Raw genomic sequence first — 288358 nt, 5'->3', positions numbered from 1 at the left:
ACAGCAGGTCATAGCACGAGCCCTACGTGGGCCACAAAGTCTGATCTCAAGATTATGGCAACGATTCCAGTAGCCAGGAAACGTGTCTAGGCGCTACAGTGCGGGACATGCACAGTGTACAACACTACAAAAAGACCGATATCTCACCATCAATGCCCGCAGACGGCCACGGAGTACTGCAGCTGGCCTTGCTCGGAACCTTACCGCAGCCACTGGAGCAGTTGTCTCCCGATACACAGTCTACATACGACAGAACAGACATGGTTTATTCGCCCGGAGACCTGCAAGGTGCATTCGACTGACCCCTGGTCACAGGAGAGCCCCTAAAGCCTGGTGTCAAGAACACAGTACATGGTCACTGGCACAGGTTATGTTCACAGACGAGTCCAGGTATAGTCTGAACAGTGATTCTCGCCGGGTTTTCATCTGACGTGAATCTGGAAGCAGATACCAACCCCTAAATGTCCTTGAAAGGGACCTGTACGGAGGTAGTGGTTTGATGGTGTAGGGTGACATTGTGATTGATGCACGCACACCCCTGCATGTCTTTGACAGGGGAACTGTAACAGGTCAAGTGTATCGGGACGTCATTTTGCACCAGTATGTCCAACTTTTCAGGGGTGCAGTGGGTCCCACCTTCCTCCTGATGGATGATAACGCACGGCCCCACCGAGTCGCCATCGTGGAGGAGTACCTTGAAACAGTAGATATCAGGCGAATGGAGTGGCCTTCCTGTTCTCCAGACCTAAACCCCATCGAGCACGTCTGGGATGCTCTCGGTCGACGTATCGCTGCACGTCGTCAAACACCTACGACACTTCAGGAGCGCCGACAGGCATTGATGCAAGAATGGGAGGCTGTACCCCAGCAGCTGCTCGACCATCCGCTGTGCGGCCTGTGTACGTGTGCATGGTGATCATATCCCATATTGATGTCGGGGTACACGCGCAGGAAACAGTGGCGAGTTGTAGCACATGTGTTTCGGGACTGTTTTCTTAACTTATTACTGATACCGCGGATTACAGACCTGTGTGGTGTGTGTTCCCTATGTGCCTATGCTATTAGCACCAATTCTGTGTAGTGCCACGTTGTGTGGGAGCTCATTCTGCAATTGACCTTAATTTATGAGCATGAGTGTACTTTTGTTTACGTGGAAATACCTTTATAACAGTAAAAAAAGCCTGTAAACTGCACTCCCTAAAATGCATAAAATAAAATGAGAGTAACGCAACAAACTTTATATACTTCCAAAAGTGGTGTAATGTGGCTGCCGTCGCTGACGGAACATCACAGCATTGCGTACTTGTGCCGCTCTTCCTTTGCATTTGAAGCAGTTGACGATGTGCGTATCGGCCAGTTCTTCAACAGGAGGCCTATCGACAGTATTGTGTATCACTGTAAATGAAGAACTAACACTGCCGGAAAAACAAACCCGAGACAAAGCCGACAACAACTGAATGCAGCCTTGAGAGCACAGAGCAGGCATTACTACTGACGTCAACAGCAAGTACCCTGAGGATAGTCTGTTAGAACAACTGGAGATATACGTCCACAAAATCAAAAAACCATAATCTATGTTAAATGAACAAACAGAGTTCTCAAGCCACAGTTATTTCAGTTATTTTAGAGACCTATTCTAAAGTTATTTCTTGCATATCTCAATTGTTTAATAGTTATATCTGTAGCACTACGAATAAATTCATCTTTGACAACACCATATACAAGAACATCTGCGCGGTCTTTATAAACATGTGTGTGCAATGTACATTTGAATGAAGTGGCATGTGCCGGAGAAACGAATATTTGCCGGTACTTTTTTTTTTTTTTTTTTTTTTTTTGGTCATCAGTCTACTGACTGGTTTGATGCGGTCCGCCACGAATTCCTTTCCTTGCCGGTACTAAAACGTTCAAAATGCTTTCTTGGATTATGTGGTAAGTTTACACTGTTCATTTGCCACTATTTTGCACGTATTTTCCGCGTTCGACTTGCGAAATTCATAACCTAACATTTAACCTTTTCGTGACAGGAATGTGCATTTCACCTCATTCAGGCGAAGGAATAAAACATGTATTAAGACAAATTACACCTGACGATGGACCCACAGGGTCTGAAATGCATCGTGTAGTTAATAAAACACGAAAAATTTGTGACTGAAGGCGTCGCTTAATTCATACCTCCAATGTTTTGAATACAGTCACGTTTTAAGCTGCAAAATATGGATAAAATTAATGGAACAATTTTGTTTCCACAAAAGACACACGATATCGTCGAAATTCGCACTTTTGTACAGATATAAGCAGTTTAATACAGACACACAACTTGAACAAAATTATCCGGACACCGATTAGTGGATATTAATATTGAGTGTGTCCACCCCTCACCTCCATGGTGCGTTGAAATCTGCTGTGGACAGTTTGAATGAAGTGTCAATGCCTGTGGAGGAATGGCAGCTCACTCTTCGTCAAGGGCCGAAATCACAGAAGGTAGTTACGTTGGGTACTGGTGTGTGGCACGAAATCGACGTTTTAACTCATCCCATAGGTGTCCCGCTGATTCATTTCGGGATTCTGGACCGGCCAGTCCATTTCAGGAATGTTACTGTACGCTAACCATTGCCTCACAAACGCTGCTTTATAGCTGGAGGCATTGTCATGCTGACATAAATAACCATTGGCTCCGAGTTGTTTCTCTACACGGTACACAATGCTGCAAAATGCATTTATATCCTTCCGCATTTAGCGTTTCGTTTGGGGCGAAAGAGCGGCAAACCCGAACTACGAAAAACACCCCCATTCAGTAACGCCACCTCCTACGTACCACTGTTGGCACTACACAAGAGAGTAGCTAACGTTCTCCAGGCATTCGCCAAACCCAAACATTTCCTCGTGGATTGCCATAAAAGTACAGTGTGATTTATCATTTCACATCGCTTCTTTCCAAGCATCCACTGTCCGCCGGCGTCGCTCTTCACGCCGCCTCATGTGTCACTTGGCACTGACTATAGAAATGAGTGACTTACGAGGAGCTGCTCAACTTTCCTAAAGAAACAAGTCTTTATTAGTTGCAACCATTTCATAACATAGTCACATTTGGTTTCTGCACAAATAATTCCTTTGCAAATGACATCTATGTATAATAATCCAACCTCTTGTTATCATCTTAGAAATAGCTATAACTATTCTTTCTGCAGAAATGTAAAATATTCGTGTTAACTCAATCTTTCGTCGGTTCTTCGTAGAACAACTTCATAATAAATGAAAAACGCTAGTTTTCTTTTGTTCTACATTAATAATTTAATGTGGTAACCGGTGTTCGGCTTACAAGGCCATCTTCAGACATTTACTGACTACTGTCGCCAACGAAGTTACAATGTTTATAATCAATGTTGGAAAAGCAGTTACACATCTAGATTGAAGCACAAACGAATAGTAAACGGCATCCATGACATTGTAGTGGTAATGCAATGTAAAAAGTAAAAAGTTGAACAATAAATAAATATAAAGAGAGTAAACAGGAAAAAAACTTTAACGGAAAACTAGATAAGCATGCCTCAAAAATTTGTATTAATAAACAAAACCAACAAATTAATTTCATTTTATTATAAAAAATGACAGACTGATCAAGCACCTGAAGATGAAGTCCCGGAGTTCGAAATCAGTCGTGTATTGAAATGAACATGATTTTTTTGACTGAATGCGGTTTGCTTTCTTTTTCACGAACTAACTGTTTCCAGAACAAACATTTCACTCTGCAGCGGAGTGTGCGCTGTTTCGAAAGCTCCGGACGATTTAAACTGTGTGCCGGAACGCGACTCGAACCGGGGACCTTCGCCTTTCGCTGTCTTTGCATTATCGACTGAACTATCCAAGCATGACTCACGACCCGCCCTCGCAGAAGACAGGAAGGTTGGAGAGAGGCGCTGGTGGAAGTAAAGCTGCGAATTTAGCTTTTTAAATAGAACTATGATTTATTTCCAGAGCTGTCGAAAAAGGAGCGTAATAATATACAAACTTGTTAGTATTGTGTCACTTTTTTTTTCAAAATAACACACATAAGAACATTCACCCGCTTCCATCGTATATCTCGCTTCCGGATTGTGACATTAAGGTGAGAGTGAGGCGGAGGGAGGGAGGGAGGGAGAGAGAGAGAGAGAGAGAGAGAGAGAGAGAGAGACAGAGAATATGGAGCATACCGCTACACATAGAACAGAAAATTGCCGATATTAACCCTCTATAAACAGCGCGGCGGCAGATAGTCCCCTCATTTTCTTGTTAAACATTCCCAGGTTCGCCCTTCCCCCGAGTATTGCATGTATCTGTCTCCTGTTTCCTTGTATATTCAGTCGATGTTTGATTTGTTGGGCGCTCAACTTCACGGTCATCAACGCTCGTACGAAGTCCCAATTTTACACAGTCCATTTTTGTACACAGTCCATTCTAGCGACTGTTACGAATGATGATGATGATGACAACACAAACACCCAGTTCCCGTGCAGAGGAAATCCCCAACCCGGCCGGGAATCGAACCCGGGACCACGTGATCTAGAAGCAGCAGCCGGCCGAAGTGGCCGAGCGGTTCTGGGCGCTACAGTCTGGAACCGCGCGACCGCTTCGGCCGCAGATTCGAATCCTGCCTCGGACATGGGTGTGTGTTATGTCCTTAGGTTAGTTAGGTTTAAGTAGTTCTAGGTTCTAGGGGACTGATGACCTCAGAAGTTAAGTCCCGTAGTGTTCGAAGCCATTCGAACCAGAAGTAGCAAGGCTAGCCACTAGACTGTATAGTCAGTGAGAAACTATCCGTTGAGCTGAAAGATTTCAGAAGACTTTCCTCTGTAGCAGATCAAGTTTCCTTCTATTCTTTTCTGTGTGGAGAACAGTTACTCTGTTGTGGAGGCCCTTTAGAGTGTGTCTATTCTGGAACAAATGGTCAGTTACTCAGAATTTATCACAGTGAGCTCTTCTCCCTATTTTCTTATATAGAACGCATGACAATCATTACTTCGTAATCTGTATTTTCTACTATGTTCTTTTTTTTTTTGGAGTGTTTATGTTTCCTGTGTGAGGCAATGGTGTCCAAGTTTGATATTTGATGAAAAAGGCGGCTGGGGTGGCCGAGCGGTTCTAGGCGCTACAGTCTGGAACGGCGCGACCGCTTCGGCCGCAGATTCGAATCCTGCCTCGGACATGGGTGTGTGTTACGTCCTTAGGTTAGTTAGGTTTAAGTAGTTCTAAGTTCTAGGGGACTGATGACCTCAGAAGTTAAGTCCCATAGTGCTCAGAGCCATTTGAACAATTTTTTTGAGGAAAAAGATATTTACACTGGCATTTCTAAATAAGTTAGCATTTTTTGTGATGTTAACCCTAAACAGGGAACGCTTGTGAAGGTTAGTGTTGTATCAGCTGTATTTACTGAAGTACTCGTATTGCAGATGTTGGCCTGTATTTTGTTGGGCAGTTCATCAATTGATTTTATCGAGGACGCATTATTTATTGTATGGGGTCCTGCCCCTGCCCACTCGTCGCTTATAGGGAGCCTAAAGGATGCTGCGTTCTTTGAATGCTATACAACAATTCAAGCAAATTACATTAATAGTTTTTATTACAGATAAGAAGATTGACAGTACTTAACTTTGAATTTACAATGGTGTCGCAAGCGATGGGCGACATGAAAACAATCAAAGTCCTTTGCTGTAACAAGGTCCACGTAAGCAACTGGAACGGATCACACGTCGCTGCTATCATAGTGCTCTCCTGGTACTGCAATAATACTGTGCTGGTCTGCGAGTCCGGATCTGGTACTGTCTGGTACTGTGCTGGTCTGTGAGTGCTGGTCTGCGGATTCCGGTCTGTTACTTTGCTAATACTGTGCTGGTCTGCGAGTCCAGATCTGGTACTGTCTGGTACTGTGCTGGTCTGCGAGTGCTGGTCTGCAAATCCCGGACTGGTACTTTGCTAACACTGTGCTGGTCTTTGAGTCCCGGTCTGGTACTGTGCTAATACTCTGCTGGTCTGCGAGTCCAGGTCTGGTACTGTCTGGTACTGTGCTGGTCTGCGAGCCCCAGTCTAGTACTGTGCTAATACTGTGCTAGTCTGTGAGTCCCAATCTGGTACTGTGTTTATACTGAGCTGGTCTGCGAGTTCTGATCTGGCACTGTGCTAATACTTTGCTGGTCTGCAGATCCTGGTCTGGTACTGTGCTGGTCTGCGAGTGCTGGTCTGCGGATCACGGACTGGTACTTTTCTAATACTGTGCTGGTCTGCGAGTTCCGGTCTGGTACTGTGCTAATACTGTGCTGGTCTGCGAGTCCCGGTCTGGTACTGTGCTAATACTGCGCTGGTCTGCGAGTCCTGGTCTGGTACTGTGCTAATACTCTGCTGGTCTGCGAGTCCAGGTCTGGTACTGTCTGGTACTGTGCTGGTCTGCGAGTCCCAGTTTGGTACTGTGCTAATACTGTGCTGGTCTGCGAGTCTGGATATTGTACTGTCTGGTACTATGCTGGTCTGCGAGTGGTGGTCTGCAGATCCCGGTCTGGTACTTTGCTAATACTGTGCTGGTCTGCGAGTCCCGGTGTGCTCCTTTGCCAATACTGTGCTGGTCTGCAAGTCCCGGTCTGGTACTGTGCTAATACTGTGCTGGTCTGCGAGTCCCAGTCTGGTACTGTGCTAATACTATGCTGGTCTGCGAGTCCGGATCTGGTACTCTCTGTTACTGTGCTGGTCTGCGAGAGCTGGTCTGCAGATCCCGGACTGGTACTTTGCTAATACTGTGCTGGTCTGCAAGTCCCGGTCTGGTACTGTGCTAATGCTGTGTGGGTCTGCGAGTCCCGGTCTGGTACTATGCTAATACTGTGCTGGTCTGCGGGTCCGGATCTGGTACTTTCTGGTACTGTGCTGGTCTGCGAGTGCTGGTCTGCGGATCCCGGACTGGTACTTTGGTAATACTGTGCTGGTCTGCGAGTCCTGATCTGGTACTGTGCTGGTCTGTGAGTCCCGGTCCGGTACAGTGTAGCACTGTGCTCGAGGCTGGCAGGGACGACGCTTATATTCATTCGTCTAGAAGCCGCTCCTATCGTGGTGACGTCCTAGTCAGCGTGCTTTTGGCTGACGTCGTCTCACCGCCTTCTCTTCTCTTGCGTTCATCATCTTCGTTACAGCGCTTGTTGTTACGCCAGAACACATTGCAAATGCTTTGTTACTACCTATTCTTTGTACCTGCTTTGGTGAGCGCTTATGGACCTAAAAAAATACATGTAGAAATATCAAGCACGTGAAGTTGAGCAGCGATCGGGGCTGGAAATGCATCGTGCCTTGAAATGAAAATCGAGAATTGTCAAAGGAGATTGTTTGTCTTCTTCTTTTGCAAAAGTAAGACAAAATTATTGCTGTTAGTGAGGCTGACTGGTGGAGCTGCGCGGAGCCAAGGCACGTACAGTAGATAGAGCGCGGTGCGCTACGAGCACACGGAGCAGCAGCAGCAGTGGAATGAACCCGCCGGCAGGCAGGCGGCGCCGCGGACATTCAGTATGTCCTTATAAGGCGGCTGGGGTAGGGGCCGGCAGATAGAGTCGTCGCGGCGCGACGCTGGGCTGCGTTTTTGCAGCGCCGCGCCGGCTGGAGGGCATCCGGTCGCGGGCCGCGCGGCGGCGGGCCAGCACACGCACCTGTTGCCGGAGGCGGCTCGGGGCAGGCGGTGACCTCCCACTCTCTGAGTCACGCGGCGCCTTGCGCACAACTCCAGCTACAAAGTCACACTCAAAATAAACACTTCCGCGTCCGTGTACAAATGTCTGCTATCCAAGATTTATAAACTGTCTATACTGCCTTGGCAGCACGAGTTTTCGCACATTATAATCTCGTAATTACGGATGGTAATGATTGTGGACTCCGCGTTATATATTGAGGTAACAAAAGCCACCATCATCATCATCATGATTTAAGACTGATTATGCCTTTCAACGTTCAGTCTGGAGCATAGCCCCCTTATAAAATTCCTCCAAGATCCCCTATTCAGTGCTAACATTGGTGCCTCTTCTGATGTTAAACCTATTACTTCAAAATCATTCTTAACCGAATCCAGGTACCTTCTCCTTGGTCTGCCTCGACTCCTCCTACCCTCTACTGCTGAACCCATGAGTCTCTTGGGTAACCTTGCTTCTCCCATGCGTGTAACATGACCTCACCATCTAAGCCTGTTCGCCCTGACTGCTACATCTATAGAGTTCATTCCCAGTTTTTCTTTGATTTCCTCATTGTGGGCACCCTCCTGCCATTGTTCCCATCTACTAGTACCTGCAATCATCCTAGCTACTTTCATATCCGTAACATCAACCTTGTTGATAAGGTAACGTGAATCCACCCAGCTTTCGCTCCCATACAACAAAGTAGCTCGAAAGATTGAACGGTGCACAGATAACTTAGTCGTGGTACTGACTTCCTTCTTGCAGAAGAGAGTAGATCGTAGCTGAGCGCTCACTACATTAGCTTTGCTACACGTCGCTTTCAGTTCTTTCAGTATGTTGCCATCCTGTGAGAATATGCATCCTAAGTACTTGAAACCGTTCACCTGTTCTAACTTTGTTTCTCCTGTTTGGCACTCAATCCGTTTATATTTCTTTCCCACTGACATTACTTTCGTTTTGGAGATGCTAATCTTCATACCATAGTCCTTACATTTCTGAGCTAGCTCTGAAATATCACTTTGCAAACTTTCAATCGAATCTGCCGCCACAACTAAGTCATTCGCATATGCAAGACTGCTTATTTTGTGTTCACATATCTTAACCTCACCCAGCCAGTCTATTGTTTTCAACATATGATCCATAAATAATATGAACAACACTGGAGACAGGTTGCAGCCTTGTCTTACTCCTGAAACTACTCTGAACCATGAACTCAATTTACCGTCAACTCTAACTGCTGCCTGACTATCCATGTAAAGAACTTTAATTGCTTCCAAAAGTTTGCCTCCTATTCCATAATCTAGTAGAACAGACAATAACTTCCTCCTAGGAACCCGGTCGTATGCCTTTTCTGGATCTATAAAGCATATATACAATTCCCTGCTCCATTCATAACACTTCTCCATTATTTGTCGTAAGCTAAAGATCTGGTCCTGACAACCTCTAAGAGGCCTAAACACACACTGATTTTCATCCAATTGCTCCTCAACTAATACTCGCACTTTCCTTTCAACAATACCTGAGAAGATTTTACCCACAACGCTGATTAAAGAGATACCTCTGTAGTTGTTACAATCTTTTCTGTTTCCATGTTTAAAGATTGGTGTGATTACTGCTTTTGTACAGTCTGATGGAACCTGTCCCGACTCCCAGGCCATTTCAATTATCCTGTGTAGCCATTTAAGACCTGACATTCCACTGTATTTGATGAGTTCCGACTTAATTTCATCCACCCCAGCTGCTTTATTGCACTGCAATCTATTGACCATTTTCTCCACTTCCTGAAATGTGATCCTACTTCCATCACCATTCCTATCCCATTCTACCTCGAAATCTGAAACATTACTGATCGTATTTTCACCTACATTGAGCAACTCTTCAAAATATTCCCTCCATCTGCCCAAGGCATCCACAGGATTCACCAGCAGTTTTCCTGACCTGTCCAAAATACTTGTCATTTCCTTCTTACCTCCCTTTCGAAGACTGCTTATTACACTCCAGAATGGTTTTCCAACAGCTTGACCCAAAGTCTCCAACCTGTTTCCAAAGTCTTCCCAAGATTTCTTCTTGGATGCTGCAATTATCTGTTTGGCTTTGTTTTTTTCTTCAACATAACTTTCTCTGTCTACCTGAGTTCTAGTATGTAGCCATTTTTGATATGCCTTCTTTTTCCTTTTACAGGCTGCCTTGACTGTGTCATTCCACCAAGCTGTTTGCTTCATCCTACTTTTACACACTACTGTTCCAAGACATTCTTTAACCACTTCTAGTACTGTGTCCCTGTACCTTGTCCATTCCTTTTCCAATGACTGTAATTGACTACATTCAACTAACTGGTACCTTTCTGAGATCGCTGTTATGTACTTGTGCCTGATTTCCTTATCCTGAAGTTTTTCCACTCTTATCCTCCTACATATGGACCTGACCTCCTGCACTTTCGGCCTCACAATCCCAATTTCACTGCAAATTAAATAATGATCAGTGTCATCAAAGAATCCCCTGAATACACGTGTGTCCCTCACAGCCTTCCTGAATTCCTGATCTGTTATTATATAGTCAACGACAGATCTGGTTCCCCTGTCTTCCCAAGTATACCGGTGAATGTTCTTATGTTTAAAAAAGGAGTTTGTGATTACTAAGCCCATACTGGCACAGAAATCCAAGAGTTGTTTCCCGTTCCTGTTGGCCTCCATATCCTCTCCAAATTTACCCATAACCTTTTCATACCCTTCTGTTCGATTTCCAATCCTGGCATTAAAATCAACCATGAGCAGAACACTGTCCTTGTCCTTTACTCTAACAACTACATCACTGAGTGCCTCATAAAAACTATCCATCTTATCTTGATATGTCCCTTGACAATGCGAATATACTGACACAATCCTAATTTTCTTGCTAGACACTGTCAAATCTATCCACATCAGTCATTCGTTTACATACCTTATTGCAACTACGCTGGGTTCCATTTCTTTCCTGATGTAAAGCCCTACACCCCATTGTGCTATTCCTGCTTTGACTCCTGACAGGTAGACCTTGTATTCTCCCACTTCCTCTTTTTTCTCACCCCTTACCCGAATGTCACTAACAGCTAAAACGTCCAGCCCCATCTTACTTGCAGCCTCTGCCAGCTCTACCTTCTTCCCAGAGTAGCCCCCATTGATGTCATGGGACAGCGATATGCAGTTATAAATATGGCGGTGGTATCTTGTACAGAAGGTATAAAATGGCGATGCATTGGTGGAAGTGTCATTATTACTCAGGAAACACATGTGAAAAAGTTTGGAACGTCATTATGGCCGCACGACGTGAATTAAGTCTTTGAACGTGGAATAGTAGTTGGAGCTAGGCGCGAGGATAATTCTGTTTTGGAAATCGTTAGCGAATTCAATATCCACAGTATCAACAATGTGCCGAGATCACCAAATTTCAGCCGTTAAACCGAGCGATGTGTCGTAGTGGTTAGCGCACTGAACTCGCATTCGGGAGGACAACAGTTCAATCCCGCGTCCGGCCATCCTGATTTAGGTTTTCCGTGATTTCCGTAAATTGCTCCAGGCAAATGCCAGGATGATTCCTTTGAATGGTTTCTTTGACAGGGCACGGCCGACTTCCTCCCCCGTCCTTCCCTAATCCGATGAGACCGATGATCTCGCTTTTTGGTCTCTTCCCCCAAACAATCCAACCCTCAGCCGTTAATTCTCACCACGGACAGTCCGCAGCTCGGCTGGCTTTATTGTCTCTGGAACACGGGGTTCCGGGTTCGATTACCCGGTCGGGTTGAGGACTTTCTCTGCCCGGGGACTGGTTGTTTCTGTTGTCCTCATCATTTCATCGTCATTCGTGACAGTGGCAAGATTGGACTGTGTAAAGATTGGGACTTTGTACGGGCGCTGATAACTGCGCAGTTGGGCGCCGCACAAACCAATCATCACTATCATCATCTCTACGGACAACGAAGTGGCCGACGACAGAGAGCAGCGGCGTTTGTGCAGAGTTGTCGGTGCTAACAGACAAGCAAAACTGCGTGAAATAACCGCAGAAATCAATGTGAGACGTGCGTCGAAGGTATTCGTAAGGACAGTGCGGCGAAATTTGGCATTAATGGCCTATATGGCAGCAGACGACCGACGCGAGTGCCTTTGCTAAAGAATGACGTCGTCTGTAGCGCCTTCTCGTGGGTTCATGGCCATGTCAGTTGGGCCCTAGAACGACTGGAGAACCGTCGCCTGGTGTGAAGAGTGCCGATTATAGTTGGTGATAGCTGATGGTAGAGTTCGAGTGTGGTGCAGACCCCACGAAGCCATGGACCCAAGTTGTCAACAAGGCACTCTGCAGGCTGGTGGTGTCTCCATAATGGTGTGGGCTGTGTTTACATAGAATCGACTGGGTCTTCGGCTATGTTCAGCTACTTGAAGGCGATTTGCAGCCATTCATGGTTTTCATATTCCCAGACAATAACGGAATTTTTATAGAAGACAATGCGCCACATCACCAGGCCACAACTGTTCGCGACCGCTTTCAATGCACTGTGGACTATTTTAGCCAATGATCTGGCCACACATAGCCCGATATGAAACCCACTGAACATTCATGGGACATAACTGAGAGGTCAGCTCGCGCATAAAATTCTACATCTGCAACACTTTCACAATGTCGGACTACTGTAGAGTCAGCATGGCTCAATATTTTTGCAGGGGCTTCCGACGACTTGTCGAGTCTATGCCACATCGAGTTGCTGCACTACGCCGGGCAAAAGGAGGTCCGACACGATATTAAGAGGTATTTGTTGGTTGGTTGGATGGTTAAAGGTCCCAAACTATTAGGTCATCAGTCCCTTTTTCCTCGGACAGAGAGGTGACTATAGACCAGAGATAGACTGCTGCGCAAAACTGAAGGGAAGAAAACCCTAAGGTCACCAAAGATCGGCAAAGCTGAGATAAGGGACGAAAAGAAGAAAGGGAGACAAAGGAAGAAAAGCCTGTAAGGTGGCCTATCTAGAGAACAGCCGGAAGCCCCTGAAAACAGAATGTAATTGAGGAGACATATATCTCTCCCAGCCCACGGCACTTAACAGAGCTACTCTACTCAGAGATTACCTTGGAAAGACTGGCAACACGGACAGGGAAAGATAAGCACAGAGACACAAAAAGAGAACAAGTCTAACAGACCACATGAGAGGGGGGAAAAGAGTAAAAGAGCGAGTAGGGTGTGGATCAGAGTGGACCATCAAGCCCACACAGCTGCAGCCCAGTCTGGCCAGAGAAGGCAACAGAGCATTCTGCCAACCCCTCAGTGGGACAATAAGTTTAAGCGCCCCTCCCTTAACGAAGGTGGTAAAACGCAGAACTAAGTCAGCCACTGAGGCAACGTCTCCTAACACCAGGAGTAGCGAGTTGGGACAATCTAGGGAAATTGTGACTACCATCAAACGGGAGCCACAACGACAGTAGGGTGGATCCTCGATATGGAGGAGATGACTATTAGTCAGCCAGGTATGACTGATGTAGAGCTGGCAATCACGGTACAGTCCTTGCAGGAGGCCTGCATGGAGGACCTCCACAGATTCCTTGTCTCCTTTATCACCCACAATTTGTTTAGTGACGTCAGAGTGAGCCACTCTGTACTCTAGGCACCTAATAATTTTTGGTGTATTACCAATCAGAGGGCTGTTTCCAGAATACCGATCTCAAGAGTCAGTTTACTGGTAGCCCATATGGCCCTAGGATCCCAACATAGCCTGCAGTCCAGACAAAGATAACTGATCAAGGGCACACAGAGAATCCTGGATTGTAATGACCACAAGATGGCGAGGGTAGCACTGGTCGAGACCTTCAAAACTGCTAAAGTAGTCGCTGCAGTGAGAAAGGACCCTACCAGTGCAGGAACAGATACGCTCAGTAGCAGAAGAGTTGGCTACCAACTCCACAGTGAAAACACCACAGTCATCTGGCAACGAACGCAGTTCATTATGTTCCATGTGAGTATAAGCAAAGCCTACATAACCAGCAACCATTAAGCCATCAGTACAGACTACTACTGAACCCCAGAATGCGCCAAGGATGGTGGAGAGCCTTGGGATAAACCAAATCATTTGGACCTTGGGATATGACAAGACAAGGCTCTGGCCTAGGGATGCAACGCGGAGGTGCACTCGAGTGGGTCCAGAGGAGAGGTGGAAGAGCAAAGACCTGAAGTTCAGAGTGGATAGACTGGATGTGGATTGCAACTGTAATCCCTGATCTGGGCTGCTGTTGTTGGAGATGAGTTGTCATGTTTGTGGGAGATGGATTATCATGTTTGGAAAGAGAAGACAGTAGTATGGATGATTAGAGGAGGCGCGAACGTGGAAAGCATAAATGACAAGCTGCTGTTGGCACCTCATCCGCAATGGTGAGATCCCAGACTCAACGAGTAATCTGTTCACAGGGCTGGTTCGAAAAACTCCTGTCGCAAGTCAAGCCCCACAGTGGTGTATCAGATCCAGTATCCGCAACACTGGGGGCAATGCTGAACCGTATGCCAGGCTTCCATAATAAAGGTGAGATTGTATCAGCGTAGAATGACCTGCACCCCAGCTGCTGTTACTCAGGCAGTGAAGTGTATTAAGGTGTAGCCAGCAATTCCGCTTAAGCTGGCAAAGATGGGGAACCCATGTCAACTACTGAAGACCTATCCTAAGATGCGATAAGTCTCCACCATACTAAGTAGTTCGACCTCGACAGAAGTGCACGACACACGTCTTGGAGGCTGAAAATCGAAAGCCATGGGTGAAAACCAATGCCGGCGCCTTTCGTATGGTGCCTTGCAGTCGACGTTCAGCGACACCCACATTAGACCAATAGTAGAGGCAAAAGTAGTCAGTAAACAAGTAGAGCGATACTGTGGACCCCACAGCTGCTGCTAGATCACTGATGGCTACTAGAAAGAGAGGGACACTCAGTACAGAGCCCTGTGTGACCCCATTCTCTTGGATATTGGATATTGCGGGGGGGGGGGGGGGGTGTACTGTGGGAAGAACAAACTCGAACCTGGAACATACAGTGCAACAGGATGTTCAGGATGAAAATGGGGAGTGGACCCCAGAGGCCACACTCGTTTAAGGGAGCAAAAATGTGGTGTCACCATGTGGTCTCTTAAGCCTTTTGCAGGTTAAAGAAGATAGCTATAAGGCGTCGACTTCAGGAAAAAACGTGCTCGGATGGCAGACTCCAGGCAAACCAGATTGGCTTGGCGAAAACCACCCTGCAACGGAGCCAGAAGACACCGAGACTCAAGGAGCCAACACAGCGACCAGCTCACCATGCGTTCACACGACTTACAGAAAACATTGGTGAGACTTACTGAGCGATAACTGTCCATCTCTAAAGGGTGCTTGCCCGATTTCAGTACTGGGACAATGATGCTTTCTCGCCATTCCGATAGGAACTCGATCTCGCTCCAGATGCAGTTCAGATGGCAACGATATGACAATGACAATCCATCGGTAGGTGTTTGATCGTTTGGTTGTAGATGTGGTACAGAGTTGAGGCTATATCAAGGCAGTGGGTTAGGACACTGACGAATTCGTGGTTACTGAATAGAGCATTATATGGCTACAGGTGGGGTGCAGTAAAAGATAATTGCTTCTGCCCAACCAATGTTTTAGAACACAAAAGGCAGGTTGATAATTTTCAGACGCCGAGGTTAGAGCGTAATGGAGAACAAAATGTAGCGTTGGCGTCTGTGACAGTGCAGACAGAACAATTCAAGGTAATACCAGGTACACCTTCCAGTGTCTGTAGACACGTTTGATCTTAGCCCAAACTTGCGAAGCAGAGATATGTGGTCCGATGGTTGAAACGTACCGTTCCCAGCATTCTCGTTTCTGTCTTTTTATTCTGTGGTGGATCTGGGCAGGCACAGAGCCGCTTAAAAGCATGGATGGGTGCCGCTTATGGCGTTGAAGAGTCCACTTACAATCTCTAATGGTCCCTGGGATATCCGATGACCACCAAGGTAGTGTCTTCCGTTGGGGCAAGCCCGAGGAACAGGTGATCGTTAAATTAGCTCCTGAAAGAATGGCTGTAGTTGTTTTCTGAATTGCTTCGCCGATCTCTCCATGCAGCAGGAAGCCAAAGTCAACAGCAGAGAGCCCATCTGGGCAGGCATCCAGGTTAATGACGCTGAGGGAGAGTCAGGAAGTGTTCACAACCACACAGGTCATCGTGGACCCTCCAGTGCACGGATGGGAGAAGACAAGGGCTGCAAATGGAAAGGTCAACCGTAATCGTAAACGATCTACATGTAAACACTAGTCTGCTAACGTTTTGGCGCATGTAATATGGCGGCTCTGGCTTGAAAAAAAAGTATAGCCTAAGTCTGTGGCGCCGTCTCTCCTTATTTTTACTCCAATGCTACTGTATACGTATTAAAATATGTGGAAAAAATCGTAAGTCCGAGGGTAAATTGGAATCAAGGCTTGCAGATTTTAAAATTTTGGAAGAAAATTATTCTTCTTGTTCTTCAAATTCATCAATAATATTGAACCAGAGAATAACTAACTCCATACCCGTACGCGTCCATCCGCTCGATACAATTTGAAACGAGACTCGTCCGACCAGGCAATATGTTTCCAGTCATCAACTGTCGGATGTCTTGTTGACGGGCGCAGGGGAGGCGTCAAGCATTGTGTGGTGCAGTGATCAAGGGTACAAGTGTGGGCCTTCAGCTCCGAAAGCCCATATCGATGATGTTTCGTTGAATGGTTCGCACGCTTGTTGATGGCCCAGCTTTGAAATCTGCAGCAATTTGCGGAAGGGCTGCAGTTCTGTCACGTTGAACGATTCTCTTCAGTCGTCGTTGGTCCCGTTGTTGCAGGATCTTTTGCTGGCCACAGCAATGTCGGAGATTTGATGTTTTATCGGATTCCTGATATTCACGGTAAACTAGTGAAATGGTCGTACGGGAAAATCTCCACTTCATCGTTATCTCGGAGATGCTGTGTCCCACCGCTCCTGCGCCGACTATAATACCACGTTGAAATTCACTTAAATCTTGATAACCTGCCATTGTAGCAGCAGTAACCGATCTAATAACGGCACCAAACACTTGTCTTACATAGGCGTTGCCGAATGGAGCGCCGTATTCTGCCTCTTTACATCTCTCTATTTGAATACGCAAGCCTATACCAGTTTTATCGCCGCTTCAGCGTATAAAACCATGTAGTCTGTTGGCGGTATCTATACAGTGTGTCCCAACAGTAAATTGAGCACTTCCAGACAAGAAATTAATTTTTCGTTTGGGCATGCTAGCTCTACGGTTTGGTTAAATGATGATGGCGGTTTCTTCGGTAAATTATTCTGGAGTTAAAATAGTTCACCATTCGGATCTCTCGGCGGTAACTTCTTAGGAAGATGTCATTAAAAGGAAAAGTAAAACCAACATTCAACGTGTGGGCGCGTGGAATGTTAGAGCTCTTAATCGAGCAGATAGGTTATAAAATTTAGGAAGGGAAATAGAGAGGTTGAAGTTAGATACAGTGGAAATTAGTGAAGATCGGTGGCTGGAGGAACAGGACTTCTAGTCATGTGAGTACAGCTTAATAAAAGTAAAATCTAACAAAGGTAACGCAGGAGAATAAGGAAATAAGAATTCGGGTAAGTCATTAAATACTGAAGACACTATCGTGGCCACGATAGGCACGAAGTCAACATCCAACAAAGTAGCACAAGTCTATATGCCAAGTATCTCTGCAGATGATGAAGAGATTGAAAGAATGTATTATGTGATAAAAGAAACTACTGAGATAAGTAAGGCAGACGAAAATTTAGTTGTGCTGGATGACTAAAATTATAAGCAGGGAAAGGAAAAGGAGGAAAAATAGTGTGAAAGTATGGATTGAGCGTAAATGAATGTAAGGGGAACCTGCTTGGTATAATTTTGTCCGCACCGTTTGTTAACCGTCAGTAATATTTGGTTCCAGAATCATGAAAGAAGTTTGTATACGCGGAAGAGAGCTGGATACACTGAAGGTTTCAGACGCATTATATAATGGCAAGACAGATAATTCGCCACCAGAGTTTAAACTTCAGGACATTGAAGGGACAGATGAGGACTCTGACCATAATTAATTAGCTATGAACTTAGATTACTGAAGAAATTGCAAAAACTTTGGAAATTAAGGAGATAGGACCTGTATAAGTCGAAGGAACCAGACGTTGCCGACAGTTTCAAAGGCAGCATTAGACAACAACTGACTGCAACATGGAAAAGGAATACATGAGACGGTGAATGGGTAGCTTTGAGTGAAGGCAGCAGAGGGTTAAACAAGTAAAAAGACAAGGTCTAGTAGAAATCCTTGGATATCACAGAAGATATTGAATTTAATTTATGAAAGGAGGAAATATAAAAATGCAGCAAATGAAGCAGGCTTAATGGGAACACAGACATCTAGAAAATGAGACTGACACAAAGAGCAAAATTACTAAGCTGGTACGGCTAGAGGGCAAATGCAAGGCTTCAGAACCACATAGAACTACGGTGAAGATAGGTATCATGTATAGGAAAATTAAAGAAACATTTCGAGAAAGGAGAAGCAGCTGTATGAATATTAAGAGTTGAGATAGAAAAGCAGTGTTAAGCAAAGAGCTGAAAGTGTGAACATGGAAACAATACATAGAAGAAATGAACATGTAAGCAATAATGTAGAACTGTAGAAGGAAGCAGATGAAAATGAGAAGGGAGACACGATATTGCGAAAAACATTTGACTGAGCATTGAACGACCTAAGTCGAAGCAAGGCCCCTGGAATAGACGACATTCCCTCAGAAGTACTGATCCCCTGGAAGAGCCAGCCACGACAACACTTTTCCATCTGGTTTGGAATATATATGAGACAGGAGAAATTCCAATTCCAAAGAAAGAAGGTGTTCACAATTATGAATATTACCGAATTACCAGTAATAAGGTGATGTAAGACGAAAATGAACAGAAGGAAAATAAGTATAATGGAATGTAGTCTAATTAAATCAGGCGATGCATAGGCAATTAGATTAAAGAATGAGGCACTGTACGTAGTATATTAGTTTTGTCTTCTGGCCAGCAAAACAACTAATGACGGTCGAGGTAGAGAGGATACAAAATGCAGACTGGCTACAGCAAAGAAAGCGTAACTGAAAACGACAAGTTAGTAGAACTCTAACATAAATTTAAGTATTAGAAAGTCTTTTCTGTAGGTATTTACGTGGGGTGTAGCTTTGTACAGAAGTGAAACACGAAAGATAAGCAATTCAGACAAGAACAGTGGTGAAGATTAGATGGGTAGATCGCGTGACTAATGAGGAGGTAATGAATAGAACTGGGGAGAAAAGAAATTTGTGGCAAGAACTAACAGCCGTTTATATGACGGTACGTGCAAAAAATTGTTTACCAAGAATGCGATAGAGCTTCCCTAATCTCCGCGAAAACAGGGAAGCAATAGATTGCCTGTCAACCGTTGCCGACAGATTTACAAATTTATTTCACACCTCAGATATTTCTGCTCACATTCTCGCTAGGATTTATGTAAATTTTCAAAAGAATTATGGGATGCATTTCTCAATTTAATTTCTAATATCTTCCTTTCTCATATCGCTAATCTTAATTTTATTCTGTGTAATTCGAAGTCAGTATGGATCAGTTTGAACGCAAACTTTGATGCTTAACTTTTGCTTCTGTGAAGCATTAAAGCACAGAACTTCCATGGAAACAGTTCGAAAATTTGTTAGGTGTCCATTCTCGAAATACTGGTTTAACTTGACTCTACGCAAGGCGACATGCAACAACCGTACTTAATTCCCAAAACACACAAACAAGCTGGCACTTCGCGGAAGCAGGGGACACAAAAGCTCTGTGTCGGTATCATGGTGTGCGCAATTACATCATGGTCACTTTCAGGGCTGAAGCACTAGAAGTGACAATTAATTTGAGTACACTAACAGTAGTTTGCTTGTGTGTTCGTTATGTTGCTCTTTTTTCCTCGTACGAAACAGACTACCCGCCACTTTCCAGTCGTCTCTTTGTTTTGTTCCACAGCTTGTCCCAAACCTTTAGGATCAAAGTTATACAGACGGCAGACAATCCTAAAACGACCACTTTGAAACTGGGAACTAATGATCGGAAATTCACACGTAGTCTTTTATGCGCATTAACGAATTACACCTTACAACAACTTAAGCCCGGAGCAACTATTCAAAATGTGATCGCAGTTATGAACAGCGTATTTACAACATAATCCATTGACCAAACTGAACTCTGTGTTGAAAATCAATTGGGCGCAGTGACCATTATGGTGGAGATGTAATAACTGCACTACTGCATTCTCCATACTGGATTCTTCGAAGCGTGTATTTTAAAGGTATGTTGTCAGGTGTATGGTGATGATTCAGCTCTCATATGATCCACACGAAATTTCTCTGTGCGAAGAATTCTTTCTCGAAATTCTCGTCCGGGTCTACGTGAATTTAGCTTCCCAGTTGCTGGTACTGAACCGCTTTTTCCCCGCCTTCTCTCGCATCACCACGTGAACCGCTTGGCGTCGTGTCATCTTGTCTTCCGGCTTGCCCGTCTCAGGGAAGGAGCGAGGGAGAACGGCACGTAGAGTATCGGTAAGCGTGACTGTTCAGTGATGTGGATTTGTATTTTTAATTCATTTTTTTTAAATGAAAGTCTGGTCACCCTCACCAAAATTCCGACAGGTATGTAGTGTACTGGCATTCAAAGTTCAAAAGATTGGTTTTACGTTAAGAAAATCGAACAACATTGAATATGTCGAACTGCGGTTTATTGATCCTTCTGAAATAAAACTGCAGTCACTCTGCATCCACTCATCTTAAGTAGTGTGATTTCGTGTACAACTGTAATTATGCTGAATGATTCATGCAACCTAGCAACGGAATCAATAAGCTACTCCGTATTGCCGGTATTTCAAAGTTCAATATTTTAATACTTAGCACGGGTGAGTCTTTAAGCTCCGCTAATTATTTACGCACCACACTACTGTCTATCGCGCGGCTATTCAAATCTGCGTGTTTTCAATTAATTCGACAAAGTCAATCACACACAATGTGTCTGAGCGCGTTACTGAGCGTGTTATTTGCGCTCTCTCTGTGACTTTAAACTACTCTCGTCGACGTTATCACGCGACAGAAGTGGATTAATGTACCAGTTACACAATGTAGCACTTTTCCATAGAAATAATACGGACAAATCACCAAGACGAATTACTGATTCACGCACACGTCTTCTTCCAACCAAACAGAATAAAGCAAAAGCGCTCTCTCCTCTGTCCATGGAATAAACGCGGCACTTACATCTCACCTTCCTCTGACGTGAAAATCCAAATCACTTCAATAAAGGTATCTACGCAATTCAAAGCCAGACAAATGTCAAAACAAATATTCTACTGTAAATAGAATTATATCCCGTAATTAAATCACCACGTTGCAAAAATTTAATTCCGAGATCGCCCACTTTGCAAGCAAAAGCCAATTTGTTGTTTTGGTACTTATCTCGAGTGCAATTAAACTCTTTCTCGAAATTCATGTTAAATGGAAAAACTCAAACTTTTATTGAATAGGGGACGGCACACTCAGACACGTTACAGTATGTTTCTATTTATGGCGATAGAGTTCACCAATTAGGTCATTATTTGTCGCGAAACGTTACTCTGTATATTCGCTCGCCTTTTTGCACACTACATTGTGCTGCAGCACAAATTAAATACATGTTTAGAAGTCCTTGTAGTGTGTAAAATTTTCTATTTAAACTACCAATAGTAAATTTCTAACAGTCTTGTTGTTGTCGTTATTTTCGCCGATTTAGATCAAGGGCTGAACGTCGAGTTTATCAGTAGCTGTATGTTTGGTCAAGTTGCGTATACTGTTGCAAGAAAATTTTAATGAAAAGCAGGAAGATCTGCAGAGGATCGTCTATTACGGCAGAGATTGGTAGTTGACAATCAACATATAAAAATGTAATCTAGTGTGCACAAATAGGTGGAAAGACACTTATTTTGTATGATTAAACTATTGGAGTGAGATCTGTGGAAGAAGTCACAACCATTAAGAATGAAATGGGTAGACCCGTCGGGTAGACCGTTCGCCTGGTGCAAGTCTTTCGAGTTGTCGCCACTTCGGCGACTTGCGTGTCGATGGGGATGAAATGATAAGGACAACACAACACCCACTCCTTGAGCGGAGAAAATCTCCGACCCAGCCGGGAATCGAACCCGGGCCGTTAGGTATGACATTCCGTCGCGCTGATCACTCAGCTACCAGGGGCGGACACCACTAAGAATGAGATATGAGTATTGATCGACTTGAAGTGGAAGCATTACATAAAACTTGTGGTATCGTCCAGAGATCGCGGTGCCGCACCAAAGTCGGCAACGCATATCGCTACCACAGTCGTTACCGACAATCCGCAGTGACATGTGGGAGGCACTCTTGAAGACCGCTACTGCTCTCTCAACGCAGCAGCACCCTCACACCGGGGGTCAATATAGAGCAGGGCCAGCCAGAAATTCTGCACGCGTGCGGTGCTCTTGCACATGTGCAACTTCCCGGTCACAGCGTGCACGCCGCAGCCGTCAGCGTTCATGTAGTGCATGTTTACGCACAGATGTCGCTCCTCTGTGCGTATCGACACCTCGTATGTATATCACAACCTGGGCTGTATCTGTAAGATCTGTTGCTTCATCGAGCGCAACAGAGAAAGCAACAAAGTCTTTAGCCTTATTTATTAGCTGCCTGTGCAGATCGCCGGCCATAACACTGATACGTCTTGTCGCTGTTTGTTTGGATAGATCGATTTCTTGAAACCTGCTAACGTTCGTGGGAGACACAAGTTCTGCAGCATCAATCAGACACCCTTTCACAAACTCCCCTTCGGAAAATGGTTTCCCAGATTGTGCAATTCTTAATGCGATTTTAAAACTTGCTCGCAGTGAAGATTTAGTGTGGTTGTCATTCTGGAAAATTGAAAACAGTACATTGTACAGCTTACAGTAAAACAGACATAAATGTAACACAAGAAACTAAGAGTTCAAGAAGTATCAGTTACTTTGACGTACAGTAAAATCGAGTTGATGTGTCTCATCCATTTTCTTAAGGACATTTAATTTTGCTTGCCGTTCTTCACTGTTGAGTACACTATACTCGTCTTTGTGATATGTATTGTAATGTCTTTCAATTGAAAACTTACGCTGGACGCCTATTATTCAGCGGCACAGCAAACAATTATCACCAACGGCTACAAAAAAGAATTGCAGTTCCCAGTCATTTTTAAACGACTGAGAACATAGAGCTCTCGTCCTTTGCTTTTTCACAGTACTTGCCACTTCTCAGTACTTCTCTGTTAAGGTTACGGTCACCAGGGGTAAACGAGACTGGATATGTTGCGCTCTTGCTTGTACGACAGGGAAGTGGAGCCGCCGCCGTTCATTTAGGACACATGTCTAATAACAGATGTCGCTGTCGCACACGTGCGCACATGTGCAGCACTTCCGCACTTCTGCACACTGTGCAGAGAGTGGCCGGCCCTGATATAGAGCACAGAAGCAATCTGCACCAGTTCGTTACCTCATATTGTGTAAGACCAACGAGTTGTTAAAGTTTCTGACAATATGTACTGTCGTAAATGTTACTTTTTGTAGTGCAAGAATACGTTTGTTAATAAGTGCATCAAGAGATGCTTTGCTAGTCAATGACAACTGTAAATTGTACAGCAATCTTGTGGCAAAGACGTTTGTCAAAAACTAAGAAAATCTTTTATTCGTTTAAGTAATGAAGTGAACTAATATGTTTTCTAATCCAACGAGTCTTCTCCCAGAGCAATCCATAAAAGCGACAGTTGCGAATGGACGGAAGTAGATTCGCGTGGTCACCACAAAACTAATCGTAGGAAAGGCAGATGGCAGACAGAGATCTTTGGAAGAATCTTCGAGACATGTAGTCCACCCACGATGCAGCTTGTAATATATCATTTGCTGGCCGCGTGTTAATCGCGTTGCCTATCGTGACGTCTGGGACAGGTTCCGTTGCAAGGGGAAAGGGGTTTCAGTTCGTCTTGCTGATAATGGACGGGTATTTCCCGGATCCTCTTACTAAGGACAGTCGTAGGAGCCGACTAGAATTATTTAAAGAGCGAATTTAAAGAGCATCTTGTTTGGCAACACCCGTTGCAATGAAACTTATGAAACTCATGGCAATAAGCAGCACACTGCAGAAGCGCTATAAATGGAAACAAGGAAAGGCCAATGGAAATGTCGGTGTTCTGCCCTTGCTCTGATTGGCTCGAAGGAATAAACGTTAAATATTTTCGTGGAGCATTTTGAGAGATCGCGAAACAGAGGAGGCGATCAGCAGCCCTCGAGTGGGGTGTCGGGGGAAGGTGATGAATTCGCAGTGTATTTCACGAGTCAGGCTGTAATTTCTCGCAGCACATAAAACTGAGAGAATCCGAAAGTGAGTTCACATCACGAGCATTCACAGAAATTTATCCAAGAGGAGGCAAGATTCCAAAATTGTCATATTTGATATAAATGATTCAGTGAGTTTGAGAACGTACTGTGCTCAGAACTAAATTTCGCAGATTTTCACGAACCTAGCGTATCTCAATGTTGTATTATTTTGATATGTATGTAGCATACATAGGTGATTAGTACGTATTGAAATTAATGATCTGAAGTTAGATCCTCCTGATGATTAAACAAAGGGTATCTAACCAGTTACCCACAACATTTATATATATATGCCAACATTGCTAGTTCACACTGAAAATTAAAATTCCAAAATAGAAAAAAACTACGTTGACTGAGTAAGAACTATCGGATACCACCAAAAGTAGCCTGCAAAAATTGCACCACTAAATCTTTTAAAAGTAGAAAAACAGAAAATGAATTTTAAAGAGCCCGTATTCAGCTGTAATGCCATCTACAATATTTAATTTCCTTAAAAAAATAATCAGTTCTGACCATTTAAAGGGGTTTACTGCATCAGTTTCATGCTTTCTATTATTTAAGGTTGGGTATTGTGACAAAAAGATTATGTGAAATGTAGGGTCTACAAGATATTTTGTGGCTGCTACTACATTGGCCAAACAGTACGCTTTCTGGAACAACGTCAGACAGAACCAAGAAGTGCTTACTCCCATGCTGCCTTGAGAAATCAGCCATAGCAAAACACAGTTTAAAAAATCGACACCGAATTCTAGTCGACAAAAAATCTGTCATTATGACGAGATTGTGGAATAGAATTATAAAAAAAAGCTATACAAAAAAAATCTGAAAACACCACCAATAAGGACGGCGGTTTGCAGCTCAGTACAACTCGGTACCAGGCCATCTCGAGGTTGAAGAGTGGGCGATGGACATGGGACGAAAACATTATCACAGTTGGCGAGGAAGAGAGAACAAGTGACGTCACAGCCTGCAGTGTGGCTGTGTACTGGCGAGGCCACGGCGTTTCGGTGGTCATTTATCACTTGATAATGGCCGAGGAGAGCTCGGTCAAAAGCTCGTAGGATTTTAACCACCTGAAGTGGCTGGAAACCCGAGAAGATTTTATCAGCCCTCTGCCCACAAGGTGGGGTGAAAACCACACACACACACACACACACACACACACACACACACCTTGTTTGCCATAGGTGCATGTGCGGTGCATCTCAGATCTTATCTTCTGCTAGTGTATCCTTCTAGTCCATCATGCTCACAATATTGGAGGGGTCGCCTTCTCCATGGTATGTACAACCTGCTCTACGGCTGAGGTGGAATTCCGCCCATCCTTGTTATGCACATGACAGTAGCTTGGGTAGTTTCCACCCAACCTCATTAATATGTTAATTTTATGTTCTATTTTAAAGTATACCACAATGGCCCACGAAACCGTGTTAACCACTCAAGAAGAGGTTTTAGAGGAGCTACAAAGGAAAACAGCGGTGGATTCTGATGATGAGCATGAAGACAATTTTGATGAATATTGCTCAGAGGCATCGGATGATGTATTAGTTAATGAAGAAGCTATCGGCGATGAATTCATACCTGAGAAGGGATTCCTCCAAGGAGAGGGATAGCTACTGTAAGGCAACGAAGAAGATGGTTCAAATGGCTCTAAGCACTGCGGGACTTAACATCTTAGGTCATCAGTCCCCTACAACTTAGAACTACTTAAACCTAACTAACCTAAGGACATCACACACATCCATGCCCGAGGCAGGATTCGAACCTGCGACCGTAGCAGTCCCGCGTTTCCGGACTGCAGCGCCTAGAACCGCACGGCCACCGCGGCAACGAAGAAGAAGCTAGACATTTTACGCTAGGGAAATATTTAGAAACAATATTGACCTATACACCTCTAAAGTCTAAATATGCCAAAACGCCTACAAAAAATATAGTATTACACCCTTCCCTCATCTCATGTTATCGCTAAAGGCACAACGGGTGAGAAGAACTATTTTCGTTCATTGTATATGAAGAAATGTTCGTGAAATACAGGAAATCGAATTAATTCAGTTCTTTCCAGTGGTGTACCACAACCTGCGGTAAACGTGAGATCAAAGCGCTTTGTGGGTTACTGTACAGACGCGGATGCATGAAGAATTCCCGTTTGGACACCGAGGAAATATTTCAAAAATTGACGGACCTCCGATTTTTCTATTTACAATGTCTAAAAGCCGATTTGAATTTCTTATCCGTGCCCTTAGATACGATGACAAGAACACACGAAATCAAAGGAAACACAATGAGAAATCTGAGGCCCTTCGAGAGTTCTAGGCTCTTTTTACCACTCAGTGTAGAGGCCTTATACGCCATCTAAATACTTGACTGTAGCTGAGACTTTACTTAGCTTCAGAGGACGATGTACTTGCAAAATGTTAATGCAAAAACTGGTAAATATGGCTTGAAATAATCAGCTTATGTGACGCCCAATTATTTTATTTTTTGGAAGCAATTCCTTATGTTGGGAAGGAACGAAAGAAAAAGAGCTAGTAAACCGTTCCAAGCCAACGAGGTATGCCATGCGGCTTTGTGGATCTGTAAAAACCACAAACAGAAATACCGCGACAGACAGTAGGTTCATATCGTGTGAATTGGACGACAAGTTGCCTAAAATGAAACTCACATGAGTTGGCACGTTACGTAAAAATAAACCGCAAATACCGCGGGAATGATCAACGCACCTCCTCTCCTACGTCATCTCGTCTTCTCTACGATCTTGATAAAATGCTCGTTTCTTTTACACGAAGGAAATACAAAAATGTTGTTATTTTATCATTCGTGTGCGATTCACCTGGAAGAGATGCGCACTGGCAACAACCTGAATAAATTGAATTTTATAATATGACGAAATGCGAAATTGACGTTTTCAACCAATTATGTCACGATAAAAGCACCGAAGGTAAAATTAGGACTTGGCCACTCCGGTTTTTATGGAGTTATGGATGTTGTTGATGTGAATGCATCTGTACTTTTGAGACTGAATCAACCCCATACACGTGGTTTCTCTGGTAGGGAGCGTGGCCCATTCCTGAGAAGACTTCCCCTTTATTTGACGGAACCATTTGTGGAGAAGAGAGAGTGTAATTCTCTTCTACCAAGAAAACTTCAACTTTCTAAAAAAGGAGTTATCTTGGAGAAGAAAAAGGTGGGCCACAACATGGGAAACTACTAACAACATCTCGTCGATGTGTTGTTTGTATTGAAAATAAGTGTAATAATGATCACAAAGGATATTTCTTCTGTACAAAATGCCACAGATATTTGTTTGGTGAATACAGAATGTGGCTTGTTCCACCTGTCTTGACATCTCTCAAAGTAATAATAATGCTTAGTTTATTTTTATTGTATGTGAATTATTTTATAATAAATTGTCTACCTTTCTGGACTGTAGTTGTCAAGTCAAGTGATGTGATGAACGTACCTACCTGTCTGTGATATGACATACGTAAAATTAAACACATACGACTGACGATTTTTGGGCATTTCAATAAAATGTTGTTTTTTTAATATTTCTTTTGGATTTATTACTATCAATTATGATATATAGAATTACGCTTAAAAATACGTACGCGTTTCATTGGGTGCTATTCCACCCAACCTTCCAGTACACCTTGTGGGCAGGGGGTTAATTCATATCGCTGCGAGACCAAGCATTCATACCTTATTTAGATTGATTTTACATGTGTAGCAGTGCAGAGAATTGATTGGGTCCACCAACAAATGTTTTCTATTAAATCTGTGGAGCAGTATGTCGCGTAGTTTGTTTCGCATGTCGCACATTGCCAAGAGTGCGTGGATCCTGGTTGCAGGCTGCGAGTGTGATCTCGTGCTACCCCACGTACGCTCTGAAGGAATGGAACATTTCATCCAAGAAGGAGTTAGCTCAGAAAACCCTCGTTTGACCGATACTGAGTATTTATCTTCAGTGTGGAACCGTTACCAGATAGGATAAATAGAGGAATTAGAGACGAACCAAAGAAGACCAGCACGCTTCATCAGATTCGTTCAACAAACGCATCAAGCAGCTGCCCATACAACTCCAGCGGCAGATGATACAGGAGAGGCGTCCTGCATAGTGGAGTGGTTTCCTGTTAAAACTTTTAGCAGTCAACCAACACAGCGTGATTCAGCTGCTCCTACCGATAGGTTTTATGCACCCCGCAATGCCTTCAAATACCAAAATGTGGAAATTTTTCATATTCGCTCACTCACTAAATGGGCAACCTACGACTTCTACAGAAAAAATATTTGCAGGATTTTTAGGAAATTTAATGAAGTTAAATTTTTTGCTGTGCTATGTCTTCGCTAGGGGCCGAAGTTTTCGAACTATTCAAGAAAATTGTACAAGAAAGAACTTTAAACGCGTTTTTCTTGAATAACTCGAAGACCGTGACCGCAAGCGAAAACATATCCCAGTAAAAAACTTAACTGTATTAAATTTCCTAAATAGATCCTGATCATTTTTTTTTTTTCGTATGACTAACGGGCTGCATATATCGAGGCACTGTGGGTTGCATAAAGTCTATCGGTAGAGGCAGGGCCATCGGCAACCCATTCACTCTATATATGGCTCCCTCCTATGTTATGTTGCGGAAGTACCATGCAGGCGAAATTACAGAGATTCGAGCTCCCACAGCTTACCAATAACTGTCCTTCCATGCACCATTCGTGACTGGAACGGCAAAAATAGGAAGTGACAGTAGTACACAAAGTAGCCGCCATCACACTACGCAACGTGCCTTGCGGAATGCAGATGTAGCTATAGTAGATGTACAAAGTCAGCAAAATGTTTGGCTTTCAGTATCTCGTCACGACAGTAACAGCCCCGAAAAAATACTTCCAGTTTCTATCCAATAAAGTAGACAATGGAGTCTCAATAATGTGAGGCAAACGGGGCCGGAACTACCACGAACTATCGAAAGCTCTAACTAACGAAATTTAAGTGCGAAAAACAAATAAAACAATGCTGAAAAGAATAAACCACATGCAAGACGCCTCACTGTTTTTTTTAGCTCCACCTTCTTTACAGTTTTTCGGTTAAGGGATTCTTCGTACTATTTCTTTCAAGAAAACTGTTCCAAATTCAGTCAGTTTGTTCGCCATTCACCGAAAGTAACGTTCGTATTTGAGAGCAAATTTTTTTTATTGTTTCTCCTTTCTCAAGTTGTTTCAGTGCTTCTAACTTGACATCCAGAAACACAAATTTTGTTTCTTTTGTCACAGCACTCATTTTTAGGCGTATAAATAGTGCAGTCAAGAAAGGAAACGAAACACAGCACTGTATTGCACAGATAATAACAAACCAAAACCACCACTTTCACCAAAAGGTTTGTTTGTGTAAACAACTGAAAACCAGGATAAGCATATGCGCAGGGCCATTGAGACCGACGCAACTATGAGGAGTGAGCTGTCTGACAGGCGTTGTGCTCTCAGAGGGTGGCAGAAAAGAATGGAGGCGGCTCTGATTTATGGGACGTTCTTGATTTAGAGAATCGAAATATCGAGACTCTACTGTATATCACTGAAACGCTATCCAGGAACATGGCACCTTGTACCAGCAGCTGGTTTGCCTTTAACAAGCGTTATGCATAATTTCAGACATTCTTAAACTTTTTCTCGCTTACTTGCTTAAATATTTAACATATTAATTCTTCTCAAAAGTAATCAGACAACTGAAGCTACGAAGTCTTTCGCGACGTATTTCTTGAGTAAAAATTTCTCGGTGTACATGCCGGTGTACATTTATCCTGATTTGACGCGGCATGTACACCGAGAAATTTTTACTCAAGACAACTGAAGCTGTTTTATACATGGGAATAAGAGTCTTTAAAGAACAGGGGGTTTACTGGTCCAACTTTGTTTTTCAGGGACGTATACAGGGTGGTCCATTGATCGTGACCGTGCCAAATAAGCGTCAAACGAAAAAACTACAAAGAACTTGTCTAGCTTGAAGGGGGAAATCAGATGGCGCTGTGGTTGGCCCGCTAGATGGCGCTGCCTTAGGTGAAACGGATATCAACTGCGTTTTTTTAAATAGGAACCCCCTTTTTTATTACATATTCGTGTAGTAGGTAATATGAATGTTTTAGTTGGACCACTTTTTTCCGCTTTCTGATATACGGCGCTGTAATAGCCACAAACGTATGGCTCACAATTTTAGACGAACAGTTGGTAACAGGTAAGTTTTTTAAATTAAAATACAGAACGTAGGTACGTTTGAACATTTTATTTCGTTTGTTCCAATTGATACATGTACCTTTGTGAACTTATCATTTCTGAGAACGCATCCTATTACAGCGTGATTACCTGTAAATACCACATTAATGCAATAAATGCTCACAATGATGTCCGTCAACCTCAATGCATTTGGCAATACATGTAACGACATTCCTCGCACGCGAAGTACGTGCCGGACATCCATTATGTTGGAAGTACATCGCCATTCTCTCATGCGGTGAAACATCTTGTAGTAACATCGGTAGAACATTACGTGCGTAATCAGCATACATTGCACCATTTAGAGTGCTATCGATAAAATGGGCGCCAATTATCCTTCCTCCCATAATGCCGTACCATACATTAACCCGCCAAGGTCGTCCCGTAATTTCTCTTGTGCCCAGTGGCAGAACTGTACCCGATGTTCAAAGTCGTCGCCATGCAATTCCTGGTGCATAGAAATATGATACGGGTGCAATCGATGTTGATGTAACATTCTCAACACCGACGCTTCTGAGATTCCAGATTCTCGCGCAGTTTGTCTGTTACTGATGTGCGGATCAACCGCGACAGCAACTGCAACACCTACTTGGGCATCATCATTTGTTGCAGGTCGTGGTTGACGTTTCACATGTGGCTGAACACTTCCTGTTTCCTTAAATAACGTAACTAGCCGGCCGGAATGGCCGAGCGGTTCTAGGCGCTACAGTCTGGAACCGCGCTACTGCTACGGTCGCGGGTTCGAATCCTGCCTCGGGCATGGATATGTGTGATGTCCTTAGGTTAGTTAGGTTTAAGTAGTTCTAAGTTCTAGGGGACTGAGGACCTCAAAAGTTAAGTCCCATAGTGCTCAGAGCCATTTGAACCATTTTTAACGTAACTATCTGGCGAACGGTCCGGACACTTGGATGATGTCGCCCAGGATACCGATCAGCATACATAGCACACGCCCGTTGGGCATTTTGATCACAATAGCCATGAATCAACACGGTATCGACCTTTTCCGCAATTAGTAAACGGTCCATTTTAACATGAGTAATGTATCACGAAGCAAATACCGTCCGCACTTGCGGAATGTTACGTGATACCACGTACTTATACGTTTGTAACTATTACAGTGCCATCCATCACAAAGCGAAAACAGTGGTCCAACTTAAACATTCATATTTCTTTACGTACTACACGAGTAAGTAACAAAAAATGGGGGTTCCTATTTAGAAAAACGCAGTTGATATCTGTTTGACCTATGGAAGTGCCATCTAGCGGGCTGACCATAGCGCCATATGGCTTCCCCCTTCAAGCTAGACGAGTTTCGTTCTTTGTAGTTTTTTCGTTTGATGCTTATTTCGTGAAGTATTTGGCCCAGTCACTATCAATGGACCACCCTGTATACACTGCTACAGGCCTAAAATAATAACTGGCCAATCTTTGTAAAATATTCTGTGTACAATGTGGGGCGTTTTAAAGAGAATGATATTGAGCGCCGGTGTGCTACAGCTCAGCGGATCAGTCGTTGTTGCATCATTCCTGGTTGGAAGTGAAGTCGATATCTTCTGCCAGAGAGGTGAGGGTGTCTATTTGGAATGCATAAGAGATACTTCTTAGTAACTACTTTACAATGGGTAAAATTACTATCAAACAGCACCCGAGGTTTCACGAACACTGGAGGAAAAATATGTGAGAAGTGGTGGGGATTTCAAAAGACATATAATAAATTTAATTAAGATAATTCAATTAACCACAATGGTACTTCAGAAATGAGATAAAATCTAGGAACGTGATTTAAAATTGTTAGAACATCCATGTTGTGTAACATCTACCGAGTTTTACTTATTACACTATATGTGTAACGGGTATAAGGGCAGATATTTTTACACCTGACCTTCTGCCCAAGGGAAAATACACATTATTGGCTTGCACTTGTCGTGTGTGCTACCCAACATAAAAACATACAAATTCTAATGGTATAATTATTAGGCTGCAAGTGACATAAGTACTGATGTAATGTTATTCAGTGCATCGTCCTCAGTCACCAATAGGAACATCTGCACTTTCCCATTACACCCCCTGTAAAGATATCCAGCGTTGGGAAACATTTTCGGCCCAATGAAGAGGCTGTATCATCTACGAAAGTTTTACTTCGCTCTTTGCAAATGGTATCTACTCACGGGGGATAACGAAGGTCAAAGTGCATTGCCGTGAAAGAGTATTACATCGAAGAGTATGTTTGACCTCAGGGGCAAAGCCTGCTAGTCTCCTGCCAAGAGCATTTCTCCTTGTAGTCGTAGAGGGCACGCAGTTCCGCTAGGCTGGCACCGATGGCAGTTCTCGGAAAGGCTTTCTTCTGGTAACCCGTCCCAGTCCCCGGCCAGACGGCTGAGAAGCCGACGACTTGGCGGGCGGAGGGCCTCTTTATATGCTAATGCACAACATTCACGTGACAGACACCTGCTGACAGCATTTGAAGTCAGAACGGGCTCGTTCCACGAGACTGCCTAAGGTTAACGTCGTCGCTACATCAGAGCCCTAACAAAGAGGCGACCCGCCTCTCTGGTAAGTGGAACATACGAACGAGGTAATTTTCCCTCTTACGGTGTACTGCTGATTCATTTAACTATTCCGGATCACCGTTTACACCAGGAATGCCGTTCTGCATTTTCTACAACAAGTGAACCTCTTGTGTATAGAAGTGGTTGACGTGGATGCGAAGCAGAAGTTCCATAAGAAAGAGCAGGATATAAAAACTTCGCTTCGCTTGAACGTGAGTATTTTTTCTGATAGTTGCGGGTTTTTTTTGCAGAGTTTATCGGGAGTTTTGGCGAAACATTTCAGCCTGAAACTCTTGTGCAAACAGTTACGTACACGTTTTCTACGAATTCTGCTTTGCGTAAAACTCGATAATGAACATACGCTGTTTTATCGTTAGTACCACTTTCCGTTGCAGTCAACTGTTCGCTAAACGCATCTGCTGCTCTCACTTACTCAAACGCAATGACACTGAGCACACGAGAATCCGGGAACGCGCATGCGCTGACATTTGACAGCAAACGATTGGCGCATCGAAATTGCGGTTTTTAGCATTTGCTGTGATGGGTGGCTCTCCTGTTCACTAATAAGGGCCGATCCGCGTCTGTGGGCCACTTTTACTTTGCCCATCCGTAGTTGTCCAACCCTGCAAGTACGATCGAACTGACGCCCTGTCATCCAGAGCATTTCCGTTCTGATTAATGGGCACGATTTCTCTTTCGGAGTACTCGCAGACTACCATTAATCTTGCGACCTATTTCACTCAATTATTTCAGGCAGCCGTACAGGCGCAGTCGGTGCCGTGAGTTATTAAACAATCAAAAATGGCTCTAAGCACTATGGCACTTAACATCTGAGGTCATCAGTCCCTTAGAACTTAGAACTACTTCAACCTAACTAACCTAAGGACACATCCTTGCCCGAGGCAGGATTCGAACCTGCGACCGTAGCAGCAGCGCGGTTCCAGACTGAAGCGCCTAGAGCCGCTCGGTCACAGCGGCCGGCTATTAAACAATCCCAAGCGGACTTCGGCAGGGGATACTACCACAAGGCACAAAGTTTTCTCGGTATTCAAGCCACACCATGAGTCACCTTGTCGACTTCAAAAACGCGAAAGTTTCACTGATGGATCCCCCGCGAAAACCTCCGAGGCTATTAGAGTGCGTAAGTGATTGGACAGTGATCAAAACAAAAAGAAAGCCATGAAGCCATTTTCTTAATCTGTGTCACGCCGTGGCATGCAGAAATAAGTATGGTGGCTCTCCCTCATTCAACACCACATAATGGCGGAAACAAATTAGTATACGTTCAGTCTTGATCGGATGACGGCGTATGCCACCTGTGGGATAGTAAAAAGCACTCCGTCTTCAGGCCACGAGTGGCCCATGGGGACCATCCGACCGCCGTGTTATCCTCAGTGGAGGATGCGGATAGGAGGGGTGTGGGGTCAGCACACCGCTCTCCCGTTCGTTATGATGGTATTCTTGACCGAAGCCGCTACTATTCGGTCGAGTAGCTCCTCAACTGGCATCACGAGGCTGAGTGCACCCCGAAAAATGGTCACCCATCCAAGTGCCGACTACGCCCGACAGCGCTTAACTTCGGTGATCTCACAGGAAACGGTGTATCCACTGCGGCAAGGCCCTTGCCTGTGGGATAGTAGATGTGCTGATAATAGTTTCAACGTCGTCCGCCAACAGATAGCGCAGTGCATAGCTAACGGGGCGCCATTCGTTTCTGCCCTTCAATAGGGAATGCTAACAGCCAGTAGGCTCAATGTGGTGCAAACGTGTGAAGCAAGCAGGCAACCATCCCACGGAGACATACTCGTGCTTCCTGCAATGAACTGAACGTGACTGAAAGGGGTCAAACTGTGGTCCTCCGAGTGGCGGGATGATCCTTTCGGAAAAGCGGGATGATCCTTTCGGAAAATTGCCACACAATTGAACGTGCTGCGTCACTGGTGTAACGATGCTGGTATCAGCATTCACATGAAGTTCTCGTACCCGTAGACGATGTACTGAACGTCCACGCAGCACAGACGCCTGCCAGGTTCGTGATATTGTAAGGGCAGCAGTGGCAGATCCTACATCTGTTGTGAACCGGTTGTTAGCAGTGGGTCTAAGGCCACGACTACCCGCTCGGTTAGCCGTGCGGTTTAACGCACGGCTTTCCGGCTTGGGAAGAAGCGCCTGGTCCCCAGCACGAATTCGCCCGACGGACTTGTGTCGAGGGCCGGTGAGCCGGCCAGTCTGTGGATGGGTTTTAGGCGGTTTTCCATCTGCCTCGGCGAATGCGGCTGGTTCCCCCTCAGCTACACTATGTCGGCGATTGCTGCACAAACAACTTCTCCACGTATGAGTACAGCACCATTACTCTACGACGCAAACATAGGGGTTACATTCGTCTGGTGTGAGACGTTCCCTGGAAGGGGGGGAAGGGGGGGTGTCCACCGGGGGCCGAACCGCACAATAACCCTGAAAGAGTGGTTCGGTGTGGGGTGACGGAGGGGTGAAGTGGACTGCGGTAGTCGTCGTGGGGTTGTAGACTACTGCGGCTGCGGCGGGGACGGAGCCTCTGCGTCGTTTCTAGGCCTCCGGGTAACATACAATACGATACGTACATCTAGCCCATCTTCCACTCATTGCACAGCGTCGACGTGCACAGCAGCCGTCAGAGGATCACTTCCATCTTCCGGTGGAATGGCGCGCCGTTGTCTTCAGCGATGGAAGCAGATTCTGCCTGTACGCAAGTGGTGGCCGTCTCCGCGTCCGGTATTGACCTCCTGAGCTCTATCTCGTAGACTACATTCGTCCAAGACACATTGGCTGCACCGCAAGCCTTATGGTCTGGGGTGCAATGAGCTACAAGTCTCGTTCACCACTGATGTTTTGGGAGGGGGCGCTAACCAGCTCTCGGGACTTGCAGAATGTTACTAGTTCCGTTCTTCCACCGTTCTTGCAACAGGAACTTGATGTCTTGTTTCGACAGGCTAATGCTCGCCCACACACCGCGCTTAAAACTCAACGTGCTCTGCAAGGCGTGCAGCAACTTCCCTTGCCAGACTTGTCTCCAATGGAGCAAATGTGGAATACGCCGGGAAGAGAAGTGACTCGTACGACTCGTCAGCCAACAACTCTTAGAGAACTACGTGAGCACGTCGACCAGGCGTAGCATAACGTATCCCAAGACAGTATTCTCCGTCTGTACGATCGGCTGAATACCACAGTCAGCGCCTGCATTGCTGCCTGTGAGGGCTACACCTGTTACTAATACGGGCGTTTCAGCATGGTTTGATACCTAGTACCTCCGAACCGCTTGTGCTTGATCTGTAAATGTAATCATTTCATGTAGTCTATATGCACTGTTGCAACAATAAATCTTGAGTCAATAGGAAACCTATAAAACAGTGTACTACCTTGAAACTTCCTGGCAGATTAAAACTGTGTGCCGGACCGAGACTCGAACTCGGGACCTTTGCCTTTCGCGGGCAAGTGCTCTACCAACTGAGCTACCCAAGCACGACTCACGCCCCGTCCTCACAGCTTTACTTCTGCCAGAACCTCGTCTCCTACCTTCCAGACTTAAGCTCTCCTGCGAACCCTGTAGTACTAGCACTCCTGAAAGAAAGGATATTGCGGAGACATGGCTTAGCCACAGCCTGGGGGATGTTTCCAGAATGAGACTTTCACTCTGCAGCGGAGTGAGCGCTGATATGAAACTTCCTGGCAGATTAAAATTGTGTGCCGGACCGAGACTCGAACTCGGGACCTTTGCCTTTCGCGGGCAAGTGCTCTACCAACTGAGCTGCCCAAGCACGACTCACGCCCCGTCCTCACAGCTTTACTTCTGCCAGTACCTCGTCTCCTACCTTCCAAACTTTACAGAAGCTCTCCTGCGAACCTTGCAGAACTAGCACTCCTGAAAGAAAGGATATTGCGGAGACATGGCTTAGCCATAGCCTGGGTGATGTGTCCAGAATGAGATTTTCACTCTGCAGCGGAGTGTGCGCTGATATGAAATTAGCTGGCAGATTAAAACTGTGTGCCGGACCAAGACTCGAACTCGGGACCTTTGCCTTTCAGGAGTGCTAGTTCTGCATGGTTCGCTGGAGAGCTTCTGTAAAGTTTGGAAGGTAGGAGACGAGGTACTGGCAGAAGTAAAGGTGTGAGGACGGGGCGTGAGTCGTGCTCGGGTAGCTCAGTTGGTAGAGCACTTGCCCGCGGAAGGCAAAGGTCCCGAGTTCGAGTCTCGGTCGGGCACACAGTTTTAATCTGCCAGGAAGTTTCATATCAGCGCACACTCCGCTGCAGAGTGAAAGTCTCATTCAGTGTACTGCCTTTTCCGGCAGCCACCTCAGAGTATTTCGACACGACTGTATTACAACAGAGTAAAAAGAAGTGAGACAACAGTTGCATTCTGCCTCGCGTACGAGCCACGGAGCTGAATGCACAGCGCCGCCTTTGAGGCGTTGTGCGCGCGCTTACAGCGGAATGTGGCTAGCGCCGCGCCACCTAATATAGCAGACGGCACTGGCCGCTGCCCTTAGCTGCACGGCGATTGTTGGCCGCGGCGAGTGTTTTGCGCCGCCTGCAGCCGGAGGGCGCGGCGTCGTGCGTCCCGCGTCGCAGGCCGCCAGGTCAGTGGCACGGCTCCATCAGCATGCAGCCGCGTTCCCGCTTTGTGTCTGGCACACGCTGCGCAGTTTCCAGGAAGTGGCGCCAGTTCTCGGCGCACTCGCGTACCTCAGAAGTCACAGGTCGGCACGCAAGTGCATATCTGTCCGCCTCCGTGTCCTCGGGCCAGCGTAGCTGACCCGTCAAGCGCAAGTTGCGGCACGGGTAACACGAATGAATGAATGACTTTCTGAAGACTTTGAAAGGGATCTAACATCAACGAGGACGTCAGCCCCTTTCTTTCTTTAATAATTGACGCGTAAAGGTATTTGCGGGAAGAAAGTGACGGACTACCAAGTTCATTTTTGCAGTATCCAGAGGAAAGAAGTGACATTAGTAAAATTATACATATAAGATTGACGATTTTTGAGCCTTTCAATAAAATATTGTTTTTTTTTATTATTTCTTTTCGATTTGCTACTATAAGTTATGATATATAGAATTACGCATAAAAATACATATGTATTTCATTGGGTGCTATTCCACCCAACCTTTTTGTTAACGTCCTTCCAGTACACCTTGTGGGCGGCAGGGGGTTAATTCATATCGCTCCGTGATCAAGCATTCATACCTTATTTAGAATGGTTCAAATGGCTCTGAGCACTATGGGACTCAACTGCTGAGGTCATTAATCCCCTAGAACTTAGAACTAGTTAAACCTAACTAACCTAAGGACATCACAAACAACCATGCCCGAGGCACGATTCGAACCTGCGACTGTAGCGGTCTTGCGGTTCCAGACTGCAGCGCCTTTAACCGCACGGCCACTTCGGCCGGCCCTTATTTAGATTGATTTTACATGTGTAGCAGTGCAGAGAATTAATTGGGTCCACCAACAAATGTTTCCTATTAAATCTGTGGAGCAGTATGTCGCGTAGTTTGTTTCGCATGTCGCACATTGCCAAGAGTGCGTGGATCATGGTTGCAGGCTGCGAGTGTGATCTCGTGCTACCCCACGTATGCTCTGAAGGAATGGATCATTTCAGCCAAGAAGGAGTTAGCTCAGAAAACCCTCGTTCGACCGATATTGAGTATTTATCGTCAGTGTCGAATCCTTACCAGATAGGATGAATAGAGGAAATAGAGACGAACCAAAGAAGACCAGCACATGTTAAAATTTTTAGAGTGTACGTTTCCAGAAGTCAACCAATACCGCGTGATTCAACTGCCCCTACCGATTGGTTTTATGCAATCCGCAATGCCTTCAAATAACAAGATGTGCAAGTTTTTCATATTCTCTCACTCGCTATGAGCAACCTACGACTTCTACAAAAAATGTACAGGATTTCTTTTTAGAAAATGTAATGCAGTTAAATTTTTTGCTGTGATATGTCTTCGCTAGAGGCCGAAGTTTTCGAATTATTCAAGAAAAACGTACAAGAGAGAACTTTAAACGCGTTTTTCTTGAATAACTCGAAAACCGTGACCGCCAGCGAAAGCGTATCCCAGTAAAAAACTTAACTATATCAAATTTCTTAAAAAGATCCTGTTCAGTTGTTTTGCATGACTAACGGGCTGCATATAGCAAGTGAGACTACAAATATTTCCCGTGTGATTTTCGAAGGCACTGTGGGTTGCATAAAGTCTATTGGTTAGGGGCAGGGCCAGTGGCCTTTTTGAACACTTTGAAAGGGATTAAACATCAACGACGACGTCAGCCCCTTTCTTTCTTTAATAATTGACGCGTAAAGGTATCTGGGAGAAGAAAGTGACGGACTAACAATTTCATTTTTGCTGTATCCAGGGGGAAGGAAGTGACGCACTCCCAATCTGATTTTTACAGTAAAAAATGAGATGATTGTGTGGCATTGCCGGTAGGGGGGGTCCATACCGGGGAAGTTCGGCCGTCGAGTGCGAGTCTTATTTCAGTCGGCGGCACATTGGGCGACTTTCGTGCCGGTGATGAGAATGAAATGATGATGAGGACAACACAAAACCCAGTTCACGAGCGGAGAAAATCTCCAACCCTGCCGGTAATCGATTCCCGGGCCCGCTTCATGGGAGGCAAGCACGTAACCACTCTGCTAAGCAGGCGGATATTTTTGCGGTATCATGTAAAGCAGAGAACTAAAGAGGGCCGAGCGGTGACACCTCTACATGAAGTCGGCATAGCTATTGAGAATCTGTTAAGAAAAAATGGCTCCTAGCACTATGGGACTTAACATCTGAGGTCATCAGTCCCCTAGAACTTAGAACTACTTACACTTAACCAACCTAAGGACATCACACACATCCATGCCCGAGGCAGGATTGGAACCTGTGACCGTAGCAGTCGCGCGGTTCCAAACTGAAGCGCCTAGAACCGCGCGGCCACCATGCCCGGCAGAATCTGGTAAGAGTCAACGACGCTATTGAAACATTATTAGACTTCAATCATTTATTCTCAACGTTCACAAGTCGACGCTCGTCCGCACCAGCCTCGGATGTTGCTCCTTCAGCTGCATATTGAACTCTACCTCACGTCCGTCGAGTCAGCTCAGCGTTTGCGCGCCCAGGAGGTGTCAGCGACCCTAGAGCGGCGGCGGACTGCCAGCAAGCAGGCGCGGCTGTTTCGGGCTGGCTGCTGGAGTGTACTCGGTCCTACCCCGAATGACAACCCGTGATGACCCATCCGCAATGTACCTGGTGTCGGTAGTCGTGTGGTTGGTCGATCTCATGTCTACTCCTGGTAGGTATCAGCACCCAGCGGCGCCTGGGTATTGAACAGGGACGTGGACCCCAAGACGACCTGTTGTTGGCTGCAGCATTGAAGTCCGGTACTGGTAGCACTCTGTGATGTGGTGCTGTCAGAAGACAAATAGTTTCTCCGTCAGTAGACGGTACGAATCGAGCGGCATGAAGTTCATCAGGTGACGACCGTCGTCTGGAGTACATCTACGGCTAATTCGTAGACTGTGCTGAAACATCTAGGACACATCCACTACAGTATCGTGATCATGGAATCGAGTGCTATTATTGTGAATGCCATTGATCCCAATGATGACAGCTGGAGTATTTAAAGGGAGCTAGCGAGAGGCTACGACGCAAACCAGTCAGCAGCTCGCGTTCTAGTGGCTAGCGTTGCTGCCTCTGGATCACGGGGTTCAGGGTTCAATTCCCGGCCAGTTGGGGATTTTCTCTGCCCCGGGACTGGGTGTTTGTGTTTTCCTCATCACCTCATCATATCATCATCATCGTCATCATCATTCGTGATAGTGGCTAGATTGGTCTGACTGAAACATTGGAGCGTGAAAAGATTGGGACATTGTACGGGCACTGAAGACCACGTAGTTGAGCGCCCCACAAACCAAACATCATCATCACCATGACGCAAAGCTCGGTTTATAATGACCGCACATGCCCTCCTTACTCTGGTATATTCACTTAACAGGTTGTTAGCTGCTGTGTCCGTCCCCCGCTACGTTAGGTTATGAAATAGACACAGTCTCTTGTAACATGTCTTACGAACTAACAAATATCCTTGTCGCGCTTCCTTTGATTTTATGTCACAGTTTTCTTTCTGCTGAACGCATGGCTTTCTAAAGTATCATCGCTCATGCGAAACTCAGCTTGCTACTTTCTCACATGATATGCTGCGAACAATGGACAAAGGGCAAGAGGCAGATTCCATACTTCTGTGCCGGCCGGGGTGGCCGAGCGGTTTTAGACGCTACAGTCTGGAACCGCGCGACCGCTACGGTCGCAGGTTCGAATCCTGCCTCGGGCATGGTTGTGAGTGATGTCCTTAGGTTAGTTAGGTTTAAGTAGTTCTCAGTTCTAGGGGACTGATCACCTCAGAAGTTAAGTCCCATAGTACTCGGAGCCATTTGAACCATATTTCTGTATTTCCGGAAAGCGTTTGACACGGTGCCCCACTGCAGGCTTTTAACGAAGGTACGAGCGTGTGGGATGAGTCACAGATATGTGAGTGGCTAGTCCACCTGCTTAGCTGAGTGCTAACATGCTTGCCTCCCATGCAGCGGGGCCGGGTTCGATTCCCGGCCGGGTTGGGAGATTTTCCCCGCTCGTGGACTGGGTGTTGTGTTGTCCTCATCATCATTTCAACCTCATCACCGGCAAGCAAGTCGCCCAATGTGGCGTCGACTGAAACAAAACTCGGTGGCCGAACTTCCCCGGATGGGGCCTCCTGGCCAGCAGTTCCATACGATCATCTTATTTCATGTGAGTGGCTCGAAGACTTCTTAAGAATCACGACCCTGTATGTTGTCCTCGATGGTGGTGGTTTATCAGAGACTGGAGTGCCCCAGGGAAATCTGAGAAGACCTCTGTTATTCTCTATGTACGAGGGTTGGAACTTTAATAGTGGCAACTATTTATTTATAGCTCGTACAAAATAGATACGTGTTTCAAAGTTTTACTGATCTTCAAAGTAGTTACCAGCATTGTCTATAGCCCGTTGCCAGCAATGTGGAAGTTGTAGGATACTCTTAGCAGTGCCAGTTGTGTTGACAGTTCTAGCGGCGCGGTCTATTGCCCGACGAATCTGTAGCAGTTCTGAAGCGAATGCCGTGAAGTGTTTCCTTCAGTTTAGAAATCGAGTTAAACTCACGAGGGCTTAAGAGAGTGCAGTAGGTGGTACAGCACTTAGCAGCACCATCAGTCAAACGAATCAGTAACAGCTTGCATTGTATGTGCTTGAGCATTGTCCTGCAAAATGATGGTCAGGTTGTGCAGAAAGTGTCATCGCTTCTGTCTCTGTGCTGTTCATTTTTTGAACACAACCTACGACCAGCTTAGAGACAGAAGTGATGACACTTTCTGCAGGACCTGACCATCATTTTGCAGGACAATGCTCAAGCACATACAGTGCAAGCTGTTACTGATTTGTTTGACTGATGGGGCTGCTAAGTGCTATACCACCTACTGCACTCCCCTGACTTAAGCCTTCGTAAGTTCAACTCGATTTCTAAACTGAAGGAAACACTTCACGGCATTCGCTTCAGAACTGCTACAAATTCGTCGGGCAATAGACAGCACCGCTTGAAATGTCAACAAAACTGGCACTGCTAAGAGTATCCTACAACTTCCACATCGCTGGCAACGGGTTATACACAATGCTCCTGACTACTTTGAAGGTCAGTAAGACTTTGAAATACGTATCTATTTTGTACGAGCCGTAAATAAATAGTTGCCACTATTAAAGTTTCAACCTTCGTACATACATGATTTGGCGGACAGAGTGGGCAGTAATCTGCGGTTGTTCGCAGATAATGCTGTGATGTACGGTAAGGTGTTGAAGTTGAACGACTAAGAAGATACAAGACAGACAAAATTTCCAGTTGGTACGATGAATGGTAGTTAGTCCTAAATGTGTAAAAGCGTAAGTTCATACGGATGAGTAGGAAGAACAAACCTGTAACGTTCGGATACAGTGTTACTAGTGTTCTGCTTGACACAGTCAAGTAGTTTAAATATCTGGCAAACGTTGCAAAGTGATATGAAATGGAACGAGCGTGTGAGAACTGCGGTAGGGAAGGCGAATGGTCGACTTCGGTTTATTGGGAGAATTTTAGGAAAGAGTGGTTCACCCGTAAAGGAGACCGCATACACGACGCTGGTGCGACCAGCGAGGACTGAAGGCAGATATTGAAGCAATACAGAGGCGGGCATCTAGAATTGTTCCGATAGGTTGGAACAACACGTAAGTGCTTCGGGAACTCAATGGGAATACCTCGAAGGAAGGCGACGTTCTATCCGAGAAACACTATTGAGAAAATTTAGAGAACCAGCACCTGAAGCTGACTGTCGAACAACTCTACTTTCGGCAACATACATTGCGCGTAAGGACCACAACGATAAGAAACGAGAAATTAGTGCTCATACGGAAGCATACACACAGTCGTTTTTCCCACTGTCTTTTTGTGAGTGGTACAGCAAAGGAAATGAATATTAGTCCGCCAAGCACCATACGGTGCCTTGCGGAGTATATACGTAGATGCAGATCTAGATGGAATGACTGTGTACAAACAACTCTCTCAGATAGGAGGTAAAACCAGATCAGCCGCTTGCACGTTGTTGACTAAAAGTAGAAACAATGAGTTGTGAAGCTTCAGTATTTGCCGCAAAGCAGCGAAGTTCGCACACACTGAAAGGACCCCGTAGTCCCCTTTCATTATCATTTGATTTGCTTTCCAGTGATACAGAACTCTCTGGCATGCGTGAGTGAATGAATGTGGGTGTGTTTCATTTTGCTATACGGTGGATTAGTCTGCTGCAGTGAATCAGCGGTAGTCATACAGAATGGTCGACCCTTGTAGTTTTCAGGTAGGCAAAGAGGTTGGCTCCCCTTGTGTGAAAGTTATCTGTGTTAGGTTGGTGGTGGAAGCCTCATCTCTGGGTTTTCCTGGCCAGGGGTCGCTTGGGAGACGTTGGAGTGTGTGGGACGGTCAGCCTGGTTCCAGCTCGCCGAGGGTCTGCAGCCGAGGTCTCTTCGAAGAAGGGTGGGTTGATACAACCGCGTGGCGCGTTGTCTCTTAGCGAGAGGGGAGCTTTTAGCTTTTGGTCTCGCGTTTCAACTTATGAAGACTGATCTGCTAAGTCACAGCTAGGAATGCAAGGCTTTTGCAGACTTTCAGTTTGATTCCCAATGCAGACTCGACTTTGATCCGTAAGAAGCACGTAGCACAAAGGTGTTGCATATGTTGAAGTGCCCTCGGTTCGGTGAGAATGTTTGTGTGCCTGAAACTGCGTGTGTATGCATTCTAATCTTTTCCGAATCTTGGTAATTTTTGCTTCTTTGTGAATTTTCTTTGTCTCATTACTTTATTTCCGGTGGAAACCACCCACATGGGTTAATATTAGAGTTAGTTGGCCCTCTGCCGTTATCATTTGTCTATTCAAATGTGACCTCTGTAAAACTTTAATTGTTCGCGACTGCGTGGTTCGATGTTACTAAAATTTGGCCATGGTACGTAGACATTGAGTCTCCGCGAACCACGTGGGCACAAGAGTCTGTTGTGAAACGTATAGCGTTTCACAAGCAATTATACTTAGTTACCAGGCAACAGCAGTTATAAAGATGCATTAAATCAATGTTTTCAGGAACATTTTGCCACCAATCTTGTCCAGTGTACCGATGTTACGTCTCCGTTACCTACGCCATTTACCTTCCAGTTTTCTTTGTTAGCCCATCCATACTGTTTCCATGCACACAGGTCCAATAATTAGTGTCCCTTTTTTATTTAAAATAAATGCTTTGGAATAGTTCTTGTTTTCAGGAATGTTGCTGCAAGCTGCACTTATGCACATTGTTCACACACTCTTTACTTAATTAAGTATTTGATTCAAATGAACAATGCCTGGATCATATTAATAATTACATCCCATTCTTTATCAGTGACTTTACAGCGAATGTTCTTTTGTGAGTTTTTCTTGTTGTTGTTGTGGTCTTCAGTCCCGAGACTGGTTTGATGCAGCTCTCCATGCATACAGTAAAGCTGCATGCCCTCGGGAAAAATTACGGCCGTAGTTTCCCCTTGCTTTCAGCCGTTCGCAGTACCAGAACAGCAAGGCCGATTTGGTTATTGTTACAAGGCCATATCAGTCAATCATCCAGACTGTTGCCCTTGCAACTACTGAAAAGGCTGCTGCCCCTCTTCAGGAACAAGTTTGTCTGGCCTCTCAACAGATACCCGTCCGTTTTGGTTGTACCGACGGTACGGCTATCTGTATCGCTGAGGCACGCAAGCCTCCCCACCAACGGCAAGGTCCATGGTTCATGGGGGGGGGGGAGTTTTTCTTATGAATAAATTAAATAGTTTTCCGACTCAGCGCAACCTCTTATTTGTCGTGTGGCTACAGTTGGTGGCGACCCAATCTTTTATGTTGATTTCAGTGTCAGACAGCATTTTCTTATTCAAAGTGCGCGTGGCTCTTTTAGCCATCAGGATACATTCAAAGTCCGCTTCACGCTTCTTACACATAGCGACCTTTTATTCACGCTACTTACAACACTAACAGGATATGGACCACCGGCAGAGGGACGTCACAATGACAATGAGGGTAGACCCTCTCGTCTGAGGATGTGATAAACAGTCGAGCAGGTATTGCCGATACCCAGTCGGCAAAGAACGGTATATTTCTCTCGAGAAGAGCGAAGCGAAGATCCCTTCTTTGTAGTGGCTATAGTGAGCAGTTTCTTGTTTCAAGCTCCAAAATCAAATCGGATCTTGGCATTCTCATCTCAAGCGTCCCATTTCGATAGCTTCCTTTGCTAATCGGTCTGTAAGATCATTTCTTGGAGTCCCTAGGTTGTCTATGGTCGAAATCAACGAATTCCGAGGTCAGCATTTCCCTCCGAGTCACTACAGATTACGCAATTTTCGCGAGTGCGACTGCAAGTGTAACGGCCAATAACTCTGGGGTAGGAAACACTGCATCCGGACGGTATTGAGCGGCATTCATGTCCGGAATGTTTGCGTCCGCCTTTGATCCATCAGTAGAGGTGGCTGGTGAGCCAGGAAATTCGATCAGAACTGAAAGAAAAACTGAATGCACGCGGGTTGCACTACCACCTCTCACAGCAGTAATGGCTCGAACTGAGTTTTGATGACAGATGCAGGAACGTCACTCCAGGCCACTTCAGCTTTATTCTAGAGTGCCATCAATCACAGTGGCTGGTGAGTGGAAACAATACCTCGGCAACCCATGACCAGATGTACTCAATGGGTGAGATATCCGGAGGACGCGCTGGCCAGCACTACAAACGACCCCCTATATCGAGGTAGGTCAGGGCAGCACGGGCCACATGCTGAATTGGTTCACCAGAAGTCATTGCGTATGTACCAGGTAGCAGACCAGCAGATGGGACCAGATGACGATGACAGTCGCAGTCTCGCAACATCTATCCTTTTCAGAGGTTACGTCCATCGTGGTGCTATAAGCAGAGCCGCGAGTCGGCCGAAAAGACGATGTGGTGCCACTCCAGTGTCCACTATTTTCATTGGGATTACCCTTTCTGATGCCATGACTAATAACGAGATATATTTTATCCTTTCTTTTACTGCCTTGTACTTCATAGATATATTTCTGATAACAATATTTTTCCATTTGGTTGTGTAGTGTAGAACATGAAGTGTGACAATGTTTATTTTGCTGTTTTCTATACGAGTTCCTTGTGTAAAGACTTAGATGTTTTTCTGATGATCTTTCAAATAGTTTTGTGAAATATATTGTGTGAGACGGAATGCAATAGGAAGAAGTGTTGGAAGACCTGTGGAACGGGAGGAGTATCGATAGTTGTTGGGTCGAACAGTGTGCCAAACAGTCGCGGGTGGCGCTTGAGCGTGGCTGTACGAAAGCAAGTATTGCGTGTAGTAATGGCGTGCATTTAACGCAATATTAATACCGGACATTCGTGTGTTAGACATGGTTTGAAATTTGACTCCATAATGGACATTCTAAATGGACGTTGTGGTACGCGAACACTGTTGCTTTTTGCAGAACGATGCTTTTGGCAGTGACAATGCACTTGTGAACAGACAGCATTGTCGTCGGTTTAGAATTGAGCTGCATTACATAAACTGTGAATTTAATGTTGCTCACTTTCTTGACTACGATATAAGACGTATGCTAAAACACTAACCGCCAATGTGGAAACTGTGAACTTTGTTGCTAGGTAAGTGACTGTTTTCGCGGGAACATTGGTATGGTGAACCATGAATATTAACAGCAGACGGACTGTCTAACTTCGGAATTGGCAAATTATAACAAATGGAATGTTAATTTAAACACGACGTGTGGGCTGTGCCAAACTATCGTTTGTGAAAGTTGCAGTTGAACTAATACGACCTTAAAGTGCTGCATAAACAGCTACTTTGTTCCGGCCTAAGACAAATGGATGCTACGGAACTTTATACTACCGCCAGCCGAAACAGGATGTAAGGAAAGGAGATAAATTAAAGTCATGGACACGACTGGAGGAACTTATAGGGCTCATATCTGCAACTTCAAACTGCTTCTACCGCCGTCGCCACATCACGTCGACACAGAAAAAAAATAATAATAATAAAAATTTAAAAAATGGCTCTGAGTACTATGGGACTTAACATATGAGGTCTTCAGTCCCTTAGACTTAGAATTGCTTAAACCTAACTAACCTAAGGACATCACACACATCCATGCCCGAGGCAGGATTCGAACCTGCGACCGTAGCGGTCGCGCGGTTCCAGACTGAAGCGCCTAGAACCGCTCGACCACCGCGGCCGGCCAACCCAGAACACATGGGATTCAAAACAACTCTTCCAGAAACTCACACTTCTAAACAATTTAATTTATTTTTGCTTCGTAATAGATTATCTCTTAATGTTTCTCTCTGCAAATAAAAGTAGTGTATTGTAAAGACTGTTCACCTTCAGTGATTGTTGACCCCACCTCTAACAGTAGTTACTGCCATCATTTATTTCAGTATATTTGTACCAGTTGCAAGCGTTGAATGTATCTTTTGGAGGGGTGTGCTTCAATGTGTATATACAGTAGTTTAGGCAGGAGAATTTATGTGTTGTACTGTCAAACGTGGCCAGACGCATAAGTTCAGGCATCCGCCATTGAAGTTAATTACACCGACCAATTACAGAGAAGTAGCTTATTCACGATTGGTTCAAGTGAACGTATTAGATGGAACTTTGAATCTAACAGCTGCCAAAGTACGCGATCTTTGTTTACATGCCACTTAACGTCATATCGTCAAATCGTTGGAAAGAGCACTTCAGCTCACTGTTAAACAGCCCTTCTACTGCCGCTGGAGATTTTCTCAAAAAATGTCCCACAGCACCCTCCAAAACCCTGGCTGGCTGATCCTCCAACTTTTCAAGAATTTTGCAAGGCACTCAAGAGTGTGAAACCTGGGAAGGCTCCTGGACCTGACAGCATCCCGATGGAGCTTATTGAGGGTGGCGGCTTGCCTCTAAAAACTAGACTCTTCTCACTTATTATATTAATGTGGGAAACCCGCAAGGTACCAGCTGACTTGAAGAACTCCACAATTGTCACCATCTTCAAAAAGGGCGATAGAAGCGTCTGTGGCAACTACCGGGGAATATCTCTACTCTCTGTCACTGGAAAAATTTTTGCAAGAATCCTTTTAAATCGCCTCCAGACACTTTCAGAGACTATACTACCTGAGTCTCAATACGGGTTTCGACCTTCAAGAGGGACAATTGACATGATCTTCTGTGCACGACAACTACAGGACAAGTGCAGAGAACAGCAAAAGTCTTTACTACTTGTTTTCTACGATCTAGAAAAGGCCTTTGATACAGTTCCCAGAGAAGCCATGTGGATGGTCTTAAAACGCTTCGGCTGTCCTGAACATTTTGTTGACCTGATTGAAGCTCTCCACGTTGATATGACTGGACAGGTCCTCTGCCAGAATGAAATGACTGGTGAATTCCCAATAACAAGTGGGCTTAAACAAGGATGCGTTCTTGCACCAACATTATTTGCATTGTATCTGGCAGCTATGCTTTACGAGACAACCGTAAACAATGCAGGAATAGAACTAAAGTACAGGTTTGATGGAGGATTACTCAACCAGTACAGACTCCATTCAAAAAGGTTCACCAGTACCACTCGTGTGACAGAGCTGCAGTATGCTGATGACAATGCCTCTCCAGCTCATTCACCTGCAGAGTTGCAGCTGTCAGTTGATTCCTTCAGCAGGGCGTACGAACGATTTGGTCTCTCCATCAATATTCCAAAGACAAAGGTGATGGCGCAGCCAACTCCTGGCTCCTCCATTCCTGACTTCAGCATATCCATCTATGATACACCCTTGGAACAAGTGGACCATTTCCTCTACCTGGGAAGCATACTGTCATCCAACTGCTCATCTGGAAAAGATGTGGAGAATAGATTACGTGCTGCACATGTAGCATTTGGTCGTCTTACAAAGCGTGTCTTCCTGAATAAAGACCTAACACTGTACACCAAACTGATGGTGTACAAAGCTGTAGTCATTTCCACCCTGCTATATGGTTGCGAAACCTGGACGTTATATCGCTGCGATCTGAAGAAACTAGAACGCTTCAACCAACAGAAGCTAAGATATATCATGAACCTGAAATGGGATGACTTCACATCCAACACGGCTGTTCTAGAGAAAGCAAAAATGCATAGCATGGAAGCTCTTATCATTGGGCATCAACTCAGCTGGCGCTCAGTTACCACAAATGCTCTTCAAAACTTTGAGCTGGAACGTCGAAGAATGGAGAATGACAAGCGCCAGAGACGTAAACTCCTCCAGGCTCAACCACGTCCTCCACCTTCCATCAGCTGTAATGTCTGTGGCCGCCTGTTCCGCGCTAGGATTGGATTGCTAAGCCATCAACGACACTTCCACGCCTGAACCGTGACAAAGGAAATCTCAGGAGAGAAATGAAAACTCGGATACGAGTATCAGCCGACGACGGCGAACGTCATATTTCCATTCGTTCATGTTGAAATGCAAATTTATCTGGGTTCAACTGTTACTGGTAAGCAAAATTACAGTAGACTGTGTCCTTATTTATCAAATTATCTTCCGAGTGTTTTACTGTTTTCCACTATCAAAGGATTTCATTATCAGAATTTTAACAGGATTGGAAAACTTCTCATATACAGGTTTGCTTTTGAAATTTCCGGAAGTAAGACAGGTTCTTGGGGTTCATGCAACATTAATTTACTTCATGCAGTTTTTCTTTAAGCATTTTCTAATTACAAATTCACGGCCAGAGTAAATCTCCAGGAACCCTGTCGGAGCGCCTCTCCCTACTGCCACGTCAAAGGAAATCGCACCAACAGCCGCCGCGCTGACAGCCGTGGGTGGAGCTTCCACGCATCGTTGCACAGTCCTTGTGGACATTCATGTTGCTACAAACAAGGCTATTTCCTGACTCAAGGTACGTGACGAAATGGACAACGGTCAAGCTACAAATTACTCCAGGAACGCCTTCCACAATAATCAGTCTTGTCGCCGACAATCTTTACGGCACATGCGAACGATTTATCAGTGCTGCCTCCAAGTCGTCCGCGTCCAATTTGCGAACGAGACCGCCCTACTGACGAGCAGCAGGCGAATTATCTTTGCCATAGGACGGTTACAGGGTCAACTTACTTTGACGGAAGAATGGGCAGCAACGAACCAATTTAGACTCAACGCTGAAAAAAGCCAGAGCGATCATGTTCACATGAAGTCGTTTCTACCTGCGTGATGGACTTATTCTCCGCAACAACGAAATCGCCTGGACTAATCAAGTTAAATATCTGGGGGAACATTAGGGCAGAAAATTACTTTTCATACTTCATGTCCAGTCTAAGAGGGTGCAGTTATTACATCTCTTGCACCAATTGTACTCCTTACTGGCCAGTGTTCAGATGAAGGTAAATACAAAGCTTAGACTATACAACGCAACAGTCCTACCCGCATTGCTCTATGGCCATTCAACGCAGGAGGTCACTAGCACCACGAATCTCAAGCCACTACAGGTGATCCAGAACAAGTGTATAAGGCTCGTACCTGCTGCCCCGAGATGAGCCCGAATCAAAGACTTACAGTAAGAACTCCACTTACCAACGATATGCAAACAAATTAGAACCCAAAGTCTACGGGACAGAGTCGACGCGCTACGGCCAAACACCAGACACCTGGAGTACACAGTCTCAGTCGTCCCAGAACAATGGAGTAAGACGTGTATATTTCTATTGTCTATTGTCAAACCACAATTTATGAAAGATGTTTATATTTTATTAATAGGATTAAGTAGGAATAATTAATATTTGTCATGTTGGAAATAATTGTGGTAGCTGGGAATGTCTGCACCAAAGTATTGCAGGCAATAGAGACCGCACATTGATATAATTTTGAAAAGGGCGGGAGAGACAGCGTATGGATACATTTTAAGAAAAGAGCGGGAAAGACAGCGCATTGATACATTTTGTATTGGTAGCAGGGATTGTCTGCACCAGAAAGCATTGTTGGCAGCAGAGACAGCACTTTAGCGTTCGTAGGAAGTCAGTAGTAAGCGAGTCGGTAGCAGGTCTGAAGCGAGAGGTTGAGAGGAGCGGTGTGCCTGCCAGCCACTAGCTATGATTTACAAGAGATTATAAACGGATGTACAGAGACATCAAATAACTATTATCATAAGAGGAACTAATATTAATGAATTAATTTTTTGAGAAACTCAAGACTACTGAAGGTATGTTTGCGCATTGCTAGTTGTAAGATTATTGTAAAAAGTAAGTCCAATTTGAACGTTTGTAAAATCATTTCATTTAGAATATAATTAATGTTTGCCAGCAATATTGCATTACTGATTATAATCCATCTCAAAAACCATCAACGTAAAACTACGCAAAATTTTATTGTTGTCACGAAAAAGTTTAACTATGAATTATGTAACTTCAGTCAAATTAATTAAAGAATAACGTCAGCTTTGCTATTAAAGAATAACGTCAGCTTTGGTAATAAATACAGCCACCTATTATGACAGCCCACCAGCAGCTAATAGAGTATAGTAAAACAGAGTAAGTACATTCATGTCGCAGTTCGATGTAGCAGTCAGATGGCGATTCAGTAACAGTAAAAAAGGTAAGGAACAGTTTTGGGTTATTGCAGGAAACGACTGAGGGCCACCACGACGACACATTCTATGTTTCGTCGAAATAATCAGAAAATAAATTTTAATAAGCAGCATTTAAATTTGTATGCGAAGATTGAGAAAGAGAATTAATTTCAAATGGAAGATTTCATTTGTTGTTATTAAGCAAGGGATAGAAATCCAAAGTGAAGGTTTCATAGGTCATTGTAGAAGGGAAGGTTGAGTAACAAAAAGAGATATAGAGGAAAAGGGAAGGTTTCAATGACACCGGGCAACAGTGCCTCGCGCCACTGTGGAGGCACCCCCAATGAAACTACGTACTAACTGCAGAAACGCCACTATAGTAGGGCTTGTGGACCACGAGCCCAACTCCCTGGTCATGCCTAAATAAAGACAAAATTGAATCATAAAATTCCCTTTCTGCCAGAAGTCCAGCATCAGTGGAAGGTAGCACTTTGGATCCATTACACACTTCAAAAAAGAAAAAAAATATGCAATGTGCTCTACGATCCTGCAGGGTCGAGCGAACAATACGGCTCTCCTCTCGGGCAGTAGCGGCGCGGGGCCGTTGGTATTCTGAATGTCGTTTATTATTTCCCTCCTCAGGCCACTGCTCCGCATTCGCATGACAGCCACGGGACGCCAGCCAGCGCGAGCAGTAGTTTCACGGTACGATAAATCGCAGTCCCGGTAGTCCACAATCATGCCACTGTAACACAATCTTTTCACAAACAAACAACATTCTGATTCGATTTCTGAATGACAGACCTGCTGCGTAATCTTTCTTTATACAGGGTTCTCTCGTAAGAACTGTTATGCGCATTTTCTCTGGCGTTTCGGCAGAGATGTGCAATTTTGTTTTTGCACTGTGTAGTTGCAATTATCCTAAACAATTACTGTTTGTCAACGTCTTTCAGGCGACCCCCATTTTCAACAGAAAGCGTCGGTTTGTTCCCCAATACAACGAAAGTTATTTTTAAATCGGAATTTTACGTGCTCATGTGACTGAAGGCTTCCACACTAGTCTAGTGCGTTAGTCGTTTTACCGCTATGTGTTATCAGGGTGAGTAAACACGGAGAATAACCCAGTACTCCAACAGCGACTGAACAGCGCTACTGCACGGCGCTAGCTGTCAGCGCGGGCATAGGCGATGCTACAGCTGCTCAAGTACTCGATATTCTTCGAGTTTTACTGTCCCTGTTAATACATATCGATAAAACGGATATCGGGCTAGACTAATTTGGGGCCGTTCAACTGAATGGACAAGTACAATTCCGCTTTAAAAATCATTTTTCTCGTAACGGGAAACAATCAACGCTTTCCGTCGACAATGGGCGTCGCATGAGTTCCGTTTGCTCGGTTTGACTCCAGCTACACACTGAAAATACTAAATTGCAAATATCTGCCGAAGCACCATACAAAATTCTTCTGAAGACGCACAGCGGAGAAACCCCATACATAGAATGTTGGTACCTATTTTGTGCGCTTCCGCTGAAATGCTAATCATCTGCGCTTCCAAGCATGTACTACACCTATAACCTTGATGTTCGTTGTATTTTGTTTTCAAGGTGTAGCAATTTGAAATGTAAGTAGTGCAGGTACTAATACAAATGCGGTCAAATGGAAGGTATAATTTATGATGCTAAAGCAAGTCCATGCGGAAGGGGAAAAGAAAGAGCGAGAGGCAGGTGGAGAGAGGGGGGAGACAAAATCAGGCGGTGGGGGGGGAGGGGGTGGGTGAGAGAGAGAGAGAGAGAGAGAGAGAGAGAGAGAGAGAGAGAGAGCGAATACCTTCATCGTATTGTCTTCTTTTGTTTCTTTGCCGGCCGCTGTGACCGAGCGGTTCTAGGTGCTATGGTCGCAGGTTCGAATCCTGCATGGATGTGTGTGATGTCCTTAGGTTAGTTAGGTTTAAGTAGTTGTAAGTCTAGGGGACTGATGACCTCAGATGTTGAGTCCCATAGTGCTTAGAGCCATTTGAACCATTTGTTTCTTTCATATCTCTCCACCCTTCCATTCCTGTTCAGCGTATATATAAGAGTATTTTAAATGTAAGCGACCACGTAACAGAAGCATGGATATTTATTGCTACGTACTGCAGAGCAAACAGAGGTCTAGAGTGGGCTTTATCCAGCAGTAACCATCTAATGACTGCTGCTTCAGCCACATACGATGATGGGAAACTAGAAACAGATACTAGTTAGTTTACCCAAAATATTCTGAATATACCGTATTATAAATTACGTTAACAACGAACTGATAGACTCTACAATGAAAACTGATGCAGTACACCTAGCGATCTAGTGCTCTTCTCTTGTTACAGAGCTCACGATAAATACTGCTCTACTTAAAAGATGTACAGGCTACAAAAGCGTTCATGGCCACTTGCGCTGTGGACGCTATCATTCTACTGGAGTGGCCGCACGCATCCCTTTGTGTCGGAACATGGCATAAAGCCAGACCTTTTGGCTCGACGCTCGCACAAGTAAACAGGACGATAGATAACGTTCCTAAACATGTATCAGGAGGACACCGTGGGAACACACACACACAGGAAGAGGGGGATGGGGGAGTGCAGGGGGGATTGGGGGGGGGGGGGGGGCAGGACCAAGATGGAACAGCGGCAGACTGAAGAATAATCACTGTGCAAATACGGTTGCTGGTAGTCAAGATTTGCCCTCTCACACGTCTGTGATGTAAACAGACAAAGGAGGAGGAAGTGCTGTAGTACCAGCACACGCAACTGGCGACGAGAAAAAGCACGGCAAGTGTTCGCGTTATCTGGTGTCGTTGTGGCTCGCTCACTGCCGTATCTTTATGGCAGCGTGGGCGCTTATAACCCATACAGCCTTTGGATGACTGCTGCCAGTAACTGCATACCTTCTGGCTGTGTCACAACACTCCTTTAACGACAATATTCTTTCTAAAAGAAATTCTGCCAGTACTTCAATTTTTCAACTAGTGCACGTGTGCCAGCATTAACAGAATTCTCTTCTCAATGTTTTTTTGTTTGCTGCCACTATCACTTGGTAAAAAGGCGAAAACCTCTCTACAGCTTTGAAGGGTCGCATCAGCTTATATACCGGGTGGTCAAAAAGTCAGTATAAATTTGAAAACTGAATAAATCACGGAATAATGTAGACAGAGAGGTAGAAATTGACACACTTGCTTGGAATGACATGGGGTTTTATTAGAACCAAAAAATATAAAAGTTCAAAAAATGTCCGACAGATGGCGCTTCATCTGATCAGAATAACAATAATTATCATAACAAAGTAAGACAAAGCAAAGATGATGTTCTTTACAGGAAATGCTCACTATGTCCACCATCATTCCTCAACAATAGCTGTAGTCGAGGAATAATGTTGTGAACAGCACTGTAAAGCATGTCCGAAGTTATGGTGAGGCATTGGCGTTGGATGTTGTCTTTCAGCATCCCTACAGATGTCGGTCGATCACGATACACTTGCGACTTCAGGTAACCCCAAAGCCAATAATCGCACGGACTGAGGTCTGGGGACCTGGGAGGCCAAGCATGACGAAAGTGGCGGCTGAGCACACGATCACCACCAAAGGCCGCGCGCAAGAGATCTTTCACGCGTCTAGCAATATGGGGTGGAGCGCCATCCTGCATAAATATCACATGTTCCAGCAGGTATTTATCAGCCAGGCTGGGGATGATGCCATTCTGTAACATATCGGTGTACTTCTCACCCGTCACGGCAGCAGTTACAAAACCAGAATCACGCATTTCCTCGAAGAAATAAGGCCAGATAACGGTAGATGTGGTAAATCCAACCCATACCGTGACTTTCTCGTCGTGCAATGGAGTTTCCACGACAGTTCTAGGATTTTCGGTAGCTCAAGTTCTGCATTTGTGGGCGTTGACAGACCCTCGGAGCGTGAAACGAGCTTCGTCGGTCCACAACACGTTAGTCAACCAATCGTCATCTTCCGCCATCTTTTGAAACGCCCACACCGCAAATGGCCTCCGCTTCACTAAATCGCCAGGTAACAGTTCATGATGTCGATGGATTTTGTACGGATAGCATCGGAGGGTACGCCTCAGTGCCAACCAAACAGTAGTACATGGAATGCCGGTGCGACGTGCGACTGCAGGAGCGCTGACTTGCCCGTGCATAGACGAACCCGCTACAGTCTCCATTTCTTCCTGAACTGTCTCAGCAGCATTACGCCTTGTGCTCGGTCGGCCACTACGGGGTCTATCGTCTAAACAACCCGTGGCTTCGAACTCTGAAATCATTCTCGCCACAGCTGCATTTGTCAACGGACCTTTACCCGTTCGAATCGCCTTCCTATGGCGATAGGATCGTAACGCTGAACTAGCACATTCCCCATTCTGATAATACAGCTTCACTAAAAGCGCCTTTTCAGGTAACGTCAACATGCTGCGACTGCTGGCGCATCTGATTCTCTCTCTTATTACAGCTCCTTTTATACACGATTGTCATGCGCAGTCACTGACGTTTTGCTGTCCAGCGCTATCTGTCGGACATTTTGTGAACTTTGTTTTTTTTTTGTTCTACTAAAACCCCATGTCATTCCAAGCATGTGTATCAATTTTTACCTCTCTATCTACATTATTCCGTGGCCACGGGAGATGCGACAGTTCATCCTCGTGCTCCCAAAACCGATTCTGGGCAGGAAACACAGTGTCATCGATGATGGAACTTACCATCCAAAATTATCACCTAACCCTTGGCAGCAATGCACCTTGCACGGTAAGTAGGGGCCCATGGAATTCCACGATATGGCTGCTCAGATCATCGCCGAATCCTTGCCATGATTCACTTTTATAATGCAAATTCGACCACAAATTGAAAACAAGAATCATCACACTAAATAACTGAGCCGTGTGCGGCTCGCGTTGGTGCCGTTGGTAGGTTGGCATCGAGTAATAGTGATAGTTGCGTCTCGTTTTCTTCTTGTGTTTACTGGCGCCACTACATCTGCTAGCGTTATCTGTCCGCAAGTGGCAGCAGCAGCGTCTATCGATATCTAACACCGTGGTACTATCTTTGGAAGGACGTCAAGTGTTTTCCGGGTCGGGTGTGTCAGTAGTTCAGTTGGGACGGAGCAGCAGTTAGATCCGGCAGCTCGAGAACATGACGGGACTGCTGGCGGCACGCAGGCACTGCCGGATCGAGGGGCTGTAGTTGCGAGGGCCACAACCTCGTTGTCCACCGGACCCAGGGCATTTGAGTTGAGTGGACATTAACCCAGTAGTAAAACCTCCACTATTTTGAGATCATGCCGTTTGTTCGCGCATTGCTGCTCGAAGGGTCATTGACACAAAGAGCAACGAGCGGAGTGTTTGGAGTAGGCGAAATTAATTAGCCATCCTCCATTTCTTATTATTAATCACTGAATTCGTAGTGTTTATTGATGGGGTTCAACCAGCGGTATTTTTCTGTATAGTGGCCGCTAACGCCCCAATTACCTGCCCTGGAGGTTAGCGTATTTTCGCGGCAGTGTACCATTCCCCGCCTTGCCGCTGTTGTCCAGTAAGGCGTGTAGTTCGACAGCCTCCTTGACTGTGGTTTGGGTATTTTGTTCTTTTGGACTACCTTGGTCGTAGTCGTTCCTTCTGCTTCTGGATGTTCTAAACACCGGATTCTGAAGATGCAGTGCTGTCCGTCGGTTGCGCATTGCCTGGGTTATTCCATCAGTGTACCGGTTATCAGACGTTAGGTAGATTCTGCAAGCGTGTTGGTCTGCGTTTGAACTATCAGCAGTTTGAGTTGACATCTGGTTAAGTGAATACAACTCTTGGCTGCCTGTATCATCATTTACGAAATTGAGCTACTTTTCCAGGTCGATCCTTGGAGCACTCTCTGAAAGCCTCTTCTCTCTTGATTTGATCAGATTGTCATGACTGTCAATTAGGCCTTCAGCCGTGAATGCAATTTGTCTTACGAATTTTTAATTAGATATTGTCTCTTAATATGATTGTCCTTTTTTATAATTTTTAGTAAGAATTTGCTATCTAGGCCTTCAGCCGTCTAATGGTTTTTGAGTAATTACACTACAGGCCATTAAAATTGCTACACCACGAAGATGAAGTGCTACAGACGCGAAATTTAACGGACAGGAAGAAGATACTGTGATATGCAAATGATTAACTTTTCAGAGCATTCACACAAGGTTGGCGCCAGTGGCGACACCTACAACGAGCTGACATGAGGAAAGTTTCCAACCGATTTCTCATACACAAACAGCAGTTGACCGGCGTTGCCTGGTGAAACGTTGTTGTGATGCCTCCTGTGAAGAGGAGAAATGCGTACCACCACGTCTCCGACTTTGATAAAGGTCGGATTGTAGCCTATCGCGATTGCGCTTTATCGTATCGCGACATTGCTGCTCGCGTTGGTCGAGATCCAAGACTGTTAGCAAAATATGGAATCGGTGGGTTCAGGAGGGTAATAATGAACGCCGTGCTTTATCCCAACGGCCTCGTATCACTAGCAGTCGAGATGACAGGCATCTTATCCGCATAGATGTAACGGATCATTCAGCCACGTCTCGATCCTTGACTCAACAGATGGGGACTTTTGCAAGACAACAACCATCTGCACGAACAGTTCGACGACGTTTCCAGCAGCATGGACTATCACCTCGGAGACCATGGTTGCGGTTACCCTTGACGCAGCATCACAGACAGGAGCGCCTGCGATGGTGTACCCAACGATGAACCTGGGTGCACGAATGGCAAAACGTCATTTTTTCGGATATATCCAGGTTCTGTTTACAGCATCATGGTGGTCGCATCCGTGTTTGGCGACATCGCGGTCAACGCACATTGGAAGCGTGCATTCGTCACCGACATACTGGTGTATCACCCGGCGCGATGCTATGGGGTGCTATTGGTTACGCCTCGGTTACCTCTTGTTCGCATTCACGGCACTTTGAACAGTGGACGTTATATTTCAAGTGTGTTACGACCCGTGGCTCTAGCCTTCATTCGATCCCTGCGAAACTCTACATTTCAGCAGGATAATGCACGACCGCATGTTGCAGGTCCTGTACGGGCCTTTCTGGATACAAAAAATGTTCGACGCCAGTCACTACTCTTGATGAACTGTGGTATCGTGTTGAAGCTGCATGGGCAGCTGTGCCCGTACACGTCATCCAGCTCTGTTTGACTGAATGCACAGGCGTATCAAGGCCGTTATTACGGCCAGAGGTGGTTGTTCTGGGTACTGATTTCTCACTATCTATGCACCCAAATTGCATGAAAATGTAATTACATGTCAGTTCTAGAATAATATATTTGTCCAATGAATACCCGTTTATCATCTGCATTTCTTCTTGGTATAGGAATTTTGATGGCCAGTAGTGTACTATTGGGGCCTTCAGCCGACAAATTATTTGAATTTCTGGTCAATAAGGTCTTCAGCCGTGAATGCAATTTGCCTAAATAATTTTTAATTATATATTGTCTTAACAGTCAAATTTGATAATTGTTCCGTATTGCCAATCTTATATGCAACTGGTTCCAAATAAAGTGCACGTGATTAAAAAAAAAAACTGAGCAACCAACGGTAATTGAGTAAGGCCCTTTCACACCGAAATCTGCCTTTCTCTAAGTTCCACGTCTCCATGACTGTCTTCCACTGATCCACAGTCCAGGTTATATCGCTCGATACCGTATTTTCCTGTAACGTGTATTTGCATCACTAATGAGGGGTTCTGGAATTGCAGATCACCCTGCAATTTCCTACTTATGGAGCTCCCTGCGTGTTGTTTTGGTGCTGACATGGTTCGCGAGTTCGACATTCAGTTCTGCACTGAGTTTTGCAGCTATCGTCCCCTCACCGTCGTCAGAATCCTCTTCAATGACCGTCTCTAACGATCACTCAACACACGATTCCGCTATTTAAATTCTTTGATAACGTGGCTCTTGAAATGCTTGAAATGCCGGACACTTGGCTACCTTGGTTATGGAAGCAACCATCTTACGAGCGCCAACAATCTGCCCTCATTTTACTTCACTTAGCTCCGACATAATGGACTCAAAATCACACAGAACATTGTTCGGGCCACGACTGACACTTGCAATGCATTGAGGGAGGAGGCTGTTCGTGGTCAAATACAACATCGCAACCTGCCGCCTTGGCTAGTATCTGCATTTATTTTGAAGCATGCATTCCTCGCAGTGTTTCAACACTTTTCCCAACTCCTGTATACACTCCACTAACCCCAGTTCTTTAAAGATCGAAACTCCGATGTATGAAACATTTTCTAATGTCTGATTATTTTACAAATTAGTACGGGAATTAAACATTTGATGTTAAGCATGTAAAACCTTTAAAGGTCGAAGACACAAACCCATAATTATGTTGGTTTTAGTAGTTACGGATTATTCATTCACAGCCGGCCGAAGTGGCCGAGCGGTTCTAGACGCTTCAGTCTGGAACCGCGCGGCCGCTACGGTCGCAGGCTCGAATCCTGCCTCGGGCATGGATGTGTGTGATGTCCTTAGGTTAGTTAGGTTTAAGTAGTTCTAAGTTCTAGGGGACTGATGACGTCAGATGTTAAGTCCCATAGTGCTCAGAGCCATTTGAACCATTTATTCATCCACAGACTAATGAAAAACTCAAAACCTTAACTGCATGAACAGCGAAAATGTAGTAAGCGGTAAACGATTTCGTTCTCATCATTTTGTGGGCCGTGTCAGCGGGGTTTGAAATTGTATGAAATGTTTGTCTGAAGTCGTGAAAGTTGTCATTCTCAAATACTTAATGCATACTGTCTGGGTAATTTGTGCGCAGTGAGCTGCGCTGCCTCCTGACGAATACAGGGTTTCTAACTTTCATACTTGACTATCCACCCCGATAGCTGAGTGGTCAGCGTGACGAATTGCCGTCCTACGGGTCCGAGTTCGATTCCCAGCTGGGTCGGGGATTTTCTCCGCTTAGGGACTGGATGTTGTGTTCTCTTCATCATTATTCCATCCCCATCCGGGATCGCAGGTCGCCCAACGTGGCGTCGAATGTAATAAGACCTGCATCAAGGTGGCAGGACCTGCAACGCAAGAGGCCTCCCGGACAATGACGCCAAAGCCTCATTTCGATCTCGATACTTGACTTACTGTGTGAAATCTTTAACGTAAGATTAATGAGTAGAATATGACAGCATCTGAAAATTTTTTAATTCGGCCAATGACCGCAAGAAATATGGAAAATCAAATTTTTGCTGACCTGGAAGCCGTCAGATAGGGAACCTGGACCAGGGATGGGGGTGACCGTTTTAGCGCTTTAGGAATGGAGATTACTCGACAAAGCGAACTGCAGCCCCAAAACCAACTCGGTCACGTGACTAGGTACAGCCACGCTCCAGTTCAAAGTAGTGAGCGTTGCTACATCGCAGTGAAAGCGCGGAAAGAGATCGCGGAAAACTCCTTTGTGTGCTGCCGCGACCGGTTGCTGTTCACGTCATTAAATTTATTGATAGAGAAGGATAAAAGAACGACGGTGCTGATGCAGAAGGTGATAGAACGTGCAGGCATAATGTTAAAGCTGAGTCAGCCAATGGTCTGCAAACCACAGTAGGGAGTTCGCGATGTTGAGCAGAGTTGGATACAAGTACCTAGAAACCAAGTGTACACAATAACTATACCAACAATGACATGGATAAAAGTGTTATTAGACAGAAATTTCTGCGGTACAGTGAACAATGCAAATAAGTACCACCTTTGCGAACACTTTGCATCTTTTGTTGCACAGAATTGCACTTCATGATTAGCATGGAAACTATGAAGAAAAAATATTCTCTCTATGTAATTTGCTGCTAGTATGAAAGAAAGCAGAGTGCGAACGAGAGAATACAGTTTTTTTAAAAAAATAAAGCTGACTAGACAAATTGTTTCACAAAAATGATCCAACCGAACAAAATTGGCCAGTGGTTTATGCCAACGAAACAACGTTTCACGCATATTATAACATGAATAAATATTGTCAGAGTGTGCCATGAGTATTGGCAAAAAATACAGCTGATCAGTGTTCAATTGTTGTGCTATGCATATTCCTGGCATATAGACGTGTAGCGTGTTAGAACACTGGAGTTCATGCTGTTACTTCCTCGTCTTCCTGCTTCTCGTGCTGCTATCATGTCGAGGTCAGAAGCTCGCTTTGCCGCGTAATACATTACATTGAAGCGCACCATTGCTGGTTAGTGCGAGGCGCTAAATCGCCTCTGCAGAGTACTTATAGTCACCTTTTTTAGTTTATTAACGATCGAGGAGGAACAGCAATTTATTGTACTGTGTGCCACATAAATTTCGGCACTTCGACACAAACAAGCCCTCTAATAGAGATATTAGGAGCTTACTTCCTCTAAGGAAATGCTGTGAAAATTAATAACGCTAGACGCAGCCAAACTGAAATCATTTACTTTTATTGTACCTCGAGTCACAACGAAGTGAAAATAATATTTTGTGACTGCAGTATTAGTTTGCTTTAACGACGAGATTTTTCTGGTATCTGATAGATATTTCAGATTCTCATAAGACCATCTAGATTATGGTTTGCTGTGAATTCCTTAAATTAAGGCAAATACCAGGATGGTTCCTTTGAGAAAGATATGGGGTATTTCCTTCCTCAGCGTTCCACAATACGAACTTGTGCTCCGTATCTAACGACATTCTCGTCGATGGGAAGATACAGCTTAATCTTACTTCCTTTGGGGTGGTTCCTTCGAAAATTACATGGCAAATCCCTCGATAGTTCCTTTTAAAAGATACTCCCACTTCTTCCTCTAATACAAGCTTACACTGATCTCATTGTCGAAGGGGCATTAAAACCCAAACTTCCTCAAATGTCACAACTTGGGCTCCGGAACATAAATTCTGTAGACAATGCCAGAGAAATTTACCATCACACGCAGGACCTTTAATATTCTAGAGGAAATACAGAAGTCTAAGATTGAAACACTGTTACTCACCCCCGTCTGGAAATGGTATTTCGATTCATCAATTACGTACCTGTAACAGAAAGATGTTGAGCATTAATTAATGAAATTTGTCGTATTGTCTACTTTACGGAAAGTTCAAAAGGTAACCGTTGTAAAAGCATAATATTTCACTAATAAACTATACAAGAAGAAAGTCATATGTATCTCACATCAATAAACGACACACTACGTAGGGGCGCTTGTCATAGGCCTTAATAGTGAACTGTAGAAAGACCTCTTCGTATTTCACACATACTCCTTTCATAAGTATAAAGCGGTTGGAACAGATTGTAGCCTTGCTAAGTTATTAAAGATACAGCGATAGAACAACTGTAAACATTTCTGAGATACTGCTGTGGAGATGTAACATTACCAATGGTACTTATAAAAAACAAAACAGTTACCATAGCTATGAAATGTAACATCAACGAGTGTATAAATTACATAATCTTGGCATTACTTAGCCGTGCCTCAGAATTTTATTCAGCAGTGTTATGGGAAGAGTAAAATTTAAGATTAACCAATATGTAGGAGAAGATCAAATCGAAATTAGGGAAAGCAAAGGAAAGAGATGAAAAAGGAAACTTATAATGAGTTCATTGACCTAGAGAAGGATTTTAATAGAGCGGACTGGAAGAGACTAACTGGAAAACTGAATGAAAGTGTAGCAAATTGGGGGAACAAAAAGAGTGATTATCACTCTCTAAAAAAATCAGAGTACGGAAATAGGGAACAATAGCACTAAGAAAGAGGCCCTCTCTCTCTTTCCATCTTTATTTAATTTGTTGCTGGAAAGTGCAATACAAGCAACGAAAAATGGAACAAAAGGGATCAGAATAAATGATAAATAGATGCATTGTACCGGATTTGCTCAAGATGTAGTAGCCTTAGCAGATTTTCAAAAGGACATGAGGAGAACAGAGGCAAAAATATGGTATACTCAAAGAAAATGTAATGAACAAACAGTAAAGGAAAATAAAGAGAAAAGGTCATCAGTTAACGTAACTTAAAATTAAAGTAGGAACTAATCTAGACAAAAAATAAGTATATAAATAAATAATAAAAATTAAAAACTCAATCTAGAAAACTAACAACAATACAATATAATCATCAAAATCAAATCATAAAAATTTAAAAACAGAAAATGCAGAGAAGAGACCCTAAATTAACTGGACACCTAATTCGACCTTTCAGCTTCATAAAAAACATTTTAGAAGAAAAAAATCCCGGAAAAAATTAAGAGACAGGCCCAAAAGATTAGTATCACAAAGTGTTATCAGTAGAATGAACAGCAGCAACTACAAGCTAATTGTAAAGGTGGCGAGAGACAGAGGAGGATGGCTACATCAACAAAGCGTTGCCTTTAATGTCTGTTAAGCGCTTGTACAAGCCAGCACATTCAGCAAGATAGCCACCAACACGCTACTCTTGAATGAAATAATTCTAGACATAACATCTTAATCAAGACATTGCAGTAAATGCTAACAAAGTATTTCACTGAAATACGTCAAAAATATTTTTTATAAGATTTGTCTGTTTCGACCTGGATTAGTCACCCTCATACGACTTTCTATCATAATTCCAGTCTAACCAACGCCTGTCGTTGTGTGGAACATTCCGCATTTATAATGTAGTCGAGTAGACGACATAATTAAATGCAAGTTGCTGCTCTAATTGGAATAGCGGTATGCTGTAAGTCTAATGATGGCTAGTCCAGCTCGGTAAGATTTACATAAAAAAGATTTACAAAAAATAAGACTGTGAGGACCGTCTTTAAGTAAACTGCAACTGTGTCACGATTGTTCGGTGAAAAATAGTTCAAATGGTTCAAATGGCTCTGAGCACTTTGGGACTTAACTTCTGAGGTCATCAGTCCTCTAGAACTTAGAACTACTTAAACCTGACTAACCTAAGGACATCACACACATCCACGCCCGAGGCAGGATTCGAACTTGCGACCGTAGCGGTCGTTCGGTTCCAGACTGTAGCGCCTAGAACCGCTCGGCCACCACGGCCGGCGTTCGGTGAAAATTCCGCGCACTGAAATGTATTATCTTGGTGCCCAAATTTACCACCGCCGTTATACGACTCATTATCTGGGCGACGTTGAGAGGGATATGCACTCACTTGTCGCTGTTTCTGCAAGTACATCTACGCGATATGCAAATGGCTGTGGGCATTTCACGTACAACTATAATTTGCGTCAGTTCCGGTTTCATTCGCGAACTGTCGGTTGGAAGAATGACTGTCAGAAAGAGTCTGTATTAACTCGAATTTCTCTGATTTTTACAGACACGTTCATTTCAAGAGATTTGTGTCGGCGGAATGTGATGTAGCTTTGGCGTTTTTGGTACGTTCGCTCTCCGAATTCGAAAAGTAAACCTTTCCCTGATAACCAACGTCTCTCTTCCAGTGTCTGCCACTGTAACACGATCAGCATCTCTGACGCTCTGGTGCGTACTTAAAGACCCCATGACAATAAGTGGTACTCTGCGATGGATCTCCTCCATCTGACCTCTAAATACTATCTGGTAAGAGAACCATACTGACCAGCAATCGGCCGAAGGAAAGGTTTGTAAGCTACCTTCGTTCTGAATTAACTACACTACTGGCCATTACAATTGCTGCAACAAGAAGAAATGCAGACGATAAACGGGTATTCATTGGACAAATATATTATTTTAGAACTGACATGTCATTACATTTTCACGCTACTTGGGTGCATAGATGCTGAGAAATCAGTACCCAGAACAACCACCTCTGGCCGTAATAACGGCCTTGATACGCCTGGGCAATGAGTCAAACAGAGATTGGATGGTGTGTACAGGTACAGCTGCCCATGCAGGTTTAACACGGTACCTCACTTCATCAAGAGTAGTGCCTGGCGTATTGTGACGAGCCAGTTGCTCGGCCACCATTGACAAGATGTTTTCAATTGGTGAGACATCTGGAGAATGTGCTGGCCAGGGCAACAGTCGAACATTTTCTGTACCCAGAAAGGCCCGTACAGGACCTGCAACATGCTGACGTGCATTATCCTGCTAAAATGTAGGGTTTCGCAGGGATCGAATTAAGGGTATAGGCACAGGTCATAACACATCTGAAATGTAACGTCCACTGTTCAAAGTGCCGTCAATGCGAACAAGAGGTGACCGAGACGTGTAATCAATGGCACCCCATACCATCACGCCGGGTGAAACGCCAGTATGGCGATGACGAATACACACTTCCAATGTGCGTTCACCGCGATGTCGCCAAACACGGATACGACCATCATGATGCTGTAAGCAGAACCTGGATTCATCCGAAAAAATCACGTTCTGCCATTCGTGCACCCAGGTCCGTTTGTTGAGTACACCATCGCAGGCGCTAGTATGGTTCAAATGGCTCTGAGCACTATGGGACTCAACTGCTGAGGTCATTAGTCCCCTAGAACTTAGAACTAGTTAAACCTAACTAACCTAAGGACATCACAAACACCCATGCCCGAGGCAGGATTCGAACTTGCGACCGTAGCGGTCTTGCGGTTCCAGACTGCAGCGCCTTTAACCGCACGGCCACTGCGGCCGGCTGCAGGCGCTACTGTCTGTGATGCAGCGTCAAGGGTAACTGCACGCATGGTCTCCGAGCTGATAGTCCATGCTGCTGCAAACATCGTCGAACTGTTCGTGCAGATGGTTGATGTCTTGCAAACGTCCCCATCTCTTGACTAAGGGATCGAGACGTGGCTGCACGATCCGTTACAGCCATGCGGATAAGATGCCTGTCATCTCGACTGCTAGTGATACGAGGCCGTTGGGATCCAGCACGGCGTTCCGTATTACCCTCCTGAACCCACCGATTCCATATTCTGCTAACAGTCACTGGACCTCGACCAACGCGGGCAGAAATGTCGCGATACGATAAACCGCAATCGCGATAGGCTACAATCCGACCGTTATCAAAGTCGGAAACGTGATGGTACGCATTTCTCCTCCTTACACGAGGCATCACAACAACGTTTCATCAGGCAACGCCAGCCAATTGCTGTTTGTGTATGAGAAATCGGTTGGAAACTTTCCTCATGTCAGCAAGTTGTAGGTGTCGCCACCTGCACCAACCTGCTCTGAAAAGCATAGCATTTGCATAACACAGCATCTTCTTCCTGTCGGTTAAATTTCGCGTCTGTAGCACGTCATTTTAATGGCCCGTAGTGTATATTTTTTAGGCTCATTCTATGAATCTGAATCTACCTTTATAACATCAATTTTTATGTGATTATTGCACTTTAAATCGTTTCGGATAAGTCCTCCCAGATATCTAATGATGTTGTTACCTCTCATCTTATTTACGATTACAGCCATCTACATAGGGCCTGTTTAAAGCCCAAGCGACCCAAGTCACCGTTTGGGCGGGAAGCTGGGACAGTTGCCTGGGTTGCCTCTAGTGCAAAATTAGTGCACAGCGCGTGTCACAATCAATAGCGAAAAGTGACACGGGTGAAAGTGTACAAGGGAAGAAGAGGAGAGGGGAGGGGGAGGAGGGCCGCCAAATGATAAGTAGCTTGTCTGGAAAAGTGTTCTCGAACCGTCCCTGCATCTACAAGTCCCCGCCCCAAACGTTGATCCTCCGCAGGACATCCTAAGTTCCAGTACAGTTTCTTACCATTAGGATTTAAGCTATACAACAGCATGATCCACGAACAACCCGAAGCATCTGAATCTGATAACCATTACTTCATTTACGTACATGAGCAACTACAGTGGAAGGAAGATTACGGTTTAAAATGCTTTCCAGAATGAAGTACATTCATGTTCAGAAAAAAAAAACAGATTACCCTGTATGCCTAGAGATAGGACGGTCTTATGCAAAAGACATGTACATTAGCAAATTCTGCAGAAATTATTAGCATTTAAACCATATCGGCTAGCGGGTTCAAGATCAACATCGATATCGCAACGCAACACCACGTACCGGTAAAATGTGCCTCCAGCTCTGTTTGTCGCTATAAACCGAAGGTGACTTGAGCAGCCGTGCAGGATGCCTCGCAGACGTATGCGCGAACCGCACCGACAAATGAGTGAGTTTGAAAGAGTGCGCGTTATTGGTATGAAAGAATGTGGCGCATCCATCCGGGAAATTGCTGCTCGTGTGGGACGAAGTGTTTCGGCAGTGCAACGGGTGTGTGTAGAATGGTTCATGGGAGACCGTAGAACACGATGAGATGGTTCACTTTACAGCACCCAGAGAGCACTATTGCAGTACACATATGCGTCCCCTCGGCTCTGGCGCAACTGTGTAACACATCGTACACTATCAGGGGTGACAGACCGTCGCCGTTTCTTACGGCATGGGTTACGCGCACGTCGTCCGCTTCTCCGCTTACCTTTGAAGAACGTGCAGAAACATGCTAGGTGGCAATGGTGTATGGAACGACGTCGCTGGGGACACGAATGGCTTCAGGCAGTGTTTTCGGACGAATCTGGGTTCTGTTTGTTGGAAAATGATGGCCGCATTTTGGTTCGCCGCAGACAGGGTGAGGGGCACCACAATGACTGCACTCACACAAGCCATACAGCGCCAACTCGAGGTCTTATCGTGTGAGGTGCTGTCTCATACATCCAGAAATCACAGTTTGTGCGTGTCAAGGGCACTGTGATCAGTGTGACCTGCGTGAATGACATCCTGCCACCCCTAGCCATATCCTCTTTGCACTACACCCCAGATGCCATTCTTCAGCAAGACAATGCCGACCACATGTTGCTGCACGAACACGTGCCTCCCTGGTGTCACAGGATGCCAGCCTTTTGCCCTGGCCCGCCAGATAACCAGACTTGTCGCCAATCGAAAATGTGTCGGATGTGGTGAAACGACGGGTGCAGCGCTGTGAACCAATGCCAACTACCACAGATGAATTTTGCAACCAGATGAATGCGGCATGGGTGGCTATATCACAGCTGTTCTATGCTGGCGGCTACTGAGCGCAATGTTAAAGACGTTTCTTTACTGAGTGAGATACATAAGATGAAATGTCACTGTGACAAACCTGCCTTTCCACAACGCTCATGATGTTCGGAGTTTCTCTGTTTCGAACGTTTCTGCGATCGGTGTCATCCAAGGGAATGCAAAAATCTTTCTGAACAATAAACATAAGAATAAAATACAAGAACTGGTGTAAAAGTGACATACGAGGGGCGTTTGAAAAGTCCGTGCAAAGTCCGAGAGTGACACCACCGGCGCGTATCGAGGTCATGTTTCGTTAGTAGCATATTTGGTAAGAGCGCACACCAAGTTTCAGCCATATTGGTCTATTTCATTGTGTTTGGCATTCATGTGAATCAAGGAAGACGAGTGGTTGTCAAAAAATGGACGAAAAAGAATTTCGTGTGGTGATTAAAGATTACTTTATGAAAAGCAAAACGCCTCAGTAGACTAAAGACAAGCTTGATAAACATTACGGTGACTCTGCACCTTCAGTAGAACACTTTATAAATGGTTTCAAAATTTTCGGAGTGGCCATATGGGCACAAGTGATGCTGAACGTTCTGGACGCCCTGTGGAGGTTACGACTCCAGAAATCATTGATAAAATCCATGATATGGTGATGGATGACATAAGAGTTAAGGTGCGTGAGATTTCTAGAGCTGTGGGCATCTCGAATGAACGGGTACATAATATTTTCCATAAACATTTGGACATGAGAAAGTTATCCGCAAGATGGGTACCACGATTGCTCACGCTTGACCAAAACGGAATTGTGTGAAGTGTTGCAAGGATGGTTTGCAGCTGTTCAGGAAAAATCAGCAGGACTTTAGGCATCGTTTCGTCACTGGGGATAAAACATGGATACATTACTATACACCTGAGATCAAACAACAATCTAAACAAAGGTTTACCAACGGAGAATCTGCACCAAAAAAGTCCAAGACCATTCCTTTGGCCGGAAAAGTTATGGCGACTGTCTTTGGGGGTTCGCAAAGTATAATCCTGATCGACTATCTGGAAAAGGGTAAAAATATTACAGGTGCATAGCATTCACCGTTATTGGACCGCTTGAAAACCGACTGCAAGAATAACGCCGGCGATTGGACCGCAAAAGAGTCCTTTTCCATAACGACAATGCACCAGCACACACCTCAGCAGTTGTGGTCACAAAATTAATGGAAATAGGACTCCAACTCGTTTCACATCCCCCATATTCTCTAGACTTGGCTCCGTCGGACTACTATTTGTTCCCCAATTTGAAGAAATTGCTGATGGGACAAAGATTTTATTCAAACGAGGAGGTGATTGCAGCAACTAATAGCTGTTTTGCAGACTTGGACAATTCCTATTATTCGGAAGGGATCAACAAATTAGAAAAGCGTTGGACGAAGTTTATAAGTCTAAAATAAGACTATGCCGAAAAATAAAAATGGTTTACCCCAAACACATAAGTAGTTTTTATTTTTGCACGGACTTTTGAAAAGCCCCTCGTACCAGTATGTTGTCGTTATTGTGGTCTTCAGTCCGGAGACTGGCCCGATGCAGCTCTCCATGCATACAGTAAAGCTGCAGGCCCTCGGGAAAAATTACGGCTGTAGTTTCTCCTTGCTTTCAGCCGTTCGCAGTACCAGCACAGCGAGGCCGTTTTGGTTAATGTTACAAGGCTAGGTCAGTCAATCATTCAGACTGTTGCCCCTGCAACTATTGAAAAGCCTCCTGCCCCTCTCCAGGAACCACACGTTTGTCTGGCCTCTCAACAGATACCCCTCCGTTGTGGTTGCACCTACGGTACGGCTATCTGTATCGCTGAGGCACGCAAGCCTCCCCAACAATGGCAAGGTCTATGGTTCATGCGGGGCATACAAGTATATGACAATTTAAATTCTCATACAAGTATATGACAATTTAAATTCTCACACAAGTATATGAGAATTTAAAAAGTCTGTAACCACTGAAAATACCATACACACATATAATATAAATAAATAAGGATAGAAGTTGAGGTAATGAATTGAAATCTGATCCAAGGCCGCGACTTGAACGATTTAAGAAGGGGAAAATCAGAATGGGCTAAGGTGTGAATTGAGGCTTGTGATAGGGAGGGCATTGGACTGAGGTAGTCATTGCAACTGTGTCAGCCTGAATGGGAAGGTGGTGTGGTAGATACCGCATCTGCGTAGTAAGCAGGGGACGTGGCTTCAAGACAAGGTTAAGACTCAATATGTCTCCAGGAAAATGTTATTTTATCACATAAATATAAAAAAGGTATGACACTTATTGTGAAACTCAGTTGTACACTACTGACCATTAAAATTGCTACACCACGAAGATGACGTACTACAGACGCGAAATTTAGCCGACAGAAAGAAGATGCTGTGATATGCAAATGATTAGCTTTTCAGAGCATTCACACAAGGTTGGCGCCGGTGGCGACACCTACAACGTACTGACATGAAGAAAGTTTCCAACCGATTTCTCATACACAAACAGCAGTTGACCGGCGTTGCCTGATGAAACGTTGTTGTGATGCCTCGTGTAAGGAGGAGAAATGCGTACCATCACGTTTCTGATTCTAGCCTATCGCGATTGCGGTTTATCGTATCGCGACATTGCTGCTCGCGTTGGTCGAGATCCAATGACTGTTAGCAGAATATGGTATAGGTGGGTTCAGGAGGGTAATACGGAACGCCGTGCTGGATCCCTCGTATCACTAGCAGTCGAGATGACAGGCATCTTATCCGCATGGATGTGACGGATCGTGCAGCCACGTCTCGATCCCTGAGTCAACAGATGGGGACGTTTGCAAGACAACAACCATCTGCACGAACAGTTCGACGACGTTTGCAGCAGCATGGACTATCAGCTCGAAGACCATGACTGCGGTTACCCTTGACGCTGCATCACAGACAGGGTCGCCTGCGATAGTGTACTCAACGATGAACCTGGGTGCACGAATGGCAAAACGACATTTTTGGGATGAATCCAGGTTCTGTTTACAGCATCATGATGGTCGTATCCGTGTTTGGCGACATCGCGTTGAACGCACACTGGAAGCGTTTATTCGTCATCGCCATACTGGCGTATCACCGGTGTGATGGCATGGGGTGCCATTGGTTACTCGTCCTGGTCACCTCTTGTTCGCATTGACGGGACTTTGAACAGTGGACGTTACATTTCAGATGTGTTACGACCCGTGGCTCTACCCTTCATTCGATCCCTGCGAAACCCTACATTTCAGCAGGATAATGCACGACCGCATGTTGCAGGTCCTGTACGGGCCTTTCTGGATACAGAAAATGTTCGACTGTTGCCCTGGCCAGCACATTCTCCAAATCTCTCACCAACTGAAAACGTCTGGTCGATGGTGGCCGAGCAACTGGCTCGTCACAATACGCCAGTCACTACTCTTGATGAACTGTGGTATCGTGTTGAAGCTGCTTTGGCAAATGTACCTGTACACGCCATCCAAGCTCTGACTCAATGCCCAGGCGTATCAAGGCTGTTATTATGGCCAGAGGTGGTTGTTCTGGGTACTGATTTCTCAGGATCTATGCACCCAAATTACGTGAAAATGTAATCACATGTCAGTTCTAGTACAATATATTTGTCCAATGAATACCCGTTTATCATCTGCATTTCTTGGTGAAGCAATTTTAATGGCCAGTTGTGTAATTATACTATTAATAAGGCCATTGTATCCCGGTTTGATATGAAACCTTTTCCGTAGCAATCTTCTACAAACATGGTTACATAAATGAAAAAAATAAATAAATAAATAAAAACAATAATCAGATTGCGAACACGGAGCGCAAGAATGAGAGCCTGTGACGGTAACCAGTGTGCCATCTTTCGACTAGGACTGTTGCGCCTTGAAAAATATACAAATTAAATGGCAAACTTTGACCGTAGTTTTCTCAGGAATGTTCGAGTAGCTACGGATAAGCTGATACACACGTTCGCTTATTATGACTCCTCCTACAATGAGTGAAGTTTCTGGAAAATCGGGTTATGGCACTTGCCGTGCCCTCCTCGTGAGATTTAGTCTGCGCACGCTGCCGGCAGGGCAGCACAGTTTTTAGGTCAAGAGGAGAGCCACCGCCTCGTGCACGTGGTGCTGAAGGGGTGACCGCAGCTCCGGCGCTGGCCGGCAGAAGGGGTAAGGCGGCGCGTCACGCAGCGCCCTGGCAGCCTTTGAAGCGGCGGGGCTGCGTTCACGCAATTAGTCGCCTTTGCCTGCGGGCTGACCTGACCGCCCACTGCCGCAAGGGGCCACACCTCCTCCCTCCCCCCCCCCCCCCTCTCTCCCTCTCTCTCTAGCAGCAAAGACTAGCGCCGCCGCTGCGGTATGTCGCCACGACACTGTTCTTGACGGCAGGGATTTTGTGCGGGCTGGTACAGGGGTTAACGATATTACACATACGAAGTGTCTCGGGTTGGTGCATAAGTTCGCAGCGTTTTTCCGTAAGTTTAATAAACACAGCAGATACAAATAACAAAGACTTTAGTCAATAACAACATATTCTCCTTCACTATTTATAGCAGTGCTGAGCCGTGGCTGGCTCGTGTTATGCTTTGCATTACACCTCGGTTGCTATTCTGTGATTAGTCTCCCGCGGTTATCGCGATTATGCTGTTATCCTCTCTCTCCATGAGTCGCTGCAGCAGCGTGTATCGATATCGGGCCCCCACAACCGCACGAGTGGTCGACTGTGAAGAGCGGACAAATTGAATAGCTGGGCGGCGGCCATTAGAGTGGTAAACTGACGCGCGGAGTTCGAATGTTTATACATCGCTTTTGGTTATAAAATGCCTTCCTTTGAGTTAGGTAGCAAACATAACGCCTCATTTAAATACGTTACTACAATATACTTTTTAATTTATGAACAAACAGCAACTAGTCACTGTTTATGAATTTATCTTACGTACTACATGGAATCTGCCGTAGCTAAAAGTTATGTACATGACCCGTAGCATTTTTCGTAGTTCATTTACGATAGATGTACGCAAAATTCACCAAAATACTCAAAGATTTGCCCACTATATTAATAGATATTTTCTGACTCTACCTTGCTTTAGATTTTATGACGAGAAGTGCGTTATATATGGCATAGTGCTTTGGCAACTCACGACCAAATTATCAAGTTTCAACCTAACCTAGACCATGAAAACACTACCGATCAGCCAACTTTCTTCAAAATGATCAGAACATATAAAATGGTATTCTGTCGCTCGGAAACCTTGCCTCCTGACAGCGTGTAACCATTTTTGTAACAGCTGTGGTTTTGAGAAAGGAAACCTGCAAATAGATGCACAGACATTATGCTAATACCGTGTTACAAAAACATTTATTAAGCAAGTGCACTGACATACAAAACAAAATATTCACATGCCTGTGAAATGTAATATTCGTTCCTTTCTCGTATTTATTTGTACAATTAATCGCTGCACAACTCTTCACCATTGTACTTCTTTTGATTGGAACGTACAGACAGTAGAATTACGAGTAACAAATACTGTATGTACGCCCCAACAAATATACAACGTTGAATCAGGGTCATCATAAACAACAATAGTACACAACACATCAGACTACAACCATTATAATGGCGTCCAGCCGAAGGTTCAAATTTTCCCGCGACTGCAGCGCCATTAGTGAATCTAGTTATTTTTTACAAGGTCTTTGATCGATATTCGCACCCTTGACACTCACTGCTCTAAAAGTTGTCACCGTTTGACAGATGGAGCGACACTAGCGCTCCAAGCGGCGAGTGAGGTGAACGTCAGACGCGTCGTAAGCATGTTTGTTTTGCGTCCACTTCCTACGTAATTTGCGAATTATTTATTTTCTTGCCTTCAAGGGTTTGTGTAGTATCAGATGACGTTGGATAGAATTGCAGCTTACCATGTTGATATCAAAAGAATATAAACACACAGATTCACACGTAAGAAGCGTAGACATGTACATCTACATGCAAAAGCGATCGACAGCTCATTTATCGTTCTGTAGGCCTACTGTGTTTGTCACTGTCGCCTGTTGCCACAAGTACGACCTTCATCTTTATATTATTATAGGTGGGGCAAGCAACTGCCAAACAGTAGGAGAAATATGTTGAAAACATTATAATGAGCTGATTACATTACATTTCACGCAAAACCAAATATTCGAATAATTTTCAAACAATCTGTCACTGAAAAAGGTGCTGACAAAATAATGTCATGACATGAAGGAAGCATGGAAAATTAAGTGACTAACAACGGAAATGAATGAAATACATATCAAAGAAATCAGCAGCTTAAATCAGCCAACTTCTTCAGTTTCTTATTTGCTCTCTTGTTTGTGAGAAACTATGTCTTGATTCCAATAAATATCGGGATCCTACAGTATTCAACATTCGTTTGTCCTTGTTCACTTCATCCCCCTGATACAGTTTCTGTCGCTGTCTGTAGGCGCTTTCCTTGTCCCGTAATAGGTTTGCTCGAAGTCTAGCGATCCGCACATTCTGACACTTCACACACTTTCGTAAGACACGAATAACTGCACTTAATCTAACCACTTCATCGTCAAGCAGATCTGTGTTGACGACTCACACGAATCTGGCATTGATACGTGGAGAGTTGAACTGGCTGCTTCTGTTTCATAGGACCGTTTTACAACTTTTGATGGATTGTCGAATCTCTGCGGCAGTTTCCTTTTCATCGTCAGCTGAGCTGGCTTATTTGGGATGTCAAACGGTGTAGGTACTGCATTCCACACGAGTTTATTATTGTCTGCGCTCATGAACTGGTTTTATTCGAAATGTAGCGAACAAAACCTATTATTATTATATAGGTAAACTGGGTCTTTTTTCACAAGGTCTTCTCGTCTGCTATTAACTAGCCATTTTCTGCCCCTAAAACGAAACATTAATCATTAATACACATGTAGTTTCCAAGTGAAGCCTGACGATACAGTTTAGTAACATGATGGTATATACCTCTCAGGATCCTTAGGAAACCTAAAAAATGGACAGCTGTCGTGTCTTCTTCCTGTTGTTGCTGCAATTTATTGCGCTACAAACACTACCGCTTGTAAAAACCATAGTAGAAATCAAAATAAACACTATTCGCTTACACGATCGCACCGAACTCACAATTTAACTTACTGGCCGTTTGGGGCGCTGCTGGCGCGGTAGACAACAAAATCGAGACGAAGTGTCGCGATTGTTATGTTAGACTGTGCTTGTACTATCTGTGGCCACGCGCTTTTAGGTTCCGGCTGTGCCGTGTGCGGGCAGTTGGTCAGTTGGCGTGGAGAGTAAGTCTCCGTGGCGCGTGTTCGGCAGGGGGCAGCTGGCGGCGTCCACGCGCGGTCGGGGTGTGATGGGCTGTTCCATCGCTACGAGGTCCGTGGCTCACCGATACGATACGAAAGTTGAGTCCTTGCTTAATCTACCAGCCAGCCCAAACTGTTCACATTATGTCGTTTGAATTTCGTTGTGGGCTGTTGGGATATTCCCGCGAGCAACGACGTGTGTTTTCAAGTTGGCGAAATTCTAGCCAACCTCCTCTGGAGTTCAACTTGATTATTTTGGAATTGAAGTGCACCAGCGGAATCTTCTGCCTTGTGGCCGTTGAAACATTCCGGTTACCTGCCCTGGCTGTTGACGTAAATTCAGGCAGTTTATTTTCCTCGTGGTGTTGTGGCTGTCCAGCACGGCGTGTAGTTTGATAGCTGAACGTGTAATTCGTTGTGGGCGCCGATATCTTCTGCGTTGTATCATTGAACTCCCTGTTGTGTGCTGGTCGGGTGGAGCGGAAGTTATCCTGTCGCTTGGTCCGTTGAGTGTCTGTCAGTTGGGTTGCCGTCGGATTGAGAATTGTCGGGCCGACTGCCTGTCTCGCCTAAGCGAGCGTTAGTGTTTGAATTCTATGTCGACCCTTGTGAATTTCTGCGCGCCTTTTGATGTGCTGCCTTCTCTTATTTGTCCTTGTTGTTTGTTTATGCCTAATTTACAGAAATGTTTTTAGAGGAGACCTTCTGCCTTTTGCAATTCAAATTCTTGTTTCTGAGTCTTAAGTGACTGGCCGGTTTTAAATTAAAGTTGTTTTGCCCTTGAGGCGTGAGACTGAATGGCGCATTTAGCCGGAAATTAAGTTCTAAAATTAATGTTTGGCTTGCTCTGTTTTTAAAGTTTTCTTTACTCTTGTAATGTTTGTCAAATGAATAAAGTAGTATGTTAGAGTGCAACTGACAGCCACTCATTTTGGCCCCATTCCACAAATTAAACTATATGTCCTGCCCTGCGGGTGTAGCAGGGGATCTCAAGTGTTTCAACGCTGTGGTAACTTTTCGATTCCACGACTGTAAAAATCAAGTGGGTCTGAGACGAAGATAACGTCGAGCCATGTTTAGAAAGCACTGTTATTCGGAAAGGAAGTTCTTTGAAGGTTGTTCGATAGCAGAAATGATATCTGAGGACGCAAGATAAGGCGTATAAGGTGGATGGATGCGGAATAACATCCCAACGCAACTCGTGTATAGTGTTTTCTGTCAGAATGCGGGCGGCCCTTATAGTGGAGTAGCATCACTCGACGCAGTCCTCCTGGTCTTTGTTCTTGGATCGTGTCCGCAAGACGTCTCATTTGTTGACAATAAATGTCAATAGTGATGGCTACGCCTCGGGGAAGCAATTATTAGCACACCGCACCGTCGCTGTACCACCAGATGCATAACATTATCATCTTTTATCCATGCGCGTAGGTCTCTGTACGGGGATTACCTGTTTTGCTTGGGTTCAACGATTACCTTAATTTCTCTAAGTTAGCATGAAGACATCAATTCTCGTTAACAGGATAGCAATGGTCGGTGTTGTTCATGAGCAAGTACAGATGCATATATGGCCATCTGCTGATTTTTGTGATTTTGGCTTAGAGCATACAATACCCATACATCCGATTTTTGAACGTTCCCCTCTGCATGCAAATGTCGCACAATGATCACAACTCATCACATCTGCCAGTTCTCGGTTAGAAAGACATGGATAGTCGTCAATTAATGAGGTTAAACGATCTCCATAAAACCCCGACAGTCCTCCTGAATGTGGCAAGTCACTAATGTCAATACGATTCTCCTTAAAACGAGAAAATCGTATATGTATATGAAAGTGTATATGAAATGTATATGTAATTTGGTAGTTTTGGCTTATAACTGACGACTCTGTTGTTTCCGGATTAGAGTTCACAGTCTCATACTTTCGCTTGTCCGAAACCCGTACAGCAAAACACCCTCCACATCTGGCACGTGGTCATTGGACTCTTAGAAGAGTGTGCCTATTGGACAGTATACCACACAAGTGCAAACCGTCGTGTGGTTTGGACAATCGGTCGTACGTACTTTCCTCTTCTATAAGGGTTTCAGTGGTGTTCCTCATTTGAAATTGCTAGGATGAGTCAATAAGTCGTATAGACTTCTACAATTCATTTCTTTAAATTGTAACTGGTTAGTCTTAATACTATTGATCATCGCAAATGCATGACCATTTACAGAAATTTTCGACTCGGCTACAGACACAACATAGCGGGTTTTTGGCACATATAGTAACAAATAAATAATCTAGCATTGATCGTTCGAGATTACAGTTAGCAGCATTAAAGTAGGAATGTGACACTAACAGCTTAAAAGTGCGTTCCACGGCAACGTAGACGCGTCACTTGGAGTGGCGCCAAAGGACCCCACTTACGTCTGACCACGCACAACACACGCCTCCCCGCTATCTTATCGCGCAACTACAACAACAGTCTTGTTCGTATCTGCCTTCCTGTGAAAGCAGGCGCCAGCGACAGATTGCTGCTTGTGAACTTGTTACATTACGATAAGATAGCGATGGTTAGACAGACGCTTCGCTTTCTGCGAGAGACGCACCCACCTTTCCGTCGTTATTGTTGGTCGTCATGGCGACTCTTATCCAGAACTTCTCTTTACTTCAGATCACGGCCTCACTGATATTTGTTCGTTTCCCCACTAAAACACTGACATTCAAAGTGCATTCACTGCTTTAACATACCCACGATGACATCTTTCTTAAACTGGCGAAAAAGAATTAGTACAACCTTTTAGAGGTTTCCAATTCGCAAAAGATTGTTGGCAGCTGTATGATCTGCCACAGCTGCCCGTACAATACGACAATCCTGGAGGGCGTCTGTGCCGCATCGACGTCCAGAACCTCGTCTATGGTGGTGAGAATTCTCACATGACCACTAATACACTACTGGCCTTAAAATTGCTACACCAAGAAGAAATGCAGATGATAAACGAGTATACATTGGACAAATATATTATACTAGAACTGACATGTGATTACATTTTCACGCAATTTGGGTGCATAGATCCTGAGAAATCAGTACCCAGAACAACCACCTCTGGCCGTAATAACGGCCTTGGTAGGCCTGGGCATTGAGTCAAACAGAGCTTGGATAGCGTGAACAGGTACAGCTGCCCAAGCAGCTTCAACACGATAACACAGTTCATCAAGAGTAGTGACTGGCGTATTGTGACGAGCCAGTTGCTAGCCCCCCATTGACCAGACGTTTTCAATTGGTAAGAGATCTGGAGAATGTGCTGGCCAGGGCGGCAGTCGAACATTTTCTGTATCCAGAAAGGCCCGTACAGGACCTGCAATATGCGGTCGTGCATTATCCTGCTGAAATGAAGGGTTTCGCAGGGATCGAATGAAGGGTAGAGCCACGGGTCGTAACACATCGGAAAAGTAACGTCCACTGTTCAAAGTGCCGTCAATGCGAACAAGAGGTGACCGACACGTGTACCCAATGGCACACCATACCATCACGCCGGGTGATACGCCAGTATGACGATGACGAATAAACGCTTCCAATATGCGTTCACCGCGATGTCGCCAAACACGGATGCGACCATCATGATGCTGTAAACAGAATCTTGATTCATCAAAAAAAATGACGTTTTGCCATTCGTGCACCCAGGTTCGTCGTTGAATACACCATAGCAGGCGCTCCTGTCTGTGATGCAGCGTCAAGGGTAACCGCAGCCATGGTCTCCGAGCTGATAGTCCATGCTGCTGCAAACGTCGTCGAACTATTCGTGCAGATGGTTGTTGTCTTGCAAACCTCCCCATCTGTTGACTCAGGTATCGAGACGTGGCTGCACGACCCGTTACAGCCATGCGGATAAGATGCCTGTCATACCGTTGGGATCCAGCACGGCGTCCCGTATTACCCTCCTGAACCGACGGATTCCATATTCTGCTAACAGTCGTTGGATCTCGACCAACGCGAGCAGCAATGTCGCGATACGATAAACCTCAATCGCGATAGGCTAGAATCCGACCTTTATCAAAGTCGGAAACGTGATGGTACGCATTTCTCCTCCTTACACGAGGCGTCACAACAACGTTTCCCCCAGCAACGCCGCTCAACTGCTGTTTGTGTATGAGAAATCGGTTGGAAACTTTCCTCATGTCAGCACGTTGTAGGTGTCGCCACCGGCGCCAACCTTGTGTGAATGCTCTAAAAAGGTAATCATTTGCATACCACAGCATCTTCTTCTTGTCGGTTAAATTTCGCGTCTGTAGAACGTCATCTTTGTGGTGTAGCAATTTGAATGGCCAGTAGTGTACCAACATTGTTGCACAACTGACCAGCACGTCCAAATTGTGTGGCAGTTCAGCGAAAGGACAATCCCGCCACGTTTCGATCCATTTCAAATTCGCCCAGTTGGCTGTAGGAAGCACGAGTACCTCTTCGTGGCATGGTTGCCTGCTGCACAAAACTGAGACTTTTGACTATGAACACAGAGGCCTCTCCAAGCTATGTCACTATGGTATTTGTTGGTGGACGACGCTGAAACTGCTATCAGTACATCTACTATCCCCCAGATGCCATCGGCCGTCATCGGATCAAAATTGATGTCGTCTTTCCACGTGTACTAATTTTTTTTCCGGCATTGTATCTGCTTTGTAGGTGGTTGACCACTACGAGACTGGGAGAACAAAAAAAAAAGAAGGGAATTCTGTAGTATGTCGAAAGAAACAATGCTTAGCCAACACACTATGACAATTGCCCACCGTGAGACTTAATGTCGCCCAGTAAAGTTATGGCCACGTAATGCGGTAAGGAAAGTATATAAAGGGAAGGAAGGAAGGAAGCTTAGAATTTAACATCCCGTTCTCGGCATAGCCACTAGAGATGGGGCACAAGCTCGGATTACGAAAAGATTGGGGGAAATAAGTCGGCCGTGCCCTTTTCAAAGGTACCACCTTAGTATTTGTCTGCAACGATTTAGGGAAATCACGGGAAATCTAAATCTGTTTGGCCAGGTGCGGATTTGAACCGTCCACTCGAATGCGAATCCAGTCTGCTAACCACTGCACCACCACGCTAGGCATATACAGGGTGAGACAATATTGTAGAACAAAAGCAAACTGGTGCTTATCATTTATTATAATGTTGTTCTACCAAGAACCGACGGAAGATCCTGTTAATATTATCGACATATCTTACAATATCAGTAGATATGTCATTTTGTAGCAAAAACCTCAAGTTTCACATAAAAGTGTCAAGCGTCATTTTGGTACCATGTGATCACCATTTGTGATGAAGCAAACATTCCATTGGAAATCAGCTTCTTCCCACACTTGTTGTATCAATTCGGGAATAACTTGTGCAATGGCAGCGTAGATTAGATTTTTCAAGTTGGATACACTGATAGAGGAGGAACATACACACGGTCTTTAATGAAACCCTACAGAAAATAATCAAGTGGTCTCAAGTGAACGCTTCTACCGACTCTGTAAGTTATCTCAATAATATTTGTATCTTTCCAAAGTTATAAAGTTCTTTTCGACCTACTATAATTGGTGTTTTGCCCTTAAAGAGCACAGTTGGACTAAAAAAATGGTTCAAATGGCTCTGAGCACTATGGGACTTAACATCTGAGGTCATCAGTCCCCTAGGACTCAGAACTACTTATACCTAACTAATCTACGGGCATCACACACATCCATGCCCGAGGCAGGATTCGAACCTGCGACCGTAGCGGGCGCGCGGTTCCAGACTGAAGCGCCTAGAACCGCTCGGCCACACCGGCCGGCCGCAGTTGGACTAAACTACATGGCCAATTCCTTTTGCTGCCCAAACTCCCCTCATTCGCTCGCTTTGTTTCTGTTTCCGGTCCTCTGTCCATGCTTCTTGTCGGCTTCGTGTCTTCGGCTTCATCTTGATTGCCTTTTTGTATGCCCATATTTCTTTCATCTTCCGGCTGTGATCTTGTTTGCGTTCTTCGGTCCATTTTACGCCTGTTCGTTTGTCACAGTGTATCTCATGTAGTTTACTTTTCTTAATGATGTTTCTGAATTTTATTCCGTCGTTTATTGTGTCTGGTGTGATGTTGAGTTGGGTCAGGTCGTTTTTTACCTCTGCCACCCATTTGTTGTTTCTAGTGGTTACCCACTCAAAGATCTGTTTGGTCAGTCTGTGTGATGGCATTCTGTGTGTGTGTGTGTGTGTGTGTGTGTGTGTGTGTGTGTGTGTGTGTGTGTGTGTGCCGAGCAAGGTGGCGCAGTGGCTAGCACACAGAATTCGCATTCGGGTGAACGACGGTTCAAATCCCCGCCTGGCGATAAGTCGTTCCATCTTACAAGTGTGATATAATTTTCTGTATCACGTAGCACATGAGTAGTACCTCGTGGTGCCTTCTTTATATCTGGCATGGGTGCCTTCTCCAAGCGGTTATTTCTCAGGCTTCCTATTCATTTGATTCCACTTGAAGTAAGAGACTCAAGTAGGGGCAAAGAGTTAAAGTAATTAGCAGTGTACTCTGTGCTGTTCTGAGGGATGTAGCCCACACAGAGCTTTTCAGTTATAGAAAGTCCCAGTGGTTTATGGGGATATCTTTGACTTGCTCCAACATATGGCTCAAATTTGATGAATATCCATTAGATGTAACTAAACACCACCATCTGAAACGTTAGCGAATTGGCTTGCCTCTTATAAACTACTTCATAAAGTGGTGGCCATAATAAGGCTCCATGGTCTCATCCAAGGAGGAGTTTGACCCTACAGGATAAATGACGTCTTGAAATTTCTTATTTAGATGTGAAATTAATAGCCGAACCTTATAAACTTTATCTTATTTTTTGATGCTGCCATTATCATTGACACGGGAGAATCTATGAATTTTGTCAGAAGTATTTCTGGAGATAGAATTCGAAACAAGGGCATTGTTTGTGTCAGATCTGGTCTCCCAGTGCATGACCTTACAATATCCAGATAACAGCAAAATAGCGATGTATTTGTAGATGTCATCATGATTTATTTGTATGTTGTGTCCGTTTTGAGCAGCATATTTTACTGTATCTCTCGTCAGAATCTTAACCATATCAGCATCAAAAACTTTCCGAAAAATATCTATTGGAGTCGAGTTTGATGTGCGGAGATGTTATATTATATCAAGTGTAGGATCACGAGGTACCTCAAATGTTTATGAATAGTCTTTCTTCTATCCAGTGTCTTGTTTTCCTAACTAGGGACCGCGATCGTGATTTGGAACAGCAGAGATCTTCCTCTTGAGTGGATAAAGATGCAACGTTTTCAACAAGGCTGTCAGTATTTGCTGATCTTAGACCTATGGCCCTTGCAGCCTGATCCTTCAATCCCCACAAACCAACCAATTTACTGATCTTACCTCTGCAGTTTGTCCCAGAATCTTCTTCCGTAAACCAGCAACAGTGGTGGGTTGTCCTGCTACCCTACCTGCATCGCCTTTATCACCATCATTTGGCGGACCAAGCACACATTCAAGCTCCTGACATGTATCAAATATGTCAGACAAATTTTCATCATCCTTATCCATTCAAGCTCCTGACACGTATCAAATATGTCAGACAAATTTTCATCACCCTTATCTGTGCAGAACAGGTTATTACGAAACTCCGATAATGACATCTCCTTTTCCAAATTATATCTGAAATAAATCGGACCAACTACGAGAAAATAACCCCTTACTGCCCACCGTACGATATTTCATACGTAAATATTTAAACCACTACCACAAAAAACAAAGTACTCTTTTCCAATTTGTGCATATATACTGCAGTTAAATATTCAGATTAGTAATCCACAATAATATGAGCGAAATTATAAACCCACACATCATAATTTTATTATTACTTACCGGCTGTCCATGACGAGAAGCAGCAGAGTCAATAGCACTAGAATAAATTCTTTCCACCTGGAAATAAAGTCCTGATCTCCACTGCTATTGTTAGTTTCAACAGTAGACTTTCAAACTAACAATAAAACATAACAGAAATATTTCAGTTGTTGACAAAAAGCTTCTGAAAACAAATATGCCTGAGAACAATTGTATGATAAATCATACGATGGGATGTAATGGGTTAATAACGTGTAAGTAATCCAACTAGCCGGCCGTCGTGACCGAGTTCTAGGCGCTTCAGTCTGGAACCCCACGACCGCTACGGTCGCAGGTTCGAATCCTGCGTCGGGCATGAATGTGTGTGATGTCGTTAGGTTAGTTAGGTTTAAGTAGTTCTAAGTCTAGGGGACTGATGACCTCCGATGTTAAGTCCCATAGTGCTCAGAGCCATTTGAACCCTTTTTTAATCCAACTCGTAGCCTAGTTACGTGCAGTGGGCATGCTTGGCCCACTCTGTTAGCCTGTTAGAGCCTAATATTTCTATTTAAAATCTGAAATTCAAAGAGAAAAAGCAAACACGTTGTATATGGAGTGATGAGCCACCTGCTCCTTCTGCAACTCCAACTGCTGTCTTACCTTCGGTCCTGTGAAAACATGTAAAGAAAACAGACAAGGTGTACCACTCACTGCGCTTTTGAAATGCAAAATTATGTTGATTGTAGCGATAGTTGACGAAAATTAGTGTCTCTGCTGAAGGCAGAGTGTCCATAAGATTGTGTAAAGTAGATCGATGGTAGTTGCAAAGTGCGCCTTAGCCATAAAGATACCACAATTTTAAAGAAGAGGCAAGTGATCACGAATAAACATTAGAATCTTTGAATAAGTAAAAATTTGTAACTGCATTATAAGCATTATCATGGCCACCATGAAGCACACAACATACGTTTGTGAAACACGCGGTATAATGAATCACTACGAGTGAAATATTCAAACAAAAATACTTGTGAAACTTTTCTGACAGAATAAAACTGTTTGTCGGACAGAGGCTCGAATTGGGGACTTTCATTTGATTTTCACGGGCCAGTGCCGGCGGGTAAAGCTCTATCCGGCATACCGTTTTAATCTGTTAGAAAAGTTTAATATCATCGCACACTCCGCTACAGAGTGAAAATCCATTCCAAAATGAATCCCGTATGCGTAAAAAAAAAAAAAAAAAAAAAGGCTTACTAAGCGGAAATATGATGAATTCAAATGACCTAGTATTTATATGATTATATGACTAATTTATACCTAATTCTGTACCGTGCTTCGAAAGACACCCAGCTCGATAACTAGCATATTGTCTGAACGTAGATAAATGCTCGCTAATGTTCTGGAAATGCTGCAACTACCACTTGGTAAAGCCTTACAATATGAACCAGAAAATAGCGTAAGGGTTGTGTTTTATACAGAAAATTGTAATTTTGGTAATATTTTGGATGTCGCGCGGAGAAGTAAAGCTTCAGCAGCATCTGAGTAACAGCGGGCAACATCTCTGCCAAAGAGGTTGCACTGCGAGACATTGTTAGTAGAAACTTTGATTGTGCGTGAAATGCAGTCTGAGAGAGCGAGAGAGAGAGAGAGAGAAAGTTGTATCTTGTGTTGGAGTAAAATGGATTTAGCCGTTCTGTGTGCCGGCAATAATTTTCTTATACTATTTTTCATTTATGGAGAGATACTTTGTAAATTCATTCAGAAGACATTTGCCGAGACGTCCAAGCGAAGTAATTAATCTGGTCATGTTTTTAGAACTGGGAATTTTTATGATAACATAACAATGTGTGATTTACTGATTTTTCTTCTATGATGGACAACATGCGTGTTTGTAAGAAAGTAAAGAGAATTTGTTCAGGTTTTTCCAGTATTAATGTAATGTGAATTTTTAATAATTCAAATATCCTAGTGACGTAAAGTTTTGTTAATACAGTTACTTTATTGTTTTTCCATCAATTAGCATTCGTCTCTATATTTCATGTTTCACATATATAATTTTGCTTTCCCGAGTTTCTCAGTAACCGGACTTTAAATGACAATGATCACTAGAGTAATGAGATTTATCAGAACAGACGTTTCGTGGATGACTCTATAGTTTGAAGCACGCATTGCAGATCGTGTTGCTGGTAGTTTGAATTTTTATTTTTAACGAGCGGCAACAGCAGCAGCCGCAGCAGTTTGGAGATAGCCGCAGCACAGCATTTATTCATTGCGCAAACCGGTACGCCATTTATAATTTCGTTGTAATACAATTAATATTTCAACAGTGACATACTTTCCATACAGTGCAATTTGGTTGTTATCTATAGTTCATATTTTTCTCGCAGTCAGATTGCTTCTATTATTGCTAACAAGACGGTTTTCTGAAATTTAATAGAACAGACTGCACTATCGCAACGAGCGTTGCAGTACACAGTTTAATGTAGCATTTCTGATTAACTTCTGCATTGCTGATCACTTTTCAAGATTTACGAGATTACTTACGAACTTAAATACGAGCTTAACTGTTTCTCTAATCACGAGTTCAACTTCACATTACCACACACACACACAAAATAGCAGTAAATAATAACTAAACATTACCATACAGCAAAAACTAATTAGCCACTTTCAATAGGAACACTTTTATAGCACGAGATCTGATAATCAAAAACAGGTTCTGACTTCATTTGTACTTCGTCTTACTCAGTCATAACTGCATCTTACTACTACTGCCCACGCCGATCGCCAGCGTCCAGCTGCACCCTTGTGTGTGCATTCACGTCAAACAGCATCTGTACGCTAACGACAGTGACTAGACTGATATAGCCACTAAACAGTTTAATGCGCTCACTGATACTGCCAGCCACTATCATGTCTAGTAGAGACAAAGAAGAACTGCACCACCCTTCCAGTGACAGTGTACAAGAACAACCGACAAAGGCTAATTGCGATCGAATTTCAGTAAATTGTGTCGTCACGCGATGACGCTGTTGCACCTCGGCATGAAATTTCAACTCAACCAGCAGCGGGCCATTCTGTGCTCTGCCTGTCTACGAGGGCGTTCAATAAGTAATGCAACACTTATTTTTCTCGGCCAATTGACCCAAGACTCTTCCCCCCTCTCCTCTCCGTCTTCCCTGACCAACATCAAATGATGTTCTCCACATCCTCTAAGATGGGGACGATATGTTGAGTTAACCGTTCGTTTCTATAATACCTGACCGCATAAGCAGAATTCTCCGGAGAAGTGGTGAAAAGACCGCACTTTATCGTCAAAATAAACTAAAAGGCTTTTTATGATGCAAAATGGACGCAGCTGATCATCTCCAAACTGTGGGAGTCTATGCAGTGACGTGTGGCTCTGGCAAACTATATGTAGGAGGTAATTGAAAGGAAAGTAAAAGAACACATTAAAGAGCACGGATTCCTCATGTCGTTAAAACAAAATGCGAAAACTGTGGCAGCGGACCATCCGAGGATCTCGAAGTAATGGCTTGCCACAAAGAGGTGTTCTTTCACCAATATTATTTAACATCTATACCGTCAATCAACCACTTCCGGCGAACACAAGGAGTTGCTTTATCTCTCAGGTTTTCTTGGTGGGACTGATTGATTAATAGTGAACTTCCGAGTGTTCGGCCAAGTTGTTGTTTCCATTTTCGGCACAATATTTCGACGCCCGACCCCAGCGTCTTGCTGCGAGATTTGCTCTCATGCGTACTCGCTGCCTGGAGTACGTTATGGAACACCCCTTTCCCGTAGAGTGAAAGTGACCTGATCTCTCAGGTTTTATCGCCGTGCCTGATTAATAATGAGCTTCAAACACTCTGTTTCATGGAGTTTGACCATTAGCAGACAAGGAGAGTATCGCCGGTTCATTACAACACACACGACTGGTGTTCTGAAAGAATGTGTACTCAGAGCATCGATCTGAACACGTGATGCAGTCAAAATCAAGAACGCCTGAGAAAGAGGTTGAGTCTGAGGCCGAGGAAGAGAAGCCAAAAATCGCTTATCTTGCCTATGCTGGCCCAGTATGGGGAAATATCGGCAGACTCCTACGAAAACACGGCATCCAGTGTATTTCTCTCCATTCAGCAAAGGTAAAAAGTATTATCCGAAATGGTAAAGCCGGATCTGTATCGCATTCCTTGCGAATGTGATATGTCTTACGTTGGGCAGACTATCAGAAAGTACAGAGGCATGCCAAGAACACCAGCGACAACACCCGATTAAAACAACCAAAAAATCAGCTGCCGTCGAGCGCTGCCTCGAATCTAATCATGAAACGAAATACGATGAGACCAGAATAGTGATGCAAACGCCAAGTTTCTCGGACAGCATAATTAAGGAGTCTACTGAAATACAGATTTCAGCAGCCCTAATAAACAGGGTTGAAGGTTCCAATTTAAATAAAGGTTAGTGGCCGGCAGACCATCACATTCATCAAGAGTTGGAAAACGCTGAGGGAACTGCGTTTCATAGAGTATCTGAGTGTGCTCTGTAAAACAAAATAGGATCAAATGGCGCAGTGGACGTCCGGAATCGAACTCGTGTATAAACAGGGGCGTGAGATCAACAATAGCTCACAGTCCGGTTGGAACCCAGGTATCGAGTACACATAACAAAGAAACTCGAAGCACCTGAAGACAACAACAGGATCGGTCCTCGAAATATTGAGCCGAAAATAGAAACATAATTCGGTTGAACACCCGGAAGCTCACTATCAAACATGGAGTTTCCTTTATGCCGATGATTAACGAGCCAAGGAAAAACTTTCGAAGAAGTTGAAGCCCACCTGACAGACGCATTGAGAGAATTGAGTGTCTTTCACTCTGATAATCCACTTATTCCAAATCCAGCTGAAACACAGCTGCGTGCGTTTCATCTTCAGCACAATCAGGCATGTCGCAAACTTAAAATAAAATGTCAAGGAGTACAATTACGGCAGCACGTGGGACTCTCGATACAAGCCCAGAGAAGGTGGCCCTAGCAACATGTTATGGTGGTGCTGAGCATGCGTGCCTAACCTGTAAACATGGTTGACTAGGCGTTAAACGAAACGTGTAGGTTTATTACAGGTTATCTGAAACCTGCGCCAGTTGTAAAACTCTACCTGCTCTCTGACATATTATCGCCAGATATTCATCGTGATGTAGCTGCCAACGCGGGGAGATCAAACCAGGTTCATCAGGAAAAACATCCATTACATGGGGACATGCCAGCAGCCATTAAGATTGAGCACCAGAAGATGCTTGGGGAAGAACACTTCAGTCTTGCTCACAGCAGCAGCTACAGAAAATAAACAAATGTGGATTTCTCGACTCGAAAATGACTCCACCTAGCCTCGCCCTTCGGTAAACCCTCCCAGCCAGGCATGAGCAAAATTGAATCCTGTGAAGGGCACTCAACCGTCTTCGTTCTGGAGTTGGAATATTTAGGAGTAGGCCTAATCTCTAGAAATGGCAGTTCCCTATAGGTACCACCAGCTGTGAGTGGGGAGAAGTACAAACCACGGAACAGCTTCTGAGTTGTCAACTATGACCAGCATTTTGAATAGATGAAGATCTACTGCTTTCGACTCTAACCGCAACCGGAGCTGCAAGATTTTGAACAACAATAGTGTAGCTTAATATTCTTTCACTTATTTTTAAAGGTAATTACTAGTAAGTATTTTATTTGTTTTTGATTCGAATTAAAAGAAAAGGGACTATTTCCAAGACGCAGACTGCAACAAGGTATGAACGCTAGACAAAGGAAACAACATTTATGGAAGAATAGTCCCAGAAGTAGTTGAGATTTCTAAGAACGAATGAAAGTTCAGTAGAGAAGATTGCTTCCCGCCTCGAAGAGTGTAAATACGCAGCCACGCGGCGCGAGGAATACAAAAAATGATCAGGATGCCACCTCTGTGGCACAAAAACGATATTTTGATGGATATTCTTCCTCTCTTACTTTGACTGTTTCGGTATCTACAAGGACGTTCAATAAGTAATGCAACACTTTTTTCTTCTCGGCCAATTTTGACTGAAAAAATTTCGGAATTCGTTTTGAGACTTCGTGGAATATTCCCGCTTCAGCTCCTATAATTTCTTGAAGTTCCGATAGGTGGCAGCGCTAAAGTAGCTTTCAAAATGGCGTCTGTAACGAAGATGCGTTCCAACCAGAGTTTCTTTTGGCGGAAAACCAGAGCATCTAGATATTCATAGGGGCTTGCAGAAAGTCTATGGAGACCCAGCAGTGAACAAAAGCACGGTGAGTCGTTGGACGAGGCGTATGTCATCATCGCAACAACGTCGCGCAAACTTGTCCCGTCTCCCGCGTGCCGGCCGGAAGCACAGAGTTTCGACTCCTGCAATGTTGGAACGTGGGGTCACACTCATTCGAGGTAATGTACACGAACATCTGTTTTTCCACGACTACTAACGGCCTCACCCAAGACTGCGCACCCGAGAGAAGTTGACAAAACTTAGCTGGACTGTTCATCCTCATCCACAGTACAGTCTGGTTCTCGCACCATCCGACTTTCATCTGTTTGGCTCAACGAAGGGTGCACTCCGTGGGAAGCAGTAGATGGATGATGGGTTCAAAAATGGTTCAAATGGCTCTGAGCACTATGGGACTTAACATCTGAGGTCATCAGTCGCCTATAACTTAGAACTAATTAAACCTAACTAACCTAAGGACATCACACACATCCATCCCCGAGGCAGGATTCGAACCTGCGACCGTAGCGGTCGCGCGGTTCCGGACTGAAGCGCCTAGAACCGCTCGGCCACACCGGCCGGCCGTGGATGATGGGGATGTTGTTGATGCAGCAAGACGCTGGATCCGACGTCAACCAGTAGCGTGGTGCTGACATACATGCCCTCCCAGGAAGGTGGCATAAGGCCGTCGCACTGAACGGAGAATAAGTTGAAAAATAGGTTTTCGTATCCAAAAGAATGGGGAATAATATGATATATTGGAATCTTGAATAAAATCAACCTGCACTCAGGAAAAAATTGTTGCGTTACTTAGTGAATGCTCCACCAGTACTAGCCGGAAAATGTCTTCCAGTAACCCAGCTGCTTCAAACAATGGCAGAAAACTCTTTTCTTAAGCGAATGCTACAACGGTCTTGAGCATACAGCTAACCAGGAACACAAGAAGATTCTGAAGACGAGTCTAGCAGATGGATCGAAACGTCGACTATGCAAAAAGAAACTGGCGAGGGAAATGACGCTGCCTAACAACACAGAAGTTTTTACCTTCAATGGGGACGGCCACCAAGGCCTGTAGACTTACATAAAATACATTCGACCGCGTCTTAATAGGTCGGTAAATTTTAATCGTCGTCGTAAGCTGCCTCTTTTGGAGTACGGTTTATAAGCGCAAGACGAGGTGTGAGCTTTTAAAACTCCCACTGACTGTACGGGTCGTTTCCCGCATCGACGGGAGATAAGCGAGTCCTTGCGGGGAGCAAGTTTCCTTAGAGCGGGCGCGGGCAGCATTAGCGCGTTCCACAGGCCGTAAATCCGGCCCGGCCACGTCCTGCCAGCAAGCCTGCTATGATGTACGATGACGAGACGCGTTCTGCCCGCTTACGGAGGCGGCCGGCTGCTGCTGAATAAGGCGGCCGACGAGCTGACGGAGCGCCGCTGCCCGCAGATAAGCCCGCACACGTAATGGACGCCGTCACGTCCGCGCAGGCGCCGGACGGTAACACAGCTGCACGCCGGAACAGGAACCACATCACGTCTCCAAGGGTACACCGGGACTCGGGTGAGGCGCGAGCGTGCTTGTCTTTCTCCCAGGCAGCGGCAATACTTTACGGAGCAACTAGGTACACTTAAACGTGGTGCTCTTGAATGAGATTTTCACTCTGCAGCGAAGTGTGCGCTGATATGAAACTTCCTGGCAGATTAAAACTGTGTGCTGCACCGGGACTCGAACTCGGGACCTTTGCCTTTCGCGGGCAAGTGCTCTACCAACTGAGCTACCCAAGCACGATTCACGCTCCGTCCTCACAGCTTTACTTCTGCCAGTACCTCGTCTCCTACCTCCCAAACTTTACAGAACCCCTCCCGTTGGTAGAGCACTTGCCCGCGAAAGGCAAAGGTCCCGAGTTCGAGTCTCGGTCCGGCACACAGTTTTAATCTGCCAGGAAGTTTCGTGGTGCTCTTGTTTACTCCACTCTGACACATTTTTCAGGACCAGAGGCGCGCACTAGCAGGACAGTCATCTACATCTAGCTCTGCATAATTATTATTCAGTACACACTTATTTGTCAGAGGGTTCTTCGAACCGCTTACAGGCTATTTCTCTATCGTTTCACTCGCGAATAGCATACGGATTAGATGCCCAGATATGTGAGTAGCTCGAAGCCTAAGTAAGTAATACACTTCAGGTGACAGAGGTCATGGAATAGCGATATGCGCTTTTACAGATCGCGGTACTATCGCGTACACAAGCTACAAAAGGGAGTGGCATCCCAAATGAGTTATAGTTTATTCGTAGCAGCAGTTCCTTGCGAAGTTAATTTCAGCCTCAAGAAAAAGAATCCACGACCTGTGTGCTGTTTTCTGCGCTGGGGACATCATCATCATGAAGACAGCAGGTTAGTGAAGTGTACAAGAACTTATGTATTCCACACAGGGCAGTGGAATCAACTAGGCACCTCACGTGTATTGCATGCACAGTACAAACGTGCTCCGTGACACGTCATCTGCAGTAATGCAGAGGAGGTGAAGAAGGATGGAAGTATTAACACTATCTCACTTTTATTCCTTTCTTTTTTTTTCTTGCCGTACATGCCTGAGGCAGGATTCGAACCTGCGACCGTAGCGGTCGCGCAGACGGAATTGTGATTGAAGCTAGAAGCATCGGACATTCCATTTCGAAAATCGTTAGGGAATTCAATATTCCAAGATCCACAGCGTCAACAATGTGCGGAGAATACCAGATTTCTGGCATTACCTCTCACTACGAACGACGCCGTAGCCGGCATCCTTCACTTAACGACCGAGAGCAGCGGCATTTGTGTAGAGTTGTCAGTGCTTACAGACAAGCAACGGTGCGTGAAATAACAGCAGAAATCAATGCGGGACGTAAGATGAACGTATCTGTTAGGAGAGTGCGGCGAAATTTGGCGTTAATGGGCTATGGCAGAAGACGAACGACACAAGTGAATTTGCTAGCAGCACGACATCACCTGTAGCGCCTCTCCTGCCGCCGTATCGGTTGGGCTATAGACGACTGGAAAACCGTAGCCTGATCAGACGAGTCTCGATTTCAGTTGGTAAGAGCTGATGGTAGTGTTAGAGTGTGGCGCAGACCTCACGAACCATGGACCCAATTTGTCAACAAGGCATTGTGCAAGCTGGTTGTGGCTCGATAACGGTGAAGCTATGTTTACATGGAATGGACTGGGTCCTCTGGTCCCAATGAATCGATCATTGAGTGGGACTGGTTATGTTTTGGCTACTTGGTGACCATTTTGAGCCATTCATGGACTCCACGTTCCCAAACAACGATGTCATGTCACAAGGCCATAATTGTTTGATATTTGTTTAAAGAACATTCTGGACGATTCGAGCGAATGATTTCGCCACCCAGACCGTCCGACATGAATCCCATCGAACATTTATGGTACATAATCGAGAGGTCAGTTCGTGCACAAAATCCTGCGCCGGCAACACTTTCGCAATTACGGACGTCTATGGAGGCAGTATGGTTCAGTATTTCTGCAGGGGACTTCCACCGTCTTTATGAGTCCAAGCGACGTCAAGTTGCTGACTACGCCGGCAAAAAGAGGTTCGACACGATATGAGGAGAGATCTCATGGCTTTTGTCAGCTCAGTGTAAGTGTCAGTCAGAGGGTTCATCGAACCACTTTCATACTATTTCTCGACCGTTTCGCTCCCCAATAGCTTACCGATTAGGTTCCCAGACTTGTAAGTGACTCTAACACTTCTTAAGTAATAGAAGCCAGTGCTTTGTCCTCGACGGCGAGTGTTCTTCAAGACAAAGATATCTCCAGGAGTGCCCCAGGGAAGTGTGATAGCACCACTCTTATTCTTTATACAATGTGAATCAAAAGGACAGGCACGTGCTTTGAGGATTGATACTATTTATGATGCTGAACAAAAATGTTCGTACGGATATATGGCCTCTTCCGAATGATTTCCGAGATAGAACACATTTAGTATCACGTTTGTAAGTTTTTCGTAAATAACTCGAAAACCGTACCCTCGAGCGAAAAACGTGTCGCAGTGCAAAATTAAACTGCATTGAATTTCCTAAGAGGTGGTCCCATTCATTCCTTCTCTAGGACGTCAAGTGAGCGCGAGAATCTTGAAAATCTCGCGCAACGTCATGCGCTGCACCTTAGGTAGTTTCTGTACGTCAATTTGAAGTAAGTTCCCGAGTAGATAGACCAGAAGTGTCCTGTATCAAACGGTTGGTCTAAACACTGCGGTACGTTGTAAACAATGGTAGCGTTTGAATAATACGGAAAATAAATAACAATGTACATTAAATGAATTCTGTCTCGGAAGCCATTCGAAATAGGGCATATGTCGATATGAAGCTTTTGTTCAGAATTATTAATACTATCACCCCCTCCTGCCTCAGCCCGTATATAGTGTATGAATGATCCGACGGACAGGGTGAGCAGCAATCTGTGGCTGTTTGCTGAGGACGCTGTGGTATACGGAAAAGTATTGTCGGGCGATGACTGTAGAAGCATACAGGACGCCTTAGACAGAATTTATAATTGGTGAGATGAATGACAGCTAGCACTATATGAAGAAAAATGCAACTCGGGAAAAACAATCCTGTAATATTCAATTACAGTATTAGTGGAGTGCTGCTTGACACAGTTACGACAGTTAAGTATCTAGGCTAAACGTTCTAAAGCGATATGAAATGGAACGAGCACGTAAGGACGGTAGGAGGCAAGCCCAATGGCCGACTTCGGTTCATTGGAAGAATTTTAGCAAAGTATACGTCATCTACAAAGGAGGCCACGTATAGAATACTACTGCGACCCACTCTTTAGTACTGCTTGTGTGTTGGGCTCCCCACTATGTCGGGTTAAGGGATGACATCGAAGCAATTCAGTAACGTCTTGTTACATTCGTTACCGGTACCTTCGATCAACCCACAAGTATTTCGAACATGCTTCGTGAACTCCAATGGGAATCCCTAGAGGGAAGAAGACGTTCTAATCGCGAAATACTACTGAGAAAATTCAGAGATCAGGCGTTTGCGGGTGACTGCAGAACGACCGAACTGCCGCCAACGTACATGTCGCATAAGGACCACGAAGATAAGGAGAGAGAAATTAGGAAACTATCTGCGAGTAGAATAGGAAAGGAAATTATTATTAATGGTAGAAGGTAGTCTACGCCATGCTCATACTGTGGCTTGCGGAGTATGGATGTAGATGTAGATATTGGAAAACTGAACACCTAAATCTTTCCGTGACCTCTCTGATTATTCTTATTTTATCACGGTGGCCATTTCCCCCTTTATAGGCAGGAGCCAAGGAAATACTTTAGCATTCGGAAGAGAAAGTCGGCGACTGAAACTTTCTGAAGATACACAGCCGAAAGAAAAATGTCTTTGTTTTAATGGTTGCTATCCCAATTCGAATATCATATCTCGGACACTCTCCCTTATTTTGCAATAGTACAAAACGAGCCACTTTCTTTCAACTTTTTCACTGCTCTCCGTCAATCTTACTTGGTAGGCATACCATACCACGCACCAACACTCCAGAAGAAGACGGACAAGCGTACTGTTGTGAGCCTCTTTAGTACATTTGTTGCATTTTCTACGTATTCAACACATAAAAGGCTACTTCGCTTCGCCTTCCCCACATTTTCTAAGTGATGGGCCACATTCGAGTTCTTTGTAATACCTAGGTATTAAGTTTAGAACATTTAGATTTTTGAGCTTCAATGGACTGGAAATAACAACCAACCGCGTGCAAAGTACAGGTTTATTAAACCTTGACCATGGTTTCTACAGTTTTTAAAATTGTCTTCTTCAGAATGTATTGTACCTATCAACAAATATTACGTCATTGCGTGTAGAACAGATATGATACCATTACAATAAACAAAAATACAGGAAACGTTTACAAACAATTTTAGTGAAGCATACTCACGCAGAGCCCATATTGTTTATACCCGATGAGGGGGTCGTTGACTCTGTCTAATACATGTGCGTATCATCCAGTTAATCACCATACATGATTTAAAAGTAAAATGTAAATGTTGTGTGACTTGGGCCTCCCGTCGGGGGGACCGTTCGCCGGATCTATCGATTTGACGCCACTTCGGCGACTTGCGCGTCGATGGGGATGAAATGATGATGATTGGAACAACACAACATCCAGCCACTGAGCGGAGAAAATCTCCGAGCCAGTCGGGAATCGAACGCGGGCCCTTAGGATAGAGATTCTGTCACGCTGACCACTCAGCTACCGGGGGTGGACGATTTAAAAGTAGTAGCCCACTACTGTAGAGCTCTATGTTAAAACTTTTTAAAATACCACATGTTTGACAATGGTTCCAAGACGTATTGTGTGCCACTTGAAAGATTTGTATATATGTGACATTTGAATATAATACGTGACATCTGAACCAACGGATTGTAAGTATTCCACGTACAGAGTTAGTGGACATGCGCCATTTGGCTGAAGAGTAGAGACAGTAACCTTAGGTCGCCTCTGGTAGGTGGCGCTCCTGCGCGTCCTGTATGTGCGTAGTTGCAATGAGCAGCGTGTGTGATTTCGCAAGTACATAGTCATTACTACAACCAACGTATTAACTAAAAAATTGAGAGGGGAGGGGGTAAAAATGCGCCATTTAAGTCAAATGGCTTATGAAGATCCCGCAGGCTCAGGTAAACATTACAAACTCTTTATAATATCACAAAAACGCACGAGAAGTACTTTGCGTGGATACGCAACTGTAACACGAATGAGTGTTATTTCCAGTCCATTAAAGCTCTTGCATGCACAGTTGCTAAAGTACAGCCATGTTCAAAAACCTTATTTGTTATTTCGGTCAACCGAAATTTAACGGAAGTTTTTTAGTACTCTTATGGAGGACCTCGCTCTTTTCATCGTTTAGGGTCAACTGGCACATTTTGTACCATGTAAATATCTGGTCCTGACTAGTTTACAATTTGTTTCGATTTCCTGATGAAGTTACTAGACGGTAAACGACAGCATAATTTGATAGCAATCTAAGAGGAATGCTCAGTTTTTGCCGTAAATGCTTCGTAAAGATTAAGAACAGCAGAGTGCCTATGATACTCCATTGGAAAACCCCAGATGTCGCTTCTGTTTCAGTAGATGATTTCCCGTAATTATTGCGAAATCTGAATTAATAAAGTAAAGATGGGCTTCGCCGTTTTGTTTGCCTCCCCTAGAGGTGTCTTACAAATCTATGGCGCGGGGAATTCAGTGTGTACCAGGACTGCAGACACGCGAGTTTACCTGTGAACAAACAAAGAATTAATTACCGGTACGTATGGGAGTTTTTTCGGGTCATAATTAGAACTTGCGGACTACTACACGTACACCTGCATCTGTATTTCGCAAACAAACTTTGTACGCATGTAAAGTAAGTAACATGTTGGCTGACTCTTCTTCAACCGTATGTTCTCCGTTTTTTTTTTTACAGGAGACCACCTGTCCGTATTACAAAACGCATCTCTTGCAGTATCTGTCACTTGAGATGGCGAGCGTCAGTTTGTGAAGCTTTGGCGCTGACTAAACGAATAAGTAAGGAAACGCAACGCTCTTTCTTCGTGCGAAGAACTAATGACATGTTTTGGGGTGGGGATTTGGGGGGTTGGGAGGGGGCGAGGGAAGGTCGGTAACATATGTAGTATTATGATTCAACAAATAATCTAAAAGCGGAGAGAATATAACAACGAAACTCATTTAGCGTTTACTGATTTTACTGAAGCATTCGATCCTGTTGATAGAGAGAACCTGCGGAGAATTACGAGGAAAATATCCAAAACACCGAATAAATGCTTTAAAAGGTCTGTACAAACACACAATTGTATTTTTTATATAAATGGTACGCTTAACACAGGCCATAATCACAAATTAAGGAGTTACAAGCATTTTACTCACACTTTTTTACCTTTATTTAGATGATGCAATCCGAAAATGAACATATATTTTTAACTGGGATAAGATTAGTAGAAATTCTCGCTTGAATGGCCTTTTACATCAAGTTGGCGTCACAGTGCTGCTGAAGAAAGAAGATGAGCTACAAAGGAGAATATATTTACTAAATAAGATTTATGAAGACTATACCATCTGTGATCATGGCGGACGGTCATTAAAGAGGATTGTGACTGTAATTTTTCATTACAGTTCTCTTCAACGACCGTCCGCCACGATCAATCAACACACTCTATCGCCGCGACGTGACTTGACGGATGATGATTTTCTGATTTCCATGTATGGGCTATAAATGTTCGACTCGGCTCCTCTTAAAACACCAAACAATTCGGATACCTTCGTTACGTACACCCACCATAGGAGCACCAACAGTTTGCCCATGTTCGGACTGACTTAGCTCTGACTATATGCACTCACAACTACACACAATACTGCCCTGTACACGACTAACACTAGCTATGAATTAACGACACTGCACAGGTGCCGTTCGTGGTCAAATACTACAACACAATCCGCCGCCGGTAGCTGAGTGGTCAGCGCGACGGAACGGCAATCCTTACGGCCCGGGTTCGATTCCCGGCTGGTTACGAGATTTCCTCCGCTCAGGGACTGGGTGTCGTGCTGTCCTACTCATCATCATTTCATCCCCATCGACGAGCAAGTCACCGAAGCGGCGTCAAATCGAAAGACTTGCATCCGGCGAACGGTCTACCCGACAGGAGGCGCTAGTCACACGACATTTACATTTTATTTTACTACAGCGCAACATGCAAGCTTGTCTAGTATCTGCATTTCTTTTCAGGAATGCATTTCTCGCGATGTTTCCATATTTTTGTCCAAACCACTTATGTCAGAACAGAACGAGCAATATGCCGACTTGCATTATCTTGTCGAAAAATAACGTCACAAAGACCTCGGTTATAGAACACAGCCAGCGGTTTCCACGCGTTACAAATGTTACGTACCTAATGGCGCCCAGACCATCAAGTAAGTTTCTGGTCTGTTTGAGAATTGCAATCTAGTAACGTTCGTGCTCTCGCAGCTTCAATACATTTGTACGTCCGTCGTAACGCTGTATGCAGATGTGCTACTGGCCTGGAAAGACCTCAGATGTTAATTCCCATAGCGCTCAGAGCCATTTGAACCAATCTATCGTCCGTTGCGGTTAGGTAGTGTCGCACGATCCATAACAAATTTGGCGTCGGTCTGTCGTGCTTCAACCACAGTCGTTGTCTTCCTGCAAGTGTAACCTTCTCCAACAGTGCTGGTAATTCATGACGCAAAAAACAGGTGATATTCAGCCTCTGTTTATCTGTTTACTAAAGTGTACGAATCTATAAGATTGTCACCGAAAAGTCCCATCCTATTGTACGTAACTGCGGACCTAAAAACGACGGAGAGTCTTCGTCCCCGCCGTAGACGTCAGTGGTTCACAACCCAACAACAGGCTACAGCCGTCCACCCACCCAACCGCCGCCCCACACCGAACCCAGCGTTATTGCGCGGTTCGGCCCCCAGTGGACCCCCCGCCCCCCGGGAACGTCTCACACCAGACGAGTGAAACCCCAAAGTCTCCGTTGTAGACTAAGTATCGCGTGCGTGTACGGGGTGAAAGTGTTTGCGCAGCAATTTGGAAAAGGGGAACCAGTCCGCATTCACCGAGGCAGATGGAAAACCGCCTTAAAAACCATCCACAGACTGGCCGGCACACCAGACCTCGACACTAAACCGTCGGGCAGATTCGTGCCGGGGGCGGCACGCCTTCCCGCCCGGAAAGCAGTGCGTTAGACCGAACGGCTAACCGGGCGAGTTTTCCTATCCATACACTGCCACTGAGGCGATCCATGACTGTTCGAGGATTTGCATCTGTCCACGCGTGGATATTGTGGTATATCTTGTGAACCTTACGTACGACGCCAAATATTACTTGTTTCGTTACAGGTTTATTTACTAAGCACGAAAGCGTCACGGAGATGACCAAAAAAACCCGAGAGGCAGACACTACAAGAGAGGCGTTCTGCATCACGGTGAGGTTTATTGTTAATGTTCCGAGAGATCACGTTCCTAGAAGAGAAAAAAATATATTACTTATATGTATTGTATTGTATTGTATTGTATCGTATGTTAACCGGGGGCCTAGAAACGACAGAGAGGCACCGTCCCCGCCGCAGCCGCAGTGGTCCACAACCCCACGATGACTACCGCAGTCCACTTCACCCCTCCACCCCCTCCTCCGGCCCACACCGAACCACTCTTTCAGGGATTATTGTGCGGTTCGGTCCCCGGTGGAGCCCCCCCCCCCTCTCCCCCTCAGGGAACGTCTAACACCAGACGAGTGTAAACCATATGTTTGCGTGGTAGAGTAATGGTGGTGTACGCGTGCGTGGGTAACCTGTTTGCACAGCAATCGCCAACATATTGTAGCTGAGGCGGAATAAGGGGAACCAGCCCGCATTCGCCGAGGCAGATGGAAAACTGCCTAAAACCATCCACCGGACCTCGACACAAGTCCGCCGGGCGAATTCGCGTCGGGGACCAGGCGCTCCTTCCCAATCAGGATCCGGAAAGCCGTGCGTTAGATCGCACGGCTAGCCGGGTGGGCACTTATGTATAATGAGGTGACAAAAGTCATGGGATACTTCCCAATACCATGTCGGAACTCCTTTTGCACGACGTAGTGCAGCAACTGGAAGTGGCATGGACTCAACAAGCCGTGGGATGTCCCCTAGAGAAATACTGAGACATGCTACCTCTACAGCCTCCATAATTTCGAAAGTGTGCACGAACTGAACTCTCGATTACGTCCCACGAATGTTCCATGGAATTGACATCGATCCAAGATGGTGGACAAATCATTCACATCATTATGAAGCCACAACCAGCTTGCACAGTGCCTTGTTGACAACTCGGGTCCACGGCTTCGTGCGGTCGAACCCTACGATTAGCTCTTACAAACTAAGATCGGGACTCATCTGACCAGATTTTCCAGTCTTCTAGAGTCCAACCGATATGCTCATGAGACCAGAAGAGGCGCTAAAGGCGATGTGCTGTCAGCAAAGGCAGTCGCGTCGGCCTTCTGCTGCCATAGCCCATTAACGCCAAACTTAGCCGCACTGTCCTAATGGATACGTCCGTCGTACGTCCCACATTGATTTCCGCGGGTATTGCTTGTCTGTTGGCACTGAAACTCTATGCAAACGTCGCTGATGTCGATCGTTAAGTGAAGGCCGTCGGCCATTGCATTTTCCTTGGTGATACGTAATGCCTGAAACTTGGTATTCTCAGCACAATCTTGATACTATGGATATCGGAATACTACATTCTCTAACGATTTCCGAAATGGTGTGTCCCATGCGTGTAGCTCCAACTAGCCTTCCGCGTTAAAGGTCTCTTAATTCCCGTAGTGCGGCCATAATATTGTCGGAAACTTTTTCACATGAATCACCGGAGTACACATGACAGCTCCGCCAATGCACAGGCCTGTTATACCTTGCGTACGCGATACTACCGCCACCTGTATATGTGCTTATCGCTATACTACGATTTTTGTCACCTCAGTGTATTTGTATTGTATACAGCCACAGGGGAGTTTACCCATATATCTTACAGACAATATACATATAAGGATGGCTGTGTGGCGATGACGCCGGCCGCTGTGGAATTACAATGTCATCAGCGAACCTCAAAGCTTTTATTTCTTCTCCATGGATTTTAATTCCTACTCCAAATTTTTCTTTTATTTCCTTTACTGCTTGGTCAATATACAGATTGACTAACATCGGGGAGAGGCTACAACCCTGTCTCACTCCCTTCCCACCCACTGCTTACCTTCCATACCCCTTGACTCTTATAACTGCCATCTGGTTTCTGTACAAATTGTAAATAGCCTTTCGCTCCCTGTATTTTACCCCTACCACCTTCAGAATTTGAAAGAGAGTATTCCAGTCAACATTGTCAAAAGCTTTCTCTAAGTCTACAAATGCTAGAAACGTAGGTTTGCCTTTTCTTAATCTAGCTTCTAAACTATTGCCTCACGTGTTCCCGTATTTCTACGGAATCCAAACTGATCTTCCCCGAGGTCGGCTTCTACAAATTTCTCCATTCGTCTGTAAAGAATTCGCGTTGGTATTTTCCAGCTGTGACTTATTCAACTGATAGTTCGGTAATTTTCACATCTGTCAATGCCTGCTTTCTTTGGGATTTGAATTATTATATTCCACTTGAAGTCTGAGGGTATTTCGCCTGTCTCATACATTTTGCTCACCAGATGGTAGAGTTTTGTTAGGCCTGGCTTTCCCACGGCTGTCAGTAGTTCCAATTGAATGTTGTCTACTCCCGGGGCCTTGTTTCGACTTAGGTCTTTCAGTGCTCTATCAAACTCTTCACGCAGTATCATATCTCCCATTTCATCTTCATCTACATCCTCTTCCATTTCTATAACATTGCCGTCAAATACATCGCCCCGCCCCTGTATAGACCCTCTATATAATCCTTTCACCTTTCTGCTTTCCCTTCTTTGCTTAGAACTGGGTTTCCATCTGAGTTCTTCATATACATACAAGTGGTTCTCTTTTCTCCAAAGGTCTCTTTAATTTTTCTGTAGGCAGTATCTATCTTACCCCTAGTGAGATAAGCCTCTACATCCTTACATTTGTCCTCTAGCCATGCCTGCTTAGCCATTTTGCACTTCCTGTCTATCTCATTTTTGAGACGTTTGTATTCCTTTATGCCTGCTTCATTTACTGCATTTTCATGTTTTCTCCTTTCGTCAATTAAATACAATATTTCTTCTGTAGGCCAAGGATTTCTACTATCCCTCGTCTTTTTACCTACTTGATCCTCTCCTGCCTTCACTACTTCATCCCTCAAAGCTACCCATTCTTCTTCTGCTATATTTCTTTCCCCCATTCTTGTCAATTGTTCCCTTATGCTCTCCCTGAAACTCTGTACAACCTCTGGTTTAGTCAGTTTATCCAGATCCCATCTCCTTAAATTCCCACCTTTTTGCAGTTTCTTCAGTTTTAATCCTGGTAATTTATCACACAGAAATCGCACACGGCGCCTGTTAATCGGCTTGGTAAAGGTACGGCTCTATAACCGTGTGATCGCCAATCCCTGCCCATACATAGATACTGAAACGATCCTGATCTTCACCTCCAATATTTCTCCTCGCGTGCGTATTATGATAATTTACTAAGGAATTTCTTGTGAATACTACAATATTACTCGCAACAAGTAAATCGCCCGGCTGGTGTGGCCGAGCGGACATGGATGTGTGTGATGTCCTTAGATTAGTTAGGTTTAAGTAGTTCTAAGTTCTAGGGGACTGATGACCTCAGAAGTTAAGTCCCATAGTGCTCACAGCCATTTGAACAATTTTTTTAATATACACTCCTGGAAATGGAAAAAAGAACACATTGACACCGGTGTGTCAGACCCACCATACTTGCTCCGGACACTGCGAGAGGGCTGTACAAGCAATGATCACACGCACGGCACAGCGGACACACCAGGAACCGCGGTGTTGGCCGTCGAATGGCGCTAGCTGCGCAGCATTTGTGCACCGCCGCCGTCAGTGTCAGCCAGTTTGCCGTGGCATACGGAGCTCCATCGCAGTCTTTAACACTGGTAGCATGCCGCGACAGCGTGGACGTGAACCGTATGCGCAGTTGACGGACTTTGAGCGAGGGCGTATAGTGGGCATGTGGGAGGCCGGGTGGACGTACCGCCGAATTGCTCAACACGTGGGGCGTGAGGTCTCCACAGTACATCGGTGTTGTCGCCAGTGGTCGGCGGAAGGTGCACGTGCCCGTCGACCTGGGACCGGACCGCAGCGACGCACGGATGCACCTCAAGACCGTAGGATCCTACGCAGTGCCGTAGGGGACCGCACCGCCACTTCCCAGCAAATTAGGGACACTGTTGCTTCTGGGGTATCGGCGAGGACCATTCGCAACCGTCTCCATGAAGCTGGGCTACGGTCCCGCACACCGTTAGGCCGTCTTCCGCTCACGCCCCAACATCGTGCAGCCCGCCTCCAGTGGTGTCGCGACAGGCGTGAATGGAGGGACGAATGGAGACGTGTCGTCTTCAGCGATGAGAGTCGCTTCTGCCTTGGTGCCAATGATGGTCGTATGCGTGTTTGGCGCCGTGCAGGTGAGCGCCACAATCAGGTTGCATACGACCGAGGCACACAGGGCCAACACCCGGCATCATGGTGTGGGGAGCGATCTCCTACACTGGCCGTACACCACTGGTGATCGTCGAGGGGACACTGAATAGTGCACGGTACATCCAAACCGTCATCGAACCCATCGTTCTACCATTCCTAGACCGGCAAGGGAACTTGCTGTTCCAACAGGACAATGCACGTCCGCATGTATCCCGTGCCACCCAACGTGCTCTAGAAGGTGTAAGTCAACTACCCTGGCCAACAAGATCTCCGGATCTGTCCCCCATTGAGCATGTTTGGGATTGGATGAAGCGTCGTCTCACGCGGTCTGCACGTCCAGCACGAACACTGGTCCAACTGAGGCGCCAGGTGGAAATGGCATGGCAAGCCGTTCCACAGGACTACATCCAGCATCTCTACGATCGTCTCCATGGGAGAATAGCAGCCTGCATTGCTGCGAAAGGTGGATATACACTGTACTAGTGCCGACATTGTACATGCTCTGTTGCCTGTGTCTATGTGCCTGTGGTTCTGTCAGTGTGATCATGTGATGTATCTGACCCCAGGAATGTGTCAATAAAGTTTCCCCTTCCTGGGACAATGAATTCACGGTGTTCTTATTTCAATTTCCAGGAGTGTATATCGTCCACGAACGATAGTCATTTCTGACGTAATAATTAGGAAGTTTCGTTCTACAACTAAAAGTAATTAATCTTGTCATCTGCACAGAATGGTCAACCGAGCCTGCATATTTAGAAGAAAAGGGCTTCAAAGCTATAAGAGAGGTAACTTTTTACGAACAGAAAAAAGATAAAAATACTACTAAATAATTCCAGCTATGTGGTGTTTCTTCGAGTTTTTTAGAAGTCTGATGCCGACAATTTATAAGCGCTGCAAATGGCACCAACACCAATTTGAAGAGAAACTTCCCTGTGTACGTTCACTTCCACGGTGATGTGCGTTCACGTCTGATGAGAAAGCTTACGTCTCAAACTCTGATCGACTGTGACACGCTGGCAGCGAATAAGCCCCCCTTATGACGCAAGTTCTCATACGAAATTAACCAAGGACGAAGTAAAAACTCGTAGAAATACTGTACTGCGCAGTAATTTATTCCTCTTGAGTGAAGACTGCCTAAAGCAGTGATGCTCGTTGCAAAACGGCTCTTCCACGACACGATGCATTCACCCGGCAACACGACGATCCACACAACACCCCTGCTGCGCAGATTGCTTACACAGGGGCGGTCAGGCGCACGGGCTGCCGGTCCGCGCGCCGGCCTCGGCGGGTTGCCTATAGCGACCGCGAGCCGGGCTCGTTAGCGCGGGATTGCGGCGGCGGTGGCGGCGCCCGCACAAGACGCATTCTAATTGTAGCACCCGCCGAGCCTCAAGAGCGCCTAACGACTGCGCAGAAAAGGGGGAACAGGCGAAAAAGTACTGCTCCGCGAAGTTCCTGCCAACCACTTGATGATTCCATTGTCTGTCTCGAGTGCGGACGCAAACTCTAAGAAATTTCAAAGGATTGCTGTAAGCATCCCCAGATGGAAAATGCCTTGCGATGTTTGCGCCATAAAAACATGCAATCATTACGTTGATTTCTTTATAATATAAGCTCCACAAATAAAAAACAGTACAATGGTCACTTTGGAGTGCTCGCGTTGGTCGACATCCAATGACTGTTAGTAGAATATGGAATCGGTGGGTTCAGGAGGGTAATCGGAACGCCGTGCTTGATCTCAACGGCCTCGCATCACTAGCAGTCGAGATTACAGGCATCTTATCCGCATGGCTGTAGCGGATCGTGCAGCCGCGTCTCGATCCCTGAGTCAACAGATGGGGACGTTTGCAAGACAACAACCATCTGCACAAACAGTTCGACGTCGTTTGCAGCAGCATGGACTATCAGCTCAGAGACCATGGCTGCGGTTACCCTTGATGCTGCGTCACAGACAGGAGCGCCTGCGATGGTGTACTCAACGACGAACCTAGGTGCACGAATGGCAAAACGTCATTTTTTCGGATAAATCCAGCTTCTGTTTACATCATCATGATGGTGGCATCCGTGTTTGGCGACATCGCGGTGAACGCACATTGGAAGCGTGTATTCGTCATCGCCATACTGGCGTATCACCCGGCGTGATGGTATAGGGCGCCATTGGTTACACGTTTCGGTCACCTCTTGCTCTGATTGACGGCACTTTGAACAGTGGACGTTACATTTCAGACCCATGGCTCTACCTTTCATTCGATCCCTGCGAAACCCTACATTTCAGCAGGATAATCCACGACCGCATGTTGCAGGTCCTGTACGGGCCTTTCTGGATACAGAAAATGTTCGACTGCTGCCTTGCCAGCACATTCTCCAGACCTCTCACCAACTGAAAACGTCTGATCAATGGTGGCCGAGCAACTGGCTCGTCACAATACGCCAGTCACTACTCTTGATGAACTGTGGTATCGTGTTGAAGCGGCATGGGCAGCTTTACCTGTACGCTCCATACAAGCTCTGTTTGACTCAATGCCCAGGCGTATCAAGGCCGTTATTACGGCCAGAGGTGATGTTCTGGGTATTGATTTCTCAAGATCTATGCACCCAAATTGCATGAAAATGTAATCACATGTCAGTTCTAGTATAATATATTTGTCCAATGAATACCCGTTTTCATCTGCATTTCTTCTTGGTGTAGCAATTTTAATGACCAGTAGTGTAGTATATTGGCAGACGGGACTTTACCGTGACCATACAACGAGTGAAATTACCTGATTTGTTGGTGCATCAACGCGACCTGTCCAACGTGTGTGTACAAGGACGGTGCGCCATTCGTAGCCAGGAATCACCGCGGACGAACGGAGGCTGTAAAATGACATTAGCCGACAGGGACCAGAGACGAATGTCACGCCTTGTCAATAACAATCGTTTTCAAACGCGACAGTTATTGCTATTGCCGCTGAACGCAGTTTCCGAGCGAATGTTGCGAAAGGAACTGCATGCACTGATCATTCGGAGTCGGGCACCTAGCAAAGCTCATTGCTCACGGCGTCACGTAAAGCTGCACGTGTTCAGTGGACCAAGCAACACAAGCAGGACAATAGCGTGACTCGCGAGTCTGGCTCTTTTCGAATAACAAAAGGCCGACTGCGCAGACGTCCCAATTGGGCGTTCAGCCCACAGCGTGCTTCAGGCAGGAGGTGCCTATGTGATGACTTGGACGCACCGTGAACATGGACCAGGATGGTTATAACATCCTCAGCGACCAAGTGCTACCCTTTGTTGCAAACCTTCGTGATAGGTACTCCACGATGTCAACAATGTCCCTGATCAGGCACCCTTTCCCATCTCGACTGGCCCTCTAAATCACCCTATCTTTACCCCATAGAAAATGTCTTACTATCCGAAACAGCGGGTGAAACTTAGCAACCATCATCCCCGAAATATGATAGTTCTACGGCATTTAATCACCGATAAGTGTTTTCAGCCAGATATGGCTTACCTGAAGTAACTTGTGGACGATCTTCCTCGCCCAACTGGGACCATTCTCAGTCTTAATAATAGTGGTGTTGCACACTATTAGCGTGTTGTCTCCTGATGGGGACATCTTTTCCCGTGATTTTGTTAATGTCAGATGCGATTATTCGTGAAAACATCAACACATGACTAAAATTATGTTGTGCCTGTAAACCTCTCGCTACTTTTATTTCATACAGTCTATTTGAAATGTTGCGTCGTCATTAGCGATGTCGCAGCTTCATTCCACGCTTTCCTGGCGGTGTGATCAGCACAAGGCAAATGATGCGACGCATTACAGCACTGATTAATCAATGGAACGTTTATTGGCAGATCAGTATAACTTCTTTCAAATAGTTTTCAGCAATCCACCTACGATGTAAGATATGACAACCACACTGCGCTCAGAAAGATTCCGACGTCCGACTACGTTCCCCGCAATTTCCCAGAAGAGTCCACAAGCGGAAAAAAGCGTGTAACAGCTCAAGGTTACGTGGGTAACAGAACAAATGTAGTTAATTGTGTTTCATTTATCATCGCCAAGTTCATTTCTTCCGGCAGCACCTTCTCCTCTCCGTCCGAACATGACTCGAAAGGCAATACGGCAGCAACCGAGCGCCATGTCATCCCCAACCAACTGGCGTAATCGGATGCGGATATGTTTTTTTTTGCATTTTGTTCGTTGTTGATCGTTGTGTTTCTTCGTTGCGGACGTCACATGACATCCGTTCAAGTTCGTTTTGTTGATTCTTCCACCCAGTTTTTTTTATTACAGAGGCCATCCACATCTCTGGCCGAATACGCTGAGATACCGTGCCGGCATGGTTACGGCGAATGGGGGGGGGGGGGGGGGGTGGAAGCTGACACACCGGCCTCCCGGTCGTTGTCAAATTTTCATGATATGGCGCCGCTATTATTTGGTCAAGCAGTTCCTCAACTGACATCACGAGAACGATGGACCCCGGCTAGCTAATAACTCTGTGATCTCAAGATCTCTGATCACCGATTACGTGCACTAGCACCAGCGCCGTAAAATTCGTCCACACACACACACACACACACACACACACACACACACACACAAGAAAAGAAGCATCAGAACTCCACGTCTGCGCACGAGAATAGACTTGCCAATTCTTGTAACATATATTTCGTTAAGTAATAACATCGCCAATCACTACAGGTGACCAAATTCCAACTTTAGAAACAGTTAAGACTGTTGAACACCAACTCCATCCCCGAGGGTCCTCGATTCGCCGACCTATTCCCAGATTCCACGAGCTTCTATCCACTGCTGAAAGTGTTTAAGCATTGAGACTTTGCAGCCAATCAGCGCTGCGGTGCAGAACGATTAGTTTTTGCTTCAAAAGAGGGCAGTGTCTTTTATCACCATCCTCCTACCTCCAGTTTTACTTTCTTGTAAGTACTGGTTCGTGCGATTTCTAATTCCTATTCAGAATTAATGGGATACTGCCTGTTCGGCGTTGTGACGTTCGCCACCCTTAAGCTAGCCCCTCAGACATTAAAACAAGCGTACTCCTTAGAGGGGTATTTTTCGTGCGCGCTCCTCTGCCGCAGCTGGTAATTCCCCCTGGCGCTGGCTAGTGCAGTCGCCTCACGTGCATTGCTCACTCATTAAAGCAGTTCTTTTTAGATTTGACATCAAGGACAAAACTAGACTGGATTAGGATCGAATTGAACGTGTTAAAAAAGAGAATTAAATTCTATTTTCAAATAATTATACGTCATTTTCTGTGTGAAATACACACATCAAAAAATGTATGCATCACCTCGGTTCCGAGAGTTCCGGAACCTGTACAGAAAATTGGACTAGAGATCAACATAAAAATCATTTCCGCTCTTTTTATTGCTCATGAAAACCACACACTGCATGTTGTACCACCACACAGCGAGACCTTCAGAGGTGGTGGTTCAGATTGCTGTAGTCACCAGTATCTCTAATACCCAGTGCCACGTCCTCTTGCATTGACGCATGCCTGTATTCGTTGTGGCATACCATCCACAAGTTCATCAAGGCACTGTTGGTCCTGATTGTCCAACTCCTCGACAGCGACAGAGTGGTTGGTAGGTCACGTCGTCCATAAATAGCCCTTTTCAATCTATCGCACGCATATTCGATAGGGTTCATGTCTGGAGAACATACTGACCACTGTAGTCGAGCAATGTCGTTATCCTGGAGGAAGTCATTAACAAGAAGTGCACGATGGGGGCGCGAATTGTCGCCCATGAAGACAAATTCCTCGCCAATGTGCGGCCGATATGGTTGCACTATTGGTCGGTGGATGGCATCCACGTATCGTACAGCCGTTACGACGCCTTCCATGACCACCAGCGGCGTACGTCGGGCCCACACAATGCCACCCCAAAACAGCAGGGAACTTCCACCTTGCTGCACTTGCTGGACAATGTGTCTAAGGCGTTCAGCCTGACCGAGTTGCCTCCAAACACGTCTCCGACGATTGTCTGGTTGAAGGCATATGCGACATTCGTAGGTGAAGAGAACGTGATGTCCATCCTGGGCGGTCCATTCGGTATGTTGTTGGACCCATCTGTACCGCGCTGCATGGTGTCGTGGTTGCAAAGATGGACATCGCCATGGACGTCGGGAGCGAACTTGCGCATCATGCAGCCTATCGCGCACAGTCTGAGTCGTAACACGACGTCCTGAGGTTGCAAAAAAATGTTCAAATGTGTGTGAAATCTTATGGGACTTAACTGCTAAGGCCATCAGTCCCTAAGCTTACACACTACTTAACCTAAATTATCCTAAGGACAAACACGCACACCTATGCCCGAGGGAGGACTCGAACCTCTGCCGGGACCAGCCGCACAGTCCATGACTGCAGCGCCCTAGACCGCTCGGCTAATCCTGCGCGGCCCCGAGGCTGCACGAAAAGCATTATTGAACATGGTGGCGTTGCTGTCAGGTTTCCTCCGAGCCATAATCCGTAGGTAGTGGTCATCCACTGCAATAGTAGCCGTTTGTCGGCCTGAGCGAGGCATGTCATCGACAGTTCCTGTCTCTCTCTGTATCTCCTCCAAGTCCTACAAAAATCGCTTTTGTTCACTCTGAGACGCCTGGACACTTCCCTTGTTCAGAGCCCTTCCTGGCGCAAAGTAACAATGAGGACGCGATGGATCCGCGGTATTGACCGTCTAGGCATGGTTGAACTACAGACAACACCAGCCATCTACCTCCTTTCTGGTGGAAAGACTGGGACTGATTGGCTGTGTGACGCCCTCCGTCTAACAGGCGCTGCTCATGCATGGTTGTTTACATCTTTGGGCTACTTTAGTGACATCTCTGAACAGTCAAAGGGGCTGCGTCTGTGAGACAATATCCACAGTCAATGTCTATCTTCAGGAGTTCTGGGAACCGGGGTGATGCAATACTTTTTTTATGTGTTTATTTTAAAATATGGTTTTGCACAGAGAGTAACTTCACATTCTGCACACCATTAATGTGCCTCTTTGCGAACGCCTGTTCTCGTGCATACTGATCACATCTTTGTTGCTCTTTTCTTTGTTGTGCTTCACAAAAATTCTGGAAAACGTCTAGGTATATAACGACTCACTCCAATTGTTTAAGGTGGTCATCCAATTAGTGATCGAGGTTGTGGAGAGTAAACGATCAACTGTTCCCCAAGACTACTCGTAAATTCCAACTTGCTTTTCTCGCCGACGCGTGTATTGTACAGAACACATACATTGAGGCATGACGATACTTTTGCTGTCTGCTCCTGTCCATTTAGTGGCTTCGCAACAAGGAATCGCTCGTATCTATGCTTCCCATATTCTTGGGGTAATCCACGGCAACGCTTGACTACTGCGTGATGCTACTATTTTAATTTACTTCTTGCAAAGTGTCGTGATTCGAAGTGCAGACTGTCACAAGGTCTCTCGTTTTCCTTCCATTTTATCAGCATTTTGTTTCCGTACGCCTTTACATATTTGCCATTTTTCAGTTTTTCATTAAGTCAAGGAACTCCTTTCTGTTTTACTACATTCGGTGGACATTTCGGTGTTATTACTCATTAGTTCGTCAACAAATTTGGACTACTGTACCCGTTGTCGAAGTAAATACAATAAAGCATTCCGAGCAAATCACGAGGAAGCTCCGAAACAGTTTCAGACGGTATTTGCTCTCCAGTTTAGACTGATATAACTCGTGTCTTTGCCAGAATAAACACTGAAAAACTTAAAACTGTTCGACAGTAAATTTGTCTATCGGGAGGAACCATCTAGATGAGAAGCATTTATTAGTACTGTAACCGCTGCCGGCCCCAAACTCGTCATTACCAGTAGCTACAAGCGATATAATGCTGCGGACGGATATATAGACGGATAGCATATGAGCGGATGCACGATCCGTCCTAGCGACTATGATTTTAATAATAATAAAATATCTAAACGTTTTAATATAATAATAATAATTTGTTTATTGTATTGCTTAATACACTGGTTTAACATAATTTCCAAGAAACTGCAGTACAGAGAAATACATAATTGGAAAATAATTTATTCCAAAAACTGAAATTTGTATGTGTTATGCAGCTGATTCAAGAACTAAGGAAGCGACAAAGTTTTACAATTTTGACATCGTAATTTAAGAAAAACGAATATAAAATTGAAGTATACAGCCATCACTGCAAATTCCCGGTTTCGACATTACCTGTCTTCGGGTCTGTTTCAGTCAATATTTGCAATTAACAAATGTTTTACAAAGATTTTTTGAAGGATATCATCTTCACCCCAGTGATCGTTATAGGTATTTTATTACACTGTTGCAATTTCGGCCTTAGGCAGTTATCAAGTGCTGATATTATGGCTTTAAGCCATGTCAACGTAATGTAAGCTGACACATTTGTATGTCGTTGTCAGAACTGTTAAATACATTCGTGACGTTCTTAGACAGAGCGAGCACACAAATTCAAACATCGTAAAACAACATAATCTGTAAGTTCACATGTTCGTTAACTCATCACTAGTCACACATACATTACGTTGACATGGCTTAAAGTCATAATATCAGCACCTGATAGTGGCCTAAAGCCGAGATTGCAATAGTGTAATAAAAACTTATAACAGACACTGGCGTGAAGATGATGTCCTTCAAAAAAAATTTTATGACTGTGAATCCCAGCTACAACACGCTGTACAAAGAGTATAGAAAACTACAATGATCGACGTCTGAAGGAATCAAGCTGCCCAAGCAAGACGGCTCTTGCCTTACAGCATAAACGAAGAGAACAAAACTAAATAGCTAAAAAATGTAAAAAAACAGAAATTTATTGTAATTGTAAATGCTTAAATTAATTTTTAGGCCATAAAGCTTCGATTAGCTAGTATTTTTACACTTCCATTTTTGTAATGTTTATACGTACTTGTAAAACCTAAACGAATATTCAGTTAAAATTTTTATGTAAATTCATGTGTTTTTTAGATAAATGCTTATTCTAAGAAAAATTCATTACTCAGTATACTAGATCTTATAAAACATGCCAGCTATTTGCATATTTATGAATATACACTGAAGCACGAAAGAAACTGGTATAGGCATGCGTATTCAGATAGAGATATGTAAACAGGCAGAATACGGCGCTGCGGTCGGCAAGCTTGTGTAAGACAACAAGTGTCTGGCGCAATTGTTCTACCGGTTACAAGTGTTGGCAGGTTATCAAGATTTAATAAGTTTGAACATGGTGTTATAGTCAACGCACGAGCGATGGGACTCAGCATCCCTGAGGTAGCGATGAAGTAGGGATTTTCCTCTAAGACCATTTCACGAGTGTACCGTGAATATCACGAATCCGGTAAACATCATATCTCCGACATCGCTGTGGCCGGAAAAAGATCCTGCAACAACGGTACCAATGACGACTGAAGAGAATCGTTCAACGTGAAGTGCAACTCTTCCGCAAATTGCTGCAGATTTCAGTGTTGAGCTATCTACAAGTGTCAGTGTGCGAACCATTGAAAGAAACATCAGCGATATGGGCTTTCCGAGCCGAAGGCTCACTCGCGTACCGTTGATGACCTCACGACATAAAGCTTTAGGCGTCGGCTGGGCCCGTCAGCACCGACACTGGAACGTTGATGACTGGAAACATGTTGCCTGGTCGAACGAGTCTCGTCTCAAATTGTATCGAGCGGATGGACGTGTACGGGCATGGAGACAACCTCATGAATCCATGGACCCTCCATGTCAGCAGGGGGTTGTTCAAGCTGATGAAGGCTCTGAAATGCAGTGGGATGTGTGCAGCCGGAATGATATGGGACTCCTGATACGTCTAAATATGACTCTGACAGATCCTGTCGTATCACCTACGTCCAATCATGCCCATTACGCATTCCGACGGACTTGGACAATTCCAGCAGGACAATGTGATACCCCAGACGTTCAGAATTGTTACAGAGTGGCTTCATGAACTCTCTTCTGAATTTAAACACTTCCGCTGGCCACCAAACTACCCAGACATGAACATTATTGAGCACATCTGGGATGCCTTGTAACGTGCTGTTCAGAAGAGATCTCCACCCGCTCGTACTCTAACTTATTTATGGGCAGCCCTGCAGGATAAATGGTGTCAGTTGCCTCCAGCACTACTTCAGACATTAGTCGAGTCCATGCCTTGCCGTGCTGCAGCACTTCTGTGCGCTCGCGGGGCCCCTATATGATATTAGGCAGGTGTACCAGTTTCTTTGGCTCTTCAGTGTACAGTGAAGGCAATGCCATCCATTTCCACTTCTAAACTGTGACGTGTACATGCCGTACAGTGAACCTTGACGATAGGATACATTTAGTATCGAACTCGTATATTTGCACATCGTACTTGCATTACACATGGAGGCTATACAAATGTGAGTTGTCTTTTATGTTTGTTGTACTGCAGTTGTTAATTATATAGTGCCATAACGGATCTGAATTTGACTAAAGCCGAAACCGATGGTCAGAGTAACGTCAACAGACGATCAACAACTGAAAATAGTTGCATTAAAAATCTTACTGCTATTTTTTGTTAGGTTAGGGTCTTTCCCCTTCCGTCCTGTCGTTCACAGCTTACTGTGGCTTACAGGTTCCACCTGTGGACCCAAGCAACGTGTTGGGTTTGTTACTGGTAGCAGGTAAGGTGAAGGCTGTGGGTATTCGCCTATAACTGACCTCTGGGGTGTTACGTGTAGGCGGTCATCTGCACACTCCCCCAGGTGAGGTGGCCCTCACGCAATCATCTGCAATGTATTCTGCGATATATATAGCACGTAATATTTTAGAGTCCTTACTATTTTCGAGACTCCGAAAGTTGAATGGAAAAGAATAAAATACTACAAATGTAAGTAAAAGTTTCTTTTTTTCGTAGGGATGGGGGGATGTGGGGGGGGGGGGGGGAGGGAGTGGTTGAATGGGTGTCACGACCAGGATGCCAGTTAACACCGTGAGCGGAAACTAGACTTGTTATCAAACATTTGTATCTGCACTTTTACTCCACCAATCACCTTATGATGTGTGGCGGAGGGAATTTCGTGTACCGCAGTCAGTTCCCCACTTTCCCTTTCCAGTCGCGAATGGTTCTCGGAAAGGAGGATTGCCGGCAAGCCTGTGTGGGCTCCTATCTCCGCAGATTTACATTCATTGTCTTTTCGGAAGATATGCGTAGGAGGAAGTAATACAGTGTTTGACTCTTCTAGGAACGTACGCTCTCGGAACTTGAGCTAAAAACCACACCGTGATGCAAAAAGCCTCTCTTGTAGTGTCTGCCGCTGGAGTTGGCTGATCATCTTGGTGACGCTTTCGTGTTTACTAAACGAAGCTGTAACGAAACGTGCTGTTCTTCTTTGGATCTTCTCTATTGCCCTATCAATCCTGTCTGGTACGGATTCCATACTGACGAGCAATATTCAGGTATTGGTCGAACGAGTATTTCGTAAGATGCTTCCTTTGATGACAAATTACATTTTCCACGGATTCTGTGGTGTCACCGCCAGACACCACACTTGTTAGGTGGTAGCCTTTAAATCGGCCGCGGTCCGTTAGTGTACGTCGGACCCGCGTGTCGCCACTATCAGAGATTGCAGACCGAGCGCTGCCACACGGCAGGTCTAGAGAGACTTCCTAGCACTCGCCCCAGTTGGACAACCGACTTTGCTAGCGATGGTTCCACTGACAAAATACGCTCTCATTTGCCGAGACGATAGTTAGCATAGCCTTCAGCTACGTCATTTGCTACGACCTAGCAAGGCGCCATTACCAGTTACTATTGATATTACGAATAATATACAGTCAAGAGCGACGCTCATCATTAATGGATTAAAGTTAAGTATTCCACCAGCTACGTCCGTTTTTTCTAAATTCTAATTTCCTAGTCCTGTTCCAGACCTCACGCCAGCCTGCGTGAGCTAAAACGGGTGCCTTTCGGCTTCCTCTAGTAACGGTGTTGGCTCTCTTGCCAACCCACAACAGATTCTTCCAATAAATCTCAGTCTGACATCTGCCTTACGTGAGATTAATTTTATCTGGTCGCTTCTCTTCAATTCGTTCCGCACGCACACACTACATAAGTGCATCCAATGATTGTTCTGCAACTGCATAACAATACAATAATGGGTCTTCCTGTCTACGTATACGCAACATGTTGCGTTTTCCCAATAAAGGTTACGTTTTCCCAAGCAGTGTCTCCGCAGTCAATACGTATGACATTGTAACTTTGTTGCTACGGTATCTGAGACACATACAGATTACGAAGATGTGCTTAGCTCTGCTCACTGACGTGTTTTCTCAAGAAACACGCACACACACACACACACACACACACACACACACACACACACACAAACAAAATTGTAATAGATTCAGTAATCAAAGAGAACATCCCGAAAAAGTCCAAACTAGGAGATATAGAACAGTGCACCGCCAGCAAGCGTTGGGAGTGCAGATGGCCTTCATGTTTGTATCCACTTATACATCTATGCCGACGTACATACTCCGAAAACCACTATACAGCGCACGGCAGGAGGCACAGCGCATAAATTCTACAGATTATACGTCCTGTTCCATAACCGTTTTGAGTGACGTAATAATCCCTCCGTAAGTGCCCTAATCTCCATCTTATTCTCGTGGCCCTACGCGGGAAACATCCAGTCAGAACAAAAGCTTTCGAGACTGAATTAATAAAAAATAGAGACACGTCCAGATGGTCGTTTTAATGCTTCAGGTTTTCTACATAGTCTCCCCCAATTACACAACCATCTGAAACTGTCAGACTAGTCTTCTTTGGGATACTGTTACCTGCGAGTCATACTGGCTTGAATATAGATTATGTTGGTGACCCTTCATGTGAATTTCTGCACTGTGTTGTTCTGTGTTAGGTTCATATTGATAACCCAAGAATCGCCACCTACGATAATTTTTTCCCAGAAAAGAACGGTTCGCTTTTGCCATTTCGATCAGGTCGCGGCAGGTGTCCACGCTTTGTTTGTGCTCGAGAGATAAGGTGTGGGGGGCGAAATTTGCACACACTTTTCTCTTCCTCAAAACATCCTGCAAAATGTCTTGAACACTTGATATACACATATTACTCCATCGCAATTTGTCGCACCACGCCAGAGGCACACTACAGCTGCAAGTTCATCACTACTTAGAGCTCCCTGCTCATAACTCACTTGTCTAATGCATATCTGTCGTTTACAGTTGTTAGTTCTAGCTGCCACTGCAGTTAACTGTGGTGATGTCCCTAGCAATAAAATAACTCTCGAAATTTTTTGGATGGACGGCATACAATGGAAATAAATGCTCGCACTGTCTGTCTCGAACACTTGTTTACCCAGCTGGGTTCCGCCAGGATTACGTCGCTTTAAAAAAAAAAAAAAAAAAAGGTTCCCATTTAAGCTCCTGGAGCACCTCTACTGCACTTTCGTAAGGGCTGTCTCTGAATTAGATACGTGTTGTGAAGCTTTAACGGAATCCATATGATTTCTCATTTTATTAATATTTATCTTGGTTATACTTATAAGTTTGCATGCTGTATAAAGATGTTAATCAGTCACGCCCAAGGAGATTAATTCGTTATATGTAATATCCGAGATTAATCCGTAAACGAGACAGAGACAGCTAACATTCTGAGAGACAATAAGACACTGGGAGACATGTGTTGGAAAGAATTCAGCAGCGCGATTGACGTCTTATGCTTTTTAGAGGAGTTTGAAACCATGTGACCTTGTAGTAAAAAATCTGTGATGAGTTAAAAAAATTCAAATGTTGTGCATCGAATGAAAATAATTGCTTTGGTTGAAGCGATAGGAGCACCAACTGTTGTAAAGCTATTATGAGGGCGTGATTTCATAACTTAGGTGTCTTTTGTGACATAAATTCTCAGACACAGTTTATAAAATTTCAGTGTCTGTGCGCGTACCAGCAAAGTCAATGCGTCTGTCTTTTTACTTTGTACAGAAAAATTCCCATTCGTACTCCGAACTATGATTCTGTTAGAGTATTTTTCAGTTCAGCAAAATTGTTCGGGGAAGTTGGAGTAATGCAGATAACTTGGAATAACAACTGACATTTATCGGCTATTCGAATTAAAGAAGCCGAATAACACTGTTTGACAGCATATCGACAATTAGAGATCATTATATGCAGATAGCAGTACAGCGACGAAGGCGTTTACCCTAGAAGGTAACGTCGTTGATCTTGTCGTCGTTTAAACAAAACTAATACAACCACAGTATATCAAAAGCAAACAAACAAATTGAAATGCAGAACCGAGTTGTCATAATGGTCCAAGACAGTTTTGAACTCAGAAAAATATTCTTTCACTACTCAATTTTAATATAACAGCAGTTCTCACAGTTGTGATTGCGTGGGTCTTTTATTTGATAACAATAGTAGACGAAGATATATCATCATCACATCTACAGCGACACGCACACACATACCCTAAACATATAAACAATTTTTATCCGGAACAATGGAGAACAATGTCCCAGAAATATTTAAAATACTTCGAATCCTCGGGTTCCAGCTAACCTTTAAGAGCGGTTTTCCTAGGTTGTCAGATAAATGTCGGAACTGGTAAAGCGCTCCCAATTGTTCTCAACTGCTAAATCCCTCGGCCCCATTACCAGCTTGCCTCGTATTGGCTAAAAAGAGCCGCGACTCTTTAATACGCCATATGTACACTGAAGCGCGGAGAACACTGGTATAGGCATGCGTATTCAAATACAGAGATGTGGAAACAGAAAGAATACGGCGCGGCGGGCGGCATCGCCTATATAAGACGAAAAGTGTCTGGCACAGTTGTTACATCGGTTACTGCTGCTACAATGGCACGTTATCACGATTTTAGTGAGTTTGAATGTGGTGTTATAGTCGACGCACGAACGATGGGACACAGCATCCCTGAGGTAGCGATGAAGTAGGGATTTTCCCGTACGACCAATTCACGAGTGGATCGTGATTATAAGGAATATGATAAAACGTCAAATCTCCAACATCTCTGCGACCGGAAAAATATCCTGCAAGAACGTGACCAACGACGACTGAAGAGAATCGTTCAACGTGACATAAGTGCAACCATTTCGCAAACTGCTGCAGATTTCGGTACGTGGCCATGAACAAGTGTCAGCGTGCGAGCTATTCCACGAAACATCATCGATATGGGCTTTCGGAACCAAAGGCCCACTCGTGTACCCTTGATGACTGAACGACACAAAGCTTTACGCCTCGCCTGGGCCTCAACACCGAAACTGGACTGTTGATGACTGAAAACATGCTGCCTGGTCGGACGAGTCTCGATTCAAATTGTATCGCGCGCATGGACGTGTAAGGGTATGGTGACAACCTCCTCTATCCATGGACCATGCATATCAGGAGGGGACTGTTCAAGCTCGTAGAGGATCGGTAATGGTGTGGGGCGTGTGCAATTGGATATGGGATCCCTGAATACGTCTAGATACGACTCTGACAGGTGACACCTACGTAAGCTTCCTGTCTAATAACCTACATCCATTCATGTACATTGTGCATTCCGACGGATTTGGGCAATGCCAGCAGGACAATGTGACACCCCACACGTCAGAGTGGCTCCAGGAACACTCTCTTGAGTTTAAACACTTTCGCTGGCCACCACACTCCCCAGACATGAACATTACTGAGCACATATGTGATGCCTTGCAACGTGCTGTTCAGAAGAGATCTCCATCCCCTCGTACTTTTACGGATTTGTGGACAGCTCTGAAGGATTCATCGTGTCAGTTCCCTCCAGCACTATTTCAGACATTAGTCGAGTCCATACCACATCGTGTTGCAGCACTTTTTCGTGCTTGCGGGAGCCCTACATGATATTAGGCAGGAAGGCCTCGTAGCTTACCTTTTTAGAAGGTGTTATTGAACTAGCTAACGTAATTTTGAGAAACAAGATAAAGTTACTCAGTTGTATTTAACTGCAGATATCCTGTAGCAAACTCCACAGAACGTTTTGCACTGGATTTCATTTATTGGAAATGTTTTGTTATTAGGGTGTACACTTCGAATTCAGTTTATTTTCAAGCTGTCCAAATTAGTCTTCTTACTACAACTTTCGTGAAGTTCCAAATACCATAAACGTAAAACAAAAATTTGTGTGAATCATACATACCAATCATCTGCGACTAAACATGAATGGCGGTTCAAAAACCTTTCTTAGCAGTTGACCCAAGATAGACAGAGAGAGAGAGAGAGAGAGAGAGAGAGAGAGAGAGAGAGAGAGAGAGGGATGGAGGGAGGGAGGGAAGAGGGGAGGGAGGGAGGGAGCGAGGGGGCGAGGGGGGAGGGGGGGGGGGGAGAGGGAGAGGGAGAGAGAACAATGCACGACGCAGATCCTGACACTAAGCTTTTGTAAAAGCGAAATATTATTACTTCCAGGTGGTCGAACAGTCAGTGAAGCCGATCACTTTAAATTACTGGGACTGAGGACAGATTTTGCAGGAAATTAAATGCTGCTATTTTCTCTATGAGAATAATCTTCAGTATCTCTAACACTGAAATGCGAAGACTTGTTTACGTCGCTTATTTTCACTCTATTATTTCCTATGGTACCATATTCTGGGCCAACTTTGTGGGCTCGCCAAGAATTTTTTTTTTTTTTTGCACAGAAAAGCTTTGCTAGCAGATATGCGGTGTCAGCTCGTGAACTTCGTGTAGACCACTGTTCAAGTGTCTCGAAACTTTATCTCTGCCAACCCTGTTCATATATAGCATTATGGGATATGCTGTTGACAATATTGACTCAATGTGAAGAAACTGTAACATCCATTCAGTGAACAAGAGGCGGTAAAACCAATTGCACTTGGATGAAAATTCCTTAGGCAAGTACTGAAAAGTGTGCCGTATTCGGCAGTTTTAATAGTAAATAGGGTTCTATCAAAAGTGAAAATAATTGAGTCATAGATCAGGACCCTTCGAATTTAAGTTCAGAGGTTTCTTTGTGGCACTCTCCTATCCAATACATGTACATCTATACTCTATGAACCACTATGAATAGCAAAGCAGAAGGTACTTCCCACAGTACCAGTTATTACAGCTCCTTCCCATCCTATTCGCGTATGGAACGCGGGAAAAATCATTACAACTGACTCAACGCGCTGTAATTAGTCGAATCTTGTTTTTCGATCCCTATTGGAGTGATAGTAGCGGTTTGTAGTATATTCCTAGATTCGCCATTTAAAACACGATGTCAAAATTTTAAAAGTAGATTTTCCAGGAATAGTTTGCGTTTATCTTCAAGTGTCTCTCATTTCAGTTCTTCCAGCAGCTTCGTGACGCTCTCTCAAGGTTTAAACAAACCTGTGACCATTCGTGCTGTTCTTTCTTATGTAAGTTCATCATACCCTCTTACTCAAATTGGCTACGGGTCCAATACACTTCAATAATACTTTACGATGGGTCACACGATGTTTCGTACACAATCTTCTTTGTAGACTGATTGCATTTCCCTAGTACTCTACCAATGAACCGCAGTTTGCCACCTGCATAATTTACGACTCTATGTGATCGTCGCATTTCATATCGTTACACTCAGATATATGCATGGGTTGACCAATTCTAACTGTGACTCATTGGTAGTATAATCATTGGGATACTACGATTTTATCGTTTTGTGAAGTGCATAATTTTACATTTCTCAACATTTAAAGCAAGTTGCCAATCTCTGCACCACTCGGAAATCCTATCACGATCTGACTAAATATTTGTACAACTTGTTTCTGACAGTACGTCATTATATATAACTGCAACATCTGTAAACAGTCTGAGTTCGTTATTAATATTGTCTGCAAGGTAATTAATATACACTATGTTATCAAAAGTATGCGGACACCTAGCTGAAAATGACTTAGAAGTTTGTGGCCCCCTCCGTCGGTAATGCTGGAATTCAATATGGTGTTGCCCCACCTTTAGCCTTGAGGACAGCTTCCACTCTCGAAGGCGTACGTTCAATCAGGTGCTGGAAGGTTTCTTGGGAAGTGGTAGCCCATTCTTCACGGAGTGCTGCACTGTGGAGAGGTATCGATGTCGGTCGGCGAGACCTGGCACGAAGCTGGCGTTCCAAAACATCCCAAAGGTGTTCTATAGGATTCAGGTCAGGACTCTGCGCAGGTCAGTCCATCACTGGGGTGTTATTGTCGTGTAACCGTCACAGGCCGTGCATTATTAACAGTTGCTCGATAGTGTTGAAAGATGCAATCGCCATCCCCAAATTGTTGTTCAACAGTAGGAAGCAAGAAGGTTCTTAAAACACCAGTGTAGGTCTACGCTGCGATAGTGCCACGCAAAACAACAAGGGGTGCAAGCCCCCTCCATGAAAAACACGACCACACCATAAAACCACTGCCTCCGAATTTTACTGTTGGCACTACACACGCTGACAGATGACGTTCACCGTGCATTCGCCTTACCGAAACCCTGCCATCGGATCGCCACATTGTGTACCGTGATTCGTCACTCCACACAATGTTTTTTTCCGCTGTTCAATCGTCCAGTGTATACGCTCTTTACACAAAGTGAGGCGTCGTTTGCCATTAACCGGCGTGATATGTGGCTTATGAGCAGCCGCTCGACCGTGAAATCCAAGTTTTCTCACCTCCCGCCTAACTGTCATAGTACTTGCAGTGGATCCTGATGCAGTTTGTAATTGTGTGTGGCGGTCTGGATAGATGTTTGCCTATTAAACATTACGATCTTCTTCAATTGTCTGCGGTCTCTTTCAGTCAACAGACGAGGTCGGCCTGTACACTTTTGTGCTGTATGTGTCCCTTCACATTTCCACTTCACTATCACATCAGAAACAGTGGACCCAGGGTTATTTAGGAGTGTGGAAACTCGTGTACAGACATTATGAGACAAGTGAAAACAAATCACCTGACCACGTTCGAAGTACGTGAGTTCTGCAGAGCGCCCGATTCAGCTCTCTCACGATGACTACTGACGTCACTGCTTTGGAGTACCTGGCAGTAGGTTGCAGCACAATGCACCTAATACTAAAAACGTATGTTTTTGGGGGTGTCCGGATACTTTTGATCAAATAGTGTAGAACAGACAGCAAGGGCCCGAGTAAACATCCGTGAGGCACACCTGAAATTACTCGTACATCTGTTGATGACTCTTCTGTAGAGGTTATCTTCGCAGTAGTTGAGAACTTCTGTCTGTGTTATTCGTTAGTTTGCCCACTCATGATTTTTTCGCGTTTTATTAATTCTTTAGTTTCTTTCGTTCACAAATTTTCTAACCAGCGTTCTGTAAACTGTGTGGTGACTCGTCCCATGAGCAAGTTGCTTTGGCTCGCACGCTCTACCGAGTCCTCGTAAATAAATAAATAACATCATAAAAAAGATATAGGTGTACCTAACAGTAGGAGCATCGGCTGAAAGATACACTGACTGACACTAATAAAGAGAACGGGGCCTTCTGCCTGTAGCTAAACAAACATTGCAAACAAAACGACCTCTCGCCGATGCAGAATTCGAACGTTGACGCGGTGCCAAGCCGGCCAGGTGACGTCACCTAGGGCGCGGCTGCCATTGGCGGAGCCGTTGACCAATGGGCTGCGGCGGCGGTCCCGCGCCGGAGCGGGTCCTCCGCGGCCCGCGGCCCGAGGCCGGTTCTCCAGTTGGAAGCTCGACGCAGCAGAAAGCAGTCGAGGGCGGAGAGCGAGCAAGTGTACATTCTGTGTAGGAGTGAAGTGTCAAACGGAGTGCGCTTTGTGATTACGCTAGCAATGGGTATAGCAAGGTAAGTCGCCGGTACGCCGGCGATGGCCGTGCCGCTCTCTCCGACTTTTCCGTACAGACGTACCTCTGGTGCGGACCAAATGTATTTCGAGATTTCAGTTATTCCAGGTAGACACCGCACTAATTGATCGGCGCAAAGATTTTTATCCTCTTTACTGATGAGGAAATTCGACACTTGCCATCCTTTTCGACAAGATTGAGCAAAGAGTATACTTGTTGTTCAGACACAAATAGATTTCGAACTACACCTTCATAAAACGTTGACGAACAGATTTTATATGAATAGCAAGTGGTGCCGAAAAATCTTCGTTATTGTCACTACTTCTAGTAAGCCAGTCCGCGAAGAGACACTCTGGTTTGGCGTTACGGAGAACGCACAGTAGATGAAATTGCAGGTTTCGACGCCGGTCGCCCGCGCACTGGCAGACAGGGACGCCTCGTTATCTATGCGTACCTGACGCCGTAACGGAAATTTTAAACAGGTTAGCTTGTCGCCCTACCGGCACGTGAGGTTTATAACAACTCGTCAAAAAAATAACTGTTTTCTCACAGAAAGAACTGCTGTTTGTACCGCTCCCTATACAGTTTTTGATATAAAAGCATTTAATTAGCAGAAATGAGTTTGGTTTCATTTGTAACATAAAACTGAAAAAGCCCGCACACTTTTTGGGGAGGCAGAAGCACCCTCTGCACTGGCGCCTTACAACGGAGACGCAAGGTGAGGACGTTTTAAAACTATTACATTCGTCATAAAGTAAATAAAGTACTACGAACAGAAGATGTTAAATAATGTACCACGCTTCAGTAGATCAGCTGAAACGTGTCTCAGCTCTCGCGCGTATACTCTTTTATCACATCGCTCGTTGAATGGTAAGCGACATCTCTTCAGAATTCGTGAGAGATGAATGTTGCAGGCCAAAACATTTATACACTACGTAGGCACTATACCGGGATAGGGCATGAAAATGTCTTGGGCTAAAAGTTACAAAGAATGTCTATAAATAATACCGTGCTGACGGCTTTCGCAGTTTACACTGTCAATGCTGCGAAGTTGTAACCGCGCCCTCGGACGTTCAGCGAGCAGTGTAAGTATCTTCAACTTAACATATTTAAGCGGAGCACACCCCTACAGCCACAATGCTGCTCGCGTAATCTGAAGTCAATTTTCCGCCTACCGCTATAAATTCTAGCATTTAAATAACGTACAGGTGGTCTCAGTGCAAAGTCTGAAAGCTACAGTACTTTTGGAGGTAATATTGCTTCCCATTGGAGTGATCTAACCAGTTATAGGGTCATCTATAGTTTAAAGTGGGATCCGAACCACGTTGCAGTATGACATTTTTCACATAAAACACCGATATATGAATCTGGCTTCGATTCTTCGAGTAATAACAATTCTGTCAGAGTACCTCGTTGATTCCAGAGCTGAGGAAGTTAACAATCTTATAACATTGATTCTTATATTATTCCCTTGCATGTGGACTATTAAAAACGCAACCGGTATCGGAAAATACAACAACTGGTCTTCAAAGAGGCTCCGCGTCGTGTTTACTGTTAATTATGTTACTGGTTTTACCTAGCATGGTGGTGGGCGGGGTGTAAACGTTTATTCTTCACTCACACTTTTTTTAAATTTATTTTTCTCCTCTGGAAATACGTGGAGATGGAAGTCTTCGACGCTTATAATTTCGTCAGCTGCAGTACTGTACGTTCCCGAATGACTACGGTAGTTTTAAACCACCCCGTGGTAGTTTCGGCTGCAGGTGACATCTACCTCAAACAGCTTGCACTGCAATGAGTCTGAAATCTGGTATGCGTTTCTCCTCTGAGACAGACGTTTGTGACGCAGGCCGAAAAGAAACTTACTGCAAGCGCAGCTGGAGCCGCTAAAGACGCCACGCCAAAACGTTCTGACATAAAACATAGACCTTTGAGTCCGATATCATCTCTGACGCAGCAACAATGCCTGTCAACACCACACGCTACTACTCGACGATGTATCGGCTGCAATCTGCTGATGCGATTTAAACTGAGATTAATAAAGGGAAAAAGTGCTAACGGCAGACATGCTCTAATGTACATTCAGCAGTTATCAAAGTGTGGCTACGAGAAAGGCGGCTGCCTTGAAATTTCGCCGCCGAATAAAGTGCTACAGTCGTCACGGTATGGTATCAGCAATGATGAGAAACGGTCTTGATTGAAATCAAGTTTATTCTCTGATAATTTCTCCAAGTGAGCAAGCACAAAAACCTTTGTGCTCGATTGCCGTCCAGAGCAAGTGTTTCGTTTTGCTGACCTTGCTGTGGACTGATCGTTTACGATAGTGTAAAAAGGTCGTCTAATACGAAAGTGCCTTATTAGGCGTGGTCCTATTGCAGGCACCATGGCGTTGCTTTCCACGCATCTGTGAACCGATTTACTCTGCCAGCCACTTGGCGTTACATCCAGACACACACCCAGTAGTGACGGAAAGTGTAAAGACGCAGATATGAAAGGTGTTTGAACTGTTCCATATACCAGCCGCTCCCCCCAGTAATTAAGGTCCCCATCTTTCATAAGGTCTCCGAGTTTGTGTCTGAATTGAGCTGCGTGAGGTAAATGAAACACGTGATTTGATGTACCTCCTTGATATAAAAAATTAGATATTTGCTACTTTTGTCATCATAGGGCTAAAGTTAATCCAAAAGCCGATACAGACTGACTGATACCGCTAGTTCACTAACTGTTCTGCTTATGCCTATATAGATAGGTGAACTGCATGTGGGAAGTTCCAACACACAACAAATCGGCCGCTCTTCGGCCTACTTTTTGCTGTGTGTTGTCAGCAGCAATATCAGGTTGGTCTCTGACGACGCTGTTGTCAGCAGGAAAGTATGGTCGTTGAACGATCGAAAGGAAATGCAGAAGGTCTTGGGCATAGTTTCCCTCTTGCTGTAATGACTGACAGCTTTCTTGAAATTAGTGTGGATGCAACATAATGCTCGTGTCAAAAAATTACCAATTGTGTTCCATTAAAAGATTAGTGGTGAACTTTTCAAGTCTGTCACATAGTTTAAATGGCAGCAGCAAGTAGCGAATTCACTGGAAGGGAAAGAAAGTGCAAGCTTGAGTTTGTTGGAAGGACACTGGAGAAGTGTAAAGGAAACGGAACACAAGGCTAATGGGAGTAATTACGGTAGTGTTTGGAACTCTTATTCAGTATACATGACAACAGACTTCGAATTCAGAGACGCACTGCTAGAATAACAGGGCGGCAAAGTCCATACGAAAGTCCAACAGAGATTATTGGAGAACTTAAATGAAAATCGGCTTACTTCTAGCGAAGCGCTACTGAGTAAAATTAAAGAACGTGCATTCGAAGAAGAGTGTCCATTAAGCTGCCACCGTAGTTTATCTCGCGTATGGAATACGAGAATCAGTGAGATTAGGGCACAAGCATAGACACTGAGACGACAGTTCTTCCGTTGTTCAATACGTCAATGGAATACAATGGGAAGTCGCTATTATTGCAACGAATTACGCTCCGTCATGCACTGAGAAGTGGATGCCTGAGTATATATGCAGACGCTGTCGGCGTATATCATTTATGTAACTGTTACAGTGGCAAATAATGTCGGCAATGGATAAAACTGAGTTACGTGTTTTAATCATAATACGGCTGACTGCAGTTCCTTTTTTAATTTGCAAATATTTTGGTCGCTTTTGATGGACTGACAACAGTTCAACGGTTTCGACTCTTATGATTCTTCATCAGACCGAGCATGTTGTTACAAAAATAACACAATCACATAGCGCCTATGTTAGTCCCTTAACTAGACATAATGTAAAGTGACCAAGATGAGCGCTATTTCACTGGTCGACGTGGTACCTTTGTTACAATGTGCTGTTTCTGATGACGACGACTCACAGAGAGTCGAAACCAGAAAAACTGTTATGAGTCCACCCACTGCGACCAGGACAGTTTTGAATAAAAAAGTATTTTTCGAAATATATCGCGTGCTCAAGTTGGATAAATTTCATTGAGATTACAATTATACACTACTGTGTGGTACAGGCGCGGCTCCAGGGTTCGATTTTTGGGGTGAGAGTCACACTTTGTTACTGTCTCCTCCTCCCTCCCCTCCTATAATAATTTGTTTACAGTTGTACTTAGTACATCGCTTTAGCACAACCAATTGCTGTAGAGCACATAGCATTCAGGACTGGATCGAGAACATTTTCCATAAAGTGACTTACCATTTGATGCCCCCTTTTCGTTCGTACAACTCCACCCGAGTCAGTTTTTTTGCTACTAATTCTGATACGCACTGTACACAATTCTTGCACTGGGACGCCCGTGACGGCCTCTCTCGGCTCGGCCCCCCTAGCGGGCGCTACTGACTCTGATCCATCCTGTACAGAAACCCTGCAGCTGTGGCGCCACTGGCGTCTCCTCAGCGTCTTGCGTCGCTTCGGCCTTAAACCGGCCCTGATAGCATTTCAAAAGTACTCGTCCGAAAATTTCAGGTCAGTATGGGTCTTAAGAGTTAATTTAGAAACTACAACAGTTACAAACTCTCACAACTCTGACAAACGTCCTAATTCACGCAGTATAAAATCGAAGTGTGCACTCCACATTATCAATGTTTCAGTTAGCGCTGAAACTGTGGCGACTATGACAGAGAGTAAATGACGGGAATGTTCGTTTCAGTCGTTTCCACCTACGTATAGGATGTCAGTCTTTCTGAACGTTTCACCTGTAGACTTACGAAGCGTGACGGATTTTTTGTTGGTACAGTGACTCACATAATTATTCGGACAGACATGATGTATTATATTTCCCTTCTTATTAGTGATTTCTGTAATAATAAAACACTGGTATAAACTAAACAGAAATTCCTGTAAGGAACGTGAAGACTAAATGTCCATCAAACTTGTAAAGAACACTGCAAACACAAACATAATAACTAACAAACACAACCAAAATTGCTCAGAATCATTCGGACATCTTTCTTTCTACTTATCGTCCAAAAGTTCAGTTATCTGATAGGCATTACTTTCATCTTAATTGGTTCTCTGACACGACTTGGAATGCTCTCCACTGATTTCCGGGTTACTCGGGAGATATTTTCTGCCACTCTTCCTCCAATCTGTTTTCCAGCTGTTCTCCAGATGTGATTCGTGTTTTCCTTATTTCGTCATCAAGTTTGCCCCAATGATACTCAATCACATTCAAGTCTGGTGATTGAGGAGGCAGATGAAGTACCTTCCAACAGTTAAGCAATAATCACACCCTCACGTACAGTCCGTACGTTTCGGCTCGTGAGCTTGATAAAACTTAACATGTTCCTCAATCACCGTGTTTTCGACGTTCTTTTGCAAATTCTCCCTCAGTATTCTGAGGAACTGAATTTGGTCCATTTTACGCTCATTAAAAAGCACTTCACCAATTCCATTCCCCCACCTGCACCCTCACACCATTACATGTCCACCGCTATACTTCACATTGCTTTGAAATATTTCTATTGATGCTCATTATTCTGTGGAACTGAAATTGGTCCATTTTACGCTCATTAAAAAGCACTTCACCAATGCCATTCACCGGCCTGCACCTTCACACCATTAAATGTCCATCGCCAAGCTTCACATTGCTTTGAAATATTTCTCTTGGCGCTCAGTATTAGGTCACTGTCAAACCGTTATCCTCCTGTCAGATTGAAATATGTTAAATTTACTCTCGTCAGCAAATGTAACGTCATTCCACCACATGTTGTCGGCACTAACATGCTATTTGGCAAACAGGATTCTATTTCTTTGATTTATTTTACTTATGAAGGGCTTCCTCCTTGGAATACGGTAGTGAAAGTTACCTCTTCTGAGTATCCTCCGTATCGTTTCGGAATTCCCTTCCTTTCCGATGTCTTTGGGAATCTCAGTAGTGAGTTTTGCAGCACGTAACCTGCGGTCCTTTTTCGTTTTTCTGAGGATGTTACACTCTCCTCATACAGAAAACTTTATTTGACGTCTCGTATGCGGTAGATTGTCAATCCTGTCTTCCTCCCAGAGTGTTCTCATTACATCGGAAACTGTACTTTTCTTCATTTCTAACATTTCAGCGATTTTGCGACAACTTTTGGTTATACTATGGACCGAATGTGCTCTCTCTTCTTCTGTGGCCCGTCATTACCACAGCAGTACACAGCACATTACATCGCTGGATAGTTACGTTCACACGCGTCCGCGGCTCCTCTACACACGACCTCTGCAGGACAACTGAGTGTGGTTCAAATGGCTCTGAGCACTATGGGACTTAACTTCTGAGGTCGTCAGTCCCCTAGAACTTAGAACTACTTAAACTCAACTAACCGAAGGACATCACACGCATTCATGCCCAAGGCAGGATTCGAACCTGCGACCGTGGCGGTCGCGCGGTTCCAGACTGTAGCGACTAGAACCGCTCGGCCACTCAGGCCAGCCCAACTGAGTGTGTCCGAATAACTTTGTTGACGCACGTTACCGGTATTCGGAGGTTCCAAGGTCACTGCTTCTCCCCTGTATCTTAAACGTACACATTTTACCGTGGCGTTGAATCGGTCGAACAGGGATATTAACAACTAGTATGCGTGTACACTGTTTTCTTTGAATTACAGGATCAGTGCGTCGCAAAGGCTAGTTATTAACGAGTGTCTCAATAATTATGTGAGTCACTGTAGCGGCTACGGTGAGGCTGGGAAAGTGCGCCTTTACCAAGACACGATGTTACGGGTCAGGTCGTAATCCCATTCACGAGGGCAGCAGAAGCAACTTCTCAACGTATACTGTCTTAAATGAAGCTAATAATTTATAGAATTCTTTGCCACTTTTGAAATGCTTCTTTTTCATGCTACTTTACTCTCCGAAAGTTAGCTGTGAATTTTGGAAATTGGTATCTGTAAAAATATAACCGCATTTACCGATTTGTGTGTTTTGGATGGAGGAGAGGGTGGAGGCTTAACTCCTCCCACTCCCCGCCCCCACCCTACCAGCTTGGCTCCGTGTCTGGCGTCGTAAGGCTCGGGGAAATGTCATACTGCTGCAAGTCGTGTACTGAAACAGCGGTAGGCGTGGGTGGTGATCAGCCTGGCTGGGACAAGCCATCGTCAGATGGCACGCGAGTGCGACTAGCGGCCCACACGCCGAGCCACGTGCGGCCCGCGGTATCGAAACTCGACCCCCTGGGCAGTGGTCTGGCTGGGATATCCGCTCGGCGCTCGCGGAAACGTGTCGCCAGGAGAGCGCGCTGCCGTGTTACAAAAGGCGAATGTGCCAGGCTGGCGCTGAGACCGGCTGCGCTGCCCGTGAAACGGGAGCCGGCGGCCGGCGTGGGCTCAGGTTCGGGTGGCGGGCGCCGCTTGGCCGGCCAAGCCGCAGCGGTGTTCGGTTGCCGGGCAACCTGCTAAAGCGCCCGGAAAACACAGCCGAGCCGTGCTGCGCTGCGCGCCGCGGTGGCGCTGCAGTTAAAGCCCGTGTCGCACGCCGCGCGGACGACCGCAGCCGGGAGCCATACACCCGCCCGGCGCCTATACTGGCCGGCACGCCTTTCTCAAACCCGTCTTACTCGACGCGGTCAAATGTACTGAGTACTGTACCATACGTGACTACCAAACCTACACTCAGCCTATCACTCCTCTTCCTACACTCTGCACCCCACTGTAAAGTCCACGGTAGACGGTGCCTCCCACTGCCCCACTTATCACCGCTTCTTCCTATTCCATTCAACTATGGTGCGTGGGAAGAATACTTAATGAAACGCATCTGTGTGCTGTCTAATAGGTCTAATTATGTCTTCGCAGTCCCTACGGCTGCGATACGTACACTGCTGCAGTGCATTTCTCACTCAATACTGATTATTTAAACTTCTAAGTATTGTCTGCCTCGGTAGCCGTGTCGCCAGGGTGGCGGATTGCTAACCGCAGGGGCCTAGGTTCGATCCCCGATCCTGTCAGAGATTTTCTCTGCTCCGGGACTGGGTGTTGTGCTGTTCTTACTTTAGTATCGTTGCAAATAGCATTTCGCTGTTGAGATGGGCTATTTACCGGATGATCAAAAAGCGAGTATAAATTTGAAAACTTAATAAACCATGGAATAATGTAGATAGAGAGGTAAAAATTGACACACATGCTTGGAATGACGTGGGGTTTTATTAGAACCCAAAAAAAGACCCCATATTTCTAGACGCGTGAAAGATCTCTTGCGCGCGCCGTTTGGTGATGATCGTGTCCTCAGCCGCCACTTTCGTCATGCTTGGCCTCCCAGGTCCCCAGACCTCAGTCCGTGCGATTATTCGCTTTGCGTTACCCGAAGTCGCAAGTGTATCGCGATCGTCCGACATCTCTAGGGATGCTGAAAGACAACAACCGATGCCAATGCCTCACCATAACTCCGGACATGCTTTACAGTTCTGTTCACAACATAATTCCTCGACTACACCTATTGTTGAGGAATGATGGTGGATATATTGAGCATTTCCTGTAAAGAACATCATCTTTGCTTTGTCTTACTTTGTTATGCTAATTATTTCTATTCTGATCAGATGAAGCGCCATCTGTCGGACATTTTTTGAAATTTTGTATTTTTTGGGGTTCAAATAAAACCCAATGTCATTCCAAGCATATGCGTCAATTTGTACCTCTCTATCTACATTATTCCTTGATTTATTCAGTTTTCAAATTTATACTGACTTTTTGATCACCCGGTATATGCATCCCAATTAATTAAGAAATACACTTTCACGGAATATGTGCAAAAACTTAAAGCGTCTGCCAGTTCAGGTTTTTCGGCATCTTGGCGACGCTGGCGATAGTGCTATTTCGTATGACTCCCACACAGATCAGCTTAATCCCAGGATGGTCATACAGTGAGGAGTTTCACAGCCGGATGTCTTAGCTGGCCGGCCGGGGTGGCCGAGCGGTTCTACACGCTACAGTCTGGAACCGCGCGACCGCTACGGTCGCAGGTTCGAATCCTCGAATCCTGCTTCGGGCATGGATGTGTGTGATGTCCTTAGGTTAGTTAGGTTTAAGTAGTTCTAAGTTCTAGGGGACTGATGACCTCAGAAGTTAAGGCCCATACTGCTCAGAGCCATTTGAACCATTTGCCATTTATGTTCGCGAACGAGAAATCAGCTGAGTCATGTTGCGTTATTCTGCTGACGGTACAGACTTACACAAGTCCACTTTTTCACTTGCGTCATGAACTCACAAAGCAGTAAGGACAGCCAATAACTTGCGATACGAGGCCGTTGGGATCCAGCACGGCGTTCCGTATTACCCTCCTGAACCCACCGATTCCATATTCTCCTAACAGTCATTGGATCTCCACCAACGCGAGCAGCAATGGCCCGATACGATAAACCGCAATCGCGATAGGCTACAATCAGACCTTTATCAAAGTCGGAAACGTGATGGTACGCATATCTCCTCCTTACACGAGGCATTACAACAACGTTTGACCAGGCAACGCCGGTCTACTGCTGTTTGTGTATAAGAAATCGGTTGGAAACTTTCCTCATGTCAGCACGTTGTAGGTGTCGCCACCGGCGCCAATCTTGTGTGAATGCTCTGAAAAGCTAATCATTTCCATATCACAGCATCTTCTTCCTGTCGGTTAAATTTCGCGTCTGTAGCACATCTTCGTGGTGTAGCAATTTTAATGGCCAGTAGTATATAAACTGCTTGACTAAACGATGTTCCCACACGCGTTTGTTTATTAAACCGCTCGCCATGTACTTCAGTAGTGGCCTGTTCTGAACCAGCCTTACGAGACAATGGTGTGTTGCCGCCGAGAGTGGGATGGTAACCTTTGCAACGCGCGCAGCTGCAGCTGTGGCCGGTCAGCGGCGGGAGGATCCCGTTCTTCCTCAGACGCCACCGCTACCGCCTGCCTGTGTACCGTTAGCGGCGTCGATTTCCGCAACGCGAAAAACGTACGACGGTCTCTGCGCTGGCGTCCGTGCTGTCCCGTTCCGTTCCGCTACGAAAGCCGCCTCGGATCAAGTACCCTTTTTTTTCCCTTCCTACCTGCTGCAGTTCGATTTCGCTGCATCACGTCGTTCTTTGGCGGATAATGAGGGGCTGCAGAAAGCTAGCCGCGCCAACTGGGCGCCAGTCCCGCCGTTATTTGCACAGCAGCCTCATTCGTTTCGAACACTAACAGTCAGACGTGCGCGAAATATTAAATCACGGCCGGCGGAATTGCCGCAGAGTAGAGACCACTGTCGGGGGTCAGTGAACGGAGACAAAGTCAACGCTCTAGCGCAACGTAATTGACCACTACTTGCAGAGTTGTCCCCCTGGCTCATTTGCACAAGCTGTAATTTCTCACAGCAAACTGTTACTTACTGGCACGAAATTTTGTAGCTGGTAACTCATTGTCTACAGGACGCGCAGTTTCTCCGCGCCGAGCATAGCTGGAAACGGGACCAGAAAGTAACTACCTACTTTCCCGGTAGCTTCTATCGCCATTCCAAAAATTTATTTCTTTGTTTTACTCGTTACTACAATCCCCCAGCTCTTGTAGATGTGTTTGTCCGCTAATAAAAATCAAATGAAGACGAACAGCAAAATTATATTTCTCCGATTTTACTGGAATTGTCTGCGTAGTACAGAAAATGAAGATCTCAAAAATGGTACAACTGGCTCTGAGCACTATGGGACTTAACATCTGAGGTCTTCAGACCCCTAGAACTTAGAAATACTTAAACCTAACTAACCTAAGGATATCACACACATCCATGCCCGAGGCAGGATTCGAACCTGCGACCGTAGCGGTCCCTCGGTTCCAGACTGCAGCGCCTAGAACCGCTCGGCCACCCTGGCCGGTAAAATGAAGATCTGTTAGTGCAGACGGAAATGAATATTTCTCTAAGTTAATGGCTTATCTTTTTCATGCATTAACGTAGAAAACTTTACGTTACACTTGGAAACTTAGTGTGCAAAACGGGAAAAAAGCCTTCCACATATTTTCTAATACTTTTTGATAATATGCTTAAACGCTCTTCACGAGAATAATATCTGCTAGTTGGGCACTGAAAATAATTTTTATCAGGGTGACAGTGATTGCAGCTTACGTTACACTTACAGCTTCAGCTTAGCCACTGCCGTTATTTGAAGCAATCAGATGATAATTTTCGTCTCGGCGCAGACGTTAAGGTGAGTAGCTTTGAGACGTACATTGTAACAACACTCAGATAAATTTACGAAATGATTTATCTCAACCTAGTGTGTGTTAAGACGGACTAAGGGAGATCCATTCCTCGCTCCAGGCAGCAAAAAGTCAGAATACTTGTCATTGGCGCAACTACGTGTGTATTTTTCGCTTTGTTGGTGTCCGGCGTAATGTCGATAAACATAAATATACGAGTACGAAGGAGTAACATATTGGTACACTCTTCTAACAGAGTATGCTCTCGGAATTTTAACAATAAACCCCGCCTTAATGTACAATGCATCCGCTACTGGGGTTGGGAAAGCACCTTCGTGACGTAGTCGCGCTTATCAAACGAACCTGTAACGAAATGCGCTGCTCTTTTTCGGCCACACTGATGAGCAATATTCGAGAAGTGGTCGAAGGAGCGGTTTGTAAGGTACCTCCTTCATGTGGTGAACTACACGTGCTGAGCGTCTAGTGAATCGGGCTGGCATCTGCATTTCCTGAAATTAATTTACAGCGACTCCGTAGCCGAATGGCAAGCGTTACTATCGTCGATGCGGTCGTGCATTATCCTGCTGAAATGTAGGGTTTTGCAGGGATCGAATGAAGGGTAGACCCACGGGTCGTAACACATCTTAAATTTAACGTCCACTGTTCAAAGTGCCGTCAATGCGAACAAGAGGTGACCGAGACGTGTAACCAAGGGCACCCCGTACCATCACACCGGGTGATACGCCAGTATGGCGATGACGAATACACGCTTCCAATGTGCGTTCACCGTGATGTCGCCAAACACGGATGCGACCATCATGATGCTGTAAACAGAACCTGGATTCATACGAAAAAATGACGTTTTGTCATTCGTGCACCCGCAGCCATGCTCTCCAAGCTGATAGTGCATACTGCTGCAAACGTCGTCGAATTGCTCGTGCAGATGGTTGTTGTCTTGCAAACGCCCCTATCTGTTGACTCAAGGATCGAGATGTGGCTGCACGATCCGTTACAGCCATGCGGATAAGATGCCTGTCATCTCGACTGCTAGTAATACGAGGCCGTTGGGATCCAGCACGGCGTTCCGTATTACCCTCCTCAACCCACCGATTCCATATTCTGCTAACAGTCATTGGATCTCGACCAACGGGAGCAGCAATGTCGCGATACGATAAACCGCAATCGCGATGGGCTACAATCCGACCTTCGTCAAAGTCGGAAACGTGATGGTATGAATTTCTCCTCCGTACACGAGGCATCAACAACAACGTTTCACCAAGCAACGCCGGTCAACTGCTGTTTGTGTATGAGAAATCGGTTGGAAACTTTCCTCATGTCGGCACGTTGTAGGTGTCGCCACCGGCGGCAAACTTGTGTGAATGCTCCGAAAAGCTAATCATTTGCATATCGCTGCATCTTCTTCCTGTCGGTTAAATTTCTCGTCTGTAGCACGTCATCTTCGTGGTGTAGCAATTTTAATGGCCAGTAGTGTACGTTATGGTGTCCAGTTATGGCACGTTGCGGAAGAATTTGGAACTAGTGTTTTAGTACCAGAGAAAAATTGTCGTTACATTTGGATGCCCCCTCGTGTACAACAGCATGTTTTAAATTAAATTGGTGTACGTAGCAGCTGCGGCCACAAGGGGAATGCCGATGGACAGCCCGGTTTGTGGGGAAGCCGAGGACGGCAGCAGAGCTCAGTCGGCAGGCGCGACAGCTGCCCGTAGCAGCGTCTGGGGTTGTGTCGAACGACACGGCCGGCAGTCGCCGGTCCCGCAGGGGCGAAGCGCAGACACGCGTGCTGCGATGCGATCAATACCTGCCGTGGGGGGAACCAGCCCGGCGAGCTTAGCCTGCCTGCCTGCCTGGCTGACTGGCTCATTCAGTACCTTGCGAGGGGTCTCCGCAGATACGGGGACGCCGGAGGGTACAGCAGGCTCCACGAGTCTAGTCCAGCCGCGCGCGGCGTTCCGCTGCGTCAGCGCCCGCCCGGCCACTCTTCAAGGGCGCAGCGGTCTGGAGGTGCGTCAGCCCCAAGTGTTGCACCAGCGGCCGCACCGTCATAAAAATTACCACTCAATTGCTTCAAGTAACGGTGACGCTGTAGTTGGAATTTAAGCTTTCGTCATTGTCGCCCGTAATACAAGTATAAATCTATCTCACCACCCAACTGGAAGATTTCACCCGCTGACGTTATTCTAGTGCTGTGCACTTCTGCGACATGAATCTGTTTTATAATGAGAAGGTGTTACAGCCATCTTTTGATTTGCAGCTCCTTATATTGGCGGTGTTTGCAGTTAGAATTTTGGGATTTGAGGTCCGCCAGTTACGCAAAACACCGTTTTTCTCAGTACCCAAACATGTTTCGGCGCCACTGTGCCATCATCAGTGGGTTTTCGTTTTTATTTATTCTGAAATGTCTGAAATGTGAATATTTTTGTTACATGATAATAAAATTATGTGCATTTTCAGTTCAAACAACAGATCGTTTCTTTTTGTAAATACCTTTACATTTGGTGAGCATGAATTTTCTGGACCACTTTTGTTTTTAATTACTACAGGTAGCTTGTCATCTGCAACCAAACGATGTTGATGAAAAAGGTTTTTTTTTTTTTTTTTTTTTTTTTTTTTTTTTTTTTTTTTTGCTGAGAGTTAACCTATCTTCTAGAGTGTAATTTAGTTCTTCGCGATGTTTTCGCGCCTATTTTCGTATTTACTTACGTTTTCGTGTGGCAAGCACTTCCATTTTCCGCATCATGCTGAGATGTTGTGATGCATACGTGCATCTCAGCATGATGCGGAGAATGGAAGTGCTTTCCACACGAAAACGTAAGTAAATACGAAAATAGGCGCGAAAACATCGCGAAAAACTAAATTACACTCTAGAAGATAGGTTAACTCTCGACAAAAAAAAAAAAAAGAAAAAAAAGTCGTTTGGTTGCAGATGACAAGCTACCTTTCATAATTAACACAAAAGTGGTCCAAATAATTCATGCTCACCAAATGTAAAGGTATTTACAAAAAGAAACGATCTGTTCTTTGAACTAAAAATGCACATAATTTTATAATCGTCTAAGAAAAATGTTCACATTACAGTATAAATAAAAACGAAAACCCACTGATGATGGCACAGTGTTGCCGAATCATGTTTGGGTACTGACAAAAACGGTGATGATTTACAGCTTTTACACATTTCTGTAAAATCACAATTTCGCAGAATAACCTGAATGTTACTTTACTAAAACCATATCAACGTTATACATCAACTGCATCAAACTTACAGACTGCAGCAAGGTAATACCCGATTTATACATTACGCCCAGTTAACACGTAGCTTCGCCCCGTCAATATCTTGTGTTACATATAAGTCGGATATTTTCGGGCAATCTATAAATATGATGCAGTTAAAAAATACACAGCGTCGATGAGGGAGGTCTGTTCTTTAAACGAAAGGGATAGCTTCACTAGACAGCTACTGTTCCAAGTCGTTGTCTACAATCTTTTTATTTCTTGTTTCTGCAGTCGACCTTCAACAAGCACCAACAAGACGCTCCAATCCATTAAAATTAAGCCGACATTAGAGGGTCGTAAACTGCGTATTTTAAAAAGTGGAGTAAAAGGTTCGAAATGAATATTTAAGCCGCTACGAAGTCTTGAAATGAGCAACACATCGGAGACACATCTTTGTAAACTGCTTATCTTTCATAATAAACAACTGAATGTCTCGTTGACGTTGGTTGGCACTGCCTTTGTCCGAGATGAGTAGACGCTGGACTAACCTCATTTTACAGTTTCTGACTGGTCACATTACTCGTTTCAGGAACTTACAGATATGTATTTACAGTGGAGTATAATGGAGAGGCAGAAAGTCGAACGAATGAACAGAGAAAGTCTGAAATCAGGAATCACGGTAATTGAAAAAAATTATCGCCTTGGATAGCAAGTTATAAGAAACTGAATCGTTAAAGCCAGACACAGATGGGCAAGGTTCTCGAGGAAGAAGTCTTCACGGAGTAGATCTTGAGGAGGTGGTATTCGAAGAAGATTCACCAGTAAGAACCTTGCGTATATAACAGCAGCACTTTGAAGAATACAGTGGTGCAGGAGCAGTCTATGTATTATGGTTACTTCCCATACTACAGATCTCCCGTCTTTGTCCCATTTCACATCGTTTCCTTCTATTACCCCTGAGTGTTTAAATGGAGTGACCTACCTCAGAGGTTTATCGCTAATCTTATAATCGGATACTATTTTGTTTCTGGCTCATAAAGTCATTACGACGAGCAGAAATCGTGCCCTTGTCTTTCTGCATTCCCTCACTATCGATCAACGACAAGAATACCTTTTAGACGACATCGCCATCGAACAATCTTGTTGTGCAGCTGGCCTTATATGACAAATTGTTTAAGACTGTTGGAAAAATATATATCTAGTCGTTATTAATCCTCTTCCCCACCACCCTAAGCTCTACGCTGTAGCATGTCTACGTACTGAAATTTGTTTGCATGTAATGTAATTGTTGCCAAACACATCACAGCCAAGATTTTATTCGCAATTCTTCTGGAGCCTCTCTTTTCCGCACCAACTTTATAGATATTTATTTCTACACAAAACCTCTCTTTCTAGCAAGAATATTAGTTGCAATATCTCCCAGCTGGTTTACGCTACTTATACGACAGGCATTCTTGGTGACTATGGCTCTGAGCACTATGGGACTCAACATCTTAGGTCATAGGTCCCCTAGAACTTAGAACTACTTAAACCTAACTAACCTAAGAACATCACACACACCCTTGCCCGAGGCAGGATTCGAACCTGCGACCGTAGCAGCCCCGCGGTTCCGGACTGCAGCGCCCAGAACCGCACGGCCACCGCGGCCGGCATTCTTAGTGACTGCTGCTTATTTTTTTGTCTGTTCTCGGACCAGTAGTTCCCATGTAGTCACGGAGTGTAAGACGTACTTTCTCACCATTTATGAAAATTTTACAGTTGTTCACTTGGAAAGTTTCCATTTTCCTGTCGTTCCAGTATTTGCTGTGTTTACAGTTTGAACACTTTCACGGATATTCCGGTGATCTGTTAACATGGTCAGCATGAAAAGTGTGGCAGGTTTTTATCGAAGAAATGTTTGTTTACTTGATACGGAGTTACCTCTCACGTAGAGATCTAAAAGCGCCTGCGAAATTAAATACCGATATGCAGCAAAAAAAAAAAAAAAAAAGGTTAAAAGTGAATAACTGGAATTACTTGATCGTTTTAGAAGAACCGCAGAGTGGTTTGACAGTTGCCACTCTTTGCTACATAGAGAGTAACTACTGAGGAATGCGACTCCATGAAATGCAGCTGTAGGAACACGTAGAACGTAAATCTTAGCAGCAGAATGCGAACGTTAACTGCTAACGTGTGTCACCCGGTTGCCTAACCGCAGTTGTAATAAGGGGCGCACCGCCTCTTGGTTGGTAATGGGACGCCTGCAGGGCGACGGCGAGAATTCCGCCGCGGTGGCAGCATTAATTACGCCCGAGGCAGAACAGAGCGAGAGCAGCGCTCGGGAAGCCTCGCGCTGTTGCTTGCGGAAGTCGAGAAAGCGGAGCGCAGATCCTGAGCGGAAACCTCCCGCAGCTAACGGGACGCCACGCGGCCCTCCCCGTGTTGCAGAGGGCGGGGGAGCTAATTAAAGGTAGGAGCGAGGGAGAGGCAGGCAGGCAGGCAGGCAGGCTCTGGCAGCGACATCCGCAGACGCTGGCTCTGCCTGTACGCCAGCTGCAGCCCCGGGGTGGAGGCGACCGTTAAGGGAGTCCCCTGCCGCGAGGAGGGGTGGCTGGCGGGTAGAGACCTGCGTGCGTGCTCACCCAACAAACCTGTGTGGCGCGATTCCACTGCTGGCCAACACAGATGCTATCGGCAACTCCGATTGCTCCTGTCAGCATCCTGGTCCATATCCGACTGCAATCGCCACGGGGATCTCCAATAGTGGCCTCTCCAGTGGCAGAAAATTTCTCTTGCTTTAAACGCTGAAGAGCCAAAGAAACTGATACACCTGCAGCACGCAGAAGTGCCGCAACACGACTTGGCATGGACTCGACTAATGTCTGAGTAGTGCTGGAGGGAATTGACACCATTAATCCAGCAGGGCTGTCCATAAATCCGTAAGAGTACGAGGGGTGGATATCTCTTCTGAATAGCACGTTGCAAGGCATCGCAGATATGCTCAACAATGTTGATTTCTGGGGAGTCTGGTGGCCAGCGGAAACTTATAAACTCAGTAGAGTGTTCCTGGAGCCACTCTGTAGCAATTCTGAACGTGTGGGGTGTCGCACTGTCCTGCTGAAATTGCACAAGTCCGTCGGAATGCACAATGGACATGAATGGATGCAGGTGGTCAGACGGGATGTTTACGTACGTGTCACCTGCCATTGTCGTATCTCGACGTATCAGGGGTCCCATATCACTCCAACTGCACACGCCTCACACCATTAGAGAGCCTCCACCAGCTTGAACAGTACTCTGCTGACATGCAGGATTCGTGGATTCAAGAGGTCGTCTCCATACCCGTACACGCCCATCCGCTCAATACAATTTGAAACGAGACTCGTCCGACCAGGCAACATGTTTCCTGTCGTCAAATGGTTCAAATGGCTCTGAGCACTATGGGACTTAATATCTGAGGTCATCAGTCCCCTAGAACTTAGAACTACTTAAACCTAACTAACCTAAGGGCATAACACACATCCATGCCCGAGGCAGGATTTGAACCTGCGCAGTTCCAGACTGAAGCGCCTAGAACTGCTGGGCCACAACGGCCAGCTTTCCAGTCATCAATGTCGGTCTTGTTGTGCCCAGGCGAGACGTAAAGATTTGTGTCGTGTAGTCATAAATGGTGCACGAGTGGGCTTTCGGCTCCGAAAGCCCATATCGATGATGTTTCGTTGAATGGTTCGCACACTGACACTTGTCGATGGCCCAGTATTGAAACCTGCAGCAATTTGCGAAAGGACTGTGCTTCTGTCACGTTGAACTATTTTCTTCAGTCGTTGTTGGTCCCGTTCTTGCAGGGTCTTTTTTCGGCCGCAGCTATGTCGGAGATGTTTTACTGGATTCCTGATATTCACGGTACATTCGTGAAACGGTCATTCGGGAAAATCCCCACTTCATCGTTACCTCGGAGGTGCTATGAGCCATCGTTCGTGCAACGACTACAACACCACCTTCAAACTCACTTAAAATCTTGATAACTTGCCATTTTATCAGCAGTAGCTGACCTGACAACTGCGCCAGACCCTTGTCTTATATAGGCGTTGCCGACCGCAACGCTGTATTCTGCCTGATTGAATATGCATGCCTATCCCAGTTTCTTGGGCGCTTCAGTGTATTTAACATACTCTTCCGTCACTTCTTGATAGAACGATTTCATATTTAAGGTTGAAAAACGGACAAACTGCCTTTGGCCGGCCGATGTGGCCGAGCGGTTCTAGGCGCTTCAATCTGGAAACGCGCGACCGCTACGGTCGCAGATTCAAATCCTGCCTCGGCATGGATGTGTGTGATGTCCTTAGGTTAGTTAGGTTTAAGTAGTTCTAAGTCCTAGGGGACTAATGATCTCCGATGTTAAGTTCCATAGTGCTCTGAACCATTTGAAAAAACTGCCTTTTTATATACTATTGTTGGCTTATTTCTAACAAGTTTTCAGCTTATTGTGACATCGTCAAGAAACAACAGACAGTCGTGAATAACGTCTGTCCGGAGCACCTACACGCTGTTTCACAACGTGCGCCTTTTAAATCACTGTCGATGAAATGCACAGAGAAGTCTAGAGAGTATTTATTTTTCACTAATTGCGGTAAATTTATATGAAACATAGAATTAGTAACGAAAGTAATAAAAGGGAAAAGAATTCATACTAACGATTCTTCACAGCACTGCTAGACGGGGACTGATTCTTGGTGTTCGTGTACGGTAGTTGTGGTCTTCTTCCGTGTAAGGTCACTTCACTATCCTGAAGCTCTGCTCGCTGTTCATTTTGCAGGCATTTTACAAAGCAACAATCAATGACAATTACACTGTGGTAAACGTTGTAGATGAATGTGAACACTGGGATTGAGGTCAGGGAGTGCGTGGCTCGTTAGCTGGAGCACGTGACGCATTAGAGTAGGCACGTCCCTAGGTGTAACTGATCATATAGAATTAGGTGGAGGTTATCAGATACATGCTTATTTACCTCAAGCACTTCTAATAGACAGAGATCAATGTCTTCGCAGTGGCTGACTATATGCGTTTACCTGAACAATAAATATTCTTGACGCTTCCTTCTTGAGGAAAATACAATTTCTTCCATTTCTCTCTTCACTCTTACATGCACGAGTAAGGTCTGTTAGCGGGTTGAAGAGTGAGCAGGTGAGTCCCTCCCCATTTTTTCTATGCCGCTATGTTGCTACGAGCTCACAGACGCTGTTTCGTAGACTTACGAGACGACGGAACAGAAGAATGCATCGCAAGCTTGTGCATATACGGAAGCCTCCTCCTTATCATCAGCGTTACTCTCGGAAGTAAACGAGATACTGCACTAACCCTTCAAGTCCAGTGTCCGATGTCCATGCCGTTGCCCCTATATTGGTTTATTCTAAGATGCGTTTCGCCATTTAAGATATCCGTTCAAATAATGTATAAGCTGTAATCCATTTTTGTATTTCCTTCTGTGTATATCGCACTGAAGTAGGGGTACCAGGAAGAAGCTCGACTAAATAATACTGGAAAACAGCCTAACCGACCCACACAATCACCGTATAATAATCTGTAAAGCACTCTACTATTTTCACGGAATTCTCGTGAAGTCGGGGTAGAGCTCACGCGTTTTCATTTTTGCCACTGCCTGTTATCCTGGGAACAAGGGTCGGATGATAGTAGATATATATTCGCAGCAGTACCTACATCGCCACTGCACTCTCTACAGCTTTGACCAAAACATCCGAATGTTCCTCATAAATTCCAACGTGTTAAGGACATTCCTTTTTCTTATCACCTGCATGCCAGAAATGAGCAGTTTATACTCTGCTCCCTCACCCGTAGGTTAATGGCAGACGTAGTTACAACAAATATGGCTGCTGTATCATTTCTTAGCGCCTGGATCGACTTTCTACTGTGCAAAGAGCGAGACTGATTCCAAAGAGATGGCGAGCATAGTCAACAGCAGCGCTACTATGTCACCATGACAGTCTGCAAGAGCATGCAGCCTCATATTGCATGACTGACACATTGATATCTGCAGCCGCTGACGCGGTCGGTGACCCGAAACGGAATGTTTCAATAACTGCCGCGAGGACATTCCGGCACAACCATTCGCGGACCACTTCTAGCGAATGAGGAAGCTGTCTCCGACTCAGCAGCTAGTACACTTGCACACGGCCAAAGCACCACAACTTCCGTTCAGTCGCCTACCATCTATACAGAGATGATGTATTTCCAGCAAACAGAGCAATGTACAAGAGTATCTCAATACGACTTGCGTTTCTACAGTTAAATTAGGTCATCATTAAAGTTTAAAATTAAAGTGAACATTTGAATCTTTATTTAATAATTTTGAGTACAGTTCTATGTTTTTTCCCACGGGTATTCTACGATGTTAAATGGATGGAGCGGCAGGAAATTGCAGCCGCTTTACTTCAGTTTGATACGAATTTAGTTTTACGTAATGGGACAGTATGGATTAGGCTTGCCGTATCGGCGTAAATAGCAATATGGAATACACCTCGTAACTCCAGTACTTGGAATGAATTGTAACTGGTTACTGAAATTTATTCGGAATCAACGCCATGCATAGGTTAAATTTCATCACAGGGAGGTTGAAGGCAAGGGTAGGAACGTGTCTATTCAAACCAAACGTGATATTTAGTTTCACAAACCTTTCATCGCTTTCTTTGAAATTAATATCATATTAGAAGTGATTTACTTCTTGTAGAGAAACCCTTGGTCTGCCTAAGTAAGAAACTAAAACCGCTTTCGTCCAGGCCAGTTTATTGCAGGATAGTTAATACGTATGCTGCAGTTGTAGCTGGCATTTTTCATGCCTGCCTCTGACTGGAGTATTCAGCCAAACGTACTGCCAAAGTCAGAGTTAACGCCAGAAAGAAATCCTGACAGGGATAGATTTGTGTACCTCTCGTTTCAAATTATATCGAGCGGATGGACGTCTACGGATATGGAGAAAACCTCATGAACCCATGGACCCTGTGTGTCAACAGGGAACTGTTCAAGCTGGTGGAGGCTATGTTATGGTGGGGGGCATGTGCAGTTGGAGTGATACGACTTTGTCTGATCATCTGCAGCCATTCATGTCCATTGTGCATTCCGACGGACTTGCGCAATTCCAGCAGGAAAATGCGACACTCCACAAGTACGGAAGAATTTCTACAAAGTGGCCCTGAAACACTTCCGCTGGCCACCAATCTCCACAGACATGAACACCATTAAGTATATCTGGCATGCCTTGCAACGTCCTGTTCAGAAGAGATCCCCACTCCCTCGTACTCTTACGGATTTGCGGACAGCCCTGCATAGCCAGTAAGCAAGTAAATGGAGCGAAAAAGAACATTCGGAACCGATGAAGTTACAAGACACTTTCATTAAGGTGTTGTTTGTAAAATACATCCCGAAAAAAGAAAAAATACTACAATTTTCGGTTGTTTCCTCATAAAAAAAATTCTGCGTGTGCTGCCACGTCATGTTATAAAATAATTAAAATGTTACAATAGTAAAATGAACGGCATCTCGGCCGTGTTGCAGCGGCCTTCCCTAGAACGTCCACTAATTTATCTGAGCAGCGTGTGCTGCAATATACTGTGATTCTGACTGTGTCATAAAACAACCAACGTCAGATTTCTTGGCTTCCGAATGAAATTAGCCTAAGCCTTGAAGACAACTACGGCACAGCAAAAACGATTATTTCAGTATATTATTTCATGGGATGACGCGACACAGTGCGCAAAGAAGTATTTTACTGAAACTGACGTGGGCCGCGGAAATCTTTTTCAGGTTTGGTTTCTTAGAGAACTGAGTATTTAGACCCAACCAATCAGCTGTTTAGAAACAGCAGATACGACATTTGATGATATATCCTTCATATGTACTAGTATAAATCGGTCAACAATTTGACAATTCTTTTAGCACCTACAAAGATTCGCCCATTACGAAAAAGATAATTACTTGCTTATTTCGACATCTGTGACATGCTAAACCGAGTGAAGCGACGCAGTGGCTTGGAAACAGGTCTCTTATTCCGTATGAGGGCGGAAATCCTACTCCATGCATCCATATTTAGGATTCCTTGGGTTTTTCCTAAATAATTTTATGCGAATGCACAGATGGTTCCTTTGTTCGATTTCCTTCTTTAGTCTTTTACTATCCGACCTTCCTTTACTGATCTCGCCGCCACTCGACTTTAAGCCCTATCTTTGTTTGATAATGTATTAACGACTAATGAACTGTTTAGTGAAGCCTGCAAAAATAAAAGGTACACATTCTGGAGAACACGACTGTTTCCCCAAAGAACCACTAAGATTTGGCAGATGTAGGAAAAGCCTTTATGATGCTAAAACCGGACGCCTGTTTTGGGCATTGACGCCGTCGACGCAGGTCACTCTATCTTAAAAAATTTTGACATACTTACCCTTCGCTTCACTACTCCAGTTGTTGTCCGATTAACGTAAACTTTCGACAGTTCTCATTTCCGGATGACAAAAGCAGTCATCCACGAACTAGGAGGCATTTCTCTCCGTTCGCCCAGACCGCTGTCGCGAATCTGAAATCCCCCATAGCCTCTCAAGTAACCAAAGCGGCGACATGTTTGTGGCATCGGCGTGTAATGTCCGCGTTTCACAGTTAATTGGGCGGGCGTGCCGTGAACCACAGCTGGTCGACACTTGCCCTAATGCGTATGACTAATGGCGCGGGGCGAATCTACATAACTCACCGCATCGGCCGCTAATTGCGTACTTTAAAAGGTGGAGACTGCTTTACGAGCTCTCGCCGCTAGTTAATGGGACGAAGCTGCCTTTCTTGGTGCCACGTTTCTCACTACCAACGTGTACTGCACATACTCGACCCCGCACGACGCGAAGTCGTTACCGTCAAAGCGATGACTTTTCTTGCGAGATAGAAGCATAGTGTTCGTTGCTGCCTGATAACATACAAGTAGCAAACGAACCACGTGCGTTAAATGAAGCTAAAGACGAACTTCCAAGTGACTACCTGTGTACCCTAAGTGCATATCGAGCTCCGGTGACGACTGTAATCATGCGTTTTCCATTCCTGACCTTTACTATTTTTACGTTTCTGATTTACGTCTTAATCAACATGCGGAAAAACTGATAAATAATATACGGCACTTTTTATGGAACTGAAACCTAACTCAAAAAGAGGAATAACCGCCTTCAGTGGATGCATTGGAAGTAATTAATAATTCAACTTCTCAGAGTCGCTACCTCCTTTTTAGCCTACATAAACTCTTTCAATTTACGGGGAATCATAAAGATGTGAATGATATTTTGATATCTTATTAAACCTACGTGACACTTCTGACCCCACGACTTACCTTTGAACATAGGTTAAAGACAGACAACCTTACATTATAGCATTTATAGACTTAGAGAAAGCTTTGACAGGTAGCCTCTGTGCTACATAGCTTTGGGTGTAATGTCATATTCTAAACAATATTTTTGGGTTGCAAAGTTTTCGTGTAGCAGTCATTAATCAGTAAAGTGGTTCTCAAGAAAATGTATTATCACGATAAAACAAAAGTGAAATTAACAAACCTTTCAGTAAATGCCTCGCCTCTATGGACGTCACTAGTCGGAGTACTTTCTCAGTTTGAGAAAGTTGGACGAAAGTATGAACTGTGGCCTTGTCGCGGAAATCGTATTGCCTTCAGTTATTTAGGAATATATCCGAAAAGGCAAATTTTAATGCTTCGTTCCAGATCTACATCCAGGTCTTCTGAAATATACAGTACTTTTACGAAGAGTTTTATACACATTTTTCACAGTTGCAGTACATGCATTTCGGCCACTAGTTTCGAACCGACTAGTTCATTCTCAAGCCACACCTGCTGGGGCTGCACTGAAACGGCCTATGTTAATGACAACCAACTAAAATAGACAAAATATAAATCAGACAGCGAGGGTACGTGTCACAATATGCATATGCTCACTATACAAGTCGGAATAAAACTTGCATACTGATTATTTGTATATTGTGACATTTATCTACCGTCACTGTGTGCTGTACGTATTGTCAGTTTTAGATGATTATCATTAAGGCTACACTTTCAGTGCAGCCTCAGTAGGTGTGGCTTGAGAATGATCAGGTAGTTCGAAAATGATAGCAATAATATATGTACTGCAACTGTGACAGATGTCTAGTAAACTCTTCATGAAAAAAAAAGGATTGCTTATCCTGCATCAACAAAATGTTGAAATTGCATAACAGTGTTTTTAATTATTGCGCCAATAGGCTCGATGAACCTACAGCGGATGTAAAATATTGTTGTTCCTGTGATTTGGTATGTTTGCTGTTGAGAGTGTCGTAGCAGGACTGAAGGGCTTGTCATTTATCACACACGTAAAGCTTTGGAAAGGGTGCACTCAGCCTCGTCATGCCAATTGAGGAGCTACTCGACCGACTAGTAGCGGCTCTGGTCAAAGAAAACCATAGTAACGACCGGGAGAGCGGTGTGCTGACCACACGCCCCTCCCATCCACATCCTCATCTGAGGATGACATGGCGGTCGGATGGTCCCGATGGGCCACTTGTGGCCTGATGACGGAGTGCTTTAAAGCTCTGGAAAATGTTTAAGTCTCGTTAAGGATATCTAATGAAGTTTTGTGCTCGGTCTGTTCGGGCCCTGGCGCAAATTATCTCATCAAAGAAGTCCTCCAGCGCATAGTGAATGCTCTGGTACGTACAAATATATAAATCGGTTATCTCAGAACCTCTTTGGCAACCTAAGGACACAAAGCCAGATTAATGGTTGGTTGTTTTGGGGAAGGACACCAGACAGCGAGGTCATCGGTCTCAACGGATTAGGGAAGGACGGGGAAGGAAGTCGGCCGTGCCCTTTGAAAGGAACCATCCCGGCATTTTCCTGGAGCGATTTAGGGAAATCACGGAAAATCTAAATCAGGATGGCCGGACGCGGTATTAAACCGTCGTCCTCCCGAATGCGAATCAAGTGTCGCCACCTCGCTCGGTCAAGCCAGATTAATGCTTTGAAGTGAGTGCTTACGTAACTACAGAAGTATTACTCCGTCCCTCTCGCTGTGTGTTTGATTATTTATAGCTTCATGTGTCGTTGCAGCTGAAGAACTTAAGGTCTGTTTATGGCAGCTGGGTGAAGATTTCAAGGTTGTCTTTTGCTGTTCGAGCCGAGGACTGTTTCTCTCTGAGTCGCGTGGGAAGAGAAGGGAAGCAAAGTTGGCACGCCGGATCGACAGGCTACAAAGGTGCAGTGGGGCGGGAGTTTCACGCGAGCAGAACTTCTGGGAGAAAATATTTTCCGCCTTGCGACCGACTGCGGGAAGCGGTGCGTGGGAGCAGAAAGCAGCCTTCTGCGAGAGAGTGGGACCCGGCTGGCGCGATTCTCGGCCGCGTACCGACACACACCGCCAGTGTCAAGGTCGCCGCCGCCAGCTACCCTACTCCGACGGCCGTCTTCGCGCCACGCACGGGCGCTACCGTCTTCTGCCGAGGAATGCTGCAGACCTGGAACTACTGTACAGGGGGCGCTACAGTCCACCTGTGCCACCGGCAGCACGTAGTTAAAGGCTCTGTGGCGGAGCCTCCCAAAAAGACACGTTACAATATACAGAGTGTTACAAAGAAGGTACGGCCAAACTTTCAGGAAACATTCCTCACACACAAATAAAGAAAAGGTGTTATGTGGACATGTGTCCGGAAACGCTTAATTTCCATGTTAGAGCTCATTTTAGTTTCGTCAGTATGTACTGTACTTCCTCGATTCACCGCCAGTTGGCCCAATTGAAGGAAGGTGATGTTGACTTCGGTGCTTGTGTTGACATGCGACTCATTGCTCTACAGTACTAGCATCAAGCACATCAGTACGTAGCATCAACAGGTTAGTTTTCATCACGAACGTGGTTTTGCAGTCAGTGCAATGTTTACAAATGCAGAGTTGGCAGATGCCCATTTGATGTATGGATTAGCACGGGGCAATAGCTGTGGCGCAGTACGTTTGCATCGAGACAGATTTCCAGAACGAAGGTGTCCCGACAGGAAGACGTTCGACGCAATTGATCGGCGTCTTAGGTAGCACGGAACATTCCAGCCTATGACTCGCGACTGGGGAAGACCTAGAACGACGAGGACACCTGCAATGGACGAGGCAATTCTACGTGCAGTTGACGATAACCCTAATGTCAGCGTCAGAGAAGTTGCTGCTGTACAAGGTAACGTTGACCACGTCACTGTATGGAGAGTGCTACGGGCGAACCAGTTGTTTCCGTACCATGTACAGCGTGTGCAGGCACTATCAGCAGCTGATTGGCCTCCACGGGTACACTTCTGCGAATGGTCCATCCAACAATGTGTCAATCCTCATTTCAGTGCAAATGTTCTCTTTACGGATGAGGCTTCATTCCAACGTGATCAAATTGTAAATTTTTACAATCAACATGTGTGGGCTGACGAGAATCCGCACGCAATTGTGCAATCACGTCATCAACACAGATTTTCTGTGAACGTTTGGGTAGGCATTGTTGGTGATGCCTTGATTGGACCCCATCTTCTTCCACCTACGCTCAATGGAGCACGCTATCATGATTTCATACGGGATACTCTACCTGTGCTGCTAGAACATGTGCCTTTACAAGTACGACACAACATGTGGTTCATGCACGATGGAGCTCCTGCACATTTCAGTCGAAGTGTTCGTACGCTTCTCAACAACAGATTCGGTGACCGATGGATTGGTAGAGGCGGACCAATTCCATGGCCTCCAGGCTTTCCTGACCTCAACCCTCTTGACTTTCATTTATGGGGGCATTTGGAAGCTCTTGTCTACGCAACCCCGGTACCAAATGTAGAGACTCTTCGTGCTCGTATTGTGGACGGCTGTGATACAATACGCCATTCTCCAGGGCTGCATCAGCGCATCAGGGACTCCATGCGACGGGGGGTGGATGCATGTATCCTCGCTAACGGAGGACATTTCGAACATATCCTGTAACAAAGTGTTTGAAGTCACGCCGGTACGTTCTGTTGCTGTGTGTTTCCATTCCATGATTAATGTGATTTGAAGAGAAGTAATAAAATGAGCTCTAACATGGAAAGTAAGCGTTTCCGGACACATGTCCACATAACATATTTTCTTTCTTTGTGTGTGAGGAATGTTTCCTGAAAGTTTGGCCGTACCTTTTTGTAACACCCTGTATATTTCAGTATTGTATTGGCTACAGTCAACCTCTGCAGAACTATTCATATCGAGCGACGTTTAGCGGACAGGTAGTAACTAGTCTTTAGGTTGAGTCTCGAGATGCTAGCTAGTTAGCTACATGTAGCAGAGGTTTGGGGGTGGGGGTAGCGCGGCTTCTATGGACTAAACCTGTCACAGGTTTGTTTTCTTTGAAGTCTCAAGTCCTTAAACCCAGGGGAGGCTACTAACTTCCACATGATTTTCACGTTCGAAGACGGCGAATCGTCAGAGTGGCCGAATCTTCTCTCGAATTCCTGTCTCTGTATCTCTCTATTATCCACTGATGCGTTATTAATCGACTTTTAATACTATAGTTTTGGCAGTATTAAAAGATACATTTTTGTTTCTGGCCTTGGCAGTCCTATCCACAGTAGTACGGTTTGCTAAGTTTGTAAACGTCTCGCGAGAGTGCCCAAGAACACGGTAACCTAAGTATCATCTAGCGGGTGTTTCACGTGCTATTAGAAGACATAAGACTGCGAAACTTGTGTCGTTACTTTCAGATGCTAAGAAATTTCTTGCTTGCTAAGAGCGTTTGCTTGATAAAGCGCGTTATTTAAGACATTTTTTACTGTCACTACGTGAGATGCATGTCGGCGGTTTTCGCAACTGCTAAAAAAAACTTACTGAGACGTAACTGAACGGGACAAAAAAATCTGAGGGACTCACTCGAGAATTTGAGCACACTGGAAATAAATCCGCGACCTTCCCACGAACCACGTCCGATCTGCATCAATCGCTGTGCTCCATACCTCATACCATGACATTTCCTGTCATCAAGAGAAAATAATGAAAGAAACATTTTTCTATAATATTTCGAGAAACATACGAACTGCTGCTTTGCGAGGCCTGTGCCTATTCAGTATTCAGAATATTACGCATGACCTCCACTAAAAGACAAGCATTAAAGGAAAAACGCTATACCGACGCTGCATCCATTTCATCACTGCATCCAACCTTTATGCTTCCACACACTCAAAAAGAACGCATAATACTTTCCCGGAACTGCATATGTGCAGTCATCTAGCGTGGATTCTAAAATTATGTAGGTTCTTGTCTCGCAGCACATTTGCCGCACCCGAACGACGACAATTCTTTCAGATATGTGATACGATAGAGAATTAACACGATAATCATAATACTGTAAGGATATCGGGATCGACTGGATATTGTTACACGTGAAGTCTGTACTTTATGGTGGAAAAAAAAAGAGCAGCCGATTCTTTTCTGATCAGTCTCTAATCTGCGCACATTCCACTGTCTTTCAGATCGTCTCAGTCAATGGAACTGCAGACGAGGGCAAAAACGCCTCTGCTTCGTTGAGGCAGGTTCTGCGCGGCACTATAGTTCTTCCTCAGGAATTTTTCGCATCGCGCCAGCCTTTTCCCCACGCTCCGCCAGATTTAAATCGCCCCGTCCGGCAGGTAGGCCTCGTTAGCATACAATTCAGACAACTGGCGACTGTGACCACAGCAACAGAATGCTTCATACTAACGACTGCGTCGGCTGCATTGAGACATTCATAACAATACTGCGCATGGCATCGAGGATCAGCTAGTATTTCCATCGCTTCCGGTATTCCGTTTCAAGTACATTTGTTTCAATGAGTGCATGTGGAATTCAGAACCAACGCTATTCAAGTCCTGACATTGTGACATCAAAGCGAAAAATTTCTCTCTCCTATATTGTCGTCAACAAGTTCCCTGAGCATCTGATCTGTAATTATATTCAGGAATCTAAAAATTGGCTCAAGAAACTTCGTTTGTTTTCAATAACGGCTGTCACTGTTCTGCAGATCTCTTCGAAACAAAATTAGGTCAGGCAAATCTGATGACTGCCAGATACATGAATAGCCTTCGCACTAAACAGAAACATGGTGATGAAATTCAACATAATTGGAATATTCTCACGACCTATTCTGATCCAATATTTGCATTCATGGCCGTCAAACGTTAAGGCGGTTTACAATGTATTTCAACGCAATATCTTATCAAGCTTATATTAACAATTATCGCCTATTCGAAACGGAATGTAACGTGACACCAACTTCCAGATAATTCAGTTGATATTTGTGTGTAATATCGGGCCGGCCGGAGTGGCTGAGCTGTTCTAGGCGCTACAGTCTGGAACCGCGCGACCGCTACGGTCGCTGGTTCGAATCCTGCCTCGGGCATGGATGTGTGTGATGCCCTTAGGTTAGTTAGGTTTAAGTAGTTCTAAGTTCTAGGGGACTGATGACCTAAGAAGTTAAGTCCCATAGTGCTCAGAGCCATTTGAACCATTTTTTTTGTAATATCGGTGTGTTGGAAGCGAGCAGGAATATTCCAAATAGTTTTTGTACGTCCAGACTTGTTTGGTATCTAGCTGCTTCACAGAATCGTTCCTACAGCGACTGGCATAAAACTGGTAATTTTTTTTCGGTTTTTACATAATAGAGGTGACGGTATTCTAGACACAGTTCATAGTTTTAATTATCAATAAACTTCCACAGTTTTCTACGTCTTGTTGGTTACAAAAAATCAGACCCAGCGACTCCAATTGTTGCACAACGTTTCCATCCAAATAATTACTATCGTTTTCCAGTCTGTTCTTCCATTTCGTTAACGTTGTATTTTCGTACCACTGCACTCTTTTTTGAGTTTTGAGTATTTTCAGGTATCGAGGTTAGCAAAGGCGCGCGTGCACGTGCACACACACACACACACACACACACACACACACACACACACACACACACACACCTGACGAGAATACTTTTGTTGGCAACAGGAGGCTCGACAACGAAGTCATCACAGACGCCATTGGGAAGGAATGAGAATAGAAATTGGCCGTGGTCTATCGGAGAAGCCATCCCAGAATTCGCCTTGAGCGATTTTTGGGGAACCACAAAAAACTTAATTCTGCGCGACCTAACAGGGACCTTGTTGCCTTATCACTGCGCTATCTCATTCCGTGTCGTACAACTAATTCGATCCACAAAAACGGAGTTCAGCCATGGATAAATGAAAGTTAACAATACCCACCCAGGTGCTGAGAAGTTTATACATCAACTGTGGATGTGGACAGTCCGAAATGCATCTTGGCGTAAAGAAAGCTATTAAAAGTAGTGGCTGCATTTATTCTAGCAATAAAAGTGAAACAGTTAATATATCCAATCGGGCACCACACGAAATTAAGGAAAGCTAGCGCATTAATCAACAGATGCCACTGGATACCTGCGGGCATTATTTAGGTAGCGAGCAGCAGCTGCTACCCGAGGGAGGGACAAAGCAGCTGTCACGCGGCATCTGCCCGCCACACCTGGTCCCTCCCCCAGCCCGGACTACTTGTTGCCTAGCAACAGCCAGAGGGCAAGGTCGGGACCATCGATTCCCGATGCGGTTGCTCCACCTGTTCCCCGCCGCACTTTAATCTAACAGTAGCTACTGCCGTTTAAGCTCGTAAAGGCCCAGCACCATTACCCAGCACAGCCGTGTCCCGCCGACCCGCTGCGGTTATTCAATTACGGACACGGTTTCGCCTTTTCTCCTCGCACTAACGTCGGCAGGCGTTTCCTTGCAATTTCCTCTTGAACAAGTGGCGAACACAGTGAATGGTACAATTGCGGTGCTTCTACTACTGTTCAATGTAGCAGACCTGGACGATAAGTATTTCAGAGTCGACTATTTAGGGATTGCTCTGAGGCTGTCATCCGCTTGTTTCTATGATGTCTTAACGTCTTTACCTTAATCTACGTGCTGCGCCTAGTGTATTTTGTAACCTGTATTACATTCTTCAATTTGTTTCTGTTGCTCTCTGCTTTTAGCTTCTGCTCACTGCCTTCACTGTGAAATTGGCAGTTCTGTTGTATGACACTTCATCATGTTACAAGAGGTTACCCACAACTTCTATTACTACTTAACTTACATAAACTCTACGTGTTTTATTTCATATTTCCACTTAAGTTTTACAGCTATTCCTTGATACAACGTTTTAGGTAGTTCCAATTTTTCGTTTTCTGTTGTTTGATACGGACACCCTGGTAGACATTGTAGGAGATGTCCTGCCTCACAAGTTACTCAGGACAGGCAGAAGTTCCTGAGAAGCTCCTTTGAAGCTTTCCGCGATAGCCGTCATCTGTTCCATCACTTTACTTTGATTTTCGAACCCGGTTAATTATAGCTGGTCTCATGATTGCAAAATAATGTGTGTTACAGTTTCTCATTTATAGCAACAATCCAGTCAAAACAATGCATTTTTATCCAAGGTGTTACGTATCGTAGATATCTAAATCATCAGGGACGTAGTACTAGTAAAGTGAACTCTGCTCGAAGGCATTATCCTGAAGTGTACTGTTGTGGCTCTAAAGCATTCTGGCTGGCAGTATGCAGTACGTTGCTGCAACAATACGACAGAAATAGCAACTGACCCCATGCACGAATTTTGTCAATGGTGTGCAGAATTTAGTGTTATCCGTATACATTAATATTGAGAGTAGCGGATACAAACCAACATCTTGGTTCAGAATTTCAGGTTTCACAAAAAAAACCAAATGTTCGTTCGCAACTCACTGTTTACCACGCATGTTCGGAAAGTTCAAGCACCGAGAGAGAGAGAGAGAGAGAGAGAGAGAGAGAGAGAGAGAGAGAGAGAAATTAAGCACGCAGTGAAGTAACACCTTTATAACAGTGCATTTATTTTCGTGTTCTCGTTAACGAACCAGTTACCCAACTTTTACTTGGAAGAAATCCCTACACTAAAGTAAAGAGAGGAAGAGGGGGGGAGGGGTTAATTAACCAGGAAACACCCTCCCGCGACGCACACTGTGAGAAAAATAAAGCTCGGTACAAACAGATTCTGCGCAGGACACCCTACGCTCTCCACAACAAACTCTGAAGCGCGCAGACGCAATATTTCCGTAGTTCCTCGGTAAAAAACATAAACGAGGGAGAGGAAAGTTACCGGAATTTTTTGCTTGCTACGACAAAGAGAAAATAAAACGTTTGTGGGGTCGGCCACAGTTCCGAAACGAGTTATTGTTAAAAGTCATACCGAGCTGTAGCTTTCACGGTTGCAGGTCTGAACGACCGTTGTTCGCTCGGTCGTGTTTCTTCGCTGGCCCCTGGGGACGTACAGAGCCGGCAATAGGAGAGGACTTCTTTTTGTACGCTCCTCCAGGACAAGTAATTAGCACTTCCTGTTTGCCTTTCTCGCCGTGCCCGCCTTGGAGATCCTGGGCTCCGTCCAAACCAGGGACCAGATTAAGGCGTACTCTACTTTCCGATGGACTGTTCGCGAGAGATTCCTGCTATAACATTGTCGAAGAAAATACAACCTGCCGTGCTTAAAGCAGTACGAGGAACATTACCGCACAAACGCAAGAAGAAATGGAATGAAGACAGATCCCACTTACTTGTAGTTATGTTGTGCGAAGACCATCATTGCAGCATCAGAAATTAGCCGGCAGAGGTTTCTGAATCTCCTGCTCTCCACTCACGTTCAAATAATTACTTGGAGTATGCAGCACACGCGTCTACAGCATGTATCCGCGTAAAATTTTAGCTCTTGCGTTAGATACGGCTACCGAAATTTAAAACAGAGAAATTAAATAAAATGTGTTCATTAGCTCCTGAACGGACACTTTTATGTTAGCGGCTAAACGAAAATTCACTTGGTAGCATGTGCAAAGAATACTAAACGTGGCAGCGCGGGATTAGCCGACAGCGCTGCAGTCATGGACTGTGCGGCTGGTCCCGGCGGAGGTTCCGAGTCCTCCCTTGGGCATGGGTGTGTGTGTTTGTCCTTAGGATAGTTTAGGTTAAGTAGTGTGTAAGCTTAGGGACTGAATACCTTAGCAGTTAAGTCCCATAAGATTTCACACACATTTGAACATTTTTACTAAACTTGGTAAACAAATAGATTTCTTATGGTCCTCAGTCTGATGCACGCCTTGCCAATTGTGATAATTGCTGAACTTACTAGTTTACGCTTCTCATTTGAGAACACGAGGCTCAGTGGATCGATTCCCGATATCCGGTCATAGGGAACCGATCACGAGACCTCCGAGTCCATTAACCACTACGTCCCAGGCGGCACTTAAATTACATGTCTTGATACAGTCGAAATTACTTCCACTTTTGAATCCCACCGTATTTCCTATGAAATATTGTGTTCGTTACACATCCATCCACCCAGGCACAGTTCATGAGACCCACAGTGGAGTCTACGTGTGAACGAGGGAGAACTTTTTTGTCTTAAGTATAACGTCCGAAAGAGGAGGAGGTTATCAGAGAGGGGGAGAAAAATTCTGATAACGATGTGAGAAGCAATTGGTCTTAACAATCTGTGCCGAAGAGTCCCAGCATCTGTCAGCAATGGCTTGAGATAACCAGTGAAATTCTTATGCTGCGTCGTTGAAATTAAATATGCTGCCCCCCCCCCCCCTCTCTCTCTCTCTCTCTCTCTCTCTCTCTCTCTCTCTCTCTCTCTCTCTCTCTCTCTCTAGCGTTTTACTGAGTCATCTTCTCGCGACGTCACTGAGAAAGATTTGCCAAACGTGCAGTGCATCACTGTACAAAATGGGGGCAAGTGGTGAGTCTCTGACAAACTACTAACTGCCTCAGTATAACACAAAACGATCAAACGGGGTGCGGTCAGTCGGCCGTAGAAGAAATAGGTCGCTTAACGTAAATTAGTTTCTCCTCGGAATGTTAGGTGTAATGATGGTCAACTGTCAATCAGTGCACCACGAGCCGAGGCTCTACTATTCTACCTGCATTCTGGTACAATTTACTAGCGTTGCGACTTCTTTGTATATAACGGCATCATCCGCAAAAAGCCTTCAGATGTTATGCACTAGATCATGTATATGTACTGTGAAAAGTAATGTGCCTACAGCACTCCTTTGAGGTACGCCCGACGTTAGTTTTACGTCTGGAGATTTGTCTCCATTGAGAATCACATGCTGTGTTCCGTCTGCTAGAGAATCTTCAGGCGAATCACACAGCTGATCTGATATTCCGTACGCCGGTATTTTGTTCATTTGGTGGCAGTGCAGAACTGTATCGATGTCTCTCCGGAAGGCAACGAACACGACATGTACCTGGGCGTCGTTATCTACTGCTTTCTGGGTCTCGTGGACGAACGGAGGGAGCTGGGCTTCACAAGATCGTTGGTACCTACAGAGGAGATTTTCGGTGTAATGTGGCTATAAGATTTTCGACCATATCCATTGAGAGGTGGTGGCAGATAATGAAAACAATTTTTGAAAAATATCTGCTTGATACAGGTGAATTTCTGAATAGATAATACCTTTGTCGATTAGCTTTCATGCAATTGCATTGTAAATTAAGATTAAAGTAGAAATCCAGTTTTATAAATGACCAGCCATAACTTCAGGAAGAAAAATTGTATAATACTTGTAAACCTACCGATATGGTCCACATTACAGCGAAGAATGGAGGGCCGGCCGGAGTGGCCGTGCGGTTCTAGGCGCTTCAGTTTGGAACCGCGTTACCGCTACGGTCGCAGGTTCGAATCCTGCCTCGGGCATGGATGTGTGTGATGTCCGTAGGTTAGTTAGGTTTAAGTCGTTCTAAGTTCTAGGGGACTGATGACCTCAGAAGTTAAGTCCCATAGTGCTCAGAGCCATTTGAACCATTTTTGAAGAATGGAGGGCAAGGGTTTAACATCAGGTCGAAAATGAGGCCAGAAGATGTAATTTGATCTGGGAAGGGTCTCAAAGTATTTGAGCAGCTCTTTGTTTACGAATGCCTGGGATATAGCAGCTCGTCTTTTGACCCTTTGACTACCATCGGCACCTATGTGTCCCACAATGGGTTATTGGAGAACCAATTGGAATTTGCTGCAAGTTATTGTTATTTATCAGTATCCCACTAGCAAAGGGAAGTCTGCTAATAGTTGGCAGAATCCTTATAATTACAGACTGCACCTAGGTTCTGCTGTCCTCAAGTTCCATTGTTAATTCTCGTCTCCGTATTGTCACTTCGAATTAGTTGGCATCTGCAGATAGCCAATCCAATTAGCAAATTCGCAAAGCAGCCTGCTTTCCCACCGTCCTGGACACTTCATGCCAACGGCTTGCACCGCAAAAATGACGGTTGCCAAATCACAAACTAGCTCATATTGAGCACCTGTAGTGAGAGTTACAAACCTGGATGGATGCTCTTTCGACTGATGTGTATCCGTTTTCAGTATGTCTGTTTTGCGCAGTCGTCTTCTGAAACCCTGGAGGTAATTATGAATAATGTTGTATGTCCAATCCCCCCACCACCCCGCCAACCCCCATGGAAAACGAAATGGAGGGAAATATTCTTTTCATGTTGTTACTTCCTATTAAGATATCAATTAAAATAACCGTTCATTAATGTTTCTGAAACAAAGTAGCCGCACGGGATTAGCCGAGCGGTCTTGGGCGCTGCAGTCATGGACTGTGCGGCTGGCCCCGGCGGAGGTTCGAGTCCTCCCTCGGGCATGGGTGTGTGTGTGTTTGTCCTTAGGATAATTTAGGTTGAGTAGTGTCTAAGCTTAGGGACTGATGACCTGAGCAGTTAAGTCCCATAAGATTTCACACGCATTTGAACATTTTTTAAAAATAAAGTTAGTCGTCAAAGAGTTAAGAGATGCTTTACTAACCCCGTGAATCAGCCATCGGCCCTCCAGCTGGGATAGACTGCGGCAGGGTCTACGCCGCCACTCCGGGGCTAAAATATGCGAGCGCACGCTCGCGTGTTTACTGCTGTCGCACGCGCCGCCCCTACACAGCTCGTGGCGGCACGCAGCCGACACTTGTCAACGCCAAACACCCCTCCCCCCCACCAGCACCACCCGCGCGTTCTCTATCCCCCCCCCCCTATCCTCTTAATACCTTATATTTCCTACTGAATTGATACCACCACGTCATGGGACGGCAGGGCGGCCGGAATTCTTTCAAAAACGGTTTGGGCGCATGCAAGAGAGCTAGTCTCTAGCTGTCACGCAAGAAAACAACTCTCGCTCGAATTCGGGAAGTACCATAGTTGTCTCCCACATTTTTTTCGGAAACAGATAACCATTACCAAGCCTTAGCTCCCGTGGTAATAACTCCGCTGTAACGTACGAGATATCAGAAGCGACAGCGTTCTCCGTGTCATTGTACTATATGGCAATTAACTTGTATTTTTTGTCTGGCGTGGACGAAAACGCTAGCGGCCAACACTCTACATTATGCTTTGCTCATATTTACTGACCCCTAGCTTTTCCCGAAGATCTACCGGCTATCAAAAATATTACGCCTGCTTTTTTCAGAATTATTATTCCCTGTCATGCAAGCATAGTTCTTGTTTTTTTTTTTTGCTGTAACTTCTCCTCGCTGGGCAGTGGCTTTTTTTCTTCTGGCACGACATTGTGCTAAACACGGAAGAATGGCAACGTGTTTTCTGTGAAAAGAAACAGCTGTGCGACTACCAGGTGTTTTCATCTTCGCAGTAATGCATTTGTGAAGGAATCTGAGAAGCGCAGTATTAGTCACGATGTATGTCGAAGACAGCATGTGAACACTACCTGTAACATCAACAAGTCAAGCTTCTACTAATATATCTACCTCAACGCCCCAAATGGACCTGAATCTTTTCCGCTTTTCACTCAAGCAGAACAACACCTCGCACAATCCGAAAGTAAAAGAATAGAGAAGGATACATGAAATACTGCCTCGTTCTCCTTTGCTCGAGAGCATGCAGAGAGTTTGATACATTTAAGAGACAATAATTTCGAGATGCCAAATCTTTAAAAACAACGTTCCACTGACTCGTTTTGTACAACAAAAGATGCAAAAAAAAAAAAAAAAAAAAAAAAAAAAGGATTCAAATGGCTCTGAGCACTATGGGATTTAACGTCTGATGTCATCAGCCCCACAGAACTTAGAAGTGCTTAAACCTAACTAACCTAAGGACATCACACACATCCATGCCCGAGGTAGGACTCGAACCTGCGACCGTAGCACTCGCGCAGTCCCGGACTGAAGCGCCTAGAACCGCTCGGCCATAAAAGATAGAGTTTGATGTCAAAACATAGGACACAAATAACTTTTCCAGTAATAAAACTTGTGAATCTTACTTGTATATATTTGAAAAGATGTCATCTAACAGTCATTCGCTATCATAATCTAGACGTTAGTGGCTCTGTGATGGGCGATCAAGATTCTCGCCAGTATTGACTACTATTCACAATACGATACTCTGACTGCAACCATCATATAGTCCAGACTGAACAAACAAGGAATATGTTTAGATCAAAAAAGTAAAAAGCAAACAGCAGTATCGTCTGTTGCATCTCATGCAGTGCAAGTGTTTTGGAATGCTAAGAATGCGTAGAACACCCAAGTGAAAATTTTCAACAGAGAGGGCTTACGAAAAGAGCTATCTGCCCGGGTTAAACAACTGAGTGGGCCAAAATCACCTATTTCCAGTCATATGGTATGACTCTCTGACTCAATAATCCCCAGGCATCTGATTACTATTACTACAGATTACACAAGCAGAAAATGACGTTCTTCTGAGCTGGGTATAAGTTTAAAAATTGTGTTGAATACAATATTTGTCACCGGTGAACTCACTGATTACCACCTCTGAGTTAAAGAGATAAGAACCAGGGAAGTCTAAAAATAGAGATAACGCAGCTGAAACCAGGATGTAGGCACTCTGCTCATCACAGCACGACGAACAGCGTCGTTGCGGTCGGCGGTGCGGTAGTGGCGTCCAGAGGACTTCGCAACGCGCACTTTCACAACCTTCAAGTGTTTTTCGCTCGAGACAGACAGGGACTCTTAAGTTGCACAGAACGTTCCGGAACGGCCGCGATATTTTTCTAGGAAGCCGCTGTCAGTGTCCTTCGGCGTCTTCATTTTTTTCTCTCGCAATCGGCCCATAATCTTTGTTGCTTAATTTAGTAAGATTCCTCACTTGGAATTTTACAATCGTTTGGTGTTTTTCCACAGATTTGTTGCCTTTTGTAACGTATGACAGGAATTCAGGTGAACGCGGCAGAGTTGCGCCACTCAGGTATCGATCAACAAAAAAAATGGTTCAAATGGCTCTGAGCACTATGCGACTTAACTTCTGAGGTCATCAGTCGCCTAGAACTTAGAACTAATTAAACCTAACTAACCTAAGGACATCACACACATCCATGCCCGAGGCAGGATTCGAACCTGCGACCGCAGCGGTCACGCGGTTCCAGACTGAAGCGCCTTTAACCGCACGGCCACACCGGCCGGCTATCGATCAACAGCGCAGTTATTCCAAGCACTTAGAAAGACATGCTCCGCAGTTCACGTCCTTGTTTTCTGCCTTCACACTTGTCACAAATACTGAACTGTCAGTGGATGATAAGAGCGGCCGTTATGCAGACTCATCTTACTGGGGCTGTAAGCTCCTGCTGCAATTTTTCCATGTTTGCATATTAAATTTTGGTTTTTACAGCTCCGCCTTCTGGAAAACATAACGTTTTTCCTTTTTTATTCTTCACTCGAACGTGTTTCGACATCGACATGACGTCTTCTGTTTGTCTCATTTTATTGATGTACAAAACTATACAAAACTTTTTTATAGATTTTTTGCCCCGTAGTTGACAACCAATAAAACGTTTGGCGTAATATTTTACAGACCGAAGAATACAAACAGGTGTTGAAACATGTTTGAGAGAAAAAAAAAAAAAAAAAGAAACACTGTGTTTTGCAGCTGGTGGATTAAAAGAAACAGTTTAAAGACTGTGGTTAAAGTCCTTCAGAGCGTTCCAGCATATGCTCTATATGCTTCATTTTTGGCTATATCTTTCGGCGACAGATGAGCGTAATTGCCGGCCGGGGTGGTCGAGCGGTTCTAGGCGCTACAGTCTGGAACCGCGCGACCGCTACGGTCGCAGGTTCGAATCCTGCCTCGGGCATGGATGTGTGTGATGTCCTTAGGTTAGTTAGGTTAAAGTAGTTCTAAGTTCTAGGGGACTGATGACCTCCGAAGTTAAGTCCCATAGTGTTCAGACCCATTTGAACCATTTTTGAGCGTAATTGTGGCCATAAATTGCATTGTGTATGGTTTAGAGGGTAGCGCAACTAAATCAGTACCGCTACTAAATCACTAGAGACGGTGGAGCACTGATAACTGTAGCGCAATTTGTGTGACTACTAAACACGAGCGACGTTTATACTCCACGGGCGCTGGGAAGAAAACGAAGAAAGAACAATGCGCCTGCTCGGGCAAAAAAAATTCAAATACAGAGCATTCCTAAGTTAATTGCAACGGCAGTAATGTAACGTCACATTTTTTTTTCAATTTCGACGTGTTACGAAACGTCTCGGCTGACTGTGTATCCGGTCTTTCTGTCTATGTAGTTTTTTTGGAGTGAGTGCCACCAAGCGGAAATTGCTCAGGTTCAAATGATTCAAATGGCTCTGAGTACTATGAGACTTAACATCTAAGGTCATCAGTCCCCTAGAACTTAGAACTACTAAAACCTAACTAACCTAAGGACATCACACACATCCATGCCCGAGGCACGATTCGAACCTGCGACCGTATCGATCGCACGGCTCCAGACTGAAGCGCCTAGAACCGCTCGGCCACCGTGACCGGCTGCTCAGGAGGAACGGAGGGTGCGGGTACTGCTTTCCCGTGACATGTTGCCATCCTCCTGTCCACGGCTGTATCTCTCTTAAGCGCTCCGGAACGGGAAGTTGTTTAAGCCAGGCGGAAGGTGTGAGATAAACGGTGGGAAGGGAGGTGTGTTTGTGGATGGTGCGAGGTGAGAAGACGAAGCTCGGGAGTTACGCAGGCATCCAGAGAGGGTGCAGCGGAAAGTGGGTCCGGAAACACGGGCAATTCCTCAGCATGTTCCGTCTACGCAACGTGCTTGCAGTCTCTCGCTTTAAACTGTCGTATGTCGTCAAGGCTCTGGCAGGCAGACAAGCACAAAGGACAGGCAGTGGATAGTTAGCGATATTCATACACAACACTGGTCAGCATTACTGGGGAAGCACGAACGCAGACTATCACTATTCGGACAGTAAAGATAAGCTTTCCATACCGGAACCGATACTCCAACCACGAAGCTGCTTGTCCCGCTGTCAGACAGCAAACAAGGCTGAGTCACGAACCGTACCAGAACCCTCCATGTGGCTGACACGTCGACGGCACAACAGCGAAAAGCACTATTTGGAAATAATTAATAGTTCTGCAAGGTTCGCAGGAGAGCTTCTGTAAAGTCTGGAAGGTAGGGGACGAGGTGCTGGCAGAAGTAAAGCTCTGAGGACGGCGCGTGAGTCGTGCTCAGATGGTAGAGCACTTGCCCGCGAAAGGTAAAGGTCCCGAGTTCGAGTCTCGGTCCGGCACACAGTTTTAATCTGCCAGGAAGTTTCATATCAGCGCACACTCCGCTGCAGAGTGAAAATCTCATTCTGGAAGCCTGCCCCAGGCTGTGGCTTGGCCGTGTCTCCGCAATATCCTTTCTTTCAGGAGTGCTAGTTCTGCAAGGTTCGCAGGAGAGCCTCTGTAAAGTTTGGAAGGTAGGAGACGAGGTACTGGCAGAAGTAAAGCTGTGAGGACGCGGCGTGAGTCGTGCTTGGGTAGCTCAGATGGTAGAGCACTTGCCTGCGAAAGGCAAAGGTGCCAAGTTCGAGTCTCGGTCAGGCGCACAGTTTTAATCCGCCAGGAAGTTTCATATCAGCGCACACTGCGCTGCAGAGTGAAAATCTCATTCTGCAATAATGAAATCGTTGGTTTTGATCATAGACCTGCAGAACTGTTTCATTTTCACCGCGAAAAAGGTCAGAGAAATGAATTAAGTCACTAAATAATAGGAACTTCATTCCTGAAATGTCGTGGTACTGCACGCAACCCTCTTTAAGCTCCACGGATGTTTTGTATTACGCAGTACTGTGCGAGAGCGAAGAAATAGTTAGGAAAAGTGGAGGCGCTAATTAATAGTTAAGCACTAACGGCTTTACAGCTGCGGGTAACCTTTCCTTCTTTTCCCCTCTCCGTTGCAGAAGCGGCAACCATAACGAGAAAGTTCGCTTGTCGGGAGAGAACGTAGCAGCAAGGGAAGGGAGGGTGAAGGACGCGGGGGCGAGCAGGAGGGTGGCGGAACGTGAACGTGAGGGTGGGCGCGGTTTACGACAGGACGGCGTGGGTGGGGTGGGGGAGAGGGCTGTCGAGGATTGCAACGCACCCTGCAACGGCGGCGAGGGGGCCGAGTCCCGTGCACAGTTGCATGTCGATACGCTGCGCCGTAAAATCGCCTTCACAACGAGTGTGGTGAGAATCCAGCCAGCTAGCGTGATTTCGTTGCATATACAAGCCAACGCCCCACGTCGAGTGCTGTACTGAACCGACAAGCTTTCGCAGGTATTCAGTTTACTTGCAGATATTACTCGATAGAAAACAAATTTTAATTTGAAAATGCAGGAGAGGAGGCAGGTTTGTGTCGTAATTCCCGTCGAGACCTCGAACATTCTAATCCTCTAGTTTGGTTTGTACATCTACATCTACACCTACATCTACATTTATAGTCCGCAAGCCACCCAACGGTGTGTGGCGGAGGGCACTTTACGTGCCACTGTAATTACCTCCCTTTCCTGTCCCAGTCGCGTACGGTTCGCGGGAAGAACGACTGGCGGAAAGCCTCCGTGCGCGCTCGAATCTCTCTAATTTTACATTCGTGATCTCCTCGGGAGGTATAAGAAGGGGAGAGCAATATATTCGATACCTCATCCAGAAACGCACCCTCTCTAAACCTGGGCAGCAGCAGGTTTAATGAAAAAGAACGTATAAGGAAATGGGCCATCGCATTATTTCTCCATAAAATCTGAATCAGGAGGCTGAACGATGATTGGAGCCCTATTGCTTCCGACTACTATAGAAAGGGTTCAAGACGCCGAAACAAGGTTTTCGGAAAGTCGTGGTACGCAGAGGGGGTGAGTATTGCTCTGCATGATAACACTCGTTTTTTTTTCTTTTTTTTTATTTATCGGGACAGTGAAAGAACTGTATTTTCTTTAACAGCACTGTGTATTTTGTTTTACTACGTTCGACAGCTCATACATTCAGAAGTGTAGTGTTATAACGAAACTTTTCACAAAATAAGCGGAAAATGTGCTAAGTCTGTTACCAAAGGTAGCACGAGGGGATCAATCTGCTCCGTGAACATTGACTTCGGTTATGAACTGACATAAAACAAACTCATCGTCAATGTAATAGACTATAGTTACTTAAGTTTTACGATGAATAACATTTTTACAAGTGTAACTATATAGAAAAACACTCGTTTCTTCGCTTACTATTATTGGGCGGAAAATCTTATTGCTGTACGTTGGAGATTTCGCGAAATTTAGGTCGTATGAAACACCAACCGAGGGCTATATTTGCTCTGTTACGATAGGCTGTAAAACTTGTAATACGTAATTTACGTGATTGTGCTTCCAATGTGAGATCCGTGTCGGCCATGCCGTTTCCCAGTATCCCAATGTGGCCAGGTACCCAGCAAAACAAATGGTTCAAATGGCTCTGAGCACTATGCGACTTAATAACTGTGGTCATCAGTCCCCTAGAACTTAGAACTACTTAAACCTAACTAATCTAAGGACATCACACACATCCATGCCCGAGGCAGGATTCGAACCTGCGACCGTAGCGGTCACGCGGTTCCAGACTGAAGCGACTAGAACCGCACGGCCACACCGGCCGGTGTACCCAGCAAAAGATCACCACCTTACTATTGTGTTGGATGAACTGAATTGTGATGGATGAATTGAATCAGCTGGCCTACTGCATACATTTGTTGAAGTGTTTGCATAGCACAAAGCGAGACAGAACAGACAAGAAACCTTGAATGGTGATTTGTGTGGATCATCTCCAGTGCCATCAGAATGCCATATAATTCCGCATCATAATTTGTAAATTGTTGGGGAAGATGCACTATAAAAACCCTATCAGGGAAAACAGCAGAACAATCGAGGACATTTCTTGCTGGCAGTACATGAATATACAGGATATCCAAAATATCTATACACTCTTCGATGTAATAGCTGAATTATACGTTTTTGTCGTTGACGAGAAGTTTCGAAGAGAGAAATTAAAACGCTTGCACAAATACCGTTTATGGCATATTGAGGACCTTCAAGAAACACTCTTCAGTTGGAGAGAATACTACCATTTAGAGATGACATTTGCCCCCTGCACATAAAATAGTCGATTCTGAATGACTCTTACACACGTGGCGACAAACTCGACATCCGGAGAAGTTTGTGTATATGAGTAAACAAATGTAGTACGTAAAGGTAATAAAGAAGTAGCGATAACTTTACTTGAAGGAACAGCAGTTTTCTGGATGAATTACAGCAGTTACTGCATGCCAAGGCTCCGGAATGAAATCTAGACATAGTTTGAATTAGGGTGTCAGGTTGTACTAAGACAGAGGAAAATACCGGGTGATCAAATGCCAGTATAAATTTGAAAACTGAATAAATCACGGAATACTGTAGATAGAGAGGTACAAATTGACAGACATGCTTGGAATGACATGGGGTTTTATTGGAACCAAAAAAATACAAAAGTTCAAAAAATGGCCGACAGATGGCGCTTCATCTGATCAGAATAGCAATAATTAGCATAACAAAGTAAGACAAAGCAAAGATGATGTTCTTTACAGGAAATGCTCAATATGTCCACCATCATTCCTCAACAATAGCTGTAGTCGAGGAACAATGTTGTGAACAGCACTGTAAAGCATGTCCAGAGTTATGGTGAGGCATTGGAGTCGGATGTTGTCTTTCAGCATCCCTAGAGATGTCGGTCGATCACGATACACTTGGGACTTCAGGTAACCCCAAAGCCAATAATCGCACGGACTGAGGTCTGGGGACCTGGGAGGCCAAGCATGACGAAAGTGGCGGCTGAGCACACGATCATCACCAAACGACGTGCGCAAGAGATCTTTCACGCGTCTAGCAATATGGGATGGAGCGCCATCCTGCATAAGCATAGTACGTTTCAGCAGGTGTTTATCAGCCAGGCTGGGGATGATGCGATTCTGTAACATATCGGCGTACTTCTCGCCCGTCACGTAGCAGTTTTGCTGTCCAGCGCCATCTGTCGAACATTTGGTAAACTTTTTTTTGGTTCTAATAAAACCCCATGTCATTCCAAGCGTGTGTGTCAATTTTTACCTCTCTATCTACATTTTTCCGTGCTTTATTAAGTTTTCAAATTTATACTGACTTTTTGATCACCCGATATGTCCTTGAGGGCAACAGTTGTGTTTTTTATTTCCAATTTTTAAAATTTTAGTCATACAAATGAACATTATAGATGAAAAACAGAAAAAACCAGATAAACGTAGCAGGCTATTTGTTATGACTTTTTTAGGAAAAGAAAAATGCACGGCTGATTTTTGCCCGTGCTTGGTGGTTCTAGGATTAAGAGCGAAGCAGTGTCCGTCACGAACAAGTATGTGACCTTTTACGCGAGAACGGACTGTAATATGTACTGCTTACACAACAAGCAATTCCGGTTTCTTCAGACGGAACGCCGCATTATTTTCTTTGCAGTGAAGACTGCGGGTGAAGAAGTGCAAACAACGGCACGTCGGCGTGAATAAACGGCGGGAGGCAACGGCGCCGAGGCCGCGAGCGGAGGTGAGGTCACTGCGACAAGTGCACACCGGCGGCAGCAGGAAGCGCGCACAAAGGCGGCGTCCGCCGTACGCCCAGTAAGCCGACAGGCCGTCCTGTGGGCCGCGGTTGTGCAACGCGGCGGCCGGGCCCGGGGCAAGGTCGCCGGCGGCCGCGGGCGTTACCGGCCGCCTGATTCAGCGCCACGGATCACCCGCGCCGGAAACAAACTCCAGTGACGTGGCGCTTTTCCGCGGATCGTTGGTCTCTCTTCGTCTGTGCGCTGGCGGTACTCGGCCTCAGTGACGAGTCATTCCTCCGATATACCCGGCTCATATCCTACGCCAATCGTAGGGTTCGCGCCACTCCTCTACACTCACAAGGGAACCTCCCCATCGCACCCCCCTCAGATTTAGTTATAAGCTGGCGCAGTGGATAGGCCTTGAAAAACAGAACACAGATCAATCGAGAAAACAGGAAGAAATTGTGTGGAACTATGAAAAAAATAAGCAAAATATACAAACTGAGTAGTCCATGTACAACATAGGCAACATCAACGATAGCGTGAGCCTAGGAGCGCCGTGGTCCCGTGGTTAGCGTGAGCAGCTGCGGAACGAGAGGTTCTTGGTTCAAGTCTTTCCTCGAGTGAAATGTTTAATTTTTTATTTTCAGACAATTATCAAAGTTCAGGCACTCGCATATAATCAACTTCGCTCTCCAAAATTCCAGGACATGTTCAGATTTGCTTGGACAGATGCAGGATTTGACGGTCTACACACGGAAAAATTTGAAAACATTTAAAAAAAAAAAATGGTTCAAATGGCTCTGAGCACTATGGGACTTAACTGCTGCGGTCATCAGTCCCCTAGAACTTAGAACTACTTAAACCTAACTAACCTAAGGACATCACACACATCCATGCCCGAGGCAGGATTCGAACCTGCGACCACAGCGGTCACGCGGTTCCAGACTGAAGCGCCTTTAACCGCACGGCCACACCGGCCGGCTAAAACATTTAAAACATATGTTTTGACAGAGCACAGGGAAAACTGTTGCATTCATTTGTTGCAGTTTATGTGACAAACTCTTATGTTTTCATCACTTTTTTCGGAGTGTTTACCACATCCACAAGAAAACCTAAATCGGGCAAGGTAGAAGAATCTTTTTACCCATTCACAAATTGTACAAGTTAGGTGGGTCGACAACATATTCCTGTCCTGTGACGCACATGCCTTCACCAGTGTCGTATAGAATATATCAGACGTGTTTAGCTGTGGAGGAATCGGTTGACCTATGACCTTGTGATCAAATGTTTTCGGTTCCCATTGGAGAGGCACGTCCTTTCCTCTACTAATCACAGGGTTTTGCGGTGCGGTCGAAAAACACAGACACTGAACATATTACAGTGACGAGAGACGTCAATGAACGAACGGACAGATCATAACTTTGCGAAAATAAAGAAAGTAAACTTTTCACTCGAGGGAAGACTTGAACCAAGGACCTCTCGTTCCGCAGCTGCTCACGCTAACCACGGGACCACGGGGCTACTGAGCTCACATTGTCCTTGATGTTGCCTATCTTGCGCATGGACTACTCAGTTTGAAAAAAAAATAAGCAAAATATACATAGTTCCACACAAATTCTTCCTGTTTTCTCGAATGATCTTTGTTCAGTTTTTCAAGGCCTATCCACTGTGCCAACTTATAACTAAATCTGAGGGGGGAGGGGTGCGATGGGGAGCTTCCCTTGTCAGTTCCAAACGTTTACGACGGCAGTTTTTAGGTACAGTAAAAGTATAAACATCAACACGACCCATCTTAGTAAAAGAGGTCGCGATTGTACTGAAGGGCAGTGAAGTTAGGCGGCGAGGTAACAGGTAGAATTCTGATTAAAAAATGATTCTCAGATTCAAGATGAGAAAATTCACTCGGCCAGATTCTGGATCAAAAGGCAAACGTATCTACAGTGTTTCTTAGAGTGAGGGAGGTAACTAGTCCAGCAGCTGGCGACGTAAACTTCAGAGTGTTTTTTGAGGTTGTTCCAGAGAAGTAGGCTATGTGCCCTCAAGGCGATTCCTTTCCTTTTCTTTCCATTATCATCAACATAAATTGCCCCTACAAAGCTCAAACGTCTGTCACATCACAGAACAACTCGACACACTACGACTAAAAAGTAAGTCATACCCAATCATTCCCTTAATTTGAATCCGAGGAACGCTATACAGTGGTTCTGGGGTAGAGCAGATCAGTTGAAACAAGAGAGACAGAGGAGGACAAAATTACTCTGTTGTTACTGTGGTCGCCTGTGCGATTCGTCATAAGTAACTGTGAAGTAGCAAAGCAGCTCAGCACTTGACGAGCAGTATAATTGTCAGTTATACGCATCCGCAGCTCGTGATCTAGCGGGAAAATGCTAAATGGTTCAAATGGCTCTGAGCACTACGGGACTTAACTTCTGAGGTCATCAGTCCCCTAGAACTTAGAACTACTTAAAACTAACTAACCTAAGGACATCGCACACATCCATGCCCGAGGCAGGATTCGAACCTGCGACCGTAGCGGTCGCGCGGTTCCAGACTGTAGCGCCTAGAACCGCTCGGCCACTCCGGCCGGCCTAGCGTTGCTACCTTTGGATCACGGGCTTCCGGGTTCGATTCCCGGCGGGTTGCGGATTTCCTCCACTCCGGGACTGAGTGTTTGTATTGTTCTCATCATCAAGTCGAAAGATTGGGAACGGGTGCTGATGACCACGATGTTGAGCGCCCCACAAACCACCACCATCATCATCATCAGTTAAACGAGACTGAACTCCACTGAACAAGGTGGCGCAAAGGTAAGACAGTGAACTCGCATTCGGGGCGACTGTGCTTCAAGTCCGCATTCGACTATCCAGTTTCAGATACCACGTTATTTCTCTAAATCGCTTGAGGCAAAAGGTGTGATGGTTACTTTGAATGTTCCCTTTCTCACTGCCGATAGGATGTGAAACGCTGATCTTCCTGCCTTTCTTTTTTTTTTTTGACTGAAACCAATATACAACAAGCCATGGTTATTTCAATAGCTGCCTAGAACCAATACGGTTTTGCGTCACGCCACACTCGGCGTATCTCGAACTAGATCTCTGATTCTCTTCCCGCCAATGGGACGTTGGTGGGACACGCGAATCTGATTCGGGCCTCTGGCAGCGATCTGTCAACAAGTTCCGCTACTAGGCAACGAAATAAAGTATTGCGAGTGGTTTCCCCTGAGAAATTTGATCAAAAAAAGTAGGCGTATTTCTTACCGAAGTTGTATCTTTGTCACTGTTTACACGAAGCGCAAGAAAAGCCTGAGGAGAGACTGTGCGGTCACGAGCGGCGGCGGTGTCGGAGGCAGCAGATGCTGCGCTCGCCGCCAATTAAGCGGTCGTTAGAGGCCTCGCCGCTGCACCGCGCCCACGGCATAAACAAGTGCGGCGCGCCGAGGCGGCGGGGAGGGGGGGACACGTGCCGCGCGGAGGGGGTTGCCATGGAGACGGCACAAGCCGCCCGCCGGGGTGGCTGCCCGCGCGCCGCCTACACGTGACCTACAGCTTCTGCCTTGCTGGGGTGCGCCAAAACCTCGCCGTGGCGCGTTCCGGCACTAGCTGGCAGTAATAGCTGGAGGCTCATACCAGTAAAATACCCAGGCATGAAAGATTGCCATGTACAACGATCAAGGACCTGCATTCCAGGGAAGCTACGATCAAGCCTTAGAAATAATTCACCCATGTGACACCTTCGTCTGAGGTAGACATTAATGACAAAATTTATTAAACACATAATCCAGACACTGACATCCACATCTAGGATCCGCCATTTCAATGCAAACTTAACTTAGTTTTCGGAAATTACTCCATGTGATGACTTGGCGGATTTCGTCCTAAATTTGGATACAAGTTTAGATGGCACTGAAAGTGTGTAATGAACCCACTACGTATGGAACATCTATTCCTGAAAAGAGAAAAGGAAAAATGCTAAGCCGGCCGGAGTGGCCGAGCGGTTCTAGGCGCTACAGTCTGAAACCGCGCGACCGCTACGGTCGCAGGTTCGAATCTTGCCTCGGGCATGGATGTGTGTGATGTCCTTAGGTTAGTTAGGTTTAAGTAGTTCTCAGTTCTAGGGGACTGATGACCTCAGAAGTTAAGTTCCATAGTGCTCAGAGCCATTTTTGAAGAATGCTAGATAATATGCATCTTCTGTCTTAGGTTGAATTGCTGTTTTCCATTACCAATACAACTTTTAAACTGTATGACTTTTTTCTCATGGTCGTCAAGCTACGACGGAAATAACTGGGAAGACATCACAATTCAACTAGGAAAACGCTGAAGAGGGATTCTCGCCAAATACTGACTGATGCACCAGTGATTTAATGCACACGGGAAAGCCAAATTGAGATGAACCGACAGCGTTATCAGTGACTTTTCCGTCTTGTTCAAATGTTTCCGACCCACTAGTACAGTAATAGCATCAGTTGCGAGCTCTACGTATTATTCATTACGTTGGCTGCACCGGGCATTGGTATACATGGTTTCAATATCAGTGCTGCTGTGTAACATAATTTGCGGCCAGTACAGATTTGGTGAGCAAATATACCTCTAACTGCAGACTAACGAGGTGGCGCAACGTCGCCGGCAATTCCCTCCCCTATTCTTTCCTATTTCCGTTAGGGTACTATTTACAGAGACCGTGATCTTGGTAGGGTGTTAATCTTCGACAGCACTCCTCGACACAACTTTTCGACAGTTTCTCCAGTAGCTCGACGACTTACAAGCTGAGAAAGTTTTTCCAAATATCCATCGTTTCGTATTTTGCTACTAACACAGTTACCCAGGTGTGACAAAGATTTAGAAGTCTCTCAATATAGACTGACTGACTGTACTAGACGTACAAAGTTTGCATTTTAGCTTCCTTACGAAATGTTACGAAAAACTGTAACTTCTGAAACTGTTTGATGGAAATTTACGATTACGACATCAAATAAATAAAACGTTTAGGAGAACAGTTTGTTTCGTTTTTCGTACTGTTTCTCATGTTGTGATACTTTAGTATGTCAATAGTACTGGTACACAAATACTTAATGATGGCAATAAGGAAAGACGATGCAAGTCCTTCCCTAAGTTCACTCAATAATGTCCTTTTGACATCTAAAATATAAGCGCCTGACACTCGTTGAATTGAACTAGAAGAGATTAAGCCATTTAATTTAATATGGGGCATCGAATAAGAATAGTCACTCCTTTGTCCCGAATTGCAGCCATGTTGTGTTAGTGGCGCAACATGCCATTTGAGCGCAAGTTGAAGGCAACGCTACGTCTTAAAATGGCGAAGTCTTACGTAAGAGTCAGCGGCATTAATTTCCCTGACCTTGACTAACAGCGGTTACTTGTATTACGCGCCTGCAAATGACTGACATTAGCGGAATAACGATGGCTGGATTACCCCCCTCCCTGTCAGCCAGAATAGTGCCGCAGTGCTCGGATCGCTACATTACGTAGTGCATTCTAATGCGAAATAAGGTGCTGTGCTCGTGGCAACGAGGCTTACTACATTTAATGACATACTAGGGTATCTTTACAGTATCTTCCATGCTATATGGAGCAAATGTTTTACGCTTAACCCTCGGTGTCTCTTTCTCTTCACTGCTTTGCAAGTCATTCGGTTACGACTAGATAGCTCAGATCCTCTGCTCTCCAAGTCACCTGCGTTTCTTTCTGAATGTTACCAGCAAATATATAATGTATTCGTGGACTGAACGAAAACAGAATGACCGTCATCACATGTCCGCCGACTATATCGTAATACTCGTTATGTCAATCTGTGTCAGACGTATGCTGAGGGAAACTGAAGTCATTCTCACAATGTTCCAAGTTCCTTTTCTTACATCCTCTCCCATCCGATTCGACTTTGGTACATGGAAACATCATCACGCTAAGTAAGCAAACAATTTGCGAATGAATCAGCCTGTCTGGGAAACATACTACATAATTGGTATTGCACCCAAATTCGAACCGAAAGAGAGTTTTGTACCCGCCGGTCATTGTCTGAATATATGTCATCTTAGTCTTCTAATAAATTTTTAGTCTTTTTTCATTCCTCGCTGAGTATTTGTACATTTATGCGGCAATAAGACACTTTGAATAGTGTAAAGAACGTAAAGGATTTTTTTAAATTTTGTCAATTCTTAGGTTAAACGAGACATACTCGTTTCCAACGTGTATCGTCGTCGTTGTCTTCTGACAAGTAATTATATGTGATTTGTGATAATCGACCATTTCTTTGTACCGTAATTGTTTGGAAAGAGAGAAGAAAAGAAATTCGAACTGTTTATGGACGACACTTGTGAAGTTTCAAGCACAGTTTCCATCTAGTTCTTCTTTAACTTCTTTGTTTCGTTCCATTTCGCGCAGCGGTGATACTCGATCCCTGCTTGAAGAGTTGCAAATTCATAGGATCCACTGCAGAAACGACAGTACGGACGTTGTGGATGTGCGTCACTTGTCGCATCTGATATTTATTTTTTGGGTGCTGAGATATTAGTTATATCAGGTTATTAAAGAAATAACGGACTGGGATGGTACCGCTTCGGAACGCGGCTCGTGAATCACCCAGTTTTTTCCCCCGCTTTCTTGTTATTTTTCTCTCGCTGGGGGAAACGGAGTGAGGGGACTGGTCTGAATAATGCTCTGCCGGCCTCTCCATATTAATGGGCTAGGCGCCTTCATTGATAACGGGACACGGGGCGAGCTGAGAGGCAAAGCACACAACTTCATAATAGCCACAAGAAACACGCTCTCTCTCTCCCTCCCTCCCTCTCTCTCTCTCTCTCTCTCTCTCTCTCTCTCTCTCTCTCTCCCCATCATCTATCTGCTGGGTCGGCAGGCTGCACGGCAGTTCTCAGTAACACTTCAGACTCGCTCGGTTGGGAGAACGTTATGAACCTGTTAGTTCTATGGGAAAAGCTTCCGATAAACAGCACTATTGTATGGTTAAAGACTGTAGTAAAGTGTGGTCTGCAAGAAGCCACAGAGGCCGCATAAAGGGATATCTACGACGGCGCTAACATTGCAATAGAAGTTTCAATAACAGTTGTGGTAAAAGGGTGCTACGATTTCTTAAGTGAAAGAACTGTGTGGTGCGGCTGCAGTATGACGTCAAGAATGAAAAATCTACTGGAAAAATTGGCAAGAGGGGACTACAGTGATCCAAATTCTAATCTCTTCATATGCTTAATCTAATCAATATAATTTAAAAAGTTCTAGAACCCATACACGTTAGCGTGACAATAACGCACGTACTTACATAGTGATCGCAATAAATTTTACACTACTTTGCGGAGTGTATACGTACTAGTATTCTGCTTTAGGGCGATCACTTCTCCGCAACTAGCTGCCCGGCTTGCTTTCGTTCTTTCGAGACCTAGTCCACCATACAGATCTGATGAAAGGCTGAAGACTTCCTGTGGCGCAGATATTACCGCTAAGTGAAATATTCCGTAAAGACTGATAGTCTCTAGGTAATTGGTTAAAGACACCCGTAAGAGAGAATTCTACTGATATCTTAAAAGTAAGACAGCACGTCGTGTGTGAATTCTAATGATAAAAACGATTAAAGACGCTGCACCTTTTCGCATGTTCTTGGTTTGGGTTGGGTTGTTTGGGGGAAGAGACCGAACAGCGAGGTCATCGGTCTCATCGGATTAGGGAAGGCTGGGGAAGGAAGTCGGCCGTGCCCTTTCAAAGGAACCATCCCAGCATTTGCCTGGTGCGATTTAGGGAAATCACGGGAAACCTAAATCAGGATGGCCGGACGCGGGATTGAACCGTCGTCCTCCCGAATGCGAGTCGCATGTTATTCAAGACGAGAATGCGAGAAATGGACGACTATAGAGTTGAGGAACTCATCTACAAATGTATTCTGCAAGTAACTGTACAATGCACAGCCGACAGTATATCGTGCCAACATTGACGACTTTCCGTCCTATACTTCCGTCTCGAGCTATGTACTCGGCACGCTTACTACTGATTTTATTGTCACGATCCATACGCGAAATATAGGACGGAAGCAGGAGGACTAAAACACTGTCCTCCCCAGATGCCAGTATTTTATATGTAACACATAGGAATTCGCAACAACAACATTACTTTCCTTTCAAAGATACCCATTTAAGTTCTCAGAATATGGCTGTCAACATTTTTCACAACCATAGCAGAGAGTCTTCGAAGTCGTTAATCCAGAATGATAGTTTCACTCTGCAGCGGAGTGTGCGCTGATACGAAACTTCCTGACAGATTACAACTATGTGGCGGACTGAGACTCGAACTCGAAACCTTTGCCTTTCGTGGGCAAGTCCTCTACCGACTGAGTTACCCAAGCACGACTCACGACCCGTCCTCACAGCTTCAATTACGCCAGTACCTCGCCTCCTACCTTCCAAACTTCGCAGAAGCTCTCCCACGAGTTTCATCTGATGTCACGCAGGAGTCCAAATCTTGACGTAATAATCTAAAATTGATCACACTAGTGTACCGTATTCTGTCGCCTTTACAAATGCATTGCATTTTCCGAGGATTCTCCCAACAACTATCACCAGTTTTATACACACAAACCAAGCTTCAATTTAACAAGGTAACAGAAAATTGAGTAAAGAACATGATAAACAAATTCCATTCTCAAAGACGAAACTGAAAAAGTGTAAATTGATTAATGTTTATAAAGAATGAAGAAAAGTTACAGCATAACAAAAGTTTGTAAAAAAAATAAAAATAAAAAGAGAGAGAGAGAGGTAGGGAGAAGGAATGAGTACGTACACAATTGCTTTGCAGTGACCTGTTTGATAACCACAGTAGTAGCAGGTGTACATTTTGCCAGTACCGAATAGGAAGATGACTGATACTTACCCAATATGATAAAAAAAACTTACTTATTAAAGTCGAGTTATAATCAAATGATCACTGCTCAGGTTGTGGTTTCGGCGTGTTGATCCATTCCGCCTTTCACCTTCGTTCATCAGTTTTGAGAGTTCACGGGATACGCAGTAGTGTACCCCGTCCCCCTATCCAAGGGGGCCGCGTTCGGAGTTTACAGTCGGGAGTGTGCGGACCATATGTCACGGCGCAGTGCTAAACTCCGCGCTGCAGCGGAAGCTGACGCAACGCTCGCGGGGCCTCGAACACTGGCGCCGACAGCACTGCGTCAGGCGGAGCGGAATCCGGACGTGCAGCTAGCAGGTGCCGTCCGTCCGCGCCACTCTCACACCGCTTCTGGTAACGCTTACGTGGCGTATCTGGTTCGCAGAACAGAAACGGAAACGTTGTGGAAGGTGCAGCCAGGCGAGAGGCGGTGATTCATTCATTTCGTTGAGAAAGCAATACCGTTTATAGACGAGGAACTAGCTTTGATTCAAGCTCAAGTTACATTCTCGCGATTCTTGACTTTACAGCCGCGTAAAAAAGTTCTGCTGCTTTTCTCGTCTGAAGCTGTTTTCATCCGTTGCCTATTCACAAACGGGCGGAAACAAGACTTACTGGTTTTATTCTGAACTAACAGCAAATGCCGATGATTAAATCGTCTATTTAGTTAGTCTTGCACGTATATTTCGTCGCCTCTTCGCAGCTACTAAAGACGAAATAATTTATTCAGTCTTCTGCTTCTCTTCTGAACAGGAATCCTATAGTCAAGAGTCGGGTAGCGAACCACGATAAACTTAAGATACTTCTCATGAGCAAGAGAAAGAACGCGTTAATGTCATTTTACAAAATCACTAGTAAATTTTGCATACTTCGGAACAGTTTAAATACTTAGAAGTAATGCTAATAACTGGTAAGAAATGAGTCCAACATGTAATGTTAACAGTGCGGAAGGCAAATGGAAGACTGATTTTTTTTTAAGGTTAAGGGAAAGGACAGTGTGTCTATAACGAGAAGCTCACGTATACAGGCACCTTCTCCTGTGTTTGCAGTCATCAGGTAGAGCGACAGCCGGCAATGATGCGCTGCCAACATCGTAACACGTCTGTACCGCATGTACACAAGAGTAACAGAAATGTCCAGCAAAGTCGGTACTGTGCTATAATTGCGTTGCTTCCATCGCATATCTCGAGCAAGGTTTGTGAGAATACTTTGAGAGAGATTTGTGTGTTCTTGGTGGCATACCGATCGTAATTTCTTTAACGCCCCAAACTACTCGTAATATTGGTTTTGGAGTAACCTGCGGTATGTAGAATACAGTGACGTGCGAAGTATATCCAGGGTGATTTTGCTAAACGAGTACAACCTGCAAGAAACGATCCCTGAGACAATAAGGAACAAAAAGGACCGTAAATACACTTGGCCAAAAATGCATTCCATAAGAGGTACACCCACTTGAAGGTGGAGGTGAAAGATCTTTGATGATGAGCCCGGTATCATAACAGGCACGTGGTCTGTCAGCAAGACGTACGTCAGACGACCGCATGGAACAATCCCCACGATAACTGTCACTATCTGCATCACTTGTGCGCGTGCGGACGTTATTACCTACGGACTTGCTTCCGTGGCGAAGTTTTCTTCGCTGGTTCATGACAAAGGCCAACACGGTTCTGGGGTTTCTGTCATCCAACCTATTCACAAATGAGGCTTCGTTTGCTAGTGGCGATGTCGCCAGCCTTCACAACATCCACGTGTGGGCTACGCAGACTCCTCATAGTATGGTGGCAGCGAACCATCAACACCACTTCGGCTGAGATTGCCTCGTAGAACCAGTCACCCTTCCAGAATGCCTTACAGGCGAGAGATATCTATATTTTTGCGGGTGACCCTGAGTCCTCTACTGGAAGACGTGCCCTTGTTGATAGGGTAACGTGGTTACTACATGACGGTAGTCCAGTTCGCTGCCCTCTTGAATGAGGAGCTAAAAGACAAGTACAGACAAAATATTTCCACTTGGCTTGGTGTGTTCTCGCGTGTGCTTTCAATCAGTAAAGCCTACAGCCAAAAATCTTTTATCGCTGCCTTCAAGTGTGTGTACGTCCCTCGGAACACATTTCTGGCCAAACGTCCAAATGACCTTTCTTCCTCCTTATCCTCTCAGGCATTATTGCCTCCAGCTTGTCACTATTCAGTAAAATCACCATGTATGTAGCTGTACAAAAACTTCCTGCAAACATGATTTCAAATATTTCACGTGTGTGCCAAGAAAGCACAATGGTAGCGAATGTTTATCGTCTGGCACTGAAAATATTCTGATGATACATCTAAAATATATTCTGTATAATGGCTACATGCTGTCAGAATGGATCATGATATATGTTCTGAAATCTGTTTATAACTGAAAGACGTTATATGTCGACTTTCCTACCTGCAGATTCGGTTGCAGGCAGCCGGCACTGCCTTTCTAATGTGAATAAAATGAAGAAATTGCGAGTCATCAAGGTCCAGCCACAGTGTTGCGTGTATGTTGCCGCGGATTCTTTTGTTGTGACGCGGCGGCGCAAGGCCAGCCTGTAATTACACTACTGTGTAAGTGGCGCCACACGGATACCATTACGGGCCGGGAATGCATATGATCGGGTCGCCTCACAGAAGCGGCGCCGGCAACAAAAAGGAAATCTCAAGGGCACAATGCCGCGGTCGAAGAAACGTTCAAGGCTGGGCTCACTCTTCCTCCTCTCCATAGTGGGACAATCACAAAAGCGGCTGCAAGAAATGGCTACGAATTTCTAGTTACCACTGTGGTGCTAATAAGATAGCAGCGACGCAGGCGGGGAACGCAGCACAGAGCAGACACGACAACGGCGGAGACCCTGTGCTGTTTAACTGGTAACGACCGAGCGAGAAGACACTGGACTCGTTTTATGGGGGCGGAACTAGCTGGGGTGCGCAGCCTCACGTCCTCACATCAGCACTGTGCTTGCGAGCTACATAATATGCAGCACCGGGTTGGAAAAACTCCACCCACACCAGACAAGTAGGTGTGACTGTTAATGAAACCGGACGAATTGTACTGGGGTGTCTGAGATCAACCACTATTACGAAAATTTATCCCATTATAGGAATGAAAACACACTGGAGATCCACTGCACGACCATTAGATACCACCATCCCGTCGTAACTTTAAGAGTGACGGAAAGTCGGGCAGGAGGCCTGTGATCTTGCCGTAAACTTGAGGAGTGTTATGTCAACGTTTAATAGTAATAGGTGGCTAGAATGAACTCGTCAATTATTGTTGATTTTTTATTTATATTTTTTTACTGACGCGTTTCGGGGAGGGGGGGGGGGGGGGGGGGGGGGGACCAACACTAGACACTAGAGCGTCAAAAAGAAAAGTGTTCCGTGTTAAGGATGGAATCTACATGTACATTTACATTTACGTACTCCGTAAGCCACCAAACGGTGCATGGCTCGTGATTTCCTTTACTGTTCGACTTGCAAACGAGCGAGGGAAAAACAACTGCCTATATGTTTATTTCGTCTTATCTTCGTGGCCCTTACACGAAATTCTGCAGTCAGCCCCAAATGCCGGTTTCTCCAATAGTCCCTCCAGAGATTCCCATTTTAGGCCACGAAGCATCTGCGAAATAGTTCCGTGCTGATACATCCTACGGGTAACAAATCTTGCAGCATGTCTCTGAAATGCTTCAGTATCTTTCTTTAATCCGAAGTGTTGGGAATCCCAAACACTCGAACAGTCAACTGAGCTGAGTGCTGATGCAGAGGATAGACACATGTGACTCTATACTTTGTAGCAAGACTTACTTTTCTTTTTGACACTCTAATGACAGACTGCGCGCGAAACGCGTTAATATAATCATAAAAAATTGAACAGCAAGCGCCCAGTTCCTTTTAGCGATCTCTTTAGCACTGCCGTAAGTCTCATCCTGAGTTAGATCTAGGAAAATCTTTTTAAGAAAAAGTGCATATCTTGTTCAAGTATCCCTGTTGTGTTCTGCAGTTGACATGGGACATGTGAATTATATCTACATAATTCACATGTCATATCAGAATGGTACCCGTCGCTTCCTCGCTCTTCCTTCACTACTACTTCCAATGCCTTAATTCATATTATCTGGAGAAGCAATATTTCTCCATTCATTCTTTCGAGATGTTCATTCCAGTTTATCCTAGTTTATAATAATTTATCGAGGACGTTAAGTACATTCAGCTCTTGCCTCTTCCGAATATGGAAATCTGTCGGCTCTTGTGCATCGTTTTATGCGTTACTGCTCTTAGAAATCTCATATCTGTTGCTTGTATGCGAATTTCTTGAAGTTTACTTATAACTCACGATTCACTTTGACAAACAAGCAATGCAACTGCCACTGCCTTAGAAAATTTAAATCTTGTTCTTTCCTCTTCTTATTTTTTAGACATCCGTTTATTGTTCCACATTTATTCCGAAATGTATCAGTAAAAAAAAGGTAGGGCTTGCATAGTAGGTTTTTTCCTGTTTGTGTCTACTATAAATAGGGAGTATTAGAAAAATCGGCCTGAAGGAAATGCGCGCAACAAGACTTTGCACAGCACTACGGAATGCTTAACACAGCCCTCCATTTCCAAAGCATGAGTCCTTACTTGCCAGCTGCCGCAATTTATTCCTCGAGAGAGAGAGAGAGAGAGAGAGAGAGAGAGAGAGAGAGAGATTTGAAAAGTGCTAACAGTGCGTCAGGTTGGCCTTGGCTTCGGAACGGAAAGGAATCCGCAGACACGTAGCGTTCTCCGAAAGCTCCCACCGGCCGGCCGGAGTCGGCATTCCGAGGAAAGCCGTCCAAATAAGGCGATCCCACGCCTCACCGCCGCGTTCGCCCGCCTGGTCCTCGGAGCGAATGTCGATGCGCGATCCGAGGAACGCCTCGGTTCCAGGAACTGGCCGGGCCAAGCCGCGACACGGCGGCGTGGCGGTCGGGAGACCATCGCGATGTGCGCGGCCAGCATTACCAAAACACGGCGGGCCGAGATAACGCGCGACTGGCCGCCAGGGTGGAGACGGGGGACCGTTACCCGGGAGACAGCGCCTGAATCACAAACGCGGTGCGTTCTTGCTATTCTTCCCAGAAAGCAAAGTGGCTGCCGATTGAGATTTTTCTCTTCTCAGAGAGAGATGGTCGTCTGTCCCCGCGGCCAAGGGCATTGCGTTCTACCGGCAGGTACGGTCCAAAAGATGGAAGGAATTTTCATGGCAAGCTTTATATTTACTTTTGCAGTACTGTTTAAAATATTGTACCACAAAAACACAAATTAAAAAGGAACAAGAATTCCATTAGAAATTCTTCCAATCCGTATGTGGTATACAGCAAACCAGTGCTTAACAGTATTGGTTAAAAACAGTCTTGGTTGCAATTTAGTTTTTTAGTTTTCAACTACGCGTTTCGCCTTATTTAGGCATCTTCAGGTCGAATATATCAGGCCAACATCGCCTTCGTTAAACTCAGTAAAAACTTTTCTAGATGGACTGAGTTTAACGAAGGCGATGTTGGCCTGATATATTCGACGATGCCCTTTGGCTACAGTGACTAAAGTATCCTTCTAAGAAATACCAAATTAAGATAACCTGAAGATGCCTACATAAGGCGAAACGCGTAGTTGAAAAATAAAAAAAACTAAAATTGCAACCAAGACGGTTTTTAACCAATAGAATTCCATTAGTATTAACGTCCATAAGATCATTAACACGTGAAACAAACAAGCGTGTAGCTACACAGCAGGTATCTGCATGTCGGCTTGTATAGCGATTTTGTCTCGTGACACACTAGCCCGCTCCGCACACGCCGTCTGCAATCGCTTGGGCACGGATTTTGTCGAACTAATTGGCAAGGAAAGGAGTTAACGACGAGGGCCAATCTCCTGGCCAGACTCGATGAGGATTTTAGGCGGTTTCCCACATCATACTATGTGAATCCCGGGCTCGTACCCAAGTCTCGCCTCAGTTTCACAATCGCTGCAAACAGTTAGAAAACGTTGGCAGACATTCACACGACTAAAGCTAAGACGCAGACAGATGGGGTACAAAAGTTGCGTCCCTGGGGGTAAGGCGATGGCTAGGGGAATGACATGCGGCGGTCTTATAACATTAACAATACCAGATTCGATAATTAATTTGCCGACCTCGTGTGGATACAGGATTAAGACAAAAGAAAAAGATTACGCCCTGTAGCTCAGGGAGGTTGTGTTAATGTTGGTGACGGTGCTCTTGGGAACGGGTATTAAGTTTTTCTGTTACTACACGGCACGTTAATGTCCCGGACTAAACCTCAAACCTCGGCGCAATACCTCGTGAGCTGAAAACATACGACACTGCTAATGATCTGTCTGTCGCCGTTGGGCGGAAAAGTTTATGGCTTTACGTGACTACTTGCTGACGATACAGCTGACTAGAGGTTTGTTTTGTTATAAATCGAGTCATGGATCACAAATATTTTATCAATCAGGTAACTAATTTCGGTCAGCTGTGACCATCTTCATATTTTAGTGAATCAAGTACATTACATAATGCGTGTCATTGTGTATATAGATGGTATAGTCACATTAATCAGCCATAAATGCTTCGTCATACAATTTTCCCCGGTGGCTAATGTGACTGTACTATCTACATGCTCAATGGCACGAATTATGTAATGTACTGGATTCATTAAGATCTGAAGATTGTCATCGATGACCGCAATTAAGTACCAGATACATAAATTTTTTGTGATCCATGACTCGACTTATAACCAAAGAAATATTTCCTGGATCGCTGTCCTTACTGAGGACATGTCGTAAATCGTGAGTAGAGAGAATTCAGGTCGCTGACAAATTGCTCCACGAGCAATAATTACAAAATGCATTTGTAGATGATCTGTATCAGTGCAAAACTGCAGGCTGACCGTCAACACAAATTCGCATAAGGAGACGAAAAGTGTTAATTAAACCCCTTCTTACATAATCGACATTTCGATCCCTGTCTGGGGATCTTCTGATGTCCTCAATGAGCTGAACAGTTGTGGACACCAGAAGATCCTGAAGAAGGCCCCACAAAAGAGGTTGAAACGTCGGCTGTGTAAGTACAGCAATCAGCTAACCGAGGACAGGAGATGAAGAGCATCAAAAATTAACGAGTTGTTTCTCTTAGTGTTTAACATCCTGCCTACAACGAAGGCATTTGAGACAGAGCGCAAGCTCGGATTTCGGAATGACGTGCAAGGAAATCGACTGTATCCTTTCCGAAGGAAACTGAATTCTGGTGACTGAATGGAGCTTTGAATCGCCGGTCTCCCGAATGGGAGTCCACGATCTTACCCACTGTACCTCTTCGCGCGGTCACCAACAACCACCTTCTGAATCAATATTGTGCTGGGTATTCTGCAGTGATACTCCTCGTGTAGCTAGAGAGGAAAGTGTTCCGCCTGCGACAGCTCCGGTCCCGGCAGGGGAGAGATGGGAACATCGGCTCCCCTTGGCAGCTGCCGCGGTCGCGGTAGGACCTGCTCTATCCAATATAAACACGACAGGCAGCGCGAGACGGGGAGGGCTCGTCGAATGTTTGCTGCCAAAGAGGGAGAAAACCCCGCGTATTGTGTTTGGCTACTGGCTGAATCGCTCTCATACACGGCCGTTGGTGCACGTTGACGTGACAGACAGGGGCTGCGCGCAATTTTTGCGTCGCTGCTGCGTAGAAACCGCGAGGGGTGCGGCCGTCCAATTACCTGAGGGTGGTGTGGCCGTCATTAAAAGACCACTGCCAGCCCCACTGCGCTACACGCTGGCAGAACTCGCTACAGAGGGGCGGGAAGGAGCAGGCCTGAAGACTGCGCTTCCTGCAAACCTTTCTCCGACATCCTGTATTCGTCTGACAGAAGAAGCAGGAAGTCTCAGTGAGGGTAGTGGGCACATGTCGGCTAAAATGTGTTCCACATCAAAGGAAGAGACGAAGTAGCTGTTTGATCTCTGAAACTGAAAGCGGCTATCGTCATTTTCGACCTTATAGATAGCGTTCAAATTGATCCAGATCACTGTAGGTATCTTGTTTGTCGTGGACAGTAATAATAGGTTAAAATGGTTCAAATGTCTCTGAGCACACTGAGGTCATCAGTCCCGTAGAACTTACCGTAGCGGTCGCGCGGTTCCAGACTGAAGCGCCTAGAACCGCTCGGCCACAACGGCCGGCTAATAATAGGTATTACTCATAATATGAGAGTGCAGCTCAGTTTCGTATAGCTCAAAAGTGACCCAAAGGTCTTGGACTCGAGCCCCTGACTGTCAGGAAGGCGCGTCATCTCCAATTATGCAATAACTAACAAGTCACCATGGCAATCAGATATAAGATGTGAGGACTGGGGAAATCTTATCATGGGAACAGTGCCCAGTCTTGAGAAGTGCGCCGGCCGATGTGGTCAAGCGTTTCTATGCGCTTCAGTCTGAAACCACGCGACCGTTACAGTCGCAGGTTCGAATCCTGCCTCGGGCATGGATGTGTGTGATGTCCTTAGGTTAGTTACGTTTAAGTAGCTCTACGTTCTAGGGCACTGATGGCCTCAGATGTTAAGTCCCATAGTTCTCAGGGCCATTTGAGAAGTGCCAACGACGTAATTACATATTTAGAAAATTCTGGAGTGTATCGCGCTTTAGATAGGCTGCGCTAGTTTTTACTCAAATATAAGCTCCAGCAGAAGTTTCAAATGAACCTCTATTTTGTGGCTGTTAACGCCGATTTTTCCTGCGTTTCCTAACGATTACCCCATACTCCCCCTAAGTCCTTGACCTAGAGATGAAATAAACAAACTTTGGATTTACAAATTTTTTTTCCGCATAGCTTTTTTCAACTACTTCGTGGTATTTCGCTGTTGGGCGAATATGAGTAGAATGAACTTTAATTACCTAAAGAAATAAAATATTTCCACATCTACTTAAGGACACACACACACACACACACACACACACACACACACACACACACACACACTTGAATCTCGTCTGTAACACAAGTGATTTCATGTTTGTCAGGTTTGCGAGAAAGAGAGTATTCCCATACGAGTTCAAGATGCAACAAAAATATCGCTTAAAAATCAGTATTGCAATGCAAAAGGCTGGGATAGGGTACTTACGAGACTGTTCATATCACTGTCTCTATTTAGTAGTGATATTCTTATTGTACATCCCGAAAATGATCTGGAAAGTACAAAAGTTCTTATGGAAAGAGGAAACAGCTTGTTCGCAGGATTTTGCCACACTGATTTGAGTTTCAATAATTCCAGACCAAAGCCGGGATGTGTGCCTTAAATACGCTATGGCCAATACCTTCTCGTAATTGTGAATGTAAGATACAGTGTAGTTTCGTTGGTTTTTCTCTGAGAAAAAGTCTACGAAATACACATGCATAATAATCGTACGAAACTGTTTACAAATGGAGTTTACTTTAATGCACCCGTCGACGCTTTTAGAAATAAAAAACAGAAGGTGTATGGTTTGACTATAGAGCGAAAATATCATTCGCACAACAAACGACAGAATAGAGGGAACGAATTATGAGTGAATCTTTACGAAAGAGTGTGTTTGAAATACTACGCTTTTCCAGAAATGCAGCAGTGCCCGTGCGCCAGAGGATCCGGCCGTATTTACCCGAGCCGACGGCAACAGCTCGGACACGCGTCGCGTTGCGAATCAGCAGGTAATGGATAAAGTGGCGTGCCTGGACGGCTATTATGAGGCTACGAGCGTTCGATGACGCACTCTCTGGATCAGGGTGGGCATTCTGTTAACATTCTCTGCAGACGCGGGCCACAGGCTCTTCCTCGGCTTTGTTTACTCAGCTCTCCTGTTCTGATACGCCACGGTCAACTAGCCTCAAAATGGTTCAAATGGCTCTGAGCACTATGGGACTTAACATCTATGGTCATCAGTCCCCTAGAACTTAGAACTACTTAAACCTAACTAACCTAAGGACAGCGCACAACACCCAGTCATCACGAGGCAGAGAAAATCCCTGACCCCGCCGGGAATCGAACCCGGGAACCCGGGCGCGGGAAGCGAGAACGCTACCGCGCGACCACGAGCTGCGGACTCAACTAGCCTCAAGTGTATTACTGCGCGCCACTGCGCTGACACACTGCCATTTAGTTTGGTTGCGGTAGTCAACTCAACGCCTGTCCAAACTAAGTTGCGTAACAACGGTTCTCCTGTAAGAGTAGGTCTGTTTTCAGTCGATAAACCAAATGCCGTGACTTAAGTTTCTGATGTACATCCCAAACAAGTATTATACGACAAAACATGCTTTCCAGTAGTCGTCAACGACATAAACTAGGGCCTTGCGGCGTCTTCGATCCTATGTCATTCCACTCATTTAGTCAGTCAATACATCGATAAGCTCTCATTCCACCAGTTAGACATTTCACGACACAAAATCCACGCGACTGACTTGTGCCTGGCGAGGAGTAAGTTTTCCGTGGATTACATTCAAGAGTGCTGCAGCCGCGTTACCCTAAGGGTCTGCTTTGACATCGTATTCTACACTGCGCGATAAGGGCTCAGTTAAGCTGGCACAATGGGAAATTTTACTGTATGTCAATGTGACGTACATATTTATGACCAGTAGCACTTTAATTCTACAGCTACGAAAGTTAAAGACACTTTAAAGTTAGCACCAGTTGGTGCAACGACTGCGTGATCAGAAATGCTCTTACGCTCCATTCCGAAATCAGGCCTTCTGTCGGCATACCTCTTCTGCGGCCGGAACATATAACAGAGGGGTTGCACGATTTATATCGACTACATCCTTTTCAAAGAAATCATCCCCGCATTCAACTGAAATATTTTAGGGAAACCACGTGAAACCTAAACCTGGATTGCCGAACGACGATTCGAACTGAATCCAGTGCCTTACCATAGCGCTATTTCACCCGTTTATTTATTTAGGCATTCAGCTAGATAGGAGATACACATTTTGCTTGTAAATTAACAGAGCTTGCAGGGATCTGATGCAACCACGACACATTTAGGTCTTAACAACTGCAAACAAAAAACTACGAGTGTGTTACCATCCAGGTGATTATAAAACAGTCATAAAGCTAAGCTAAGCTAAGAGTCTGACGGGCCGTGCTTTGTGATTCCTCTGTTACTAAAAGTTAGATATTCGAGAGTACAACAGACTGCTTGCAAATAAGAATAAGAAGGCCTTACATCTATATCTACATACATACTTCGCGAGTCACAGTACTGTGAGTGACGGAGGGTACCTTGTACCACAACTAGTCGCAGACAGAGAGAGAGGAGGAGAACTGTCAATATGCAACCGAATGCGCTCTGATTTCTCGTATCTTATCATCGTGTAAAATGTAGAGACAGGAGAATCGTTCTGCAGTCAGCTTCAAATGCTGGTTCTCTACATTTTCTCAATAGTGTTCCTCGAAAAGAACGTCGCCTCCCCTCCAGGGATTCCCGATCAAGTTCCCGAAGCATCTCCGTAACACTTGAGTGTTGTTCGAACCTATCTGTAACATGTCTAGCACTCTGCGTTTGAACTGCTCTGATGTCTTCCTTTAATCCGACCTGGTGTGGGTCCCAAACACTAGAGCAGTACTCAAGAACAGGTCGCACTAACGTGATATATGCGGTCTCTACAAATGGACCACATTTTCCCATAATTCTCCAAATATACCGGAATCGACCGTTCACCTTTCCTACGACAATCCTCACACGCCCTTTCCATTTCATATCGCTCTGCAAAGTTACACGCAGATATTTAAAGACTTGACTGTGTCAAGCAGCACACTGCTAATGCTGTATTCTAACATTACGGGTTTGTTTTTCCTACTCACAGCTGCCTTTCATCACACCAACTAGAAATTTTGCCCAAGTCATCGTGTATCCTCCTACAGTCACTCAACTTCGATACCTTCACGCACATCACAGCATCGTCAGCAAATAACTGCAGACTGCTGCCCATCCTATCCACCAAGTCACTTATTTACGTAGAAAATAATGACAGTCTTGTCACAGTTCGCTGGGGCACTCCTGGCAATAACCGTCCCTCTGATGAACACTCGCCGTCGAGGACAATATACTGGGAAGAAGTCTTCGAGCCACTCACGTATCTGGAAACCTATTCCGTATGCTCGCACCTTCGTTAACAGTGTGCAGTGGGCTAGCCTGTCACATGCTTTTCGAGAATCTAGAAATACGAGAACCGCTGGGCGGGAATTCACAGACGAGCACTATCTCTGGAGGCCGCCTTTTGTGGAAGTAATGGCTGGCCACGCATCCTAGGGAAACGGCAGAGAAGGGCCGGACAGCAATCACGGTTTATTGATGGCCACCGGGGAAGTCCTTTACGGCGCCTGCCCGCTTCTCTCGGAGCAGTGGAACACGGGGAACCACTCGAGAACCAGTGCCGCCTCTATCACCAGAAGCAGCGGTGAAAGTAATTCCGCGTATCGGTGGCCGCAGACCTGTTCCGACGGCCGTTTCCGAGGCGGCGCTACTTAAGGCTGTTTTCCATTATCAGAGAACGTATGGAAGCTCGGTACGGCTTTGGGTGGGTAGGGGCCCTTAACGAGGCGCTCCTAAGAGGCGATGTCCGGGAAGTACGGTAATGCGACCAAGTGACGGCCCATTAATCCTGCCATCAAGAGACCCGCGTGTGCCCCCTCACCAAGGGGCCGACCCTACGCTGCCGTGAGATTTTTCACACTCGAACGCCTTTTCGTTCCGGCGTTTGCCACAAAAGGCCTGTGCGCAATTAAGCCGTACTGGCTTGCTAAGGCGAGCCACTGTCGTCATATACCCAAGGAGGATTGAGCATTGCACAAACCTTTCGTACATGTTCCTGTACGTTTAGCATACGCTGACGATATTATGATACTATATGTACTTGTACGGAAGTGAAACGTGGGAGATAAGCAGTTCAGGCAAGAGTGAATAGAAGCTTTTGAAATGTGGTGCAATTGAGGATGTAAACACCACAGCCGCCCAGGTGAAGTCGACACGAGAAAATTGGTGTACGACACTTATGTTTCATCAAGCCGGGACACAGTCTCATACCGGCCTACGAAAACGACCTATACTATAGTGTATTCACACCACGCGCCAAGTCGTAGGCGAGGAGATGTAAAGTTCTACAGTTAATTATGAACAATAGCCACCAGGTTTTGACAAAGTAGCTACGAATTGTAACTGAACAAAAATATAAGCCTTAATGATTTGCAAAAATGAGTGTCTTCAGACAACATTGAATAATACTAATAAGATTTATTATTATTTACTCTCACACAGTCACCAACTAGTTTTCGTTTCAAACTGCGTAAAAATATGCCCTTACTTGTTTGGGAGAAAACATTATGAGTGATGGAATGGTAAGAAAGTGGGTGAGAGCATTTAAAGATGGCCGCACAAATGTGCATGATGAACAACGGAGTGGGCGTCCTTCGGTCGTTAATGAAAGTTTGCTGCAGGAAGTGGACAATAAGGTGAGAGAAAACAGACGCTTTACGATTTCCTCCTTGCGGGATGACTTTCCTAATGTTTCTCGTAGTGTTTTGTATGGCACTGTGGCCGAACACTTCAATTACCGAAAATTGTGCGCACGTTGGGTACCGAAAATGTTGACGGAGGTGCACAAAACCAAGCGTTTAGACAGTGCATTGACTTTCCTTGAGCGGTACCACAACGACGGTGATGATTTCTTATGCCAAATTGTTACGGGCGATGAAACATGGGTGGCTTACGTCTCAAAGCAACAGTCCATGGAAGTTGAGCAAGGGCATCATTTTGCTGCAAGACAATGCCCGTCCGCATGTGGCGAATCAGACCAAAGATCTCATCACATCTTTTCAATGGGATCATCCTCCGTACAGCCCCGATCTTGCGCTCAGTGACTACCATCTGTTCTTGCACTTGAAAAAACACCTGGGCGGTCAGCGTCTTCAAGACGATCACGAAGTCAAAACAGTGCAGTGGTTAACGAGTCAGGCGGCAGACTACTATGAGGAGGGTATTCAGAAATTGGTACAACGTTGTGACAAGTGCCTCAATATTGACGGAAATTATGTAGAAAAGTAGATTAAGGTATAGGCTTTCATGTACAAATAAAATTATTGAGATATCTTAGCACGTCTTTTTTTTTATTTCAGTACGGTACTTACTTAAAAAACACGCCTCGTATCACGACAGTATTGAGGTAACAGACTTAAAAACATAATTAAAATTTAATTACAGCAACTATCAAGCGCATCAACGTGTGTAGTTCTAAGCAGGTAGCAGCTAGATCCAATTTAATTAATAATGAAAAACCAGTAATCTGAAGGCAGTTTTTGCTTAAATTTTTTAATTATTGTACATCAAGGAGGTCTTTAGTCGAATCCAGTTGCCGCATGTGCGGCAAAAAGCACGGAAAATGTGGCGATGGCGTGCGAAAGGAATCTGATAGTTTTTGTCGATTCGTGATCGGGAGGCGGGTGAGAACCTGGTGCACAGGTAAACAACCGGTTGTCGCACGCGTCGACTCGTTAACGAGCGAGGCGGTGTCCTGTAATTCCCTGCGCTGTGCTGCCCTTGACCGGGAAGGCGACGCCGCGGGCCGGGTGGTGACCGCCGCAAGGTCACGCAGACCGTTAGCTGCCATTCAACGGCCTCCGAGAGCTGGAACTGGAAACGTGCAGCGTCTCGCCGGTGCATTCCAGAGCTGAAGCAGCGTCCTCAGTTCTGTCTATATGTCCTTCTGAAGTCCGCGTGCAGCGCCTTGCGTCAGATTAGTCTGGCAGAAGCTGCCCAAAATTACTTTCTGTTCGGGCATGTGCGTAAAACTTTACCCGGGATGCAGCAACGGATACACTTAAATATCGTCATCAATGTTCTACCGGTGCCTTAGCACACGTATAAGTAACCGAGATTCAGTATTTCTCGCCAACTTAGTGCTCTGGCTTCTAACAACCCTACCACAACAAAGGTCAAAAATTAATTATGATTTGTAGTGTTGCTCACGCTGCTAAATATTGCATTTTCGGGCAGCAACAAAGTTATATTATGTGGCAAGTGTCATTAGAGCACAGTTAATAAAGTCATTTCATGAAATAATGGATAAACTAGGCACTCATCTTTTCGTGTTTCCCACGCTGGTCTCGTTGTGAACTCATGGCTCAATCGTCGAAAATCTAGGTAGTGATGATTCCAAGCTCGGATGCAAAGAGGCCTAGGTGTTATTCTGCGATATTCAAAAGTTTTATAGACGTGTTTCATAAACCATTCTTGAAGATTAAACTTTTGCAAGTTAGCACAATGGTGATGTAAAAAAGTAATCAGCACTCCGAATTTAAGTTAAACTTCTTTTTTATTATATTTGTTGCAATATCACGCAACTCACAAAACATCACTTCACAATATAGAACATACTTGAAAATATCTTCCTCACTGTTGAAGTTCACATTTCATAAACTGACTACAATTTGCGTCTTTTCAACATGACGACCAAGACTTGACTCTCTAATAATCGCTTACGCGCTCAAAAATCAGAGTTACAAGTACGACAAAGATCATAGTGACAAAAGAAAGAATACACATGAGAATAATATCATTGCAATATAAACATATCGATGTATCAAAGTACCTCTACATTAATGAAATCAAATCTGAATGTTGTCACAGAAATGTGTTAACTACTTTACAGAAACACAGTAGAATATTGCTGGTATCGAGAGGTTGAGGTGAGGTGCCGTAATGGTTACGTAATTCAAGCACCATTACAGGCTCTTCAAAGGAAGGAAAATTATGAGTTAACGTTCTGTGTGCTGTTAGTTCAATAGCGATCCATGCTAAGATTGGACAGACAGGAAGGAAATCGGTCGTGATTTTTTCTTCCTTTAATGATTTACAGAAACCATGTAAATCTTAAATCTTGACGACCGGACGTGAATTTAAACCATCATATTATGGAATGCGAGTCCGATGTTCTAGCACTGCTCCGCCTCTTTCGGTGCTACCGCCTCACATTATCCAGCGTTTTGATACATAAAGTGTAGATACAATCTCTTTGTTTCGAACAATTTTCTTTACACTCATTTTTCTTCTAAATTTATAGCACTTTTTACAAGTTGAAGTAAGCAAATTTGTCGGAAAGAGGATTTGTTGTCTTAGGCAATTTGTGCAAGTCTGCATTCGTCATAGCCACCGTTATTTATGAGTAATAAGTAGGTGGCTGCCACATAAAATGTGCTTAACTGAAGTGACTGATGAGTAGATATAGTAACCAGTTACTTTCAGTTACATTTATTAATAACATTAGCGGCTTCAATCGCCAGCTATTGTGTATTCTTATTGGGTAAAGCTACTACGTAGTTCTAGAGCATCAGAATTTAACAGAAAGCGACAACTATGGACAAAATTAGAAATACTACAATGATGGTAGTAATACAGAAAGCACGTTAAAACTAAGTCTTATCGGCAGAACACTTAGAAAATGTAACCTATCTACTAAAGAGACTGTCTAGGCTATGTTTGTCCGTCCTCTTTTGGATTACAGCTGCGCGGTCTGGGATTATTACCAAATAGGATTAACGGAGAACAAAGAAAAAGTTTGAGGAGTAGAAGCATGTTTTGTATTAACTAGGAATAGGCGAGAGAGTGTCACTGACATGATACAGGATATGCGAAGGGCATCATTAAAACAAAGGCGTTTTTCGTTGCGGCGGAAGCTTCTCACGAAATTTTAATCACCAACTTTCTCCTGCGAATGCGAAAATATTGTTAACGCCAACCTACATAGGGAGAAACGACCATCATAATAAAATAAGGGAAATCAGAGCTTGCACGGAAAGATATAGGTGTTCGTTCCTTTTTTTTTCTTTTTTTTCGTGTTGTTCGAGACTGGAGTAACACGGAATTATTGTGAAGGTAGTTCGATGAACCCTCTGCCAGGCACTTAAAATGGGAACCCTGTTTGCTCACCTTTCTGGTTTCGTGCGATCGACAGCAACAACACGGCTTGGCGCTTCTGGTTTTATTGATGTGTGGAATTATACTGTAGAATGAGAAAGATAAGCCTACCGTGCTGTTAATACGAAAAGATGTCGTCTACTTTTGCAGAAAATAAATATAATTAAGGGCAAAGAAGCGACTGCAAGAACTGAGGTCAAGTAGCCTGCGACTTAATATTCAACAGTTCATTTAACAAGGCATTAATCTGCGCCAGCGGCGCCAATAGTTCCGCAGGTACTAACCAGCACACAGTCTTTAGAGCTTCTGTAAAGTTTGGAAGGTAGGAGACGAGATACTGGCAAAAGTAAAGCTGTGAGGAGGGGGCGTGAGTCGTACTTGGGTAGCTCAGATAGTAGATCATTTGCCCGCGAAAGGCAAAGGTCCCGAGTTCGAGTCTCGGTTCGGCACACAGTGTTAATCTGCCAGGAAGTTTCCCTAACCACTACTCCAGCAAAGTTATAGACGCCAGATATCCTTCTTCCATATATCTTCAAGAAAATCTCCAATCATGTTAGATGGATCTTTCATGACAGTTAGTAGATGAGGAGAACATGAAACGTCTATTTCTTCAGCTTCAGGGCAGCAAATCTGGCTGCATTTCATAGCAGCGTGAACATTTAATAATTAGCGTTTATAGTAAGCTGTTGCCCCAGCGGCAATGCCGTATGGTCCCGACGATTCATTTACGAGGTTCAATGCTTTTGTCCAAAACCGTGCCCTTAGCAATTTATAAAAATCTAAAGATACAGTATAAACCATGGTTGCAATGTGAGTTCTCTTTCTAAAAGTAGTGGAGCTACTGTAGTTATTTTTGTGTCAGAAAGGACGCTACATTCGCTTCGATATCTTCCGCCTGTCTTAATTAGCATCGGAATTTGCAAGAGCAGCCCGCCTGCAGCTCACCACTGAGCCGCGCGATACCTGGACGCTGGAGCACTCCGCGTAATTGGAATGCAGCCACGTGGTCCGGAAACGACCGGCGGAGCGATTTCTCACGGGCTCTGAAGGGCAAGCCGCTCTCCCTGGAGGGGCATTGCCCACCGTCCGTAACAGGGCCACAGCACGCGAGGGCGCCGCTGTTTCCAGGACTCGGCACACCGTAGCGCAGTCCAGGGCGAGGTGGACGTGAAGGCCTGCTCAGCCGACAGAAGATATAGTCTTGTCAGGTCGCATGGATCTTTTTCAAACACCCAACACGTTACGTTTCATTGCAGGCTACGTATTAATGAAATACACTGCATGACAACAGATGGCCCACCACGCAAATGTTAGAGGAACAGGTGATTACTGTGTCACACTATTCATATGGACGTTGGACGTCTGGGGATGGAGTTGAACAGCTCTGACATCGATAACATAACGCAAATATGATAATAAATAAAAACAGCTGATTAGCTGTGTTTACCAATAATATATATGTATGTTTTGAATATTCTAAAGGCACAAGTTGAAAGAGAGAGAGAGAGAGAGAGAGAGAGAGAGAGAGAGAGAGAGAGAGAGAGAAAAGGGGAGAGGGAGAGAATAACGGAAAGAGTTACGAGACCTATTTATAAGGGATCTTTTGCGCTGCCTTATGGTTGAATAATTGAGACTAAATCACAGCAGTCGCGTGCAAGTCTCTAGCGTACCCTACAAGCGAACTGACGTAACTGATCTACCTCACTGGAATTGGCACGACGCAGTAAAATTTCTCGCACATTCATAATAAATCAGCAGTACATCGCGGTGACTAAGTTATGACCTGTAAAACGTAGAAATTTAATGCGTGGCATTCGGTCGTTCAAAGAAATGTTTTTATGGATCAAACGCATACCTTACGGACACAATAATTTTGTAGTCCCTCACTGGATAATATGTAAAGAAGGAAAGATACCAAATGTGGTTCATTCCAAGTTAATATCTTCCTGCTCGGAAGATTGTGCAAGTCAGAGCAAATCGAGGCCCATTCTCTTGCAATGTACTTATACAGGTTGTTACAACGCTACAAACGTCTAGGGGTGATAGATCAAGTCATCGTGAACAACCTTCAGTAGAGACGAAAAATGTTTGCTGACATTTCCCAGCGACGCTAGGTGTCCTTTGGTATTCGCCGGTCCTGGGATGACGAGATTTCACCGAACTAGCAGACTCTACTGACCAGGTGTGCTGCGTATTATTTACCCCAGTAAAGTAATAGAATTATTTAAAAAAGACCTAACAATGAGTTTCTCTAAACAGATGAAGTTGTTTTAGAAGGGAAACAGGAATTTCAGTTTTGCTCGGCCTATTGCCCTTCAAGCGCAGTAGATGACTGAATTGTAGGCAAGATACAATGCATACGAGTGCTGCAGAGTGCCTACGCCCTGCCACCTCACAGGGGCATAATCAGTCTTAAACGACGCCTAGCCTCTACGGGTAGCGTTAGCGAACATCTCATCTCCAACAGAAGTTGTTCCCCAAGACAAGTTTGTCTCAAAAACTTCTCAATTCCATGTACAGGTTTCAGAGGGTTCAGAGCACTCGCACGAAGTTTGTTCTTATCGTTAGCACTGAAACTGAGGAAAGCTAAACTTGCTTCTGAAGAAAACTTGAGACGTTACGAGGTTGATGCGGAGCAGTTTCTATTTCAAAATAGTTTGCGTGTCTCTCAACTTACAACCACACAATGGATTTTAATGCTGCACTCTCTTCTACACAATGTTCCTCTTCTCGCTTTTGATTTTGAAAGGAATGCGTCTTCCAGTTTGGTGAAAGAAATTTGTGCAATAATGAAGACGCTGGATTCGTAGTCAGTAGGGACGGAGTTTGAATTCCGCTTAAAGTACTCTGAGTTAGGCTTTCAGTTCCCCTACTCTTCTTCGAACGACAGCGTTGTGGCGAAATCTCAAACTGTAGCTTCTCAATTACGGTTGACTATTCCTTCCGACGCTTCGTAGAGAAAAGACAGGACTAATTCACAGCTGGTTGTAAACTAAACTGTAAGTTGTGGCTAAATTACTTAGCGAAGATTACATCTGCATGCTGAAAGTTCTTAGAATATACTGCTGGTCGAGTCCATTTCAGCGCCGACCGCGCGAATGTTGTACGTGCCTGGGCGACGGAGTTAGCAGTTGGTGACGAGGCAGTCGTGACGAGAGCAGGGCTATCGACAGAACACGACACGAACGGGGGAGGCAATTTCCACGCCATCTCCGCAGATCGTTATGTTATGGAAATTGCGCCGACCTGCAAATCGAAAGGTGACAGTCGTGATGATCGTCGACAGAATCTACCAGTAGGAGCAGCACAGACGGTACCACGTTTCCGTTGGAACAGCATCCTGGGCAAACACTCGAGTTATGTATAAATTTCCTGAGTATCCGTACAAGCACAAACGCAACCACGGTAGCGAGGTGTAGGCTATTAGTAACGTTGTGGTACAGTTTATGAATGTTTCCAGGGCGGAAAAAAAGAGCTGGGCATCTTCAGGGGAGCAATGACTGAAACAACATCTAGCGAGAATTTTTCCGCTGCTGCTCGCACATGTAATAGACTGAAACGAAATGAAAACTTGTGATGCCATTTTGTTGATTTTCGGAAATATATTAAAAATATTGTATGAACGTTAGGACCGTTTCCACGAACCTGGTGATATTTACGGCGCCGCCCGTGGCGGTTCAGTTTAAGTATAAGTACCACCTATCAAAGAGAAGTTGCAGAAGACTAGTTGTTTTTCATTATAAACTACCACGATTGAGAAAAGGTCGCCTGCTGTGACAGGGACCTGTTGACCTCTTTAAACCTGCATGCAAAAGTTAACGATCTGGCCTCGTATTTTCAACAACTACAACGTGTTACCTAGACGAATAGTAACGAATAAAAATATATTATTATCTTCTTTGGGCTTTTATTAAAACTGCCAACCACGATTTAAAACATTAACGGCGTGTGGCAGCGATCAATGTAAAAACTTGGAAATTTGTGGTAAGGTCTTACGGTACCAAACTGCTGAGGTCATCGGTGCCTAAGCTTACACACTACTTAATCTGACTTAAACTAACTTACGCTATGGACAACACACTCTCCCATTCCCGAGGGAGGACTCGAACCTCCGACGAGGGCAGCCGCGCTGACCGTGACAAGGCGCTCCAGACGGCTCGGCTACCCCGCGCGGAGCGATCGATGTAGACAAACAGAACTTCATCTGACCAGTTGACGATGAGGAACTACGTTCTAAACGTATTGTGGTTTGAGAGGAATGTGGTTAACGCGAAGCACGGATCTTGCCAGCTGTGATCGTGAACTGCCACACGGACGCAGCACTTGAAATACGTAGCTGTGTAAGAAAAGAAAGAATAAAATAGTTCTTATGAGAAATAAGGAATGAAGATCACAGTACTTCGATGTGCGCGACCACAGTCGAAGTCGTGTGTACCTGTGCTTCACTGATCTGAGGATCCTCTCATCCACCCAGGAGAAAGAGATATCTACAGTGTGGTGAAATACAGATGGCAGTGCCATTTGACGTTTTTTAAATTCGCGAAAGTATTCCCAGAGGTGAAAATCACATTAACTAACAGAAGTTAAAAGCCAGTGGATATTGAAAACGAAAGTTCATAAAATAAAAAAAAAGTAAAAAGCCTTTTATGCGTACACCGCAATTTTCAGTATAAAATTAAAGCACGATGACTAGTTTCGGTTGTTTTCTACAACCGTCATCGGATTGTTCAAATTGCAGAAAATCGGTGAATATGCATTGAAAAACACAATTAGCTTTAGTCATGCAACGAAATGCATTCGTATTATGGGCCAACAAGATTATGATAGTATGTCGTGGGCGAGCCAGGTTGTAAACGATAACCTCGCAAGATAACGGTAATGAAGAAGGAAAATTGACAGTTGCATTAGTAAAACTTGCAAGACATACCTGTGATTTTCAATTGTACAAGAGTTGTCAGCTGTTCCACAGTCTGGCTTACAGGGACTGATCCAGCATGGCGTATAAAATAGCCATCTATATAAAATGTGCACAAATGGAAATTTAAAAATAAAATGGCACGAGACCGACCTGCTTGGGAAGACACGCCAAAAGTAACTCGCGTATAATGTTCTTCCATGCATGTTGACCGCTTTTTTACGATTTGACTGATCTGAAGATGATTGTAGAAAACTGTATACCGAAAATTGCGGCCTCGGCATACAAAGTTTTTTAACATTAAAATGTTTTTATTCAATAAGTTACATTAAGGCCGCTGTCTCCTTCCCGACAATGTCACGCTTCACTGAAAACGGAAGTTGTGGATCTAATTAACCACGTGAGACTCGTGGTACATTGCCACATTGCAGCGGTATTTGGTTTGCACGCGATAGGAACCGCATAAAAGTCTGTAACAGTGGGCACAGTATGGACCGTGGATGGTGACATGCTTTTTCTTCTGCGTTTCATTTGCAGCGTCTCGTCGTATAATGATAATATCAGAGATCAGACGATGATAGTGCAGGAAAGCATTTAGTCAGGTTGCTGCTCTCTTGAATGGAGTTAAGTTCTTGACCACAGCACGCGTACACGAACCAAAATAGCAGCACCAAACGGGGAAGGCTGCGTCACGGATCCCCGCAACCTCTGCGCTCGCGGAAGTTGTCTCGGTTCCGCACGAGGAAGCCCGGACACCACGAAAACTACTCAGCGGAGCGGTTTCCCCTTTTCTCCTTCGTCATCGAAAAGCCATTCCGGCAGGACGCCAGCAAGGCCAGGCGTGGTGGGCGGCGGTTTAAAGACCGGGAAGCGCCGGCTGCCGTAACTGGCTCGGCCCGTGGGCAGGGGGCAGCGTGACTCACCGCCGCCTCTAGCAGTGCAGGCCCGGGGCTTCTCCACCGTGACCTTTGACCGCTTCTGAATTGACGACTTACGTTCTAACAACGATACCTATGTTTGACTTTCTAAGCTGTCTACTAAAACAACACTGTTGTTGCGATCTTCAGTCCGAAGAACGGGTAGAGGCACAGGTCTCTACGCTTGTCTACTATGTACATGTCTACTTATAGCTGCATAACTAGTCCAGCCTGCAATCACTTGCCGTTGCTGACTATATTCGAGCCTAGATCTCCCTCTACGATTGTTATTCCTTCACGCACGCACGCACGCACACACACACACACACACATACACACACACACATTGCCAAACTATCCTGTGATGTCTCAGGCTATGTCATACAAACCGATCCCGTGTTTTACTCACGTTGTGCTCATTAGTTACTTGGCCTACCAATCTAATATTCAGCGTTCTTCTGTAGCAACAAATTTCAAAAGCTTCTACTCTCTTCTCCTCTCGATCGTTTCCTGTCCACGTTCGACTTCCTTAAAAAATGGTTGAAATGGCTCTGAGCACTGCGGGACTTAAACTTCTGAGGTCATCAGTCCCCTAGAACTTATAATTACTTAAACCTAACTAACCTAAGGACATACCCGAGGCAGGATTCGAACCTGCGACCGTAGCGGTCGCGCGGTTCCGGATTGTAGCGCCTAGAACCGCTCGGCCACCCCAGCCGGTCGACTTCTGTAAAAGCTACAGTCTAGACGAATTCTTTCTATTGCCACTCAGCATCTATTTCAACAATCACAAATTATTTGAGTGCCCGAACAATAATACTCATAAACAACATAGTGCGCCCGAATAAATAAGTCATCTTTTTCTTTCCCTTTTTCTAAACAGAACTACCTATGAATTGTCCATTATTTAAACTACGCTAGTAATGGGACGTCATCCGTTTTGCCACGTGAGTGACCGTAATAATATGGTTTGCAGTCACTGTAAGTTCTACCTACCAGCTACGTTAATGTTTTGACACTTCGTATTGACAAAAACGCCAAATCAAAAACACTTTCACTGATCTAAATTTCAATTTTTTTTTTAATCAGGCGATCAGTTTCGGTGTTTCAATATGCCTGCTTCAGGTCTCTATGTAAAGACAACAATAATAACCATGCGCACTCCGTAACAAAAGGGGCGGTGTAAAATTTAAAGAAGCAATTATAGACAGCGGTAATTTTTAGTAAACAACTAGCAAAAACCAAACTGTACAGGGAGTGATATCAAACTCAAAGACAAATAAGGAATAAAACAAGAGAACAGTTGCACACTCTATGAATATAAACTAGGGATAAACTGTATATACCGCATAATAGTAAAGCGAACCTACAACTGGGAGGTCAAAATTACATGCTATACATACATAACTGCGGTGCACAGATTGACAAACAACTAGCATGTAACGCTAACGTCAATGCTCGTGAAACAACTGAAGCAAAACAATCTCAATTATGTACAGATGAGCACAATCTGAAGGAAAGTATTTATTTAAATGTTGCTATATAAAAGTGAAATGTAAAACCACATATTGGAGTTCAACCCCACGTTAACTACCTGTATCACCATGTGCCATATAGTAATAAGAACCCAATAAAACAAGAATATAATGTTACGTAAATACAATCTATCATTCACAGATTCATAAGGTGCCACCTGTTTCATACAAACATTTCAAAAAATGATTCAAATGGCTCTGAGCACTATGGGACTTAACATCTGAGGTCATCAGTCCCCTAGAACTTAAAACTACTTAAACCTAACTAACCTAAGGACATCACACACATCCATTCCCGAGGCAGCATTTGAACCTGCGACTGTAGCGGTCGCGGGGTTCCGGGCTGTAGCGCCTAGAACCGTTCGGCCACCGTGGCCGGCAAAATTTGAAGCTAGTCTAAAGAAAAGTACTGCAATGCATACGCAGTACATCACTGACTTGGATGTCATACCCTACATAGTTTGGTTTTTGTTAAATGTTTATTACATATTACCACTGCGTGTAATACATTACTCAAATTTCACACCACCTCTTTTGGTATGCAGTATTCACTGTTGTTATTATTATTGTCTTTACACACGGGCCCGAACATGGGGAAGTGAAAAGCCGAAACTGGTCGCATAAGTAAAATAAAATTTGAAATTTGGGCGGCTGAAGGCGTTTTTGATTTGACGTTTCATACTGAACAGCCAAAGTCCCTCAACCATCCCGTATAACGACGGACTTCCAGAGAGTTCTAATTGTCGATCGGCCGTGTTTAAGCTGGATGGTATCTGATGTGTACTGTATTACAAAGGAACCCTGTCTACAATTCACAGCTACTGACATTACAACATGAAAGGCAAAACTTTATTCCCATCAGCTTCGTTCCAAATGTGAATCAGTTTAATGCTTTTATTAAATTTATGATGTTACTGCATTTATTAGGCTTGCAAGCTTTGCGCTGCTTTAAGTGGACCAGCTGGGCTGCAGGGTTGTGTGTTTGGTGACAGGTTCCGGTGGCTGCTGCCGCTGCTGTCGGCCCTGGCGCTGGCGTCTGCAGAGGACAGCGTGCTGCTCTACAGCAAGTTCGGCCTGCAGATGGTCACCTCGTCCACCCTGCACTGGATCCCTGCCACCGGCTCGAAGATGCCCAACTACACCATCAGCGCAGAGAACAGCCCCGTAGTCCGTGAGTAGCGACTGTCACTGCTAAGCTCTTGATACTGAGTACTATCACTAACGAAGTGTAGCGTGGCAGCGGTGTTCACGAGACAGCTATCTACAAGTTCCAAAGAGCCTCATTTTAAACATGAAAATGTTTCTTTGTTTACGAGTGTGTGCGAGTTGGGGGAAGGTGGAAGGAATAGGGGTTTGAGGTTGTCAAAGATTCAAATGCGCCCCATACTCAGGAAATGGGCGTAGAGGAGCACATTCAGGAAACCTACATCGCTGCTCTTGGTTTGGTCCTGTGGACGTGGGTCACCGTTGCCTCGCTTCTACCTGTCATAAGAGTCAAGTTGTATCTGCGTCCTGTGCTTGTACAGTTCAGTTTTGGGTTTGTGTTATAGTGGTGAAGGGAAGGGAGAGGGTTGAACCCGGTGCCAGTACATAGCCTACTACTCTCGGATAGCACCAAGCAGGCCACCGAGCTTGGAGTCCACATCCAACACAGATCGAAGTGGCGCAGTGGTTAGCACACTGGACTCGCATTCGGGAGGACGACGTTTCAAACCTGCATGCGGCCGTCCTGATCTAGGTTTTCCGTGACTTCCCTAAATCGCTTCGGGCAAATCCCGAGATCGGTCCTTCGAAAGGGCATGGCCGAATTCCTTCCTCGCCATTCCCCAATCCGATGGGACCGATGACCTTGCCATTTGGTCCCCTCCCCCAAATCAACCAACCAACCACATCCAACGGACGGACCACTATCAACAGTTCACATGCCCTCACTTCATGAGACATTGGCGCAAAGACTGGTGATCAGGAACTTCACGCCACCAACTCTCATCCCCTTGTCACCCAATTACTGGCAGTGAAAACTTTTCACCACCAAGATTCGAAGACACTTACCTCCGAGTCGAGCGCCACCGCCCAGGCGTGCGTTACCGATTCCAACTACAGAGACGCGAGGGTTGTGTGAGGTGGTTTGTATGTGAAATCATATTCAACGTTAGCTCTTTTCACGACTTAAGACTGTTAAGAGGGTAATAAGAAGCCATTTTAATGACTGACATTGCCAAGCTTTGTAATGCTTATTTGGACTGTATCTTACGTACCAAAGAAAACCAGAAAAGAGAGCGCCGAAAATCAGTTTGCTACAAATGTCTTTGAAACTAGCACATCGATCCCTAATGTTATACTCCATTGTCGTAACTGCTAATTAGATATAATGAAGTGCGGCCTGTCTTCTTTCCTCATCGCAGCGTTCCAAAACGAGTGTCGTTTGGACGACTGTATTAACTATACGTGCAGAAAAGTTTAATAAAACTAAATGGAATACACTATGCTTAACCATCCAAGAGCGTCGCATGTCCCCACTTCCAGTACACTGTGCAGATATTTTCACTCCTTTAACCCAGTATAATACTCTTAGTTTGGTGACTAAGAATTGTACACGGACGCCTCTGCTCCACACGCCAGTCACAAATGCGAATGATGTTCTGTTTGACAGTCGAATGTCCTACCTCTGAAGCGAGCACAATCTCCATATGGTGTGACACTGCATTTGGCTACAGATTTAGCTTCACTGCGTTCAGAACGTCATTCCACTCAAATGAACGCGACTTCAGGCAGTAAATCAAATTACCGCTATCTCTGTTGAGACTGTTTTGAAGCATGATGTCTCCGTCATCCCACCTCTGCATACCACCAAACAGACAAGACATGATACACCTTTGATGTGCAATTAAACACACTACTCGTATACTTCACAGCTTGTGATCTAGTTATGAGCGCCGCTGCTTCTAGATCGCGGGGTCCTGGGTTCGATTCCCTCCCGAGTCGAAGGCTTATTTTGCTCGGGGACTAGGTGTTTAAGTTGTCCTAATTATTTCATCTCATATTTAACGAAAAGATGAGCAAGTCGCCGAAGTGGCATCAAGTAGAAAGAGGTGGCGGAACTATCCCAGAAGGGGTCTTCCGACCAACAATGCAATACAATGATTTCATCGTTGACGGTGCACTATTTTTGTCTGTTGTCTGTCAATTTATTCCGGCGTACGCGATACTCACTAAGCTGGCGCCAAAGTCCATTTGATTGGAGAGAGGTGACAAATGATATGTCGCTTGTGTGAAGTAATGTTCTCGAACTGACTCTGCGTCCGTCCTACAAGTTTGTACACAACTTTCACCTTCGCGATTGCTGGTGGAAATGTTACCTCTGGCAAACAGTGTATTTTGATAATGAGCGCAGTAGTTTGTTTGTTGTTATTTTGTCAAAAACTGGCATATTGAGCCCGTGACTGTGCACAAAATATAGGTTGACTCGTATACAGAAGATTACAGCAACCAGCCTCTTTTTATAGTGCTATTTATTTAATTACATAGCGCCGAGCGCCGTTACCGGTTTCGAACTGACAGGTTCATCTTCAGACGGCTAGTTCACGTTTTACTTTACATTTTGAGTTTTGTTTCCTCATCTGACGAAACTTCTTCGATGTGGTGATACCAAGTGTGTGTGTGGTGCGTTACAAAAAAGTGCATTACACAGTTTCCGATGTTGCAAGATGATAAACAACCTGCAGTGGAACGTAATGGCGCAGATTCTTCATTGGCATCACCACCCCAAGGAAGTTTCGTAAGATGTGGGAACAAAACTCAAAATGTAATGTAAAATGTGAACTAGCCGTCTGAAGATGAAACTATTTGTTCGAAACCAATAACGGCACTATTTAAGTAAATAAATAGCATTACAAAGAGTGGTGGTTGCTGTAATCTTCTGTGTAAGAGTCAACCTATAATTTGTTTGTTGTATAACTTCGAAGATTTTGTGTGATATCAAGTAATTAATGAAACATTTCGCTTTTCATTACAGTTCCCAGCCAAAGTTGCTATTAAGTGAACAATTTCAGTTTTAGTGGGAGGAACTGACAATTACCGTTCCCCTTAGACCAGTAGTGAACTCCTATCTCCTCTCCCATTACAGCCTCCTACAGGCGACGAAGAAAAATTGTGCAGATAATAATTCTTCTTGGACCACGTCGCATCCGCATATCAGTCACGTGCGAGGACAATGGTCTTACTACTTAACAGTGGAAATGAATCACATGTAAGCATGTAATAAACATAAAGCTGTCCTCAACCTGAAGTTGGTTAAAACACTGTAGTGCTTGGGAAGGCATGGTACTGCTGGAATACCCCAGGCAGGCCTACACTTAAACACTGACGCCAAACTACAGACCAACCTGTCATTTTTCACATATACATATCATTGTCAGAACTGAAACAACTGATAAAGGACATAAAAGATCCTAATGACGATCAAGATTTTAACTACACACTTTTAGATATGCAGTCTGACACATAGGCACTGCGCCATATAGTACAAAACACCAATACTCCAAAGCATCCAGATCTGAATAAAGGCGCATTCGAAATCTCATAAGGCTAAGCTGTGAGTCTGGTGAGTGCTGCCAAAAAGCTGAAAGAACAAAGAGACGGTAGTTGGCAGAACAGCACTGCCTCTAGAGGCTGCCTGCTGTGTGAGTAACGACCGGTTAAACGTCTGAAATGACTGGGGGAGGAGGATCGAACAACAGTCACGGTTTACGGATGGCCACCACGGAAGACCTTTATGGCGTCGGTCCGCTTCTCTTCAACCAGAGAGGCGCAGTGAAAGTACCCGAATACTCGCGCAAACTTTATCACTAGAAGCATCGGTACTACGATCCCAAACCTCTGGATTTGTAGTCTGACAGGCACCGAGCCATAAACGTGAAATGTAAGCTGTTATTGCGTCATCAGAATAAGTTGACCCTAACAGTCTGCGATTTGCCCTTTCATCTGTACTGGACACCGTAACACGTGTACTGCTAAATGATGGGCTGTTTCAACCGCGCCGCGGAACCGGCCTAAGTAAGAGGACGCCGTAATAACGGGACACCTCGCCGCAAGTACTCTCTCAGCCTACAAAACGTTTGAAGTTGTTCCGCATCGCTACTCGTGTTCTGTAATGGAAGCAACAAAGAGCAGGCGGCAAAGAGCTCGGGATAAGACCGGTCATTTTCGCCATGGGGAACAAAAAAGTAAGCACTGAGGTAACCACATCCTAGGTAGAACGAGAAAAAAATAAATAAGTAAACCAAAACAAAACAACTACGCAGCTCGCCGTAGGGGGGACCGCCGGTGGAGCAGGAAACTTCCTGCTGTGCGTCGTCCAGGCTGCTTACAAAAAGCCGGCCCCAGCACGAGACAATAAAACGACCAGCAACGGTAGATGGCAGGCGCGTCGGTCAAGACTACCCACGGCGTAAGGCTTCCGCTGTACGCGGTATACGGAGCGACCAAGCACGAAAACTACTGTGCACAAAAGTCAACCCTCCAAATAAATGAGTGTCCCTCTGCTATTAGATGAGCACGATCCTTTCGAAACATAATTCTCCACTAAAGGCTGCTGTAAACAAAGCATTACAATGAACACCAATTCTTGGTTGTTTCAGATTTTGTGGGAAACAGCGGCTTCCAGTTTTTCACTGACGTGTTATTTATACGAATGTCATCGAACAGAAATGCTACTCAGTGTCATATGGAATTACGAGCAGCTGTGGTTGATAGGCCATCACCCACAAAGGTCATGTTCATTTTGGTGTATGACAGTCGCGGTATTTTGGAGTGTCACCCTGTTAGGGACGGCGACGCTATCAATGCCCAATGCTACCGCAACTTTCTGCTGTACCATCTGCGATTTATACTTCGTCGAAAACTACAGGCGTAATCAATAATTGTGCACAACGTTGGGGGTGGGATATCCTCCCCCATCCACCCTAATCACCAGATCTCAGTCCATGCGAATCGATATCATTTCACAACTGAAGAAACCATTGCGTGGGAGGCGCTTTGCAGACAGGGTGGATATCCTCACGGCAATTCGGCGACAAGTGGCACACACTGATGGCAATGCTAATGGCATTCATCGCCTTTCCCATCGTTGCCAACGCATTGGGGAACTTCTTTTCCATTTGTACTCGAGCACAACAAATTTACACAGAGTTCCAATGCGCGTGTTTCATTTCATCGTGTGCCGTGACCTCCTGTAGTGGAACCCTATTTACATTGGCATTCAGATACACACTGCATTACCGGTTCAGTGCACATCGTGGAATTCCCATGTTGTCATAATATCGCAAGATATACCATTATTGCCATGACTTAGAATGAACCACGTATATATTACCATTCACAGCTTTAGTGGGGAAAAGGTAGTTCGTTCGTAATACTAACCGGGTGGGAGTTACGCCCTCTAAACTCAACAATACTTTTCTTAGTGTTGAATTTTTTGTACTGTGCTCTTTCGTCGGCACTTACTCTGGACTGTGTGCGAGGGTTTAACATCCAGTGTTTCTATGTAACGATCTAAATATTTTAGAGATCCATAATAGTCCCAGTTTCTAAAGATCGCATCAATTTTATGTGTGCATTGTTTGCATTGAGGCTTTTTCCTGCACGTACCGATTAGACTGTCAGAAGAGAAAAAATCTCTTGCAAATGGTTGGTTGTGTACTGGATTTCAGAGATTCCAGTTCTGTTAAGCATCTGTGCTCTCTACTGCTAAGGCACTGAAACAAATTTTGATAATTATAGCAGAAAAATATACCACGTCCCTCCAGCACGTTCTGCAGAATGTGACTGACGGGCCAAATGAAACCTCTCCAAACAAAATACGATCAATTTCCCGTCCAGTCTGCTGAACCAATACCTCCGTTTCCATACACACAAACACCACAGTGTAAATACCACAAGGGCGTATATTTGTGAATATTTCACAGCGTGTCACGTTTTCTCTTCAAACGTGGCCTCTTTGATCCCATGAACGGTCATATCATTCGTGTTTGTACTGTAAACAGTTTCCAAGCGGACGGGCAATATGTCCTCCGTTTCTCATATGATGCCGTGAGGACTCGGTACAATAGTTTCAGTGCCTGAAGAAACGGTTTTATGAAATTCTGACCCTTTGAAGTATAATACAGGACCTAGATGCGCCTACTCAGTTTGTCTTGAGTACAGTCATTTCAAATACAGTATGTCATAAATAGCAATGACTGTATTTGTATGTAGCACGAAAGATGTACAATTGTGACTTCCTGGTGTTTGTACCTGTCGTTTCTATGCACCAAGAACATAAAAAAAAGAAATAAAAAAACACAAGAAAGAATAGGCTATACTAGTACTTAAAAACAAACACAATACGACCTCTCCTCTACATGGATTACTAGTCTTTTGTACAAATGAGGGCCCCCGAGGAATTAACGAAAGTAAGAAAGGTCGCGACAGGTCGAACACATGAGTTGGGCCGTGTGATGTATTGGAATGTTTCAGGAAACGAACTCTTGATGGTTTCGGGTCCTACGCGTACGCAAAGTTTTGACTTTGATTCTGATTCTATCGCTGTGTGTCACACAAACTCCAAAGGACCAGGGTTCAATCCTCCGTGGGTTCTAGAACTTTTTATCACATATTGCATCTTTCTTCCGTGGCAACGGTTTCTGTAAACGAGTAACGTAAAGTTGCAAACTGTAGTTCCCCACAAGATAGTCTAGATAAGTTCAAAGATCTGAGGACGAGAAGGGCAGGTCACTCCCAATACGACCAAGTCTAGTAATGCACTGTATTGTTACACGGAACATTCGGGTTGACTTGCCAGGACCAACCGTGAGTATTAAACTTTATGGATTCATCATGCACTTTTTGGGTGGAGGATATTTCCAGTTTCGATACGAAATGGTTTGACTACAAGGGATGAAACCTCAAACTTCGTACACCTGTGGCGCCTAATGTACTATCGAATAATATGGCGCAGTGGTAAGACCCTGGCCTAGGTAGGTTTATGCCAACAGTGTAATAATATTAACTAAAGCAGTATTATAAATTGTTTCTATTTTATTTATTTATGATATTTTAATTATTACAATAATTCGTCTACGATTGAATTTTAAGTGCACATTTACTTTTCGGAAGCGTTATTTGGGGCATTCGACTTATATCACTCAAATTGTGACTGGCTTGGCTCAACATTCTTAGAAGTACGTTATGCCTCACACCTTGTGGTTTCGAGGAAATAAGAGCAATAATGATCAGGAAATGATTTATTTCACCTAATATAATGGTTATGGGAAATAAATTTTTGTTATTTCCTCATTAATACTACAAACTACACGATGTGAGGCAAAATACATTTCTGCGGTAGTAAAGAGAAGTCTGTGACAGTTTGAGTGGTATTGCAGGCATGATGCCGGAGATAACGTTACCATACAATAAATGTGCACTGAAAATTCATCTCGTAGACAAGTTTTTGTATTAACTGAACTACTAGATAAATACAACGTATAATACCGCAACGTTCTAGGTGTCCCTGTCAAGAGCGACGTCTGTTGGCGTCGTTTCCCTTAAATGCAGTGAAATGAAAAGTACGGATCAATGAGGATGAAATAAATGAAGTTGCATTGACAGTAAACAATAAAAGTGAATATCTGAACTGTTTGGTGTAAAGTCAATTCAAAATTTGTGCCACACCATGAGTCGAGTTTGGATGCCCTGATTTTCGCTGTCAGTCGCCTTATCCGTTACGGCAGATTAACACGCCTCAAAGGCTCACTTAAAGTTCCATCGTCACTGAGATTTTGTCTACGATTTCGGAGCCCTACAGCCGTAAGTCTCTCCTCCGGGCGTTTTGAAGCCGGTGTCCCCCTGTGAAGTGGCCCCTGTGAAGTTTGTGTAAATAATAATAATAATAAAAAAATATGGAGGAGTGGTGAACTCGACAACTTGCCCGGCAGATAGAAGAACCGAAGAATATATCTGAGATATCGAAGTCTGTTCAAGATCTCTTCCTTTACCTGAATTTGAGTCTTTTTGTATTTCTAAGGGAGCGTCATCTGGAGCTTCGTATTGATGCTCATTTCAACTATGATTTTAAGTATTTGTCAGCAGTACGCTGATTTCTCTGTTGAACAGTGCCAAGTTACAGTACCTTTCCCTTGGGTTCTTTTTACGAGAAACCTACACAGACGAGTAAAGGGCTTATCACAGGTGGTCGTTGACACTTCCTATCGAACCTACACTACTGGCCATTCAAATTGCTACACCACGAAGATGACGTGCTACAGACGCGAAATTTAACCGACAGGAAGAAGATGCTGTGATATGCAAATGATTAGCTTTTCAGAACATTCACACAAGGTTGGCGCCGGTGGCGACACCTACAACTTGCTGACATGAGGAAAGTTTCCAACCGATTTCTCACACACAAACAGCAGTTGACCGGCGTTGTCTGGTGAAACGTTGTTGTGATTCCTCGTCTAAGGAGGAGAAATGCGTACTATCCCGTTTCCGACGTTGATAAAGGTCGGATTGTAGCCTATCGCGACTGCGGTTTATCGTATCGCGACAATGCTACTCGCGTTGGTCGAGATCCAGTGACTGTTAGCAGAATATGGAATCGGTGGGTTCAGGAGGGTAATACGGAACGCCGTGCTGGATCCCAACGGCCTCGTATCACTAGCAGTCGAGATGACAGGCATCTTATCCGCATGGCTGTAACGGATCGTGCAGCCACGTCTCGACGTTTGCAAGACAACAACCATCTGCACGAACAGTTCGACGGCGTTTGCAGCAGCACGGACTATCAGCTCGGAGACCATGGCTGCGGTTACCCTTGACGCTGCATCACAGACAGGAGCGCCTGCGATGGTGTACTCAACGACGAACCTGGGTGCACGAATGGGAAAAAGTCATTTTTTCGGATGAATACAGGTCACCATTGATGGTCGCAACCGTGTTTGGCGACATCGCGGTGAACGCACATTGGAAGCATGTATTCGTCATCGCCATACTGGCTTATCACCCGGCGTGATGGTATGGGGTGCCACTGGTTACACGTCTCGGTCACCTCTTGTTCACATTGACGGCACTTTGAACAGTGGACGTTACATTTCATACGTGTTACGACCCGCGGCTCTACCCTTCATTCGATCCCTGCGAAACCCTACATTTCAGCAGGATAATGCACGACCGCATGTTGCAGGTCCTGTACGGGCCTTTCTGGATACAGAAAACGTTCGGCTGCTGCCCTGGCCAGCACATTCTCCAGATCTCTCACCAATTGAAAACGTCTGGTCAATGGTGGCCGAGCAACTGGCTCGTCACAATACGCCAGTCACTACTCTTGATGAACTGTGGTATCGTGTTGAAGCTGCATGGGCAGCTGTAGCTGTACACGCCATCCAAGCTCTGTTTGTCTCAATGCCCATGCGTATCAAGGCCGTTATTACGGCCAGAGGTAGTTGTTCTGGGTACTGATTTCTCAGGATCTATGCACCAAAATTGCGCGAAAATGTAATCACATGCCAGTTCTGGTATTTGTCCAATGAACACATGTTTATCATCTGCATTTCTTCTTGGTGTAGCAATTTTAATGGCCAGTAGTGTAGAATGGCTAATGGATAAGACGACTACTGGGAAAAAGTGTCTCCAAACTGGAGCCACGACGCGGTACAAATTGTCAGTTCTGGCGGCGCATTCACAGTGTTTACGAATGTGTGCCCGCAGACCCCGGGCAGGAGCAGCAGCACGGCGGCGCGGGCCGCGTGTGCCGGGCCAACGTGAACGGCGTGTGGGTGTGCGGCGAGGCGGCTGGCGGGCGCTGCCGCGTCTCGCTGCTGGGCGAGGTGCGCCAGGAGGCGCGCCACCAGCTGCTGCAGGCGGTGGGCGGCGGCGCGCGGCTCGTGTGGCGGCCCTGGAACAAGTTCACCGTGCCGCCCCCCGCCGGCACCGTCGCCGCCGCCCCCGACACCTACGTGGCGCGCGCCCCGCCGCACGGCGACGACCGCGCGCTGCTCGGCAAGGCCGCCGTCTCCGGCATCAGCGGCCGCATCACCGTCGTGGGCACGGTCGGTACCGGCCTCGCCCAACGCTGCCGGGCTACTCCTAAGTACCTCCGTGGCTTTACAAGACGACTACGCGAAAACTACGGTGGACACCTCTCTCCAAGTTTCCTTTCGTAATACGCGCCGTGTGTAGTTGCAGAGAGCACCACTAGGGAGCAGGCGTCTCGGGACATGTAGACAAATCATCTGCTCCGAAGTGCCGTACCGAATTAGTTCGCGCCTGTAGATACGCAACTCGATGAACAGCTCTCCAAACCGGGTTGCTGTCGCTGCGCCTGCCGGGTACCAACAGCAGGGATTTCAATAAAATGAAAGTGCTCTTTTGCTGGTCTTAACGTTCGCCGCGTGCCCATAATAAGCACTTATAATGTGAGTTAAAAACTTGGAGAGGTCCTCTACCCACCTATGTGTACCGGGTGATCAAAAAGCCAGTATAAATTTGAAAACTAAATAAGTCACGGAATAATGTAGATAGAGATGTACAAATTGACACACATGCTTGGAATGACATGGGGTTTTATTAGTACCAAACAAAAAAATTTCAAAAGTTCAAAAAATGTCCAACAGATGGCGCTTCATCTGATCAGAATAGCAATAATTAGCATAACAAAGTAAGACAAAGCAAATATGATGTTCTTAACAGGAAATACTCAATATGTCCACCAACAATAGCTGTAGTCGAGGAATAATGTTGTGAACAGCTCTGTAAAGCATGCCCGGAGTTATGGTGAGGCATTGCGTCGGATGTTGTCTTTCAGCATACCTAGAGATGTCGGTCGATCACGATACACTTACGACTTCAGGTAACCCCAGAGCCAATAATCGCACGGACTGAGGTCTGGGATCCTGGGAGGCTAAGCATGACGAAAGTGGCGGCTGAGCACACAATCATCACCAAACGACGCGCGCAAGAGATCTTTCACGCGTATAGCGATGTGGGATGGAGCGCCATCCTCCATAAACATCGTACGTTCCAGCAGGTGTTTATCAGCCAGGCTGGGGATGATGCGATTCTGTAACATTTCGGCTTACCTCTCACCCATCATGGTAGCAGTTCTGCTGCCCAGCGCCATCTGTCGGACATTTTGTGAACTTTTTTTTTGGTTCTAATAAAACCCCATGTCATTCCAAGCGTGTGTGTCAATTTGTACCTGTATTTTTTCTGTACCTTTTGAGTTTTCGCGCAGTCGTGATTTGAAAGCACATCGCTGTTTATGAATAACCCTATATTGGGGAAATGTCGGGTAGCCAGCTCATTGTATCTGACAACAGGAGCTGTTTCCAAATCCTAGCACAAGAGATAGCACCTGTCGGTCGCACCACTGCATTTTGAACTATGGAGGAAAAGGACCTTTAACGCGGTTTTCAATCAAAACACTACTGTGTTTCTGAGTAACAATAAGTCACCTCTTCCTAGTGACTTGTCTAATGCACGAATTTAGTTTTCGAGTGTTGTGTTATGTTTGCAAGTAACACTAAATTTGCCCGCCCGGTTGGCCGAGCGGTCTAACGCACGGCTTTTCGGGCGGGAAGGAGCGCCTGGTCCCCGGCACGAGTGCGCCCGGCGGATTTGTGTCGAGGTCCGGTGAACCGACCAGTCTGTGGATGGTTTTTAGGCGGTTTTCCATCTGCCTCGGCGAATGCGGGCTGGTTCCCCTTATTCCGCCTCAGCTACACTATGCCGACGATTGTTGCGCAAACAAGTTCTCCACGTACGCGTACACCACCATCACTCTCCCACGCAAACATAGGGGCTACACTCGTCTGGTGTGAGACGTTCCCTGGGTGTCAACTGGGGGCCCAACCGCACAATAACCCTGGGTTCGGTGTGGGGCGGCGGAGGGGTGAAGTGGACTGCGGTAGTCGTCGTGGGGTTGCGGACCACTGCGGCTGCGACGGAGCCTCTCCGTCGTTTCTAGGTCCCCGGTTAACATAAAAAAAACCACTACAATTTCGCTGTATCTTTATATACAACTGACAATGTTTAGTATATTGCAGGCTGTGGCAATGTCTAACCCAAGTAATAACAGTGGTAATGTTAAATTATCGTAGGAGTATCTTCGGTTTGTATAGGATGAAGCAATTTCGGTTTTAACGCACAAAACAGACAGCACAAAAACTTAAATTTTTACGGTTTTTTCCGTTAAAAGGCAGAAAATGGAGAAGCCAGGACATAAATGTGACGAAAATAATACGAAGGGAACAATAGAAAAATTCAGACTTCGCGGATAGTTCCAGTTTTGTAATTCTCTGTGATTCTAAGACTAGTAAGCGAAGTAAGTGTGAAATATTCACTTCCAAGAAACACATTAGGTGGCACACAAAGTTTTACAGTGAAACAAAGAGGTGATCATGGGACCTGTTTGACAATAGGTTTGTTTCCGAGAATATTCAGTGATCATCGGAAAACACCACGATCATGTTAAAAATTTCAATTGTCAGCTTATGTCCTCGTCTATACGCTGGATAATTTGTTTTAAGAAAAGCTGTCATATATCTTATGCGTCGCACAGTGGTATAATTTTGCAGGTAGGCCTATATCCAGTGATGTATGTGGATAATAGCTGCGAACTATGTTGCGAACAGAGTCAGTAGTAACGAAATAATAAATTAAAACGTCATGCCTGATGCTGAACTTTTACCGCATCAACAGTTAAAATCTAGTAAGCGATAGACTTGTTCGTTTCATTATTTTCGAAAAGATTTGAAATTGTGTATAAAGTCACTAAATGCTCTCATTCTGGAATACTGGAGGCATATAGTGTGGGTAATTTGCGCGCCGTAAGTTATCTTCCCTCACGGCATCTATATAATTTCTAATTTTAACACTTGATTTATAGTGTTAAACTTTTAACGTAGGATTACATCTCTTAGTGAACAGATCATTGTAACATTTTAAATTTTTAAATTCGGTCAATACTTTTATGAAATAATGAAAACCAAATTTCATGTTATTGTTCCGCATTCTGTGTGTACAGCGTGTAAGAAAACGATGCTGACAAACTTCGAGGTGATTTAGCGCTATTACACTTAGCGGTCTCTCCGGTGTTGCTGTGACACGAGCTCACGCCCCGATATCAACCGACAACCAGAATTCTGTCAGGCCCATTGCGAGGACTCTTGAAATATCGACGATCTGTTGTGTCGTTGGATGCCGTTTCCAGACATGTCTTCTTCCTGTTCTCTATTTGTTCCTCAAGACACCCGCTACATTCCCTCTAATTCGTCGCTATCATTTTGTTGCACTACATATAGCTGTTGCAATAAAGCAAGTTGTTTGTGTCATGAAAGGTGCACAGCACATATCCAAGAAGTTATCGACTTTACTCCCTTACATACAAAGATGCACAAGCTCTTCCTGGGCCTTCGTATTTATGTCTGTGACGTACTGAGTATCGAATGAAACAACAAGTTTACGTTCTTCTTCTTCTTCTTCAAGTGCCTTGACCTGCAAGAACACTGACGACCAGTAGCATGAAAGATTGCTTGCCATGGCTTTTCTGAACAGCAATTCGGTACTCCGTCCGAACCACTGGCTTAAGTTCTTTAGCCAGGTTACTATTCTCCGCCCTGGACCACATCTGCTATCAATCTTTCCTTGAAATATTAGTTGCAAGAGGTTGTATTCGTTGTTTGCGTTATATGCCCAAATTTTCGAGTTATTTTTTCCTCTTCATTATACAGAGAATTTCTAAATCTTTCTTCGTACGCCGCATTATTGCCACATTTGTGACTTGATCTCTCAATGGTATCCTTAATACCCTTCGATACACTCAAATCTCAAACTCGTTCAATTTCTTACCTAATACTGCGGTAAGTGTCCATGACACAACCCCACAGGGTACGATACTGAACACACATTTATTTATTTCCATGAAAATATAGAGTATTTCTAAATATTTCTTCATACGCTGCAGTACTTTCCCATTTGCGACTTGATCTGTCCGTGGTATCCATAATATTCTTCGATAAAGACACATTTCAGACGCCTCCAGTTTCTTATCTAATACTACAGTAACTGTTCGTGGCCCAACTCCATAGAGAAGGCTATTGGATACGCATTTATTTATTTCCAGCTTACGTTTCAGAGGTTAAAACCCCCACCATCAAGTGGACTTATGTGGATTAACACAACAGGTGTGGGTTGTGAGTAATTTAGGATACCCTGTGGCACTCTCCAATGATCACAGGCACCTTTCCTTGTCATGTTACATCACCTGTACAATCACACTTTGTAAACTAAAACGTATTGTCATCGAAAAAGAAAATTTCTAACTATAATCCGCTGGTTCCGACCAACTCTCTTCTTGAGGTTTTTCTTCCCTGTAAAGCACATTCTTTAAGAGGAAGTACCCTCTCAAATACATTACCACTTTTCCTGCTACACGATGGACAAAATAAAACTGGCCTGAAAAATATTTCATGCTTCTCGCGGCAGGGAACCCAACTCGTTTCATCCAGTGCAGGAATGAGCGGTGTCAGTTGGGTACGTGAAATATTTTCCAAGGGCGGGTGATTAGGTTGGGTTGGCTGTCTGAAGGTGAATGAAATACCTTCCAAGCCAGTTTTATTTTCTTCAAGCTGTATTTGGCTGAAAATATGTGGGGTCGTCAATGGGAAACTGGGCCTCTACCCTTCAGCGTAAAAATGAAACACACGTAAATCAGCAAAATATTCACTTTCGACAGTTAGTTCCTGGTCTAAAAGTACTCAGTTTCCGATCTGTATGAGACGGCAGTCGTAGAGTTTTAATTATCACATCAAAAAAAATTACGTAATTAATTTTGTTTCCGTTTGTAGGTATATGTTTACAGTTCTGGCACATATCGAGGTACCCAGGCCACAGCACTTTGGCACAGCCATAACGAAACGGTGCAGCGCATTTATTACGCGGAGAAAAGCTGTGATCTTTTGTTTTGACTCCTCTAGCAGCGTGCTCCTGTAGCACGAGTATTTCATGGTATATCAGGATTGTACACACATACCTGCAAACAAAGAAAAATTAATTACAGATAACTTTAATCTCTCGAGGTGAAAATGAAAAAGATTGAAACTACTGCTCACATAGAATGAGATTTTCACTCTGCGGCGGAGTGTGCGCTGATATGAAACTTCCTGATAAATTAAAACTGTGTGCCGGACCGAGACTCGAACTCGGGACCTTTGTTCGCAGGAGAGCTTCTGTAAAGTTTGGAAGGTATGAGACGAGGTACTGGCAGAAGTAAAGGTGTGAGGACGGGGCGTGACTCGTGCTTAGGTAGCTCAGATGGTAGAGCACTTGTCCGCGATAGGCAAAGGTCCCAAGTTCGAGTCTCGGTGCAGCACACAGTTTTAATCTGCCAGGGAGTTTACTGATCATGTAGTTCTGACCCTAAGACCCCCCCCCCCCCCCCCCCTTTACAAACACATGGACTTCCAATTGGGAATCTTTGAGAGGAGATTTCCCAGTTCTGGCATTCACCTGATGACAAAATGGAAACCACCTCAAAACCTTGTTTGGATCAGGGGATCACCAAAGAAACCTCCCCAACCCCTTGATTGGACTGGGAGATGACCAAGAGAAAAAAGCTTGGTTGGTCTAGGGTATGGCCAAGGGAAACTTCTCCACAAACCCTTGATTTGCGGTGTTGGGCGTCCTCAAAACACACACACACACACACACACACACACACACACACACACACACAGAAACACACACACACACACAAACACCTCTAGATGTGGATGGTACGCTAGGCCTCTGTCATTTCCACCTGTGTTGGCGCCTGCGCTGGCGACTTGTGGCGAGCGCAGCGTTACGAAAGGGACGACTTTTGTGCAGGACGGCGAGGAACGCGAATACGCGGAAGGCGACGTGCTGGTGGAGCTGGAGCCGGTCAGCTACGAGCTGAGCAACGTGAAGCTGCAGCTGCGACGGCGACGCTTCCCCAAGCGCGAGGTGCGCGTGCTGGCGAACTCCGTGCTGCGCAACGGCGCCGGCACCGTGCGCATGCGCGTCGACTCGGAGCTGGCCTACCAGTACGAGCACACGCGCTACTGGGGGCAGGGCCGCGGCATCATCAAGGGCCTCGAAACCACCGTCCGCGCCGAGGACGGCTCCGTCATCGACAACATCCGATGGGGACTTAACGACCCCGTCTCCATGCCGAAGCTATTCACGTGAGTACTGCTTGCGCTGGGTAAAGGGGCCAAGTACAGGGCTTTTTTTTTATCTCTTCATTCCCAACTCATGAGAGCACGATGGGCTGTTGTAAGACTTCGTCCTCTTCAGCCACATATCCCCATAGGCTGGTAATGAGGCAGAGGGTCCCAATTGGGAATCTTTGGGAAGAGGTTTCCCAGTTCTGGCATTCACCTAATGACAAAATGGAAACCACCTCAAAACCTTGTTTGGATCAGGGGATCACCAAAGAAACCTCCCCAATACCTTGACTGGACTGGGAGAAGACCAAGGGAGGGAAACCTATCAAAAGCTTGGTTGGTCTGGGGTACAGCCAAGGGAAACTTCTCCACAAACCCTTGATTTGACTGGTGACTGACCAAGGGAAACCCAACCAAAACTTTGGTTTAGAAAGAAGATGATCAAGGGGAACCTCCATGATCAAGGCAACCCCTTTGTTGGACTGTGGGATCACCAAGGTAAATCTCTCCAAAACCTTTGTTGAACTGGAGGTTGGTTGGTTGGTTGGTTGGTTTGGTTGGGGAAGGAGACCAGACAGCGTGGTCATCGGTCTCATTGGATTAGGGAAGGACAGGGAAGGAAGTCGGCCGTGCCCTTTGAAAGGAACCATCCCGGCATTTGCCTGGAGCGCTTTAGGGAAATCACGGAAAACCTAAATCAGGATGGTCGGACGCGGGATTGAACCGTCGTCCTCCCGAATGCGAGTCCAGTGTCTAACCACTCCGCCACCCTGCTCGGTGAACTGGAGGACTGGAACTATTTTAATCTATTTCTGCGCCCAGAGTAGATTCCCTGTGATGGTATCTAATGATTCTGTCATAGGAACACCTGTGACAGCTTTGAGATGCGATTGAGGAGTGAAGGGTGAGATGAACCTAGCGATACTGCAATTCTACTCTGACTTGTGATGCAATGATATTTGGTGTGCTGTGATGTCATACATGTGTAGAGGTAGAACAGAACACTGAAAATCTTCAAACTTCCTGGCAAATCGAAACAGGGTACTGTACCGCGACTCTAATCCACAGAACCTTGGCTTTCGCAGGCGATGCTCTTACCAGCTGAGTTACGCCAGCACGAGTCGTGAGCTGCCCTTGTAGTCTTACTTCCATTAGTATCAAAATTCACAGAAGTTCTGCGCACATTGCCAGACTATCAGTCCTGGAAGACAGGACATTGAGGAGAAATGGTTCAGCCACAAACTGGGGGATTGTTAGACAATAAGTCTTTCACTCTGGAGTGGAGCCTGAGCGTTTTTGAAACTTTCTGGTAGTTTAAACTATACCCCCATGCCGTCAGTAAGCTATTTCTCCACAATGTCCTCTTTTTCAGGTATTCTAGTCCTGCAAGGTATGCAGTAGAGCTTACATGAAGTTTTGTAAGTATGAAAAAGGTAATAACGGAAGTAGAGGTTAAGTCGTGTTCAGATAGCTCACACGGCAAGACCACAGTCCGCGAAAGTTCAAGTCTGGGTCTGGCACATTGTTTTGATTTGGCAGGAAGTTTTATAACATCTCACACTGCGCTGCATACTGGTAATTCATACGGACAATATTTGATTTATTTCTATGTGACTTTTGGAATGAAGGTTTGGTTTTGAGTTGGCCAAACCAACAAATTTGAATATCAAATGTTAGTTGTAGTGAATATGAATTTCGATCAAAGGTTCTTTTCGCCATGGCTCAAAACATGAGTGTGGGACGTGGTCTTCAGTATTTTAAAAAAATGACTTGATAGTCATTTTTTTAACTTTTAATACTTGCATGTTCTTGGGTATTTAACCCGAGGATGAGAATTTGCTTCTGGACAGGAGCCGTTTGACATGTGATTACCGAGCGAGGTGGCGCAGTGGTTAGACACTGGACTCGCATTCGGGTGGACGACGGTTCAATCCCGCGTCCGGCCATCCTGATTTAGGTTTTCCGTGATTTCCCTAAATCGCTCCAGGCAAATGCCGGGATGGTTCCTTTCAAAGGGCACGGCCGACTTCCTTCCCCGTCCTTCCCTAATCCGATGAGACCGATGACCTCGCTGTCTGGTCTTCTTCCCCCAAAAACCACCACCACAACCACATGTGATTAATCCTAATTATATGAAAAAAATGTTCAAATGTGTGTGAAATCTTATGGGACTTAACTGCTAAGGTCATCAGTCCCTAAGCTTACACACTACTTAACCTAAATTATCCTAAGGACAAACACACACACCCATGCCCGAGGGAGGACTCGAACCTCCGCCGGGATCAGCCGCACAGTCCAAGGCTGCAGCGCCCAGGCCGCTCGGCTAATCCCGCGCGGCTAATTATATGAGATTGATCCAATGTTTAATATTCCGTTAATTACGTAACCACCTCACCCTCGCTTTCAGTACTTGGGAAAGTCTAAAAAAAGCCAGACCCACTTGAATCTCGCTCCTCCCGGAATCGAGTCCAGCCCCTCAACCATTCTGCCACCTCGCTGTGCGTATAGAGCAAAAAGCGTAATTTTTGGAAATTTATTAATTCATTGGTTTATCTGCGGGAGACAGAGAGGATGTGGGGGTCCATAATCATTAATAAGTGATGAGGGCGGTAGAAAGGGAAGCAGCCTTGACTGTCTTAGTTGGTTTTGGGCACAACCGTTCTCTCTCTCTCAAAAATTGTCCTAATTGGTAGCCTTGCTCCTTGTGATGTGCAGCGAATTACATGGAGGGGGGGGGGGGGGCGGCGGGGAATGGGAGTGGATTTAATCTGAGAATTTCAATATGTCCGAAGCTTCGTGAGAGGTGATCAACACGAGTGCTAAACTCCCATGAACTGGCAGAACCTCGATCGTTTGGACATTTACTCGCGAAATTTGTTTTCAGATGGCTCATGGGAGACTGACCTCCTGGGAAGCGTAGATGCACGAGCCATTGCACTTTCGAGGCGATCTTACGTGGTGTACGCTCGTGCAGCATTGACAGCAAACGAACCACACACTAAAAAAACAAGTCGCGCATATGTTGGCAGAGGTGCGAGTTGGCGCCGCGGCGACACCTTTAGTTGGCGACGTGCCTAGGAGGCGGCGCGCCCCCGTGGAGGGTAGGCAAAGCACGGCACCCTGCTTTGCAAATCAAACGAACTGGCTCTCGGAGTGAGTGCGGCCGCCCAGAGCAGGTGTTTGCAGAGTCGCTGCACTGCTCTGTCAAGCGTGACCACGTTCCCGTATCGAGCGCCCCTGGCCGCCAGCTCGCTAGGCGCTGCGCAGACGTCGGCGTCGCCAGAGCTGAAATCTCTCTTCCTATCATTGCTGTCCAACATTTTCTGTCCCCTCTGGACGTCTCTTTACGGTTTAACCTTGCCAGCAACTCTAGCGGACCTCTAAAGCTCACGCGTGTTAGCGATTAAATACAGCTGCTGGAAACTTGATAATTTTTTTTTTTTTTATTTGAGTATGAATGAATCCCTCAATACACCATTTTCAAGCTCCTCTATGAAAACACCGGACAGTCATTCGTAAGGCGGGGGTAACCGCCCAATGCATCTCGACAGGCGACAGTCGATGTCCGTAAGACCTTTAAAAACAACTGAAGAATTCATTCATACTCATCTAAAACCAAAGTGAGACGTATTCGCCGTTGCGAATACGGACAACTGTCAGCTGAATAATGGAATGACGACAGTGAAAATTTGTGCCGTACCGGGAACCAAACCCGGATTTCCCGTCCGCAGCTCGTGGTCTCGCGGTTGCGTTCTCGCTTCCCGAGCACGGGGTCCCGGGTTCGATTCCTGGCGGGGTCAGGGATTTTCACCTGCCTCGAGATGACTGGGTGTTTGTGTTGTCGTCATCATTTCATCATCATCATGGAACTGGCGTGATTGGGCTGAGCAAAGGTTCGGAATTTGTACGGGCGCTGATAACCGCGCAGTTGAGCGCCCCACAGACCAATCATCATCAACATCGTCATCATCATCACCGGATTTCCCGCTTATCGCGAGGGGGTTCACGGTCACCCCCAAATATCTATATGTTGTCAGCCATGTATCCGGGTTCGATTCCCTATCCAGCACAAATTTTGGTTGTTGTCAATCCATTATACAGTTGATGGTTGTCGGTATTCGCGACTGTGAATACATTTTATGTATTCTGATACCGGCTGTAGTAGTCGCAGTGCCAATTTCCTGTGGCTCGCAACCGACCTTCTAAACATCATAGGCACTTCAATATCGTAAAACCTTAGTGACAGCTGGCATCCCACAGTCTCGGAATATGCGTACACGAAGAGTGATAATTATTCTATATATACTAAGATGGTATCTGTTCTTTCGGACATGTCCGAAATAACAGATACCATCGGTAACCATGCAGCTCGTTAGAATGAAATTACAATGAAATGAACACCCATAGCTGCTTACAGGCGTTGACATACGTCAACGCGGACAGATGAAAATGTGTGCCCCGACCGGGACTCGAACGGGGATCTCCTGCTTACATGGCAAACGCTCTATTCATCTGAGCCACCGAGGACACAGAGAATAGCGCGACTGCAGGGATTTATCTCTAGCACGCCTCCCGTGAAACCCACATTCTCAACGTATTGTCCCGCACATGTCCGAAAGAACAGACACCATCTTAATATATATAAGGCTCACCGGCCGCTTGACTATCTTCTTCTTCTTCTGTGCGAATGCACAAACAGTGCCCGAACTCTTACGGGAATCGGCAACGCGCCGCGAGTAATGAATATAATGGGCGGGGGCACTACGAATGTAGTGCGGGACAATACGTTGAGAATGTGGGTTTCGCGGGCGACGTGCCAGAGATAAATCCCTGCAGTCGCGCTGTCCTCTGTGTCCTCGGTGGCTCAGATGGATAGAGCGTCTGCCATGTCAGCAGGAGATCCCGGGTTCGAGTCCCGGTCGGGGCACACATTTTCATCTGTCCCCATTGACGTATGTCAACGCCTGTAAGCAGCTAAGGTTGTTCATTTCATTGTAGTTTCAAGATAATTATTCTGTTTGAGACCCCAAGTCGCAGTAGGTTTCCCGATGTTTTCTCTCACCTTTTATTGTTACGCGTACACAACTGCCGTATGTAAGCGCCGTTCCGCGACAGCGAATGTCAGATGTTACACTGTAACCAGTGAGTCGAGATGTGTGGATGGCCTCCTACGGTCGAAAACGATCTTCATCACGTATATATCTTCTCACAGCTGTGACTGAAAAAACCAATTACAACTCATAAACAATTGCTATATAGCTCGAAGACAATATGTCTGTCCAGGTACATTTGCTAAATTTCAGCCAAAATCTTTTATTAGCCGTAATTCCGTAACTAAACATTTACGGATCTATGTCTCTCTGAAAATTTACTTCCCCTGTCCCACAGGCTTCTAAGAAGCTGGGTCCACTATCTGAAAATGTAACTACCCTTCATCTTAACGTAATTCTAAGCTTAGTGCCGCGCATAATAGAAAAACTATATTGGAGAAACCAACATTTCGGCCAACGGTTACTGTGGCCTTTTTCTGGGATTACTGGACACTATGACGCGGTACAACACTTTTATGTCAACTGATCCTGGCCGCGGAAGCTTTCGCAATGTCCTCCATCTTGTTTTACAATACACTTTATTTGCGTACCTTACGCCTCCTTCCTTATTCTTAGGTGTCTCTTTCAGTTTGAGGTTGAATCGACTCTCCCTAACTGAATAATGAAGAGTGTCACGCACCAGTTAGCTCTTCCGCTGGCGAGCCGCGCACCAACTATAACGACTACGAAGCAACGCGGTAACCTTGGCAACGTCCGAGTGTCGCTTTGCACTTCACGCCTCTTGGCACATCAACAATGCAATGCAAGAGCCGTGCTGCAACCTGTTGGCGCCAGGAACGCCAGACAGCAGACAGAGGCAGCAAACTCCTCTTCCCACCTTTCCCTGATCTATTCTGCAGTGTCCCCCGCATTCTCTCTCCTTCACGGTCATATCAAGCGTGCCACACGTTAGCATAGTTTCTCTGCTGCTAAGCGTGACATGTTGGTTAAGATGCCTTAATGAAAATGATACAGATTTACCCACTGTGAGCGCCTCTCTTGGCCTGTTCAGATACTATGTAAAAACATCAAAACATTTGATGATGTCTTCCTAAGAAGATAACACTATTTGTGCGCCCGACGCTGAGATATACAATAAAAGAATTTCGTAAGCGATAATGCTGTCTACCTAAGTTCAACTGCCGAATGAAATACCGATCAGGTACCAGCGTGGTTTAGCAACTCACTCAATAAATGTCGGACCACAAAAACATCGAATTAGTTCTCGATCGGTCGTAATACTTTTACTGGCTCTGGATAGGATATTCACTTTGGCACTACTTCTCATCACCACCAGTCAACTTGGGCAGCTATAAAAGAGTTCTGATGTCCCTGATGGATCTGTTGGTCAAGTGACATCCACAAACTTGCGCACATTCGAAGTCACTGAGGTCTTCGGACCGACTCTTCTTACTGCTTCTCTACTGACAACACAATACTCCTCGCCTCGTTTTATACTGTCGGGTCCGCCTGTGGCGATATCAAGTGGGGGTTCTAAACAACTTTAATGATGTATACAGATAAAAACAAAAATTTCGTGTAGCTCAATGGCCTAGTGCAAGTCTTTCTATTGGGCGCCACTTCGGCGACTTGCGTTTGCCTAACCTACCGCAATTATCCAACCGGGTAAAGGGGACGTGGAAGCTGAATAATGTGTTGTGTCTGACGACTGCTCAAATCGTTGAGAGGTGAAAGAACGAAGACCGAAAATCTGAAGTCCGACCAACATTCGATATCGCGGCCTGTCGGTTTCCAGACAAACACTAACCCGCTAGGCCATGGGGCCCGACAAGTATATAGAAAGTTCATTTTCAGGTCTTGAATAGTGAGTTTGCGTGTATCAGAACATATGAAATAAACGGCCGTATATTTTCAGTGCATTGACTTAGAAGCTTAAGAGTTTTTACAGCGTCACGGGACCAGAGAATTTACTTAGTACATGACATAAACGTCAACCAGACACCTCTTACCTGGTCCTGAGAAAAATACACTGAAGAGCCAAAGAAACTGGTACACCTGCCCAATACAGTGTAGGGCCACCGTGGGCGCGTAGAAGTGCCGCAACACGACGTGGCATGGACTAGGCTGATGTCTGAAGTAGTGCTGGAAATAACTGAATCCTGCAGGGCTGCCCATTAATCCGTAAGAGTACGAGGAGATAGAGATCTCTTCTGAACAGCACGTTGCAACTCATCCCCAGATATGCTCAATAATGTTCAAGTATGGGGAGTTTGGTGGCCAGCGGAAGTGTTTTAACTCAGAAGAGTGTTCCTGCAGTCACTCTGTAGCAGTGTTGGATGTCGTATTATGCTGCCGGAATTGTCCAAGTCCGTCGGAATCCACAATGGACATGAATGGATAAAGGTGGTCAGACGGGATGCTTGCGTACGTGACAACTGTCAGAGGCGTATCTAGACGTATCAGGGCCCCATATCACTCCGATTGCACTCGCTCCACACCATTACACACCTCCACCAGCTTGAACAGTTCCCTGCTGACATGCAGGACCCATGGATTCATGAGGCTGTCTCCATACCAGCTCCATACTATTTGAAACGAGACTCGTCCCACCAGGCAACAGGTTCCGAGTCGTCAACAGTCCAATGTCGGTGTTGACGGGCCACAGCGAGGCGTAAAGCTCTGTGCCGCGCAGTCATCAAGGGTACACGAGTGGGCCTTCGGCTCCGAAAGCCCATATCGATGATGTTTCTTTGAATGGTTCGCGCGCTGACACTTGTTGATGGCCCAGCAATGAAATCTGGAGCAATTTACGGAAGGGTTGCACTTCCGTCACGAACGATGCTCTTCAGTGTCGTTGGTCCCATTCTTGCGGTATCTTTTTCTGGCCGCAGCGATGTCGGAGATTTGATGTTTAGCCAGATTCCTCATATTCACGGCACATTCTTGAAATGGGCGCACGGGAAAATCCACTCTTCATCGCTGCCTCGGAAACGCTGTGACCCAACACGATCAGACTCAGTCAAATAATGATAACTTGCCATTGTAGCAGCTGTAACCGATCTAACAACTGCGCCAAACACTTGTTGTCTTACATAGGGTTTGCCAACCGCAGCGTCGTATTCTGCTTGTTTACATATCTCTGTATTTGAATACGCATTCATATACGAGTTTCTTTGGCGCTTCAGTGTATGTGTTAACAGACGGACAGATAGGCACACAGATGGACGTCAAAGTGCTCCTGTAAGGTTTCTATTTTTACCAGCTGAGATAGGAAACCCTAAACATTATTGGGTCTTCAGTCCTGAGACTGGTTTGATGCAGCTCTCCATGCTACTCTACCCTGTGCAAGCTTCTTCATCTCCCAGTACTTACTGCAACCTACATCCTTCTGAATCTGCTTGGTGTATTCATCTCTTGGTCTCCCTCTACAATTTTTACCCTCGACGCTGCCCTCCAATGCTAAAATTGTGATGCCTTGATGCCTCAGAACATGTCCTACCAACCGGTCCTTTCTTCTTGTCAAGTTGTGCCACAAACTCCTCTTCTCCCAAATTCTATTCAATACCTCATTAGTTATGTGATCTACCCATCTAATCTTCAGCATTATTCTGTAGCACCACATTTCGAAAGCTTCTATTCTCTTCTTGTCCAAACTATTTATCGTCCACGTTTCACTTCCATACATGGTTACACTCCTTACAAATACTTTCAGAAACGACTTCCTGACACTTGAATCTATACTCGAGTTTAACAAATTTGTCTTCTTCAGAAACGCTTTCCTTGCCATTGCCAGTCCACATTTTATATCCTCTCTACTTCAAACAAGAGTTCAGTTCATAGTGCTGTGGAATGTGGGGAAAAAAACGCAAATTGGCATTCATAAGAAGAAGAACAACACCAAAAATGCAACAGGAGCGTAATATATAAGAAATTGCCCACGCAACCTGCCACTGATGATGCCTTGCAGAAAATAAAGTCGAAACAAGTATGGCACTAAAATTGTGTTTTATTCAGTTGCTGTCAGACGGTCCATCAGTAAAAATTATCAATATACCGTAATATTACACGCAACTGAGGAAGACAGGTCTACAAAAGTTGAAGATGTTCTCTCTGTTTCTACCATCATTAGTTATTTTGCTCCCCAAATAGCAAAACTCCTTTACTACTTTAAGTGTCTCATTTCCAAATCTAATTCCCTCAGCATCACCCGACTTAATTCGACTACATTCCATTATTCTCGTTTTGCTTTTGTTGATGTTCATCTTATATCCTCTTTTCGAGACACTGTCCATTCCGTTCAACTGCTCTTTGCTGTCTCTGATAGAGTTGCGCATACGAGTCAGCAAAGAGTGTTTCAATGTTAAACCAGATACCGTTTTTGTGCACTCGATATCGCTTGGGGTAAGGGTCTGGCCGAGCGGTTCTAGGCGCTACAGTCTGGAACCGCACGACCGCTACGGTCGCAGGTTCGAATCCTGCCTCGGGCACGGATGTGTGTGACGTCCTTAGGTTAGTTAGGTTTAAGTAGTTCTAAGTTCTAGGGGACTGATGACCTCAGAAGTTAAGTCCCATAGTGCTCAGAGCCACTTGAACCCATTTTTGGTAAGGCTCTGTTGCCGATTTGGAATGGCGTGGTGTTGACTGTGCGCCGGTGTCGTTTGCTCGCAGCGCCGAGTACGAGCTGGAGCCGGGCACGGCCGTGAACGTGACGCTGCTGGGCAACCTGACGGAGGAGGAGACGCCGTACGAGGCGACGCTGGTGGCGTCGTACAGCGACGGCGAGACGCTGGCGCGGCCTCTGCAGGGCGTGCTGAGCGACGTCGAGCTGCGCGACGTGCGCGCGGAGTTCAGCGACGTCTACTTCCTGGCCAACAACAGCTTGGTGCCCACCACCACCACGACCACCACCAGCACCACCACGACCACCACAACCACCACGACGACGACCCCGGCGCCGGAGAAGAAGGGCAAGAAGCCCAAGCCGGACGATCCGGAGGGCTCCGCGGACAACGAAGTGGCCAAGTGGCCTTCGGACGAGGGAACCGCCGGAGGCGCGCAGTCGTCGCTCAAGAAAGAGGAGGACCCCGAGGGCGCCAAGAAGGGACGCGGCGCAGAGGGAACCTCCAACGGTGATGGAGGCAGCGCCGCCGGGTCGTCCGCCGCCAGCGTCGTCTTGGTCGTCGCGACGGCAGCCGCCGCCCTGCAGCGAGTAGCGACATAGGCGCCTCTCCAGGACGCTCGCCTCCACTCGCACCTCTCTCTCTCTCTCTCTCTCTCTCTCTCTCTCTCTTCCCTTTTCTCCGACACTTTCCTTCCCTTCCGACGTACCTGCCGCCGGCGGTGTGCAGGCGCGCCCTCGAGCGATAGGCTTACTCGGGTCGATACATTCCCGGCGGCTGGGCGTCCGCTGCCGCCCGCGTCCTCTCGTCTCTTCAGTGATCCCAGACCGGCCCCGTTCTCTAAGCCTCACCAGAATACCTGTGTCGCCACTCATACACGTGCGCTGTGCGACTACAATCACCTCTAGTGACGCGTCTGCCTTTCCTTCTACTGTCCTAGGGGCCTCAAAACTTTTCGAGCTCGCTCCGCAACTTCGCGGCATGTCGTCTCTACACCTTAACGAGGTGCTTCTTGCCTCCCACGTGTATCCCCTACGCCGGCATCTGCGCCTCCAAAGGTATAAATCAATGACGCGGGGATTTCTGCTGCGTCACACGTCCGCGGAATCAATACTTGTCCTCGTTTCCGCCGGTGGCGCCTTCAAATAGTTTCGCTGCGGAAAACATTTTCGGAGACACAGCTCAGGAAACGAATACATAAAAAATTTGAGCTAGTCTAATTCAGCGCCTTACGTAGTGCACGGGGCTGAAAATTCGGGGTTCCACACTAAACTAGTAACAAAAGTAGAGGCGGTAAAATTTCGCTTATCATCAAAAGCAAACAAAAGTTTCGAGTGGATTCGGAACAACGCGAATATTTATTGCGGAGTATAAAAAAGCAAATCTGGGATGCAGATGACGCGGGTCGAATTGAGAGGAGTGCATTTCGCTACTTGATGTTGTTGTCCTCCATTCACCCAGATTGTAATATAATTACATTGTGTACATAGCTTGTGTAAATAAATATATAGAATAAGCTGAAGACTGTAGGCAGGGAGTGGACAGCGAGGAGCGTGCATGCAGTGCGTGTTCTCTTGCAGGTGCACCACTGTACGAGCCGGGAGGCTCGACGCCTCTAAAGCCTTTTCGCGAAAACTCTGAATTCGACGTGTAGGTAACGTGGGAGTTACTATTCTATGCTATACAAGCGAAATACAATCGCATATTCTTGCCAAGAGTGTAGCTGGCCAGATACTCGAGCACAGTGATCGTCTTTAAAATTATACGAGACTCTCCACCTGCCCCACCTCCTTCTCTTGCGCCCACAAACGGTTACATTGGCATACTTCCATGCTTATAATGCTATATTACCCACTAATCACTCTCGTTGGTCTGAAAGCGGCCTAACGCATCCAAACAAACTATAAATCGTGGTGATGAATCCGTCTTGGCTTATCCTGCATTTATTTATTATATCTGCTGTGTTGTTGCTTATAGTAAGTAAAGGAACGTTCTGCAGAACAGCAAACTCTGTCTATACCTGTTATGTGCTTAACTATTACAATATTCGAAAATAGTCTGGTTGATAACGTACCTGTAATATGCTTCGAGAAACTGAGTCACGTCTACACAAATCTGTCAGTGCTGCGAGAAAGACCCGCCTGGAGAGAAGCTGTCCAACATTAAATGCTGTATTGTAAACGTCTGTGTGCAAGGCCAGGCTGTCCAGTAATTGTGTGATATATTTTGTACTGCAAAGTTGGTTAAGGGACGCTCGTATGATAAGTATCCTCTAAGGAGATCAGTTAAATGAATAGGAGTCTCTCCAATTGATAAAATTTCGAAACATATTTTATGATACATGTTTATATTTTCAAGAACAACAAATAATTTCAGTGATGTGCATCTATTGCAGTGCTGTAGTACAAAACATTCTAACCTTTATTTTGTGAATAGGTATGTAGTCCATGTTCCTATGTATTGAAATATCTGTATCAAGAAATAGTATACAAATTCCTAGAGATGCAGCTTTTTGGCATGTGCCGCCATTTTCACTGTTAACTGTAATTTGCTACTCCTTCAGTTGCATCTCTCATGTTGACATTTTTTCTGAACATTATAAAGAAAATATTCTTAAGTCATTGTGATGTTCCAAATTTCCAAATAAGTACATGTTACAAAAAAATAAGATTTGGCCAGTTGAAATTATGTCTATAACAAAATTGTAATATTTATCCAAACTGCCATGATAAACTATAAATATAATTATGTGGAGACTTTACTTTACTTACATCATCCTACTAATGATAACCACATACTTTTCCAACATAAAGGAGTGCAGAAGTTCGAAAATGTGAACATTTTAAATCATGAAAAGGATCTTTAAGTGTTCAGAAACAGTGGAAAGAGAAACGAAGGCTGTAAAATATTTTTTAAATGGTGTGTTAAAAAAAATGTAATTTGCCATGAAGACATCATCGTATGTTTATAAACTGTAAAAGTAAAATGTTAGTGTCAGCATCGCGGATCTATGACGCCCAGCTCACTGATTTTGCAGCAAATTTTAAAACTGGATACTTCATACCGAAATATTGCCACCATAAACGATGTGCTCTAGCAGAATACCGCTTGTAAACGTAATGAAAATGTCACGTATAGACCACAACGGAGGAAAAAATCTTGTCGGTGGCGTAAAAGCATACAGAGAAGTAATGATGAGATAACTTCAAGCTTATTCACACGTTTCACAAACGTTTTAATACTAGATGGTGGGTGTAAAATACGAGTATTATTTCGCTTATGTCTATATTCAACCTTTATTCAATATTTGTCTACTCTATATCAAAATCAGGGAGTCATTTCATTTAGTTATTAATACTCGTTAGTCCGAGTAATTTACATTCGGTGAAAACAGGAGAAGAGTTGACTACACTATATGTTATATACGAAAAGTGTCATATTAGCATTATTCTCTGTCAGAGAATTTCCAGGCGCACTACGTCCTGCCTAAGCACATTTTAAAACATTTTTGTCGTCATTTCTGTGTTATCACAGTGCTTGCGTTTTCATCAGCATCTACAGTAGAGTTCCGTAGCGCGAGTCGATAGTCGTTTGTTTGTACTGAAAGCTAGTGCCTGTTTGTTGGCGTTAGTCAGCCAGCCAGCCAGCAGTAACCGGCCGAGACAGACGCAGCAACAATGGAAGTAACCGATTTTGTGACTTTTATGAGATCCTAACCAGAAGCGAATTGTATAATATCAGCTGCCTGCTTTGGTAGTTTAGTTTCTTGAGTCTAATAAACACAATTCTCCCGTTTTCGTTTGCTTCGGAAAGTAAACCGATTTTGTAACAATTAATCGCGGGCGAATTATTTAGTTTCACCTGAGTGCTTCGATAGTTAGGTTATTGAATCTCTGTACATTAATCTAAGTTATTAGACTTAGTTCCTGCGTTTTCGTCAGCGTCTACGGTAGAGATCTGCAGCACGTGCTGCTAGCCCGTTTGTCTGGGTAGTGCAGTTTTCCACAGTATTTAGTATGTACGGATGGGGACTGTGATTATTGTGTGCGGATGCCAGCCAAGTTGGTGACACTCCGCTGTCAGCTCCAGGCTGTGTTGGCTTCAGTTACACAGCTTGAAGCTGTAGTGGATGGGCACCACTGTTGTGGGCCAGCTGTGGGGATCCAACAGACGCCCAAACCGCGAGAGTTCCCCGATCAGTGCTCACCAGTGGCAAGCCCCATTGACACGTCACCTGTGGTTGAGTAGGAGGTCACCACAGTGCATAGCAGGCAGCGAAAGACTTCCCAGGGGGCCGCACTTAAGGCCTCCCCGGTTAGTCTGAAAAACAGATTCCAGGTGCTGTCTGTGGCTGACACTGTCGCTCAGCCAGATGCCGTCGCCTGTCCTGTTTCAGAGGAAATCTCTCAGCCTGCAAAATCCGGTAAATCATAGAGGGTGGGATTATTGATAGTTGGGAGCTCCAGCGTTAGGCGCGTTATGGTGTCCTTTAGGGACATGGGACATGGCTCCCAAGAATGGGAAGAAAGCCAGTGTGCACTCTGTGTGCATACAGTGTGGAGTCATTCCACGCATGGAATGGGTTATTCCAGATGTCATAGGGGGCATAGGGTGCAGCCAGCTGCAGGTGGTGGCTCACGTTGGTACCAATGATGTGTGTCACTTTCGATCGGAAGAGATTCTCTCTGGTTTCGAGCCGCTAACAGAAGTGATCAAGGCTACCAGTCTTGCTTGCGAGATGAAAGCAGCTTAGTCGGCAAGACCGATTGCGGATTTTGGTACAGAGCCGAGTGGAGGAACTGAATCAGAGGCTCAGAAAGTTCTGCGGTCGTGTAGGCTGCAGATTCCTCGACTTGTGCCATAGGGTGGTTGGGTTCCGGGTTCCGCTGAATAGGTCAGGAGTCCACTATATGCAGGAGGCGGCTACACGCGTAGCAGGGGCAGTGTGGTGTGGACTGGGCAGTTTTCTAGGTTAGTGGGTCTCGGGAAAACACAAAAAGGGCTTCAGTCACAAAAGGTGCAAGCCAAACACAGAGAGAACATAGATACAGGAACCATTGGTATAACAGTTGTAAACTGTCGTAGCTGTGTTGGGAAAGTACCACAGCTCCAAGCACTAAAAGAAAGCATTGATGCTCAAAACGTCATAGGCACTGAAAGCTGGCTAAAGCCGGAGATACGCTCAGCCGAAATTTTTGCGAAGAACCTAACGGTGTACCGAAAGGACAGGCTAATCACGGTTGGCAGTGGCGTGTTTTTGCTGTTAGAACTAGTTTCTCTTGTCACGAAATTGAAGTACATAGTAGTATGGGCAAAGGTCATTGCTGGCAATCGGAAGAAATTAATAATGGATCCCATTATCGAACTCCCAATTCAGATGATACAATTGCTGGAGGGTTCAAAGAAAAGTTCACTTGGGTTTCCAACACGTATCCGACTCATTTGGTGCTGACTATAATTTACCATCGATATGTTAGCGAAAGTACACGTTTAATTCCGGAGGTACGCATAAAACATCATCAGAAATTCTGCTAAGCGGATTCTCTGGGAATTATTTCGACCAGTTAGTTCATGAGCCCACGCAAACAGTAAACGGTTGTTGTAACCCCAAATCATCCAAAAATAAACGAAAAATACACCTAGTCAAAACAACAGATAAAAATTCACTTCACACTTTCCTGGGAGACAACCTCCACTCCTTACAAATTAATAAAATAAGTGCTGCCCAGGTGTGGCTTGAATTCAAAGAAATAGTATCGGCAGCAATTGAGAGATTTATACCAAATAAATTAACAAACGACGGAGCTGATCCTCCTTGGAACACAAAACAAGTCAGGACACTGTTGCAGAATCAACGAAAAAAAACAGGCCAAATTTAAACAGACGCAAAATCTCCAAAATTGGCGATCTGTTACAGAAGCTCGAAATTTAGCGCGGACTTCAATGCGTGAAGCTTATAATACATTCCACAACGAAACTTTGTCTCGAAACCTAGCAGAAAATCCAAAGAGATTCTGGTCGTATGTGAAGTATGCTAGCAGCAAGACACAATCATGCCTTCTCTGCGCGATAGCAGACGCAGCCTTCCGAAATGCATTCACAAAAGAAGACGAAGTAAATATTCCAGAATTTGAATCAAGAAGAGCTGCCAACATGAGTAACGGAGAAGTAGATATCCTCGGAGTAGTGAAGCAACTTAAATCATTTCTTCAAGTTTTCTGGTACAGACTGTATACCTACTATGTTCCTTTCAGAGTGTACTGATGCAATAGCTTCATACTTGACAATTATATGCAACCGTTCGCTCGAAGAAAGATCCGTACCAAAGAGTGGAAAGTTGCACACGTCACACCAATATTCAAAAAAGGTAGTAAGAGTAACCCACTAAATTACAGGCCCATATCATTAAAGTCGATGTGCAGCAGGATTTTGGAACATATATTGCGTTCGAACATTATGAATTACCTCGAAGAAAATTGACACACAGTGGCCGAGCGGTTTGAGGCGCCATATCAGGGATTGCGCGGTCCCTCCCGCCGGAGGTTCGAGTCCTCCCTCAGGCATCGATGTGTGTGTTGTTCTTAGCATAAGTTAGTTTAAGTAGTGTGTAAGTCTAGGGACCGATGACCTCAGCAGTTTGGTCCCTTAGGAATTCACACACATTTGAACATTTTTGATACACAGTCAACATGGATTTAGAAAACACCGTTCTTGTGAAAAACAACTAGCTCTTTCCTCACATGAAGTGTTGAGTGCTATTGACAAGGGATTTCAAATTGATTCCGTATTTCTGGATTTCCTGAAGGCTTTTGACACAGTACCACACAAGGGTCTTGCAGTGAAATTGCATGCTTATGGAATATCCTCTCAGTTATGTGACTGGATTCGAGATTTCCTGTCAGAGAAGTCACAGTTCGTAGTAATTAACGGAAAGTGATTTCTGGCGTTCCCCAAGATATTGTTACAGGCGCTTTGCTGTTCCTTATCTATATAAACGATTTGGGAGACAATCTGAGCAGCCGTCTTAGGTTGTTTGCAGATGACGCTGTCTTTTATCGACTAGTAAAGTCATCAGAAGATCAAAACAAATTGCAAAACGATTTAGAAAAGATATCTGTATTGTGCGAAAAATGGCAATTGACACTAAATAACTAAAATTGTGAGGTCATCCGTATGAGTGTTAAAAGGAATCCGTTAAACTTTGAATACTTGATAAATCAGTCACATCTAAAGGCCGTAAATTCAACTAAATACCTAGGAATTACAATTACCAACAACTTAAATTGAAAAGAACACATAGAAAATGTTGTGGGGAAGGCTATCCAAAGACTGCGTTTTAATGGCAGGACACTTACAAAATGTAACATATCTACTAAGGAGACTACCAAAACTACGCTTGTCCGTCCTCTTTTATAGAATACTGCTGCGCGGTGTAGGATCCTTACCGGATAGGATTGACGGAATACATCGAAAAAGTTCAAAGAAGGGCAGCACGTCTTGTATTATAGCGAAATAGGGGAGAGAGTGTCAGTGAAATGATACAGGATTTGCGATGGTCACCATTAAGACAATGGCGTTTTCCGTTGCGGAGGAACTTCTCACGAAATTCCAATCACCTACTATTTCCTCCAAATGTGAAAATATTTTGTTGAGGCCGAGCTACATAGGAAGAAACGATCACCGTGATAAAATAAGGGAAATCAAAGCTCGTACGGAAAGATATAGGTGTTCGTTCTTTCCGCGCACTATACGAGGGTCGAATAATAGAGAATTGTAAGGTGGTTCGATGAACCCTCTGCCAGGCACTTAAATGCGATTTGCAGAGTATCCATGGAGATGTAGATCAGCAGTCCAGATATGTAGATCAGCAATCCAGATTACAGAACCAGGGGGAATCATACCTGATACATTTCTGTCCACAACTCTCAGCATTAATGCGGTGGCCAGACCGTGTGGCAGTTATAAGTTGACCTCGATGGAGCGAATGGGCACTGTATACAAAAGTACAGCGACATCTTCCTCCGTATGCTTGTTGCCTGCAATAGCCCTCGCCAGGTTTCGAGAAAGTGCGTTTCTGGATGAGGTATCGAATATATTGCTTCCCCCTACTTATACCTCCCGAGGAGATCACGAATGTAAAATTAGAGAGATTCGAGCGCGCACAGAGGCTTTCAGACAGTCGTTCTTCCCGCGAACCATACGCGACTGGAACATAAAAGGGAGGTAATGACAGTGGCATGTAAAGTGCCCTCCGCCACACACCGTTGGGTGGCTTGCGGAGTATAAATGTAGATGTAGATGTAGATTTTGTCCGTTATCGGAGCTCTCTGGTTATAACACCCTTCTGTACCAACACACTTGGAACTCCTTTTAATCTCCTCTAACTTGCTTATGTTTTCACTTGGTCGATTATCTTGTACAATTTTGCTTCGTACTTTGTGACTGTTCTTCAGTTCCGAAGCCTACTATAGGTCGTGAAATGGCCGGGTCTTCTTCTTTCCTTTACATCACTTCTTGCGGCGAGTCTCAGTTCGCTAACATCTCTCTTCAGCTGGGTCTCTCAGATGAAAATCTCTTGGGTTATAAAGAATGATGCCAGCACCTACATGAGATTTACTTACCACTCTAACAAACTACAGATAATTCAGAGCGGCTCTGGACGCAACTTGTAGAACTAGTTCACACTGACAGGAACGAAGTTTTTATTTCGAGCTGTATTTATTACGAACATTCTTACGAGGAGGATGGAGAGATAGGCCACATTGCAATAAGCATTTTATAATTAGTTACTCCAAGTAATGTATGACCATAGCTTCACGCATTATACACTTTTGGTGCAAATAAAAAGTCTTTCCAGGAACATTGCATAGAGGACATGTACGTAATTATGTTCAACTGTCTGTGTCGCATAATATTCGCAAGATGCTGAAACGTCATGGGTACCAGAGTTGTACCGATTTCGTTGTATCTATCAATATAGACCGAAGTGGGTTTAGAGAGTTCCATGTAGTCCAACTCTCCTTGTATCCAACTATGAGCTCTACTAATGGTAGGATCCAGCTCTGTTCCTTTGAATTTCATCAACAATCAAGTGTGCCTTATTCCTTGAGGTGTGCGATATATCTGGAGAAGCTGTGTCAGAGTTTCTGTCGTGGAGTGGCTGGTTGTATAGAACGCTCATTTGAGGTTGGAGGTAGTAGCCAGGTACCAATTTATTGTCGACTTTCTTGGCGTGCGCTGACTCATATACTGGGCTAGCACACGTGTCTGTGGAGAAACGCACTGCTAAAACTGTGATTTGGGTCCCGAAGTTGTCTGGTTAATTTCCGAAGTATGTTGTAGCAATCGTTGACAGAATTACGAAGGAAAGCATAATCTCCAATCTAGTCGATCCACACAGCTGGTCTTTACGTTCATATACGCCATGCTGTATGCGGAGCTGCGATCGTTCAGTGGTATGTCCTCGAGACTCATATTTGTAACTGGGCGAAGTAAGGACACTGGACTCGCATTCGAGAAGGCGTGTCAAATCGACGTCGGTCATCCAGATATAGGTTTTCCGTAGTTCCTCTAAGTAGGTGGGTAGGCGGGGCAGTTCTAATCTCCCCCCCCCCCCCCCCCCACAAACCAGAGCTAGTGCTCCGTCTCTAACGATTATGTGATCTCCTGTTATTTCTAACTTCACCAACACGAAACTTCCGATCACTCACCTAACAGCATGTTGATCCGCTTTCTGTGTGAAATGTAGCTGCAGTTAGTCGTGGTGTGAAATTAGTAATTCTATGGTTCTTGGGGGCCAGTAGATGCCGCCAGAGCTCTAGATGCTCGCCTAAATTCAGAACAACCATAGCAGAAGTTAAATGTATAACGGCTCTAGCTTCTCAAATTGAACCAATCTAGTTGCCACAGGTCTGCCCAAGTGAGCTACATATAATTTTTCACGGTGCTTGCAGATCATTCTGTAAACATTATTTTGCTCAAATCTTTTTTTCATCTTTACCATCGAATAGTATTCTGGCTAAAGTTATAAAAACCTTGTCATTTTGGGTATGTTAGCTATATGACAAAAATATCTGAAATTTTGACCACATACAAGAACACGCACGAATTTTTGTGTAGTTTTGCTATCGATTAGATCGAAATTGCACCATTACCGAAAGCGGTTTGTCGGATCGTCTGTCTGAACATCTCATTAAAATTATGGAAGAGAAATGAAGCGGTGAACCACAAGATGGAAAGTCGTATGTTTGGAACCTGGAGATAGTAGATAACAGTAGTTTTCCTGATAACGCTGTATAGTTTTATATACTAATACCTCTATTAAGTCCCAAGAAAATGGTAAAACATTGCACTTACGAAGTAATTTTAGTTTCGTTACAGTGTGTTATTTACAATAATGTGCGACGGGCAGTGCTGTCGTCATATTCGAGCCCACCATCATGATCTGTCCTTCTTTAAGATTGCTCAATAGAACTGCGCTCTAATTAGCTACACACGGCGTGTACCAAGTGACTTCTTTGGATCCTCAGTATGTATTTTGCATTGTCGTACTGCATCATGTGCCATCGATGTTACGGTTCAAATGGCTCTGAGCACTATGGGACTTAACATCTGTGGTCATCAGTCCCCTAGAACTTAGAACTACTTAAACCTAACTAACCTAAGGACATCACACACATCCATGCCCGAGGCAGGATTTGAACCTCCGACCGTAGCAGTCCCGCCGTTCCGGATTGCGCGCCTAGAACCGCTAGACCACCGCCGCCGGCATCGATGTTATGTGGTGTGTTCATTTCTACAGGGGATAGGCAGTCATAATGTTTACTGTGTATCATAATATTCTGAATGACAAGTGTTGCAGTGCCCATTGCCCGGGTCTGGATACCGTTGTCCCTCTGAAAGAGCGATGTAAATCACTACCTGATGTTCGCATTTTGTTCTATCACTTACAGTAGGCAAGCTGGTCCTCGTCGTACTGGGAATTTACGGGAGAATCTCAAAAAATGTTGATTACTGAATCTTTGATAGTCATATCAATTTTTAATAGATGGATTATTTGCACCGAATTTTACACAGTGCGTTCTCTCCTTTCTCACAATTCACGTCGGCTCAACTTGATACGTCAGCATCATGCTTCTTTAATTGTTTCATTGTGTCAAGGAGTCTGCAATACCATCCACACTAGTCGAGAATCCTTTTGATGGTCTACAATAAGCGAAGCAAAGGGAACAATCTGCATCTACGGATTTTCTCTAATCATTGCTGAAATTATCTATTTGTGTGCTTTTATTTCAATTTGTGCCTCTACTAATCAAATATCATATGCAAAGCATTCTACTTATCGTTGAAACTACTTTATTGTTCATTCCTTGTCCGAAACATAATACTCATTTCATCAACCTTTCCGAACACTGAATTACAAGACCGATAATGTTGTCGTAACAACAATTAAGGTGGCATATCGACAGTGAACCGGTAAAGACGCTCAAACGCTTGCACTGATCAAATCGGCGGGTAACAAATATAGCAGCATGCTCCTACATTTCTTCGTTGTTTTCATCTAATCCGATTTGGTGGGGATCCGGAACACTAGACCACTACTCAAGAATGAGTCACCTTAGCATTCTGTTTGTAGGTGGGCTACCCTTATCCAAAATCCCTCACCCCCCAAAAAAGCTAGATCGACTATTCACCTTCCCGAAAATCGATTTTATGCGTTCGTTTCATTTAATGTCGTTTCACAACTTTAATCCTAGATGTTTGACCAACGTGAATCAATCAGCCACCAGTATCTTATTCGAGAATTACAAGAATGTTTCTGTTAACTATATGCTGTAACTTCCGATTATCCATATCTGAAAGAAATTGTCATTCACCGCGTCAAGCAGAAATTATATTATTCATCCGCCCCCAGTCACTCAGCAGTAACACATTCGAGCACGCAACAGCACCATCTGCAAAGTGTCTCATGACGTTTCCCAATAATGTCGCATCCGACATTTATCATTTGTGCTCGGGTGTACCACTTGGGTGCATACTGCCATGCAATTGTTTTTCCTGGACAGTGAGTGGCAACTCTGGCTGCTGACACCGAACAATAACCACAAAGGCACAACAGGCATGTGTAAAAGAGCAGAAAAAATACTCTTTGTAGCAGCACCGTTTACTTCTCTGTATTTGTGAAATGAACGATAACTCGCTAGAAAATTTTCTGGCGGTTCCAGGCCATCAGTGGCAGTTTTCAAGATTGTAAAGGCAGAGGTCAACGCACATTAACTGACACAAATCTCTAAGACATATTGCCAATGTTCGCCACTATGTCCAACTTCTTTTTCACACTTCGTACTGTGATGACACAGAAAATTTGTAGCGTATAAATTTTCTTCAGTGATATGAGGCAATGTTTCGATTCTCTCACTACGTCTCGACCGATAGCAAATGGTGGCATTTCGATGATGATGATGATGATGATGTTTGGTTTGAAGGGAGCTCAACTGCGCCATCATCAGCGCCCGTACACATTCCTAATCTGAACGCAGTCCAATCACGCCAATTTTCATTAATGATGATGGAAGGATGAGGACAACACAAGCAAACAGTCCCCGGGCAGAGAAAATCCCCAACCCGGCCGGGAATCGAACCCGGGACCCCGTGATCCGGAGGTAGCAACGCTAGCCACCAGACCACGAGCTGCGGACTGGCATTTCGACAAGGGCTGTGTTAATTCTGAAAAGCACGCCCTTCCATATTCCTAGGGGGTTCACTTCCGTTTTGTGTAAGCTAAAAAGTAGAATAATTACCGTAGTTTAGGTATTCGTTTCTACGCGTGACAACTTTTGCTGATGGAAATACAATATGGTAACTCTGAAAAAGAAAAAAAATTGAGCGTCTGATCAGATTAGGGATCAAGGTGGCCGGCAGTCCTACGGAAGTCACCAGATTTTGTTGGTACTGTCAATACAGAAAGTTTCAGAAAGACACCTTTTCTTTTGGCTGAAGATTAAAAAGAAAGTCAGATTCCTCATTCATAACAAATTAGTCTACGTGTCAATACAAGTTCATATACTTATGACATCCCTTATATGAGCGGATAATATCCGTAAGGAGCTGATAAATCTGGAGTAGTGTACCTGCAGTGAATCCCATATCTGTTGGATGGTAAGCGACGAATTATCCGGAGGCAAAATCGGATGCTAAACTGGAACCAAACCCAGCGAACAGACAGGAGAGTTTGGAAGAAAACAGCGAATATCTGAAGTACTGTTTCAGTCTCGGAGACCACAAACTGTGATTTTCTGTAGAAACGTATCTTCGAGCCAGGAAAGGATAGAAATTTTCATACGTAACAGTAACTTCGGGCGTGCTCCGAGGTAATGTTACAGGAACATTATTTTTGACAGTACATATATATTCCGTAGTAATAATGGTGGAAGCTCCACTAGCCTGTTCGCGGGCGATGCTCTTGAATATAGAGCAGTCGCTGCGTTAGAAAATGGTAGCGATATGCAGAAAGATTCGGAGAGAATAGACGCTTTGTGCGGGTATTTGCTATCGATCCTCAGCATAAGCAAATGGAACGTGTTGTACGTAAATAGGCGTAAACATCTATTATTTATTTATCGCACGTTTGCTGAATACTGAAAACTATCGGTCCAATTAAATATCTGAGAGCACAGGAACGGAGCGATTTAAAGTGGAATGACTACATAAAACTAATCGCAGGTAAGGCAGATGCCAGACTGAGACTCATTGAAAGAATCCTCAAGCCGTGTTCACCTGCAAACGAGGTAGCTTACAAAACTCTCGTTCGACCAATACTTGAATGCCGTTCGTCAGTCTGGCTTTCGCAGCACGTAGGATTGGCAGAGGGAATCGGGACTATCCAAAGAAGAATAGCGCGTTTCGCTATAGTTCCGTTTAGTAACCGCGAAAGCGTCACGGACAACCGCATTGAATCCTAATGGCAGATATTACAAGAAAGGCACTGTGCATCACGATGTTGTTTCCTGTGAAAATCCCGAGGGTGAACATTCCTAAAAGATTCAGCCGATACTTGTCTTTCTCTTACGTCTATCTTGCGAAAAGACCAACAGGGAGAAATTAAGCAATTGGAGCTCATATGGGAACTTACCAAAATTCGTTTTTTCAATGCATCATTCTCGACTGGAACAGAAAAAGGAGGGAAATGGCAGTGGCACAGGAAGTAACCTCGGTCAGTGATTGTCAAGCAAATTATTAGCAAAGATTAAGCCTACTTACAGGACGTATCTTACGTCCACATCATCTCGAACCCTTGAATAACCTTATCATCTATTTCTTCATGAACCAGCTATTGGAATCTTCGAACAGGTACATGTGGTCACTTGTCATCACAGCATAAATTGTTAACATTGAGGTACAGGATGTGACTTTCAAGGATGTCTAGGTTAAATATTTGTTACATTCGTCTGTTACTTGCCCTGGCGTTTCTTTACACAGTGACAAAATCTTGATGTGTCTGAAACGAAGTTTACAATCAGTGTGTATAACCAGCTTTGAATTACAGCGGTTAAACATGGATATTTAATGCGGAAACCATTACAAAACTGAGGGTGTATCATTGAGATGAGAGGTGTGTGTTGGGTATTAGTAGAAGAGATAGGAAAACATAATTGGATCAGGGAATGGACAGGTGTGGGAGACGTAATTATTGTAATGAAGACTAAAATTAAATTTGGAAGGCAGAGTGAACTTATTGCCAGACGGGTAGATTGTAGAAAGTAGTAAATTTCTATTTCACTTTCGTAATTTTGGATTAGAATCTGTTTACAATACGCTGTAATATGCAAATATAGTATACTGTCTAGAATAAGTTATAGTTTGTCACAATAAAACAGTGATATGCTGGTTTTCTTCGACGTGCCACTGGGTCTATATTCAGCAGCGACATACACTTTCACATTCAAGTGGTTTTTTTCGCATAAATTTTGAGGTTACTGACATCGAGTTTTCTGAATATTGCTCGGATTCCAATTAGTCTCAAACATAAATAGTACTCAGTACCACTCTATTTTAGCTTACTTTATCCCACGACATTGCATTGCCCACCAGCACAACCTATCCATTCATAAAATATAAAGCTCAGCACTAAGGAGGTTAAAACACAGTGACTTTCAAATTACCATTGGTGTCCACGACAGAATTAGGCGCAGAAAAAAAATAGCAAGGACAGAAGGGCGAATAAGGATGAAAGTATGAGGATGAAAGAATATTGGATAAGGACAAATAGTAGTAGAAAAGAAGCTGATATGCGAATTAATGCGGTTTCCTGAAAAGAAAAGGAACAGACTTCTTTTTAGCATTTAGTAATAATTACTCTAGCAATATATATATATATATATATATATATATATATATATATATATATATATATATATATATATTTTACTCCTCTAGATATATTCGATTCAGTAGCTGTTTAGGTAGCTATAAAACATAAAAGTTTGTTTACTAATTATATATTATTAACCTGATGTATTCAAGTGCGACACATTGCGTTCAGCTACTGGAAAGTACGTGGACGTTCAAAACAAAATGCAGTAATGAAATACAAATAGAGACGGTGGAAACGAGCACCGTCCAGATAAGCAACATTTTGCCACACCGTACATCCACAAGGCCAAAGGCGTGCATGGGAGCACTGCAGTCTCAGGCGTTTGAGACAACTGAACACTGGGAGCTGACGGAATCGTACCCTCGAAGCAGACATCAGTGTTCCATCATCGTGCGAACACTGGCTGCTAAGCTGTAAAGTCCATAACGATCAAGCAGCAAGGTGGCGGTCATCCACTGCTTTAATCACATTATAAACAAGTTCTTTTTTGTAACATCTGTGCTCCTTTGTTGCTACGGATGACCCTAATGTACTCATTAGTTTTACACACGTATCTCCGTCGTAACGGCGCTGCTCTGTACTAGCCGAAATACCATGGTGCGATAAATCCGTGTCCTGGCAACCTGTTATTCCGCCTCGTTAGAACTCATTGCGCCCTCTGAGGCATACTGGCATTTACTCTGACATTTCCGCGTCGTCTAACGGCTCTTTGGCGGCTGAGCCTGGCTTAACATTGACCTTCCTGGTTCCACAAGAGAGGACGCTACTGGATTCACGTATAAGCTTAATTACTCACTACTGGTCACCAATTTGTATACTGTTCGCGTTTTGATTCATTCGGGCCATTCTTTGCGGTTGTTGCAACTATCGTAAGAGTTAATGTATTCTCGTCAAAGATGTTTACTGTCGAAATATTACAGTTTTTTTTCTTTATTTCACGCAAATAAAAGGGACTTTCAGCCACTAGAAGTAAAAAGCAAGAGACACATTCTAAACAAAATTCACAGGTATCAAAATGAACAACAGACTAGGTGGCATCAGAATGCGAATAAGCTAACCAAAAGGTCTGGTATCTACACACTATGCTGACCTGCAGACCTACAGCGACTCAGTGTTGTTCACGCTTCGGCGATATATATACTAACACTGAAATGATGCAAAGAAGATAGGCATGCAAAACGCTCAAGCATTCCACATTGCAGTCTGGTTTGAAGCCTCGTCACGAACGGACGAGTTGACACCGAGCTGTGCGCTACAGACAGGAAGATAAGCTTGCGTATTGGTCGTTGAGTATTAGGCTACTGCGCAGTTGTTTTTTTAATGTATATTACTCGAAGATGTCGTTGATTTCAAGAAGAGATACTTAGTACTTCAGCTTTGATCGTAATTGAAGCCTGGTGCATATGAGTTTCATAGTTTTGTTGCTGAGAAGGCTGTAATTTCTTTAGATGATGTTATGGGTGTGTACCTCATGCAATTCGCTGCTATTCCTTTCGTCAAACGTCAAGTTTCGCTAATTCGTAGTCTAATTGAAGAGACACTATGAAATTTGTAAATGCTAATGGAATTACAAGTGAGGTCCATACAACATATTTCGGCCTAGGGCTGCGCATCGTCAAGTACTCGAGCTCGCCTTGGAAATCCCATGTGATCATGTAAAGTTTTAAGAGAAAATGGACGAGTTATTTCGGTCAATGGAGTTGGGAAGTTATTACTGATTTACTGGAACACGGTCCGTCATTAATAAATGTATCCGTTTACCGTGCACTAGTTATCATCAAGGGACAGCCGAAACATGGGCAATCTGTAAATTCATTGAGCATGTGCGCGCTGAGGTCACGCCCCCACACAGCATTATACACTACTTCGGGGGGAGGGGCAATCGGAAAGTCAGTTTTACGTACTGTGACTTTTTGTATTACAATATAAGAACAGATTCGATTAAACCTTTTAAAATCAGACAGGCGGACAAGAATTGATTTTGTTAGGTTAGTGTTGTTTTAACGTCCCGTCGACAACGAGGTCATTAGAGACGGAGCGCAAGCTCGGGTTAGTGAAGGATGGGGAAGGAACTCGGCCGTGCCCTTTCAAAGGAACCATCCCGGCATTTGCCTGAAACGATTTAGGGAAATCACGGAAAACCTAAATCAGGATGGCCGGAGACGGGATTGAACCGTCGTCCTCCCGAATTGATTTTGTGTTTTCATTTGCCTTAAATAACACATAGGTGTCTTAATAGCTCAATTTTCCGCAAAATTACCAGATAAATATTTATCTGATTTACAGCAGTGTTGTTGAACTATCAGTCTCACACAGTACGCAGTAGAAAGCCAAATACCTCGAAAAATTCAAAGAAAGTAACAAAAGGTTACAAAGTAAACTACTTCACACAAGCTCTCGAACAAAGATACTAATCTTGAATCGATTCTATTTTGTTCTGTTCTGTTCCGAAACTGCAGCCGTGTCGCACCTAAATGTTTCGTTGTATGGCTGAGTATGCTGAGTACGGGACACCTCGCCCCACCCCATGCGTCTGCGCCTGCAGCAACCACACATGGGCCGGCCGGAGTAGCCGAGCGGTTCTAGGCGCTGCGGTCTGGAGCCGCGCGAACGCTACGGTCGCACGTTTGAATCCTACCTCCGGCATGGATGTGTGTGATGTCCTTAGCTTAGTCAGGTTTAAGTAGTTCTAAGTTCTAGGGGACCGATGACCTCAGAAGTTAAGTCCCATAGTGCTCAGAGCTATTTTTGAACCACACATGGATGCGGTTGGACGCACGGCCGGTAGCCGTCAACATGCATCGTTTAACGGCAAGCTCCATTAACTACTATGACCCTCCTTGGATCGACTTTGTTGCTAGAAAAAGGGTGATTATCGCATTATTGTAGCCAGTCAATGCAGAAGTTGATACAAGGGTAAACTAGACATCGAATCCGAAACAGGAAGGGACCGTGATGTTGGAAGTCAATAAACTGGTTCCGCAACCGTGACAACAGAAATGGATATAATAAATACAGATGGTGGAAATCACACCTCGACAATCGAATAATGGCACCTGTACATCTCTTTGATTGCTGTTTGTTTGTTTGTTTTAGTACAGCCTACGTTACAGTGAGTCGGAGAACACAGGTTAGCTATTAACTCTAAAAAGGAAACCACACGGCAATCACATTTGAGTATTTTTCTATATTTATGGTACTTGAAGTTCAGAATTCAAATATCAGTTTCCCAGCTCGACGCAACTCTCAAAAATTCTAGAGAAAATCGAATTAGAAATTTTCCGACTGTCTTTAATATACTAAAATACGGTCGACTTTTCGACAAGCAGCGTGGCTCTCTGGTGAGGGACCGCCTGGCAAAGCGGGGGTCTGGATTTGGTTCCTGGCAGAATGAAAATTTTAAACGAAGGTGTTTGTTCTACAAGCATTTCCATGAAGCGTAACATACGTAGAGACGGAAATTTTTTTTCAATTTAAACACCATTTCTTAGCAATCTGTTATAGAAGAAATGTAATGAAGAATTTACATTGATACCGAAAACTGGATTCTTGTATATTGTGTGTAACTAGAAATACGAAGTAGTGCGTTTAAAAAATGACAATTATATGTGTGTTAGTTAGAATATATTTGATGAATTTTATATTTAAATGAGTCCATATTTGAACTGAACGGAAGAAACGAAAAAGATAATGACCGAAAAGAGACTCGAACCAGCGATTACCAGTCTCGAGCGACACCGAGTTTTCTTTCCCTCTTTATGTACTTTGCGCTTCACGGAAGTGTTCTTCGAGCAAGCATCTTTGTTCAAAAATTTGATTCTGCCAAAAATCGATCCAAGGGCCCCTTCGTATCACGTGAGCACTCTGCCACAGAGTCACGCTGCTTGTCGAGCATCTGACCTTACCTTAGAGTGTTAAAGACAGTTGGAGAACTTCCAAGTCGATTTTCCTGAGAATTTTTGAGAGTTTCATCGAATGGCTTTGCGCGATTGATATTTGAATTCTGAACTTCACGTACCAGAAATATAAAAGATTACAAAAATCCGATTGCTGTGTGGTCTCCTTATAAATCACACACTGCAGGGTTGTTAGGAATTAATAAGAATATACAGGGTGTTACATAAAGGTACGGCCAAACTTTCAGGAAACATTCTTCACACACAAAGAAAGAAAATATGTTACGTGGACATGTGTCCGGAAACGCTTACTTTCCATGTTAGAGCTCATTTTATTACTTCTCTTCAAATCACATTAATCATGGAATGGAAACACACAGCAACAGAACATACCAGCGTGACTTCAAACACTTTGTTACAGGAAATGTTCAAAATGTCCTCCGTTAGCGAGGTACATGCATCCACCCTCCGTCGCATGGAATCCCTGATGCGCTGATGCAGCCCTGGAGAATGGCGTATTGTATCACAGCCGTCCACAATACGAGCACGAAGAGTCTCTACATTTGGTACCGGGGTTGCGTAGACAAGAGCTTTCAAATGCGCCCATAAATGAAAGTCAAGAGGGTTGAGGTCAGGAGAGCGTGGAGGCCATGGAATTGGTCCGCCTCTACGAATCCATCGGTCACCGAATCTGTTGTTGAGAAGCGTACGAACACTTCGACTGAAATGTGCAGGAGCTCCATCGTGCATGAACCACATGTTGTGTCGTACTTGTAAAGGCACATGTTCTAGCAGCACAGGTAGAGTATCCCGTATGAAATCATGATTACGTGCTCCATTGAGCGTAGGTGGAAGAACACGGGGCCCAATCAAGACATCATCAACAATGCCTGCCCAAACGTTCACAGAAAATCTGTGTTGATGACGTGATTGCACAATTGCGCGCGGATTCTCGTCAGCCCATACATGTTGATTGTGAAAATTTACGATTTGATCACGTTGGAATGAAGCCTCATCCGTATAGAGAACATTTGCACTGAAATGAGGATTGACACATTGTTGGATGAACCATTTGCAGAAGTGTACCCGTGGAGGCCAATCAGCTGCTGATAGTGCCTGCACACGCTGTACATGGTACGGAAACAACTGGTTCTCCCGTAGCACTATCCATACAGTGACGTGGTCAACGTTACCTTGTACACCAGCAACTTCTCTGACGCTGACATTAGGGTTATCGTCAACTGCACGAAGAATTGCCCCGTCCATTGCAGGTGTCCTCGTCGTTCTAGGTGTTCCCCAGTCGCGAGTCATAGACTGGAATGTTCCGTGCTCCCTAAGGCGCCGATCAATTGCTTCGAACGTCTTCCTGTCGGGACACCTTCGTTCTGGAAATCTGTCTCGATACAAACGTACCGCACCACGGCTATTGCCCCGTGCTAATCCATACATCAAATGGGCATCTGACAACTCCGCATTTGTAAACATTGCACTGACTGCAAAACCACGTTCGTGATGAACACTAACCTGTTGATGCTACGTACTGATGTGCTTGATGCTAGTACTGTAGAGCAATGAGTCGCATGTCAACCCAAGCACCGAAGTCAACATTACCTTCCTTCAATTGGGCCAACTGGCGGTGAATCGAGGAAGTACAAAAATGGTTCAAATGGCTCTGAGCACTATGGGACTCAACTGCTGAGGTCATTAGTTACCTAGAACTTAGAACTAGTTAAACCTAACCGCACGGCCACTTTGGCCGGCCGAGGAAGTACAGTACATACTGACGAAACTAAAATGAGCTCTAACATTGAAATTAAGCGTTTCCGGACACATGTCCACATAACATCTTTTCTTTATTTGTGTGTGAGGAATGTTTCCTGAAAGTTTGGCCGTACCTTTTTGTAACACCCTGTATATTAATTACACATGTGATAGTAGACATCATTGCCAATTCGGTATTACATTTCGTACAATACGTACTTACACTGAGCAACTGAAAAAAGTGTGTGAAAACCAAACGATTAACCACAAGGGCAAGCGATTGTGCAGACAGAATCACGAGAGAAAGAGACGCCTTCGGGTACGGCGGCCAAAGCTGCAGACCACGTTCGTGATAAACTGGAAACCATTCCGATATGATACCGACGATCGTTTCTGCTACTTCTACTATTTCGGAACACCAAGGGCTTGCGTCTAATACTGATCTAAGACAAAATCACGTCCGCAGAATATATGTTATCGGCGCCCCAAGTGATTAACGAGAAAACGAGCAAAATGAGAAAAATGAAAGAATCAAATCAGATTCTCCCTTTTATTAACTCACCTAAGAAGACATCCCCTCCACCATGCCCCATTGTCATCAGAACTAACAAGTCGTAACAAGTGGCACAGTTAATTTCTTGTTAAGGGACAACAGGAGTGTCCCAGATTTCCGAGGATGGTAGAAACGACGAAAGAGATCGGGCAGCAGTAGAAACGCGTTTGTTAGGGAGACACACACGACTTTCTTTACAACAGAAACCATCAGGAGATCCCTCCGCGGCACAGTTTTTGGGAGTGCTCTGGCGTGTCCCAGACTGACAAAACTTTTAAAATAAACCGTCCACCATCTTAGATGATTTCCTTAGAAGCCGAGAAGATAGTTCTCCGGTTTCTCAGGACCATTATGATACGATTACTCGAATTCTAATTCTTCCAACTGGCCGCGAAATCAGTCTATAAAATGATTTAAATGAATTACTAATTTTAAAAAATTAATCAAAATTTTAATACAAGCCACCAGCTCCTGCATTTCCGTCTTTATTTCCAGTCAATGAACTCAAGAAAAGTACCGTCAAACTACTGATGTCGGTACATAATGACCGTCTTCAGATCTTCCAGGAAGAGAGAAACCAAATACAAGCGCTAAAAATCTACATCTTGCAAACAATAAATACCAAAACAATAAAATAAAATAATGAGAGGTACTAATTGCATATACATAGAAAATATGAGCTTAAAAATGTTATGAAAGGTATCTGATTAAAACAGAAAAGGACTCATCTCTGCATCTATAAATTGAGGTCGCTTGCTTATGTCCCTCCGTTATAGGGATTTTGATGTGGTTTTGACTAACACACACACTGTTTCACGAGGTAGGTTTTTGTATATAACTTATAAATATTTCGTAACATTTTTTTTAATTATGGTATATTAAAGTTGAGATGTGGAAACAATACCAAGGTCATCAAGCGAACAGCCGCCATAAATCAAGAGAGTAGCAGTACCTCGAGAATGAAGCAAACAGAATGTTATTTGGAACTGTGTGGTGGTCTAGTAGAGGAGTGTGTGGCCGTAAGGCAACCAGTTGTGGGATCCAGTCCCGTGTCAGTCACTTTTCCCCACTCTGTCTTCTAACCTAGAATTCAACTCCCAATGGTGTGGTGATATGCATTTCAAAATATGACGACGATTACAGACTGCTTCCTTTAGATCAGCAATTACAATTCGCACTCTTAATTCACTGCTCTCAGCTTTTAAGTATCCCAAAAAATGTGACCAATAACGGAAAGATAACCGTGTCACTACCCAGCTGTGATGTGAGACTTTCAGACTGAAATAATCAAATATTGTTAACCAATAATTCCCAGGCAGTCGTTTGAGAACAATTGCACACCGAAAATACAAGTGAAAATAATTTTTTTTTTTTGCGTTACAAGTAAACCTTTATTCGAAAAACTGCTCCAGCACCTTTGTTTCGTTTTAATACAGTACGTCCTTTCAGCAGCGCAGCATATCATCAACTTTCAGCATTGTGCCTTCCTGAAATCACACCCAGATGTGGACACGATTCTTTACGTGGCACAGCGAAGGAGTCTACCATAAAAGAGTCCACGACAATGATCTGCGGCACTGAGTCTCAACAGCGTGTCACAGAGCGCACTAAGCTTCACAAGAAGAGTGCTGTAACACGAGCTACACATGTACATCATTGGTGTTTTTCCTTTATTTGTGCCGCCTCACCCAGCCTTCGATACATATTGAGTAATACACACACACACACACACACACACACACACACACACGCGCGCGCGCGCGCGCGCGCGCGCGCCCACGCATACGCATACGCACACCCATGGTTCGAACATAATATCTACAATGGTTGTTAACATACTACTTACTTCACCATGCCGTCCCATCATTGCCATGAGATGTCACCCCAGACGCCAATTCAGCATCCGACACATAACATTCATGCCTCCACACAAATTTCCTGCCGCGCACCGCTTACATCCCATAAGTTATGAAAGTGATGACATTTAGTTACTTAACGTTGTACTCTGACATTTATTCCCAACTCCGTGCACTGGCCTACAAACAGAATACGCTACGCCAATCAAGTCATCGACCCGTAATACTTAATGCTACCCGTGGAGGGAGTCTGTAAACTGACGCCACCACTAGAGTTAAGCAGGGGATCTAGTGTGGATGTTGAGATCAGTGGCAGTCATAGGGGATGGGGTAATTACGCTGGACATAGATGGCGGCGCAGGAAACGGGCAAGGTTCTGAAGAAGAGGCTAAAATGAGGCACATCAAAAGAGGTAAATGAAATTATGGTTTAAAAATGAAAAGGGTGAGTGACAATACACGATGTCGAAAAAACTATAGGAGTAACTTAGTTAACAGTGATAATATACCCATGCATTATATTTAAGGAACTAATAGATAACGTAAAAACGATAAAACAAATAATAAAGATAGCAGATTAATAAACTTGAGACTCAACTAAGTTATCAGCAACTTCTGTTGTTATTGCTACCAGAATGCATCACAGGCAAGAACTGACTGTAGGAACAGGTGCCAGATGTCCTCTCATACCACGAGACAGATAGCGTCAAGGGAAGTGTCACAAACTACTGTGCCAGTCAATTAATTAGATCACATAGCTAATGCAATACATCGTAAAACGGAGAAGCAATAAAAAAGGAAGCTGAAATGAGCAGTATAACAAAATGAATTATGTACATAATGTGCTCTACACGAAGTAATGACCAAGGAAGGTATATGGAAAACAGACATGTTAAACTGTTATTGCAGAAGATTGTCAAACAAAGTAATGGATGCACCGGACTCTTGCTTCATACACTTGTAAATTTTTAGCGCCTCTAACAAACTGTGCCTTTGACCTTTTGGTACTCTGTGGTGAACACGGAGTGTTATTTAAAGCACGGCTGATCTCTACCAAATGCAGCCCTGAGGCACTCTAATAACATGGTTGCGTAGTTCGTTAAACTTTCTTTAAAAGATTGGCCAGTCTGGCCAATATACAATACCTCTCAAAAGAAAAAAAAAAAATAAGCACAGAGAAGACAGTCAGCAGTCAATGTAACGTCACAAACGCATACACCCTCGGCAGGTATGTAAACGATTAGAGTTGCAATTCTAGGCGCTTCAGTCGGGAACCGCGCTGCTGCTACGGTCGCAGGTTTGAATCCTGCCTCGGGCATGGATGTGTGTGATGCCCTTAGGTTAATTAGTTCAAGCAGTTCTATGTCTAGGGGACTGATGACCTCAGATGTTAAGTCCCACAGTGCTTAGAGCCATTTGAACCATTTTTGCATTCGGAGTGTTGCTGTGACTAAGAAGCATGGCCTGTTAACGAATGGCATCGCACTGTATTCAGCGACGAGTTGCAGTTCTGCACCACCTCGGATGACTAGTTTCGGCGAGTATTTTGGCGACCTGTGGAGAGGTCCCAATCTTCAAACTTTTCGAGGAACAGCAGTTTTACCCTTGGCATCATTGAGTGGGGAGCCACTGAATATGACTTCAGGTTATGGGTGGTAGTGGCTGAGCAAACGGTTATTGCTGATTGGTATAATGCTGACATCCAGTGTCCTGATATGTTGTCTCTCAAGCTACAATATTATGATGTCATTTCTCAACAGGACAATGCTCGTCCGCATATGCCAGGAATCTTTAAGAACTGTCTGCGCCGTGATGAAGTATTCCTGTGGCCAGTCTCCAGACCTGTCGCTGGCTGAACACGTGTGGCACTAGCTCAAACCCGTCGCAGTGCCAGTATCCATGATATCAAGCCAGTTGCAACAGACGTGGCCCAGTCTGTCTCAGGAGAGAATTCAAGGGCTTTGTGACATGCTTCTCAGTCGATTCAGGGTATGTATCCAGGCTACAAATGTGCGATGTCAACTAATAAGTGGGTTCATACTACCAATTTCTTTGTCAATTCGACTCTATTTTATAATCATTGAAATAACGTAATATACCCTCTCCACCCATAAAAGTTACGTTCGTTTCATCTTCCTTTTTGGATGCTTCACTTTTTTGTCACGTGGTGTAATACTTATCACAGTTAATACAGTAATCGTATATACCACAGATCCATCTGATTTGTCATCTGCACTTCACTGCCTACTTTTTGCTCGAAATGCCGGTGTAGTGCTAACTCGGAACGATATCTAACATAAGCGTTTCTAAAATATTTCTCTATCAAAGGAAAAATTCTCCTATTGGAGAAAAAAAAGGGAAAAAAAAGGAATATATTCCTGTTTATTTAAAAGACACTGACGGAAAAGTGGGGTATCAGCTGCCTCATTCTACCTTCCTTAACAACTTTAAAAATTTTCCCAAAGATTTTGGCATGTGAACATACTTGTGCTTTTTTTTTTTTAACATGCAGCTCAGCGTAAAACTCCCACACGCTCCCCTATCTGTTACTGACTCAAACCCACCCCACCTAGTCCACCACTGTAAGTCGTTTACAGTATACTCAGTGCCATTTCTCACTCACTCATTGAGCGCAACTCATTGTCATTATCTCTCCGTGTCTCTCTCACTATCAGTGCCTCCTGTGTCATAGCCACAGTTCCACTTGTTCTGTCCTACTACTGCAGTCACCTCTCGCTGTCACTCTCTCCAAAAATGGCTCTGAGCACTATGGGACTTAACATCTATGGTCATCAGTCCCCTAGAACTTAGAACTACTTAAACCTAACTAACCTAAGGACAGCACACAACACCCAGTCATCACGAGGCAGAGAAAATCCCTGACCCCACCGGGAACCCGGGCGTGAGAAGCGAGAACGCTACCGCATAACCACGAGCTGCGGACTCACACTCTCGCTCTCTCACTCTTACTGCTAATATCTCATTCCTCCCTACTGCTGATGCCTCTTCTCACTGTCACTATCTCTTTCTTCTTCTTTGTCGCTCTCATATACTCTGCCTCTCATTATCACTAGCTCTCGCCAACTTCCACTTTCTCTTTCTCTTTATTCCTCCCCAAAGGCAATGTCTCCTTCACTTTTGTCCTAGCACTGTTATGTCCCTGTCAACATCGTTTTACTGCCAATGTATCCCTCTCTTTTTCTCATACTGCTATTGTCTCCTTCGCTCTTTCTATAACACAACCACTGTTAACTATCTTTCAGTATTTATTACTCTTCCTTCTCTTTGAGACTGCCGCTGTCTTCTTCTCTGTCAGCATAGAAAAGCACGAGTATATACGCATGCTAAAATTTCTGGGAAAATATTTAAAGGTGGTGAGGAAGGTAGAATGAGACAGCTGGAGCCCCACATTTCAGTCGGTGTCTTTTAAATAAACAGGAACATAATCTCTATTTTTGTGGTCAGGTAGGAGCATGTTTCCGCTGGTTCTCTACTTTTCCCTGGTGCAGCAGGGCATGTAACTCATATGAAAAGAAATTTACTGGTCAGTAAAATGTAGACATTTTACTTACGTGAAGCCGGCCGCTGTGGCCGAGCGGTTCTAGGCGCTTCAGTCCGGAACCGCGCTGCTGCTACGGTCGCAGGTTCGAATCCTGCCTCGGGCGTGGATGTGTGTGATGTCCTTAGGTTAGTTAGGTTTAAGTAGTTCTAAATCTAGGGGTTTTATGACCTCAGATGTTAAGTCTCATAGTGCTTAGAGCCATTTGAACCATTTGTACCACTCACGTGAAATTTAAATAAAGCAAAACTAAGTGTATACCTCAGACCAGATTTTACGTGCAAAAAAATTTTTCATGTGCCTCAGTACATCAAAACAGGGTTTGTAAATGATAACGGGGACACTTGATAGCGTATTTCTTCGTGTTAAGTAACTTTATAAACTACATTTATGCATCACACCAGATTTTACGTGCGTATTTTAAGTGTACAAGTAAGGTAAATTGGAACCTCTATGTCTCGGAATCGGATAAAGATATGAAGAAAATTTTCAAGGTTGTTCGAGATTGGGATTCTAGGGATACATTTCTAGAGAATATATCGTCAAAATTTGAGGTATTTGCTGCGGTAATTTATTATTTAGATTTCGTTCCTTGCCATATTTTACGTGTAGAAGTTGGATAAGCCTGACGCTTCGTATTTCGGAAACGGATAAAGATATTAAGAAAATTTTCAAGCTGTTTGAGACCGTAAAATTTCAACCATTTGCTATGCATAGCCGTCTTGCAATCCTCGGCTGGATTTTGGTCCCCTGGTGACGGAGAAAATATAGTAAAAAATCGTTTTTGTGAGGTTTTCCGAGGAACCGCAGATGAATTAATGGTGCCTCGATACGTCCCAACAGATACAAAAAGGACCAACCGATTATCTCTATTTGCCTAAGCAGGAGAACGTACACAATATTCATACTTTAACCCTGTACTGTAAGATGGTGACACTAAGACGATCTTTCTATTGTATATACAAATGGTCCCTTGCCAAAGAGGTAACCAAAACATTTGATGCTACCTTTCTACCACCAACAGAACCAGAGGTATGAGTACCCGAAAATCACGTTTTTCCGCACGGCGTTTTCGAACACATTGGTAAGCATGCTATCGCATGCCTACCGATTTGCTGGGACGTATTACCATGAAATTGCATACGGACTGTTTTCTTTCTTTCTTTCTTTATTATCTGTATTGGTTGGTTTGTTGGGGGAAGGATTCAAAATGGTTCAAATGGCTCTGAGCACTATGGGAATCAACTGCTGAGGTCATTAGTCCCCTAGAACTTAGAACTAATTAAACCTAACTAACCTAAGGACATCACAAACATCCATGCACAGGCAGGATTCGAACCTGCGACCGTAGCGGTCTTGCGGTTCCAGACTGCAGCGCCTTTAACCGCACGGCCACTTCGGCCGGCTGGGGGGAAGGAGACCAGACAGCAAGGTCATCGGTCTCATCGGATTAGGGAAGGACGGGGAAGGAAGTCGGCCGTGCCCTTTGAAAGGAACCATCCCGGCATTTGCCTGGAGCGATTTAGGGAAATCACGGAAAACCTAAATCAGGATGGCCGGACGCGGGATTGAACCGTCGTCCTCCTGAATGCGAGTCCAGTGTCTAACCACTGCGCCACCTTTATTTTTTTTATCTAATTTTGTTCCAGATTGTTCGTTGAATTTGTTCGTGGCGGACGTTTGATGACGCCTGTTCAGGTTGATCGTTGATTCGTTCACTCAGTTTTTTCTTTTTTCTTTTTTTTTTTTTTTTTTGTTACAGAGGGTACCTATGTTATCTGTATTGTCTCGGTGTGTGTGCCTTTGTCTGGTATGCAAGCACCCTGTCTGTAGCCTATTGTATAGACGTATTATTTTTCTCGATAACTCGTCACCAATTTTACTTGCCAGTCACAGTGCGGTCTGGGCCTTTTTCGAGTAAATGAGAATTTTACTACACCTTTTAAGTGACGTTCATCTGCCACTCTCCACTAGGGAACAGCGAGCTACACGCCCCTACAGCACTGCGGCAGTCAAGGGAAGCGAGCAGCGCGGGCGGCTCGGCTGGTTACGGTAGGACAGGCGGGCGGGGTTAGGCCGTGGCGGAGAGGTAGGCCGGCGAGTGGGCTTCGCGGCCAGATTAGAGACACGGGCAGACAGAGACGCAGACACGGGCAGGGGCAAGGGCAGGGCTGGGAGCCGCCGTGAATAATGCAGCCGCCGGCGCCGTCTGCTGCAGTGTCCGGCCCAGCGCCAGGGCGCAGCGCACAGCGCAAGCCGGCGATCAATACGCCAGCACCACGTGGCGGGCAGCCGCCACCGCTGTCAAAGCCTCACACTTGCTGGACTCCACTCCAGTCCACTCCACGACCCCGTCTGCCTCCGACACGTCCCAGTTTCCACAGTTCGCCCCCCGCCCCTTCTCATGTTGCTCTCTGGAGAGCGATGCTGACACCTAAGGCCGTGCTGACTGGTTCGAACACGGCCTACGTCACTGCTTGTGAGCTTTAAAAATGCCGTTTTTCAGCGTTCCTAAGCCAACTTAGAAATTTCCCTTACACATAGACAATAAGACACCCTAAAATAAAGTAAAATGAAGTAACGATTAGGAGAAGCGCAGTAGCGAGATATCTCTGGGTATTTTTGGACGATCGTCGTAGCTTACCAGATCACGTAGAGCAGTGGTTCCCAACAGGGGGTCCGTGGACCGCCCAGGGGTCCGCGTAACAATGATGGCTAAATTGAAAAAGTTTTAAGCTCAATATTTTTTCAATAATGAATATGTCAATTTTTTTTCTAAGAACAAAAAATAGAAAACGTATAAAAAGACTCTTAATTTGGCTTTTTTAGGTACTTGATACTGTGATATGACAAGTTACCAATCATGCTCGATGAGGGGGTCCTCGAGAAAATTTTTTTGGGAACCCCTGATGTAGAGGAAGCAGGCAGAAAATGTACAAACGTGATGAATAAAATTATAAACATTGCAAATTGGCAATTTCGGCTTCCACTGAAGACAATCAGAGTATGTCCCCAATCCATATTAGCATCAATCGTAAGATAAGGTGCTAGCCTCTGGGCTCACAGACTGCAGCTAGTGAAGCCAGCTTCAAAAGTCAGAAAGTTCAACGAGGCGTGCTACTAACATTAACGGGCGTCTACTGCCCTTCCCCGAATGACGCTTTGTTGGTAATTCTAGGAATAGGCCCACTGGAGTTGGAAATTAGGGAAAAGGGAGACCTCTATTGATAATCAATCAATCAAAATGACAGTCACAATCGCGTTATTTATTTTGTCGCCAACCGATTTCAACCCGCGATGGCGTCATCTTCAGGGCACTTTACACTGCACAGTTATAATATTAGTAAGTAATCATCTACGTAATCTACAAGCAATTAGTCAAAGTTACATAAATAAACAAATTTTTTTATACTCATTTGGTCGCTCGCTGGAGTTGTCATCCTGCCTGTGCACGGTTGGTAGCTATGCACGGTTGGCTCTCTGCACCATATATCAAGCGCCCCCTAGCCTGTGTGGTTGGAACGCTGTCGTCATGGTAGCCGCTTCGTATAGGTAGTGCCGGCCGAAGTGGCCGTGCGGTTAAAGGCGCTGCAGTCTGGAACCGCAAGACCGCTACGGTCGCAGGTTCGAATCCTGCCTCGGGCATGGATGTTTGTGATGTCCTTAGGTTAGTTAGGTTTAACTAGTTCTAAGTTCTAGGGGACTAATGACCTCAGCAGTTGAGTCCCATAGTGCTCAGAGCCATTTTCGTATAGGTAGTCTGCTGTAATACCATCTTTGCGCGGCGTTCGTTGTTATGGTAACGGCGTACCATAACGATTCTTCCGCCATGTTGTTGTCAATCCATGATATTACGTGGTGTTGGCCGTTATTCAAGCTCATGCAGAGAGCCAACCATGCATGGCTACCAACCGTGCACAGGCAGGGTGACGACTCAAGCGAGCGACCAAATGGGTATAAAAAAATTTGTTTATTTATGTAACTTTGACTAACTGCTTGTAGATTACGTACATGATTACCTACTAATATTATAACTTTACAGTGTAAATTGCCCTGAAGATGACCCCATCGCGGGTTGAAACCGGTTGGCGACAAAATAAATAACGCGATTGTGACTGTCATTTTGATTGATTATAAGTAAACCAATCGCTGGTATCTCCACGCAACTATGTTGTCAAAAAGAAAAAAAGACTTCTACTGGTTAAAGAAAGGCAATAAAATGGAAGGACGAAGGCTGCTAGGAACTGAGGCCAATCTGAAAAAGGCAATAACAGATTCTATATTACAACTGTGGCAAAATGACTGGGACACTTCAGGCACATGCAGTAGAACATAAGAATTTCTCCCTAACATCAGGGAGGGATTAAAAATGAGACTTCTCAACCCGCCGAGAGGATTCATACATTACCTGGCTGACCCTGACCTTATGTCACGTATCTATACAAAATCAGAAGGCAGACGAATGATATCTGAGGTAGTGTGGGCACACGAAAACACACATTGTTGGACTGCACGCTCTATAAAGATGCATCGGGTAATGGACGTCACGTATTAAGGATATTGGATCCCAAAGCAGCGCTATGGAGCGAGTCGACCTAGCGCATCTTGGACGACAATGCTGCCGCAGTATCCAGGAACGCCAAGGAACATCCAGGCTAGACAACATACTCTGCAAATGGAGAGAGGATAGCTGCGGTCAGCGACCACCGAGTGAAGTACTGTCCCTAGAATCTACATCGCGCTGGTGCAAGAAACAGTGGTGCGTGGAATTACTTGCTAGTGGAAATGCTGCTGACGTGCTGCCCGACGCCCAAGAAATCCAGCAGACTATGGCTGTTGACCGGTGTAGTATGAGGGCGGATCCAGTAGCGGTGCCAACACATATACAAGTTAAACGCACCAAAATAAATGAACAACAAGAGAACAAATTCGGAAGTGTTTAAAGTAGATTAGTAGCTGGGTAATTGGTTAAGGGTTTAATGTCGTTCTGTAGTAGTAGAAGTAGTTGAGCGTATTATTTATACACCCATTTAAAAAAGTTTTGCATCACCTCGGTTCCGGGAGTTCCGGAACCTGTAGAGAAAATTTGAATAGAGATCAACACAAATATCATTTCCGCTCTTTTTAATGCTCATGAAAACCACAATTTGCATGTTGTACCACCCTACAGCGAGACCTTCATAGGTGGTGCTCCAGACTGCTGTACATACCGGTACCTCTTATACCCAGTAGCATGTCCTCTTGCATTGATGCATGCCTGTATTCGTCGTGGCATACTATCCACAAGTTCACCAAGGCACTGCTGGTCCGCCGGCCGCTGTGGCCGAGCGGTTCTAGGCGCTTCAGCTCGGAACCGCGCTGCTGCTACAGTCGAAGGTTCGAATCCTGCCTCGGGGATGGATGTGTGTGATGTCCTTAGGTTAGTTACGTTTAAGTAGTTCTAAGTCTAGGGGACTGATGACCTCAGATGTAAGTCCCATAGTGCTTAGAGCCATTTGAACCATTTTGAACCGATGCCGAAGTTTGACAGCACAAACCAAAAAAATGTTGTAAGCGATCAATTTTTTCCCTTTCATCATTTTGGTGGGCATGTCAGGGAGTAAAAGTTCCATAAGAATTTGAAATTATGCGTAAATTTTGTTGGAAATCGCCAAGTGCTCTCATTTCCAAATACTGGATGAATAAATTCCAGGTATTTGTGCGCCGTGAGCTGCGCTGTCTGAAGACATATCTAACTGTAACAGTAGGCTTTTTACTGTGTCGAACCTGTAACATAACATTATGCCTCTTAAGGGAACATTACGCCAGCATTGTAAATTTTTAAATTGCTTCAATAATTGCACGAAACATTCAAAAATAAAATTTTCTTGCCCCCTGGAAGCCGTTAAATGGGCAGCCTGCTACTAGTACTGGGTTACCATGCAGCGGTGTAGTCGCTTGCTATCGTAGGTTCTGTATTTCGTGTAATTTAACGCATTTATTGGCAAATGAACTCTCTTCTGGGGAGCCTGCGCTCTCAGGCGCCACTGATTTGGTGGTATAAGGCATGCTGTGGGTGGGCCGGTATAACTTGTGAAGCAGCCTGTAGTTGCTCCTGGTGACGAAGTTGGGTAGAGAGAGTGGGAACTCGCATGCTCGCACTCAAGTTTGTGGACAGATCATACTTTCTTCGATAGAATGCATTTGAACTTACTACAACCACTGCTTAAATACTTAAAAGAATATATCGTCATGTGAACAGGTTTGGTGTTTCGTTGGAAAAGACCAAGTTCACAGCAAACAACAAACGCTGACCAAAATTCCTTGAATGGACTGTACCTATCAAGAAGTTGAAAACGTTTATTTAGACGATACAGGAAAATGGATTACATAAAGACGGTACTAAAGGTCGGATTTTTGAAAGAGCATAGAGGTTGATTTAAAAATATTAATAACAATGAGAACTGCGTCTTTTGGAACGCCAAAAAGAGGACACGATAATACGAAATGCCTCGACACCGACGAATGTGCTTCGATGAGCTGCAGCCTGTAAAAGCTTGAGGTCATGCAAAGGAAATTATAAACAAAAAAATCATGTAATGAACACGAACTGATAGTTTAAAGTAACGGACAAGTGTATTATAACGTGTAAAGCATTTCTGTGACTATGGGGAAGAAAATGTAGAGTGTGAAATAAAATGGACAAACCAAAGGGATATCTCACTAATGTGAGCCAGTGTAAATTTGAAGAGGACCACTGCAAAGACGACCGAAACGTCGGTGGTTTAGTTATTAATGTTATATAATGACTTGACTAAATATCCAAAACCATTGTGTTGAAATTCAGGTATCTTACTACTTCCGGAAGAAAACGAGCACCATAGCATGTGTTAAGGAAGTTAGGGGAGTTTTAATAGAAGTCTTAACATATCGGTGCCACAAATGATGGGATCAGAGTAAAAATATGCAAATGTTGCAAGTTGAAAGACAAAAGGTGGACGGAAACCTTTGATTGATTAACTGTGGGTGGACGACAACGACATATTAAAGAGCACTAGATAGAGAAGAACACAAATGATGATTTGTTCAGAATAAGGCAGAATTTTAGGCTACCTTCTTCCACAAACTGTCAACAGATGAGGAACCAATACATCAACTTTACCTTCCCGGCCCAGGTTCATGGTGAAAGTGCCGCAAAGCCCAGTACTTAAACATTTCACAGAGCCATGAACATTCCATCCCAACAGCAGTCAAGCACGTCATAAAAGGACATTTACGCCTGCCACATCAAGACGAGTTGAAGTGTCTACATGGGCAGACTCAAGAGTCCACATCAGCCTTTTAACAATGTCTTGGGACAAAAATACTAAAATGTGAGGTCTGTGCTGCTGTTACTGGTTTTAATAATGTCAACAATGGTATCGTGAAAGTGCTGTAGTGTATTGAAATTAATCCTGGGGTGAACTGCACCAGAGTACTTCAACGGGTGGACAAGATCCGCATCGATAAAACACAGTATGGAGCAGAAATTGCGCTAAGGAGTCAGAAAGGAGAACAGAATGAGATCCTTGGAAAATGGTCAAGAGGATGGATCGCAATATGATGCAGTGTGCTTCTGAGTGAGTAAAAATAGAACATAGGGTAAGATGGGACTCTCTGCATCATGAGGCTATGTGGTCAGAAATAAGAAAATATTCTACTGCTCAGCCGCCATACGTAGCTCCAGCGCCATTATGTTACAGGACCTTTTGCTAGACATGTCGTGCACAAGCGGCCAGAAGCTTTCTCCAAATATATTTAATTCAGAAAGGACTCACCCACAAGGAAATAGAAGAGGTAAGACAGTATCGCTTATAACAACCAGTCACGGAATATTAAGTCTGTTTAAAATAACGTCCGTTGTTGAAATTCAGGAATGCTAGTTATAAATCTTTCCCCCACCAGTTGTATATTATCACCTGATAGGTCAACAAAATAACTAGTGACATCTGTTATAAAATTGAGCAACTGTTTACATTTAAAAAGTAATTAGGCAATGGGGCTACGTGAATTAGTCTTCGTGGGGGGGGGGGGCTTTCTAAATCGGAATATAATATGTACTATTTCTTGTTTATTAATGTATTTATATAGTGTAATTACACATAATAATAACTCAGCCACTATTACAATTTTTTTTCAACTTGAAATTTTGGACGTCGTCTGGAGAAGTGGAACTAATATAGGAAATGCTATGAGGGGCTTTGAGTGGATGGGAATTTCCCCCTTGAATCCCGACAATATACTATTACACAAATTCTTTCCTCGTTCACATTCCTGAAGACGAGTCTCGTTCTGTTGCCACAGAATCAGAAGTACACCGAGGCCCTCAACTCCTTCCAATGAAGAAGAATAGATCTCGAAGCCATGTACCTTTATCACATGAAACTTATAATTATGATTTATTCACCATTACAATTAAACATGCATAGTAAAATATTTACTACCCCTTTGGGGCTCAAAAAGTTTAAATGATTCACTTTGTCCCACCTTACCATATATTAGTTTTAGTAATTTCAGACTTTAGTAGCTGTTCCTGGAAATTTAAATTCTCGGTTGCATTTTTCTTTAAAGCTCGGGAGCCAATTGAATAGAGTACTCAGATTTTTAGGGACTTACAATATACATGTATTAAGCCTACGGACCTAAATTAAAAATAAAATGTTAAATACAGTTATTTGGGGATAGTACAAAAAATTATTAAAAGTAATGACCTTACAATTTAAAAAACGTATTTCTCAAACCAGTGGCTGAAATGCTATTATTTTAGTTGAGACCACTAACACATAAGGTAATGCCCTGCAGAAGTTTCGAGGGTCGTTGAAAAACAGTAAAGACACGTAACAAATTTTAACTTTCTCGATACAGAACGTTCCAACTCCCGTTAAAGAAGGTAGAAAGAAGGTATTCTCCCTCCGTTCCATATTTGTCTCCCTCTTTTCAATTTCCATTCTTAGTCAAGTCTATGCATTCATCACCGTATAAACATTGAGGTTTCACTATAGTGTTGCGGCTTTTAGATTTGGATGGCAGTATTTATATCTTAGTTGAATAATTCTTCGTTCAGCTGACAAACCATTGCTACCTGTCTTGCCCAGAGTTTATCAGCCTATCCTTGAAGCTCATTTTTCATTTATTACATCATCAAGAAGTTTAAATGTATGTCTTTCTATTATTTACCTACGCACAACACGTCCCTATTCATAAAATGTCAGAAAAGTTTTTCATACACATGAACACATAAGTCGCGCTACCCAACAATCTGCGCGAGATGTTTAGAACATGCTGGCATGATGCCTGATCCAGTCGGCAAAGCCCTCTTGTCTAGTAACAACTGTGAGAACTAATGTGGGACTCCAAGTTCGTTGCGACATTCACAGTATCCTGCTGGAATAATGCTGTTGGGGAAGACATCATCGACCTAGTGTAATAAGAAACGTGGTCCATCCCTCCATGTGCCACTTTCCACTGGTTCGTAGTCCAACCTCAACGATCCCGTGACCCTGAAATTGTAGCTGATGGTGTCTTCGGGTCACTATAGGCACAAATGGGAGTCGTTTGATGCGGAGTCCCATGTTCAGCAATATACACAACTGGCCATTAAAATTGCTACACCAAGAAGATGACGTGCTACAGACGCGAAACTTAACCGACAGGAAGAAGATGCTGTGATATGCAAATTAGCTTTTCAGAGCATTCACACAAGGTTGGCGCCGGTGGCGACACCTACAACGTGCTCACATGAGGAAAGTTTCCAACCGATGTCTCATACACGTTGTTCTGATGCCTCGTGTAAGGAGGAGAAATGCGTACCATCACGTTTCCGACTTTGATAAAGGTCGGATTGTAGCCTATCGCGATTGCGCTTTATCGTAGCGCGACATTCCTGCTCGCGTTGGTCGAGATCCAATGACTGTTATCAGAATATGGAATCTGTGGGATCAGGAGGGTAATACGGAACGCCATGCTGGATCCCAACGGCCTCGTATCACTAGCAGTCGAGATGAAAGGCATCTTACCCGCATGGCTGTAACGGATCGTGCAGCCACGTCTCGATCCCTGAGTCAACAGATGGGGACGTTTGCAAGACAACAACCATCTGCACGAACAGTTCGACGACGTTTGCAGCAGCACGGACTATCAGCTCGAAGACCATGGCTGTGGTTACCCTTGACGCTGCATCACAGGCAGGAGCGCCTGCGATGGTGTAATCAACGACGAACCTGGGTGCACGAATGGCAAAACGTCATTTTTTCGGATGAATCCAGGTTCTGTTCACAGCATCATGATGGTCGCATCCGTGTTTGGCGACATCGCGGTGAACGCACATTGGAAGCGTATATTCGTCATCGCCATACTGGCGTTTCACCCGGCGTGATGGTATGGGGTGCCACTGGTTACACATCTCGGTCACCTCATGTTCGCATTGACGGCCCTTTGAACAATGGACTTTACATTTCAGATGTGTTACGACCCGTGGCTCTACCCTTCACTCGATCCCTGCGAAACCCTACATTTCAGCAGGATAATCCACGACCGCCTGTTGCAGGTCCTGTATGGCCCTTTCTGGATACAGAAAATGTTCGACTGCTGCCCTGGCCAGCACATTCTTCTAATCTCTCACCAATTGAAAACGTCTGGTCGATGGTGACCGAGCAACTGGCTCGTCACAATACGCCAGTCACTACTCTTGATGAACTGTGGTATCGTGTTGAAGCTGCATGGGCAGCTGTACCTGTACACGCCATCCAAACTCTGTTTGACTCAGTGCCCAGACGTATGAGGGCCGTTATTACGGCCGGAGGTGGTTGTTCTGGGTACTGATTTCTCAGGATCTATGCTCCCAAATTGCGTGAAAATGTAATCACGTGTCAGTTCTAGTATAATATATTTGTCCAATGAATACCCGTTTATCATCTGCATTTCTTCTTGGTGTAGCAATTTTAATGGCCAGAAGTGAATGTTTAAAGGTGTGTTCGGAAACACCAGCACTGTACTCTTTCGTCAGATCTACCACAGGCCGCTTTATAGACCGAGCTCTCTTCCAGTCTCCGCGTTTTGTGATGAGACGTGGATGTCAAATACCTAGCCTGCTCGTGGCCTCACTGGCCTTCAACCATCTTCCACAGCTGCTCATGACAGTAGCGCGCGAAGAGCCGACCAGTTTCCCCATTTCAGAGATGCTCGTTCTCAGGCCACTACAATTTGCCCTTTATAACGTTCGCTTTTGTCAGTGCGACGCATCTTAGAACATTGTTCAAGTTTGTGGGACCCGTACCAAACAAGATTAAGAGGGGATACTGAAAGCGTACCAAGAAGAGCAACACCAATGGTGGCAGGTTTGTCTCAGCCATGTGGGAGCGTCACAGAGTTGCTGAATGAACTAAACTGTGAAACGCTTGACGACAGATGGAAACCATTTCGTGCGCATTACGAAGTAAGCTTCAAGAATCAACTTTATGTGATGAATCCAGGCATATACTGCAACCCCTTAAGTATCGTTCTCGTATGCTCTACAGAGACTAAATAATCAGTGATGCCGCGCTCCGAAAGTGCAAGGAACGGGGGAAAGTCCTATTACCTGATATAAAACTGATCTAACGGGAAGCGGCCTCAGCCATGCACTTCACAGTAGATTGCACAGTATGGATACAGATGTAGCTATGGAGATCCCCATTTGCGGCTGGGCTCCAGACACGCTGTGGGCACTGATCATAATGTTTTGGCTCACTAACGTATGTTGCTAGATAACAGAGAATTGCCAATATGTGCAGAATTATCTTCGTGGACTCTGGGATGTTGAGAAGAAACACCTTTTACACTGAGAAAGTAAAGCTCTTATCAGGTTAGTCTGATAGCCAGCACATGATACACTGATTACCATTGGCTGGAAACATCCTGTCCAATGGTTAAACCACTACGAACAGCAAAGCAGTTCTTTCTTCCAGCAGTAGCTCTTAAAATAGACTAAACAGAGTAGTTGATGCACAGAATAACTGACAAGTATCTTGCCCATTTGTACTCTGAGTTAATTTATCTAGTAGGAATAAGTTAATTAATAATTACATATGACTGCCAACAAATATATTAGAATGTGGGACATGAAAGAGTTTCCACCTATAGCTAACTCTGGCCTACTCTAGCACGGCAGCTAGCGAGTGTGGTCTATAGAGTTACAAAATTACAAGTAGAGACGAGAACCATAGTGCTCGGGTAAGATATTGGCGTGGAGATGTAATTATGAGTGTAAAGAAAGTGCAATGCAGAAGCTGTGTTGTGTAGTCAGGAGAGTGAATGGCATACGAATCAAGCGAATTCTTTATTGTATTAAAAGAAATAAGGGAAGACAGAGATGACGACGTAACAGAATGTGAGTAGATGGCATTATTAAAACATGCAAGAGTAACATGGATGCGTGTTATTTGATACCGTAACTCATAAAGGGGCCTGCAGGAGGCTTTTAGCCAGCAGAGGATATCAAATGGCTAATGCCCATAATTATTGAATAAACTTTAATCGTATTATATACGGTGAAATATGCCCTGTGAGTCCAACCAGAAAGGCACAGGATGCTCAGCATAGTGATGCATCGTACGGCAGTCCACCACTATGGTGTTTTACCGCCTCCACCATATATGGTCAGATATGGTGTATAAAATTTTACGAACACTTACATGTTCTTGAAGTTCTGCAGCAGTAGCACCTTAATATGTAAAATTGCAAAAAGTGTTTGTTTTTATTACTTTGTTTCATGGGCGACGTTGAGATCGAACGTGAGCTGGCGGCTATTCTTCGCGAAAGCACGGAAACTTCACGCCGACGGATAAAGTCTTTCGATTCGGCGGCCGTATGTCGCAAGAAGCAGCAAGAGGCTAACCTACATTTCTGCGACTCTTGTTTTAATAGTGAAAAAGAAATTGAAACTTAGATGTAATGTAAATGTCTGTGGCGACATCAGTCCCTGCGCAAGTAGCTGGCGCAAAAGATAGAAGATGAATCGCTGGTTTGGCAGAGAGTATTTAATATCGACAGGCATTTTTGTTAGATATTCTTTGCTTTTCCTTGTTTTGACTACAGTTTCGTTTGTGTTCAATAAAAAGAAAATACTGAGTAATCGTCGTGTCCGTAGTTTTTGTTTGGTAATTATTTATTGTTGACAAATTACTCGTATGTTCATTCAGTGTTCAGTAGTGTTCCTATACATATGTTGAGTAAAATACAACTCTAACACTTGGCATATGTTGCATTCCATGGAGAAAAATGAACCAACTTCAACTTTTTTTGAAGATAAAAAATATTTCTGATATGAATTTGAAACTAGATAGGACCGACAAACCCTACTTTCATTTGTGCCCTCAAGATTATTTAACTGATGACTGCTTACTTTGAAAAGTGATTGGAACAGTGAGTTTTACGCAAAGCAGAAAGTTGCCAATATATCTCGTCTTGTAACATTACGACTACGTAAATATACGCCGAATTATTTCGATGTTTTCTAAACAAATGAAGACTAAGTTCTTCATCAATGATAAATATTATACTGAATTGAAAAATTATCAGATTAAGAACTTAAAACTGAAGATAATTATAATTCCAGTCAGAGTAAGTCATCTAGCCTATATACAGAAACTACCGCAATTTGCTACACGGCAATGTTATCATATCTCTGGTTTCTATAGCAACGGCTAACAACTGCACCGATATTACACAAATTCTTAGAATTTTCTTGTTGAATGAAGATAGAATCGTTTTTGCTTATTATTCCACGTAATAAATATTGGAACGATCCTGAAACCAAACAATGCTTCGGAAAAGAAGTACTTTACGATCTGACAGCCAAAGTTCGTATAATTTTGACCACTGAATGCTAACGCAGTGCGACACACAACGCCGCTTCCACTTCTCACACGCGTCGTAGCACTTAACAGTAGCCGGCCCCAGTGACCCTAGCGGTTCTAGGCGCTACAGTCTGGAACTGCGCGACCGCTACGGTCGCAGGTTCGAATCCTGCCTCGGGCATGGATGTGTGTGATGTCCTTAGGTTAGTTAGGTTTAAGTAGTTCTAAGTTCTAGGGGATTGATGACCTCAGATGTTAAGTCCCATAGTGCTCAGAACCAATTTAACTAAACAGTACACAACACTGCTACGTGCGGCCAGAATCTCATTGAAGTCGCCTCCTGCAATCTTTTACAAGATTTACACCCTCAAGCACCTTGATACACATCGAATTATCACAAGGGCTAACATTTATCGCTTGCCTGCTGTCTAGGACCTCGCAGAATTGTTGACCAGGAGAGTTAATTGCAGCTCCTTTTGTGTGCTTGCGAGGTGTTCAATTATACCTTTTTAAGAAGACAGTCTACTCATATTCGTGCACCTAACCTAGATATCTACGTATATAATTAATTCATCTTCATTGCAGTCTGGGGACTTCATAAGCTAGTCTGCACAATCACCCGTTACAATTAAAAGAGGATCGTACGAGGATAAATCCACAGTAGAGTGTGACTGTTTCCAATAATGGTGCAATCGTCGTAACATGTACAGTGGTTAGGGAGATAGATAATGTGAACAGTTCAGAGCTGCCATAGTTATGCTAATGCACATTCAGCCGCACCAGAAATTGTAAGTCCTGAAACGCACGCAGGTGTGGATGCGTCCGGGTTAAGAAACGTTGTCGCAGTTCTGGAACATTTACTGAATACTAATTTCTTTGAGTTTTGGTGTAAGGCTAGATATTTACCTCGTCGCCCTAACGATGTAAAACAACGCCGGCGTGACTGCTTCGGGTATTCTCTCTTCGGGTTGACTTCTTCTCCGTAAAGGTCCATTTAAAAATCGAAGTCCTCGTCGCATCGGGATGTGGAGATTAGGACGTAGCTCGGCAGGAGAATGAAAACTTGCGACTTCCGCAAATTATTACTTTTAATGAACGCGATATTGGGAGAGTGCAAGTACGTACGTCTTTACATCGCACCAGCTCATAAGACCGAAACAACTGACATATAAAAAATTCACAGTACAGCTTTCAATTTTTTGTCAGCTTACTCGGGTATAACTGTATATACGATATCTTTGCTGCACGGGGACGGCGCGAATAAGAATCATTACAAAGATTTACTTATACGTGTAGGCCATTTAAAGAACCTACGAACATCCAGCATGGTGGAATTATTGTAGGTCAGCAACTTCTGTTAATTAGTGCAACGAAAAACCAACCAAAGCTGCGAATTTCACCTTTTTTATTCACTCAATGATTTGTTTCGGACCCGGACCCATTTCCAAATCATCGTAATACAGTCGAAAACGGTATTTCCGAAAATGCAAAAACCGTGTCAGAAATGTGCAAACGAACAGTTACAGCGCCTACAGATAACTTTTATTTGCATGTCCTGTAACTGTTCATTTGCACATTTCTGACATGGTTTTTGCATTTTCGTAAATACCGTTTTTAACTATATTATGATGATTCGAAAATGCCTCCCGGCCCAAAAACTAGTCACCGAGTGAATAAAATAAGTGAAATTTGCAACTTGGCCTAGTTTCTCGTTCGGCAGGATACGTCGTTGCTAGAAGCACTGGTGAAATGTAGTGGCGCAGATCAGACCCGTTCGTTTTCTCACGACTCGGTAATGAGCCAGTCGCTCAGCATCTCCTCCACACCTTTCATTACCTCCGCGACGCAATCGCACGCTATTCGCCAGGTAGCAGAACATTTTTCTCAGTGACGAGATCACGCTTTCTGTCACAAACAGCCCAAATGCAACAGTGCTGTCACTTTTGACACTCTTGGAAACAACGACGTGTCTGATATGATGCTGATAGGAGAATGCTGAACATCCGATATGGATCTCCTTTACTCATGGAATGCACGCTGTGTTGATTACTCGTAGCAAGCTAAAACTGCGCGGCGGATCACAACTCCAACCTGGATTCCTATCTTTGGTCTTTGACTAGCGAAACTTACCGCAAAAAGCAACGGGCAGTATGCACGACGTTTAAATTACGCCTAGATTATAATCTCTCATATACAAATGCTTCACCTCCATGTGACAAATTGCTACGATGAAAGAGATCTTAACTGTGGGAGTGGCGATCTCCGCAAGTGCCGCATGGCGCAATTAGGACAGATCCCTTGAACTAATGGTCGCCGGACATAGGCAATCGCATAAAGGCAGCGCGTTGCGTGTTTACGGCATCGACCCGGTTTCGAATCCAAGGTTAGTGGCCGTGCGGCGACGTACGCATTACGAGCCAGCGTTTAAGTCGGCAGCGATACGATTATCATAAAACAAAGGCCTTCCCGCTACTAAAACATGTGCGCGACCTGTAATTTGTCACAGAGACCGCGTGCGAATTGCACAATTTCATGTCGCACCTGGATGTACAATAAATTTAATATCTGCTAATAATAGGAGTAGTCACTGCTGCGAATAGAAAGCCACGTTAGTGCATCAGTGAAGGTACGGAACAGCCGTCGTAAACGTCTTTTTTACCGTCCTGTCCTGGAATCGCTAATTATAACCTGTTCTCTGGATACTAGGCTGACGCAATGTTTAGCGTTTTCCTCCTGACGTGGGTTCCCAAGCAGTGTTTGTGAATACTGGTATCACTGATCACTGCCCCCCCCCCCCCCCCCCCGGTCATCATATCTGTGACTCAGTCGCACTGTGACTCAGTCGCATTTCTGCTCCAATTTTTTCACCATCCTATCACTTCCAGAAACACACCTACTTGACCCATTTTCTATGTATCACTTATTTGTGTGCAGGATTTTACTTTTCGCTGACCTGCGCAAACAAAGTGCATAAATGTACGAAACATTTCAACAGTATATTACACTCTAAAGATCGCAAAGAAATATACAATAATCGTTGCCATGAGAGCTAAAGTAGAAAATAAGAATACCCTGTTTCCATTCGTGCTGAGTAACCGTTTCCAAGAACGAGAATGTACCGAAGTAATACTGAAATACAAGATATTAAGGGAAAGTTCTCATCGCAAAAATAGCATAGTCTGTCCACCGCGCTCTTTCGCTGCAGCATTAGGACCATCCCCTGCACACTCTTCTTGAGCATCTACAGCAACTGAATGGTCTATGAGCTTGCGCTTAACGGAAATTTATATATATAAGTGACGCAGCACGAAGCAGTTATGCAAATTGATCACAAACTGATATTGGGCCGGCCGTTGTGACCGAGCCGTTCTAGGCGCTTCAGTCTGGAACCGCGCTGCTGCTACGGTCGCAGTTTCGAGTCCTGCCTCGGGCATGGATGTGTGTGATGTCCTTAGGTTAGTTAGGTTTAATTACTCCTAAGTCTACGGGACTGATGACCTCAGATATTAAGTCCCATAGTGCTCAAAGCCATTTTGAACTGATATTGATACAGGTATCGACGGAAAATGCAAATTGTAAACTTTGGCGGCCGACGGATGAATGTGTGACGCTGCAGCGCAATTTCAGCGCGCAGCTAGCAAACAGGGTAAACAGGGGACATGTCGGTAGCAGGACATACAGTCTTAGCCAGTTTCATTCCCTGTACTCAGTTCGACAGTAACTATGTCTCGCAGACAGTCGTGTGAACAATATACGCAAATATCAGCTTTGAGGACGTATAGTTGAGCTCGAAGAAGCCGGCTCAAGGAATCGCTCGACATTTGAGTAGGGGCCACAGTCTGACGAGGTTGGCAGGAATGGGTAAACCATGGACGAACACAGCGTCAAGAAGGAAGGGATCGATCTAGAGCGGTGACAGAAGGTAAGGAACCAGCGATCGTCAGAGAGGCACTCGGAGCCACGGATTCGTCGTTATCATGGATATGTCGTGGAACTGCTGAGTCAGTGACCACAAGGACCATTAATAGGTGGCTCTCAGGAAGAGGGCTGAGCTCACGGCGTCGCTTGTGCCGACTATCACTGACCTCCGTACGCCAGTAAGCCCGATTGTTGTGGCGTCGGACACATTCCGTTTGGTATCTCCCTCGCTAAACTCTTCACTGATGAGTCCCACTTCGAAAAGAGCGAAGACGTGTCTGAAGATGCTCTGGAAGTGGTGGGATGCCTGCCTGACTGTTGCCCGTCGTACAGCCCGACAACCAAGAGTAAGGTTCTGGGGTGCGATTTCATTTCACAGCATGCCTCTTTGACTGTAATCCGCGGCACTCTTACAGTACAGCAGTACGTCGACGATAATGCCCACCATGGCAACCCATCCTGGACTTACAGTTCGAGAAGATAACGACCGCCCACACTCGGCGAAAGTTTCTACTGCTTGTCTTCGTGCTTGCCGTACTCTACCTTAGTCATAAAGGTCGCCAGATCTCTCCCCAATTGAGCATTAGTGCAGGGCTCTCCAACCAGCCCGAGGATCTGACGCCCTAACGTGCCAGTTGAACAGAATTTGGCACGATATCCCTCAGCAGGGCATCCAACAACTGTACCAGTCAATGCCAAGCCGAATAATTGCCGGCATAAAAACAATAAGGACCAGAGGCGGACCAACGCGTTACTGGTTTGCTCAGTTTGTAAGGCTATTTCTCTTGAATAAATCATCCAATTTTTCTGAAACTGTAATCATTTGTTTGTACATGTACATCAACCTAGCGACTTCTGTCCCATTCGGATAATTTCTTCATGGTCCGTCTTTTTTTCCCATTGTCTGACAGAAAAAATTTAGCACCCAGAAGACATGGTCGGATGTCAATGTAACTTCGCAAACGTACACACTATCAGAGTTGCAATTCCCTATGATAGGTAGAAGGGCACCATGGAGCATTAGTGCTGTTAGTGTTTAGTGTTGTTACCAGGCCTGGTATGGGATATAAGGGGCATGAACTGCGTCAGATATTGAGTGATCACTGTGAATGACACGGAGATGCTGTGTGCTCGTGAGAGACAGCGTTATCAGCACCTTACTTGGTTTGAGAGAGAGCTGATTGTGGGTCTCCATTTTGGAGGCTGATCGAATCATGCAGTATCCAGATCTGTGGGGTATTCTGACGTGACAGTGGCCCGATGTTGGACTGCATGGGTACGTCAGGGCAGGGATACCCACAACAAGGTCCCAGTCCTCCACGTCTGACCACCACAAGGCAGGATCGCCGTATTATCATTGTAGTGCCTTCAGATCTGAACCTCTAGCCGTGAAAAAGCAATGGTCTGTGTTATCCCGCACCACTGGTCGGAAACTAGCGCCGGCCGCTGTGGCCTAGCGGTTCTAGGCGCTTCAGTCCGGAACCGCGCTGCTGCTGCGGTCGCAGGTTCGAATCCTGCCTCGGGCATGGATGTGTGTGATGTCCTTAGGTTTGTTAGGTTTAAGTAGTTCCAAGTCTAGGGGACTGCTGACCTCAGATGTTAAGTCCCATAGTGGTTAGGGCCACTTGAACCATTCTGAAACTAGCAGCAGCTGAATAAGGACATTACCCCTCCATGCTTAGGCTGCCGTTTACATCACAACGCAAACGGCTCCTTCTCGAGTGATGCCGTGACTGGGCAGGAAAGAGTGCTGATGAATAGCGACGCAATGTGTTCAACGTTGAATCGTGGATCTGCACTACCCCGTATAATCATCGTCGACGAGAATGTTACAGAACTGAACAGAGTTCCCATTTTTCCAACGTTTTGTAGAAAAACAGCGGCGTTACTCGTGGCGCCACGGCGTGAGGAAGCCATCGGGTATGACTTCCGGTCATGGCTTGGAGTCAATTAGGGAGCTCTGATGGCAAAATGGTTCGCCATGCGCATCTTGCATTTTCAAGTGTTCCATCTCATGCGACAGTGTTGTTGTGTCATTTTTCACACGACAAACCTCGTCCACAGATGGCACGTGTCTTTATGAACTATCTGAGTTATCTTGACGTACTTTCGCGATCAGCAAGATGCCCAGATCTGCACCCGATACAACGTTTGTGGGACCAGCTCGGACGTCAACTCCGTCCCAGTGCCAGTATCCTGGAAATCAGAGACCAGTTCCAACTGCTGTGGGCAGTTTGCCTCAAGGCAGAATAAAACGGCTTTACACACCCTTCCTAATTCAATCAGTGCATGCATTCATTCACGTCACAGGGGACACAAAGTCATACTGGTAAATGGGCTTTTACTGCCAAGTTCTTTGCAAATTTAGCTCGATTTTCGAATCACTCTCAACTCGTGGAGTTTCTTTTCCTCCTCCCCTCCTGGGTGCCTCATTTTTTTCCAGACTGTCTAATTAGTTTTGTCACTGACACAATTTGCACTATTTACACCCTACACCAGCAATCTGAAGGTCTTACTTTGTCCCAATCCGCCAGATATTTTCAGCTTTCGCTACTGCGTTACCACAACGCCCTGTGCGGTTGGAACCAACCAATTCCTTCACTTTCTGTCCTCATTTTTTTATTTCATTCAAATTCATAGTAACTGCATAAAGCAAAGACAATCAGCCTCAACGCATGCTTGAGAACTGAATGTAACACTTTGTCACACACTACCAAACATCCCTGTCGTCTGTTATAAATTGGGCAGACATCTGGGACCATAGAAACCAGTTCCTCTCCAAAACAAGGCACTAGCTCCGTTGGAAATGGATGAGAGGAGGAAGTGGTTGCGGTTTTTAAAGGAACCATCGCGGCATTTGGCTGAAACCATTTAGGTAAATTTCGAAAAACTCAATTCAGAATCGCTGAATAAGAGAGTACTATAAATACCACTGCACAGATTCCTGAGTTCTGTGCCGGGACAGTAAGGAGCAATTTCTTGCTCTTGTTTCGTTGAAAACATGCATTTATGAAGACTTGACATTTCATTAGATATCTTCAGAGAATTTCGTATGTTTATTCATAAAATGGTTCAAATGGCTCTGAACACTACGGGACTTAACATCTGAGGTCATCAGTCCCCTAGAACTCAGAACTACTTAAACCTAACTAACCTAAGAACATCACACACATCCATGCCCGAGGCAGGATTCGAACCTGCGACCGTAGCGGTCGCGCGGTTCCAGACTGAAGCGCCTAGAACCGCTCGGTCACAGCGACTGGCTATTCATTAAAAACGGCAGAATTTGAAATAGCGTACAACTGAGGCTTTGAGAACCGCAAGGACTCAAAACACGCACACAAAGTATTGAGAAAAATAGATATTTGTGAAAATCAAATTTGTAGACAAACCACCAGTCTCATAGAGCTGAACCGTCTTTTAGCCAAGTCTCAACATACTGTATTTCCTCCGAAAAAATAATTTATGCGCTGTAAGTTATGAAATATTAATTCTTAGGATGGTATATTTTATTAACGTTAATTCACAAAATTTTCTAATATAGGCTAGTTACAGTATTGGCTTTCCACATTTGTATAGATTGTAATTAATGTGAAACTAGAACCACAACATAAAAAACAGACGCTAAATGCACAACATACGCAATTACTACCTATTCCAACACTTCATGGTCCCCATTATGATCACCTGCTTTAAGCACATTCTGTGGCTTCAGGTTCATACCTCCGATTAAGAAGCACTCCTACTACGTTCATGATGCAGCCACTAAATTATGTTGGCAGTCGTAGATGTTGTTGTTGTTGTGGTCTTCAGTCCTGAGACTGGTTTGATGCAGCTCTCCATGCTACTCTATCCTGTGCAAGCTTCTTCATCTCCCAGTACCTACTGCAACCTACATCCTTCTGAATCTGCTTAGTGTATTCATCTCTTGGTCTCCCTCTACGATTTTTACCCTCCATGCTGCCCTCCAATGCTAAATTTGTGATCCCTTGATGCCTCAAAACATGTCCTACCAACCGATCCCTTCTTCTAGTCAAGTTATGCCACAAACTTCTCTTCTCCCCAATCCTATTCAATACCGCCTCATTAGTTACGTGATCTACCCACCTTATCTTCAGCATTCTTCTGTAGCACCACATTTCGAAAGCTTCTATTCTCTTCTTGTCCAAACTATTTATCGTCCATGTTTCACTTCCATACATGGCTACACTCCATACAAATACTTTCAGAAACGACTTCCTGATACTTAAATCTAGACTCGATGTTAACAAATTTCTCTTCTTCAGAAACGATTTCCTTGCCATTGCCAGTCTACATTTTATATCCTCTCTACTTCGACCATCATCAGTTATTTTACTCCCTAAATAGCAAAACTCCTTTACTACTTTAAGTGTCTCATTTCCTAATCTAATTCCCTCAGCATCACCCGACTTAATTTGACTACATTCCATTATCCTCGTTTTGCTTTTGTTGATGTTCATCTTATATCCTCCTTTCAAGACACTGTCCATTCCGTTCAACTGCTCTTCCAAGTCCTTTTCTGTCTCTGACAGAATTACAATGTCATCGGTGAACCTCAAAGTTTTTACTTCTTCTCCATGAATTTTAATACCTACTCCGAATTTTTCTTTTGTTTCCTTTACTGCTTGGTTAATATACAGATTGAATAACATTGGGGAGAGGCTACAACCCTGTCTCACTCCCTTCCCAACCGCGGCTTCCCTTTCATGCCCCTCGACTCTTATAACTGCCATCTGCTTTCTGTACAAATTGTAAATAGCCTTTCGCTCCCTGTATTTTATACCTGCCATCTTCAGAATTTGAAAGAGAGTATTCCAGTTAATATTGTCAAAAGCTTTCTCTAAGTCTACAAATGCTAGAAACTTAGGTTTGCCTTTTCTTAATCTTTCTTCTAAGATAAGTCGTAAGGTTAGTATTGCCTCACGTGTTCCAACATTTCTACGGAATCCAAACTGATCTTCCCCGAGGTCCGCTTCTACCAGTTTTTCCATTCGTCTGTAAAGAATTCGCGTTAGTATTTTGCAGCTGTGACTTATTAAACTGATAGTTCGGTAATTTTCACATCTGTCAACACCTGATTTATTTGGGATTGGAATAATTATATTCTTCTAGAAGTCTGAGGGTATTTCGCCTGTCTCATACATCTTGCTCACCAGATGGTAGAGTTTTGTCATGACTGGCTCTCCCAAGGCCATCAGTAGTTCTAATGGAATGTTGTCTACTCCCGGGGCCTTGTTTCGACTCAGGTCTTTCAGTGCCATGTCAAACTCTTCACGCAGTATCTTATCTCCCATTTCGTCTTCATCTACATCCTCTTCCATTTCCATAATATTGTCCTCAAGTACATCGCCCTTGTATAAACCCTCTATATACTCCTTCCACCTTTCTGCCTTCCCTTCTTTGCTTAGAACTGGGTTGCCATCTGAGCTCTTGATATTCGTACAAGTGGTTCTCTTCTCTCCAAAGGTCTCTTTAATTTTCCTGTAGGCAGTATCTATCTTACCCCTAGTGAGACAAGCCTCTACATCCTTACGTTTGTCCTCTAGCCATCCCTGCTTAGCCATTTTGCACTTCCTGTCGATCTCATTTTTGAGACGTTTGTATTCCTTTTTGCCTGCTTCATTTACTGCATTTTTATATTTTCTCCTTTCATCGATTAAATTCAATATTTCTTCTGTTACCCAAGGATTTCTATTAGCCCTCGCCTTTTTACCTATTTGATCGTCTGCTGCCTTCACTACTTCATCCCTCTGAGCTACCCATTCTTCTTCTACTGTATTTCTTTCCCCCATTCCTGTCAATTGCTCCCTTATGCTCTCCCTAAAACTCTCTACAACCTCTCGTTCTTTCAGTTTATCCAGGTCCCATCTCCTTAGATTCCCACTTTTTTGCAGTTTCTTCAGTTTCAATCTGCAGTTCATAACCAATAGATTGTGGTCAGAATCCACATCTGCCCCTGGAAATGTCTTACAATTTAAAACCTGGTTCCTAAATCTCTGTCTTACCATTATATAATCTATCTGATACCTTTTAGTATCTCCAGGATTCTTCCCGGTATACAACCTTCTTTTATGATTCTTGAACCAGTCGTAGATAACAATTGAGAAGTGCAGAGCAGCAAAATTACGCTCTCTTCTTTGGGCTTATATGGAAATGAAATCGGCGAAGTGGTTTTTCGTGAATGTTAGTATAAGCAACGCGAGCCTACAGATACAGACAAACCTGGTTCACCGTGAGATCTACAGATGTCACGGGCATGCATTTATGCTACAGTCTCAATATCGATGACGGTGTGCTTTCGGTCATTACGGTTCTCAGCGCCTCAGTTATTATCTATAGTTTATTTGACTCCAGTAAACTATTTACTCCATCATGAAAAACGTATTCGAAAATTTCTAGAATCGACAACTGTGAAGGAGGATTAAATTGCGAAAGTAAGTTACGTAATCTCAAAAGGAAATCTGTAGTCATATGAATGTACAGCAGATACCTACTTTTAAAACTGAGTTTGCACTGGAGCCGACAAAGCGTTTTTTTAACATGTTACTTTTTGATCCCTGAAACTGAAGAGACATAGTTAATTAATATCCTGTTACCTAAATAGTAAATTTTATCTGCTGTAGATACCACACTGAAGAGCCAAAGAAACTGGTATAGCCATGCGTATTCAAATACAGAGATATGTAAACAGGTAGAATACGGCGCTGCAATCAGCAACGCATATGTAAGACAAGTGTCGGGTGCAGTTGTTAGATCGGTTACTGCTACTACAATGGCACGTTATCAAGATTTAAGTGAATTTGAACGTAGTGTTCTAGTTCGCGCACAAGCGGTGGGACACAGCATCTCCGAGGTAGCGATGAAGTGGGGATTTTCTCGTACGATCACTTCACGAGTGTACCGTGAATATCAGGAATCCGGTAAAACATCAACCCTCCGACATCGCTGCAGCCGGAAAAAGATCCTGCAAGAACGAGGCCAACGACGACTGAAGAGAATCGTTCAACGTGACGGAAGTGCAACCCTTCCGCAAATTGCTGCAGATTTCAATGCTTCCCATCAACAAGTGTCAGCGTGCGAACCACTCAACGAAACATCATCGATATGGGCTTTCGGAGCCGAAGGCCCACTCGCGTACCCTTGATAATAATGAGCGTATGGCATTTTGTGGCCGGGAGACCCCTCGCGGGGCGGTTCGGCCGCCGCTCCACAAGTTCTTTAACGCCACTACGACTTGCAAGTGAACGAGGATGAAATGATGATGAAAGACACACAACACCCAGTCAGTCATCTCGAGGCGAGAAAATCCCTGACCCCACCAGGAATCGAACCCGGGACCCCGTGCGCGGGAAGCGAGAACGCTACCGCAAGACCACGAGCCGCGGACTGTACCCTTGATGACTGCACAACACAAAGCTTAACGCCTGGCCAGGTCCCGTCAACACCGTCATTGGATTGTCAATGACTTGAAACATGTTGTCCGGTCGGATGACTCTCATTTCAAATTATATCGAGCGGATGAACGTGTAGGGGTATGGAGACGACCACATGAATTCATGGACCCTGCATGTCAGCAGGGGACTGTTCAACCTGGCGGAGGCTCTGTAATGGTGTGGGGCATGTACAGTTGGTGCGATATGGGACCCCCGATACGTCTTGATATGACTCTGACATGTGACACGTAAGTAAGAATCCTGTCTGATCACGTGCATCCATTCATGCCCATTGCGCATTCCGACGGACTTGGGCAATTTCAGCACGACAACGCGACACCCCACACTTCCAGACTTGCTACAGAGAGGCTCCAGGAACAGTACTCTGAGTTTAAACACTTCCACTGGCCACCAAACTCCCCAGACATGAACATTATTGAGCATATCTGGGATGCCTTGCAACGTGCTGTTCAGAAGAGATATCCACCCAATGGTACTCCTACGGATTTATGGACGGCCCTGAAGGATTCGAGGTATCAGTTCCCTTCAGCACTACTTCAGACTGTAGTCGAGTCCATGCCACGTCGTGCTGCGGCACTTCTGCAAGCTGGCGGGATCCCTACACGATATTAGGCAGGTGTATAAATTTTTTTTTTTTTTTTTTTTTTGGCTCTTCATTGTATAACACCCATTGGAAACAGTGCTAATCGAAACTAGCACGTATACGTAATGTTCCTGTCAAAAGTGCCGTTACTTGTGACGATACGGACAACTGCAAGAGTAAAGTGCCAGTAGCTTAGGCACTTAACGACGTGCCACAAGCAGACAGCGCCGCGAGCGCTAACAAACTTAGCGCCCGCTAGGTCTGCCCGCAGAGGTGCTGCAGCGATGACGCAACGCAGCAGGTGTCTGACCTGCAGTGGCAGCGTGACGCAAACATCACAGCACAGACTGCCAGGCCCCGCTGCAGTGAGGCGAGGATCCGGTGTGATGTTGCAGAGTGTTTCACTTTTCATGCTAACGCTAAACTTTCCCTTTAACCTTATTTACAGCAAAGTATTTGCCATATAGTGTTACATACGCAGCACAAGTTCTGCGGCACGGAGTTCATTTTACATTGCCTGACAGAAAGAGTGAAACAAAAAGAGTGAAGCATCCTGAAGGTAACCAGGGGTTGACAGGGTATGTGATGTTATATCACTGATTACAATATCGAATAAGACTTAAAAAATACTTGGTTAATTAGTCACCTGTTCCTTAGATATATGAACAATTTTTTTATCGAAATGGTGTGGAACGAGTCAGTTTACACGATATGTGTACACAACTAGTGGTAGCATTAATGAACACATTAGTTTTTTAGTTATGCTCCTGCAAATACACTATTTTTCTAACCACTACGTACAAATTCGTCAATGGAATAGAAGAAGCTGTCCAGGAGATGAGATTTTAGGTTATATTTAAGATCTGCTGTGCTATCTGTCAGACATTTCCTGTTGCTAGACAAAACATCAAAAATTTTTGTTGCTATATATTGAACTCCTTTCTGAGCCACTTACAGTTTTAATAATAACGGGTAATAAAAGTAGTTTTTCCTCTGGTATTGTAGGTGTGGACCTCGCTGTTCTTCTTCGGCTGTGATGGATTATTTATAACGAATTTCACTAGCGAATATATATACTGTGATTGTACAGTTAAAATACTTACCTCTGTAAGAGGTACCTAAATGACATCCGTGAGTGAAAACTATATATTATTCGTAATGTTCGCTTTACTGTAATCAATACTTTCTTTCTAAGGTAAGTGGTAACTCCAGAAAATTATTTCAAAAAAAAATTAGTGGAAATAGGAAAAATATGTCAGGAAATTAATTGAAATTAATTCTGTTGATTCCAACATTAGCACTTATACGACGAGCAAAAGCAGCTGAATTTCGTTGTTTGCAAAGCTCAGTAACATACACACGTCAAAAAGGTTTTGCGTCACCTCGGTTCCGAGAGTTCCGGAACCTGTACAGAAAATTGGAAGAGAGATCAACATAAACATCATTTCCGCCCTCTTTATTGCTCATGAAAACCACACATTGCATGTTGTACCACTACACAGCGAGACCTTCAGAGGTGGTGCTCCAGATTGCTGTACACACCGTTACCTCTAATACCCAGTAGCACGTCCTCTCGCATTGACGCATGCCTCCACTCCTCAACGGCGATTCGGCGTAGATCCCTCACAGTGGCTGGTGGGTCACGTCGTTCATAAACAGCCGTTTTCAATGTATCCCAGGCATGTTCGACAGGTTTCATGTCTGGAGAACATGCTGGCCACTCTAGTCGAGCGATCTCGTTATCCTGAAGGAAGTCATTCACAAGATGTGCACGATCGGGGCGCGAATTGTCGTCCATGAAGTCGAACGCTTCGCCAATATGCTGCCGCTATTGTTGCACTATCGGTCGGGGGATGGCATTCACGTATCGTACAGCCGTTACGGCGCCTTCCATGACCACCTGCGGCGTACGTCGGCCACACATAACGCCACCCAAAACAGCAGTGAATCTCCACCTTGCTGCACTCGCTGGGCAGTGCGGAAGGCATTCAGCCTGACTGGTTTGCCTCCAAACAAGTCTCCGACGGTTGTCTGCTTGACGGCATATGCGACACCCATCGGTGAAGAGAACGTGATGGCAGTCCTGAGCGGTCCATTCGGCATGTTGTGGGACCATCTGTACCGCACTGCATGATGTCGTGGTTGGAAAGATGGACCTCGACATGGACATCGGGAGTGAAATTGAGCATCATGCAGCCTATTGCGCACAGTTTGAGTCGTAACACGACGTCCTGTGGCTGTACGAAAAGCATTCAACATGATGGCGTTGCTGTCAGGGTTCCTTCGAGGCATAATCCGTAGGTAGCGGTCATTCACTGCAGTAGTAGCCCTTGGGCGCTCTGAGCGAGGCATGTCATCGACAGTTCCTGTCTCTCTGTATCTCCTCCATGTCCGAACAACATCGCTTTGGTTCACTCCGAGACACCTGGACACTTCCCTTGTTGAGAGCCCTTCCTCGCACAAAGTAACAATGCGGACGCGATCAAACCGCGGTATTGACCGTCTAGGCATGGTTGAACTACAGACAACATGAGCCATTTACGTCCTTTCTGCTGGAATGACTGGGACTGATCGGCTGTCGGACCCCCTCCGTCTAACAGGCGCGTCTCATGCATGGTTGTTTACATCTTTGGGCGGGTTTAGTGACATCTCTGAATAGTCAAATGGGCTGTATCTGTGATACAATATCCACAGTCAACGTCTATCTTCAGGAGTTCTGGGAACTCGGATGATGCAAAACTTCTTTTGATGTGTGTACTTCAAGTTTCGTCAATAAGTATACCCAAAAATTTGAAGCATTCTATCGTATTTACAGAATCCTTTTCCATGTGCTACATCAATTACCACTTTATTGGTTGTACTGAACTGAATATAGTGTATTTTTTTCCAAAATTTAGGGTGAGCCCATTTTCAGAGAACCACTTTATAGTTCTTTGGAAATTAACATTTACAATCACTTCCGTCCCTTTCCCTCTAATGGGATTTGTTATAACACTACTATCTCCTGCACAAAAGGACAAATTCTGCTTGTTGAATGTTACGTGGAAGGTCGTTTACCCTATGGGACTCCCTTTGTGATTTCTTCCCAGTCACTAATTTTTTCTACCCTTCCAACATCTGGCGAATTATTCAGCACAACTTTTTGCATTATGTTTGTTACCTATGATTCAGAACATGTATGTAAAGTCATCGCTTCCATAAAACCTTATTTTTTCTGTACTATTTGATGAGTTAATGTATAAATAGCATTATCTCTAGAGCAACCCTACTGTGATCCAATCTGTGATATGCGAAGTAAATTGCTTTCACTTCAGTTGAGACTACAGTTGAATACATTACTTTTTGACTATTTAGGAATAAGACGTCTTTAAGGAAATTGTGTAAGTCTGTCTTGTCACCTTTCTTATGAACAGATTTAATAGTTACATATTTTAACCTTCCTGGAAAAATTTCCTGTGCCAGTGATGCATTCCACATATCACTAAGGACATTACTTACTAAGATGGAACAACTTCTCAGAAGTCTGTTCGAAATCCGATCAAAACCACACGACCTTTAGGTTTGTAGAACCTTTTATAATTGTATTAATTTCAGTGACGGACGTTGGTGCTACTTGTAATTGCTTAAGATTTCGTGGAATGACATTTTAACGCATTCTCTTGCTTCAAATGAATGATTTAATCCTGTTACATTCAGAAAGTGATTATTAAAGTATTCGCTACTTGTGAATTATCAGTCAACATTGTTATTTACTTTAATTGTTATGGTATCTTGTACACTGACTGCCTGTCCTGTCTACTTTTTGACACTATCCCATATAGTTTTAACCTTATTATCTGCGTCATTAATTTATGTCAGGATGTACATACTTCTCAACCTTTTTATGACCTTTCTTCAAATATATCGATATTTTTTGTAGTATGCAAGTAATGTCGAATCTTGACTTATTCTGGTCTTTATATACATTTTCCTGTTCCTCGTACATGAGATTTTAATTCCCTTAGTTATCCATGGCCTACTTTTTTTAATTGTTCTTCTGGATAACTTTTTAAGAAGGCAACTTTCAAAGGCTGGAGCAAGTTTGCTACGGAATAAAATGAATTCAACATTAGCATCTCTTTGTATATATACCTCGTCCTGTGCATTGCTTTGTATGAAACTGCCTCAGGGCTGCAATGTTCCATACTGATTATTTTCATTGACTGTGCATCATGTACTATTCCCTGTTGTCTCACAGATAGTTCAGTAATGCGTCTAGATTACAGTCGAAAAGTTCCTAGAGGGTATCTATAGACTGTTACAATTGTCAGAGAAGTTATCCATGAATTTTCGGGATTGCAGCCGAATAACCTTGACTTCTTGCCGCGATATTTCGGCTGACAACTATTCAGAAATCTTCAGGTGAGTGTTTTGCCTAGAGATTACTAGTTCGCATCGTAACCTTTATACCAAAAGCTGGTATGGAGAAGCATGCGCAAAGGCAACCGCTACATGAGCGAACACTGTCGAATTTTGCGCCCTATTCGAATACTGCTCCATCTATGGCACGCACGTGCATGCGTAATGTTGTATGGTACTATATGAACGCTCTCTGTCGGAATGCGCAATCGCAGAGTTAAAATTCGGATTTCAAAATTAGCAGGATTAACTGAATAATATCAGAAACGTATTCTGCAGTACCAACTGACAAGCACACGCTTGTAAGTTGTGATCAACACTTCTAGGTTCTGATCAACACAAAAAGAATTTGTTTCAATACTTTTTGACTTTGTGTTCAAGATTTACATATGTTGCAACTTCTCCTTTCCAAAGTTAGCTCTACACGAAATGATGCTAGCCTATAACCTCTGATATTTAACTTCCCCATCCCAAAGGTTAAGTAGTGTTCAGAGAGGCACAGAACATCTATCACTTCAGAATTTTCCTCATCTTCTATGCTTACAGGAAGCTCGTCTATCTTGTTTTTCAATCCTTTAATGTTCTGCTCTAATTTCTTCCGATACCATCATTCTGTAACCTGATTCTAACCCAAAAAATTTGCACCTTGGACTCCAGTAACGACAGGAGTTTTTTCGTGTGTGCTTGTGGACTCTCACACATTTTCTGCAAGATTCTCAGCTTTTCCTTCTCCCAACTGCACCATTAGGCACAGAACAGATATGAGACCTTCTTTCGGTGAAAAGCAATCCGCTCGTCTCTTTGTTAAGAAGGCCAACAGAGAGGGCGCAGTAAAACCTTCACAAACTCCACACGAGTGTGTACTGTTGCTGCTCCTACTTCTTCCATGTCACCTTTAAAGCTATATTCTATGTTGCTAGCCAGCCTGTTCCCTGCTACTCTTACTACAAGTACCTATACAAGCCCACGTACCACAGTGACGTTGCATCCCTTCTGGGCAGGTTGCACGCGCGATTCGTTTGGGAAGAATTTCATAAAGGCGTTTTATTCTCTCCTGAAGCAAGCTTCTCCGCAACTTTTCTAACTGGTCTTTGAAATCCTGGATACTATCACTGGGATAGAGTTGACGACCATGTTTGTTCACATATGTTCTATTTGGGACAGATCTAGGGATCTTGCTGGCCGAGGGAGAATCTCAAAATCAAACAGATAGTTCACAGGGACACGTGCACGAGCACTGTCCTGCTGAAAAGAGC

General features: G+C 44.7%; 1 protein-coding gene and 1 non-coding gene across 2 annotated transcripts; both read left to right on the top strand.

Annotated features, from left to right (window-relative positions):
- The first annotated feature begins 37125 nt into the window (after positions 1–37125).
- On the top strand, positions 37126–37200 carry Trnap-cgg. The gene has a single exon. It is a non-coding gene; the product is annotated as a tRNA-Pro (tRNA).
- An 87137-nt stretch (positions 37201–124337) lies between these two features.
- On the top strand, positions 124338–232632 carry LOC124615862 (protein unzipped). The gene is made up of 5 exons (XM_047144020.1): positions 124338–124455; positions 203979–204157; positions 213730–214070; positions 219889–220226; positions 229928–232632. Exons 1-5 carry the CDS (start codon positions 124442–124444, stop codon positions 230478–230480), a joined length of 1425 nt encoding a protein of 474 aa, XP_046999976.1. The 5' UTR covers positions 124338–124441; the 3' UTR covers positions 230481–232632.
- Positions 232633–288358: the final 55726 nt, after the last annotated feature.

This window comes from Schistocerca americana, chromosome 5, assembly GCF_021461395.2.
Source record: "Schistocerca americana isolate TAMUIC-IGC-003095 chromosome 5, iqSchAmer2.1, whole genome shotgun sequence".
In the NCBI taxonomy this organism is placed as follows: Eukaryota; Metazoa; Arthropoda; class Insecta; order Orthoptera; family Acrididae; genus Schistocerca; species Schistocerca americana.
The sequence above is the reverse complement of the archived record's forward strand: the minus strand, read 5'-3'. Positions and strand labels throughout refer to the sequence as shown.

Bases quoted from the DNA above. Each gene is read 5' to 3' on its own strand.
- LOC124615862 (XM_047144020.1), top strand. The intron at 214,071-219,888 runs GTCGGTACCGGC...ACTTTTGTGCAG, and splicing joins GCATCACCGTCGTGGGCACG to GACGGCGAGGAACGCGAATA. The intron at 220,227-229,927 runs GTGAGTACTGCT...GTTTGCTCGCAG, and splicing joins TCCATGCCGAAGCTATTCAC to CGCCGAGTACGAGCTGGAGC.